Source organism: Argiope bruennichi, chromosome 1, assembly GCF_947563725.1.
Source record: "Argiope bruennichi chromosome 1, qqArgBrue1.1, whole genome shotgun sequence".
Taxonomy (NCBI): Eukaryota; Metazoa; Arthropoda; class Arachnida; order Araneae; family Araneidae; genus Argiope; species Argiope bruennichi.
Window position 1 is genome coordinate 68,100,972 of NC_079151.1, and position 288,358 is coordinate 68,389,329.

Consider the following 288,358-nt stretch of genomic DNA (forward strand, 5'->3'; position numbering starts at 1 on the left):
ATTAATTTTTAATTATCAATGAATATAATAATATAGTTAAAATTGATTGTACGGAGATAGCGCAAAGTAAAATTAATGTCAGAATAATTAACTTTATATTTCATAATACTTGTAACTATGAATTGCGAAATATTTTAAAGATTAAAAAGAAGAAATTTATAAAAATTAAAACGTTTAACCGGCGTTAAAAAACAACAAAAAAAATATAACATTTTTAATCAAATATCTTGAGTATTATAAAAAAATTAATCCACAATGATAAGAAAGATAGTTGAATATTCATAAAAAAAATTCTTAAATAGGATTAAAATTCTAATTAACTTAGAATATTTATAATTGATTTTTAAGCCTTTACAGTTTTTTTAACGTCAATGCTTTTAATAAAAAATTTAATCAAAGAAATTAAAAATATATATCTAGAATAAGAAAATTGAAATACGAATATTACTAATGAAAATATTAATAATAATATTTATTATTTAAGTAGAAACTTAAAGATGGGATATTAATATTCTTAAAAATCTAGCATAGCAAAAAAATATTATGGAAGATGAAATTTTATAGGACCGTTTAAAATAATTATGTACGTGTATGGACATAAACATGAAAAAAGCTAGCGATTTCTTTTAGTACAGTGGTTTAAATACGACGCCGTCGTGGCCGAACTCGATATCGGGATAAGGCTTTGGTGCTCATCATCGTGATGAATTTCATATGCATTATATAATTATTATAAAAACGACCTTATCAATTTATTAAAAAGTAAAGGCAATTTCTTAATAAAACTTTATAAGTTCATAACAACAATCTTAGAAGCATAAGACGCAGACAATAATAGAAGAATATAAGGTCACAATTAATATTATAAGAGACAAAAAATTCTAAACATTAAATATATAAAAAAAATTTTTAAAAATTATAAATATAGTTACAATTACAGTTTATATAGACTATTTCTATCTGCGCTTCAAACTTCCACGGTTTTTATATTGTCTTTCAGACTTTTTATAAGAAAATTATATTTTCATTTTAATATTCTGATAAAAGGTTTTTTTTTATATAAAATGTTTTTTATTCATAATTCCCTTAAACAGATTTGTTAGTTTTTTTTTATTCCATGCATCGGTACTGTGACAAAAAATTCTACAAAAAAATTTTAAATTCCTGACTAATTTATATAAACTGTATCAAATGACAAGTTTCGCCTTTTAAGTTAAAAAGAAGTTTAAAAAAAATCTTTTTTTTTTTCGGTTTACTTTACTATATATTACGCACATAACTCATTGAATATAAAAATACTTTTATGAATGTCATGCATTTATTTTTATATCACCGTCGGCAATTGATCTTTACGTAAGTTACAAAAGTTTTTTTAAGCTTTTAATAAAAAGCATTATTTATAAAACTTATAAGTTTTAATTTTTTTTGTACACTTATCTAACGTAAACAAATATTATATTAAAAAATACGAACCTCTAAACTCACTTGCGTCACTCACTCACAAACGTCTCACTATCCAAAAATAAAAATGTACACCGGGATTTCTTTATGCGCAATAACCTTGTCGAGTCATCGATATACAATATGATTTTATTTTAACCTATTTAATTGGCAAAAATTTTGGCACTATTTTGATAGTAAAATTTTTCGTTTTATTAAACATGAAATGAATGCTTCGAGGAAATATCACTTTTGAAATAATTGGCATGTTTCAGCAGTTTTTAGTGCTGAATAATTTGACAGGGCGTCATTTTATGTTTTGCTGGAAAGAAAACACATCGTTGGTGCATGACTCGCCTATCATTTATATCTATTACTACCTAATTAATTTAAGTCAACTATTTAGTTACCTGATCTCTTATCTTTAATAATAAAATGGCAGCAAAGAAAGGGTCATTGAAGTGGATAGATGTTCTAAATCGCAGGTGTAAATCACATACAATCTAGTTAATTATAGCATGTAAGTCTTGGTAATAGTATAATATTTAGAATAATTTGTTTTAGAAGTCAACACAAGGTGTCTGGAAGTTATTTCCATTGGCGCTCTTTTTATTTAATTTTTTATTACTTTCAAAAGGTTTGTATTCATTCTCAAATTTTATCTAAATGGATGACGATTACCACTAAAACAAATGATAATTTTGGTTAACTTATGAATTTCTGTCCTGCATTCAAAATTTAAGAAAGCATTAAATCCTATCAAATGATATTACTCACTATGCCCTGCTATATCCATTTTATTATGTTATCTTGAATTGTATGTCTTATTTATTTAGTTATAAAATTATCCTGATTCTATCTGGCAAAACTCAGTTATAACTACTATTTAAATTTAAGCTTTAAAAATTCCAGTCCGCATTCTGTTCTTCTAACTTTATATTTAACAAGAAAGAAATATTCATTTAGAGATCGAAAAATATATAGTATTGAAATCATATTATTGGTTTTAAAATATTTCAATGCAAATTTTGTTATATTTTATTTAAAAATTAATTCTTTATTATCGTAGTATTTAACGATAAAAGTAATGTTTTTTTTTAGTAGTCGCAGTTTAGAAACTTCAGAAGGAAATAAAGATGTAAAATGTTGTTTCTTTGCATATTTCTAGGCACTAATTTTTCCCTAATATGTAATTTGATTTTTAAAATATATTAGCACTATAATAGTTTGAAGTTTTACTTTTTACTGTAGTGCAGTGATTTCTATTTAATTATTGAGCAAAACTATTTAATAATTTTTAGTTAACAAGGAAATATTTTCGATGGTATAAACAAAATACTATACTATATTATATTATATTTTTAAGATATTTATATTTTCTGATGAAAGAATTTTGTATTAACTGACTTTTCAATAATTCCATTTTTCAAATTTTTAAATTCAAATTTTGGAAGATTATAAACTTTTTATTAAAAAGGCGTAATTTATACAGTAAACAGAAGAGTTGAAGGGGGGTGATTGCAATAATACAAAATGCAATAGTACTTTAACTCGTGATATGGAGATTCTTCTGCAAACTTTCATTCCTTGTCAGGAGATTATAAAAGGTTAAACACTCACACAAGAGTCAATTCTTTTTCTAAAGTTGCGTTCAAACATAATCTCTAGTTGTATATTGCGAGTGCAATACTATTTTTGAATCAACGCTTTTCTGTCTATTTATATTGTGAATTTTTTCAAGTGTTATACGCCTTGGCTGTGTTTTTTCTACCTATTTTTTGTGATTTTGGGGATATAAAATGTCGTTTTCCATTATCTAGTTTGCTATATTAAATTTATCGTATGCCACCGGATGATTTCTATGAAAGCACTTATTACAACCCAAAGTTGCATTAAACTTTTTTGTGAAAATCGAGGAAATCAAACTCAACATAAGATATCTCACTGAGATCAAACGCATCTAGACCAGTTATCTAATTATTTAGTACTTAGCAAATAATGTATAAAATTTTATTTCTAGATTCTAAAGCTTTAAGTTTTAAAATCTTTTAGGTATGTTAGATTTTGAATCGGAAACATAAGGCCTTACGTTGAAGTTATGTAAATATGATTTTGTCCCCATTAAAGATCGGAATTTGTTACTTATATCATATACAATTGTAGTACTTTTCTCAATAATTTTTCTTAACCTTATTGTGAAATAAATTATTCGAATGTAATTTATTTTTTAATGCTTCTCATAAAAATAATGTATGATACTCTTAAAAGTTTTGTAAATATTATTTTTTTAAATATATATTTATATGCTGTTTTATAATGAAAATATCATATTCCTGATACAATTTTGATTGGAAAAAAATTCCCTTATATATCTACAATTCAATTTTCAACGATTTTTTTTATTGGAAACATTCCAATTTCATCCACAGCTTTTCTTATGCATTATAATCAACAATATGATTGTAAATTATTATTTATATATATATATATTTTGTATACAGGAAGTACAGTAAAGAATAGAATATTCTTACTTTTAAAATAAATACAAACAGAAATCAAAAATAACTTTTGAAAGTTTAAATTTAAAAGATTAATAAATGTTCATCGTGAGCCCCTCCAGAACTGTTCTGCTACCATCTGATATTGACGAACTTACGTATATCTGCAATCTTTCAAAGCATGACACCAGACATACTGAAAAATGTGTTAGATGAATTATCCTACAACTTCGATGTCGTTCCTAATTCTGGTAAGGCACAATATTGAATACTTGAAACTGTGTTAAAATTAAATTTCCAACTGTTATTTTTTATTTTCGATGGGAAACAAAGCTACACTTTATTTTGTTTTCTTTTAAGAATTCTGAAAATTAGAGATATTATGTATATACACGCGGTGTGTCAATAAAGCATTATACAGGTTCATATTATCAAAATGCAGATTTTTTTCTTAAATTCTTTTGAGAATAAGGAACAAATTAAATTTTTAGAATAGATTCTAATAAAGATATTCTAAATCCAAGGAATTATGGGAACTCTAAATATGTATATTCTTAAGCGTCTATCATCAGTATCGCTTAAAAGACATAGTGTCTGCTTAAGTTCGTTCTTTTCATGAAACGAGAACTCAAAATTACTAGATCTATCTTTAGTGCTTGTATAGCATTAAAACAGAATATTAATTAAGTTCAAAATAATAGTTCTAAACTCAAAATGGAAAATAAAAATTTAGAGACAATCCAATTCTCAAATCCAAAGCATACTATGATAATGTTTTTGGCTTGATTCAAAAAATGCTCGCACACAAAAATATATTAAATGAATGTATTGTTATAAAATATACTGAAAAATTGTCTAAAATAATTTATTCTGAGAAAATTTTAAAGAAAAATTTTCTTGGAAATAGAAATGGTTTAACTAAAAGAATTTTTTTAAAAAAAATTATTGCTTTTGTGCAATTACACATACCGTAGCTAATTAAGGGAAAACGCTAGTATCTCAATTAATTTTTTTCAGTTATTTAAAATTTAATTAAAATTTTGAACATAATTTTCGTAGTGAGAACTAATATTCAAAAACGTGACTAGGTGTCAAGCCTAATAATTTTAAATCAAATGGCTTATCTAGCAGAGTATTTTGGATAATTTTGGTAATAAGCGTGGCATTGCAGATAATATCGAGCTGTATTGAGAGGACCACAATGATTGATAATGAATTTACAGTTATTGAAAATTCAATTATCAAAAGACAAATTTAGGGTTGTTTAGGAAATAAAATGGTTTTTTTTTTTTTTTCAATTTCAGAAAAGCTGATTAAACCGCATCTAATATGGCAAGAAGACCGCGGTATGCTATTATGAATGGCATTCGTTATCCAGAAATGTTTTCTCCAAAATGTTTTAGAGAAGCTCTGGAGTACAAACCTGAACCTGGGGATGTGTTCATCTGTACGTATCCAAAATGTGGCACCACTTGGATTCAGCATGTTGCCTTGTACATTTTTCGTAAGGGAAGAAAGATTGAAAACCCACGTCACTGCTTGAAATTATCACCTTTCATCGATCAGCTTGGGAAAGAAGGTATAGATGGAATGCCAAGACCGGGAGCATTCAAAACCCATTTACCTTTTCCGTACATCTCATATTCTTCAAAAGCTAAATATATTTTTGTTTCTCGGGATCCCAAAGATTGTTGCGTCTCCCGCTATTATCATACAAAATTTTTTCCGGGTTTCGATTTCGAGAACGGCGAATTTAATGATTTCTTTGAACTTTTCATGTCAGGTGAATTGGGTTACAATGATTACTTTGATCATCTTTTGAGTTGGTACCCTTATCGTAATGATTCAAATGTATTTTATACCAGGTATGAGGACATGAAAAAAGACATAAAAAGTGTTATCATGAAACTTTCGAAGTTCCTTGGGAAAGAGTACTTAAACGCTATCGAGATGGATAACAATGTGCTCAATAATATCATACTTTACAGTGGATTTGACCACATGAAGATGAAGATGTCTGAGACATACAAAAAGAGAGATGAAGGAAAATACTCTGAGCTTGAGTATGAAGGATTTAAACACATTGTTGATTTTACTGCTTCCTTGGAGCCTACAAAAATATCTTCAGAAAGAAATTTTTTTCGGAAAGGCTTGATAGGAGATTGGAGGAGCCATTTCTCTTCTGAACAAAAAGAAAGGATGGACAGAAAGTTCTTGGAGAAGTTTAAAGGCACTGAAATAATACAATGGTATCCTCTAGAATAATTTTTTATCCTGCACAAATTCAAAGAATTTGAATTAAGTAATGAATTTACAGTTAAGATAAAGAATGATATTCTTAAAAAAACCTGCATCGCTTAAGTTTTCCAATGCAAAAAAAAAAAAAAAAAAAAAAACGTGTACCCAACGTAATCTGGAAAAAAAATGCTTTATTGTTGTCCTAAAATATATGAAGGAAACCTCCTTGTATATCTGAGTAATAAAGAAAAAAGAACACCATGGTTGTCAAATATTTGCAGTATTTCAACTTGTTAATGTTTTTTGCAAAATTATTAGAATAATCCAAGAACAAGAGTTCAAAATAAAATATAATTATTGGAAGTTGGAAATCCCATCACTCAGTGGAACAGAACGACTACTAAGCAAAAAATTCTTTGGAGGGTTAAAGAGTGTTGAAATTATAAAAAGTAATAAATGAATAGTATTATATTCACATTGATTTTTTTAATAAATTATAGTGGTTTTCCTTTGTCTTAATGTATTAATTTCTTACAAGATTTTATCATAATAATTTTTTTTAATTGTCGAATCTCTTTTTGAAGCTAAATCCTAGCCTGCAACTACCCAAAAAAATTATTAGAGAAATTTTATTAAATGTACTCAGTAAAGTGAAATATATAAATAATAAAAGAAATTTTTATATCAGGTAATTAAGATAGTTATCATTTACCTGTAAAAATAAGTAACTCAGATTAAAAAATTTTAAGAAACAAGAAAATTTAAACAATTAAATTTTATTAAAATACTGGAAAACAACTGGAGTTAAATGTACTTAAAATATTTTCAAAAAAATTCTTAAAATTTAAAAAAGTACACGGCAATTAAATTGAAACCATTTTGAAGATAACATTTGGAGTTTTAAAATAAAATAAAAATTGTCTTGAAATTCATAAGTTATCGATGGAAAATACCGAAATTTTGTTTTATTTTTAACTAATTAAAATTATATAAAATATAAAAATCGCTATGCACATTTTCACTGTCTAAAATATGTTCACTAATTTCGTAGCTCTAGTATATTCTTACATAATAGCTAAAGATCTCGTGGCCTAATATGTTCTACACCAACGCACGCACATAATTGCTTATACAATCAGCAGATTTCGGTAAATGATTAATGTGAGTGACACTGTAGCAAATAGACGACATTTTTCAGCACAACATCACTACTAAACATACAAGTATCCACACTGAAATGTAATAGTTTTTTCATTCATATGTATTTATTTGAGAATTTATTAAAATAACATGGAACATAAAAAAAATTAAAAATAAGCTACTCGTTATATTCTAAAATTTATTGCTCTGTGGAGAGAAAACGATTTTGTTAGCATCATTTCCCATTTTGAGATTGTCTTAAAATGCCACTTAAAAGAAAAAAAATCTTTCAAATATCATTTGATGATTCAAACAACATGATTGTATGTGAAGATGCGATTTAAATGCTATTTTTACAAAATGTTTGTTCGTATTTTATTGTTGTTATCTTCATCACAAGCCTTAATGGCAAATCGAGGGCTTGGACATTTTAAGATTTTTCCGAATCTAAACATAAAATGTATAGCTTAAACATATCAGTAGCATTTCTTACCACTATATTATATATCACGTAATATCAACAAATTATTGAAGAATAGGTATTTCCAAAAAATTTTAACTAGTAAAAACAAATATTTTCAAACATTATTCAAATTTACCTAAGACATTTATTATTGATTGAAAGTGAAACAATTTTTTAAGTCACAGAATCGGATTTTATTGATCAAATAAATTAATACTATTTATTAGACATTTACAACTTTCTTTTATTAAATAGCAGGCACTTTTGCTTAAGCCATCACTGCCATTTTAACATCATAACAAACTCCAAAATTCGTTCTAGTTTTGCTATGAAAAGCTACTCCGGTTTCTGTATGTACATTGAAACAAGCCTCATAGCACCTTTTATATACCATTTAACATTCACGCTAAGTTTTGTCGGTCCAAAATGGGCTATTTCAATTAGTAAAATATCTTCTAGAAAGTGTGAGGTGTGGCCCACCTGAACATTCATCTTGCAGTAGAACGACATATAAGAAAGAGCATATGGGGCATTTTTGAAAGCCATACATCTTAAAATTAACGACGAAATATTGTAAATCATTTTGCGCTAATAGGTTGACACATCTTTCCTCCCGCTCAGCAATAAGCGGTTCAAGTTTCAATCCGTCATACTGCTAAATTTATCTGCAATCTTCAAAATGATTCGTTCAAGTATGTGGCATGGAAAAAAAAATATTAGGTGTTCAGATGGAGTTGCATTTTAGCGTGAATTCCATATTTAGCTTAGGAAATTGACGACAAAAATTTATTCACTGTTCCAGCAGTGTACGTATATGCGTCTCAAGGATTAAAAACGGTATGAGTAGTTGAAAAAGTTTTGAAATATTTGAGAAGAAATTAATCACAACTCGAGATATGGTCTAGAAAATTCATTGAAAACTGAAATGAGTTTTGAGAAATTGTTAAAATTATTCGAGGTCGAGGTCAGTGACTATCAAAACAGTGAATAAATTTACAACAATTTACAGGGAAAATATTCCACAGATTTTACATAGAGAAATCTACATATCCATGAAAAACAAAACTTGCCTTTTCACCCGAACAATACTTTAACCCATAATGTAGTGTCTATCAAAAGAATTTAAGCAAGCGTAGGAGCTCCAAACTATTATATTTTGTATCGTATGGCTACTTTTTTTTAAGCACTAAAAGGAATCAAGTGAAACACTAACAGGAATTAGATTTTAAGATTGTCGATATAGTGAAATAAAAAGTAACAGTAATGTTGAAAGAATTTTAAGAAGTGACCTATAGCCTACTTTGGACAATGATAATTCATATACAGCTGAACAAGGGTCGGAAAATGGGGTACAGTGTAAAGGAATGTTCTCAAGTATAGTCAGATTATTTTCAAGGCCCATGTATTTTTATTTATTTATTTACCACATATCTATTTTATATTTTACTCTCCTACTTTTCAAAACTATTTTGCTATCGAATTTTTCAACAAATAAGTTGTTTATGTTCGCAAATTTTGATGCTTTCTCGATCTCACAATGATGTACATCATAATTTTGCGAGTTTGATGATATTTTATTTAATAAATGCCTTCCCAGTTGTGAACTGTGATGTAAGTACACCGAGAGATAATAAAAATGCGTAAAATTAAGTTTTCTGTTGTTTTATTAAGGCTGATGTTAGAGGTACGACAAATGTTAGTGCACTCGTATTTTTGAGAAATACTTTATAACAAATCAACAAAGTACGGCTCAACTTATTAATTACCTTTGTTGGCAAAGGATACTGTACGATGTCTTCACAGTGTTATACTGAATGCAATACAGTAACGCGAAGATGTAATAATAGTTTAGAGCATTTTATGCTCTTAGAGATAGAATGGCTTGGAAAACAAATAGGTAAATAGCTGAAATTTGAAAAAAAAAATCGATAAGATTTGTAATTTTACCATGTAAATTTTATTAAGATCACATCATTTATTTGTCATTTCTATATCTCTAGCCTTAAATTTCTACTAAAACTTGAAGAAACGCCAAACATTCTTAACCATTCTACTACCATTTGGTAAACATGGACATCTTAAATAATCCATTGGGTAGGCATTGTAATATCTTTGTGATGTTGTCCGACATTCAAAGTATCAAAATAATAATGTCAAAATATCTTTTTCCAATAAGACCTCTACAAACTAGCACTTAATCTTATTAATTCTGTCTTTTAAATAAATGATTAACCATCACTAATTTGCAACGAAATCTGAAATTAGGTTGTGGTACAGTCGTCAGCAAATATAATGGGGCACCGCTGTAACTTTTCTATATTATCGCATCTTCTTAAAACTAGTGTTGATGGAACTAACTCAAGAGAACATATTTCTTGAGACAGGCACATTACTTAATAGGGAAAAATAACATGATCAAGTAATTAGTTGATCGAAATTTTCTTATTAAATCTACCAGTTATTTCCGCTTAAACGACATAAAATATAGTTCGTCATAAAAATAGCCACCCAAAATTTTTTTGTAAACTTCTGCTGAAAATTTCAAGAGCAATAAAGTTTTGAAAAATGACGCGTCCAATGTCAAATAAATCATAACATTTGGCGTTATCTCGAAGCTATAATGAACTTCTCAAAATTTTTTTTATTCATTTCAAGACCATAATTTCCCTAGACAAATGGATAAAATAAACGTTTTAATTTAAAATATATATATATATATACTTTTTCCTATTTTTTAAGCATGGTTGTGATAAAAGAAATTAGCAATACAATACTGATTCTGGCGTGAAATATTTATAGCCCTTATATATTGTCACCAACAGCTATTTGTGCATGCACAACTTGTTTCTACTTGAAAGTCGTAGAACATTCGAAGCAATTACAGTTTTTTTCTTTCATTCGGATAAAAGATTTGCCAAATTAAAAATCATTGAAAATATTCCGTAGACAATGTCACGACGTAGTGTTTCTTCCAAGGCTGCTTATGAGTCATTTATAGAATCTCTACTAATAAGAAAGATAAAACTGCACGCGCGAGCACATGTGTGTGTGTGTGTGTTAGCCTTCTGTAGGCAAGATAATTTTGATTTAAAACTACCGAACTTAGCACATTTAAATTTTGGAGAATGAGTACGTGCAACTTTGAGTGAATTGATTAAAATTTCAATTAGAATTTTAATTAATCACTAAATAAATGAAATTTTGAACTTTTCCAAGATAATTTCTGAAAATATTACTGCACAAAATTAAATTTTGTACCATTTCAAAATTTAAAAAATTATATGTTAATGATACCAATTTAATAGTCGGTGAATTCTACTTAAATTTTGGCAATTCTTTAAAAATACTTTTTCTGAAATTTCCATCAATAGATTATAATGTTGTCCTGAAATTCATTATTTATTCAACCATTTTCATTGCTATAATTAAATGTTTAAACTCGTGATTTTCTTCCATATTTGAAAGTAAAAGAAGAACTTTGTTTAATATCTGTGTATTTTACATCACAAATAAAGAAGTGAAGTTGTAATGTCGTAACATTTAGAAGATAGATGGACCAGATAGTTACATTTTTAATAATGCTATGGGATTACCTCCATTAGAAAAGTTCATGTACACTATATACTGAATGAGCCAAAAGTCCGTAAAAAACTTTAAAAATTCATTAAACCTGAAAAAATAACTAAAATAAAAAACGGTTTGCAGGTTTAGCATTGACAGGTCGCAGGATTTTTTTTTAATATAAGAAAAAAATTCAGAAAACAGCCAACAAATGACGCTGGTATGAGCGACTTAATTGGAAATATGCAAATGAGACAGGCGATTATAAAACACTCTTCAAAGAAGAGAGAAAACTCATCTTACACAATGCCCTTCTAGACTAAGTCCCAACTTACCCGCCCATCAGCCAAACGCAAGCGCCTGATTCGCCCCCCCCCCCAAGAATAATAGAATATCCACCACCAGATCCCGAAAACTTGAAAAATCCAGAGAGCCTCAAGCTCACCTACTCCACAAACAAGCAGCCTTCCTATTGGTCAAAAGAACTCTCCCCTTCCCCTACTCCCTGTCTCCGGCATCAGCTCAGTTTGGAAACAAACGACTTCATTTCGTCTCTAGGTTTCATTGCAATTCTTAGACGCCAGGCTTCATTACGCAAGGAAAGAGATAGGCTTGGAATCGAGGCGGGTGCTCCGTTAATCGCCAAATTATCCAGAACGAGTTCTCTGTTGCATGCCATGTAAGTGAACAGGGATGCTGAGTGGGAAAAATAAAGCTTTGTTGGTGAAGCTGTTTTAAATGAACCAGGAATCAGCACTGTGTTAATTCGGAATTCAGAGAAATGTGAAGAATGGAAAAGAGCCTTTGACAGTGGCAGGCCTCTTAAAGCTTGTTCAGCGATTTGAGAAAATTGGACATCTGGAGGATCGTGCAAGGTCCGAACGACCAATTCTACAGCAGACACTTTCGGAGCACGTTGTAGTCGAAATGGAAACATTAGCGTCAGAATTTTCTATTCTAGTCAAGGAATTCCTGACACAGATGTTCAAGGAAGAGAAAATCATCAGCAGACGTTGCAAGTTTCTATGGCCTCCTCTGTATCCAGATCAGACACCAGCAGACCTTTGGTTACTAGGAAATTTAAAATCCCGGATGTATCGATTCCGTCGATCCAAAATGTCGGAATTAAAAGACACAATTTGCCGAAAGCATTCATGTTATACAACCAGACATGCTGCATTGCTGGATTTGTTACACGCCTGCAATGTGTTATCACCTGTGGTGGGGATGTGGTACACATACTGATATAATAAATGCTTTGATAACATTATTTTTATTATTTGCATGTCTTTTCTTTCACTTATGCACGAAACGCCACCTATCGGATGTTTTTTTAATTATTCTTATTATTTCCTCCTTATCTTTAAAAAAACAAAATCTGTGACTTATCGATGCTAAACCCGCCAACCGTTTTTCATTTTGCTTAATTTTCTGGGTTTTGTAAATTTTAAAAATATTTACGGACTTTTTCCCACCCTGTATAAACATAAATAAGACAATTAAAATAATATGACTTCAATGTCAAACAATTTGCCGGGATCATGGGCATGGAATTATATTTAAACGATTTTTTTGAAATCAAATTTAATCAATATTTTCGACGAACAAACTACACGCCTCAAATAGTAATCAGAAGAGTTTAAATCTGAGAAAAATGAAGATGATGGAGCAATTTTCCGTCTTTGTGAGTAAAGAAATCAGTCAAAGGGTGCTATCAAACGTTTAAAATTATTCTTGAAGTGAGAGATCTGTTTCAGACATTCTGTAATTTCGAAGTTACATCGCTTGAAAAAAAAAATGTTGCATACGATATTGAGGATAATATCTTGTATTGGAATCAATGCATGAATCTTTAAATGCAATAAGTGAACTTATCTAATCCTTATTTTCAACTACTTGACCGGACTTCTAAGAAATTTTGGACAAAGTAAAGAAATCGTGCATCTATTTAATACATACAGACAAAATAAGAACGCGCAGACAAAATCGATGAATAGAGGGCATCTTACAGCTAACTAAAATTGATGAAATTTAGTTAATTATTTACATTGTAGATTACGATCAGTTGCTTAATTACATGTTGCGAATCCTCAGACCTCAAACATAGCGACTAAAAATAAACAGGCTATCGGAGAAATGATCAATTCTTTCTCAATTCGCCATGAGTGAAAATCAAAGTCCTTGTTTAGGTTTCCAACACAGTCCTGCAGTGGCGAGCAATCGAGGGTGAAAAGGGTTATAAATAACACGGATGCCAGGCATCGAAACACCATGTGGGCAAAGCATTAGAACTTTTATAGTATTCTTTTAAAAAGAAATATGAGATGTTGTAAAGATAATTCCATGCCTCGGGCATCACGTATCCTCTGCACCACTGTCGACTGGCCTATAAATATTTTAAAATAGTACCCATGCTGTATCAAGTATTATTATACAGTTATCATTATTACATTTCTAATCGTTTATAAATGGTCTGAAATATTATTTGTTAAAATTGTAGCTGGTGCGTCGGAACGCCGCTGAAATTTAATAAAAGTAATGATGGCAGTAAATAATTATTATAAACTCACTTTTAAAATAAGCCTATCAAGTAAAGTTACTTCTTTAAATCTCTTTGCTATAACTTAATAATCAGCACATTTTGTCTCTCTTAAAACAGCAGAACTGCGCTTTGAATTTTCGCCGGATTACTGGATAGTATTCCCTACGCTATTGAGAGTTGCTTTAGGACAGTTTATTAAATTTTAAGAAAATAAGCTATTTCTTATTTTTTCTTTCTTCAGTTTTTAAGTCAAACAAGGGTGACCAGTCTTTTTTTTTTTTTTTTTGTCCTTTTTGAACAGCAATTTATTTAAAAGAAAACTAGACAAAAACAGCTGCAATAAGTTTTCTCTTTTTATTCTAAAAAACTGATAAATATAATAGGCATGAAATTTTTCAAGAAGATACTTTATTTGTATTTTTGCCTCGAATGGGAATATAAATATGAAATGCATGTTTTTAGGAATGGTTTTTCCTTTCTCGTGACATTCGTTTTGATAACAACGTTATATATCAAAAAATCTTTTTATATTCATAAAATCATTTTTTTCCAGTAAAATGAATATTAGATCATTATTCTGTCTGCAGTTTCGTATTCTGAAGTTATATTACCAGTGATGACTAGAATGTTTCTAAATATACTAAAAAATACAAAACCTTGAAAAAATACAAATCTCAAAATATGATGAAAGGAAAGTTTTGAATTTGGGTTAAACACGTTCTTTTCATTTTTTTTAAAGAGCACTAACAGTCTTTGGCAACCGGTTGTTCTTCCACCATTTATTTATTTAAAATAATTGGCAGAATCAAAAGAAATCTTTCTAGCAGGCGCAAACTCTGAAAACGATTTTGCCAAACTTTATTTCTTATGAATGTTAACGAAAACTAAATCCGTCAGTATTGGATCGCCTGCTATCCACCACTGTCCATTTTCAATAAAAATATCAAAAGCACGCATTCTAATGTACATTACATGTGGGAAAAAACTTTGAAAGAGTTCCCCAATTACAATCACTAGATAAAATAAGTAATGAACCGATTTCGCCAATTTTTATTTCACCTGAAAATGCATGACTCCATAGATATAAGTATCAATTGCAACCTCAACTTTTATTTTTTTAAGAAATATCACGAAAAAAAAAAAAACAGTGGCTGCAAATTTAACAACTATACCGAATTTAAGTCGAAAATCAATTCAATCGATTTAAAAGTATAGCTAAGCAACCAAAAAGTTTTATCATTAATATACAATTATAATTTAAAACAATACTTCCTTTTGTTTTGATAGTATGCATTTGATCGACCTGACTATATTTATATCATTAATATTGTTGTCGAAGGCATCTTATATTAATAAGATGAATTTAGTCATAGCGATCAATTTTGATCAACTATTCGCTTATATTATCACAATAAAAGTATAAGAATATTATAATTAAAATGATCAAATTAAACGTAAATAAAACAATTATTCTAAATTTCGTTTCTATAATAATGTTGAAATATTCTGATTAATTAATTACGCTCTTCAGAGTGGCGAAATTATCAAGTTGGCAAGGAAAATTGGTAAAATCAGTCCACTTATTGAAGTTGAAAGTTCTGCCAATATCTAGAGAAATAGAGAGAAAATGCTGTACGACCACTGGGTAACGTATTTAGAGGTCGTGATTATTCAGATGAAATGAAAATTGGCGAAATCAGATCAGTGATTAAGGCTGATAGAGCGTTTCATTAGTTTTCTTTATTAATTTAAATATATAGATAGAATATACCGTGTGGATCTCCATTTATCATAATTTTTAAGACAAATACAACATGGAATTGAACTCATTTATCAATATAATCATATTTTTAATCTAGATGCATCCAAAAATGATGGCAGAGGACGTTCTAAAAATAGTCCTCTTTTTATTTATTAAATTTATGTTTATCGTTTGATGTTTGATTGAGTTCTTTTTCAGAAATAAAGCATAATCATCTTCTTTAATTTTATATTCATGTCCTTGATAAGAAACGCTATACGCACATCTTCTTCATCAACCTCTTTTTTATGCGCTTTCATCTCAAAATAATTCCGCCGGTTGATGCCTGAATCAGATAGATTTAAATTTTGAACTTCGGCTCATATTTTCAAATAATAATTTATTAATAACTAGCATCAAAATAGTTTAAAATGTTTGCAAAACCACTATTTCACTTTAGGACTATTTGGAGTAAATAAACATGTTTATTGATTATGCATAAAGTAGAAACATTCTATCTGCTTCAGATACTCCGTCTGTTTCTATTCAACTCACGCATTCTAAACAATTTAATTTAAAAATTGCCATTGGTCTGAATAGAATTAAGATGAGAAACTTAAAAGCAAAAATCTGATGAAGTAATATTACAGGCTAAGTTATCAAGTGGCTGCGTAAAATTGCTCTCTTATAGAAAAGTACTTAAAAAATAAAATTCGAATTAAATGGAGAAAAGCTTAAATCAATGGAACGGTATATTTACCCAGAAAAAAAAAACAATCAAATGACTAATGTCAACTAAAACAAGAAATCTAAATTTTGTTGATAGATTGCTTTATTGCCAGCAAAAAATTAAGCATAATATATTTAATATTAAGTACAGTAATCAACAAAAAATTTGAACTTGAGATTTTTATTAATCTCCACATTTTAGACATCCTTCAGTTCGAAAAACCCATTTTCAGAAAATGTCCGTCCATTTATCTGTCTGTCAGTCTGCCTGTCTATAACAAAGATAACTCAAGCATGCTTTGAGCTAGACGGTGAAAAACAGGTATACGGTCTTTACATCAAGTTTTCAGAATTCCATTAAATTCTGCGTAAAATCTGTTCAGAGGAAGCCCATCTGTCCGACTTTTCGAAACTCCATAACTACAAAATGAAAAGAGCTCGATAGATAAGACTCAGTACACCGATTTAGCATCTATAGTGTAGACAGCTGTTGAAATTTGAGACAGATTCAACAATAAGTTAATCATCTGTCGGTCTGTCCTTTCAGAAATATGTAAACGCCATAATTCAAAAACGCACTGACTTAAATATATCAAATTTGGTACGAGCTTTGTGACTACAAGTATAGTTTTGTGTCAAATCTTTGTTTCAATTGGTTGAGAAAAACGTGTTTAAAACAGAAATTTGATTTTCGGATATTATTTAATGAATGCTAGGTATTAATCTCAAAAACGTCATAGCTGTCACAGTAGATTCGTTAAAATGACTCAATTCTCTCCAAATGTTAATATTTCGTAACTTTTGTGCGCTAATGACCTGCAAGGCACTATCTGGTATGACAAGTGTATTAAAAAGAATGCGAGTAAGCTTTGAGACGACCACTCCCGTTGGTTTAACGATAGAATCTTCCTAAAATGTAAGCTTCACTTTAAAGAAAGAAGTCTGAAACTTTTTCTGAATTATGAAAATTAATTTTCGGAGAATTTACCTTTTTCATGTGTCCAGGATAGCTGTTATTATTGTTGCTATTTTGGATACTATATAAATGACAATAAAAATACGGTATTCAAAAAAAAAATTGTCAAAAAATAGGTCAAAAGTGTATTTAGAAACATTTACAGAGTATAGATAAAGATTACATCAGTTAAAAATATTATAAAATTAAAATGTTTTATTTTATTCAAATTAAAAATACAATTTATTACCAAAAGGTGAGATTCATCACGTAAAATACCCGCAAAATTAAATATTTGAAAATAGTTTTTTTTAAAGAAGAAAGATTAAATTGGTTTAGGATGTTAATCACTTTTTGAAATTAAAAATATAACGTAATATAAAATGAAACAAGAAACGAAGTAAGCTTTTCATAAAGATTGATATTTGCCTTTGCTTCTTACTTTGAGCTCACACACGAAGAATTCTAGAATGCTATTTCCATTTTGATTTGCTCATATATTTACTTTCATATAAAGATATCAGTTGTTGGATGTGGTAAAACATGATTGTACTTATAGTTGATTATATCAACTATAGGTACAATATATTATATTCTTGTATATATATTACAAGAATATATACAAATGAAATATATTCTTGTATTAATACAAGAATATTAATGAAGCAAATCTAGATTATCTTTTTCCACTAACGAAGTGACATCGGTAATTTTAATTTCAGAAACTTTTGTGAATAATATTTGAAGAATGCAATTTTTTAATTATCTTAAAATTTAAAAAATTATTTACTCAATGATGCCAAATTAATTATTATACATATTTTTAATTGAATTTTATATTTTTTATGTGATGACTATAATTATAATTATCATGATGTGCATATTAAATACTATAGCAAGTCTTGATCAGAAATACAATTTCCGAATAGCTAAACAGTTTTCACCGTTACATGCTTTCTTTATATGTACACGAGCTAAGGTTTATCAGAGATTTTCAATATTATGCTATCTTTTTTTATTTGTATTAATACTGCTGTGAATAAATTTGTACAATTCGATGGCGTTTCCTTTGGCTGCTTCGTTGATTCAGCTCATATTTTGATCCGTAAGTTGATAATCTAGATAACAGAACTAGAAAAGCAAATAATACATGTAAGGAATAATCCATGAATATGATAATTACGTCGTTAAGATGGATTTAAACACGTGAGCAAAAGAATATTGATAAATGCATGCAACTAAGCATGCTTTTATAGCTAAAGCTAACACACAGAAGAGCAAGAAATCTATTCATTAAGCACATTTTTAGCGGAGAAACAAAGATAACGAATTTGCTACTTGTCGGTTGTAATGACGACCAAAAAGCGTCACCAAAAAATTTCGCGAATTTGGTTATTTTAATCGTTTAACTCTTTAGCATGTGATTCGCACGTTCAAAATTTTTCATCTAATATATAAAATTCTCATGTCACGGTGTTTGTGTTCGTACTCATCCGAAACGGGTCGACCTATTTTCATGAAATTTTTTATGTGTATTTGGTAGGTATGAGAATAGGTCGTAAAGTATATTTCACAACGCTAGGTAATTAGGGTGTTCCTATCCACGTTCACCGTACGATGAGGAGATCAACGCTTGCTTGAAATCATCGCCACTGTGACGTAATGTGGAAAAAGTCCAGCTAAAAATAAACACGCGCGTCTAAATACTACAAGATCCATCTGCTGACACATTCTCGGACCAATTGTTATTATCGGTGATGGAAAAGTTGCTGTCTATGAAAATACTGGATGCATAAAATTGCCCACTAATTTCTGCACTATCGTTGATTCGCAAAATGCTCTCATTGACCGCATATTTCCCGATGTAAGCACATAATACATAAATCATGCGTGACTATCAGAAAGAGCCATTTTGGCAGCAAAAAATGTGGACGTCGACGATTTAAACTTCAAAATACAGACTTGGTATCATACAAATTGATCGATACAGTTTGCGATGCTAACGAAGCTGTAAATTATCCAACAGAGTTTTTGAACTCACTGGATTTGCCAGGCATGTCACCACACCTTCTACGATTGAAAATTGGATCACCGGTTATTTTACTTCGGAATTTGAACCCACCACGGCTGTGGAATGACACGCGATTGGTCATTAAAAAATTGATGAAAAACGTTATCGAAGCCACCATTTTGAATGGCAAATTCCGAGCCGAAAATGTTTTGCTGCCACGAATTCCAATGATTCTCACAGACGTGCCAATCAAATTCAAACGCGTCCAATTTCCTATTAGATTCGCATTCGCAGTGACAATCAATAAGTCGCAAGGCCAAACGATGTCTGTTTGCGGCTTAGATTTGGGCACACCATGTTTTTCACACCTCGCATGTTCTCGCGTGGGCAAACTATCGAGCTTATTTGTGTTGGCTAAAGATGGACTGAGAAAAAATATCGTACACTCAATTGCTCTTCGAAATGAATATTGATTTTCCTTATTTCATTTTTATACTTTAGGACAAAAAATATATTACTTTTTTCACTTTACGTTTAACTTTTAAGAGATCAAACAATGTATATGTTCGTTACGTTAATGAAATACATTGTATTGAGAAAATGAATGGTTGGTGTTTTTTTAGTTTTTATCGGCGATCATCGTCTGCAGTGCTCCATTCCTCTTTCTGTCATAGATCCCATCCCTACACACTTACAATACATTCGTTAACAACCAAAATATTCAATAGAAATAATTTATAAGGCAGAACAACGTTTGCCGGGTCAGCTAGTAATAAATAATATTGCACTTAAGTATATTTTTATAATTAGGCGAAAAAAAAAATTTTTTTTTGAGCGCTATTTGTTGCCCTTAAAACCGAATTGTACAACAAATTTCTCTGTTATCACTAAGAATGGAGTCTACATAGCATAGAGTCTAGTAAAATAACAATCTCCGTTTGCAAATGAATTGCTCAAGATAACAAAGTTAGTCACCGAGAAGATAATTCGCCTCTTGAGTAAGTTTCTTTATAAAATTTGACATGCTAAATTTGATGGTCTAAAGAAACAACTTTTAATCAGTGGGAGTGTTCCACTCTAAACTTTCTCGCATACTCTCTAATAAAGGTGTTATCCCAGAGAATGCCTTCCATGGCATTGGCGTATAATAGATAAGAAATATCCACCATTGGCGGGGATTTAGCATTATTACTGAATCTTTCGTGTCATTCTTGGCGTATAATCCCTGGCATGCGGTTAATTGTATCCAAAAATCCAAGTTGTATTTTAGACGCGATTTTTCGCCATCGGTTGAAATCAATATTTGACACAAAACTACATTTGTAGTTATAAAATGCCATTCCAAATTCTACATATTTACGTTATGCTGTTTTTTGAGTTATCCTGTTTATGTGTTTCTGAAAGGTCCACTCTTTGTCAGATTTGGCTCAAAATTAGATAGGTGTCTCTATCATAGATTATAAATCTGTGCATAGAATCTTATTTATATAACCATCTTCGTTTACTAGTTATGGTGTTAACTTATATTCGAACAGCCGTACAGACAAACTTCCTCTAAAAGGATTTAGCTCAAAATTTGATAGAAATACTTAAATTTAAAAATCTACAAAAAATAAGCTTTAGGATTTTGCGAATATATAAAGACATAATAAAAAAAGTATGAACATATTTTAACACAATCTAAATATTCTGAAACAAAGCATATTAAGGTATTTTGTTTGTAAATCAATCAACCATTTGCAAAAAACATCATATCATGCTCATCTATCTGTAATGAGAAAAATTCTCACTCCCCCAATTTTTTCTGAAATTTAAATGATATTAATTTTAATAAGTTCAGGTACACGACAGCTATATATAAAATGAAATAAAAAAAATTGAATTATCTAGAGAATACCGTAAAAAATACTAATGAAGGGGGCAAGAACTTTTGGTTTGGTTACTTTTTATATTTGAAAACCCACTTCTAATCTTATGAACTTAATAACAATATTTAAGACATTCATTACAATAACTGTGAATGAATTTTCTTCTTCAATAAATGGTTTCGAAATTACAAGATGTACGAAAAAAAAATAGTAATAGCTAGCTATCTCATGGTATTGAACAAGTGGATACCGAATTTTATTAATATATATCCCAGTTATTTTTCGAAGTATCAAGTGTTTCATCTTATTAATTGGAAACCTGAGTATAATTAAAGTATACAACAATTTACCTTTGTATTATTTTATTGCAGCTCAGTCAATACAATATACAGTCTGCAATTCTTTTGAAGTTTGCAACAAACTTTAAAAAGAAATCACTTCAATTATTGGTCCAGCTTAAAGTACAAAACGAATCAATCAATCAACATAGGATAGAGGTATACATATTTATAAGTACTACACAATTCAATATCTTTTTAATTCACTCAATCAATTTTCAGTACAAAGTATTAAAATTTTATATTGCACAGGTAGGTCATTTCATGCATTTACATCTATAAGCAATTCATAACTCTATATAATCGCTATATTAATGTAAAAGTATCATTGCTATGCATGAAAAACATTAATATTGCTTGTTCACAACACTGATAATTCTAAGCTTTGATAGTTGTATTTGAAATTTTTCATGCTATACTGTAAAACAAACATACTTTACAATAGTTATTTTCTCATAAATTAAATCATAGATGCAAATATGGTAATTCATATAAATAGGCACACCAAAAATAATCAAATTATATTGAGCCTTAAAAACTTTTTTCTACATCTTCCAAATAATATTAAATAAATAAGAATGCAACACTTGTTTTGTTTAATTCTAAAGCAATCATATCAAAAGTTCAATTTACAATTAAATCATAAAATAAATGCATCCTCTATGAAAGGTTGATAAAATTTGATATCTTTAAAATTATTTTAAATATAATATCCATCCTATACATATGGTGACATGCTAGAATGTAAATTTTAAATGTTACAATAAAGGGGAATAAATAAATATTTCCCTTTTGTAAACTACATACAATATGTATATATAAATGTATTTTAAACATTTGTGAATTCTGTGAAACTGAAAATATGTTGGATTGTCCAGTGCAGAGCAAATCTCTCAATTTCAGGGAAGAGCCACAATATGTTCAAGAGTTTACAGTAATACACAGTATATTAGTATAGATAAAAAAAAAAAAGAAAAAAAAATGTTCCAGAATAATTAGAATTTTACTACTATCATTCAAAAGAACCATGATAATTAACTAAAGTAAAAGAAACAAATGAAATATAAAATACTAACGAATTTATTGCTTATAAAGGAATTAATGCATATGAATTTCTCGTCAATATCAGAATTTCTCAATAAACATCATTTTGTAATATTTTAAAAGGAAATAATTGAGATATAAGTAAAAAGTTTAATAATTAAAAGTTAATTAATATTTTTATATTAAAAATCTGAAAAAAGTATTACAATTTCCCTGATTTTTAATACGTTTCCAAAATCAACAAGAATAAATAATATAGATAAAATGAGTAATATCAAATAACATACAAATATTAAAAGCATTTTATTTTAACAAAGAATTAAAAGCAAATATTAAACAAAATGAAAAAAAAATATCATGATTAAAAATGATTAGGAAATATCTGATTGAATAGGATCAAATTTTTGAATTATTATTAACAAATAAAAATACATTAAAAACATTCCTTCATAATATCAGCCTTTGTTTAAGAGCTATAAGAGCTTTATATTTTTTATGACATTTTTGTATGGTGGAAGTACAGGAAACCCTATTATATTTATTTTAATCAATAACACAGCTTTTAATTTTTAGAATTAAAAACTGCCTATAAAGAAAAATAACTGATATATAATTTTATAAAGGAATATTTTTAAAATGAAAAGAAAAGTTATTTTCCTCACTCTATAATATTAAAATCTTTAAGTACTCATTCTATATATATATACTGTGCATTCTCCCTGAATGGTAGCTATAGTTAAGCAAAAACTAAGCAACTAATAAGATATCAAATTTCTCATAAAGCTAATTCATTTTACTAATACAGAAACTAATTTAGCTAAGCAGTTGAGCATTAGCAAATCTTTCCATCAAGACACTGTACATCACAATTATATAATATTTCAGAAATTTTTTTAGTTATAATGATTTCAGTTCATTGCACGAAGTAAATTTTATAATAATTAGATAATAAGTATAAATGTTATGGTGTCTTCCCAATAATTTTTAATATTACTTATAAAAATATTTTTAGTCAGCAGTAATACCTTTTGTAAGTAAAATCTAATTTTCATTTTTAAATATATAAACTTTAGATTGAAGTATATATACATACAAAATCTTTTAAAAGGGCAATGATTTATTGGAAGCCATGCATTTATATGAAGTAATGTCAGAAAAGCGAAAAAAAAAAAAAAACATTTTCTAAATTTAAATACTTTTAATAATTCATTATTTTAATAAAATAATTATATAATGTTTGCATATTTTTGGTCAAAAGTTTATCTTGATTAATTTACTAAATTTCACATTATTTAAAAAAAATAATATAAGAATAATGTCTTATACAAGCTTTTATTCTTTTAAAATTTAGCTACAAAGTTTTCATATAAAGCCTTTTCAAGAATATTCAAGAGACTGATTTTAGTATAATCATTTCAGAGTAAGTCTTTTAAGGATATTTTTGCCCAACCAAAGAGCCTTTATCACACATTAATCCTATAGGAAATTCAAAACCAGAAGAATAATTTTTATCTATGACAAATCAGACAACAATAAATATTGCAAAAAATCTAATTTCAATACTGCTAAATTTAAATACCTCATATGTATTATTATTTTTAAAATTTTAGTTTTTCATAAATCTCAATAGAAGTTATTAACAGCTTATTTGTTTCGTAACATATCACAATGATTTAATCTTATTAATTTACATAATTTGTTTAATCTATATAATATGTTTATTAAACTGTTTAATTTACATAAACATTAAATATTTATTGAAATAGTACATATACGTATCTTTGGATAATGAATGTTACAGTAATAGGAAATGCAAATTAAAAAAATAATTTGTTAATCTTACTTTAGAATATGATAAGTAATTACAATAAAGTTTAATGAAACACAAACACTTATATTAACAGATTTAACAATCTGACTTTTAAAGTTCGTCATCAGCTTTTGAAGATTTATAATAGCTCACTTTTAAGTTTTATTCAATAACATTTTTTATATAAATTTGATTAGATTATAATCTCATTACAATCCTAACAAATACTTAAGAATTTCATTTAACTTTATATTCATCAAATTACTTAATATCTTATAAGAAATGAAATTCAAATACTTATATATATATATACACTTTTCAATTATTAAAACTGACAAATTCAAATACTGTATAGTTATAAAGATAAATTATTTACTAAAAGTAAAATCCTGTAGCTTTTCTTTGCACAGTATTACCTTCCAAATCTTCCAGATTGATTTAAATAATGTTAATTGAAGCACTTTTTTATTATAATACATATTCTTAAAATAAAATTTATTTATTATAACTAATAGCAATTAAATCGTGACTGAAACAATATTTTATGTTAAAGCTTCTTTTACATACAGACTGATGGAATTGTAATAAAAATAAGTTAATATTTTGAACAGGACGCATATAAAACTATATTAAAATTGCTTTCCCGATTATAAACATTGTACTTTCAAGCACTACGTGAATTTAATAAGAATAGACACATTTCACTTTGCTTTACATGGATAAGCATAAAACCTTTCATGTTAAAAAAAAAATAAAGATAAAAATACCTTCACTGACATTTAAAATTAATTATAAAGAAACTGATTAAAAAATAACAAAAACAATATATATCAGCAGATTATTGGCTTAAATATTTTCTATTATTTGAATTTTAAATAATCCTCATAATTAGAAGAAAAAAAAAATGTTTACAAACAATATATTTATCTCCAAAAAAACAACTTCCCTTAACCTTGTCCTTATCCTTAACAACTCAAAGAAATAACATTTAATCACTTCCGACTCTGCACAGTTTATATTTGAACTTTATGAAATCATACCCAAATAGTAGAAAATTGAATACAATGGGTACAATTATTTTTACTTAACAAGAGATAAAATTGCATAATCCTATAAGCACAACAGCACATACTCATAAACACACATTATAACAAAGAGCATGCAATGTATAAATGAATCAATTATACATCATGCAAATGTCCCATAAAATTACATGCTGCAACATTGAACATCTGAATTACAATCCAGTTCATGAAAATGATAATTCTCCTAATACATTATATTTAATACTATGTCTAATATGAAATAAAACAAGAAATACAATAAAATATTTATAATTAATAGCATCTTCTCTTCATATTATGACAATTTAATAACAGCTATAACAAAAATTTAATTTTAGAGCTGTGTTTTATAAATATATAATAAGTAACTAAAATATATAAAAAAACATAATGTGAAACACTAGCAAATGTATCCCTCATTGATCGATACATAGTGCTGATTAAATAAAAAGTGATTGAAGTCTAATAGCTCCATAAATTTTCTCAATTCAGTTGCCAGAAGTTAAAAACATCTTGATAACAGAAAGAAGAACTAGTTTAAAACTTAAATTTTATAATAAATATATTTACACAATAATAGAAATTATGTTAACAAAATATAAATGTTACAGTTTCATATATGAAAAGAAGTGCAAAAGCAGAGAAAAAAAAATTAGTAATGAAGTTGTATTCTTCAATAATTAGAAGAAAATGCAAATATGTTTAAGGAAAAATTTAATGTTCTTGCATATAATCTTACAAGAATTTAAACTAAAGATAAAATGTTCCCCAATATACTAAACATCTAAATGTTAAACTACAATAATAAATAAAACACCTATAAAATATAATAAGAAAAATCGAGAAACATTTAAATAAAAAAACCATTTATATTTAAAAAAAATTAAGTATTATAATATCACAAAAATATGCCAACTGCAAAATCTCAGATCACTCAATAAATTTATATTTGGCACCTTGAGTATTCTGACAGAAGGTAAATAAAAATCAAAATTACTTTTTTAGAAGGAATGAGTATTAAATAAATTTACGAGATTACAAAAATCAAGATTAAATGCACATTTATTGTACAAACATATTTGCTTTATTTCTGTTTTATAAAAGTAAAGAACCTATAAGCTATGAAATTACAAAAACATTGATAATTTTCATAAATATATATAAGACTATATCAAACAAACATAAAATAAAAATAATTATAAATAATTAACGACAATTAAAGAGGTGACATTTATATATTATTAGCCTACATTGCTTATTAAAAAAGCCTTCAATCAGTAATAGCATAATTTAAGTACATTTTGTGCAAAGAATTCTGCCTGAAGTAGACCTGCAAAACTGCATCTAGAAAGTGCAATTAGCTATTCAAATAGCGGCATGCAGGATTTTATTTAATCACAGAACTTCCTAAATCTCATCACGACTTTAACAAATGATAGCTTTTTTCGTATGAAAAAAAGGACATTTCACATTCAAGTTGGCATTATTTAAAGCATTATTCACAGACAAAATAGATGTATAAGAAATGCATGGTTTGAAATCACCACAAGGAAAATTAATTTAAGCTCTACAACACAGAAGTTCATACTTAAATAAAGGCATTTCATACAAATAAAATATTGTTAGTTCTTGAGACCTGATGTAAAGAACTGGAAAAGTCTTTTTCAGTGGTTTGTCTAACTATTTTAGAACATGATAGCCTCAAAATAAAAGAAAACTTAGTTAATTCTTTTGTGATTTTTTTGCCTTTTTTAATATTTAATAATGGTGCATCAAGAAACTCTAACAGCTTGTTTTCTAGAATAAATAAATACTTAATCTGCAATTAACTGATAATAGAATCTAATAATCTTCAGCGATTTTCTAACTACATTTTCAGCGTAATAAAAGAAAATAATTTTCAGAATATATAATCACATAAGTCTTTTAGATTTCAATGTTGTTGTTGTTTCAATAAAAGATTTAGATTTCTTAAATTTCAATAAAAATATAAATAGCAACATTTTACTTGGAAGAAATCACCTTAAGCTAAAATACTAACCACAACTGTTCATTGCTGAATTTAGTACAAAATAAATAATAGCCTCTTTATTCTTCAAGTTCACCTATCAGAAGTGAATGATGCAGTACATAGATCAAATTGATAATGAGGTAATCCCTGAGATACCACATGATCTAAGTCAAAATTTTGTATCTGCATAGTTCTGAAAACTGATATTATAAACAGAAATTCCAAAAGCAAAATTGATGGAATGAATTAATTATTTGAATTGATAAAACTGAGTTTCTAAACATAAAGTACAAAAGAAAAAAAATCAATGCAGTTGAAAAGTTTGAAAGTAATAATAATTTTTTTTTAAGTCTGTAACACTTCTTTTTACACATTTTAAACATTCTTAAATAAAATTTTCACAAAAACTAGAAAAAACATCACTGATGGAAAAAAAAATCCTTCCTTCAATCTTAGAAATCTTAAATAATTTTTTTTTATAGAAAAATCTTATACTGAACATGATATTCCTTAAGAAATTAACAAACTGTTTTCTTTTTCAAAGATAATTAGAATGTTTTTTATATTCCAAAAGATCGTTTAATTGCTAATAATATTTTCCTGCAATGTTTCTAGAAAAGATTATAAATTAATATTAATGTTACAACTATAAGCCCGTAAACCATACATTTCTTTACATTATTTCATGAAAAAAATTGCCATCACAACTATGGTTACAACAAATTCATTTTTTTCATCATCTAGATTGTCCAAGATGAATATCAATTATTCACTATTCAGCAGGTTTTCCATGTGAGAAAATTCGAGGAAACTCTGTGTCACAAGAAACCCTGCAAATCATATAAGAAATCAATTAATACTGTATCCTATTTGGGTCCAAATTTGGAGCCACATCAGAAATCAGTTTCACTTTGATAAGGAGATTGTTTTGGTGCACACTATGTACATCATTACAAATATATGATCTTGCTCCAAGGAATTCATTCGTGAGATGTATTTCAAATTGTAGAGAAAATTCCTAATTTCATGGCTGTGCAAACAAATTACCATCATCAACATGTATCATTTTTGTTACAATCATCAAGCACAGCAATTCAATGATAAGAGCTAAGTGAGGTAAAGCCAAAGATCCAACTGCTCCACACTCAGAATTATTTTCCTAGAAGGGGAAAAAAAAAAAAAAAAAAAAAAAAAAGGAAATTAGAATGAATGAAGAGGAGAATTCAGGATAATTTTAGATTGATGAAACATGGAGAATAACAACAATGAAATATAGATAATAATAAAAAAACATAACAGATTAATTTAACTAAAAGTAAGCAATTGCTAATTTTACATTCCATGAAATAGTCAAGGTTTCTTGAATTTTGATTATATTCATGACAGGACACAAGAAATATTTGTGGAAGGAAGAGCAGAGTGTTAAATCTAATATTTTTTTTAACTAAACTAAACTAATTATTTCTTTTAACAAAACAATTTCTTTATTAAAATTCCTTTCTAATGTGGAAGAATTTACCGATGCATCCAGAAAATATCGTAATAATGTTCCAAAAGCAAGAATAAAATGAGGGTATTATATTCTAGTTAAAGGTAAAGAGAAATTCATTAGTACAAAAATATTACAAACTAGGCAAACTTTATGTAAAAGGGAAAATAGGAAAGGAAAGGGAAAAAAAGTATTTATTTTCTTTTCCATTGAGTCAAAAGTAATAATAAAAATACATATTTAATAATTTTCACAATCACAACCTTTTTACTTTCTTGTATAATTAGTATAGAGAAAAAATTGTAATTACCAAAAAATTCGAACTCAAGATTTTGACAAATCTCCACATATTAGACCTCCCTCAGTTTTAAAAACCCATTTTTAGAAAATGTTTGTCTGTTTGTCTATGACAAACATAACTTACAAATGATTTCAGATAGATGGTTGGAATTTTGTATACAGTTTATACATCAAATTTGCAATTTCTATCAAAATTTGTGTACAATCTGTACAGAGGAAGACTGACTATACGAATATAAGTAAATAAGACAATTAGAAAATGAAGAGAGTAAGATAGATAAAATTCGGTACACAGATTTAACATCAATAGTGTACATCACTGGCCAAATTTTGAGCCAAATCCAACTACCGTTTGACTGTACTTTCAGAAATGTGTAAACATGGTAATTAACATATCAAATTTGGTATGGGATTTTGTAATTACACGGGCAGATATGTGTCAAATTTTTGTTTCAATAAGTTGAGGAAAATGTGAATAAAATACATTTTAATTTTTGGATGCTATTAAGGTATGCCTGGGATTAATTGCCAAATAAGACAAAGAATAATACAATAGATTCAGTAAATCATTAAATTCATCTCAAAAGTTAATGTTACATAATTACTGTATGTCAATACCATGTAAGGCGTTTTCTGGTATGACAAGTTTATTAGAAAGTAATTAAAAAAGTTTTGGGAGGTCATTCCCATTGGTTAATAGTGCCAGTTTTTATTATTTTTTATACAAAGCAAAAAATACATAAAATTTCCTCTATGATAAATAAAATGACTAATCTATGCAAAATATGAGATACATCTCATTATTCTATTTTTAATAATATTAAAAATAGAATAATACACAAATTAATATTTAAAACAGATTCTTTATCTATAGAAGTTCATAGAATATTACTTTGTGATCGAAAATGGTCGCATCAGATATGTTACAATACCTTCACAGAATTTGTGAAAATTATCAAATATAAATAAATACATCAATATTATAAAAAAGCAATTAGAATGGTACTATGAGATCAATAAACAAATAATTTTATTCATTAAAGAAATATTTCTTTCAGCAAAATAGTTTTAAATCTGCGAGACAAAAAAGAAAAAAAAAAAAAAAAAGAAAATGTGTACAATATTGAAAGGGAAATCTACAATTGAATTTAGATACAAATAACAGAAGCAATAATTCAATAGCATTATTATACAAATAATACTAACCTGGCAGTTCACAAAAACCTTTCTAATATCTGATTAATCAAAAAACTCTTTTTTTTTTGTAAAACAGCAAAAAACTTTGGAATAAGTAGAAGGGGAGGGGGAAGGTGGAACCCACAGGTAGATTATATTATCTGGGGATGTTTCTATCATGCAACCATACTTCTTTCTACTTTGAGTATTTAATTTAAGAATTTATAAAAATACAGTTTTATCAATACTAATATTAAATAAAAACATATATTATATATATATATATATATTATTACAACTAACAATTTGAAGCTTACAGTGATCAGGTCAATAAAATAATAAAGTTCTAAGAAGCAACTAATAGCAATGATGACTTGAAATTGTACTTATTACAATTTTCAAATTCATGCATGAAAAAGTTCCAACCCCAATACTTACATCTTCACTATAAGCATAGCACCTATCTGGTCTCCTTCTGTATCTTAATGGACGATTACAAACACTACCTTCTGTTTCTTTCACTGAAAATACAAGTTTAAAAAATTCAGCCTTTCACACCAAAATTTAAAAGTAAATAAATTTTATAAAATTATAAAATAAAAAAAAAATATTTTGAAAATAATATCTGCTTATATTTAATAAAAGTCTGAATGTCAAAACATTCTTCAATATAAAAAATGAATTAATTATTATTAATTATACATTGCTCAAGACTATTAATGTTTAAAATATATAGCAAAAATAAAAATAATTATATTTATTTTAGCTCCAGCTTTCAAATTTATTTTAGAAATCCAAATAAAGAGCAATCAATTCTCTGTTGAATCATTTTCTTACTTTTTTTAAAAAAAATCACTATAATACAAGGATAATGTTTAAACCTACATTCTTCTTTTTCTTGCAATAAAGGAGGAACAGGATCACACGTAGAGGACCTGTATACACAAGGTTTCTCAGTCACCAAAAGCAAGGCATTCATCTGTCCCACTTTTGCAAGTGAATAATGCCTAAAGAAAAAAAGTAAGAATTTTTTTTCATTTTTAATGTTATTACATATTTATATGAATAATATAATTTTAAGATTAAAATAAGATCATAACAATGAGAATTTATCATTTAAAATGACAAAAACCAAATGGATTGATATATGATCATTCTAAATGAAGAATATTCTCTTTTAATATAATATGAAGAGACAGAAAAAATTAAATTGAAGCTACTGTAATTTCATTGCTTCTTTTTTTTAATATGATGTAGAAGTTAGTTGAATAGTTATGCCATTTTTATAAATAGCTATGAGCAATTGACAGAAACCAGTATTAGTTTGAGCTATTTCTATGCAAAATAGAATAAAGTATAAATATAGAACCATGAAAAAAACTCTAATTAATCACTGTAATTGCCCTTAAATATCCAAATATGCACAATAATTAAAAATGGTGCAAAACATAAACAAGAGCTGCTAAATTTTATTTTGAATGAAGAACAAAAAAAAAAATGATCATTGAAATTAACAGAGGGAATGAAAAAACAAATAAACATAATATCAAAAAGCATAAAAAATTTTTTAGCTGATTCACTAATTTCAGACCATTTAAAACAATTATTTTTTGAACTAAATAGTCAAATTAGATTAAATTCTTAGTTCAAGTTCTAAAAAGTTTAAATATATAATCAGAATGGATACATTTTTTTTATAGCTGCAACACAGAATAAAATAATAATGAACTAATCATGAATAAAAAGTGGCAAAATGATATTGTCCAACAAATTTAGTTGAAATAAATTAACAATGAATCACAGTGATGTATAGGGTTAAAAAGCTACAATCAGTGAGAGATAAAAGGCCAAAGACTTCAAATATATTTATTTATTCTTTTTATAAAAATACTTTAACAGATCAAGTTATTCCAGAAAGAAGTAAAATTCATTTCCTATAAAATAAATGTAAGTCTTGTTCCGATAAAGTGATCTTTAATCAGTTCCCAAACACTAAACACATTCTGCTCAAGAAAGAAGAGGTTTTCTTTTTAATTATTTGTATTAATTATTCGTTTTCACTGATTGGAGGAAAAAAAATATCCATGCATAAAAGCATTATTTCAATGTTTAGAGTGAATAAGATATTTTATTATCATCTATATAACTAGCACATTTCCAGAGAATAATAGCATGTTAAAAATGGGGTATCAATCATACTTCATTTCTATCTGTTACTTCCTAGCACTTTTGTTAAACATTTATTATGGGTCATTTAATACAACTCTTTTACACTGTCCAATCTTTTTTTTTTTCTTTTTCTTTTCAATGTTAATCAGCCGTCCTCATCATAAAAATACATGATGGAAAAAATTAACTATAACCTTTTTCCATATGCATTTAAAAAAATTATGCTAAGCAATAAATTAATTTACTTTTGAAAATTATTTCTTATTGAAAGTTAGAATGCTGAAAACAATAGCAATTTATTATCCATAGCAATTTTTTTAACAAAAATTTCATTTGCATTTTCTATCACAGAATGACTGAAGATCTTTTGATACTATATTATATTTATAGCAGTTCAAAGTTTCATAATTATCAACATAGATTAAATAAATTAATTATAAATTCAGATGATAAGGAGAAAGTTATAAAAAATTAAAATTAATAAAAATATAGCTACAATATTTAAATATAACTACAATTCAATAATATTTTAAAATTTTAAATTATTATTGAATTGTAAATCCAGATGTGTATACATGGGTTTTGATTCTAGTGGCTAAAGGAAAATCTAGTACTATAAGCTGAATTTGCTCCTGGCTAAAATAATTACTCAAATGAGTTTGAAATCAACCATTCAATACAAACAAATATATCACAATGAAAAATCAAAATAAGCAACAAAATAGTAGAAAAGAAAAAAAATTAATGCTATGGCAAACCACTCAAATAATAATCAATGTAAACAGACTCATAATGTGAATCTAATTATTTGCAACATGTTTTCCAGCTTTCAGTTTCAATTTATTTTTATAAATCACCATACTTAACAGCTAAAATTTTAACTATACAGTTTAATTTTATAATTTTGTTTATTCTCTACATTCAGAAAAGCAGGAAGAAGCGTAGTTATAAACATGTAAGTGTATTATAATTGTAACTTCTAGAGATTAATAACTAAGAAAGGTGTTTACCTTGTGCAATTACTACAAAATATTTCACCATTGTAGCTCCTACCCCATCTACCCCAATAGTATTGAGCTTCATGCGTGTTACAAGTAGTCTCGTTAGAAAGCTCATAAAACTCTGGCAATGCTTCAGATTTGGGGAGTTTTAGGAAAGAAAACAAACTGAAAGAAAATTAATGCATAAATCAAATTGTAAAATATCAATACTAAAATCGTTTATTAGCATATTACATAATATAATAGCCATTATATTATTTTAGGCTAGAAAGAGTAGAGTTCAAAAATCTTAGACCACTTACCTCAAAAACCAAAACTTTAAATATGACCTGTAAATATAAGAAAAGATTAAAAAAAAACACATCTACAATAATAAGTGCACGTAAAACTCTAATCAAATCATTATTTAATTCCAAATTCATGAGAGACTTTCCTATGTCTTATTTAAATAGATCAAGAATATATATATATAAAAAATCAGATTGCTACTAAAATAAAAGTTGTCAGTGAAATAATCACCATTTCATAATATTGATAATTTAAATTCATTAAGATATAAAGGTCATAAGCTCTTCAAAAGTAAGCAGATTTATGAGATTTAATTTGAAAATCAGATGCAAATACTAAAACATTTTTAATACACCATTATTATTCAGAACAGTCAACTAATGTATAAAAATATAATTAGTCGAAAATTTATGTAAAGTTTTTCTCAAGTTTCTCTAAAGAAAAGTGAATATTTATACTACCAATCAATGAATATATAATAAAAGGGAGCATAAGATGCTATTGCCCAATACTGCAGCTGTCAAACACATTATTTTTGATATACCTTATTATTAACATAAATTATTCAATAGATTGTCCCTTCAGAAAAGGACAATGAATATATCTTGTCAAATAAAGAGAATAATTAAATTACAATATTTTTCATAAATTTCTCACACTTTTCTTTAAAGGGAAAAAAAAAAAAAAATGCAATTTTTACAAACATGGAATTTAATTCAAAACTTAGTGAAAGTGATAAGCAATTATTATCTGTATATTAGATCAAAAGTAGATAAAATTTTTAGAAATTTCAATTTTAAATACATTTTTTATAGAACTTAATATCGTTTAAAATATAAGATTTCATCTGCATTTTAGAAACTTCTACTTATTTTATTAATGATGCACTAAACTCAATGGCAAGAAACATGCAAAGGACAAACAGATTCCTTAGAGTGAATACTGCCACTCAATAATTTGGGCAACAAATGTATGCATTTTAAAATTAAAAAAAAATTTCTGTGCTCTAATTTATAGGCCAAAAGATTTCATTTATGATAGCATGCCAAATTTGCCTTTTAAAAAAATGGCTAGCTAAACAGATATGAATGGATCAGAAATAAATCCATGAGCTACTACATATATATTTACTACATATTAATCTTTAAACAAAAGAAGAAAAAAAAAGCAATGATAAATATGATACATTTTCCCAAAAATAATTAATAAAAAACAATTATATTTAGCATCATTTTTTTATCTTTGGTCCAATAAAAAAAATATCTTACCAAGCTGCATAATCAAACAGCCATCCAATCTTCAAGGCAGATATAGTGGAATGGAATGGCTAGTAAAAAGAGAGAGAGAGGAAAAAAATAAATAAAGAAATATAAAAAAATTGTAAATAGGATGCATCTAACATTATAATAAGAAACTGGTTTCCATTTTAAATAAATAATCAAATGTCAAATACAATAATAATAAAAATAACAATGAGGTTCACTGACTATAGCAGAGGTCCTGAATGCAGAGCTAACTTTCTTCTCCTTCTTCTTACAACGATCTTCAAAATTGAAATCTTCATTTCTGTGGATAAAATAAATGCAACTGAGCTGGATATAAGAATAAGTTTAAAAATTAATATATAACCAAAAAGCTTAATTTTTTTTGTTTATTATAGAAAAAAAAATTATTATGGTATACTGGGTTTCCACTATAATCAGGGCAAAACAACTAAATTCTAAAATGTTAGAAATTAGCAAATATTTCCAAACAGCGAAATGATTTAAAGGATGTAAGGAATCATATTTTATATTATTTGAATCAATAGATGTATTGTTAAAACATTACAAAATTTAATTTTTTGTGCTTTTCTCAATCATTTAGTTATATTTAGCAAAATATTTTTAACACACTATTATCTTAAACAAAGAAAAAAAGAGTGCACACTTTTTAAATCTGACCACATTATAAACTTCATTATTTTAAACCAATATGATTTCAAATCATTTTAATGGCTTCTTTGAGAAATATTTCCCAATGAACCAGTGGTTCTTACTTGAGATGATCATTAAGCATGATAAATAATGCAATTCAAAGTGTTAAAATTTGGTCAGTTTTAGTCGTAGAAGAATAGAACTTTTCTCTTTTTCCAAGAGTTGATGTATCAATAATAATTTTCTAAATATAACTAATAGAATGTAGGAATTCTACGATAATTTAGATTTAATAATTTTTTCAGTAGCACATTTATTGGCCCAAAAAATGTAAAATATAACTCATTTCCTTATTTAAAACATTTTACCAGTAAATAGTATATATTTATCTCTAATGTTATAAAAGGTATTTATCAAACCATAATTACAGGAGGCATTCTATATAATAGATAACTATGAAGGTATTGAGAAAAGATATACCTGACGTATATCTGTTTATCATATAACTCAGCCATAATTTCCGAATCAACATAACCAAGAAACTTTCCAAGCTAAAAATATAGAAAAAATATATTATTTAAAATTAAAAAAAAAAATGTTTTAAGTGCAAAAAAATACAAAAGATTTCAATACCAAAATAGCACTACCATTTTTATTTAGTAATAAGAAATAAATACTGACCACAGCAGAGAGATCTGGCTGGTTAGTTGAAATAATAAATCCTCCATCGTCTATCAGATAACAGACAATATAATCCTACAAAAATACATATTGTAAGCCAAGAGCTATACTTTCAATTCACAAAATTTTATTCAATCTTTTGAAAGCAATTAACAAATATATTTTACTTCAAAAGATTGCATTTATTTATTCACTTATATCCAACACTATATCATGCAGTAACTCCCTGCTGGGCATAGAATTGCAATTTGCAATTTTGCACATACATATTATCTTAATTGCTTCCATTTCATTTGCCTAATTATAGAATTTTATTCACACGAAACATGCTGCATAGCATTAATCATGTTACCATAATGTTTTCACATATATAATGTGTGAAAAAAATTAATGACAAAAGATTTTTGAAGTCGCAGAGTTAATCAAGAATGACAAATAAACAATAGGATGATCTTGTAACACCAGCCAATAATGAAGAAGATAAAGCTCCTTTAAATTTACAAGTTACATGAAATGTAAAAAGAGGCACAAGAACAAGAGGACATTTTCTGCGTTGCATTGAAAAGCTCTGAATTCTATACAATGAAGATTTTAAAAAATTGAATCTGTCATGGTAACAAGTTTCTCAAAGTTTAAAAATATATAATTGTATCATATATCTAATTAAACTTACTTCAATAAATAGTTATTTCATTTTCTCCCTTTTCATGTATAGCAACATTTAAGTTGTTTGTATTGTACTTTTAAAATTTAAACTCTACTTAAGATATTTTTTCCACAATACGTCAACTTTGCACATTGTGATTTTACTGTGAATCAATGAGAATTGAAGATAAAATCCCTGTTTACTGGAAGAGATTATTATATGAAAAAAAAAAAAAAACTAACTGCAATTAATTTTTTTTCTCATAAATGTAACATAAAACTTCAGCAAAGAAATAACTGAATTAAGATTTAAATAACTAAAGGTATTCTACAATCTATAAAGTAACCTACTGATTCAGAACAGCTGAGTGGTACTTTTCCAGGAGCAGAGGGAGTTGAAAGGAGATAGGGTTGAAGCCACAAAGGATCCACCATGACACCAACAACTAATAGCAAAACAAGTCAAGTAAATTATGGTTCTTTATGATGAGAAAATATTTTAATAAATAATTACAAAACAAACTTATGAGCAGTACAAAATATTACAAACTATAATTTTATCCTGATTATACTGAAAGAATTTTAAGAAATGAATTAATTTGATTTTTCTTTTCAATTTTAAATGTAAAGTAGAATATCAGTTAAAAATGGATTTTTTGCATCACCAAAACTTTATATGTGAATATAAGCATTTATAAAACCTACAAACTTTTCTAAAAAGAAAGGGTGATAATATAAACTCATATATGTGCACAAAAAAGTGGGGAGTGAGTGGGATGGCAAACTATATTACAGAAGGGCACATATTGTTTATAATGAGATTAGGAATTAAAAAATATTATTCTATATATAAAACATGAATCAAATAAAGAAAGAGTAAATAACGCAGAAATATATGCTTAGATGCAATGAAGTTTATAATAAAGATAATAAATTAAAAATGTTCATGTCTGATAAGAAACAGAATTAGTTTAAATTACCACAAATCAATACTTAAGATTTCCTAGGGAAAGAGAGACAGAGGGAAGGAATAAACCAAAAGCTACTCTTATACTAAATCTGTGCTTTTGAAACTTAAAAAAAAAAAAAAAAAAAAAAACATTATATGCAAGTTAATATAATAACAACTGTTATAATAGAATATTTTAAAGCACATGATAAATATTGAATTACCTTGTAATGATTGTTACATAAAAGTGATTGCAGGATACATATTAAAATGCTAAAAATGTTTTATGAGAGAATGTCATTTTCAATACAATTAGGAGAATGGACCAAAACAAAATTTAATTGTTGAAACATATATACTGTTATTTCATTCATTAACAAGAAATAGAGAATTTTTTTAAAATTAACATTCTAATTTTTTTTATTATATATGTTACATACATGCTTATTGATCAATAATGAGAATGGTACTTGGCTGTTAAATAAGAAGTGTTCATTTTCAAAGATAATTTTAAAAAAAGCAAATTTAATACATTACCAGCAGGTTTGTAGGTAATGCCACTGCGGGCAAAAGATATAGTTTTAACAATAGTAATAACAGGGTCACTTTCACTTTGGTTTGTAACAGGATTATCTAGAGGAAAAATATTCATTATTTATTCACTTCTAAAAATAACATTAAAATTGAATTCTAATAAGGAAAAAAAAAAAAAATGGTAAAAAAGTTTTTAAAATTAAAAATATTTTTAAATGATGGATATTTTTAAACCTTTTATGAAATAAAAAAAAATATATATTTAAAAATACAACAGTTTTACACTGAACATTATTTTGAAAAATAATTCAAATTTTCAAACACAGATTGCAGCTAAATATGCCTACCAATATGTGCATAATTTAACATTATTTTAAAAGCTTTAAAATTGATGTTTAATATTGAACATCAAATTTTGAAACAGGTAAAACGCTGGTAAAAATAAAAGGTAGTATTTAAAGCAAGGACATGAAATTAAATTATATTAGCTCTTCCACAAATTTCTCTATTTTATTTTAAGAGTAAATAATTCATTCATAAAAAATCTGCCACATTTAGACATGTACATTTAGGAAAAATGCTGCCATTTGAACTTCCAAGTTTCAAATATTATACAGGAATATGCACTTGAAATATCGTATTTAAAAAGCAGACAATGGTATATATTAATCCAACTAAATAATTAAATACCTATTAGAATACAAATTTTCTTATTCATTACACAAGCATTAATTTACATACTTATTTTCATTTTTTTTAAAACATTTTCTCTTTAGTAAAAGAAAAAAAATTACATATTATCAAATAATAAGAATCACCTATGTGACCTTGTATGACATTTTCTGAAAATATGCTATGATGAATAAAAACCTACAATTAAGATATGATTAGGTAAACATTTTAATAACAATCAAGTAAGAATTTTAAAACAAAATAATGACTATTTGATTTCAAAACCACATCTTAAAAATAGATAATTAAAACACAAGATAAAAAAATACTATATATATATATACAAGTATTTTATATATACATATACAATAAGATAAAAATATTATATATATATATACAATATTATACAAGATAAAAAAGTATTATATAAAAGTATCTTACAGTCATTTTTTGGAGGTATAAATGCATAATCATCCCCATAAAATGCTCTTTGAAATAGGATTGATCTGGACGGATTAGTATGTCCATCAAGTTGATGAGCTTCACTATAAATAATTGGAAATGAAATTATTTATCATATATTTAATAATTTAGAAATAGTGTGAAAGAAATTAAAAATACAGTAGACTCCCGATTATCCGAGGGCGGGTTATCCGCGCCTGCCGCACTAAGTTTTTTTTTTTTTTTTTTTGCTTCCATGCAAAGAGAAAATGCTTCCAAATCAAGAAGCAAACACAAATGACTGATTTCTTAAAAAAGGTGTAGTTTTACATTTATGCTTTTGTAATTACATAATGCATTACAGTATTAAAACAGAACATATGTATTAATTTTCCTGTGTATCCTTGTCGCCTCTCGTAAGTACAAAGCACTTTTCTGTTTTCATTAGCAAAATGCATTTTAGGTTAGTTTTGAGTGATATACTAAAATATTAAGCGTTAGTTAAACATTTCCTGCTGTTTATTTTACGCTTTATTGTACATAAAACGATTTTTCAAAGTTGGAATGACTGTTTTCTCTTTTGCTACACCTGTTTTTAGCTTTTTTCGGATTATCCGCGATTTTTGTTATCCGCGGCGGCCGCGCCACCCAATTCCGCGGATAATCGGGAGTGTACTGTATCACAATTTTAAATATTGTTACATTTCTTACCGAGGAGGGTATATTCTAGTTAAGCCACCTTCAGACTGAACAAAAGTAGCAATAACTCCTTCTCTAAAAGTAAAATATGATATAATTTCAAAAACTTGAAATTAATAAAGCACTGACAAATCAAGAAATTTCAATATTTCAGTTTAAACTATACCTTCTACCATCTTGTTCTTCAGACTGCCAGTAATGCATGATATCATTTGTTTTACGGATGTCCCATACAAGCCTTCTAAGTAATTGGATTTTACCTAAGAAAATTTTCAATATATGTTTAAAAAATGTTACATATCAGCAAATGTGGACAATTAAAATTTGATGTTTGCTTACATGAATCAGGATTGCTCCGTACTGTATGTGACAGATTTTTTATAATATCGGGCGTTCCAAGTTTCAGTACTTTGCCATGACAATATTTCCTGTAATAACAGTAATTTATTTAAAAAATAATTTAATAAGTGACAATGTTGAAGGTTTGAATATTTATAAATTAGATCTATAGGAATTTAAAACAATCACTAAACCAGTTCACTCCTGAAATCAAATGAATTATCATTTAAAGAATAAAGTATATAAGAAATCAAATTTAGTATAAAATTTTTCTTACACAATGTGCATAGACTAATTTTATTTTAAAAATATAATGACTGACTTTATAAGTACTTTTTCAGCACCTTTAGAGTTGAAAAAAATAAGAACCAACCTTAACATAGCATTTTTTTTTATAGAATTATGAATTTAATGAAATAAATTAAGATGGGTTTTAACTAAGTAAATGTCCAATTTTATTCAAATATAAACATGAACGGAATTACTGCATATTTTTCACCAACATTGAAACTAAGTTATTTAAAATGCCTTTTTATGCAAGTTTCGTTTGAAAAATCTTACTAATTTTATTACACTAAAGTTAGCAGTATAAGAAATAAATGGCTATACTGTTACTTCATTAACATTCCAACTGCTCAAAAAAGTTACAAACATAAGTAAACAAATCTAGAATATAAAAATTATGCTAATTTTATTAAATATATAAATAAAAGGTTATTTCTTTTTATAGATTTTTTCAAACACTTTAATTTCATTCAATTTTTTTACACAGAATTTTTTTCAACTCATTAGATTTTGTTAACAGTAAAAAGTTTTTGGCAAATCGAATAAGTGTATTAGATTTATATTCAATTTCAGCAATTTCCTCTTGCAAGAAACATTTCTTTTTCTGTTAAGAGATCAAGAAATTAGGTTTTATTTATGTCTTTGAGAACTGTTTCTTTCCCTATTTCTTTCCCTAAAAATAAGCAATATTTTGAATGGGTTGATATTACTAACATTCTCAATTCTTTAGTATTCTTTACTGAGTGGATTGTGACAGCCTGCTTTAAGTGATCATAGACTATATGTTGCGAAACATGATATTTTTCATTCAATTTTTTTTTCCAATATTTTAATTAAAGTTTAATCCTCTATTAATATAAGCTTGCTCCTGAGAAAGAATGAAAATAATTTTGAAAGATCACCATAGTTTTTTTTTTAATTTATGATTTTTAAATAAAGGATAAAAAACTCACCAAATATCATTTTCTTGATATGAAAATTATCAAAATCAAGTAAAGATGAATAAACTAGAAAATGTATAAACTCTACTAAAATGGCATATTCATAGTATTTAAAAAAAAGGGGGGGGGGGAAATGAAAGTACAACGTAGATCAAGGTTTTTTTTTTTTTTTTTTTTTTTTACTTACACTTACTAGTAATTTGCCAAAACATTTCTTATAATTTGGATTGTCAGTTGATAAAATTTACTGACAATCTATTCATTAGGCATTCCAACATTTTTAAGAATAAGCTACTGAAATCAAGTCTGAAAAGCATATAATTTTTATCAGACTTTATTTTTGAGGACTACAAACCAATAATTCTTAACTACTTATGCCTACATTATCAATTGCAGAGCAAGATACATTGCAAGAAAAATCATACTGACATTAGCAATTTACTGAAGAAATAATTTCAACACAGAAACTTTTCTTCAAAACTATAAACATTAAAAAAAAAAAAAAAATCATTGTATTACTAATTTATGCTATTAAAATGCATGAAAAAACCCCAAAAATATCAAATGCATGAAAAAACCCCAAAAATATCAAATGCATGAAAAAACCCAAAAAATACCAAATGCATTAAGCCATTTGAAAAAATGGTATGACTTAATATGCTCTGCAACACATGTGAAATCAGCTGTCTCTCCAGTACTTAAATAGCATATTCCTTAATAATAATCCCCTCTAGGGTTACAATTTTTGACCTTGGGCAAAGCTATGAATATAACAAGTACACATATTTTTAATTTCATAGCCCCAATATACTAAGAAAGAAACTGTTGTTGTTGTTCCTAATTCCAGGTGTTATAGCTGCGCTATACCACCTCCATGAAACCAAATATCTCTAAAATGTCCAAAAACAATTTGCCAAGATTTTAAGGGATTAGCGTATCCCTTAGAATCTCAAAAATCATAAAATTTAAACATTTAAGAATGTGATTGGGGGAGGCTTGATCTGCCTTGCACCACATTCAGCAAAGATCCTCTGAAGGGAAAAATTAGTATACTCGAGTAACATGGAGAAATTGATTTTGCTTTTTCTTTTCACGAAAATATAAGCACTTAAATAAAAAGCTCTTTTAAGGCTTTTATATAAAGACCATAAAAAAAAGAAGAAGGACCTTTAACGATGCCACTGATGTGACACACACACACACAAATCATCCATACATGTATTTGATGTATAAACCTCATATCTGTTAGGATTTACATATTTATCTTAACAATTTGCTAACATAGAAATTGAATTTTGGCAAATAATATATTTTCAGGTAAAGAACAGCTAGTTTTATTTATAAAATCAAATAATTCATCTTGTATAAGTGAAATATGGATTTAATGTTAGCGTCTCAAAAATAATGAATAACGACAATGTTAAGCTAAGTAAAAAATAAAGGTAAATAATAAATAAAGTAAGTAAACATTTCTATTGCACATACTGGCTCTTGAGAAGAGTATGCTTTAATGATCAAATTATTTTGAAAAAGAGTTTATATTTCTTTAGTTACATAACAGGAATTGCTTTCTTAAATTTTACAGTAGGACAGAACATAATAAAAATTTGTAACTAAAACTTACCAAGGTGCAATATGCATTCCTTTCATTTCACTTTTTGATAAATCAAATCCTAAAATGAGATGGGAAAAAACTAAATACATCATATTTTTAACAAGTAAAAAAAAGTAATCATACATATCTACTGTCTAAACTGTACCAAATAACAGCTCTTTCCAAAATCTGATCATGAATATATATATTTCAATTTAATGTATTATCATAAGTGAATGGAACAAAATAAATGAAGTCTATTAATGCAAATTTGGTAAATGACATATGGAAATTAAGAATAAAAAATTATTACAGTTATATGCTTATTAAATTTACAATATATCAAGCACATATGTGAATAATATACCTGATATGATAATATATCAAATAAATGATTTTAATATCCTACTAATAACAATAACAAATTAGAATATGTTATGATAGTTAGAATAGAATAGTTATGATATAACTTCATAAATCATTTTTATGAAGTTAACATTTCAATAAAAAATAATTAATAATAAATCAACAAACAAAAATGAAGGCATGATACACTTATAAAATATAACATATGTGAATAAAAAGCACTATTAATTTAAGTTAAGAAGGCTGGACTGTATAATTACTTCAATATGTTGGCAATGAAATAATTTTTAACAAAAAAAAAGGGGGGGGGGGCTAATGAAAATCACGTGCTTGATTTGAATACAGCAAAAACTTAGATTTCCATTATTTTCAGAACAATATTCCCATTTGTTAATATAATCTATTTCCAAGAATGAAACTGATTAAAGTATAATTACATTTTTCATGAATACAAATGATACTTTAATGTTTCATGTTTAAAGTTTATACATAATTCATTGTTCACACACTCATTTAAAAAATGTAAGACATTTCAATTATTAAAAATTACTACTTCAATTAAGAAATTCTTGAAATTACAAAAAAAGAAAAAAAAAATCATTTTTTATTTAAGTTTTGTTAATCTATGTAGATTTTGCCAGCAATGGATTTTGAAAATTGACAAATATGTTAGACATGATTGGAGCATATAGAAGGGAGGGGGAGGGGTCTTTTCATGGTTTACAGTCAAACTTTGACAGTATATATTTCATTACTGATTTTTGTTAGACAGAAATTTATTTTCTTCATGGATTCCTTTTTAATACAGAATTTTCAACAATTCAAATAACTTCATTTCATTTGCTCTATTCAATATTACAATTATTTACAAATTAGTTTTTTTTTTTTTTTTTTTTTTTTTTTTACACTGCTCCTTTATCTTAAAGATTATTTACTTATATAGTTGATATTTGATCACTGGATATTAGAAAACAAAGAATAATAAAATATAGTAATGTTCTGTTATCACTTATAGAGATGATTAGGGGAATTAAACAAATACAAAATGCAAAAGAGCATAATAAATTGTATTATATCTACTTAGACATAAACAAAAAATTAAATTATTGACAGCAAATGAATTACTCTTAAATCAGAATAAATTTGAATATCCAGGAAACGCTTTTGAAAATCACATATTATTTAAATTATTAATATCAGCATAATACTTCATATGAAAACCAACAAAGCAACTACAACTGCTGTTATACAACAAATGCTATAATATTTCAAAAATTCCTCTGCATGTGAAAATGAATGATTATTAATTTATACTGAAAAAAGCTTCGCAAGAAGGTAATTTAACTTGTAAGTTGCAAAATGTAGAAATGACTTTAGCAAATGTCCAATCTAATTTAAATCTAAAACTAATGTAAAAGACAAATGTAAAACACAAAGAACTCATATTACCATCCTCATTACATGATATGATATAATGATTATGGTTCAAAATAAATTTGTGACTATCAAAAATAAAAAGTATTCTTACCTAGAACAAAATCCATCTCTTCAACATGCAAATAATGAGTCCTGTCAGTAGGCATAACAATCGCTATCCTATTAGTAAAATAGAATTTTCGATCATAATATGAATATCTTACTATGCATACTAAAATAATATTATTATAATATACATACAGCTTATCAATTTATAAACTATACTCTAGATGAAATTTTCTATGCTTTTATATAAAAAACATCAAGATTAACAATATAAAAAAATCAATATAAAACATTATTTAAAATTTTTATCTAAAAAAATGATGTAGTCACATCAAAGAAATTGGCCACTGCACAACAGTTCAGCATAATTGATTTCTAGTTTTTTTTCCCCACCAACTCAACAAGATGATAAAATGTCAATTTAAATAGGATTCTGTTACATTTGTCACTGGACATTTTGCCCAATTGAAAAACACAAATTTACTTCATTTAATGTTTATTTTGTATTTATTTAAGCAACAATATTTTGTAATAGTCTAGTTTCATTATACCCCAACAGATGGTGACAAATGAAAAATTGAATTGGTGGTGAACTGCATTTGCAATATTTATTTTATTTATAGCATATTGATTTAACTACTAACAATTATCTCTTCACTTTTCAGAAAATATTGCATAATATTTGAGAAAGGAGATTATGAATATTTAAATGAAAATTTTTTTAAATGAAAAATTATTATTTCTCAGCATTTTAGAGTCATATTGAATATTAAAGAACTATTTTAATGAAAAGCAACTTAAATAATATTGCTTACATTTTAAAGCATATTTTAATTACTAAACCAATAGATATGATTACTGATCTAAGACAAATATTCTAAAAATTCCAAGAACTATACACCTTATACAGGCATTAAAAAAATTAGAACTATTATCAGAGCAAGTCATATAAATGCAGCATAAGCAATAGCAGTTTTTGAAAAGGAATGCATAATATGTTAAAGAAACAATGTACTTATTTTAGAACATTTAACTGAAGGACTGTTTATTTAATGTTTATTTTTAAAGGATAAGGCTCTGAGGTAAAAAATCAGATAGGGATAAATTATATTACTCATAATAATTTATCCTTTTTTATTATATATTAACATTTTCAAACAAATATTAACTCTTTTTAAAAAACATAATTTGTTTTCTTCTTTTGCTATTAATTTTTTATATTAAATGTTATAATGATATAATAAAAAACAAATATTATTTAAATATTATCTAGATATTACTATGCAGCTTTCTTCTGTTTTCTGTTTCCTTATAAAATAGATCAACTGCATGTAAAATTATCAAAAATCTACATTAACTGAACTTGCCATATTATTATTTTTTTTCTTTTTGTTACATTACAAGGCTAATTTATTAAAAAAATATAATTATTTTGCAATGCATGCTTAATCTGATAATAAAAAGATATCAAAATTTCTTTTCGATTGCAAGTTGTGTAAACAAACCATTTTTTTTTTTCTATATACAAAGCTATATTAATTGTTTATTTATTTAAAATTATCTCAAAGTTACTTTTTCAAGTTCTGAAAATTTTACTAAATAAACAAAACAAAAATACTATTATAAAAAATTTCATAAATTTTGAAAATCATTACAATTTAATCATTAAACATTTCATTCTTTTGATTCTACAAAAATTTATGACCTCTCTTTTTTTCATAGCAAGGAGATGAATATGCTAATGAGTAAAAATAAAATTAGAACAGATAAATTAATAAAAAAATGAAGAGTAATAAATTTAAATAAATACATTTCATAAATTTTTAGCTTAGAAAGAGTTAAGGAGTTATTTGTTTTCCCAAAACTCTAATAATAAATAAACTACAAGTATATGCCAACACATGTAAAACGTGCTAACAAACAAAAAAAATTAATACTATCTGCTATAGCAAAAATGTTCAGTGATCATATTATGATTAGAAACTGCAAAACACAATTTATTCATTTGATTTGTGCAAAAATATTTTCACATTCAAAATTCAGAACAAAAAACTAACATTAATTTATTATCTTTTGAAGTTAAAATAAATTATTACATAATAATTTTTTTTAACAATTAGCATATGTTTTATACTAATGTATAAATATAATGTTTTACACTATATACATATTCTTTTCTTCAATTAAAGATTACCTTACTAGTTTATGAAATTGCATATTTCTCAATGTAACTACTATGACTAATGTATAACTTTTTATAACTTATATGTAACTATTTTGATTTCACTAAAAAAGATCATTTATGAATTTTTGCAGTTATGAAGAAAAAATTTAAATACAAAGGCATTTTTACATGTAAACAGTCTCTAGGAATATAATATATAAATATTTGGGAGTATAATTATTTTTAAATTGAAAACAAATTATTACCATAATAATGTATAATTTATCATTAAAATGTGTACTCACGAAAAAGATGTCAATTTAAGAGGAGTATAATAATATTCCATGTGATGCCGAACTATATGCTTCTATAAAAGAAATATACACATATATGCATTAATAAATTTCAAACAAACATTTCTTTTACAAATTACAAAAGCAATGAGTGAAATACTCACCCCATCTGGCATCTTTATTAAGCTTGTTAGGGATCTTTTTGATGTTGTAGAATTTATCATAGCTCGCCGTAACTATATAAAAAAATTATAACATTTTCAGATAGTTTATTATGTATTAAATAGATGAAATTTAAATAACTATATGGAAACCTGATCATAAAGCATTTAAAATTTTAAGATTTATTTATACAAAAAAAAAAAAAAATATTACACACTGAGTACAATGTTTCTATAAGAGATTAATTTCTAATATATGACATGATAGTAAAAAAATTCTATCAAAAAAAATTCTGAAAAAATTAAAATATCTTTTAAAAAATAAATCATAACAAAAGCAACTTTAATACTTTGTTAAAAGGCCCAAAAAATCTTATAAATGATGTAAAAATCAAGAAACGATATTTTGTTTGAAACCATTTTAATTAACTTCTACTAACTTCTTCTAAAGAATTAATTAAAAGAATTCAAATGGTCTCTACTTTTTGAGAAATGTTTAGAAGCAGCTATGATTAAAATTATTGTGTATACTACTATAAAAACCAGCAATTTTAGGAGATATAATATGTAGTTATCCTAATTAAGAGTATACTGTCTTATCAATTTAGGAGCAATTTTTATTGATAAGAAAAATATAGAGAAAAAAGATAAAAATAACTAAATACTATAAAATTACTATATAATGGTAAAATAACATTTAAAATTAATGCATATCCGTAAATTCTATTTATTATATAAAATACCTAATAAATTCATGAATATAAATAGAAACATACATCTATTTTTGCCGGGTTTTCTATTTCAATATCCAAAAAGTCCAGATGTGGTGGATCATCTATAAATTCAAACTAAAAAAGAAAAGAATTAAAACACCAGTGGAATACAAAACAATAAAATAAAAATAAAAATTGCTTTGTGAATTTACTATATATTATATACCAAATTTATTATATATCATATAAAGCAGATAAATGCAGAAATAAAGATTAAAATTATTTATCTTGAATTTTTGTAGGAGATTATCGAAATTAACTAAAAAATCATTAATACTTAAGAAGTGTTATTACATTTAAAAAAAGAAGAACATCTTACATCTGTTTTAAGATCAGGATGAAATACAACATATCCATTAGGATTAATGCCAAAAGAATAGCCGGCTGGTCCCATCTATAACAAAAGCTATTTTTAGTTGTGTACAAAAAATATGTATATTATTATTTAAGTGTTTCGCGTTTCACAACATATGACAAATGAATAAAAAAATTTGGAAATAAAACCATATTTATTTCAATAAAAAATTTACAAAATAAATTACTTTTATGTGATTAAAAAAATTGAATAAATATAAAAATAAGAAAAAATTGCAATTAATTAAGCACTCAAATATAAAAAAAGTTATAGTGTTTTTAACTAATTTTGCTATTACATGAATTTATCTTGAAAGTCAAATAGTAATTTTAAATGTGCATATAGATAATTAATAGAGAATAATGCACTTAATGCATTAAAACAGAAAAATATAAGTTATATGGAGCTTTATTAATGATTTATGACCTATAGCAACCACATTAGACTAAGGTACACATTAGAGGTGATAACAGGATTTTGGAGCTATTTTTTAATTCTTAATCAATTACAAAGGACACAAATTTTGATGTTTTTTTAATCCAAGTTTTGACAATAACTTCAAAAATATATTTCTAATATATACTAAATTACTTTTATAAATAACTTTAAAGCCACACAGCAATATTTACAATGATACTGATTTTCAAAACTAGAACCATTTCTGAAATTTTAATTAATTTTGAAAAATTAACTTTCAAAATCCATTTTAAATAATATTTTTGGGAATTAAAACTATTTCCATTGTTTTTTCAGATTTTTCTTTCACTTTTACAAGTAAGATGTATATAATAACTAATATAGTTTGAACTTTTTTTGTTACTATTTTATGCAAATTTGAAAGAAAGTTGCATTTCTAAAATTTTAATCAGGTAAGATTCATGAGACCTATTACTTAGGTAATCTTTAATCTTTCTTCTTCTTAACACAATGTTAAATGACAAATTTCTTAATACAAATCATGTTATCAAAAATAATATTAAAAACACATGTGATTTAATAGTTTATCATTGAAACATACAATTGCTATTGTGATGAATAACATTAGTCCTTGTTAAGTGGGTTACGAGTTAAAAAGTAAGCATGCAAATAAAGAATTGATCTATTTGGCTAACAATTACAAATATTGAATGACATCTTTATTCTTAAAGACATTTGACCTTGAATTGGAATGAATAAATGTCATACCATTTATGAGAATTCCCTTAAAACTCAACAATAATGAAATCATTATTATCCATGTAGATCATTGTTTAACAAGATAAAACTATTCATACAAAAACTTTTAAAGAAATATCCAATAACAATACCTTACTAGGATAAATTCTTACATATGTATAAAGTATAAAATATGAGCTTTTTGATATATGGCTTGAAATTTTATATTTTGCTTAGTATCTGCTTTGTGGAGAAGTGTTAAGATGATGAAAGTCAAACATCCAAGTTGCTTCAAAACAAAATGTTATTATAAACTAAACTCTAAAACGTTATGATAATATTTTATCCTTTTATATGTACAAATCATCACTAAGAATTGCAATTTTAATTATTAATAAAATACAAAAATGAATTTGATGTTAAAAATTTACCTTGAATATTATAAGATTACAGTAAAATATTATAATATTTTTATCAATAAATAAAGTTGTAAATTAAAAATAATATGAAATTACAGATAATTCAAATCTAAATAAAAATTACCTCATATGAAGGTTCATAATCCAACATTTTTTGAAGTGAGACATCTATCTTCATAACACCAACCATAGTCTGATTCTAAAAATTAAACAAATTTGTATTTAAAACATGATTCTAGAATTTCAAAAATTAAGAAAAATAATCAATAAATGTATAATAAATTACAAAGAAACAGAATTAGTTGTAATAACCATTTAATGAAATTTAAAGAATAATTTGACGTAAAGAAAGGTAAAGAAAAATGTGATCGGTTTCCAATCTATTAACTATTAATAAAGTGACAACATATATTAATTTGTGTATTTATTTTCTCCCTGAATACACCACTACTTCACTTAGAAATATTAAATTAAATACAAACAAATTTTTAAGTAGTGATAATATGCACCTAAAATTATTTTTTTTTTAATTTTAAATTTATTCGAAATTTTGTTCATTTCTCTCTCTCTCTCTCTCTCTCTCTCTTTTTTTTTGTTAAAAATTTTTAAAGAATAAATGTCTAAAGCTTTTTCATATAATATTAAAATTTAAAAAAATATTTTCAATTATACTAGCATGACTGTCATAGCATTTCCCCCTACTTTTAACAATTTCCTTACAAATAAATCTTAATTATAATCTGTTATATAGTCACATACTATATTAATAGTAATATTTAAATATTTTCATTACTTAAAACTTTTAAATACTGAATGCCAGATAAAGAGGCATTGATAATTTATGCGTTGAACACTTACTATATTATATATATTATGTGTGTGCGTGTGTGTGTGTGTTTATGATATCTCAATCTAATTTAAATCCCAAATTATTTTCCTATAATTGATTTAAAATTAGCACACATTACTTCATTCTAAAATTTTTTCTCATTCCTTCATCCAATCTTTCTTTTATATTTAATTATTTCGAGCACAGATTTTAAAATGTTTATGCTTGTTATAGTTTTCAAAGTGCAAGGGAAGAGATAAAAATCCCCAATGCCCACAGCACACCATCCAAAGATACCCAAAATCCCCCTTCTTGAATTGATGCCTATTCAAAAAATCCCTATAGGATCTCTCAGATTAAGCACTGAGAGGCAACTTTTCACACTTTTTTTAAATTTGTCAAGGCATGAACAGGTGCATTTCTCACAGTAGTCCTCATGTATAAAATATGCCCTCTTGTAGAAAATTAAATTAAAATTATTTCTAAACTTGTCTTCTTGTCATCCTGGCATCTGCAAAAATATGATACATACATATATGAAAAGATTTACCTCAGCAGTATTCCCGATACTGTTTATTGTTTCATTACAATAAAACTTTATTGTTTACCTGTTTCTCTTTTAAATTATAAAAATTATTTCTACATCTTTAAATTTGAGCTGAAGCTCTAAGAATTGCAATTTATTAAAAATTATTTGAAAGGGAATGTTTAAAAATCGACATATTCTGAAAAATGACAAAAGATACTTATCAAGGTTTTACTTTCACTCTAATAGAATGGATTCACATACAAATTTATTCATCCCACATTTTATGTACAAAGAAAATATAATTTTTGTAATACCTTGAAGCCTTTCTATATAGAGAGAATTTTACATAGAGAAAATATAGAGAATTCTATATATATTCTATGTATTTCTTTATATAGAATTGAATGATAATGAAAAATGTGAATTAAAATTTCATTTTAAAAAATTTGCAATTAACTAATTTTTTGATTTTATCTTTAAAAGTTGCAAACACCTAATTCATTAGAGTTGTATTGCCGTTTACAATTTTTGAAACATACACAATAATAATCGGTTAATATTTATGCTTATTTTTATTTATTTAATTATAAAGTAAGATATAAGATTTAAGAGTGATAAAAATGATAATTCTTGTGATTCATCTTTCTAACATGCATAGATTTAACAAAGAAGAAAAATTCAGTATTTGTTTTTCGGATGAATTTCTTAAGTTAATAGTAAATACGATTAAAAACATGATAAAAATATAAATAAAAATATTTCTTCAATTAATTTAACTCTATAAAATAAGTATCATTTTATAATGCAAAATAGTAAAGCTGATTCATTGAAGTCAATCTAATTTCCTACACAAAGAAAGTTCCTATAAAAAAGATAGTAGAAACGCAACAATCTAATATCAATTTGTTTTTATTGAATACATTTTTTTTAATCATATTTAAATAGCCGAATATATAAATCACATTAAAATTGGAATGAACTTTTAATCCAGATGGCCGTCTATTTAATAGACATTAATAAAAATGAAAGAAACATTTACTTTGAATCATATAAGTTTTGATTTATATGTTCACTATTCATTTTACATAATTTTTCAATCAGATTAATTATAATCATACAAAATTTTATTATTCATTCAACATATCTCTATGAAATTGAGTTATAATTTTAAAATCTCAATAACACAGTGATATCTCCAATTACTGGGAGGGACTTTAGAGACTTTATCATCAAGAAAATAAAATTCACAAAATATTTAGAATTATCAAAAATACTCTGTTAAAAATATTCAAGTGTTGCTCAGGATAAAATTAAGCTATGAATTGTAAAAATTACACGTTTAATTCCATATGCACAAGACAAATTTATATACATATGAGGTAGATGCATAAAATCAAGGTAAAGAAGGTCTCCTTAAAGACATCATACATCAAGTACACAAAATAAATTAATCACACAATGCTAATGTGCTAATCATATGATACTTGCTAATGTGCAAGGTCTTATTAAACAAATGTGACTGTTGATATGAAGTTAAAAACAAGCATATTTACCGCAACTTCAGTTTTGTTGTATACAGGTAATGTGACTGTTGCCATCATTCCAAGACCCTATAATCAAAGTACACGAATTTTAATAACAAGTAAGAATATATTAATATTATAATTAGCAATTTATACTTTTACAAATATACAAAAACTTTCAACAAACTATACCTCATTTCTTAAAAATTACTAGGAAGTAAAATAATTTAATTCATTAATTTCAAAAAATACATTATAGTACTAATACAATTTAAATTTATTACTTAAAGAATAATGAAATGTATATAAGATACTAACCATAGGATCAAGGTAAAAATTGGACCACTCAAAATTCCTTGCATTACTTAGGACAAGAGGTCTACCAAGAACTTTAACATAATCCTAAAAAAATATAAAAATATAGTAATAATTTTTTTCTATGAAAAAAATGTTTTAGAATTGTAATTTGGTTAAAATTTAATCACACTACAAATTGTGGTTTAAGATATATTGTTAATTATTGAAATAACAGCCTAATGCATATTGCAAAAGTATTCCTATCAAAATGTATGCAATAAGCAATAATTTTAAGCAAAAAATTTTAGAAAAATTAACAAAATACACTTTACATTATTTAAAAAAAAATTATAGATTTTTTTTAAATACAAACGTTTGAAATCAATTTTAAGTTGTCATTTAACAAATATAAATTTTTTTATAATGAAATGGAGATATCAAAGCTAATGAATTAAAATAAGCCCAAGAAAGTTACATTTCTTCTGACAAGTACTTAAATGAAAAGTCTTTTACTGAATGACTTTTTTATTAATTATACTATGAAGAAAATATGATGTTAAATACGTTAAAAACCCAATTTTATTTAAATGGTTATACTATATTTATTTTTCAAAAGAATTAACATAAGTCTCTATTTTTTCATGAATGTCCACAGGAATTCAGTTATTCTACAAGTTTGTCGATATTCTTAAATTCTTACACACACATATTTAAAGATACTCAAAATTCTCAATTTAAATAACAGCATTTTAGGATATAATAAGCCATAAAAACAAATTTGGTTATCAAATTATTAAGAATAACGTTTGAATAAATATATTCTGTATTTAAATAATGAATTTTCTATAAACCATTTTTTTTTTAAATATTGATGCATTTTTACATTCAATGCTATATACACATAGAGGAAAATAAACAGTATTTTTAAAAAAGAAATCATTTCTATTAACTGGTGACAAAAAGACAAAAATAATTAAAAAGGAACTAGCATTACATGTGCTTACAACAAACATTTCTGGTGCAAATAAAAAATTACAGAGGAGAGCATTAGAGATTTCACGTTTGCATTCATAATAATTCATTTCTTAGTGAGAAACTTAAAATTATCCTTTATAAATATCCCAAAATTTAAGAGCTATCTCTAAGATATACTTTCTATTAATATTCAGCTTTCGGTTAGTTGATTTCAATAGAGGATACATTATATTTCTAAAACAAATAAAATTTATCAAGGGTATTTTTGCAACTAAAATAATTTTCTCTTAGAAAAGTTTTAATCAAAAACTAAATGAAATACTTTGCATAAGCTATGAAGAATTTTTTCGGTTATGCAGATTAAAAAGTTAAAATTTGCATATAATTCCATCTCAATTATTGTGCACATTATATATATATATATATATATATATATATATATATATATATATATATATATATATATATATATATAATATAGATATGAAAAGAATGTGCATTTTTAAAGTTTAATAATGTTATTAAGGGAATTTGGGGACATTAATAAATTAAGGTAAAGATTTTTTCAAACAAGAAAGAAATTGATTCCTGAAATGCATTCAGAATCTTTTTTTTTTTTTTTAAATCTAAAAAAATGTTTTTAAAATAAAAAAAGCAGCAATGATAGCATACAGCTCTAATTACAATATTTGGACTTATATGCCAGCTTTATCATTTAATAAATTACATTAATACAAAACATTGAATAACAAAAGAAATGAAAACATTTCTTGTCAATCTTGATATAAAAGAATAATCATAATAATTTGTAAGCAAACAGAAAAGCACATCAACACACACATTTAATAGCATTTAAAGGGAGACAATAGATTCTATTCATAAAATATACAAATAGTAACATCAAGAAAAAGCAAATGAAATGCTGTTCATGTACTCAACATCGAAAATAAAAGATAACATTCAGAAAGTATGTGAATCAAAATCTTATGACTTACTAATATATATATAAAGCATATCATTTACTTACTCTACTACATCTAATCTAGCAAACATGCAAGATTATATTTTCATGCAGAACATTTAAGAAGTCACACAGACACCTAAAGAAATATTTGTTTTGCAACAATTAGATATAAATTACTAATAATATATCACAGCATGCAAAAGATCAGAAAGCCAAAATAACGTTACTTGAATTTTTGTTCTCACAGCACCCATGGCTTGAATAGAAGTAAAGTAACCTGAAAAATTTCAGTCATCATGATATTAAAAAAAAATATTTTAAAAAATCAAATTCCATATTGACAAATTATGGTTCTTCAAGCAACTACAGACAAATTTAACTTTTATATGAGCATGCATTTAAGGGAATCAATAATTAGACTGAATAACTTTTAGCTTTTAACAGTTTTACATATAGAATTAAAAGTTATTAATAAATTAGAAATAGACAGGAGTCGAAAAAGCAAAATGCTAGAATGGTGAAAAGAAATATATAATAAAAAATTAATTAATGATTTCATACAGTGTGAAGCATCTAGTATGGAAGCATATAACACTTTTTGACTCCAATAAAATTAATATTTTTTTTAGTTATATATTTTATTTACATTTACTTCTAACATTTACATTCCTTTCTTCACATTAAAACTTAATAATAATAATAATGTTTGCATGTTTTGGATGGTGGCTCAATGTAGCCACATATTTTTAACTTAAATTACACAGAATGATACATTAAATCGATGCGGCTGAACTGGCAAAACAGAAAGCCTTTTATCGTCTAAAAAACTCAGCTAGAAATTAACTCTGAAATTTTGCTACAATTGATTCTCCTTACTGCAATAATAAAACAATTCTTTTAAAATTGATCAATAAAGCTAATTACTTTATGCAATAAGTAAACTGAAAAGTGCTTTTTAAGGGAAAAAAAAAAAGATTTCACAGCAAAACAAATGAATTCAAAAATATTTATATCCATTTCCGTTCTTCTTTTTATTGTGGAATAATAAAAGAAACTCTCACCTCGATTTGAACAAGCAATCTCTTTCAAAGTTGCATATGGGACTGGATGAGGCCCAATTGCATAAGCAAACACTCTGACCTAAAACAAAATAATTGATTACATAATAAAATGTTAATCTTAAAACAGCTGAAATAAAACATAATAATTTATAATAATATATATATTGAAAACTGAATATATTCAGTTTTCAAGAGCAACATAAGAGAAAATTAATTTGTTATACAAATATTATTCAAATAGCAGGCACTATTAAAACAGAAATTTATTAAAATCTTTATTTTTGCAAAAAAAAAAAAAAAAAAAAAAAAAAGGTTTTAAATAAAATGTTGGCTTAAATCTGAGAAGGATGTAAGGATATATGCTTCATTCTACAAATTTAAGTATTATTTTCTAGAAATGTATCAATCAAATTTTTTAAAAAAAATGATGCCAAGTTTAAATATATTATATTATATATATATATATATATATATATATATATATATATATATATATATATATTGGTCAATTTTTATTCTCTATAATAATTATTTTTCAAACTCTTAGAGGGGACAAACAAAGATCTGCCTAGTTAAGATATTTTGCAGAGATTTAGTGGAAATTATTCTAATTATACAGCAAGGCACCATGACACAAAACTTTTTATCATAATAAAAAAAATATATATATAAAAAATTGAAGCAGTTTTATTTTTAGGTATTAGTTTCCAAAACATCAAGAAAAGTGAAGATTCAAGTTAGCAAACATCATAAATGTTTTTACATTCTTAATAAAATAGATAATCAAATTCATGGCCAATAATAAGTAATTGGGCAGTCAGGTCATTGTAACAGATGTTTTGAATATTATTTCAAATAAAACTTAACTTAGAAAAACTTAAGAACATTTTTTTTAAAAATAAATAATAATAAAAACAGAATGCAACATTTATTAATGAAAAGCTCTATTAAGCTGAAAATCATTTTCACTATGATAAATTAAAGAATTAATGACCTTTTAGCCCATGAGAGTTTGGATATGCTAGCATGTGATCGATAGGGTTATAAACATTTTACATTCCTCTTATCAAAGACAAATCCTTAGACAAATGAATTATGACTTTTCAAAGATGGGAGTTTCCTATTTAGAATATTTATGATTAACCACTAAAGCTTATAAAGAATTCGTTTGTTGAGTACTATATTTTATTAGTTCTCACTCAATCTTCATAAAGAAAGAAATGAGGCCATTCTTTTTATTAGTTGATTCCGAACTTGCGAGTTTTTGTCCACAAAATTTTTAACTAATTATTCAAATAATAATAATTAGTTGAAAATTTTTAAAAATTCAGATTGAAAAAAGTCTCTCATTTGATTTTTAGTTTCATGATTAAATTTCATCTATTACCTTAAATTTTCGATTTTGCAATCAAATACATAAATATTGGAACATATAAAAATATTTTCATGTATGGGAATACATATTAGAGCAAGGAATTCAGTTATAGAAAGGAATATGTCTCTTATAAGTTATAGAATAATCAGTATACTTTTAGGATCAATACTGTATACTGTTGTCATTCAAATTACAGTGAAGAACAAAAATTGCGAGTTGATTAATTGTAAGAAAAATGAAGCATTAAATGTACAGTAGTAAGACTTTTAATGTACAGTAGTTAGCCCATAAGCACTTCTTTCATGACTCAAAACAAATGAGTCGATAAAAAAGTTAATACAGAAAAATACTAACACTTTTATCAGAGTTGTATTTTTCTAAAACCTCCCAAGCTTCTTCAGTTCCACCATCACTAAACAACATAATTACTTGATTGCATTCTGATCCAGCATAAGGCTCTGATCTGTTCTCTCTAAACTAAAAAAGAAAAACAAAAATTTAGTGCATTATTTTTAATGAAACTGTACTTGTATTTATCATGTAAATTGGCCATTACAAGTACAGAATTTCCTTTACAACCATCTTCCCTCAAAAAAGTTATATGCACTCTTTATCTAAAATTAGATGTTTTAAAAATTTTTTTTAACAATATGTTAGGGGAGAACTTAAACAGTACTAAATGCAGTGACTTAAGATGCTTTGTAAATAATAAAGTAAATAATATTTAACCATGAAAATTAAAGGGGAAAAAATTAAAAGGTTAAATAAGTGAAAGTACGTTGAAAAAACTATAACAGAATTGTAATAATTATAATGCTATATTAATTACTAATAATTTTTTAAAGTATGCTTTAATAACTATTATTATTTTGAAAAATGAAAAATATACTTGAGCAAAAGCTTTGAAAGCAAATTCCAATCCCACAGATAATTTGGCCATATTACCATCTTCAATATAATCGATGGCTTTTGAAAGAATCTAAAGGGAAGAATAAAACAATACTATAAAAATGGAGAATAAATTGATATTATTACTACTGTAATGTGTTTTTTAAAATTATAAACAAAGGAATCACACCCTTACAAACATGGTAGGTGTGTGATATGCAGTCAAAATATCTAACAAATACTATGAATTTTACCTGTTTATTTCTACGATTAGCTTGCACAAGAGTATCAAAGCAAGAAATCCATTTAGCCGTGCTGTTAAACTACAAAAAAAAAAAAAAAAAAAAAAAAAAAAAAATGTTATTATAAATATCTGAATTAATGTAATGAGAATGTTCATAAATATAATATAACAGGTACACACAATAAATTATTTTCAATTCATTAAAAATGTAAATTAAATACATACTGAGATTATATTGACAAAATCATTTTCACCAAGAGTAGTCAATAATGTTTTAACTGCAATTTTCATAATTTCCATAGTCTGACCATGCATACTTCCACTCCTAAAAAAATTTAATAAATGAAAATTTAAAACATTGGTATCTTGTGCAAATTTCTTTAAAATAAACATTTTTGTGCAGCATATTATAATCATAACACAAATTTATTAATTTAAAAATAATAAAAATAAAATATTCAGATATAGTTCTTAGTTCAAAGAAGCACAGAATGGTTCATGGTTCAAAATGTAATTGATTCATAGTTCAAAAATATATAATTCATTCGCATGATAAGTAAAAATAATCTTAAAATGAAAATAAATAATTTTTTGAAAGAAATCTGGGTAATATCGAAGTATCTTTGATGAAGGTTTAAAATTAAACTTGAAACACTGGTTAATAAAATAAAGAAAAAATATGATGAGACATCAATATCTGATCAGGTTCCTTAGTAAAAGTTGTAAAATAATAAAGAGAAAGAGAAGCACGAGTTACTAAGCATATCAAAAACTCACATCGAAAAAATCTCTCAAAGAATTATCAGGTAATCAAGGCATTTATTAAGCAGTATTCTTTGCAGACATTTTTAAAAAATAAAAATATTTTCAAAGCATTTTTCAACTTAATAATGGCAAAAAATATTGTAAAATAATTTATAAATACAATTATAACACTAGAGCACCTAAATTGTAAAATACATTTTGGAATACATGGTTATTCAGATACATAACGGCACAAAAGAGTTAAATAACTTAACTCACAAACAAATAACTTGCAATATTTCTAATTTATATTTAACTTGTACTTGTATGCAATATATATCTCTGTTAACAATAAAGATGAATGTGCATTTGTGTGTGTGTTGCTGCACTGCAAGTTGGATCATTTGACATGCAACTACCAAATTTAGCATACATATACATTGGAGAATGAAAATGAGCACCTCAGAGCATAATTTTTAAAAGATTTTTTTAATGAATTGAAAATGTAGTGGAATTTCGGTATTTTTCTGCAATAACTTCCAAAATACAATCGCATAAAAATAAATTGTACAATGTTCCTAAATTTTTAAAAAATTGTCTTTTGAAGGATGCCAGTTTAATAGTCATGCAATTTTATATATATAAAAAAAACATTTTGGCCAAATTTCCAACAATAAATTAAAATTTTGCCCTGAAATTCAAATCGTTTTTAATGTTTCATCAAATATTTATTTAATTGATTTTCTTTCATTGAGAACTCAAGAAGAAGGATTCTGTTTTATATCTATGCAGTTTACAAAATAAATAAAAAAGCAGTTATACTAATGTGAAACTTTGAAAATAGATGAATAAGAAAGTTACGTTTTAAATAGCGTTATGATGTTATGGGACTGTATTAGAGAAATTCACATACACAATAAGCAGAACTTAAGTAAGACAATTAAAAAAGCATGGCTTTAAAGTCATATAATTTGGTGAACCCATAGAAATGAAGGTATGTCTATATGATTTATCTGAAATAAAATACAACTAATATTCCTGGTGATCTAGCTGATCACCTCGGGTGAATGGTAACCCATAAATTATATTCCAAGAAAAATAGACTTAGTGATTAAAGTAATAATCCTAAAAATTCAGATTGCTAATAGAGATTATAGACAAACAGAATATATAAAAGCAAAATTCTAAAGGAATAGTAATAATAATGTGACTTACGAATCCATAAGTATCAGCATATCTTTTGCTGACGTTGACGCATGGACATACCTATATGAAAAATAACAATTGTTAAGTTTTAAATTACTGATTTCAAAATTTATCTAGATATGAAACTGTAGTTTTTAGAAACAATTTAAAACTAATCAGCAAAACATGAATAATTTTTTTATTTATTAAAATATACATTTTAAGACCAGTAAGTTAAAGAAAGCAAATTTTAGTAAAGAAATCATTTACATGCCTGCAAACAAAATTAAAATATAAATATATATATATATATATATATATTTATTATATATTTATTATATATATATATATATATATATATATATATATATATATATTTATTTATTCCTATTACTTGGACTCAGGGAATTTGGAACAAATAAGAATTACAAAAATAAAAAGGTTTAGGAAAAAATAGGGCTGCAGTGTTATGCACTGTTAAAAGTTCAATGAATAGATTCTTTGCCATTGTTCTTTATGGCATGCTTTAAAATGCCAAAGGACTTGTGATATTGACAAAAATAAGTTAATAATTTCTGTTTATAATTACACTATTAAAAGCATCTGCAGCTCAATTTTTTAAAAACTGTTTTTAAAAGTTCCTTGTAGCTAAAACATGACTAACCAACACTATATTGATTTATCATATTAATATAAAAGATTGAGAAAAATATGTATAAAATAATACAGAGCTTATATAGCTTTAAATGGTAATTTTATGAAAATTGAACAAGTCTTTATTTTAGCCATGTGATTTTTATATAATATAATAGTTTAATGGTTGATACTTAGATTTACCGAAATCAGATTACAAAAAGAATGGGAATATCAGATGCTCACATAATTCAAAAAATGTTATTTCAAATCAAATGATTAGGACATAATTATAAGAAAACAGATAAATTGAAATTATACATATAAACTGACATTTAATATTCATTACTTCCACATCTAATATTGCAGTGACTGGAACTCATATTAAAAAAGATAAATTTTATCATAGGTAATACAGAATTATCTCTGATAATTATTATAATAACAAATATTTTCAGTAGTAGAATTTAATAATTTTTTATCAATAAGAATGGGCAATAGACACCAGCAGGCTAAAAACATATCAAACATTTGATATTGGTGAAAAATTTGTATTAATAAATGTAGTATGTTTATATTAATATTGAAAAATTAGTACAATATCGCTCAAAATAAGTAAACAGACATATTTCCGTGAATTAAAGGGACATAATAAAAAAGAAACACATTCTTACCAATTCTTCAAACGCACATCATACAAATCAGGAAAATTAGGCTTCCGAGGAATTATTATCCATTGACTTGCTGAAATTTAAGGGGGAAAAAATCTAATATTTATTGATGCATTTACACTTTAGAAACAAAAAAATTAACAGTGCTGCAAATGGATCTACAATCCATCAAAACAATTATCCAGAATTTTTCAATACAACAAAATATTTATTCAATCACAAAATTATTTTTTTTATCTTCTTGACTGATTATTCCAATTTCTACCCTTTTTTTTTTTTGCACTTTCTTGGACAACTTTTTTGCACTTTTGTTTAACAGCTTCAATTGCTTGGAAACTCAATTCACAAAGTGGTAATTTGAATTTAAACTCTGACATCCACATCTTATAACCAGTTATATGTATTTCACAAACATGATTCAAACATATTTTCAGTAACTAGTCTACAATGCTTTACTTTTTGATGAAAATTGAGTTTTTTCGGAGGGAGAAAGTAAAATTAAACAAGCCATATGTTCAAAATAAGCAACTAAAGTAAGTGAAATTATTTTTGTATATGTGCACAGGCAGAGACATCTCTTTCTACCTTGTATAAGAATTTTTCATCAAAATATTTTTCAATTTGCAAAGGATTTTTTTCAATAAAAGAAGGTTTTCCAAGTGGAAGCATGTTAGGAACTATTTCTTGGAGCTCTTTCAATGCATTTACCACTCAAATACTTGTGCAGGCAGAATTGATCTTAGTATATATACTTTTCTTAACATTCAATGTAAAAAATTCTGCTCGCAACAGAAAATTTGAAACAAGAATCTATATTTAATATTTCTGTATTAACAGGGTAGATAAAATGTTATAAAGTCTGAGCCAAATTATAAACATACTATAGTTATATAAACATATAAATAAAAAATTCTTCATGATTTGTTATAATTTTTTCCAACTAAATGATACTTCATTAGCAATAAATAAGACATAAATGTTAACCAAAGATCTTAATCAAATGAAAGTGCAAGATATTTGTCAGCTTTAATTGTTATAATTTCATTGCATACAAATTTATATCCTAATTAGACAATATCTTAAATGGGGCACCTAAATGAATGTAAACAAATAAATTTATTTACTTGATTCCATACAAAAAATAAAACGGATACCTTAAGCATGTCCTTGATATCTTGTCTTTTAAATTAATAGATACTTTCATTCAATTGTGAATTCAAATATCAAAAATTCTGTAATTCATTCCTTGAGTTAAACACAGCATGCAAAGTTGTTAAGATACTTAAAAAATAAGTTGTAGTTACCAGGATAACTCCTCATAAAGCCAGACTGACTTCCAAAATATTGCCACATTAAGTCAGAGTCATTTTGTATATTTTTTATGAAGTATTCATCAAGTTGACTAGTCCACTTTAATCCATTAAGAATTTCTGGAGCTATAAAAAGATATTGAGGATTCTGTTTATTTATTTGAATCAAACAGTAACAGAAATGTTCCAATCATAGATTAATGATAAGTTACAAAAGAAAAATTCTTTGTACATACATGTAAAGATTCAATTTTTTCTTATTATGTATTAAATTTCAAATGAATCCTAACAGCCTTGACATGCATGCATCTGGTTGAAATATATAATTTTCAATTCAAATAATAATTTAATGCATACATGATATGGGATAATGCATTACATAAAAAGTCTATATAGATAAATGTCAAAATTATATTGTTTTCAATTTACAGTATAGTATGATGTGCTTCCATCTTTTGATGGAAAGAATAAATTTACTTTCAGAAAAAGGTTCCCATTTTGCTTTCTAAAAGAATTTTTTTCTTAAAAATTTAAGTGTTTGGTTTTTGTAAGTACTATTAGAATCTGGATTTTATTTTCAATAGAGCAAACACATTAATAATGTTAAGGATACCTTCAATACATTGAAACCATAAAAAAACAATAATACACATCTCAAACCATTCTGTTATTTAGAGCATAAATTAAACATTCTTACAATTTTTCTCTTATCAAGAGATATGATGAGTAATCTGCATTTCAAAAGGATTATTTCACTTTTTAATTAATATTGAAATTCTTAAAATAAATCAAACTTAAAAAACAGTAAATGCTAATGAGAAAAAAAGTCTTGCTTTTAAAAACATTCATTTTTGTACCTATCTCTTTCTTTAATCTGATAGCAAATAATGGATTCAAGCAAAGTATCTGTTTTGTTTTGTTACATTACTAAGCAGAAGATGTTAAGAATTTATTTAACAAAAAGAATTATTTAGAATTAATTTTAGTAATTGCATTTTTTGTCATATAGAACAGAATTTCTTAAATGATATACCATTATAATAATTTAATTTTTTTTTTAAAAAATCTGACAAGCTAGATGGATAAGAGGAGATTAATCTATCAAAAGGTCCAAGATTTGACAGTCAAGATGTTAAAAATGATTTAGATGAGAGATTTTGCAAGAGCAGTGTACAGAATCATTGAGACATATTATACAAATGAATGAAGTTAAGCTTTAACTCTATATTCTAATAGGTAAATTCTAGATTTTCAGTATTGTATTTATTCATTACTATAGTATATTTATACAATCGTATAGCTTTGCTCAACATCATTAAAGTAATATTGTATTATATAAATTTTTTACATTTCACACTGTTTTAATATTAGAAAAATATATAATTTCACTTTTAAAAAAACTTATGATATTGTACAATATTATGTACTATTTGGATGTGTAGTTTCTTCAATTCTCTGTGAAGTTGCCATTCTTACTTTAGAATAATCCATAAATAATTCATGTCAATTTTGAATTTTTTTTTCATCTTGTTAATTTAACAAGTACCCAATATTATTTTTTCTTTCAGCTTTGAGTGGTAAAAAAAAAAAAAAAAAAAAAAAACCTTTAAAAATAGACAAATTATATTTCTGAGCAATCTTGAAAATATATGATGTATTTAATTAAGGTATTTTTCAATAAACTTGGCAACTGCTCAATTATGTGAAAATTTAAAAAGAGTAGATACACTATCTTTGTAATATTCTTTTTTCTTTTTCTTTTTCAAATTTTATAACATAAAATCTCTGTACATTATTACTTCTACAATCATTTTAACAATGACCACAGAAATAGAAAATTATATTCTGCATTTAATACTATTCTAAACAATATCTATTGGCAAGCTAATTAAATAGTACCGAAATACTTTTCAAGATAATTACATACATATTTAGAATTTAAATTGGGAAATATGCTGTCTATATAAATCTTCAAAAAACAAAATTGCGCAATTTTTGTAATATAAATGCACAGTTATTAGGATATCATAAACAGAATAACAATAAGATACATTTTAAGAGCTATGAAAATTTCATCAAATAATTATATAAAGTACATATAAAGAATATAATAATGTTAATAAATGTAAAATGATTAATAAAAATAAAATGCATACATTCATCCCATATTTCCACAGGTATATGTACACCAGAGTAAGAAAAATTTACGCCCTTTTTGTATTTTTCACTATACACAAGTCTGCGATCATTTTCTTCCAGGTCTTTTAATTTAACAAAATTAACATCAGCTTTCTAAAAATAAAATTAGAAAAATGAATACATTTTTAGGAATATATATAAATTTTAACATTATATTATTTTATTACAAAGATAAATCATATTTTTAAATATTTTATCCTTTGCAGTTATCATTTCCAAATCAATAAATATTTAAAAAGAAAAATATTATTTATTACATAAGACTTTTTTTTAAATTCTAGAGAAATTATTAAGTTACTCAAAAATATATTACTATAAAATAATATTATATCACAAGGTTCATTTTGACATCAAATATTAAACAAATTATCATCAAAAGATAAAGCTGTGATTTTTTTTATGCCTACATTATCCAAACATTAGACACATTAATATGAAGTTACTATGAAAATCAGTAAATTTCAAGAAAGCATTATAAGAAATCCATCTCAAATTGTTGTAGCTATATTTGTGCTATTGGATAAATATTTGAAGATCAGACGTCATGTATTAAACAATCAAGGATCATGTCGATACTAAATTAGTGTAATATATTGCGTTACATGCAGCAAGTTCATGGATGCAACAGGAGGTGGCATTTTGCAACCCCTAGTAGTGTACATTATGAGCATTCTATATTTTAATAAAGTGGTCAAATTAATTTCACATTTTTAGCCTAAGCAGTATGATAATGTCTTTTTTAGGTTTCATTATGTATTTTTATTTTTGTGAAATTGTATTCTTTTATTTATTTATATTATGACTCGCAACAAAGCAATTTTCACATTTGTATATAATTATATCCAAGCAATCCTTTGTTATTTACAATTATTATACTAAATTAATTATTTATTTGACAACAGGGTTTCAAAAATTTTTTTATTTGGCTTTGAATCAGAAATTCTCCACTAACAGATCATATTAGGTGCCCAATAATCACTTATTGAGTAACAAATAAACTTGAAACCTGTACTAAATATTGATTATCTATTTTCCTACTTGAGGTAGTCAGTTTTCAGAAATGCAGCATGAATAAGCCAGGGGTAGTGAACAGAGTGAGCACAAAGGTCTCGTACTTCTAAGAGCCTTCATAAAGCAGACTGATTTTGCTAAAGAAAAATAATTTTCACATTCATATTTTGCTTAAATTCAAATGTGCACACATTTGAATATTACCCTGTGATTTTTGAATATTTCATGTCTAATAATCTAAAGCAAGGTTCGATGCTTTGAATCTTGGTACTCTTACACATAGATAATGCTAATTACATAGTTCTAATTGTAATAGAAAGAAGATATTACAAGAAGAGATTTAAAATTAAGAATTCATATGGTTTTCAGTTTTGAAATACAATAAGAATAATAATCCCAAATCGATAGAAGAAGAAATTTCAAATGTTCGTAATATCTTCAAATATTGCAAAAATTTAAATGCAACATTCTAATAATGATCATCTTGATTTATTTAATGAAAGTTTATGATTATTTATGATCCTAAGATGACAATCCTGCAATGTTTGGTACCTACATATTAACTGAAAGCGGAAGCATGTTTCACATACAAACACAGTCAAATTTTAAATACAAAAGAATATATCAGAATTTTATCTTTGACAATTATCCATATCATGCAGTTGGTTGTCATAAAACATGAAATATCTGGTAATTAATGGATGGCATTTGGATAATATGGAATATTCATTTAAAATAAAATTATTTAGATTAAATTTTTGATATTATTAAATTATGTGGATTTGTTACTGCTCTGAAAATTATAATGACCTAAGAAATTACAATCACATCTGCCAAAAGATTTTTTTTCCAAAATTGAGCATAATAATAATAAAAAAATTATTTGAAATCAATATTAATCAAGAGAAGTTAAATTTTCTAGGCATTTTATCTCTATGATTTGAACAAAACAAAAAAATATGACAATATTATCAAATTTTCTGTGAAACATGAATGTGAATGAAGCAGAAATGAAATCAGAAATAATTCAAACAATTAACATACCAAAATATATAAGTTTATAAATAAGTTTATATATAAGTTTATAAAATAATCATTTTTTATAAATAATTATTTTTTTATAATGAAATGTTTACTTCAAATTATTATTTTTGTTGTTATACGAAATCTGTTTCAAGGTCCTGCAAATCAACTTTACATCAAGGCTTTGTTAAGAATAAATCTTAATATATATATGCACAATGTTCAATTTAGATGGATAGATTCATGCAATGTAAGATGGATCAAATTTTATACAGGAATTTTACTTTTGGATTTCTTATAATGCTGAAGAGAAATAATGATACTGAATGGAAATAAAGCTAAATATTCCTTATTGAATATCATTTTATTCTACACTCCTATTAGCACATTTTAATAAATTACTACATACTAAAATTAATACTATATTTTTTTGCCTTTTTAGATTAATGAGTATTTTACTATTATTTCGGAGATTTTTCTCATTTTTTTTTCTTTCTAAATTCAAATAGTACAAAGAATAATCTTAACAGAGAAAAAAGAAGGGAAAAAAAAAACAAATTTATGAAAATAAGAATTACACTATGTACTATTTTTTAATACTTAATAAGAACTTCATACTATTAGTCATATTATTATTTTTATTATTTTTGCACTATATTACACACTATATTTTTTTAATATCTCTAGTACTGAAAAATACCCAATCACAATGTTATAATATCTTTATGAATTATTGCCCAGCATTCAGATGTTGAACAACATCTTGGATATTATATGCATTATCTTGCACTAATAGGGATATAATAAGAAAATATTTTTAAGCAAATTACTAAGAACAGTGGGGAAGGAAATAAGAAGAATATAGATAGATATATCACATATTGGAAATACTAATAAGAAAAAATATATTGTTATTTGAAAATATAATATATTGTTGTGTATATAAAATAAATGTTGAAATATTTTATGAATGCTATAAGAAGATTTGGGAGAGTAACACTAGTCCAACACAATTTTAATCCTTGCTTTTCCCTCAGCACTTAATCATCTTAATCACATTTCACCACTTAATCATATCTTTCTTATTATAAAAATTAAATGTTTAATTTAGAGTGAAAATAAAAACAAATAACCATAAAATTGTTCATTAAAATACATTATTAGCATAAAATACCCAATAATATTATAATCATAATTCATAATATTGTACAGCACTTAGAATATTAAAGAACAATAGAGGGTATCATAAAATATCTTGCGTTAATAGGATATGATGACTCTAGTTATAAGATAAATGAAAAATACAGTATTATTTGATCACAGATATACCATTAATAACCAGTAAGCATTATGTTCATTTAAAATTTATTAATGAAAACTGTTATACAAAATTCTCATCACAAATCTATTGCAAAACAGTCTATTAAAATTACATTAATGAATTTTTGAAAAATTCAGCATTAGTTTTCTTCTCTAATATTTTGTTAAACAGCTAAGTAACAATAAAAGAATCAGCATCTATTACACATAATTATGTCTATTATAATGCACAAAATATATTTTATAAATATTCAAATGCTTATTTAACGAGAATTTAAAACTAGTAATAAGCTATCATTTCACAATGTATATAATTAAAATAAATTAACATATTAAATCATTTCAGTAATAAAATAAAGTGATTTTATTCTTATGACAAATTTAAAGTGTTATGTGAACAATAAACTTGAGTTGAAAATATTATTAAAAACATTAAAAACAACATTAACAAACAAACAAACTTTTAAAAAAATTATGAGATTGACATTTTTATACTCTTTACAAAATTTCTTTTCTCTTATTGCATGAATAATCAACACTTGTGACTTAAAAAATCATATGCAAATCACACATCACAGGCATTAATTTTTTTTTCCCTGAAACTTTGCAAACTTTTTCTTTGTAAAACATTTTCACAATTCCAAAAGAAAATAAATAAGAAATTGGTGCATTTATAAACTAATATAATATTCAATTATTGAAATTCAATTAAATATTTTAAACCTAGATATTTAAATACTTAAAAAAAATTAAATAATTTTCATGTTTTTTTTTTTTTTTTTATGTAATCCTATTTGAGGTCTTAACTTTTAGATATAAAAAATCTTGTACAGAAAAAAAAAATGAATAAAATAACTTACTTTTATAGAAGGTTCATATTTGTATGTTATTACTTTCTCTTCTGCAAAAGTAACCAGTTTCTAAAACGAGAAATGTAAGAAAAATGTATATGATATTGATATTTATATAAACAAATAATTCTCATGTAAATGCAACCAATATATTTTATTTTATTTAAATGTGACAATTACCTCTAATGCATCCAGCTTCTTTTTTAAATCTTTGGTTATATCTTGTGACATTTTTTCCACCAAAGCATGGCCATCAACTTTATGCAATTTGGCCTTTCTCAAATCATCATAAGTCTGGTTGGAAGAAACAAAATCAAATAAAAATTATATATACATGCAAATATTTAAAGAAACATTTTTTCCCGTTACAGGATTATCGGAAGTCAAAATTCATACCTTTTCTAAATTTTTTATTCCTGTGAATTTGTCCAAGTCTACAAGCAAACGATCCTGAAATAATTCTGCCCATTTTGAAATTCTAAAAATATTAAAAAAATTACTTCAAATAAATATTTTTAAATAATTTCTACGATATATATAACATAAAAGTTATTTTTACTGAATTTGAAATCCTTTCGTATGAACCATTCGAATTGTTTTTTATAAATATTTTATTTTTGAATACGATTGAAATTTTTCTCAAAAAATTAATATAAAATTAAAATATAATTTGTCAAAGAAAAATTTCAAATTATTATGATACACTTAGAAGTGAAAAATTCTAAAAATATATCGATGGAAATATTAAGGAATGTTTAAAAACTATTCGAATAGTAAAAGTATTAAATGGGAAATAAATTTCCCTCATTGCGCAGATATTGCGAAATGTGAGGGACAGAGGGCTAAAATAGTCATCTCAGAGAACAATTTTACAAAATCTAAGTAACTGCACCAAAAATGCATCTAAATAGATTCAAACGGTTATTACTTACACTTCTCTAGTTGGAAAAGCACCATAAGCATTGATTTGTACAAAAATTGCTAACAGAAAACATAAAATTGCGGTGGCGACTAGCCGCAAATGCACACCACTGGTCGCCATTACGGCAACTTGCGGGTGGGAGGGGTTTGGAGCGGCCGGAATCCTCGTTACCATACAATGTCACGTGATTTACGCAGCATCCCTGTGTGGGAGGTTAAAAATGAAACTGAAACTTCGCGCGGCAGACGAAGCGAAAAAGGTACGTACGCCAGTAAGCAGCAGGTAGTTGAGAAGGTAAAAAAGTACAGTGAATTCGTGAAAGAATGTTGTAAGAAAAACAATTTTACATCTTCATTCTTCCGAAGACATGAATTTATCTCTGCATTGTCGCATTTTCTGCTCACAAGTTGTCACGACTTAACAACATTCCAATACAAAAAGTGACCACTGATTAAAAAAATAAAGTATCCCAATAAAAACTTCAACAGAGCAAATAAATTTATAGATATTATAGATTATATTCTTAAATAAATAAACGGATGCAATAAGATATAAAATAAAAATAAAACAAGAAAGCGTTTGCATTATTAAAGTATTTACACATTTCAAAGAAATAAAATTATCATATACTGACAATGCAAAACTTATCGGCTCATTGGTAGGCAACTGTATAAAATGCAACATATTTGTGGTTAAAAATTTGATAAATGTAAAAATTTTACGTTGTTTTAATTATACGTCTTCACAAAGCTATATATGTAATCAATGCTACAGAAATTTTTCTTTCTTTTTTTTTAATTTCAGATTTTTTTCATTTAATTTCAGATTTATATTTTTTAATTGCACCAATAGCTATGTAATGAAAAGGTTAAAAAAAAAGCGGCATCGTAGGAATAACTCGCATCAAATAAAAGTTGGTAATTTTGATTTTTAATTTTATACTCGTGTAAGCACTTAGTAATTTCAAGCAACTATCAAATGCATGATCATTTAGACAATTGGAATTATTTTTACATATTCTTACGATTCAAATCGAATATTTTCGGTTCTTTCAAACCAATTTTTCTCTAATTTTTTTTTTCGTCCACTGTGCAACATTTCTTTTCTTCTCAAACTTTATTTCAGTATATCATCAATAGAGATATTAGTAAAAATCCATACTGTTTATTATTTTGTTGAATGCTATACAAAAGAAATGCATTACTACAAAATTCTATTAAAATTCATAAAAAACATCGAAAAAATTGCAAGGAAATAAAATTGATACAGCTGAAGAGCTATGATTTTGAATAAAATTGATTAAAAAATTATTTTAAGCAAATGCAAAAATAATTTCGTTTTATAATGTTACACGAAATTATTGGAAAAAACAATAATTTTTAAATAGATTAATTTTTAGTTGGTTACAAATCTAATTAAAACTTTGAAAGATTCTGTATCAATAATCAATAATAGTAACTTCGTACAAAATTCCTTTGTTCTAGATTTTATAGTTTTTCCTGTAGAGCATTTTGAACGATATTTGCATCGCGCACGTCGATTAATATATTATGGAGTTTACAAAAGTATCTTGTAAGAATCATCATATTAAAATGATATGTTCTAGGATGGTAAGCTGTTTGTGATTAAACAGAACAATAAAGCTTAGAAGAATATAAATAATATAACATTTAATGAAGAAAAAATGATACCTATTTTACTACACATCGTTTGGAATGAAAAAGCGAAGGAAGAATAATAATAAAAAAAAAAAAACCGATAAAAAAACACGATAAAAAAATTAATATATGATTATTCCAACAGCAAAAAGAAAATTAATTGTTGCGATACAAAAATATGATACAAGAAATTTCAAATGCTAATTATAATCACAAATTCCCAATTACAACAGCATTTCTTTTATCTGGGATAATTTAGATGTTTTTTATTATTTTCACAAGACGAACTGGATATTTATGTTGAAATAAAAAGAATTATTTTTTATATTTAAAAAAGAAACAATGTTTTCCTTGGAATGAATGGCAACATAAAGAAAAATTAATATAACTGTTAAAAGCTAAGAAATATTTACATTTTTGTGAATGGCAATGTACGTATTATAAAAAATAATAAATATGACTTTTTTTGCAAAAACAAATTTGAAAATTAAAAAAAAAGCTGTTTTATATATTTAAAAGAAAATAAATAACAATTTATATGATGGACGATCCAAAAATTAGTAATCTAAAAGCACCAAATGATAAATATCATTCTTCAAAACACTTCATTGTGTTTTCCGATTCTTTCATTCACAGAAATACAAACTGAATTTCAAATATTCTTTTATATAATTCAAAGAGATCTAAAACTCTAAGATTCATAAAGATCTCAAGGCTTAATTTTTTTTTCTTTTTGACATTTTTTTCTATGTGCATTCTCGTACATTTAAAAAAAGTAGTATGATTAAAAATAAATTAATAAAAAAAATGTGGTGGTTATAAAGAAAGTACTGTAATTGTCAAGAAATTCGAACTCGAGATATGGACGAAAAGTTTCAGATATCCCTGAGTTCCAAAAACACATTTTTGGAATTATATCTTTATTGTCTATCAATGAATAAGATAAATCAAAAACCACTTCGAACTAAACGAATCAATTCAGTTTATGATAAATTTACGAAATTGGTAAATTTCTATCAAGTTTCATTCGAAATTCCTATACAGGAAATTTGCCTATTTGTATATCACAGTAAAAATTAATTGGATAACTATAAAACGCAAGGAACTAGATGGAAAAAAAAATTGGTTAGCATTTTTAGCATCAAATGTGCCCATCCGTAGTAAATTTTAAACCAAATTATCATCATGTCTTGTGGTTGGCTGTCTGTCAGTCAGACCATTTACATACATTTAAACGCGATACCTCAGAAACGCTGCTAATTAGATAAATGAAATTTGGCAATTGATCTTATTATTAAAGTTTGAGTTTTATGTGAAATTTTCCTTATAGTAGGTTGAAAGTGAGGCATCTAAAATGCATACTCAATTTCTTCCTTACACTATGAAGCATACACGGAATTCTGAAAAACGGAAAAAACTTCACGCTTTTGGTTCTTACATTCTTGCTCCTGTTTTCAATTATAATACGAGAGGAACGACAACATCTTTATTAGGAATATGCGAGAAAGATTCGCTTCCCTATCATTTCCATTGCTTATAAGTCTTAATATCATACACATGGTTCAGTGCATTCAAAATTACTTCACAATCATTTACATTTACATTGAGATAGTTATTTCCCTAATTTTAAATATTTCTACTTATGAACACTTTGTAATCAGCAATAAAATAAGGGAGAAATGACCATTTGCAACATTTTTATTTCTGTTGTGCTGTAGGAACTCTTTTTTAGCATAGTAGGTTGATAGGTTCGCATATTATCTGCAAATGGCGATAGTCGTGTTCGAATTGTCCAAAACGCTAAATGGTGACGAATGCTCTATCTATAGTTATTAAATTTAGATAATAATTGCTTCTTGAGTAGTAAAAGTTCCCTGAGGAAAAGCTTTTACAAAATAGTAATTAGATTTTTAATTAAAAATTATCCAAATTAAAAAAAAATTCTCAATAACTTTGCAATATATTAGTGCACCAAATCTCTTTTCCCACCAATTTAAAACTAAAACATGAACTTTTGAGGGACACAAACTTTCTCTAATTTTAATAACTTTTTCAAAGCATTTGAAATATATTTGGCAATGTATTTCACTAATTTCAGTTATTGTATTTATACTGACGTGTGTTGAGGCAATGTTAAATGTATTTTATGTGCGCATGTTATAGCTGTTATATAATTAAGAATAATTTTAAGATAAAAACAATTAAGCACAAAGCATTATCATGTACTGTGTTTCGAACAAGAGTTTAGATTTTTTTTTTTTTTTTTTTGTCTCCCGTATGATATTCTCTTTTAATTGCAATAATGATTTGTCTTCTGTTTTTCATCTATAACTTCGGAGAATATTACGAAAGTAAAAATACCTTTTAACTACTTTAAAATCCAAAATAAATAAATTAACGAAAATAGAATAAGCATTTCAGTGACATCATTTTTTATTCTTCGATTTAATTTTTTTTTCTCTAATTTTAATGAGTTAAAAATATTTTAAATATGTTTTACGACAATATTTTTTATTGACTGAATTACTGAATTTATATAAATGCGCATTGCGACGATATTAATAAATATATTTTTTATGAAAATGTTATCTCTACTATATAGTTAAGAACACACTTAAAAAATAAAATGAAGATAACACATCAAGCGTGAAATATTATAGTCCGGATATGAAAAATTCGAATCTCCTGTATTTTTTAGGTAGTTTCATGATCTTAGTAAGTTATTCCAACGAAAGAAATATTCAACATTAGTTTTTTTAGTGGAATATTGTTTTTGCAGGAAGTTTGTGCTGTAAGGTATCGTTTCTTACTGTAATAGAAATGTCATCGAAATATTTTAAACGTGGAAAGATTAGAAAATGGATTCCTCCTGAAATGTAGAGAATGTCTAATTTTAAATTTAATAAGTAACAAAATTGAATTTTTGTTCACATAATGCCCACAGCATTCTGCATAGATTCTTGGAGATACGATGATTAGAATTCATAATAATAATAATAAAAAAAAACACACACACACATCATAAATTGAAGTATTGTACTTAATAGCATTATGAAATTCATTCACATATATTTTTGAATAATTAATTTCTTTGATAATTAATATTGATATATGCTTTGTAAAATTTCTTTCCCCTTTTAAATTGGCGTAGCCTTACTTTTATCTATAGTATCACTAAAAAAATGAATTGTAACGACGTTACAATGCATTTAAATTCTCTTCTCAAATTATATGTTTTCTTTGCAACAGAACAAATCCTGCTGAAAAACAACTTTTACAAGTTACTTCTACTAATTGCCAGTAATCTTGTGTAAACGGTGTCCAGTTCGAAGTAAGGGGGATATATTTTGAACTTAGTGAGACCAGAACTATTTCTCTCTCTCTCTCTTTCTTTCTATACGTTTTTAACGAATGATGTGAAGTGAAGTAAATATAAAGAGACAACAATAATAATCTTTAGCAACTTGATTTTTATGAGTGTATTTCATATATGTGTCGAATTAGGATATAGTTGAACTTGGCTAATTCGAATATTATAAATTCAAATACTTTAATAATTCGAGTTTTTCTATAAATTTCGTTTTTTAAAATTTTTTTTACAATTTTACAATTACAGTTAAATTTATTTTGCAGTATAACATATAACCTACAATTCGAATTTATTTTGCAAATATGAATTGACATATAATTTAATTATAAAATTAAAATTTATTTTAAAAAAATATTTCTAATTTATTTTTTTTTACGTCAAGGAAGATTTATATCTAAAATAAATCTCTGAATTACTTACTCAAAAGTACATGATGTTAATTTTCCTTTTCAATATCCTTCTCATGTTTAACGTTGCGGTAGGGTGAGTTTATATTTTGCAAGATTAAAAGACATTCACCAAAAGTAATTGCTGATATCTTCATATTCAATTTCGCAATATCTTAGCAAGCATTGATGATTTGGATTAGATAACGTAGTTTTCAGCTAGTTTCAATCTCCCTTAAAATCCTATCTATCATGTATTACTGTTCGTTTCAGGATACTGCGAGTAGCACTTTTCGATGATTGTACTTCGTTAAGGGATGGTACGCAGAAAGATGAGCAGTTATTACGCCTCCTAATTCCGCAAATAATCTGAATTTACTCTGTTGTTAAATATAAACATCCACTCTTTTCATCTTTCCTTTCACCACTTTTTTGAAAAAATAAACGAGTCCTCAAGAATGCGGAAAAGTGCACAGGGTTTCCGAATCAAAAATGAACACTAATTCATAGAATACCCCATATCAATTTACCAAAATGTAAAATTTTGAGTTTCAAGAGAGAACACATTGCATACTAATATTAATTCACTATGCTTCCATTAAAGTTATCTTTAGAAACGGAATATGAAAATAAAAATCAAGTTTTTGCTAAATTAATTTTATTTTTGAAAAAAAAATTGACTGAAAGTAATGTATTCTAGATATGCTGAATGTTGAAATTTTTTTATACAATTTATGAAAATATTTCGCTTAATTAGAAATTAAATATGAATAACTTGCTTCTGCTCGATAGTATGTAGACTAAGTATGATACGGGCCATTACGAGATTTTGTTTGTCATTTAGGGAATGGCTTATATTAACTGGAAAATAATCGGCCTAGTTTGTTGCTAAATAGAGGTCTAGAGAATACCCGAATTCATCCTCTTATTAGTGAAAAGTTCTGTTTTAACTTTACAATTCGGAAATAATTCTCATTTACTCGGAAATCTATTCAAGGCTGTTCTCTTTGAAACTGAGTTAATTTCAAATGAACTGACGTGGGAAGCTGAAAATTGGAAACTTCAACTCGAACAGCCAAGCAATGCTTGCCACCATTTGATTCATTCATGTTATGCATTTAATATAAGCTTGTAATTATTTTTCTTATGTTCTTATATTTTAAATAAAAGTATGATTGTTTGAAAATTTTCAATAAGAAATTCTTGTAAGTACTTTATTTAAATATTGAATCATGAACTTACATACAACGATTGATAAAATGAAGTCAAGATATTTCATGAGAATTCCTATTTCTTGATTTCCTTGGTTAATTATTCAAAGCGTATCGTCAAATTTTGTAGTTTTATATTTCTGAATTCTTATTTTGATTAATTCCAACAATACTGAAATGTCCCAAGCACATTCGACGAAAAACTATGACGAGCGCACGAGACATTTGAACATCACTGGAAATTTCTTCCACTCTCTGTTAAATGTGAAGAGTGGAAGACATTAATTATCCGTGGTGCGTGCATTGTTTTTTAGAGGAGCTCACCCAAACCGGTTTAGGGGACAAAGGAGATTTCTGGAAACTCTTAAAAGATATCCGAACATACATTTACGTCGTAACCATCAGTTAGTATCTTTCCGACAGGGAATCCTAGAGATTCCAAGTTCGGGGATATTCTGTGGCGAAAGAAAGAAAGCTAGTATCTTTAGTTTCTGTAGTCATCAATCAGAATCTTTTTTTATATATCAACGCCTTAAAAACACAATTTGTCACTACGGATTTTATGGAGGCAGGAATTTCTTTTAAACTTTGACGAAGATATTCGAGTGTTATAATATTCTGAGGTATCTAATCTGAAATAATCTTAAGGGTGAGGAGGACAAATTAATAAATTAACATATTAAGATAAAACAGATGATTCTAGTATTTTTTGAATACACAATTTTATATAAGTCCATTCTGTATATATATATTTTTTGCAAATGTAGAACAGGAATTATAAAAGAACGAAATGACATTTTGTGAGTTATCTGTTACAAATATTGCCCACTCTATTCTAGCGATTTTCCAAAACCGTTTGAGACAAAATATACTTCAAAATGGAAACCTATTTTATATGATATGAATTATTTCTAATGCTGTTTAAAATCAACAAATTATTGCTCAAAATATTAAGAAGCCTACATTTTTATGCAATCATCCTGTAAAATTTGTAGCATTTAAAAAATATTCATATTACACTAAAATTTAAGTGGGAAAGTCCTTTCCTTGCAAAAAAAAAATGATTTAGTTATGAAACTCTGAATTTATTATTTTAGGCCAATGAATTTCCACCTCAAGGAGTTGCCATGTTGTGATTAGGGATTCTTCCTGCAGTTGGTTATTCAAAAATGTATAAAATAATATTATCCTAAACTTCATATCTAAAGTGCTTAGGTTGCAGAAGTAAAGATAATTTTTTCGTGTAAAATGTGAGAATGCCACTAATATTTTAGTATTCTAAGAGACTGCATAAAGTAAAAAATAATTAGATTTAATTTTTTCAGAAATGACTGAAATTGACTCAACTTCCAGTAGTGGACAAAATTGTGTAAACCTTTTGCGAAAAGTGTATTTGGGAAATTTGATGGCTCATAATAACAGTTTTATACCATTTTAAAAGTAATTAACCAAGAATATGGGCATCAAATAATGCTCAATTTTCGGTATTTTTTTAAAGTTATGCAGGTATAACCAGAAGAAAGCAGGACATTTTGCTTAAGTTGATAAGATGTAGATTTTCTTCATTTAAATGTAGATAATGAAAATGAGTTTAGACAGTCAAAAAAGTGGCATCTTTTTATCACAAGATTCTACAACTGATGCCATGGTTTGGAACTGAAAGGAGGTTATATTTTACAGAGTTTTTTTTTAATGATTGCTATCAAGGTAGTCAAGGTTTTTTTTATATTCCTGCATTTCTTTATTTGTTTAAAGTAAAAAAAATAAAGGAAATAACTCAAAGAATTGATTAGTCACCAAAAAATGATGCAAAACGTTGAAATGAAACAAATTGGTGGAAATCTAACCAAAAGCAGTATTCCAAAATTTTTACAGAAATATAAGAAAATTTAGTCGCTAGAAAACGAAACTATTAAATGCAGGAAAGGATGCGTAATACCAAGTGAGGATAGAATAATTAAAATGAAAACTATATTATGTGATAGAAAAAAAATCTTCTGAATGAATACAAAGCGAAATGACTTAATGCAATGTGAAATTCAGTATGAGGATTCGAGTATTCGAAGCCGAATTCGGGAATCTGGTTTACAAGAAAGCGTTCTATAAACACACATACGCAAAAAAAGAGAACATTTTAAATGAGAAACAAAGGTTAAAAAGATTAAATTGGGCAAAATCCAATGTTAATTGGACAACAGAACAAAGAGGAAGTGCGACTTGATTAAAAACTCATTATTTGGTAGCGATGACATAAAATATGTAAGGAGAAGAAAAAGATATTTTCATCCTGATTACATTACACCTACTGTTAAACACCCAGTTAGCGTTATTCCTGGGTTGCATGACAGCAAAAGGCGTGGGTAGAATATGCGTGATTAACAGGAATATAAAAGTCTAAAATTACATAAATGAAATACTCGTTCCTAGACTGCTGCCTTCTGCACGTGATGTTTTCTCAGATAATGAAGAATTTCTATTTCAATAAGATTAATCTCTTGCCAAAGTATATAAAAACTGATTTCAAGACAATCTTAAACCTAATTAGTTATAATAATAATTCATTCATGATATCAAATTATATTAGCTGAAAAACAAATATACAAAAAAACACCATTGAATCCCATGTCGCAGCGTTGCAAAACCGTAATTAATGGTAAAGGTTATTCAACTAAATATTAATTGCTATAAATACGAATTTGTGAATATATCACTATTTATATGTTTTATTTATAACATCTGTCACAATATAAATATCTATTTTAAAAATTGTTTATATAAATTCCTGATTAAATTATTTTGAAAATGATAAATAACTTTGTGGTATTTTTCATAATGTAATTGTTGCTTTGAGTCATAAAATATTAAAAGTCAACTTTTTCGAAATGGTTTCCCCAATTTAATTAATACTGTACCATAAAATATAATACATTTTGAACATTTTTTTAAAATCTAAAGTATAAGCCAATCTCTAATGATGTGGAAATTGAGCGTTGGATTTAAGCTAGAGAAGATATCTTGTATATTGCAATGATTTCAAAGCTGTTTTCCTAAAATATGAGTATTTACATTTTTTGCCTGAATTTTCGCCGAGAATCAATGATTTACATTTTCCCTTTACCATTCTTCATATCCTGAAAAATTGAGGATTCCATTCAACATAAATGAAAATCATTCAAGGAATCATGCATTTAAATATAAAACAAGTGGGAAAATGCAATAATGGAACATTCTTCAAACTTATTTTGCAAAAATACGGAAAGAAATGTTTCATTATACTTATTTTTTTACTTACTAAATGAATTTTATATAAACAAATGTCTAGAAATTTTTAAATTGGTTGTGTTCTGAACAATTTATTTTTCATGAAAGTAAACAGGAATTTATTTTAGTCGTATTTCGAAAGATTTATAATTAGTTTTCGGTTTCTTTCACTCTTCTTCCTTAAATTTAGAAATTAATTTTTAATTAATTTCTAAATTTAATAAAAAATTTTAAAATTAATAATTAGAAATTAAATTTTTTAAAATTAATACTTAGAATTTTTTTTTAAAATTAACAATTAGAAATTAAATTTTTTTTTCATTAGTTTGCCGATATAACATTGAGCATTTTTTGTTTAAAATGTATGAAAATGTGCCCAAACACACTTTTATGTGTAAATTTAAAAAAAATGTTTTAGCTATTCTTGGAAATTATACCCACTGTGGCTATTTAGAAGAGATAGTACTGTTATATAAAATATTATTTCTCAAAATCCTTTCATAAATAAAAATGCTTGAAATTTAATTATATAAAAATGGAATTAATTTTACAATAACAGTTCAGGAATTATATTATAGAGTAAGCGCAAAAGAAAATTTGAAGAATGAGATACCCGAAATCGCAACTAATTCTTCTTCTAATTAAAATCTATTTCATAAAGCCTAAACTCAGTAGTAGTAGTAAATCTCATAAATGGAGATAATTTATAATTTTTATAGAGTTTGATTTATGAAATTATTAATTATATAAAACTAATCAATTCCGAGCAGAATAATAATGTTCAACTTAAATTTCTTGAAAGATAAGAACACTTAAAAAATAAGAACGAGATATTTTAGAATTTTGTAAAATTCTTTCTTAAAGATTATCTACAAACCAAGACATTATTATATTCAAAATTTGGCAACTCTAGATTAAACAATTTAACCTGTAGACCATTTAAAATTATTTTTAATTTCTCGATTACTGAATATACAAAGAGAAAATCTATAATTGTTATAAAAATTCACACACGAGATTTTGATTAAACTTTACATTTCAGACTTTCTTAAACTGAAAAATTTAGACAAAAACAATTTATAATTACATCTGACTGGCTCTGAACATGATAGCAGAAAATATTTCTGCTATATATATATATATATATATATATATATATATATATATATATATATATATATATATATATATATATATATATATATATATATATATATATATATATATATATATATATATATATATATATATAAACAGATTAAATTTAGTATACTGTCTCCATTCCAAATTTGTAAATTTCCTTCAAATTTGGAAGAAAATCCATTCAGAGAAAATATGTCTGTTCGTTTGTTCAAATATAAATTAACACGATAACTACAATCGTAGAATCGAATGTCGTAGAATTGAAGAAAAGAAAAGAATATTCTGTCTTCCTCCCTATACTACGAAGCACAAAATATTCATAAGAGGAACTCTAAAATAAAAACTCGAGCACTCGTGACGTTAAAATCTTGCCTAAGATCCAAATTTTATATGGAAGAGAAGGGAATAATACATTTATTGGAGAAAATGCAAGAAAATTTTGAGCTACCATTGCTGCTGGTTTTATCAAGGATGCCGCATGAAACAGCTGCATATAGATCATATGACAAATTCATCATGCTGATTACAACTTGTCTGACAACTTATAAACAGTATCTCATGTACATAGTTTATCGTTTCATACTTTGGTAATACAGCAAATTATTCTTCCGTACCATTCAACAGTAATTCAACGAGGATGTGAAAACGAAAGAAATTCTAATAGTGCCTAACATATCGAATTCACAGAAGTTTAATATATTTGCATTAGACTTGCACATTTCCTCTTATTTATTTATTTGCAAATAAATAAGAGGAAATAACAGTTAAGAAATACGAAAAGTTGTTTTGTGTCTAAATCTTATTTGGACGTTTATTTTAAATTCATCAAGGAAACTAAATCAACAGTTATTCATACTAATAAAACATAGTAATAGAAACACTCTCTTGACAGCACTTAAAGAAATCTTAGAAAATGAAATGAAATAGAGTGAAAAATGAGCTGTAATAAATGATAAATGTTTAGAAAATTAATTTCTACGTAAAATTATAAGATGAGATTACCATTTATGAAATGAGAAAATCAGGAAATTTTTAATTCAAATCAGTCTTCGGAATCATTTAAATGGAAGAAACAATACTCGCTTTGAAATCTTCATTATTTCTTAAGTTTCTTAAGATTTCTGAAAAAAAAGTTTAATTAAGGATTTCATTTATTAAATACATGTTGAAAGTGAATGTAACTGCTTAACAAAAGAAAATTTAATTTATAATTTATTAATATTTTGAAAAGTTAGGAATTGTATTGAAAATACGCTAATTAAGAAGCCGTGGGTCCCAATTTCAATTTAAGTATCCTACTAGATAATTTAAATCTTTTTAAGAAGTTCGCTTCGATTTTAGAATAAAATATAATTAAAATAGAATCCTTTAATATCCGTAATTATTTCATAGAAAACTGAAAGAAATGAGGAAGCGCGAAAAGGGTAGAACTATTTTGTAGATTCTTAATTGAAAACCATTTGTTTTTGTATGAAACATAAAACCAGCAAACAAAGCAATTAAAATTGCTTTGATAGGGGATGTATAAAAATTGGCATGAACAGGTTATTTCAAAGAAATTATTCGAATGATTCTTAAAGAGGAAAGGTTTAAAGGAAAAAAAAAGGTTGCTTTAAGTATCCTTAACTTTTTTTGTTGTTGTTTGGAACTATTTGTACATTATAAAATGATATCCATGTTTATCTTTTTACGGTTTTTATAATAAATATAATTGAAATTTAATCAAAAAAGTTCTTTTTAATAAATTCATTAATTTTTCTGCTAAAAAATTTTCGAATCAAGATCAAAAATATAATAATTTATTTCTTTTTTCTCTCTTCTTTTTTTTTCACATTTAATAGTGTGTAATGCAGGTACAAAGAAACTGGCATTTCAATGCATTAAAAAGCATAAAGTGATTGTAGTAACTTAAAGTGCTTGCTTTCATAGAATTACATGTAACTAATTTGATCATAGATTTAGATATAAACCGTTGACTATTTTCATAAATATTACCAACAAATTTTTGACTTTAAAAAATTAATTGCCAAAATGCACTTATTTTAAGAATAATTCGTTTTAAATCTTTGCATCGTACTTTAAAGGTGAATGTGACCGTTTTTGTCTCGATTTCACAGTTTATGCTAAAATAAATTCCATGAGGCTAACCATGTGAAGAATTTCTTGAGGAGATGTCTGGTCTTTCATTTCCAGTTTTTATTTTCTTACACAGGAAGTAAACAAAGAATAAGTGCTATAATCTTCGAAAAATTCGATTTTCAATTTTACTGTATTGTCAGATTTTGAACATGCTTGAATATATCTTACATCAAAATTTTAAGCCTAAGGCTAATATTTTACTAAATTGTCACATTTTGAACATGCTTGAATGTATCTTACATCAAAGTTTTAAGTCTAAGGCTATTTGCATTGACTGCTTGCACTGCATTATTTGTGATAAATATTTTTAAAAATTAGATAACGTAGACTTCAAAAGAGCAATAGCAAATATGTCAAATGAAGAGATGAAAAAGGAGTATATTGAAAGGAAGTGAAAAGAATGGATATATATCTATAAGAGGATGCAGAAACGGAATTTCGATGATTGCATATATGGCGGTTTCGATTCTTAACAAAATTTGTTCACTGATTTTTAATTTTTGATTTTTTGCTCACTGAATTTTTAAAAGAAATTTAAAAAAAATATTTACTTAAAAATTTTTTTAATAATGTTATGGCCTCTAAAATTGAATGGAACGTTCCAATCTCTGCTCATCACAAAAGTAAATATTATGTATATTGTTATTATCTATTAAACATAATAAGGAGGTATATAACGTTTGTTGATTTTAAAGGCTTCCAGAATGAATAAATCAAAGCAATTAATTCGATCAAAATCTATCGTAAATTGATGATTAGTTAACAAAGAAGTCGTTTAAGAAGTGCAGAAGTTGCTCAGATTTTTATTTAATGTGTAAAGATAACAACTAACAATAATCATTATAGAAAAAAATTATTGTTATAAAATTTATAACTTTTTTTACATTGTATAAATGAGATATAGTTCCATGCGTTTTCTTCCAGCTCAGTATTTATGTTATCTTGAAGTATGTGAATGTTTGAGTCGAAAGAATGTTAGTTTAATATTCTATTTCAATAAGGATCAATGGTGTATGTGGATTTGAATTATCCCTATTAGCAGAACATCCCCAGTAACACTGCTACGATATCTACATATTGTTGACCCGCATTCAGAATATCAACAAACATCGTGGAAATATCGTACAATATTTTGAGCTAATAGATATATTATCGAAATCAAACATTCTCAAGTTGTTGTACCTTGAAAGTATTTCAAATTGGTTATAGCTCAATCGTCATTTTCATTCTTGATTTGGAAATAAGCCCATTAAATCAAATCTATATATTTTTTATTTACTTTTAGGAGTTAACTTGATAATTGCAACAAAAATCATATTTATCAAAATTTCTAAAACTACAGAACTTTACTCAAGAATAAGAAAAGAGAACCAAGTAAAGAAAAACGATTTATAAATAAACATTATATGAAATAATGATTTAATTTTTTGTCCTTTTTTGTCTTTTCAATTTCACAAGAAATTTTGTATGGATATAATAATGTGGTAGACCATCCTTGTAGATCTTTAAAGATTACCGGATTGGATAATAGTATTAGCTTTTCTTTCAACTCTTATTACGTATGTTTGTCTATAAATTTACTTTTGAACAGTGTGTTACACTTGTTTTCTTTGAATAGTTATTTATTTGTTTTGTTCAAGACTTTTTCTACAAAGATTCTTAAATTTATAAAAGCCAAAAAAAAAGTTTTGAACGTAATGCAGATAATTCATTATAAAATTAGAAATGAAACAACGACTAAAGAAAAAAATGATAAACAATAAAAAAGCATATTTTGAAGCTTGACGCAGAAAAATCAAACAATGTATTCGTAAACAAATAACTATTTTTGGATTAAATTTTTTATTTATTGAACCACAATAGATATTTTTTTTTAAATACAAGAGAATGGAAAACAAATTTTTAAAGAATTTAATGCTATCTTTGTTTAATCAGGAATATTAGAATTCCATTCTTAAAGTGTTTTGAATTTTAAAAAAAATACATTTTGTTATTCAGCATGTCTATGAAATGGATGATAAATAATTTTACAGAAATACTTTATATGAAAGTATTAAATGAACTTTTAAAGAGAACTTTAAGAAAGTTTAAATGAACTTTTTCCAATTTTAATAAATATAATCGGTGTTTATAATTTAATACAGTAATGATAGAAGGAAAAAAACATTTTAAAGCGATGAACTCATCACAACGTAAATATCTCTAAGAAATTTTTACTTACTTTAAAAATCTCTAAGATAATAATAAAACCCGTTTTAATAGAACTATATTAAAAAATTTCTAAAGTAAATATATGCTATAATAGGTTTAAAGATAATGACATTGATTTCATTTCAACTCTCATGTTTTAAGACGAAGACGAACTAATGTGAAATAACATCTGTTTTCAAATAAAGGCGATGTAAAAATTTCTTTCATTAACCTACTTTTTCCCAGCGAATTCTCTTTTTTTAGATTCCAATAATAGTGACAACCGTTCGTCTCACGCATGTTCGCCAGAAAAGTAATTAAGTTAAAGTAGTGGCAATACAACTAACTGAGACCAGCTATCAAATATTTTAGTTCAAAGATATCGGACCGGACAACCGTGAAGCTCTAAATTTCCAAATCTCTAAGGCTTCATGACGTAGCCTCTGTTACGTTCCGACTTGGTCAAACCAATCACTTAACGATTCTCATTTTGTTAGCCCAATCAGGCTAAATCGCGTGCAAATTCTTTGTCCGTTTTGAATATATTGCCATGGCTACGGCGAAAATGAATCCTACCACAGCATGAACATCCGATGACAACAACCTCAAGAATGAAAAACTGTTTCACGTGAGCCTTCGCTTAGTCGATAATTCCATCTGGACATCTTCGCTCTCTTTCAATGGTCTCAGAGCATTCCATTGGATAAAATCTCTTTAGAACGTTTGGTTTCAGTTGTTTCAAAGACAGAATGAATTTTCCCAAATAATATTTTATTTCATACAATAATTTTTTCTTCCATAATTATAATAATAATCATCAATTTCTTTTAAACTGATCTTAAAATCACTAATTTTTATAGAATAATTTTCTAATTCACGTCAAAAAAATATATCGTTTAGCAGTTAGATTGATATTTCAAAAATTAAATGAATATAATCGATTTGGAAGTTGTCTGTGATGAATTTTCTTTTTTGTTTTTGTTTGACATTTATTGATGGGAAAAATCGTTTGGTCTTCTTTTAGAACTGTCATGAACGAATAGATTGTTCTGACTGGATTTCTTATATAAGAATTGGCAACGGATTTTTAGGGAATAAGCAATTTCTGAAGATCAAAATATTGTGGAATACATATATATCCACATATCTTTTAAATCTCATATTGCTTTTTTAAAAAAATAGAATTTTCCTGTTTGGCGAAAATTATTTGTCAGCAGGAAGAACATAACAGCCGATATTATTGAGAATAACGGACCGAGAATTTTCGTCAAGACGGCGTCCATCGCAACGCTGGAGGCTCCAACCGATCTACAAAAGAAACCAGGATCGGGGAAAGCTTTTGACATGCAGAATAGAGATCCAAACACTCTCAACGAATATCTTCAGGTGAGATCTTCTTTTTGCAGTTCCAGATTTCTTTTATTTATTAATTGAATACAAGATTTTATGTTTCATATAACAGATTTTACAAAAATCTAAGTATTACATTTTATTAAAAAATAGTTGAATTAGTACTTCTTTTTTAGTTGATGTGTGAAATTTAGAAAAATCATTCATCAGTTGGATTTTAGATATAAATAAGTACATCTTTTTTAGCTAATATTTTAATTTCGAAAGAAAAAAAAAGTGTTTGCCTGTTAGATGTCATAAATATATATATACTTTCTTTCAAGCTTTCTCTAATTAAATATTATATTACAATAAACTTTTAGAATGAAATTTTGAATGTTTATATAATATGTATTAATATAATTTAAATCAATGATTTTATTATAAAAGTTTTCGGTGATTTATTACAAAAGTATGATAAATTAATGTACATACATTATTTTATTAATAATTACTACTGTATATTCTATATATATAATAGTAATTGCGGGTTATAAAAGAATCCCAGAAATGCATCTGTGCATTTCGTATTATCAATTATTACATTTTAAAATAAATTAAGTTTACAAAATCTTTAAAACAATATTTTGCCAAAATTTTTATTTTATAATTACGATTATTATTAATTGTAGTAACCTCCAAAAATATAGTAAGTTTAATTTGACAATGAAAAAAAAAAGCGCGTGCATGATATGTAGTCTTTAATTTTTATTTTGTAATAATTTACTTTATAATTTACAAAACGCTTTCTGAAATCTGCATTTATGAACCATAAATACAAATCAAAGGCGATATCATTTTAGATGATATTACGCCTGAATTTTATTTAGACATTTAAAGGTGTTTTATGAATAGAAATGTGATAATTTAGTCTCAGATACTGAGACTTAAGTATAGAATACTTATTTTAGGCAACACTGAAAATATCTTTTCAGTGTATAAGGGAATATAACTCTTTGATTTTAGTATTGAAATGAAAGTCTAAAGGGATTTAAAGATATCTATAGTGTAATTTGAAAGATAATGTTGATTTCGGGATGTCTTTTTAGGTTACTGCAATTTAAATTTCATCCGTCCCTCTGTTCAAAATAGACAATATCTCTTTTTCATTTAAAGATTTATTTTTATATTTTTGTCATATTGTGAATCAATATCGACAGATATAATAAATTAACTGTTACATTATAAATAATTGCTTTAAATTTTCACCTTTTCATTTCTCTTGGTTTTATTTCAAAAAACGATTTATTTATACTGAATATTTACAACAATTACTTTTACTATTCTTTTTATATTATACTAATTAATATCTCTCTCAATATAATGTGCCTCATGAAAATTAGTTAATGCTATGGATTTCAGAATGCCAGAGATGATTTCTTATGATTTTTTTTATTTCCGAATAATAAATTTACATAAATGTTCTGTTTGCACAAAAAAATAAATAAATAAAAAAACCTGAGATAATAGAATTTCTTCAAACTGCATTTTAAATGCGCTGGCACTAAAAGAATTATTAAAATTAATTGCACATGGAATCTATACATATTTCTGACAAAAATGAAAAGGAAAAAAACCATTAAGGCTGTTCTGCCATTCTTTTGTTTACAAATATATGCATATAAAAAATGAAATATTCAAATTAGATAGATATATGTAAATGCGTTCATCGGTTTACTTTAGTCCATAAAATGCAAAAGTGAGAAGCATCTTTCTTTCATTGACCTACAAACAGACACGTATCTGAAAAAATAGTTCATTGCTGCATACAAATGAACATTGAGATAAAAAAATAAAGAAATAAGCCAACCCACGTGTTATTCTTTCACTATTTTATTCATAAATATTTCAGACGCGTTTCCTTATCTCACATTCGCGTCACGTAATAGTCAAAAACTGCAAACAGGTGAATTTTTCTTCTTCTTCCCGTCTTTCACTGTTATTCGGAAGTATTTCCATTTACTTTTGAAATTCCGATAAAGAAATACAAGCGGAAAAAAAAAGTGGGGTTCTTTCGACTGGATTCACGGATTTTTTTCATACTCAAGCTGTCAATCTGAAAAAAAAAAACACCAATCAAAATTTTGCCAAGACATAAAATTACGATTTATATTTGCGAATAAATAGGATTTAAATATATTTTAGAAAATAAAGTATTACTGTTCGGAAATATTTATTTTTGTAAAACTGTTTGTGATCTATGTATGACTATTCTCCCTATCTTATACCTTAATTTCTGAATTTAAAAATTAACCCACTAATTCTAAATTTCAATTAATGTTCCATTTGAAATATAAAACTCTAATCAGAATTGATTATTTTAACACTAAAAATCGTTTTTAAGAATTAAATATATGAGATTTTTTGTATTATATTCGTATATCTCTCAATATATTTATTGACAGAAATTTATTACAAGCAGGCAGCAGGAAAATTCAATTTACTTTTCAAATGATAAATAATGAGATTTCTATTTTTATGGAATACGCTTTTCATTAAATGAAAGAAAGAGGGAATAAATATTTTTCGAATAATGTACTTGGGTTGAATTAGTATTTTTACTCAGAATGACATGTCGATTAAAAATAGTTTATCCATATATTTAACTCAACACTCACATACAAAGATTTTAGATTTACTAGAGGAATATTTTATTATTAACCACATGAATAAACAAACGTGCCACACATTCGAGATGCTTTTGTTACAAAATCGCAAATAACGTATTACACACGTCAGCAGGCAATTATCACAGAAGTAAAAATGATATTCGCGACCCATTGATTGAGATTGTTTGACGAAACACAGTTTACAGGAGTAAAATCTTTGTTTGGAAATTAATTCATTTAGAAGATATAAGTCTTTTCCAATTCCCATAAGGTATTGGATACTTTGTATGACCTCACTGCAAGTTACAGTGGATTGTTTTGGTACGCGTAACTGTGAATTTTTTGCTAACAGAAGTTCTTCTGATATACTTTCAGTTTTGTTCATCTGATATATTTTACCTATTCAGTTTGAATTATTTATCAAACTGAAATTTGAGTATAGCTTAAGCATATTCTTGTTTTTTGTTTTGTTTTAAAATTTTGTTTAAAAATGATACAATTAGAATTTTTTTTTATTCATTTTAATTTTTTTTGAAAAAGAAACGATTTCTATTATAATTTTAATTTATCAATAATAGATCCATTAACATTATTTGGACTATAAACCCAGGCTAATCTCTATCCTTTTGTAGAATATTTTTATATTGTTTTTAGCATAATCCCATATTTACCCTTTTCCATTTCAGAAATACCAATTTTCGATTGTAACACATATGGAATTCAAACATGCCTAATTTTAGGTATTTCAGCTGGGTTTTTTAAAATTATTTTTTATGGTGGGCATAGAAGTTTTTATGGATGCTAGAGTAAAGTTAATGAAATTATTAGAATTAAGATTTAGTGTAAAGTTAATATAAAGTAACATCATATTAACAAATAGAAAATATTTAGCAAAGAAATCGATAACAAATTCGACATACTCAAAAAAATACATAAAAAAGAATAAAACATTTTCAGTAATCTCTTTTCAAATCACGATTGGCTGTGTTAAATGCACAGACATTTTAATACGGTATTTTGCAATCATGATTAAAATAATTTTCTTTTTGAAAAAGTCCTCCTGCTTAAAATAGATATTAAGATAATTAATGCTTTATTAGAGATGGCAATCGAAATAGTAAGAGAAAGAAGAACAACTTTTTAGCTTATTTATTTTGAAATGACTTAACAGATTTATAGATTTCCAAAATTTGAAGATATCTTGTTCTTTGTTTCTGATCTCTCCTTCGATTATAAAAATTAAAAACATCAAATTTAAATGAATCAGGAATAAGTATATTCATTTTCAGCGTTTAAATTAAAGAACAACTACACGTAAACGTATGCATAAATACAAGCACACTTTTAAAAGTAGCATTCAAATTTAATTTAATTTTAATTATTTTATGCAATTTTCACAGATAATTTTTGGAAGATTAAACTTGGAACTCCTTTGAATACGGAGGGATTTAGAGCCCAAAGAAAGTTCGCGTGTTTTAATTTAATTTTCACTCTCTACAATTTTCATTTTTACTTGCTATTTCCCAGAAAATTAAACCTGAAACTCCTTTGGTAAAAGATTTAGAGCCTAAAACCGTGTCTTCCAAAGGACAGTGTGGCTTTATTGTATTGAAGTTAGTAAAACAGATAAAAATGTAATCCATATTGATTTTATGATGGTAGAGCAAAGTGATTTTTTTTGAAGATCACAATAGTAAAATAATGAGTCTTAATAGCTTCAATTATCTAAGTCTTTTTCCATGAAAAAAATAAACGAAAAAGTTCGAAACATTCGAAGATGGTTATTCACGATTGAAGATTCTCTCTTGCGTATTCGCGTTTTCAATAATAGGCGTTTCCCATCGTTCCTCTGTGCAATAAATTTGGAAACAGGATGAGTTAAAGAGAAATGCTTTTTATTCTTTATATTATTCATGGCTTTTCAGCGAAATTCTTTATTTTTAGTTCTTCATAGTAAAATTATTTTGATCATATGAAAGACAAAATATGAATGAAAAAAAAAGTAAATATTGCAGACGGTTAATTACGCAGAATTACCCTCAGTTAAGTGTCAGTAAAATTGTAACTATGGTTACGAAAGTCAATGGCGTCAGTGAACTTTCCAATGAAGAGAGAGTCAATGCCATTTCGTGGAAGATAATAGATTACTAAATTTATTAGTGGCAACAGTAACAAGTTAACGGTGCTGTAATTGACAGCACTTGCTCAAAATTGATAAACCGCGTGGTATAAGCTCAATTATCAATTCGTTTTTCAACGAAATCCTCATTTTCATAAATAGCCATTCATAAAAGTAAAAATATATTACGGACCGAGCTTTCTGAAATTTGCTTTTGTATAGATTTTTCGCTGAAGAAGGTTTATTGTTCGAAGTTAACGAACAAAGAGATGTAATTAACTTTCTCTCTTCTCTTTTTTTGGACTTTAGCAATAATAATAAATCAATCAGATACTGTTGCAAAATAAGCGTATTGAAAAACCTTCTTCCTTGAATATTTATAATGTATTAATATTTATGTTGTAATTGTAAATGTTTAGAAATTCATAGCTTTACAGCTAATAAATTAAAATGAACTCTTAAACAGTTTCATGAACTTTTCAATCTTCTAGTAAAAATATTTGATTTTTTTTCGATATCATGGAATCTCGATGTTTTCTCTTTAATTTAATTCCATGTCAAAATTTGTTTCAGTAACTGTTATTCCACTTCGCATACATTGTTCCATTTTTGGCTATATAAACCATGTCAATCAAAACAAATTAGACACAAATAATTTCTTCTACAAAGTTAAGATTTCTTAAACAAAAATATTCTTAAATGTTACGAATTTTTAATCACAAATATGATTTTTATTTTTATAATATTTATTTATTCATTTATTACCTATTTCGACCTGGGCGGGTTTAAATTCATTTTTTATTTATCATTCATTCTTTTTTTCGAATTAATTTATTTATCATCATGATAATATCTTTTATTACAAATTTATTTTAAGACTTTGTTGTGCACAATCTTTTAACATATGTCTTCCTTTGCCTTACATTCATTTGATCATACAGAAAATATTCGCCAGTAAAACCAAGCGTATTTATGAATTTAAATAATTGCTCTACATCTTGTTGTTGAGAGTTAATTTAGAGGTATTTTTGTCTATATTTGAGAACCAGTATTTGCTAAACAACATATCATTATTCAATTGCTCAGTGATTTCACTGTTTGAATAGGTTGAATTATATCCAATTCACATTTTCCCTAATTGTTTCCTTCATCTTAGGCTGTTCTTTAAGTTTTATGTTTAAGATGTACAAGATTAAATTTTCTTCTCTTCTTTTAGGACATTTTGAAAGTAATTACGTTTTAAAGAAAATTATTCAAAATCTAAAGAATATTTATTGCATCTTTCATATAAAGTATTCCCTTAACGAGAGTGGTTTTGCAGTTTGCGATTTAGTGCAAACGTCTTTATTTCGATTTAATTTATCCAACGTTTTGTTATGATTCTTTTCCTTATTTAAATAAATATCTATAGAACTGAATGCTTTTGAAAGTAGAAAATAATATAGTAGACTTAGAAATGTATTCAGAAAGGCATTTGCAAAATTCATACCGTTGATACTTAACCGTTTTATGTCACAGGCAAAGAGATAAATAACAGCATGTTTTATCTGTATCGTAATATTTATTTCCCTATTAAATTTCTACAGTTTTTCTATAAAAATTGTACAAATATTAAATCATTTTTTTTAAATCTAATATTTAAAATGATTATTAATGCTTGTAAGTGAGCAAAATAAACCAAATGAAAATTGAACGAACTATGTAGGAAAAAATTAATGATTGATTAAAGTCAGCATTTTTATTTATAACTGTAGCAATTAAAAACAAAATTAACAACAATTTAATAGTTGGGAACAAAAAGCAATAAGTACATAATAATACAAAAGATGAAAGTTAAGTAATGGAGGAAACTGAGAGATAAAATAACGAAAAATAATTAATTTTGATATTGTTACGGAACTTCAATTCCACTAAGTCCATAAAATCACCGGGTTCGCTAGTAGTGGGTGTATGGTGTGAAAACAATCAGTAGGCTTCAGCAATGAACTACGACTTTATTAACACGAAGCCATGGATACACAATCAACAAATTCCCAACTGGGAATTTCCCACAAGCAATACACAGCAGCACTTCTCGCAAACAGTAGTACGCAAACAGCACAGCAATGCTAAGCTGCTCGAAGCACTCAAGGAGAGAGGTCGATCAACTATTAAAAGAATTGAACTCAAAATACTGCCCCAGCTGGATCACACAGCCTTTTATAGTTTCAGAAACACAGCAGAGAAGGTTCTCGAACAGTCAAGCATATCTCGGTTCCTATTGGCTCTATCGCCAAAATTTTGCAAGATTCCAGAATTATCTATTTTGTGCCAAATCGCCAAAATTGTTGCTAAGTCATCAAATGGTCGCCAAGTTTGACGCCAAGCCCTGGGTTCACTGATTTGGTATCCGATTAGCATACAACAGAGCTGATCGTAAAACGGTTTTTGACAGTGATTCAACTAACCGTGCTGGGAAGCAACCTTACAGATTTGTAACAATATCATAAAATTTTTGGTATCATATCAGTATCAGTTTTATGAACGGATATCATAAAACAAATAGTTAAAAAATACTGATAGATATGTGAACTCTATTTTGTCTATTCATAATCCTAACACTCTAGTTTTTTTTCTTACTTCTTACTGCTGAATGTTTACATTGCGGTCAAATATATGGATATAATAATTAAATATATACATTATTATAATGGATATATGGATTTTCACAGAAAATTGGCTATCGGAAATCTTAGAAACATTTATTCGGCTTTGTTTGATGTAAAGTTATTCATGATTCAGTACGTTCTTGTATTTTCAGCGAAACGATTCTCTTCTCTATAAAATATTGCTTCATTCCTTTTCATTCTACTCAAATCGGAAAAAGTGTTCTTTCCGGAGCATTCTCGCAACTCCGGAACAGGTTTGTTTTCAAATACGATATATTTCTTCGAATTCCTGACATTTTTACTTTCTCGTACATCGTCAGAAATTCTCGTAATCGTCAAAAGATTCGAATTCGAGATTTTGGCAAATCTCCATATTCCTGAGTTCGAAAAAATAAAAATAAATTTAGCATTAGATCTGCCTAAATGCCAGTCAGTCTATCTGTGAATGATTCAAAATCACTTTGAGCTAAACGGATGAAATTTGGCAAATGAATTTATGAATTTCTTAAATTCATAAATAAATTTGTAATTTGTAATTCAGAAATAAATTTGTGAATTTCTATCAAAGTTTAGACAAAATCCGTTCACAAGACATCTGCCTATCTGGTTCTTAGAATACAAGCGAACTTGATAATTAAAAGAAACACAAAGAGCTAAATAGATAAAATTTGGTTTACCGATTTAACATCTGAGCTATAGATTCTTATCAAATTTTGAATCAAATCTGTCAAAGATTACTGTCTATCATTCGGTACTTTCGTATGCACGTATGAAATTCGGTAAGTTATTTTGTGACAATTGTAGTTCTATGTGATATATTGATTTCATTCCAATTCGCAAAAAGGCGTTCAAAATACATATTCGCCCAATGATACAATAAAAATTTTGGAATTACGCATATGATGTCTATTTCGTAACTACTGTTCGTTAATACTATGCAAGGCATTTGCGACTATACACAAGGTTCATAATTTTAAGCAGAGAGAGGATAAGACGCTGATTGGAGAACATGAGAGAAAGTTTCGGGAAGACCATTCCCGCTAACTTAAGAACGCGATTTCCTGCTTTATTTGGAAATGTTCTCACATCCTAAAGAGAATAGAAATATATATAAAAATGTGTTCGAAGCTGCTTAATATTTTAATGCTATCTTTTTAATGGAATGTGCATTCGAATTCAAAATCTAATTTCAAACAACAATGTCTATATTATTTTATAACCATACACAGACTTTTTTCAAATTGGAAGTTCAGTAAATATTTTTAATAAGAAGATTTAATAAAATATTATAAAAGCTTAATCTAGCATTAAAGCACAATGGTCAAGAGATCTCTTTCGTTTTTAGAGAAGTGAAATGTATTAATTACACATATTTGTTATGTTTATTATATAGGGAACTAGCAAATTTGACTCTTTTGATTTATACCAATTATGAGACAGTTAGAAGTTTATTATTGCCATTTCTATTTGGCGTTCAGTCGTAAAATAACCATTGTAATGATATGCAAAAATTCTGAATTGGTGTGTGCGTTTCAGTTTGGGGTTTCCGAAGTTAATTGTTCACTTTCTTTTGTCTGTCGATTAACTTTATTCTTGAAGTACATTGTATAATTCAATCCATATTTTGATACACAAAATATCTAATTAATGCCGAATTATATAGGAAAGATCAAAATAGGAAAGCTTCGCGATGATATCAAAATTTAATAAAACTAGAGTTGATAAAGGTATTTTTGTTTCCATCACTCATTTCCATAATCGATGCTGTACAGTGGGAATTTGTTGCTAATATGGCAATCCAAACGATCAAGCTGGATGGACAGGCTGTTAACAATCATTTGCTTTAAATGTTGATGTAATCGCTAGAGTTTTTGGCAGTTGAGTTTTATATGAGAAGAATATTTAAATACTATTTTTATATAAATATTTAAAGTTCAAGTTCCTAGGACGATTTTATGGATAGTCCTATGACTTAATATACTTTCCGTTGATTTTTGGTTCAAGATGTAGATGAATCTAGAGCAACAACATTTTATTTTAATACATAAATACTTACTTAAATAAATTTAATTGAAAGCAGAAAAAAATTAATTTGTGATTAAATAACTAATATTTTAGAAAAATCTGAATTTTCTTTAAAGTTCATTGTTTTGTTCAAAAAAAATTAAGCAATTAATTGTACGAAAGCGATTATTTTTTTGATGTAATAAAGCTGACAGACAAAACGTGTTTCCTCTTTGTGCATATTTGAAATTTTTTTTTTAATATTTTGCAACAACATTTTTTTTTATTATTGTGACAAATTTAAAATCAGTTTTAACTAATAAATAAAGAAATAAAGAAAAATCGTAAATTTTCGATTTTGTAATTTGTGTGTGCGTGTGCGCGAGTGTGTTTACTTACGTGTATCTGCATGTCTTCTCTTCTTCTTGCGTGTTCCTGTATGTGCCACTTTTAAAATATTCTTTGAAATAATTAATTGGTTATGTTTGAAATCACAGGATATTAATTATCACTTTCGATAACTGCATTTTAAAATTTATTTTACATTCTTTCATTTGGAATATTTTCTGTGAAATCTGTTGATATGTTAATATATCAACAGAATTCAACTAAGTAACTTTGAATGTTTTTGTTTCATTTACAGTTTGGTCTGCATTAAAAATAAATTTTATTTGGGTGGCTTAACAATTGGATTAAAATCCAGTTTTTAAATTTGTGGAGTTAAACCCCTATTTAAATAAGGCATTCGTCAAAAGGATTAATTTCAAAGAAATACGTTACTGTTTGCATCTTTTATCTAGATCTATTTCCTTTTAGATTTAAATAGAGAAAAAAATGTGATTTTTTTTCTGATACTACTTTAAGTTACTGACACTGCTTCGTTTTAAAGGATAAATTTATTGTGAATAAAAATTATTTTATATTTCCTTTGTTGAATGATTGTTTGTAATTGTTTTGGTGAGCATTTTATTTTTCTTGATTATTTGTAGGAGACTAAACAGAGGCCATTTACTACTTTTGGTATTATACTTATTTTTTTAGTCACTTTTCCACATTGATTCACTTTAATCAATGTGGAAAATTTAAGTACTATTCTTGTAAAAAAATAATATTTTTTCTTCCGCTTCCATCATTTTTATCTCGTTGTGACTGCATAATTTTTAAGCATGTGTAAAATACTAGATGATAGCACAGGCGAAATCTAAAAAAAAAATATTGTTGAAATTTTGCGATAAATGTGTATTTCATTCTAAAGAAGAGATGTAGATAAATGAAGAATTTTTTCCTGGAATTTGATGAAGTGATTAAGATTAGCACGAATATTCCTAAATAAACTGACAATACAGCTAATTATGTCGCTTATCTACTTTTCTGACGTCTTGTTTATGGTATTTTTCTTTTAAAAATGAACGTGAATTTGAATGAGTGTATGAAAATGAACGCCTCATTAAGCTGGAAAAAAACTCTTTTACATCCTAAGTGAAACTTTTTAAGGATGAGGTCATGTACTACTTTTGTAGAAATAATACATCTTAATACATAGAACCATTTTACTTTAAAGGGCGTACAAATAATAAACTAATGATAAAATGTAAGTCTTTTTTTTAATATTAAGATAATAGAAATGTTTAGTTAAATAAATTTGAAAATTGAATACTATTACGAATTTCTAATGTTGTTTCCAAGTGGTGTAAGTACTCTGGTAAGGACGATAGTTTTACAATTAATTCTAATGGATGGTTCAATGGATGCCAGATCAGTGATCCCGGCTTTAATTTTAAAAAAAAGCTTGGTGACCATTTGTCTACATCAGATTTGTCGGGAAAATAGTATATTCGAGAATCTACAAGAATTTCGACGACAAGTCCATTAAGACGTGAGTCATAATGGGCTTTCTAGAACCGTTTTTGCCTGTCAAGGAAACTATAAAAACCTGGGAGACAGAGCTGAACCAATTAGTACCCAATAGAGCATTGCGTCATTAATGTGTCGGCAGTCAAGTTCAGCTGAAACCAGTAGTCAGAGGAAATTAGCAACCTTTCCAGAGGTATGAATAGTCGTAAGAAATCTCTGAGCGTTTTGTGCAATTACGGTTGTTTATTGCCGATTTGTTGCTTCTGTGCTCTAATTACTGCTCATACTGTTTTTGCGCACGCTTAGGTTGCGTTTTGTTATCTGCGTGCTTGTGTTCTCAAGTTGAATAAAGCATCGTTATTCGTTATCGAGACTGTTGGACTTTTCACTTTACACTCACTGTACCGACCTCTTGATTTTTGGAGTTTGAATTTTCCGTAACTATACTTTTTAAATGCAATTTAAGATTTCTAAATAAACGTAAAAGTGACAACTATTTCTGAGCATTTTACTAAGGTTTGTACAGGCGGATAATAACTAACATGTATTCTTTAGTTATTATCCGCCGGTATATATCTTATCTTTATTTAAAATAAAGATAAGAAATATACCAATAAGGAATCATCTTCTTTTCCTCAACAAAACAACATGAAATGAATTATTACATGGGAGACTTTTCCAGACCATTAGAAAATTTTGCTTTTTACATGTCTTAGATGTTTTGTTTACTGTCAGTTGCTTATCGCGTAATAAATAGTACAGAATACATGGCAAATAAAGCCATGCAAAATTCTATCAGAATGCCTTTAGCTAAATTTAAAAAAAAATAGCACTTATTTTTATGAAAGTAATGAAAATATCAATTTAAATTTATATGTGAAAAGTATTATTTAAACATTTATAAATGTTCTTTGTTCTGCATAAGCATTAATCAGAGAAAAGAACAACATATTTAAGCAATAATAAGACATTAAATATAAAAAAGAATTGAGAAAAAAACAATAAATGGTTTGATTAAATGTAATAGAATATTAATGCTTTGAAAATAAATTTAGAAATATGTAAAGTAAAAATCTATTTTTAGAAAAATCAAAGCATCAGCGCAAGTTCAAGGTATAAAAACATTGTTCAGACATGAAAATAAATAACAACTGTAAATAAAATGTTCCAAAAGCATTTAAAAATGAATTTTTTAAACAAATATTTCTAAATTACGTGAAATATCGTTTTATTACGTAATGCAAATATTTAGAAATAATATTAGATACTTTACATCATTCTTATAAATGAGTTATGAAATATATTTTAAAATAAAAATTGTCTATTTCTTAAGTTTTAAACAGATATTTAAATAATGCGAATAAGCAGACTAAATAACATTAGATAGATGTGCAAGATATTCCTTGATTAATATGGAAAAATGAATTCTTTCAAAACCATTGTTAACAACATTTTAAATGGACTTTATCAAGGCAATTTCAGCACATTCCAGAAACAATAGAACGATGCTGAAAATTTAGTGAATTCGCAAATGAAATAGATAATTTACCAAATAAACATTTATTATTGCAACATTAACTGCAGTTTATTTCTGTGTAAAATCGAAACGATAAAGTCTTCTTCCAAACAGCAATTTTATTCTAGGAGCAATTTTGATAATGAAGCACGCTGAGGGTTAAACCACCACTAAGCAGTGCAGAAATGCGATAATTGAAAGATGTGGAGGAAGGTACAATGCATAAAGCTTAAGCCTACATAATTAGAATCTCTAGTGTTCAAAGCAACATGGTTTGTAGCTTTATGAGCTGTTGAAAGCGAAGCCCAAGTTTTAACGAAGCTCTGGTGTGAGAACCTATTTGAGGCAATTAAGCTGTGCCACTGAGCAGAGTGTAATCGGGGGAAAGTTTTCACATAACAAAAAGATGCAAAGCATAAATCTGTAATTACTTTATATTTTCACTCAGTAAATTGTTTTTCTGAATAAATGCCCTCTCATCATTCTGTTTGTTGCATTTTTTGAAAAAAAAGTATAAACATGCAGTGTTTTTTTTTCTAGTTATATCTGCAATATAAAGTATATTATCTGCTTTATAAAGTATTATTCCGTGTAAGATGGCTAATTGTTTTGGGTGGTCCATAGGCATATTTCATTTAACGGAAAGAAATAGCGCCTATCTAAGTTTTAATGCTTTTATTTGAATTCTTATTTAAAATAATTTTCTAAATAGTTCAAAGTAAAGGTCACGGTTTTTTTTGCAACTGATCTGAAATTTTTATATAACAATGATATGATTTGTTTCATTATGTAAAATTTGTATTTGTAAAAAATCAATTAATGTGAAATCATTAAAAGGCCTAAAATATATAATAACTTCAATTAAATTAAAATTTTATAATTTGATTAGTAAATTAAAATAAAATACGTGGAATGCTAAATTGGCGAAGAAACACAATAAAATATAGATATACGTTTATTTGAAGTTTTTCCAACACTTGAAAACGTATTTGATAAATTTATAAATGAAAGAAAAATTCATGTTTCAAAAATGTTTTTCAATAAATTTTAATAAAAAATAATAACAAGCATGTTTATTCGCATTTACTTAATAATGATTTAAGTCAAAAGAAAATTCTTCTTATTTTTAACAATACTATTTGCTAAAGTAATCCTTTTCCTAATTAGGATAATAATATAGTAGGATTAAATATGCAGCCAATGTTCATAAATTCATTACAAGCGAAGCTTCATTTAGTTAAAATGAAACCAAATATCAAGTTTACTGCAAATAGTAAGTTCATTAATATGCTAAAGGAACATATATTTTGCGTCTTCCTTTGCAGAATATTTTTTTCTTTAAATTTTGTACTTCTTTCAAGCGTAATATTATAAATATTTTTACTGATTCCTTCACAAACTTAGTTCTTTTTTTATCATCTAAGGAGATCATTTAATTTCAGTTTTTTTATTTGATTTGTTTGAAAGGGAAAGAAGAGGAAGAAATTTTATGTATTTATTTTCTAATCACTTATCTAACAACTTGCATATTTATACTTTATCTATTTTACAACATAAATTTCTTATTACATCTATGTGAAGCAGGAATTTATCTGAATCTGAGTAAAACTTATCAAAGATTTTTTTAGCATTCGATAGTAATATAAAATTAATAAAACTTGTTAGTTTATTAATAAATGTTAAAAAAATGTTTTGATTCCATAATTGGTCGTGACGCAAACAGCATTAGAAAAATTTCTTTTTATTCCTTTTTTCAATATTTTGGTTAATGAAGGAAGATAAAAGCCGTCAACACTGTAATATTAGAAATTTTTTTATGATAATTATAAAAAAATTAGCACATTTGGGACAATATGCACCATAGCAAAGTAATTTGCTTTAAAATCTTTTAAGTGACTAGTTTCAAGACTTTTTCAGCAATCCAATCAATATGGAAGGAAGTTTGAAAAAAAAAAACATTTTTATTTCTATCACAAAGAATTACAAAGTAAATGTTTCAAAGAGCATGTTTTTTACTGACTTAATTGAAGCCTTTTTTATACTTTAAAATCAATGTAAAAATTCTATTCTTTGAAGAAAAAAGGGAAAAAACCCAGAAAACTTAAATAAGGAAATCTGAGAAAATGTATATTAAAAAATAATTTAATTGACATTTTTTCTTTAACACAGTGATTTTTCTTTTAGTACTAAGCAAGTGCCTATATGAGAATTTTTATGAAGCAAATTAATGTTATTAAAAGTCATACTTCTTCTTCAAAAATTGTCCAAAATACGAATGGTGGTTAATTAGGCACTTCTTTGCAAATCGTCTTTTTTACTTGCTGGACCAAAAAAAGAATTCTTCAGTCATGAATGTTTGGAATAATAAAGGGACAAAGATTTATCATTAATTTAAGAATGAATTAATTGAAATAACTATGAATAAATATAAGAACGGATTGATTTTGGAACTAATCTAGATAAGATAGTTCTTACGTGATTTAATTGAATTATTGCATTACGTAAGTAATCAATGTACTGAGTTAACTAACGTAAACTCAGTACATTGATTTATCTTGTGACCTTTTGTACCAATTATTTTAACTATTAAGCTTTAAATAAGGGGGAGACGTCAATTCAATCATATCATTATAACAATATTTAGGGATGCGATAGCCTGGCTGATAGGGCGTTGAATTCGCGTCCCTTGTGTTGCGAGTTCCAACCCCACCGGTCAAAGACCCCTAGTGCGGGTGGTGGCTGGTTCGCGTATAAATTTGTCGTTCAAATGTAAGTTAACTGAAAAACCACAAAACGAAGAGATCTCGATAGATAAAATTCGGTACACAGATTTAATATCGATTGTCTAGACACCTATCGATTTTTTAGTTAAATCCAACGAGGAGTTGATGGATGCCAGTCTGTACTTTTATAAACATGCATTCGCGAAAGTTAAAAACCAGAATTATTTTCATACGTCAAATTTTCTATGTTTTTTCGTGACTACAAGTGTATAAAATTTTTATATTTTTGTTTGCTTGTGAGAAAAATGTATTTAAAACACAAATTCGATTTTCGGATTCTCTTAGCCACACGCCAGGGATTAATAGTCTAATGATTCGCCAAGGATGACAAGATAGATTCAGTAAAACTGCTAAATTCACATCAAAGGTTAATATTTCGTAGTTACTGTACGCCAGTGCCATGCAAGGCGTTCACCGGATAACACCTTTATTAGCGTGTATGCGAGAACGTTTTGGGGAGAACATCCTCACTAGTTAATTTCTCGTGATCATTTGTACTCGGATAGACAAGCAGACAGATTTCCTGTGAATGAATTTCATTCAAAATTTGATAGAAATTTACAACTTTGGTGTAGAGATTATAAATCAAATTTCTCACGAGAAGCCATAAAGACCATATATCTTAATATAAGGACGTTATACTAAGAACCATCTGGCTTAGAGCATCTTTCATTTACAAATAGAAATCTATAAATTTTGACTTAGAGACTTTATACCACATTTCATCCCTCTAGTTCAAATCGTTTTTCACTTATCATATTCACAGATATACGGAGTGACAGACTGACATAATTCCAAGAATGTATTTTTCGGATTCAGAGAAGTCTGAAACGTGGAGATGAGTCGAAATCTAGAGTTTCAATATTTTCTCGTTGTATATTTTGTTTATGACAAGTAAAAAAAAAAGCATGAATTTATTCTGTTTTTCTTTTTTCATAATTAAAACAAAAAATCTCAATGCTTACTGTAATTTTTTTTTGTTAAGTAGGAAGCTACGGTTTTTAAATTCAGATGGCTGTAAACCTCAAAATTTGTAAGAGTTTCAGATTAGATCTTTTAATTTTGCATGTAGTTTACAGAACTGTCCTCAAGTTTTTAAATATAATTTTTGTTTTGATTTAATAATAATTCTATTAAAAGTTAAAGCATAAATAATATTTTCTTAAGCAGTTTAACTCATTCTTAAATGTGGTTATACAAGATAATCTTTTATAATCTAAAAATCTTTAGCAGAAGTTTTTTAGCAATTTGAACATGAATAGATTGTTATTCTGTTTGTTTATTAACATTTATTTTAAAAATAAGGAAGAAAAAAACTACCTCTGTCTTGAATATTTAGCGTTTATGTGGCGGCCATTGCTAAATAGTCCTGTTTCATCAGATTATATTTAACTATTTATTTCCTGGAGAAATTACAGAAAAGTTGAAGTATCTATGGGTATAACAAATAACAATATGAAAAATTGATTAAAAATTATTATTGATTAATGTTTTATGTAATATTTCAAACTTCTGTGATATTGCAAATAAAATTTCTGTTTATAAACTAACTTTAGAACGACTACAAAGACGAAATATTTCTGAAATCGCAACAACATCCACATAATCAGAGATAAATTTCTTTACCCCTGAACATGTACAAATCTTAAGATCGGCTCGTATTATATCTCTTAATTCTAAATTATTTGATATTTATTTCTTTATCCTCCTATTTCCTCAGCCAAAACAGAAACCAACATCCTTTTTTTTCATCCATCACTACACTTAAATTCTCATTAAAACTAGCTGATTGGGGCGAAATCGAACTGCTGAGCGGGGCCCATAAAACCGTCTATACCCAAACCCCTTAAGCTCGGACTCAATAAAACTCTATCAACAAGGAGCAAAGAGAGAAGTTAAAATTCTTGTCCTGAGAAAGAAGGGAACCTTAGCTTTTAATGGCGGCTGTAAATTCCTTCCGATATCGTTAAACAGCGGCGGTAGGATTGTCAGGTGAACTTTATCGACGTTTGGGCGAACGCTTCCCAAGGTACGGGGATTCCGGTCAGTCACGCAGCGAACTTGGTAAACGGAAACCTGATGAATTATCTTACTATAATGATGGAGTGGGGGGAAAGGCTTTAATGATAGTATTGGGTGAAGTATGGAAGATCAGCCTGCTTTATTGGGTAAAAAGATCATTATGGTCAGGTTGAATCTTTATTCGAGGTCATCTAAAGTATCCATTATTTCGAAATGTCCTTTAAAATGAGTTTCTGTAACTGAAAATGAGTCTAGTGTATAATGAATAAGATTTTGCAAATATAAAATAATCGAAATTCTATGATAATCTCTCTGGACTTCAAAATATCACTTTTATATGAAAATAAAAAGGAATGAAAAATCTCTAGAAACTGATTACTTAAAAATGCTTCATATTATCAATTGAGAAGATTTAGAAAATCACTTCTTCTATGTTTTAATTGACATTGGAAAAGAAAGACTATCATATTAGAAGCAGTTTTCGTCGTTTATGGCCACTAAGTTACATTACTAGAATAAACAGATAAAAGATAAGTTAAAATACGTCAATATTATATATTTTTTTATATAAATTCAATTAATTTTCCAGATTTAAGCATTTAAAAATTCATTTTTCAATTCCATCAATATTTTTAATTCCTTTCTATTCCCAAAATCTACTTTCTCTTCCATAAATTGGATTTTAACCGATAAAACATAATTGTTATTTGTGCCCTATGTATTTTGAAAAAAAAAGTGCAGTTTTTTGCTCAATACTTTTTTAATTTTTATGTTTGAAGATAATTATGAGAAATACCATATCTAAACAACGGAATCGAATAATTTGCTGTTCAAATATTTTGAAATAATTATTCATCAATTTTTCTTAGGAGATGGTATTAAAGAATTAATAATATAATACGTTGATTAAGCTTACATTTTTAACTAAGTCATGGGCTATTAGAAAAGCAATTAACAAAACATTTATGTCTTAAAATATTGCATTTTGATAATTCAAATTTATATCCAACTTCAATTTGAGTTATGTCAAATGCACGATGGATAGTTAGCTGACTCACATCTGGGAAATTCATTATCATGATATGCGAAAATAATAATTTATCACAAACATCATGTGTATTAATATTTATGATTATATTTATTTATATTAATATTTATGATTATATATTAATATTAACATATTAAAAAGCAAGTGTAAAAACATTTCTAGAATATGTGTAATTGAAGAAAAGTGGTTCAAAAATTAATTGGTTTCTATTAAACTTATTTTAAATTAAAAGTTTTCGTACATTTAAGGATTAAAAATAACATTTTAAAGATTAGTTGTCGATTTTATGTTCATTTAATTTTTTTTTTTTACTTTTTTCTTCTCTGCTGATATTATTTTTGATAGAATTACTTTTTAGAGAAATCGAATTGCTTTGTAATAGTTACTCCCGTCTAAAGATTTTGATTACAAGGAATTAGTAATCCTTAAACATAATATATTCATATGCAGAAAGAAAATACAATCATGAACTGAAATTTGAATAATTTAATAAGCAAAAGCGTCTTAAGCAAAATGCTATTTTTTGATTATGTAGAATGATTTGCCTATTTTTGTTGGTGCAAATTTATGACCTATGATCTGATATTGAACAGCTGAATCTGAAAATAGTTTTTTTATTTTCTTTACTTCATTTACTTTTATTTACTTTTTACTCACTTTTTTTAAAAAAATGAATTAGATTTAATACATATTTAAGCTAAAATATTTTAAGCATTCTTCCTAAAAAGTTGAAATGAAGGTTTTGAAATAATGAGCTGAAAAAGCAAATCACGTGAGCTATACTTAATAAGAATAATTCAAACATTACCACAAAAATTATACAACACAAAATATCTGCGGGAATAAAACATTTTTTTCAGCCATGCATTATTGTTTTGTTATGAATAAATTAATGAGTTTAAAATAGTTTCAACAATATCCAAGTTTATGTAATACAATTCACTTCCTACACCAAAAAATTTTTTAAAAAAACACCTTCCCGCAAATATTTGAATTAAACTGTTTTATGTATTCATTTTGAAGCTATCAAGATTGTAGTTTATATTCAGTGCGATAATTTATTTTTTAATATTAAAGAAGAAAGTCATCTATAATTCATAAAGTTAGGACTTTTTAAAATGATCCATTTTTTGACAATTAATTCATTTTTATATTTAGTTGAGAAGGAACGAGTCGAAAAGAGTTGCATTTAGTTCTTCTTCTCCGAAAGCTTAAAATTTTTTTTAAATAGATATTAGTAAATTCACCACTATTTTAAGATTTAAAAATTCTGTATGCAGATGCAAACAAATTTTTATGAGGATGCAATTTTTTATTCTTGTAGATGCAAATTAAAGGGAATACGAGATTTCATGAGATGCGATTAATTAAATTATTTCTTTTAATGGAAGAAAAAAAATATGACAGCTAAATAAATCAATAGATTTTTGTTTCTGTTACAATATTTTTTTTCTTTTGAACTATTCTGAAATGGATATTAATTTAGTGGTTTGTTACATGGTTTTATTATTACTGTCATAAGATATGATGCAAATATTTAGATTTAATGCATTTCGTTAAAATAAAGACATTAAAGTCGTATGTGAACGTGGGATGAATGTGATGGAATTATCTAAATAAAGGGCATAGTTTCACAATGATTTAAATTAAAATATATAATTTATGAATAGAAAAGGATAATAATGTTTGGGACTTTAATGAATTATTCATTGCTGAGTGTCTCGAGATTAAAAAGAGAGTGAAGTAATTACAATGCCAGTTTCTACTGTCAAAACCTGGATAAGCTGATGTATATATCATAAAAATCAAAGCGAGGCAGAGTAGGATGGGCGTATTCTAAATTAAACAGAAGTGAAGAAAGATTTCATGAAATATGAATTAGTTTATAATTAGTAATACAAAATTAAATCTGTTGATTATCAGTTTTTGAAATTAATCTTTAACTACTTATGATTTTACTCCAAAAAAAATGTAAAGATATGATAATCAAATTCGTTCGGAAAATGAGTAACAAAATTTTCTATTCCCTTCATTTCATGTTCTTTATACTATGTAATGATCTTTAACGGCTTCAGAAAGTCTAAGCAGGCCAAACTTTCAAATCAAAAACCATTTTGATAGCCATATTAATCAGAAATATGCATTTTTAATTACATTGAATAAAATTATTTTAAGATTACGGGAGTGAATAAAGAAAAAATGAAAAATGTCCAGCAAAATATATAAATTAATGTTGTTAAAAAAATGTGAATTTAAATATTTTTTCGTTTTGTTAGTAATTGACATGTATTCTGTATTTCTATTTTTCATAGATTCTTAGTAGAATGATAAACCAAAAAAAGAATAATTGAAAAATATAAAGGTTATGTACATGTAGAGTTTGAAGATTCTATTCTCTTTTGGTGGGTATTGAGATTTGCTTTCTGTATCTGATATCTTCATTTTTGTGATTTCTAGTTTTGCTTTATTAGAAATGTAGCAAATTATTATCGATTAGAAATACTTGACTCCACACTCATATTCGTCACCGTCATCTTGAGATGTAATCGATATTCTTCTTGATTAATAGTGCATCATTTATATTTGCCCAAAACTTGCTGCTAAAACATATAGGATTTAAAGGAAAAGGAAAATTGAGTCAGCATTACGTTTCAGAAAAAAATCCTAGTTTTTCTCCTCGTAATGTGTTTTTAGATTCATTTTTTTATAAATAAATTTTTAGAAGTTCAAATAAAAAAATAAATTTATAAATTTTAAAACAAATCTAAGATTCAAAGTAATCACTGCAACTGAAATATTAAAATAATTATATCGCGGAGACATGGAGAAAGTTAATAGTTACTCTTTCATTAAAATGCGAAATCAGTAGCTGTTCAATATAATCACGTTATATTTGAAGGAATGGAAGCATAATAAATCTGAATTCATTGAATTAGTATTGATTAATAAACATTAAATGCAGATGAATCATTTTTATAACTTCTCTATTAACAACTAGTCACCTCAGACAATTAGCTAGTACACCAGGAATATTGGCTATAATTGATTTCAGATAAACTATTTTTTATAATTTCATGTTTATGATTCCACCAAATTGTCTGATATTAAATCCATGTTATTTAATTGTCTAAGTTTTTTTATGGTATACATGAACCTTTCTAGTGGAGATAGTCCTATAACTTCATAGCGCTATTAAAAATGGAAATATACGATTAATTTATCTTCTGATTCTAACGATTTTTTTATTTGTCTTGTAAACAACACAAATATTGAATCGATTCTTCTTCTTTAGCTTTCAACAATGAAAGAAAATCTCGGCATTAAGTAGTTGATTAAATAAGGAAAATGGTTTGAATTTCGTGGCATAAATGTAATCTATTGTTAGAAATCAGACAAAAAAAAAAAAAAAACCCTGGCAAAATTCAGCGAAAATTTGCACGACTTTTAAATTGGTATAATTAAAAAGACGATTTTCTAAATTTTGAAACAGTGGAAATTTTATTTGTGTAATAATATTTTGGAAAATTCTTACGAAAAAAAGCTCCAATTCACCTTAATTTTTAATCAATAAAAATTTTAATTAAAATTTCAAAAAATCGCTCCGAAGTGCATATTACCATGTTCTAAAATATACAGATGGTAAATTTGGGTGTTATAGGCCAAGCGGTCTGTCCAGCAGAGCACCAATACATGTATAAATACATAATCATCTTTATTAATAGTATAGATTAATCATTTTCCTTTTCCTATTTAATTGATTTCACTTAGACGGACAACAATATAATATATTCTCCTTTTTCCAAACAAATTCTGAAATCTAATATAGAAAATATTTAACGCTTTTATACTTTTAAATAATTTACAATCATTAGTTTCTTCGATGTTTGAATATAGAAATGTATTTATATTTATAGGATGAAAAGTGCTTGATATTACGATCCATGAAGAAAAATTTAATATCATACTTATGTTAAACTTATCTTTGTATTCGTACATTTCGAAATTTGTATACTAAAATATTACAGATATAATTATTGTACTACAAGCAGTCTGCTATGTAACAGATATTATTCCAATTTTATCTCAAAAGTACACAAATTTGTGCATAATTTTCAAAAAATGAATACGAAATCCATAAAATAGTAAATGGTTCCTGATGGCAAGTTCGAATTCAAATCAAATTTCAAGCTAAATTGGATATATTAAAATATGCTTTTAAATTAATGATGTATATGTCCGTTTTCACCATATATATAATTGAGAACAATAATTAAATATATGATATTTTATTAAATTGGTTTAATATAGGTATTACCATTTTATTAAATTTAATATTAATAATTAACCATACAATTTCTATATAATACTGGATATTGATTGCAGATAATTTATTTTAATTGTTTAAAATATTATTTTTAAATTTTTGCCGATAAAAATAAAAACAATTTTTCCAAGTCTTCCTAAAAACATATAAAACTGATATGAATTTCAATAGACTGAAAAAATTGTTTTTATTTTTATCGGCAAAAATTTAAAAAATGTTATTTTAAAATTTTCTGAGTAAAACTAACTTAAAAGATGAGTTTTCCCATACTCATACTTCTTATAAACTCATTAAAATTTATATGTCTCAAGTAGCCAGCTGGATTGCTATAAAGAGCACTTTACTTACTTTTTTTTTCTCTTTTCTTTAAATATATTCATAAACAAAACTTTTTCCCTTTGAAATTCCGAAAGAAATTCCTTTTGCGATTCATCAGACGTTGAGAATCCTTCTTTCGAGAGTGAGTTCCAAGAGCGAATCGATCAGCCTTATAAAATATTTTCTCCCTAAACTGGCCTTTTGGGTCTCGCAAAAAGCGATCTTCGCGCCTATGCATTGTTCGCTCCCTTCAAAGTAGCCCAGTGGAGGGTATTTTGTCGAATTTTGGAACAGTTATGGGTTGGAAGTTTTCGTACATTTATATGAAATCACCGAACTAAAAATGGAAGTTCGAAGAAATATTCCACCTGTGGGGAATTCGAGACGGGATGAAAAAAAACAAAACAAAAAAAACAGAGGAATATTTTTTTACTATCACTTGCTCGTAACATTTTATTCCATACGTTTGCTTAGAGGAATGCTGCATTGCAAATTGAATTCATTGTGATTATTTCTTTTATTTTCAGGCTTTTAATGATTTTCAATCTCTAAACTAGTAATTTTTCAGCTGCTTTGTAAGCTCGTTTTTATTTCCATTTCTTCATCAACAGAGTTTGTTTATTGAACAGACCACAAACAGTTTCTCTCAAGCAATACCTTTAATAGAAGTCATTTTAGTAAAGTAATGCAGTTAAATTAAGCAATTCAGTTCTGCTAAGACTTCTGGGTCTTTTTAATATGAAATTATATCAACCTTGATGTAAACCCAATAGAAAACTCAGATGTAAACCAACAAATTAAAATTTAAATCTTCGGTTTATGTTTTAAAGCGACTAATTTATTTCAATCGCCCATTTTCTTAAAAACTGAAACGTTTTTTTAAAAAATTGTTATACATTTTAAGTGTTATATTCATAAAATAGTTATGCGAAAAAACGTTAGTTCTCTCTCTTAACTCACAAATGTTTCCAATTAAAATATAAGTGAAATAAAAAGACAGCGTTTTTAAAAAACTGAATATAACTGTTTGATTGGCATATCTCTACTAATAATAAAGGTGAATGCGTGCATGCGTGTGCGTGTTTGTACATATGTTGTTTTTCTACAAGTCAGACGTTTAACTTACACCCATAATATTTAGCTCATACATAACCTTGAAAATAAAAATGTGTAGTTCGGAGAGATGGTTTAAAAATTTTAAATAATCAAAATTTAGACAGATTTTGGTACTATATTCCGAAAATATTATTGCAGAAAGCTGTTTTTTATTTCATTTCAAAACATAAAAAAATATATTTTTAATGATACCAATTTAATAGTTATTCAAATTTTGCCTGATTTTTATCCACTTTTCAAAATTATGTTTTGCTTAATTTCCAATATTAGATTATACTGTTACCTTAAAGTTAAAAAGCGTTTCCATTATTTCATAAAATATTTAATAGCATGATTTTCTTTCCATTAATGAAAATCAAAGAAGAAGGAACCTGTTTAATATCTATGTAATTTCTTAGTTAAATAAAAAACGAAGTTACAATTTTATTAGAAGATAGATTAGAAGATAAATTAATCGCGCATTTATATTTTTAATAGTGATGATGTCACAGAAATGGTCTCTATTATAATGGTCTCTATTATATACAATGAACGGAGTATTTGTAAGAAAATTAAAGTAACACGACTTTAATGCCTGGAAATTTCACTGTATCATGGATATGAAATCATATCTAAAAGTTCAAACTAAAATAAAATATAAACAGTGTCCCCCGCGAATCAGCTGGTAGCTAGTGATGACTAATAAAAATGGTTCTGAAACACCACTTCTTTTCATTTTGTTATTTCTGAATCATTCTTATCAATAACTTTTTCGCGAGAAGAAAATAATTTTTAATTTGAAAATTCATATTTTAAATAATGGTTACTCAGTTCTTTAGTTTTCGCATTCGTTTCTTCTTTGAATTCTACAATTAAAAATAATTATGGATACTCAAACGTGTTCATAGTAACTGAAAAAGTAGAATGCATTCTTTAAAAAGATATTCTTTCCATGGGCCGATTTTGACAAAATTTTTATTCTAATCTATTTTTGGTTTGAAAATTTTATCCATATTTAAATAGAAAGCCTGTACATTAAAGTTCATTCTTCAGGTTTGCTGTGCTTTTGAATTATCATGTCTAAATACATGTACGCGGATATTCATACAGATACATAATTTATCCATTGACGGATTTGGTCTAATTTTGATTTTACTCTTCAAATTTAGTTTACGATCACATACTAGTTTTCATCCATCTAGCTTCTTGCCCTTTTTTTGTTATTTCGTTCACATTCACAAGGTCACATATTCTACTAATTGACAGTAAGATTTAAAATTAAAGTAAATTTAAAACTGTGATGTTAAGATCAAATATTAAATTTCTAGTTTTTATATTTATGAATTATAATTTTCACTTACACGCAGTTGGAAAAACAGATACATCAACATTATTAGAAAAATGATCGTATTCGGATTTAAGGAATTTTAAAATACAAACATTATTTTAAAAGATTAAGTCGCATATTTGACTATTACAACACTTTTTCTTTCTGGATGTCTTATTTAAGTAAAATAAATGCGATTTATTCAGCTTAAGATCTTACGCTTCAAGGAAAAAGAATTATATTTTATTGGGTTAAACAGAAAGAAAAATCCACACCCTTATATTCCATATATTTTAAAATACCTATATATGTTCATATAACCGTTCATTGCTTTTTCATCAACTTCCTAAAACATTTAATGTGACATTCTAATCTTTATATGCACAGAAATTTTGTAGGACGATAAAAACGTGATATTTAAATAATTATTTTAAAATTATTCTCACTAATAACTTTCTCTTCATCTGGGATAACAGTACTAGGTTTCATAGGAATCATACTACTAATAAATTATTTAAAAATCGAATATTGATTCAATATATATATATATATATATATATATATATATATATATATATATATATAAGCAAATTTATTAAGTAGAAAATATTTTTGCCAATAAATTAGTTATTTCAAATAATCTAAATGGTAAGGAACTATTGAATATACAACTCATAAAATTATGAGAAACAATTATCCATTGAAATCACAAATTGTGATGAGAATTCATTTTATTCTTTCTTTTCTTTTAAAAAAATATACTGTTGGGACAAACATTTTGCTTTTATAACGCGGATAACAAGAAATGCAGTGTGCCATTATTTAATACACATCGTGAATCAAGATATACGAGATATGACTCTCTCTATAAAAAAGGAATAAGAAGATTAGAAAATATAGATATGTTACTGTTAGTCCAAAATGAAAATCATTCACATTCAGGTAGGAAATTCATCAAAATGTCAACAATTCGATAAAAAAGCAAACTTTTGCAACGTTCAATAAAAATATTTTCTCTTGCAAAGACCAATGCTTCAAAAATGAGTAAACACTAAAATCAATACTTTAAAAGTCAAATTTTGCATAGAACAAACTTTAAGTTCATTTACAATTTTTTAACCGTAAAAGCTGAAACCGAATAATCAATAGCTATGAGAAAAAAAAGAAGTCCTGGCGTACTCATCAAGAAGAAAAAGTTCCAGGATCGCCCAAACGTAACTTTTTCCCAGAAGTGACACAGGCTTTACTTTCCTTCTGCCCAGTTTCCTTAACTTATAGATCTCCGCTGTTTCTTCTGGCATCTCTTGGGGTATCATGTTGATGAAAGCCCAAGTTTTCGGGATTGGCATCGATTCAGTGCTGTGAGAAGCGAACGTTCTACCATCTTCCCGAATTGCCGCGAAAGAGCTCTGAACGAACAAGAATGCGATCGATCAACAATAGAAGGTGGATTTTCTTTTTCTTTTTTTTCTGTTTTTGTTGTTGATAAAAAGGAATGCAAACTGTTGATAGACGAACAGTGCTTACGCTTTCTTTTCGAAGGTCGAGCAGAGAGACCGGGTAGAATTTTGAATTCGGCAGCAGAGAACGTTTGTCGTTTGGTGAGTTGAAATCGTACGTGATTTCGAATTCCGTGGAATTCTTAGAAAGTAAAAGGATTTCATTTCCCGTGCAGAATAGTTGGAAAGAATTTATCGGTTGAAAGAGGGACCCGAAATGTTTTCAGGCACTATCAGGTGGATTTTAGTTATCCTAAGAATTAAATTTCCGGTTTTACTTTCAATACAGGAAACGTGTGTTGTTATCTAAATAATATAATTTAATGCTGTACACTTAGCTGTTGATTATTTTGAATTTTTTTTCTTTATTTGTTAAAACAGAAAATTCAATAAAAACAATATAAAGTTTAGAAAAGCAATTATATTGAAAATGAATTAAAAGGGAACAAAATTATTAATTATCTTAAACATTAATCGTAGTTAAGGCGACCAAATGTTTTGAATTACAATCCAAGATCTTCATTTATTTGCATAGAAATATCATCGAATGTCTGTAATATAGCCAAGGATATTTGAATGTTGCAAATAGGATTCCCAGGATATTTATTTATCAAATTACGCCTCATAGTAAAATATTATGTATTGCAATCATTTAACTCGTCCTACGAAAGTCTTTTTATCCGTTTGAAATAACGAAGTTTGATTTTATAAAAAAAAAATTTAAATTCTAAATCTGATTTCATTATTTTTCAAAAATCGCCAAGTTAAACAACTTAAAGGTTTGTATGTATTATGGCACTCGTTCTGCCCCTTTCTATTTATGAAGTTCTCCACCAAAATTGCAATTCACTCTTAATGGTATTTACATGGTTATATACAACATCTCACAATATTACTAAGTACACCTGGCCATTTTACGTGTGTTAATAATTTAAAAACTGAATTATAAATCATTAAAATATTCTCAGAAGAGAAATTAGTTTTTGTGAAACTAAAGTACATTGAAATGAAAAAAGTAGAAATAACATTAAACTTCAATTAAATTTTGGATGATAAAAATTTAGGCCAAAACAATAATTATTTAAAACTATCAGTTCTATTTACATGATGTACATATACTAATAAGATAATATATTTCTAAATGGATTTTATTATTTAGGGATGCCAGAAAAGAAATAAAAATAAAATGCTGACAGATTAATTGATTTTTTTAAAAAGCACTCGATATTAATCATGGCAGACGCCAAAATAATTTGGATTAAAAATATCGACGATTTTTTTAAACTTATATCTTCTTATGCTGTGACAACTAATATTAACTTTTTTCTAATATATAAAATATGCAGAAATTTCTTTTCTTTTCGGAATATAAAATTATTTTATTAATAATAATTTCTTTTCTTTTCGGAATATAAAATTATTTTATTAATCATAATTTCTTTTTATTCTTCAATAGTCGTACACGTAAGTCTACAGAATAATCATTAGGTTAATAGAACTTCCCTAGCAAAGAAGGTATTTTTTTCTTGGGTAATAATAACTAGAATAGTTTAGTTATCAATATTTAAGCCTGTTAAAATTATAATTTAATAAAAAGAAATCAATGAACATAAACCCAATTTCCAACCATATAACTATGAAGCACTGGAATACCAGAGCAACAATTTATTATATAAAATATTATATTGTGCATCCACTATAAAATATTATCCTTGCAACCTCTGTCTGTCTTACTGCTATTTTCATCAGCTAATAATTCGTTTATCTTATAATTAGTGCATCAATTTATCTACTAGTCATTAATGGATGAATAGTGATGCTAAAATCATCCATTGCCTTTAATTAAAAAACTTCTAAGTGGCTAATTATTTTGATCTAATTGTTTTAATGTTTGAAAATTTACTTTGTCGGTGAATAAATGGAAATTTTTGTATTCTGTAAAATGTATTGAATAAAGTATTCAACACATTTTATCCATTTAATCGACGAAAATATGCATATAAATACGAATTATTTTCTTTTCAACAATTTGAAAATCTGTAAAAATTGATTGGATGACTAAAAGGTTTAAAATTGCAAGAGAAGTGAATAAATTAAGAAATTATTGTAAGCGAATTGGATGTAAAAATTCAATAATTTGATAGAGAAATACCATTTTAAAAGAAAAAAGATAACAAAAGGTTAAATTCGATTTTAAAATTTTCAGTAACTGGTCAAAATTGAGATGAATTGGAAAAAAGTTTTGCTAAAGAATTAAAAAATATATATTAATTTTATCGCTATTTCTTTCCCCTAATTATTATAGAATAATCAGAAACAGAAGATTAAAGTACTAGTATTCATATATCAATTTTCCTTTTTCTTTTTTAAAAAGAGTTTTAAAGAACAGAAAACCTGTTTCATTACAAAAGTGCAAGAAAAAAAAATCAAATTCCAACATTTTGGAAGAGTGGTTTCATAATTTTAATTCCTGTTTGAAACGAACAGAGAACAATCATGCCAGATTTTAAACATTTCAATGGAAAAGAGAAGGACAAAAGCATGAATTAAGTAGCTGATATTAAATAGCTCTTAAAAGTTACATGAAAGCTCTCGTGATTGACCTCATTTAAATTCCCTTTCATAAATCAACAAGTTTCAGAGAAAATGTATTTATCAACATAAAAGCTATTTTCCGATGCTTTAAGGCAAAATATATTTGAAAAAAAAGTTTCAGCAAACGATTTCTCCCTGATTGAACTTCATTCCGAGCAGAAAAGCTTGAGGCTATTTTCTACTATATCGATTTGTTATTCTTTATCGAAAAAAAGGAAAATATCGTTTGATGAAAGGAGTTGAAAAGAGTTTGATGATAATAAATGGTGAGCTGGAAGTGCGAGTTAAAAACATTAATAAATCCATAAAAACAACATTTTTTTTAACAAATTAATCGATTATTTTCGTGTATAGCTACCACCTATCCATTAGCTGAGAGCAACAATTATGATTTTAAAAGAAGCGTAATTTATATCTTTCTATTTATTTTTTTGATAGAAATGTTTTGAATAAATCAAAAACAAAGTAGTTTTAAGAAATCAACAATATAGGTTTGAAAGTTGAGCTGACACGATACGATCTTAAAGAAAATGGAGAATATGTATATATTTTTAATCATAATTTTTCTTGGATGATATCGAAAATATTTACCATAATTGAGAAGCTGTAGACAAAATAGATGAGAGATTGTTAATTTATTCGTTATCTTTATAAGCTAAAGAATAAAGTAAAACCACTTTGTTCTTTAATTCTTTATGTTATATGTCATTCTAGGGAAAACAAAACAAACAAAAAAAAAACCTTAATATATGAATAAAACTTTAAAATATAGCTTTGAAAACAATTAGTTTTAGAATGGATTTATCCACTTATTAATTATTTTTCAGATGTTATACGGCTTAGCTATAACCATAAAGTACGAAAGTGATCTAAATTAAGGGACAATACGAGATTTCGGGGATCTAAGTAAATTTCTTAAAAGAAAATTTAGTGATTATTTTTTGTATACCAATTTTGAATATTTTTTAATGCAATAATTAAATTTGCAATTCATTTTTTGTCCCACTAGTATACTTTAAAAAAAAATAATCCTTCTAAAATGTTCATTTGCCTACTGTTATTCCCTCTAGCGGTTAATTCCACGCACTGAGTGGGGAATACCGTGTATGAGGCTTCGAGCTAAGATTTAGTTAATTAGGAGTTAAACTACTATTTTTTATGAACTCTATAAACATAAGTGTAAATATTAATCCAATTTGATCTAAATTTCGAATGTTTTACTAAAAAAAAAATTACCAAATTATTAAAATAACGAACATTTTTAAGCAAATTTAAGACAACAAAATTGTTCACACAATTTTCCTACCTAAAAAAATCTTTATGAGTTCCATTAGAGCAAACTGAGTTATTCTGAGTCAATTCATTATCATCTTTTTAATTTTCATAGCTGAGGTTCCCGCAGCACTAATCTTCGAGACGTTATTTACACTTTCTGAAGGTTTCTATGGCGCAAAACTGTTTCATCACTTTTTAATCCAATACCTTCGCAGGTTTTTGCACTGTTGTAATTCGATTTTGACATTCTAGATTCATTTTTTCAATTCATTTGTAATTTTCAAAAACTGATGCAATTCTTTAAAACGTTTTTGACATTCTCTTAGTTAAAATCATGGATACAATTCGTACCTGTAGCTTTGAGTTCTTTTTAAAGGTATGGGCAGAGTAAGAAATAATATCAATCAATCAAAATCAGCTATTTTTATCGATTTTTTGAAGTCAGCTTGAGTTGGTTGGGTTCAGCAAAATTGAAATTTAGCTTTTGAATACCTCCAAACTAACTTCGTTAGCTTTATCTAATAGTTTGGAATTTGAGAAAATTGGCTCAATCTAAAATGTTTTACAGAAGATTGTAGACATTTGTTTCATAAGGTGGATTCAAGAAATCCAAAATACCTCCTTATTTCCTCGTATTTTTCGGACTCCCTGTTAAACAGTTTTGGTAACTCCTTTTAGCTGAGTCTGGCTCCAAGATTCCTTATTAGTACTTTGTGTATTTCCAAGCATCTCTATATGAAAAAAGCACCCATTAAGTAAAGGAATTTTGGTGAGGAATAATATGAAGCACTTATTTTGTCATGTCACCACACACCAATTGCCATATTGCATGGAAATACCCTAAGCAGAGTTTATTCACTTAACAGAAATTGATTCAATTATAAAAAAATCACAAAAATTCTTCAAAAACGTTCGATTGTAATAAAAAAATACTGGGTCTCACAATATTTGAAGAAGGAAGTTCTTTTCATTGTTTAAAAAAGATTCTTATGTTAAAACTGGAGGTCAGAAATGAAAAAGAAAATGTCGATTCCTTTCAATATCTGAAAATGCTGTTATAGAAATGAGAAATTGGGAGGCGAAAAGGTTTATTCTAACTTTTCTATGCTTTACAGCATGTAAACAAGTTACTCAAAACTATTTCCTACGCTTTTTACTACCGAAAACAGCTGTGCGCAGAATTTCTTACTCCACGATATTGTAGCGTTCTCTCTGATATGGAAATTGAAATCAGATTTTCCCCATAAACATTGGCAATAATTTGGTGCAAAAAATATAAATAATTAAATAACGTTATGAATATTTACTTGGCACTTTTTTCAATTTGTTAACATTTCCCTTTAACCTTTACAATTGTCCAACAATTTTCTTCCATGTTGTTTCAAGATTTCGAAAATAATAATATGTCGACAAAGAAAGTTTTTTTCTAAAATACCTTAGATCAGTTAGATAAAGTTCATTACAAAGCCAATTAAAATGGGACATAATGGTTTTATTTATCTATGTCAGAAATTCCATATAAAATAATTAACTTTATACTGACATATAGGCCTAATTTTTATTTAATATTTTAGATGAATTATTTTTCTCTGATGCAATATTATTGAAAAAAACCCAGAAAATTAAGTTAACTGCGAGCGTCTTATCTAGACATTTTTTAGCGCTTTTCTATTAATGGTAAGACAAAATATTCTAATGCCCAGTTCCAATTAAATGTATTATTATCAAACCAATAATAAAAATTGTCAAAAAAATTGATAAATGAAGTAAAAAAAATGTGAACCGTTTATTAAATCGCTTTTAATAAGCTATTAATATTTAAGTGTTGAGCACATTGTAAATTCATCTCTTTCCCAACATTCCAAATTAAATTGAAATATCTTTACTAAATTATGTATGACTAAGCCATGTATATACATTTATCAATCTTTGAAAACGGGAATTAATTTTTCTTCTTAAGTCTAATATGATATGAAGGTAAAAATTATCGTTATGAGGATTTCGTTCTTTTCGATATTTGGCATTATTCACAATAATAAGATATCTCTTTTGAGAGCAAGTGCTTTTATGAGATAGCATTAAATTTTTTCTTTGAATAAAAGCAGCAAAGGATAGATTTTTAATTAAATCCTTTCATTCAGATATCGTAAATGATGCTATAGCTTTTCACATAGCATAACATTTGTCTTAAGCATCTACTCTGTTGACATTCATTTTGTTTATTTACATGCTGTTTTGAATGTTTAATTATATATCTGAAAAACACAGAAAGATGCCATTTAAATATCAGCATTATACATTTAAATATCATCAGCGCAGTTCGGTCTATAAAAAAGAAGACAGATTTACAAATAGCTCTAATGGATGTTAAATGGATCCCGGAGCAATGACTTCGAGTTTCACAACAATTTGACGGCTTGTTGGCGAATTTAACGACATAAGATTCGAGAAATCATAAGAATTTTGTTGAAGATTCAATTAAGACTCGAATAATGCAATTTTTCTTAAACTTATTTTCACTGTCACGGAAATTATAAAAAACTGAGCAACAGAATCAGTCAGTAGTTTTAAGTACAGCCGTCAAAACTAGTAGTCAGTTGAGAATGGAAGATGATTCGGGAGACGTGAATAGTGAAATGAAGTCTCTCTCCTACGAGATCTCTCTGGTAGCTTTGTGCTGTAACAATTGTTTATTACCGATTTGTTGCTTGTGTCAGGCTGTTTACTCTTGTTTTTATGTATGTTTCGGCTTTTTTCTTAATCATATTCTCGTGTAAAATAAAGTATCGTTACTTGTCTGCCTTCGAAACTATGTCCATCACAACCCATTGCAATGGACCCTGATTTTCGGAAACTTTTCGTAGCAATATTGTAAGACAAAAATCTTTCTTAATATATCATAATTTAAAATTGTTTTCCTTACTTTCACTAATGCATGACGATTTAAAAATATATGGATAAAGTTTGAAATTAGTCAGACATGCCTATATAAATCAGTTCTAGTCAGGAACGCTACATCAAAAAAGCTTCGATTAAATGGGATAGCCGATATTTATATTACAACTGTTTTACTCTAATGACAAATCTTGTTAATTCTTTATATACTGCTAATACTGAACACATTTATTTCTGAATTTAAGAGTCTTTCTTTATTACAAATTTGTATTGCTTATTTTATTACAGCAAAATAGGCGGTCCTCTATTAAAAAGGTAAAAGAATTAGAAACTAAAAAACCACTGTCAGAATTTTTGCTCAAAAATGGAATTACAGAGAAAATGGAAACAAGTATTAATTCCAATTTAATATTTTACTAAATTTGTTTACTGTGTTTAATTTAACTAAATTTGCTTACTTGCACATACTGCGTTTAATTCTTCAATGAAATTGATAGAATTCTACATGATCTAAGAAACGTTTCGCTGATTCAGAAAAATACAAACTTTTCATTTAGCCTAAAAGAAGTTCATTAATTCAAAATTAAAAGGAAAACTACATGCGTTTAGCCATTAGAATAAATAGACTTATTTTTTTTTGTCGAGTTTCTCTCAGAGCTCAAATCAATTAAGGTGTTTTTTCTTTAAAATTTTATAAACCGTTTAGTTGAAAAAGTAAAAATTTCAAGCAATTAACTTAATGCCCAAAAAACATTTCCTTCATAAGTGAAAAACTTTATTTGCATATTTGTGCATCAGCACAAACATTTAAAAAATTAAGTTTAATACAAAAAAAACAACCCCTGCAGAACAAATTTAAAGCTTTTTAAACCATATTTGTGTAATACTCAAAAAGTAACTGTTTAAATTAAAATCATTTCAACCAGGAAAAAAATCTTTAAAGCGCAGAATGTTGAGTTGGAAACTTAGTTCATAAATGTTTTAATCATATGAAATAAAAAAAAGGGAAAATTTAAACTAAAAGCATTTTTGACATTGCGTCATTTAGGATTTTCGCCCCTAAGCAATTTAATCATAAACATGATTAATTGCGTAAATAAATGATATCACTATAAATAGCTAAAACAACTTTTTATAACAAAAATTGTATATATATATATATATATATATATATATATATATATATGTGTGTGTGTGTGTGTGTGTGTGTGTGTGTGTGTGTGTGTGTGTAACAATGTATTAAGAATTGTTTAATCAACAACAATGCTTATGAGTAATTATGTACCAGACAAAAAAATTAAATATTTTATAATACATTTAAAAATACTATAAAAATAGTTTTTGTCATTATTCTATTTTGATGAATATTTCTTTTTTTTAAAATAATTTTTACAGAAATAAAAACTACTTTTCACATTTTAGATAATTAAAGGATAAATAATATGTAAGAAAAAAGTTATTGATATAGATAATGAAGTGTACTCATTTTTTACATGCATTGACTTATATTGTTCTAATGAATAATTCAACTAATTAATGCGACCGAACATATTAAAGGAACGATGGACAAGAACTTTAACAAAAGAATTTTTACTAAAGCAAATTAGTTTTATCATTAGGTTTGGTTTTATACTCCAGTAATTTATTAAAAATCATAAGATTTTAAATAATACTAGTATGTTGCATAATAGCGTTGGGAATGTATTGAATTTATGCCAAATAACATACCGACTTAAAATTTCCATTCTCATTTACCCCTAAATTTTCTTCTTATTGATAAAAATAGGATAATTACTTTAATAATAAATGTGAATGCTATATTTTAAAATTTACTAAATATATAAAAAAAGGTTTCATTATGCTGAGCTGCATAAAGAAAAATGACTAAACTAATATATTTTATACACACATATATTTTGCTTACGAACTTCATCATAATATTGCACTAAACCATTGGATAAATTTAAAATTAACCATACTAAGGATTCTGGCTATGAAATTCATTGAGGTTAAATAAATTGTCCACAGTATCTATATGGAAAAATCACTTCAAAGAATCGTTTTTTAATTAAGGTTTTATGTTTTCAGTTTAAAAAAAATATAAAACTCATGCTTTCATACAAATGATAACCAGAGGGCGCGTCCCCCCACCAAAAAAAAAATTTCTTGCTCCTACTATAAAAAAAAAATCTTATTCTCCTTTCTTCATATAATCTGGGGGCAAATATTAAATGGCGTTGGTGAACGACAGTTTTGAAATGTAGATCTATGGCGTGAATCTAGCAATTTTACTGAATCTTCCGCTAGAATATGAATTTTGGACATCTTTTTGCGATTAGCACCAAAATGTGAGACGAAACTACTGGCACAGTTTCGGTCGTTTCTCGCATAAGAAGTAGAGTTAGGCAATGAATTGCGATGTAGTTGGAGACGATGAAAACAGAACGCACTAATGAGACCTTGGCAAACTGAAAATCTGCATAAATCTGAACGCTGCATCCTTTTGAAAGTTGGCCATCGGTGGCACCATTTAGAATGGTGTAAGGAACACAAAAATTGGATATCTCATCAATGGAGTCGCGTCCTCTTCACGGATGAGAGTCGTTTTAGTGCCAAAAGTGATTCTGAAAGCCAGTTGATTTAGAAAAAAGACGGGACACGGTTTTATCTCAGTAACATCATGGAAAGAGAGCGCTAGGGTGGTCCTGTAATTGTCATCGGGGAAGCATTATGCTGAATGGGCGGACTGAGCTCAACGTGGTCGATAGAGGTTCTGTAGCTGAATATTGCTATTTTAAGGAGGTGATCCTTCCCCATGTGCGACTGTTTCGAGGTGCTATAGGATCAGACATCGTTTTTAAGAATAACAATGCATGGCCACACCTTATTGCTGATGTTTAGAAGCTACTGGAAAGTGAATATATCACTCGAATGGATTGGCCAGCATAGTCTCCTGATTTAAATCCCATATAACATGTGTGGTATGCTTTGGGGAGATGCTTTGCGGCACGATTAAATCCTTCGGGATACACCTAACAACTGAAACAGATGCTGATTGAGGAATGGGCACTCTTACGTCAAGAAGTCAAGAACTGCTGTACAATCTTGACTGAGCATAGAGCGATGCTGCGAAGCAACCATTGCAGTAAGGGGAGGGCATATTCCATACTAAGGAGCATCTGCTTGTTATTCTTCCTCTTGGACAGACAATCATGTTAGCGGTACTATGAGTTCAATAAAGTCTTTTTTTGTTTTATTCCATACTATATGCATTGTATTCATTTTTGCGCATCTATGCTTTCGCCATCGTCGATGTACAAAAATTGCCTCTCATTTCCAATCAATTTTATGCCTCTGAGATGATTTCTCGTGGAGTTATGGCAAAAAGTGTTGTTTAAGTTTTGCACACCAGTGTGTGTGTGTGTGTGTGTGCATATATATATATATATATATATATATATATATATATATAAACATCATCAATTATATTCCCCAAAAAATTCCTTGACAAATAAGAATTCTTTATAAGTGTATTTTTGTGCCTTATAAATGTACCTGTTTTAGACATTATATAAACAACACGAATTGAAAATAAATCTCAGAAACACCGTTAAAACCATTATAGATCTAATTTATCTTAATTGTTTTCAATGATTTTATTGAAAGATAATTATATTATTAATATTTTTTAACACGCCACTAGAGTATCTGTTGTTAACAGAAAAAAATTAAATTGTCCTTGTTAAATGCAATTACTAAAGAATGTTTATGACGAAAAAAAATGCACATTTGAGAATTACTATTTATTTGATTTAAAAACTTGATATGAATCATTATTATCTATAAAATAAACATTATTTCCATTTTAATTTTTATTTCTCCGTCTCTAAATGATAAGTTAAAGATATTCCTAAACATAGCACCTAGATGTGTCTTTTTAGATCAAACAATGACAGTAAACTTGGCGAAAAATATTGCTTTGCCCTTTCATTCCTTTGGTTCGCAATCCGAAAAATACCGCTGCCAGCAGCAGCCTAACAAATAACTGCAAATGCAAACAGCGTCCGGATTCCTTAAAGATGATTTGGGGGAATAAAATTGATGGTTGCTTCTAGAATTCCCGGTACGTCAAGACAAGAAAGAAAAAAAAAAGGGGGGGGGGCAGTAGAGTTGACAGGCTAGAGTGAGAGACGAGGCAAACAGTAGAGAAATTGTCATACCTCACTGGGAAAGAGGTAGTTCGACTGCTAATGCCGAAGATGAAAGTCTTCAACCATATTGCGCCATTTATCAAAAGGAACGATTCTGGTCTTTCAGACGCTCATCATCAGAGGAGTTGGTTTACAATTTATTTGTTACCATAAAGTTCTGGTTTAAGGTTTAGTTAGCAGGCTGGGAGATATTTTGAAAACTGCAATAGACGTCAAAGTGGAATTTGAAGCGAGGAAATGAAATATTTTACTAGAATCATAATTAATGGCGGTTATTGTAAATTATAATCTATAGATTCACATCGATAAGCTTGTATTTTGTAAGTCTTATATTTCAGAGAATCAATAGCAAAAGCACAATTTAATTATTTATCGCTCGATATTTTTTTATTTAAACCCTTTGAAAATATGTTCTTTTCTTGAAAAGATTTTACATCAAATAATTCAATAAAAGGTTTCGACAAATCTTGAAATTCATATGTAAATCTTTGAAATGATTCTATAGAGTTATTCAGGTCTTATTTTAAAATATTTACTTAATGATGTTAAATAGTGAAAGCTTGCATTATCCATCATTTATTTTGATAACTGCTTTGTGGAAGATAAAATTAGTGCAAATGCAAATTTTTCCTTTAAGGAAAAATTATGTTATTTTCACAACCCACATAAAAATAATCCTTCTGTTTTATTTTCATTTTCAATCAAATGTTGTTAGTATTTACACATATTGATAAAATGACTTCATTCTAGTATGATGTGAAATTTTACAAAGAAAGAAGCTGGATAAGCTACCATTATCATTGTACAAATGCATTGAAAAATTAACAAGAGTATCTTTAGTAATTGTCCCTTTAATTCATAATGAGGCACTAATAAACACTGTATTTTATGAATTATGCAAATTTTTATGAGTTATTTTTATGAACTTTTCTAATAATTAATAAATGACAAAATGAACATCAATAAAAATACGGAAATTTAATATATTTTGGATTTGAATTCATTTCTTTGCATCAAAATGCATAATTTGCAGTCTTTTACAGATATAAAACAATTAAATTTAAAAAATAATGCATTTCTTTAGTAAAATATAGACGATATAATGTGAAGAATATTTTTTGATTTAATTTGTGAAGAGAATAAGTACTGCCTCATTGATTGCACTTTAGCAAATTCTGCTTTTTTCGTGTGCGGAGCACAAAAAAACATGTATAGTTAGAATTAAAACAATTTGGTAATGAGATTTAATTAATTATCATGTTTTAGATTTTCATAAAGCATATTTTTTGGACGCATCTTTCTGCCAGTGAATACCACAATTCAAGCAAGGAAAAATCTGGAGAGAATTTGATGCACGACTTTTTTTCTTTTAGAATTACAAATATACATCAAGTTTTAAACAGAATATTTGGACGAGAATTCTGTCCATCTGTCTGCTCGCTTGTATGAGAGTTCGAGAACTCAAAAACGCAATGATCTGAATGAATTAAATACGACTTTCGTGTTTTTAAAGAAAAGTCGTAGATTCTTATCAGATTGTTAATCAAATCCATCAGTTATTGATTGCAATTTTGTCTTTTTCTATGAGTTGGAAATATCAATTAAGCATATGCTGATTAAATGTGCAATTAAAGAGAGGAGAAAATCATGTTTAGGTTTAGCATTAATTCTCTCAAGATACCCTAGCCAGATATCCTGAATAGTGGCGATGGAACTAAGGAAAAGACTAATGCACTGTATTAAGTAGAAACGATACAGAGGGTAAGTTTCGTTTTTACTAAACAGCTTCGTTGTTGAAAGAGGAAGCAGCCGAATGTCGCCTACTCTGCTGAAATCAATGAAGCCACTTCCGGCAGATAATATTCGATTACGCAGACAGCTCGTCCATCTGCAATCCGAGAAGATTGCATAAAAGAAAAATAATAATGATAAAAAAAAGTAGAACTTTACTTGGAAACGCATAAAATAAATATAGTATCTAAAGAGAGAGAGAGAGGGAGAGAAACAGCTGAAGTGGCTTTCCCAAAATGTTCTCTCTAATAAATTATTAATTGTATGTGTATTATTAACTGTATGATATAGGCGAAAAAAGTTACAAAAGAAACTATCAGTCTGCGATCATCGATGATTAATGGTTGGAATACAGATATTTCACAAACACCAGAACACCGAATCTGTATATTGACCTTCTCTTTTCAGACTGATAAAAATAAAAATTTGATACCGTACTACAGTTGCGCTTTCAAAATCACGTACCAAATTCAATGCATTGAAATCATTATGCTTTAGAACTATCGCGTTTGCATGCACGTGAAAGTATATAGACGAGAGGCGGTCTACCTCCTTGACAGATTTGTTTAAAAATCTGGCACATCTACAGTTTACATATTAAATCTGTGTACCAAATTTTATATATATACCGATGTCTATATATTTTCATATTATAGACATCGAATTTACTTATATTTGGATAACCGCTCAAAATTAATATAATTCTCAATTCGTTCAAAATTTAATAAAAATCTACAAACTGCTGTAAAGATCATATACTAAATTTCATCTGTCTAGCCTAAAGCGTTTTTTGAGCATGTTCAAAGCATGTTCACAGACAGACACAGTTCTAAAAACGATTTTTTTTGGACACAGTTAAATCTCGACACGCGAAGATTCGTCAAAATTTCGAGTTCGCATTTTTTAACGTTTGCACTACTTTCTCTTTGTTTATTTCATGCAAGAGAAAGTAACAATTAAATAAGCTTTGAATAATATATATGTAAAATCAAGTTACCACTAGGCCAACAATGGTCGAAAAAAATTTGCCCAGCACATAGTTTATAATCCATATAAGAAGAGTAGAGGTTCTAAAACTACGATATAACCATTAATAGTGCTTAAAATTATTTTTATTGTGCAATTTTTGCAAAAAATAATAATAGTAATAATGTACAATAGATTTTATTTTGTTTTATGGTACATAGTTTAGTATATTTTTATACAAACTTTAGATTTTATGATAATACAATTTTTTATTTATATGGTTAAAAATTAAAAAGAAATAATATTGAGATTCTTGAAGTAGGTAATTATAGAAATATTGAAGTTATTTTATCTACATCTAACAAGTCAAGCCGGGTTTTCAGCAATAAAGAAAAATGCCAAATTATTATTAATATTATTATTATTGGATCAGTTCTTAAAATATTTCAATTACAATTTCATGAATATAAAAGAATAAATACAATCTTATAACAACAATATGTTTTTGGAATTATGCATTGTTGAAAGATAATTATCGTACACCAGTTTGAAATGTATTGTTTGAAATTGTAATGCATTTTTCGGCTCCATTGTTATTCATTACTTCATTTAAAACATTTTTTCAGCTGGAAGTATACAGTTTTGAGGTCACAGACAACTGGCATGTTAGGCAAAGACATTTTTTTTTTAAATTTAAATTCAGTTATTCAATTGATACAAACATTTTATTTATTTTTACAATAAGAAAAAGATTAAGCACAGCTAGAAGGCATTTTATAAACCGAACTCATGAATTCATAAGTTTCTTTTAAAGAAAACATTTATTTTGAGTAAATCTCACAATCTAAGTTAAAATAAATAACAACTTAAATTTTCAAATTCATTTTTTAAATTCATTACTTCTCATTTTGTTAAAGTTTATATTGTAGAATTTTGCTTGAATTTCTATCAGTTATTCTTTCTTTCTAATATTAAGTATTCATAAATTTATAACAATATGGCTGAAATAAAAATATTATTCAAAAATATTTCTAAATAAGCTCTTTAAAAAATCCAGATAGTATGTTTCTTTTTCTTAATTTCTAATTAAGTCGAAAAAATGTATGACTTTTCAAAGAAACACCGGTTTAGTGAGAAAAAATAATCTGATACAACTCTTCAGCGCGCTTATTGAAGAATTATATTTTTAGATGCAAGCCGATTTTCCCTGTGTTCCTTCCTTTTCTTTGAACTTCATAATAAGCTAGTGAGAATTCAAAATCAAATTAAATCGGAACCCTAACGAAGTCAAAGAAGAAAAAAACAGCGAGAGTAATTTTTTGTACAAGAAAGCACGTGCTCAATTATTTGATTAAAACGAAACAGAATGTTTCCTCACGTTCCACAGTAAAGGACCCTCCACTTCAAAACTCCGTCCTTCGAAATGTATTGAAGTGTCTGGAACGTGTGTTTGCGCAGGGGAATTAAACTTGGCCGCACAATTATTTTCAAACCTTTCTGTTTCCTTCTATTCGATAAATTTCTCTGTTGTGTCTGTTAGATTAGCTCAGTTTGGGGTTTGAATGGAATGGAACATAAACTGAGTGATGATAAACTATCGGATTTCAAAGCAAATGAAAAGGTGGAATTTATTTCTATCAAAAGGATTATATGATGAGTTTTCGTCATTTTGGTTGGCTTTTCCAGACTCTTTTGCACAGATGTTTAATGAGGGATCTTATTTGAATCTGAATGAAAGACGTGTGAAAACATTTTCTTAATATATTTTGACCTTAATTGAGTCGTTGATATTGTTGTGGCAAAATATGTAAAAGTGTAACATTCTTTTATTTTATTCAAAAATATCTTTTTATATTTATATTTTTTTATAATTTACCTTGATTTAATGATCAACATTAGTCACAGTATTTTGTAAATGATGCGATAAATGAAGATAGTTTTTATTTTCGATAGTTCCTTTATAGAAAAATTATAAAGGAAATTTGCATTTGCTACTAGATTATATATCTAGTCATGCGATAGGCAAACATCATGCTAAAATTCAAAAATAATTTCCTATGAAGTTATACAAAATCTTTAATTGAAACAATACTCGTATTACATGGAGAATATTTTTTTTGTCATAATTTTTATTTATTCACTTTCAAGTTCATTTTGTTATTTGAATATCTAAAATTACATCAAATGTCTTGAAAAAATATATATGTTGATTTTAAATATTTTATTAATCATTCTGTAAGTGAATAAATGGATTTTCGGCAAAATGAATATGTTTTTTGAATCAGGACAAAGATTATAAAAGATGTACAAAAACAGTAGCCCAATAGTTATTTTCTAAATAGAGAGACAAAATGACATATTTTTACTGAAAGAAAGATCTAAATGATTTAAATAATTACATTTCCTATTATTTTAGACAATAAATGCACTTCAAGCAAACTTTAAATTTTTATACAATTTTCCAAGACTATTAACAACATTTAAAAAATTATTTTCTAATTTTAAAATTTTAAACAAAAATGTTTCACTCTTCTGTGTCCAAAATATAATCGAAAATAAAGCCTTGGAATTAGTTATTGTAGAACAATTCACGGCCAACCAAAGAATGCATTATGCGTTGATAAGCGGTTCTTCCTCGAGAAATTCATCGAAATATTTTAAAACAGTCTAAAATAATGAGATTCAAAGCATCATAACTCTACCAGTTTAGTAGGGTGATAATTATGTGGCAAGTATAATTTATAAACTAAATATGACAGAATTTTTGAAGTATTGTATACATTTGATTTCATGACTTTTATAGCAATACACTTATTGACTGGAGTACCATAAATTATAACTCTTTGAGTAATTTAGAGAATTTTCCACTTGATTAACGATTTTTTCCTTTTTTTATATATTTTTACTCATTTGTTTCATTTGTATTAGCTAATTTTCAATCTTTACTATTGATATACTCTTCATTTTTTAAATTTTTTCCTTATATTTTTACTTTTATTTTCTTTTTCGTTTTTATGCTATTATATATATAAATATATAAAAATTCATACACAATAAAATATTAAGAATTCTAAAGTAAGAGCACAAGAAAAATGTTGATAGTGCACAGTTTTCTCCATGAATATATAGAATGCCAGTCTGGTGCTAAAATAATCTATTTAAAGAAATTAAGTTTAAATAAAATAAAAAATTAAGTTATCAATTGAGACAATAGCAAATGGTAATTTAAATTTTATATAGCAATATGCAGTAAATTTTCTTATGACAATCTGCAGAAAATATTTTTAAGGTATACATTGTTGATTATTTCGTGATAATTTTTCCATTATCTAAATTTTCTGCAATATATTTATTGCAAACATACTAACCAAAGGTACATTTTTAAAAACACATCTGTCGTTGGAAAAGTTTAATCACTAATATCTCTGAAAATTAAAAATGATAGAAAAAAATGCCTTTAAAGATATTGATATTTTCTTAAAAAAAAAAAAAAAAAAAAATTAAGAACTGACAGCTAGTGAGATAATTATAATTTTATTAATAATATTCAAACACCTTGTCAGATTTCGTATATCTTATTTTCGATCTGAAACGGACATCTAAACACTATCCATTTTTTCGTTTCGTGTTCACAAATGTTTTTATCCCAATGTTTTGATTTAATGCATAGTAACTAATGTTATGCACATGGAGACAAGACACTATTTATGACAGTCAACAATAATTTCGTTTTTCAGCTCTGAAACAGAAAAGGAAAGATCGCACAATTTTTTTTTTTATCACGCATAGTGTATCACACAAATAAGCCATCATAAAAATCCATAATACTCTTCTGTTTGGAGCTAACAATGACTTGCTTAGTAAAACTCATCATGGATAGCTATTATCTTTTCTCATGGTATTATCTGAAATTATAAAACCAATAATGCGGGTATCGTTGGGGAAATTAGTATTTAGATGAAGGAATAATAACGTAAATTGCATGTACCATACATATTTTGCTCTAATTTCCCACATTTAACACTAAAAATTATTCGTACACTTTTCCTAAAGTACGGAAATATGTCACAGTTTTATATAAAGCTTATAAATATCACCTGATATTATCTTTAAATTGCGCAGATTGTTCAGATCAATTAGTTTGATGATAACCAGAAGTAAAGTCGTCGATTATATCTATTAATAAATGCATCAATTATCCAGATAAAAGAAATTACAATGTCATCTAAATAATCGATTTATTTTTATTTCTAATTTTCTTTGACATCTTGATATTTATGGAGTGTTTCTTGTCTACTGACAAAAATACTGATACTACTGACAAACTGGCAAAAATGAATCATATTTACCTGCCGAATATTTGATTGGAATTTATTTTAGATCTCATATCTAGGTTAAACTCAATTTATCTCAACTTTAAAATAAATTCATTTTGAAGCCACTTCTAAAAATGAACTCACTTATACTTCAACTAACTACTTCTACTTTAACTAATGATCTGCACGAGATTTTAATTTCTAACACACTGCTCAAAATTTAACGACTATTTCACAGCTTGGAGTTAAAACTGCCTCATACATTATCCTCACAAACCCGTTAAAACTGCTAAATTTGCTAATTTTTTATTTATTTATTTTTTTTGCTTCGAAAACTTAAAAATTGTGACAACGCATAACACTCTTTTTTATTCTTTGACACTTCTATTCACTGCGACATTCGGCGTCCGATTTCCTAAAAAAATTTATTGGATTTGGAGATTTTAATTTAATCTTTCATGTATATTTACTAATATGTTAAGACGAAAATAAAGAGATTTTTAAATAACAATGATTGCCATCTCTTTTAAAATATCTACTCCAAAACAGACTTTTATATGCTGAATGCAAAGAATTTTTAAAATATGTATTTGTAGTCTTTCTCGGTCTGTAGAATTATCAATTTGCTTTATTATAAAATAAATATTTTTTTAAAGAAAGGTCTAAGATTAAAAAAATGATCTAAACACAATTTTAAGCAGATGAAGGGCGTTTAGAAACGGTTAAATAATGTAATATTCTTATGATCAATTGCGTTTATTACTTTTATGACAAAGAAAAAAATTAAATTAAAGTCCATTTTAACAAATGTGGCATAGAAATGTTATTGGTATATCCACATCATAAAATAACGCTTTATATATTACATTTAATCTTTTTTATTCATTTAATTAACAGTTGAATCAGTGAAGTATATATTGCACTTATTTATAAGAAGTGATATGTCTTAATTTCTATATAAATATAGAAAATAGCGTTATATATTTATAAAAGTTTCTTCGTTTTTCAGAAAGTATAATAAATTTGATGGGTAAAATTTTTTAATCTTAGTGGTTTCGGAATCGCAGGTTAAACCCAAAATTAATCGTGTTTGTGGTAAGAAGAAGGTATCGTATTTCTGATATGTTAAGCATCCATATCTTTGTGTAATATGGATGTGTAGAGGAAGCGGTTATCAATGTTATTTATCAATGGGAAATGATATCATTCTGATTAATTTTTCATTAATTAAAATTTCGGAAAAAAATCACTCCAAGATGCAGATTTCCACTCCTCACAGCCAAGTTTCGTTGGTTTGCATCAAATGGTTTGACATACATTCATATTTATTATTAGTAGAGATAAAGATGAGAAAACTCTGGAAATAAATAAATAAAATCAACGCAAAATATTGGTACTAACTTTTTATCTTTTTTAAGTCTAAAAATTAATTTAATAAATAGAAATTAATGCTTTTGGATACAAGAAAAATAATGAAAAACATATTATTCAATGAAAATTTGTGCCTAATAAAAATTAATTCCGCATTGTTTTTTAGCAGATTCTGATAGTTCAATGCAAAATAATAAATATTTATGTTTTAAAAATAATTGATTGCAGAATTTTTACTTAAAAATGTATTTGAAAATATTATACAGTTTTTTATTAATTTTTCAAGTGACAGGCTATCGATTCAATCTGTGTCAATATGTTAGGCTTAAAAATACGCTTTTTCATATCTATATAAATAAAATATATTTACATTACTATTTTATTTATGTAGAAAAAATAAACATACATATATTAAGAATTAATAAAGAAAGTAAAATTATCATTATTCCAAAAAATATTTATTTTTGTTTTAAATTGAATATCAATGATAAATTGCAAAACAGTTTGCACTGCTTTAGTTATATATAAATTAATTTAACATTTAATTGTTTCTTTAGTTTAAATTATAACTTAAATAAAAACTTTCACAGCTAAAACTATCAGTAATTAACTAAAATATAACAAGAGCGTATAAAATATTTACGAGAAAAACATTTTCTCACATATCATAGCATAATGATTTACAAAAATGCACTTTAAAAATACTGAAGTGTGTTTATTGTAGTTAAATGATTTTTTCCTACATATTTAACAGACATTAATTTTCTTCTAATGCAAATGATAGCCTACAGCCTTATATATGGATCTTATAGAATTGTGTGCAAATCATTTTTTCCCGCAATTTCATCATTTCCTGAGCTTGTTTTTTCTCATAAATATTAATAAATTTTCATGTATTTCGAAATGCACCAAACATTTTTCTAAGCCTCACGCCCGAATGCAATACTTAACGAGGAGGAAAAACAACAACATTTCCTTTGCTTTTAAATCTCTCTTTCACGGTCTAAATGGAAAATACCGGAGGGTTTCATCTTTTCCATCTAAATTTTAATTAACATAAGCCAGGAATGCAAATAAGATTTCATTTGGTATTACAGAATCATAAAAAAAATTCTGAAGCATGGTATAAATACATTTAATTATTCAGATTTTGATGTTTTAGAGAATTTAATAGTAATTAAAATATGTATATACATATATATATAAGGAGCAGTGGAAGTACTATTAAATGTTACTTTGTTTATGAGTCATTTTAGAATCATTTGGAATCATTTTGGATTTTTTTTTTGAAAAAAAAATCAAAAATATTTTTTGAAGATTAATTAATATCTTTAAAGTAGATATGTACTGGGTAAATAATTCATTTTATTATAATTTGATACTGGTTGTTTGTTTACTTGATTTGACATTTCATAAATTTTCTTCATGGCATTTTTTTTTTGACATAAACATGATTATTTTTAAATAAGTTCATTTGAATATATTTGTTGATGCCGCATCTACGATTTTGATTTTAAATAAGTCTCTATAATTTCACTTAAAGTAGGGAAAGGTAGCATGCAATACTCCCATTCTGTCCCTGTACTTAATTTTAAATTATTTACAAATAGACATATACTCTCAATTACAAAAACTCTAAAAACGCTTCAAATAACATGAATCATGCTAAAACACATAGCTAAAAATAGAAGATTCTAAATTTTCCCTGCACTTTCAGATCTAATGAACCATGTTTCTTGCCTGTTGATATTTTCTGAATAGCTCATGCTGAACTCTCTTTATAGGAATGAATAATATGGTCTCCAACGTCAGCTATCGGTAAAAATTTTACTAAAATGTTAAGATTTCTGTATTAGATTCTTAAGGGTTTTTGCTTTTCTTTAATAAATATATCACAGGTTTCAGGTTATTTTCTACCACCACTTCCAAGTTATTTAATTTGAAAAATAGGAATCCTATTATCTGGCTAATTGAATGATTATAAAAATCTTTAGACTTTGCATTCACTTTTAATCACATTTAAAATTTTCACTTCGCACGTTTTTCAGCAATTCATTTATCGACTCAAGTAACCTAATAATGTATAATTGTTCACGTCACTCAGAATATGTTTCCAACAGTAAGTACATACTTATTTCTAGAAATTATTCGTCAATCGGCAAATAAAATTGACGCCAGGTACATAAAAATTAATATGCTGTTTTTGGAAAACAATGTAATATTATTCATATTAAATATTTGATGAATGCTAAATATGATGTCGAAAGGTCTCACTTTTTTAGATGAGCAGGCTTCGCTGTTTGTTCCAACAGTCCTGTATTTCTGTAAAATAAGATTTAAACTTAACTACTCTAAAATAAATTCGTTATACAAATCGAATCGCATCAACTTGAAATTAAAATTCCCCGAAGTTTTCATGATTTATCTAAAGAATAAAAAAAATGTCTTAGTAAGCTATATATTTTGCATTACAAACGACATTTTAGAATTGCAAAATAGATCTGTGAAATTTGCAAATTTGATAGTCATTGCTGTTACAAAATGGATCCAACCGAAAGCTTCATTAAGTAATGCAGTGAAAAATGCGATGATTTTTCTTGTCTAAATGAGCTTTCGTTCGACAATTTGGTGCATTCACTTGAGTATCGACTGTCGACAACGTACTCGAATGCCCGATAAACGGAGGAGACAAAATCGAAGACAATAAGTCATTAGGTGCTAATCTGATGCTTTAATCGTATCTTCATCGACAGCTTGTGATCTTAAAATAGATCTCTGACGATAGAAGACTCAACGTATTTATTCCGATTGTGATGTTAGATTTTAGAGATAAATAAAGTATTATTCGAATTCTTATGTTGTATAAGCTTTTTTAGTTATTTTTTTAAAATAAGAAGTGAGTAAGATATATTCGAATGATGCATTTAAAAGAGACTTGCGTTTTCTTATAGAATAAACCTTTTGATTATGCCTTGATACAATAAAACTATGGAAAAAAAATTATTTACACAATAATTAAGGTTTTCATTTTCCGGATGTGCAATTCTAGACAAATGCAAAGATGATGAGGTGAGGGTAAAAAGAATAAAACTGAAATTGTACAGAGTTGTTGCAACTGTTCACCTATCAACATGCTAAGAAAATATAAATTATAATTTTTTTAACTTTGAGTAACGATACGTTTTATTTGACATCAGCAAATAATATATATCATTATATATATATTATATATATCATTATAAAACAACAATTTTGTTGATAGGTAAATTACAGCAGACATACAGAATTGGTATATGGGAAAAAACACGCTTATCTGAATTAATGTATCATTTCTCTCATATTTATATGGTTGAGAAATATGATTTAAATCATATATTAATGCAAATAAGACTTTAATAATATCAAAAATCGTTTAAAATCATTTAATAATTGTCTTATAAGTACAATGTTTGAGGAATTTATCATATATTTTTTTTTGTTAACAAATGTCGGTTTTATGTAAGCTTTAATATTATTTGAATAAATTACATTCTAATTAGTGTTTCGAAGAAAAATATATTTAATTTCTCAACTTCAAAATTCATTAGCAGTTCGATTTATCGAATTGTATTTCAAAAAATAATAATTAAAAAAAATTGGCACCTTTCCTAGAAATTTTGCTAATGCAGATAATGATAATATCCATAGTTCATTTCAAAACACACAGTGTAAACAAGATTTTAAAGCAGAATATTATCTATTAACAATTAAAAGTTCTTAAATACACAGTTATGATATAATTTGCATAAAATATTGTAAAACGCATGACACAGTTAATCTGAAATAGCATTCATGTAAAAGAAGAAAAATATTAAAAGATTACTTTAAGAATTATTATACAATGTTTTCATTCTGCCTTTTTGATGCTAATAAGGCATTGAGAAAGCTTGTCAAAAGTTAAAATCAATTTTCTTAGAAACAGAAATTAATGTTTAAAGCAATTTTGAAATTTTTTTGAAATGGGAGGATTAATTCCGAGCTATATACATTGGAAACTATCAACCAAATTCCCTATCGTCCTCATCATCAGACTGGAGCTCAAAATTACGAGGTTTCGTTCCCAAATAGCTTTTGTATTGCTTTTAAACAGGACGTTAATATACCAAACAAAATGAACCACTCACATTTCTGTAGTCCAGAGGATTAAAAGAGAATATATCTTTGAATGATTATTTGAATATCAGTATTTTGTCAAAAACAAGAGAAAAATTGATTCAAGCAAAGAACATCTTGGAGGCATCGTTAACTCTAAAGCGTCGGATCGATGACAATCAATATTTTATGGGAGGTCTAATGCGTGCAACCTTTCGCACGTGTTTCGTGAGCGTATTCATCGAAAAAAGACGATCTAGGGAAGATAGTCATGGTAACATTTAAATTATGCGAAATAGCTATTTCCCTAATAACAAACATTTAGAAATCAAAAACATAAGAATCATTTACCTTAAAGTTTTTCTTCACAATCTTCATTCAGTAAAAAGAAGTGGATCCTTTAAATCACCAAAACATCAAATAAAAAATATAAAAATGAATTTAAGTTTTGGTTAAATATTTGCACTGAATTTTTATATGTCATTATTTATTTATTGAATTTTGTGATATTTAACAGTCAGTATCTATTGTGAGTAACGCTTAAAATTTAATATAAACCTGATTTCTATATTGTTGCAATTGCTTGAATCATCGATAATTTGGGTAGAAAGTGATGTTTCGAAGCAATGAATATATTACTTGAATTACCTAAATTCCATTTATACGAATTATTTTTAAAAAAAGAAAATACACAGACGAAATATACTTAATACAAACTACAAATACTTTTGCAATTACTTATTGAAAAACGATTTTCATATATCCAATCATTAATCTTTTAATACATTGCATAAGAATACAAAACGTAAAGGACATGGTTTTTGTTATCATAAATTAATTACGTTTCATGAAACTCATTTTTTTTTCTAAGCGAAAACCTTTTGTTTTATCAATCATCCAAATATCCGGTTATTCAATTATTTGTATCAAGTTTGGTCTCAAGTAATCTGGAGGATTTGAGCTCTACTTTATTTGTAGATGCTTGCTATAAAAACCTATTTTATATAATTTCTAGTTTTAAGATGAATATCTTTCCAGTTTCTACTAATCTCTATCTAGAAAGTAACTTTTACAGCTCATCGGCTCTTCGATACTTCAGAGATTGAAAACTGAAATATAAATTCGAAAATCACATAATTCGGAATTTAATGCAATATCCAAACTAAATTTAGCATAATAAAGTTCTACAAATGTAAAAATGAAAATCTGACAGATTCTCTAAAGGGTTGATGATGGAAGACGCCAAATTCTTTCTTACTGTATATATCTTTCAATGATGCATTTAAAACTCGAAATTCGACAACAATGAAAAAATTGCAATATATATATATATATATATATATATATATATATATATATATATATATATATATATATATATGTAAAATCACACGTGATTCCTTTATATGTGACCTCAAGATAGAGGTGACCTCAAGATTATATGTGACCTCAAGATATATATATATATATATATATATATATATATATATATATATATATATATATATATATATATGTATGAGGAATTTAATTATCCAAATCGTAGAAAACGCGCGATCTATATTTCTGTCTCTACTGAATAAGAACATTGTGCTTGAATAAGAACAGTATGCAGTTCATGCTTCTACACAGACCAATTTTTATTCCATTTGCATTTATGAATGTCAGTTTTTTTATTCGTTTTGTAATAACTTCGATTTATTTTAATGGAATATCTTAAAAACTGATTAATTCATTAATGGGAACAATGAATTTGATTTCAGATTGACTTTGTTTCTGAGAGGCACACTAATTTTGTATCCAGTGCCTTGGAATATGAATCAAATAAAGCACACCTGCAAACATATTTTCAGCTGATCGTTTCCCAACTTTTTCCTAAATCATGAATCAGAATTTCAGAATTTTTGTGGTGTGAATACGGAATACAGAAGGCACTCCTCTATCTTGAGGTCACATATAAAGGAATCACGTGTGATTTTACATATACATATATATATATATATATATATATATATATATATATATATATATATATATATATATATATATATATATATATATATATGTATGAGGAATTTAATTATCCAAATCGTAGAAAATTATCTCCAGTATTTTCAGGTCCATATGAAATAGTAACTAAAATTTCAGATGTAAATTATGAAATAACTAAACCAAACGCATTAACAAACAAAGCTACTGATATTGTCCATGTATCAAAATTAAGAACATATTATCCACCAGAAAAATTAAAATTAAGTCATGAATAATAATTTAAAATTAAAAAAAAAATCCTTTTATTTCTCATGTTTTTTCCACATAACCCCACTTAGGTTGGCCCGTTGTCTCCACTCGTAAGAGTTAGTTTTTCTTTTCTTCATGATGATGATGTGATAGGCGCCATCACAACATAAATTCAAATACTTCAGTCTTATTGAGATGTGAGTATAGGGTCAACCTCACAATTAATTTCTATCTCTTTCTATTTTTATCCTGGATATGTTGTTCTCCACTTTGGAAATAAATATTCCTGGATGAGAGTAGAGAGAGAATAAGAATTATGTCCCCTTTTCTTGATGTCCTACTTTTGGGTCATTAAGTTTCACCCACTACTAGAAATTGGTGGACAAAGTTTTACTATTCACCACTAATTGGCTAACTAGTGGGTTAAAGTTTTTCTTTCACAAATACACATTTTTATGTCATTCGTTTTAAATATTTATATTATAAGAGTATTTTGAATCTCATATTATTTTCAAATTCAAGTGTTATATACAAAAATTAGAACTGTGTTGATATATTACTATTATATAAATTCAATTTGTTATTCCATTATTTTACATTCAATTTGATAATTTTGGTGAGCCTTCTACTATTTAAAGGACACTGTGTACAAACATTCTTTAGAGACATTCATCATCAAATAGAGACAATCTTACAGATTGAGAGACAATACACTGAGTTTCTGCAGAAAATCCTTTGTATATTGCATATTTTAATATTATTTTTTGGTGTTGAATATTTATCCAATATATTCACAGATTCATATTATCTTTTTTGTGCTTTATATAATCTTGTTAAAAATCATTCTTATATTATTGTAAAGGTAAGGGAAACTCGGGTATCACTTTTAATATGCTTTTAAATTTTAGTTTCTTGACCAATTTTTGATTTTGACTTTTAAATTTTAGTTTCTTACTTGACCACCACTGTAAGGTAAGGCTGTATGTCGAGGGCCCCGACGTACTTCCGCGTCTTGCAGTGGGGGGAAAATTGTAATGATATTTTAACTCTAATTTCAATTTAATTAATTTTCATAATAACTTCATCTTAATTTAGCCCATAGTAACTTCATTCTAAAATATTCTCTTATTTCGTGATCCAATTCCACTGTCTCTACTTAATTAATTCAAGAGAAGCTTTGTTAAATTGTTGAATCAGCTAAAATCTAACTTTCCCACACTACGCGTGAAGAGATAACATACCGCTGATCAAGCAAATTCTTTTTTAAAATCTCCCTTTGTTTCCCCTACCTTCTCGGCGCCTGTAATGAAAATCCCTATCGAAATCTCATAATACATTAGCACTGTGAAGAAATGTTTTCCCTATCAAATTCATAGGTTATATAAGACCAGGGATAAAATGTCCGAGAGCTCTTCCCTCATTCCTTTCTGTGTCGTTCTGTGTGCTCGTCGCTTGTACAAATGCTTGCTTCTTCAAAAAGAAATAAAACGACGTCACGAAATTAAAAGTATCTTCATTGCCTTCAAACTGAATTATGCTTCACCACAAATAATATTACATATATATATATATATATATATATATATATATATATATATATATATATATATATATATATATATATATATATATATATATATATATATATATAATGTTATTTTAAAATTTAATTTAATCCTAATTAATTTCCTAATTTTTTTTATCTTAATTCAGTCCATGTCAAAGTCATTCTAAAATATTCTCTTGTTTCCTGATCCCATTCCACTTTTTTTTCTAATTAATTAAACTGCGTCATCGATTCCACGTGCCAAGTGAAGGGATCTCTCTGTTTCTCTTTTCAAGGTCGCCACATGTGCGAAATTCCAATCATAATCAACACGTGTCAGAAATCTCATGTTATATAAGGCCAGGTATAAAATGTTCAGTGGCCTTCAATTTTCTCTTTTCGCTCTGTGTCGTTCTATGTTGTGTGTGTGTGTGTTCGTCGCTCTTATTTGTACATAATGCGTGCTTCTCCTGGATAAAATAAAACGAAGTCAAGAAATCGAAAGTCTCTTCAATGACTTTGAAATTGCCTACTGATTAAAAATTATAATACACACACACACACACACACACACACACACACACACACACACACACACACACACACACACACACACACACACACACACACACACACACACACACAGTATTTTAACTGTGTTTCTTTTGTGTAAAACTTATCCAGTTTTATACTTATCTAAAACCTGATGGGAAAAAATATTACTGTTTTTGAAACATAGGACGACTGATAACCAAGAATACGTTTAAAAACACCTTTCAGATGAAATGATACCAACAGCATGCTGTTTAAAGTGATCAAACTGAATGAAAAAGAAGAGTGAATTAATATGTTATCTGTGTTTAAAAATGCTATCTCCCAGCAAATATTGCATATTGAATGAAAATGTATGGATGTATAGCGCCTAATCCAAATTATTTTTGATCCTACAATATAAGCGACATCTAAGCATATAAAAGAGAAAAAATATCCCGATTAAAAAAAATTAATCACATCATAATTATCTTTATAAATTACATTTCGTGTTTCCGATTCCAATTTCAGTGTTATTATATGCTTCAAGGAAAATGAAAGAATGTGATATACTGTGAGTTTCAATGTTTGTGGAGCATCGAAAAAAAAAAGTGATCTGGTAAAAAATGGCATCCACGCTTTTTTTAAAATATTTTTCTTATATTTCATTTCCTTTCTCTGCAAACGAAATCTTTATCCAACAAAGAATAATCCATTATAGCTTTTATTGAAAATAAGAATCTTAACGATGAAAAAAGACGAAAACACCCTGAAATATTGAGTTAAGGTAAAACAATAACTGTCCGAAGAAATACAGAATACAGCCCCACTATGTGAGGTGAGAGATCTGTTATATATCGATTAAAACTTACTGCTGGTAACAAAGGATATTTATTGCGATCTTTCTCTTTTTAAGATGTGTACAAAAACATTTCTTTCAGCTTGAGTCCCATAATAAATAAAAGCTTACGAAAGCGTATATCTTTTTTTTACATCCAGAGAAGAAATCTTCTGCTATTGATCTGATCTAGTCTAGTTGTTTTTACGAGGTGTTACTTATATCAAGATGTTAACTCAGGCTTACGATTGAACAAATCTTCTCGCAACTTTTACTTTCTTTTTTTCATAATTCGATAGAATAACAGAAAACGCAGGGATATATTGTAGATATATTTTAAATTTGAATTGTTTGATAGATAGATTTATTATTAATGGGAAATAAATCTCGTTATTTTAATTTGAATAATTAATGTACATAAGATATATTAAATAACAAATTAAAATAGTTATAATTCGGAATAACTGAGGTTTGATTTCGTTTACTAGTTAATTGATTCCAATTTGAATATTGAATTGATTTCAGACGAATTAATGAACCTGAAGCCAGAAATTTATTTAATTTTAATTTTATTTAGTCTAATTAGATCAGAGTCGGTTTTCAAATAACAAGAAAATTGTTTTGAATTTGAAATTTTAATTTAGAATTTTATTTAATTATATTATAGCCCGTTATAAGACATGTTGTGGACGAATAATAGATATATCCTATAATATAGGAAAAAAAGGACGACGATGTTTCAGACAGAACTGTTCAACCATTTTCCATTAATGAAAAGAAATTTGAATTTAAAATGCACTAGACCCTTACATATGGCAAATATTTCATGGAATCGAATCTCGAACCTGCCACCAGTCGGTCCCATGATCGAGACAAAAAGGAGTTCATTCTCGTTCAAGTGTTATTTTAAGATTCATTTCGAAATTTTAAATCTCTTAGTTTTAATTATTATCGTTTATTTGTTTTTTACGTGTTTTGTGTATTTTCTTTCATCTTGGGCTTTGTCCCAGTTATTTATCTTTAAAAAAATATTAAATTTAACCTTCAACCATCCAAATTGGAAGGGAGCCTTTTGACTCTAAAATCAGGGATGCAATTAATGTAATATAATATAAGCTATATTTAGATTAAAAAGGAAACCACTGATCTAGAACTCCCCTCTTATGAAAAGTATCGCCATCAAATTCCACTTCATACCAAAGAGAAAATCAAACCTCGGATCAGCGATTTTCTGTTCCAAAGCAGCGACTGTACCTTTAGGGCACCAGTTCCTAATATTATTTTAAAATTGTTAGCCTATTACTATTAAACAAATATTAATATAATAATAAATTAAAAACCAAAGAGAGAAAGAAATACATTTACTCTGCTGTTTAAAAATTGAACACAATTTCGAAATTTAAATAAAATAAAAAATTAATAGCAACTTACCATCTAGGACTGTCTCCGACGTATTTATTTTAAAAACATCTGTGAATATCTAGTTCAATATTTGGCTCTTCTTTTCATAAATATCTGTTTACATAAAAATAATAAGCAGTGTGAGACATAAGACTGTTCCAGTTGAATAAGAGAAAACAAAACCTTGTTGTAAAAGAAGGTCTTAAACCTTCAATTATACTGAATATTTTAAGTAAGTAAGAAATCTGCAAAGGAGTATTAGGACATTATTTTTCTTATTTTAAACCAATAATTTACTAGATACTATTAAGATAATTATTTTTTTCATAATTTTAAAAATATTTGTTTTTTGGATGATGATAAATTTCAGTAGTTCAAGCATTATAATTTAAAATATACACTCTTTGTAATACATTCGATAGAGCGTGAGACAGCTCCTTTTTTAAACAGGAATAGAGATGTTTCATATGAATACTGAAAGAGAAATATTTCCCCCCATCCTTTAATGTGGAAAAAAAAAACCGAGACGACTTTTTACTATTACAAATTTTGAAGTATACCACTATCTTACCTTTTCTTCTTGTCATAAAAGCTAATAGCGATTTATTTATTTGTTTTGAAAAACGCTTGTACAGTGAGAAGTAGTACGTACTCCTGAAATACAATGTTTCTTTTTTTGGGGGGGAGAGGGAGGGAGGGGGAACATTAACTTTGTTTATTAGTGTGATTTCAGACGTGCGTCACTCTCAATTTCTTGGTATGCCAAGTCAGTATGCCAAGTCAATAATCACTATTCTGTTCATCCCTAAAAATTGATTAATCATTTGTCAAATATTACATTCAAAAGTCTTCGAATAATTAAACATATGACTTATATTTAGTGATTGATGATTTATAGCTCCAAAAGAGTTAATATAATTCCAAGCAAATGTTAAATAAGAATTTGGTTATCTTTTAAACATGATAAATCTAGGTCTTCCAGATTAATATTATAGATTATAAGAATCTGATAATTTTGTTTCAAATTTTAAAAATTATGACAAAATATAAATCATTTGAATAATTATAAATTAAGTATTGAAGGATTAATAAAAATTATTTGAATTTATTTAAAACTATATTATGTAAACTGTAGAAATGTTTGCTTTTGCTGTGTTTACAATATTAACAACCAGGCTATGATATAGTGAAAAGAAAATTGAAAACAAATGCTGATTGACATGTATGAAGCAAAACTCAGAAATGTTAGTTATTGGAAAAAAAAATCCAGAGAGAAATGACGCTGAAATTTAATAAAAATCGCTAGATAATAATTCACTGCGAAGAATTGAGAAGTTTCTTCTCAAATTAAAGTTATATTTAAAGAATTTGACAATGTCCAGCTTGTATACAATATATAGAAGAAAGAGAGGAAAAAGAATGTCGATGGAAAAGTTTTCAAAATTTCTTAGAACATTTGCATTATTTCTTGTTCAAAAGAACAAGTATAAATTCCTCAACGATGTCATTGATCTCCAGAATTATTTACATTTTATGACCATTATTCAGGATGCGCTGTTTGAGGAAATCTGATAGAAAAGCGAAGAAAAAGTACATAACCCAAATAATAATATACAAGGAAAAAACTGCAAACTCTGATGATACTCAGGAACAACATCCATCAACATTTTATTAGGGTATAAATAATACAGTACGCCTCTTACATCAAAATAGATAATAAATGTTATCAGAAACATAAAATTGTTGTTGTTTACGCATTCTTCATTCAGAATCCTTTTTGTAGTGAGAGCAAACAACATCTCATAATTTCATATTTTATTTAAAACGAATTTCAAATCATAAATATTAAATAGTTATATGTTTTAAGCAGACGTTTTCTGTCTGGTGTTACGCTTCTTCGCTTTACAAATCAATGCGCGTATTCTTAGTTTATGAATATTATGAATTTTCGGACCCTGGACAGATACGTAAAGTTGCATTTATTTATTCATTTATGTATGGAAGAGGAGATAAAGGGCAGTGTTCTGATATTTTTAAGCCATAGGAAATTTAAAAATGTTTTAAAAATGTCCATCTTTGGAAAATAATGAATAAAAAAAAACGCTAATTTAAATAAAACACTTTCAGAAATATTTTACCAATAAAAATCCATCCATTTTTCTTATATAGTAGGTCATATATCCTATTTTATTTAAGCTAAGAAGATTTGGCGGGTGTAAAGTAAGAACTATTCTATATCAGACAAGTCTATTTTGATAGGTTAAAGGCAGAAGCAAGCGGATTTAGCTGCATTTCGCTCTTTCATAACACCAAATTTGTTAACAATTCGTCACAATTAAAATTAGGGAAAAAAATTGTCAAATTTCATGACAATTAAATTAATATAATTAAAAATGTTATTGTTAAATTTTTAAAAAGTGTAAAATTAATTTTGTGAAATAATTTTTTCGGTAGTTAAAGCGAAGGGATTCTAAAACTTTGCTTGATTGCTAATTTTTGGAAATTTTAACTAATTATTGAACGCTCACAGAGATTAATCTTTTATTTAGAAAACCGCATTTTATTATAAACCGGACTAAGTTGTTATCTATACTTATAATAAAGCTCAATGTGTGTGTGTGTGTGTGTGTGTGTTGGCGCTCTACAGGTCAGACCGTTTGACATACAGCTACCAAATTTGGTACGTGTATACCTTGGAAGTTGGGAATGTGCACCTGGGGTTTCTTTTTTCGAATTTTTAATTAGAATTTTAATTATTAATTAAAAACTAACTTTCAAGCCAAAAAAATCTTCCATTTTCCCCACCGCCAACTTTTCCGCCAAAAAAATCTTCCATTATCCCCAGCGCCAAACGAGAAAGGCTTCAGTTTTTTTTTCTCCCAACAGTAATGAGGCTAGGGTTAAAATTTTTCGGCGGATTATTTCAATCGGTTCTGTTTATTTTCTTAATGTTTGATGCATTTAAAATTAAACATTGTTAATGAATCAATCTTTCAGATTCATTCTGAAGTACTTTTGAATTAAAATAAAACAGAATAAAGGAAATTAAAAATTTCTAATCCGCATAGCGTTACCCCAACTGGCGTAGAAAAAATCAAGTATTTGCGTTACGTAACCGGCGAAGAAAATTCACGCATGCGCATTCTGTTCTGATTGTTGCCATGACAACGTTATCAATGGACGATTTAAATTATTTTTGGGTTAGTTGCATGCTTTTGTAAGTAAATTGTATTTATGTTAGTTATATATTTTTTGTATATGCTTATAGTTTTAAGTGTATCGTTTTTTAAGTAGTTTTTTTAAAACCTGTTTTCGACCGTTTATTTTAAACGATTCGTTTTATTTTCTTAGTGTTTGATGCATTTAAATTTAAACATTGTTAATGAATCGATCTGCTCATAATGAATCTAAGAAAATTTTGTTGACCAACTCTTGAGATATTACATAAATTAAAAAAGATATTCTTTAGTGCCCATAAAGTTTAAACGCTGAGTGACTCTATTTTCAGTAATCAGATTATAAAAAAATGCTTTGTTTCAGTAAAAAATATTATTATATTAATTGAAGATAAATTCTTTCCACTTTAATTTAAAGCATATATTCTACGGGTGCTAACAGAAAATGAGAGAGATACATATTACGTTATGACTGAAGGCCTTTATAATATTATGAATGAATTATATGATAATCAAAATTTGAAGTTTTAAAATATTTTGATGAAGAAGCTATTAAAGTAGAAATTGCATAAAATATTTAATTATTAAAATTTTAACGAACATTAAGATTGGCGAACCGGCTGGTCGCCAAAGGCGGCTAGTTTTATATAAAAGACAAAAAACAAAACAAAAAAACAGTCATATGTTTAACAAATTTTCTTCGTTTTGTGACAAGGGAATGAGATAATATTATTCAACTAAGGGCTTAACTACTATAAAATTATATTTTTTAACTAAGCGCTTCAAATTCTGTCTGTTCCGGACCGATTTCTGAATGCTTGAAGCGCAGAAATTATATCAAAATACAAACTAAGTATTTCTAGTTTGAACTGGTGCAGATAATATTTGGTACTGAGGATTTTAAAAGGATCCTCAAATGGTGAAATGACCATGCAGGCAGTTTAGCATATAGGTATGGATTTATTAAAATTCCTAGGAACAAGTCGGAAATATGGCACAACGCTGAATGTGCTTCAGAAATTTAAAATATGGCTACAGGCGTCCGCTGTTCGCCTGGATTTGTGATGAATGTAGCCAGATTTCTGATCTAATGGCGAATTTGAATCTGAATAATTGGAATCATATCACACAGTTTGACGAGAATGATGTTTTAAATTAATTTATACCTTATGAATGACCGATTTCTGAAATAGTTAGATAATAGTTACGACCATTTCCCACTATACTCTCCCTCTTGGAGAGGTACTTATAGTTACGACAACGTCAACAACTTTCCAGGGATGAATAAAATATCGAGTTTAGGAATTTTAAAGTAAAAGTTAAAGAGCTCTTCAGATAATTGGTATTCATTTCTGTTTATTTCAAGAATCAATGCTATTTCCAGAAGAAAATACCCATTATGACAAACAAAAATCAGTGAAAACTCTAGAATTTACTTCTAGGCTAATTTTATCAATTATTTTAGACTCGTGAAATTTATATTTTGAGTAATAATAAAATTTTCGAATGGTGCAATTATTTGAACTCGACCTGATTTAGAAAAAATAAATATAGTAACAAATTTATTAGAAGTATACTTAATAGGTGTAGGGATGAGGTATTGTTTACAATATAAGAAAATAATAAAATAAGGAAAAATATTAAAATAACACAGTTTTTGGAAACTTTTATGGATGCTAACCAACAAAGCGAAATCAGTACCATTTTTTTACTCTTTGCTGACTTATTGCTAGAAAATAAGGTATATCCAGTATATATGAGAATTTCCATCTTAGTTTTTTAAAAATATCTTGCCAGAATAAATATGATATACAGAACTTTTATATTTCCACTTTTATAATCATTCCGAACTTATTTCTTAATATGCATGTCCTTTTATTTATTAAGAAAATATTTCATTTTATTCATTTATACTTCACAAGTTATTACCATTGTTTATTGTAACTTATTATTATCAGACTTATGAAGTAATATTTTAGGCTCAGTTTCAAAATATTTCAAAAACACTGAATAATCTTTTTAAATAATAAAAAAGACCTTTCCGATGTGTGTAATATTTCAGAATATCGAGCTATTTTTAAAAAACTTTGTTGCTGCATAGCATTTCTAAGTAAAAGCTTTGACTTGAAAATTTTAATTAAATAAATAGGAAACATCAAAATTATATTGGGAGCAAAGATATACAACACGTATATTAAACCTGATATTTCTTAATGAGGGTTTGCATATGTTCGTAGTTATTTCATTAATTCCCAAGAAAATAATTATTATTTAATTATTAAAAATAAATTGTTATTCTGTTTCAAAATAAATTAAATTTTTAACTGAATCTTAGTTTTCTTCAGCGGATATTATGGAATTTTATTGTGAAGCAGTTTATTTATCATATCTGCTAATAATAAAGGAAAATATGCGTTTCTGCTTTTGTATGTGTTGGCATTCTGCAGAGTGTTATAGAGCTATCAAATATATCACAAATGTACTTTGGAGAGTGAAAATTTCCGTTTAAGAGCTTTTTTTATAGAGAATTAATTAAAGTTTTAATAAATTAAAAATGAGGCGTGATTTTGGCGTCACCTCGTAATAACTAAAAAATACTATTGTACAAAATTGATTCTTACATTAAAAATTTAAAAAAAACTTTAATGACATCAATTATATTTTTCTATTTTTTCTTGGAATTCGTTAATTTTTAAAAGCAACAATTTATATATGCATGATTTTCAATTATAGACTTCATTATTGCTTTGAAATTCTTAGCATTTCTATTTTTAATTAAATATCTAATCGTCTGATTTTTTCATCTTTGAAAAATAAAGAAAAAGGCTTTTTGGTTTGTATACATGTAGCTTATATGAGAAATAAGAATGAAAAATTCTAATAATGAAAAAGTTAGAAGTCATATTAAGAAAATAATACATTTATAATAACACTATGATTTCATGAGATATGACTCCATTACAATGATTTATTATTCAATGAACAAACCGATGTTAAAACTATTAAATACACGGCTTCTATTAAATACAAGGTTTTCTGAGAGTATCATAAACATGAGATAAGAAAATCATGAGCATGAGATATAATTGAAAGTAAAAAAAAACCAAAATTCCTAGAAAAAAAAAAGCTAGACATCAAGATGGCACTCATAGAACATAAAATTAAATATCACTGAGCACAAAATAGTACCTCTAATAAAGCGGATTTAAAAATCTTGAATGCAAAAATCCTGAAAGAAATATTAGCGAAATGCGTCTGTCATGATAAATGTGCCACCGCCATATACCGGTTTACAATAGCGAATAATACATGAGTCAGTAAGGAAAAAAAAAATTGTTCTTGAGTTTAAAGTCCATTTTTCAACCTACAAGGCAAGATGAATAAAATTTTATTCCTATTGTCCCAAAAGACATCAAAACATCCTGATTCTTTTGTTGAAGAGTAGACGTCTGAAAAGGCTTATTATTCTTTCATTATTTTTTTTACTTCCGTTAGCATTATTTTGTTTCCTTGTATAATTCTGTTTACCAAAGCATTGTTTTTAAGTTCTCATAAGCTAAGCAGTAGTTATGGTTTCCATAGGAACGACTTTTTTTCTCCTGTCGTAACAGCTAAAATAACGTGTTTAAGTAAAAGATAATGTCGATTCCTCTTTTTGTATGCTCATATTTTTTTGTAGAACTTCCGATCGTTATTTCTCACAGGAAATCAATGGTGATGTATGTTGACATCTGCCTTTTGATTAATTGCTTTAAGTTGACAACTTATATTATTTTTCTATGGTTACTAAAGAACCTTTCCTTTAAATGAAATTTCAATGATTTTAATTCTTAACAAATACGATCACTTTTAACTAAGAAGATTAACAAATGAGATTTATTTTTCACCAAGATATAAAAAGGAATACTATTTGTAAATTGCATCATATAACATGCATGTCACAATTTACAAAATGACAATAATAACAATAAAAATAAAAAAAAGTATAAAACAACAAGCCTGTAGCTGCAAATTCTGCTACGACAGTATATTCTGGAAAAAATCAAGACATTTTAATTATTTTAAATAAAATTTTTAACGTATAAAATACTTTTGAGCATATTATTATCCCAAACTTCTTTTATGTCACTTAAAAATGTAAGCCTTTAAGGGCGCCGATTTTGTTTCTGTAATTCTAATAACTTAAAAGATTTTAAAACTATATTTTACGTCATTATTATTCTTGGTACTTACTAGATTTACATTTAAGCACGTTGAAGTGATAATAAATACCGCATGTTTCGTGCAGTATAGACAGACGGATATTGTGCTTGAGCCTGTTAACCTATGTATCCAATCTAATCCATAAAACCGCATTAAATACATTCTTAGGAGCATTATCGCTGCTGCATGATTAAGAGAAAAATTTTTTAATACTACACGAATTAATCATACAGTGCATCATGTAGCCACTTGTCTTCACTTTTTTATTTCCGTTTATAAGTTTCACATACTGTTCCAAATCATTTTTTAAATACTTTTTGATAAACATTTTTAGAAAAGACCGATACTAGACTAGACAATAGCGGTACTGGAACTAAATTTAAACTGGAAACTTAGAGAGAATAGCAATATCTGTTCTATGAATAGTTCTAACTTTGTAACTACTATTAAAATATTTTTATCTTCGTATTATAATAAATATATTGGTAAAAAAGGACCTTTGTTTTTAATGTAGATTGTAGATTATAATACGATTTGAGTCCCTGGGATATTGTTTAATTCAAAATGTAAATATTTGGAGCTTTTTCTTAAATTTCACAAAAAAAAAACAATTAAAAATTATTTTTAAATAATTTTTCTAAATCTTTTGTAACTATTCCAAAACACATATGTTTTTTTGAAAAATAAATAAATAAAAGTCATGCATTCTAGTGCAAGACAAAAACATTATAATACTATAAAGTTTCAAAAAGCAGTTCGAAACTATTTTTAGCATAAATGATTATCAAGGTATATTCTGAGTATCTTATTGTTTTTAAATTGGCTTCCAATCGCATTAATTTCCTTTCAAAACTATACCTATCTTAATAAAGTTAACCCACTTAATCTGTTCATTTTTTATTTAATAATATGGATTAACGTTTAGATACTTTATTTTAAATTGAAAAGACCGGATTGTTCAGACATAAGCAGAGTTTCTTTCAATTTTAGTTTAATCGCATACAATTATTTTTGTAGTAGTGACTGTTCGATTAATCTCAATAGAAAGTTAAGAAAATCCTCATAAAGCCACTATAATCGAAAAAAGGTATAAAACGGGACAAAAGTATTAAAAAAATCACAATTTTTTTATATTTCTGAAACAAAAATTAAAAATTGTTACAATTTTCTCCTTTAAAAAATAAGTACAATATGAAAAGCAAATAAATTTGCAATGGAAAACTAATTATTGCAAGGAATACCGGATAATTGCAGAGAAGTATCTAACTCAGTCCTTTGGATTTAAAATATTTTTGCTAAACAATTAAAATGGAATGAATGACGAATATGAATAGTCTGTATGAATAGTCAAAAAGATAGTTATCTGTATGAATTATATTACAAGTCAAAAGAATACAAGTTTTTGTGTGTAATTTCTTTCTGCTTTGAAAGATTTATTTTATTATTTATTAATAAAAAATGTATTTTTAAATTTAAAAAAATTAAAAAATCAGGGAAAATTTTAAGATAAAAAGAAATGAAATTCTTTCTTAATTCTTAAAAACAAAAATCTTTTATTTTTCAGCTTTTATTTACTTACTCATTATTATTAAACTATAAAATATTATTTCTTATTAACTGATAATCCACCGTTGCTAAGGAAGAAAATAATTTAATGCTTTTTAATAAAATTTTTAACTATTTAATTAATAGACAGGACCAAAACCTTTTTCAGAGTTTGTTAGTAAAAATTGAAGTACTTATAGTATAATAAATACTTGACGGCCACGAGAAATAATTATATATTATTTCTCGTGAAGTTTATTTTCTCTTATAAGAGAAAATAAACTTCATATTAATACTTGAAGAAATAACGCATAAATATGATATTTTCTTCACAATAGAAAAAATTAGGGTGACTTAACCGTAGATAATTTTCTTATGAATACTTGTTAATTAGGGAGGATTTCCATTCTAATTTTAAAGAGAGGCAGTAATGGCATTCATTATATTCTGAGAGTTCCCTAAATAAATTATTCGTTTTTCATTCTTCTATCGGTTTGAATTTTACTCTTAGAGACTCGATAAAGTTAAAATTTTCTAAATTTTTAGTGTACTTCTAGCTATAATTTGATCTCGGCATGTTTTTTTTCTCAGTGGTTTCGTTTTTATGTTATTCGAAATAGTCTACGACATAGTTGAGTCTATAAAAAAGCAAGAGAATAAGAATTGTTGTAGGTACTATTTGTTAATAAATCATGTCACTGACTCTCTGACCCGAAGGCGCATGGATAAATTCTGAATGAACTGAATGACCGGACCGCCGCAATAGCAACACTGACGGGAACATTGGTGGAGTCCTAAGGGCCCATCATCGGTCTCGGCACAACCCTTCCCTGAGGAAGTTCGCCACGTCATCGATGGCAGGAGCCAGACCCGCACCTTTTCGTGTACGCTCCAGGATGGTGAGACCCAGCCACCATGCCGGAAGCATGTCATCCTCATTTCGAGGTGCCCCCTCCGGGGACCCATTTTTTAATAATTTCAGTGTTCTTCATCTAAGTGTGGTTAGGATTAATTTAAGGATTAAGTGTGGTTAGGATTTTTCTAAAGCCACGGAATTAATCTTTTATACACAAACACAAACAATTCAACTGCATGGTTGCAGTAAAAACACTTCTTCATGATTGTTAATTTATTTCATAAAGTTTTTGGTAGTTTGTTGGTCATGATCGTTTGGCTAATGTTTTTTATACGAGGCAATAGGTCAAAAATTAGCTTTTGCACCATAAAATTTGTTTCAAATATGATGATTTTAAATGATAAAAATAAATAATTTGATATCTATTTTAAAGATAATTAGTTTATTTAATTTTATCATTGTAAACAAATAAACGATAGTTACTGAGTTATTATATTAATAAAAATCTCTTACATGAATTTTCTGTCGTTTTTTAAAATTTTATTTTGCACTGAGCGGATTCAATACAGTTTTTCTTTTTGTTGCCCAGTATGTCCATTAAACTTTTTCAATAACTTGATAATATACCTATTTCTTTTAACACATTTTATGATTGTAAAGGGACAGAATATTTTTAAAGATTTTTGATTAGCTTCTGAAATTTTGTACAACTGCTTATTTGCTATGACAGAATAAAAATTTTTAGACTTTCAGAATTTAATTATTACTTAGCCGATAAATTTAATAGAGCTTTTATTATGGTGCCATTTAATATTGAATTTGAGAGTTTTTTTTTGTAAATTTCGAAAACAAAAAGAAAATATTTTATATTTATAATAGCAAATAAGGAATTTAGACTAAAACGTAGTAAATAAATAAAATTAAAAAAAAACTTTTTATTACACTATTTAAAAAGTGTTCAGATAATTACTATTATTATTTCATTTTAGCGCAAATTTCTTTTTTTTTTCTGATATCCAAAATGGATATTCACCGATCTAGTAATGTTACGTTAGTGTATTGCCTGTACTTTATTATGAAATAAAAAATAAAATTAATTCACCCTTCTTTTCATTGTCACCTGCTCGATGTACTTTATGACTCAAAATGCGGTAGGCTAATCCACAAAAGAAGAATCAGGAAAGTTATTTTGAATACATAACTACATAATTTCCAAGATATTTACAATGGCATAATATTGATTTCACAGCAATCGTGAGCGTGCTAAATCGTTCTTAATAAGAGCAGAAATCTGGGGCATCACACGAGCCCACTGTTGTCGACATTCATTAAAAAATCAAGTTGCCAGAATTCTCAACGCCTAAGTTTCCGTTAAAAAGTAAATTATTTATACCAATGTTTAATTACAGTTTTTTTATCATCTCTCAAGCATATCCTATTCTAAGGTCAAATATCCATAGACTTGATCTGATGACCCATTTATTATACAAAAAAGAAAAATTGAAATTAAATCCATTTTACTGCTCAGTAAATTTTAAACTTATTTAAGTTAAATTTATCGAAAAACTTGCAAGTACTTTCTTGATTTAATAAAAAAAGTTTTTCTAATGATACTTCCAAAAAGAAAGTCTCACCAGCTTTCTAGCCCAATATTTCGAAGAAGTTTTAAATTTAATTAAGACACGTGTAGAGCAATCGACCCAATACGGATGAAAGTTTTCCAAAGAGGAAAAGGTACGGATTCAACTAGTCTGAATATCTTCCTAAATCAAATTTTATTTTGAACTAAAGATTGCTGAATACGCTTGTTCCGATTATGTCAATATTAATTTTCACCATTTTCAGACACAAAATTAAATATTTACATTCAACCTTTTCAGTTCAATACATTCGTCGCATGGCTGTCTTTAACAATTTACATTAAAATTATGAGAAAAGGGATTTCACAGTGTTAGATTTGTTCTCCTTTTTTTAATTCACAGATTTTTCGTATTTTTAACACCAATTTTACTTAAAATTTAATTTGTACGAAAGTCTTAATGCATAATAGCGATTACGGAGCCTTCCTTTCTTCCATAAAATTTAGCTTAAAATTACACTTATTACATAAAATATTTTTAATACATTCGGGAGAAAGCTATTTGGGAAGTATTTTAAATAATTTTAATTAATCGAGTATGAAAAGGAGGTAATCGTTAAAATTTTGATTTCATGATTATATGTCTTTAAAAATTTTTAATTGAGAGAATTTCGAATAATTATCGTGTCTGAGCTTGCTTGTCTTATTTGTGTGCGTTTGTACGTACGTGTGCACAAACGTGTGTGTGTGTGGTCTATATTTAAATAAAGCAATGAACTAGTGTAAATGAACTTTAATAGACACATAACTCATACCATTTTAGAAGCTCTACATCATTCAACGGAAACTGAATTCTTCATCAAACCGAAATGATTAAACTTCAACTAATAAAAAAAAGTTTAATGCTAAAACCAAACACGTTGTTTTTCTAATTTCGAGTCAGAAAATAAAACGGTTAGTATTAAAGTCTTAAGTGCGCTACGAAATCTTTTCTAATTTATGGAATATCTCAAAGGATTATTTATTAACAATTTTTCGTATTGTTATAAAATTCAATATTAAGTCATACTTCTAAAAGGATTTAAATAATGAAAATAAAAATATTTTTCTTTGAATCAATAAATGCATTTTTGAAAAAATTCTGAAGTCTAAATTTTATACTATTTTAAGCTATCCTATTCTACTGCTCTTCAGCGGCAACATCAAATTTCCCACATGGCCCAGGCAAGGTCAAGGTATCGCACAGTATTTATTAATGCTTTAAAAGTAGCACATTATTTTTAAATAGGGCAAGAAACAAGATTAAAAAAACTCTTTTACAGTCTAAGAATCGCTTTTAAATTGTTTCATTTATTAATTTAATTAATGGTATTCTCTAAGTACTTCAATTTTTACTTACAAATTTTGCAATGAAAGTTTAGGAATAGATGCACAATTAATGAATATATTCTAATTGGAAATATTTACTTGTGTTTAGAGCGCGTATTCATTATAAACATTAGCAAATATTACAAAATATAATATTTAAGATTAATTCATTCATCAGATAAAATTCATTTTCAACTTGTTATAAATTTCTGCCGTGGTTCTTGATAATAAAGTCCCTAACTCAGAAAACGGATTAATAACATTATCGATTCCTTTACAATGATAATAATGCAAATAAAAAGCAATATACTTTGTGCAGGGTTCTTAATCAACTCAAACGTATTATTTTCATTCATTCCAGTTATAATTTTCTCAGTAAATGAAGCCCCTTCATTAAGAATAAATGAAGAGTTGGAATAATAAGGTAATTTCCTTGAAAGCTTCAACACCTTTCGATTATTCTAACCATAAATCATTCACACACTCCTCAGCTGTAATTAACCATCATTATTTTCACCGAGGTATTCCCAACAAAGGGAGGGCTGGCTCATCTTCGGGGCTTTAGGGCTCTCTCCACATGGGCAGCTGTTTTGTCTGGGTTTTCACAAACATATTACTAAAATGATAGAGTTGCTGTTTTATATTGAAGTAAATTATTCAAACCGTCATAAATTGTTGTTTGACTTTGTGAATGGATGCTTACAAATCTGTTTGAGAGCTGAAAGAAAATAATTACCGTTGTGACTAACTAAATGGTTTCATGTCAAGGTAGCTCATATACGAAAACTAGCTTTTGAGGTTTTGTAGATTAGAGAAATGAATAGAACAAACGCGAACATAAAGTTGTAATGGCTTATGTTTCCTATAACCGAATGTACGCATTTAATAAATATACAATAATTTATCTCCTATGAATAAGACATTATTCAATGCTACGTTTTTCAATTGAATATCATTCATAAAAGCAGCAAAATGTAAGTTAAATTGAATATTATTAGGAGTATGTTGATTATTGCGACAATTAATTTAAAATAATCATTAAATATAACCAGCGGGATTGGTTTCCCCGAAACTTTCTCGCATACTCTCTAATAAACTTGTCGTGCCAGAAACTCCCTTACACTGGCGTACAATAGTTACCGAATATTAAATTTTGGCTTCGATTTAGGATTTTTAACCTATCGTGTCATCCTTAACGATTAATTCCTGGCATGCGGATGGTAGTATCCAAAAATCAAATTTCTGTTTTAGACACATTGTTTTCAACTGATTAAAACGAAAATTTGACACAAATTGCAGTTAAGTCACAAAATGCTGTACCGTATTTGATATATTTAAGTCACTGCATTTTTGAATTATTAAGTTTACATGTTTCTGAATGTACAGACCGACAGACATTCAACCCATAATTGGATTTGGCTTAAATTTTGACAGGTGTCTACATTATAGATGTTAAATCTGTGTACCGAATTTTATTTGTCTAGCTCTCTTTGGTTTTAATTATCGTGTAAACTTGTGTATTAACTGTCTAGCTCACTTCGTTTTTAATTATCGTGTTAACTTGTGTATTAACTGTCTAGCTCTCTTCGTTTTTAATTATCGTGTTAACTTGTGTATTAACTGTCTAGCTCTCTTCGTTTTTAATTATCGTGTTAACTTGTGTATTAACTGTCTAGCTCTCTTCGTTTCCAATTATCGTGTTTACTTATACGTTAAATGTCCATATGTTTCTCTGTTTAAGCAATTTATTTCTGCAGCCATATTTTCATTTATATATAACTGGAACAATCGGACAAACGGATTTCTTCTTAACAAATATTACTCAAAATTGATAGAAATCTGCAAATTTGGTATAAAGAGCCTATACCAAATTTCAGTTGTCTAGCTCAAAGCGTTTACGAATTATCCTTGTCATAGACAGATAGACGAACATTTTGTAAAAATGTGTTTTTTGAACTCAGGGAGATCTAAAAATGTGCATGTTCGTTAAAATCTGAAGTTTCAAATTTTTTGACGATTACTATATTATGTCTATACTATATATGCGATAAAGGGGGAAAAAAGGAGAAAAATTTCTTTGACATCTTTATGATAAAATATCCCAACCTGTCTCAAAAATTAAATTCAACGTAAAAATTGAATTTGTATTTTTCTAATTTCACAATAATTATACATTTAATGACTTATTAGTGTTGATTAATAAATATATTGAACAAATATGATGGCAACGTCATTAAAATGGTGAAGATGTTGATTGGTTGTCTTTTTCTACATATTCTCGAGCACTTGAGCCTGATATTTTATACTAAATATTTTTAAACTCTTATTCGTAAAACTATACTTTAATTTTTTTAAATATTTCCATTAACTTATGAATTTGTTTCTGCATGAAAGAACAACTTCAATTTTGAAAGCAAATTTAGTTTGCTAAATGGCACTCAAGGTGTCTTTATTTAGAGTTTTTGTTTGGTTTGCAGGACAATTTTCATTTTGTATAGAATTTTCGATATATTAGAAGTAAGGTGTGTTTTTTAAAAAAAATTAAAACATAAGCTATATTACTGTCTTAAAATTGGCACATTAATTATTAGAAGAGATTTCTTTATTATTTAATACAAATATCTTTGCACTTTCATTTTATATCTTATAGTGCTTTTTGTTACTTTTATATCATAGTTACAAAAGAAAAATTAAAAAAAAAAAAAAAAAAACAATCCGTCTTTTTTAAGATATATTCACACTGTTTTAAGCAAAACTGCTTTAAAGTATTATTTTTCTGCTGTTTTTATTTGATGTTTACAAAATAAATAAATGAAAATAAAAAATAAAGTTTTCTTTTTAAAAATATATTCACGCTGTTTTAGGTAAAATCTTCAGTCAAATATTAAAAATGTTCAACGTACATTTGTTTAAAAGATAAAGGTTACATCCTACTTTCAGTAATTCAATTATCGAATGGCACCCAATCTTTGAACGTAAAATTTCAAAGCAAAATTATCATATTCCAATGAAGCTACTACATCATTCTTTCGCAACTGAAATCAAATCATTTACCGCCGTGCCTAAAATATCCTCTTTTCCCTAAAAGGCAACAACTGAGATCAATAACAATATATTTCTCCACACTCCGATGCATCAGCAACTTTGAATCTTTTCCAAGAATTTATTCCATAAGGGCCGAAGAGAGAAAGATAGAACGCCCTGCGATCCTTTTGGCTGCTCATATCTCCATTTCTTATCAAGCTGAAAGCCTCTGCGTTTGAATTGGAAGGACCGACGCGAAGCATTTAACTATTAATGAGGTGGATGAAATCACCTTATCCTGTTGCGACAGTCCCCGCTAAATCCAGATGTCGTAGGTGGTTTTAAATGATGCAAGGTAGGGATTTTAAGGGGATTGGGTCGTTTGGATTCGATGGTAGCGAGGTGATAATTTTGACATGAAGCGGGATTAGAATACGAAATATGGCCGTTAAACATAATGTGATCTTTGCGTTTTGTAATGCGTCATTTTGCGGGTGAGAAATCTTAATTTCATGGCCTGATTCGAGAATCGCTTATTAAGTAAGTGTGGAGTTGCAGTTCGCATAGACAAATATTTTCGCGATTTCACATGCATTATATCTGACCACTGTATATGTAATGAAGTTTGTGGGGTACATTTCAATTTAAACCTAATGTAAGAGATATAATATTATTATTATCTGACTAGCCGCTTTTGGGGACAAGCTAATTCGCTAGAATTAATTCTCGCTAAAATTTTCAATTAAATATTTTATGTAACTTGGGCTTTTAATAGTTTTTCTTCAGAAAAATATTTTTTAAACTTCAAATTTCGATAATCATATAACTCACTCAATTATAGAGACTATAATTCGTTCTGTTCGTTGTACTATGTATCTCTCTAATTTTCCGTCAGCTCTCGAATGTTTGAACTTTAAATTAAAGTGGAAGTGATTAAAATTCAACTAATACAAAAACCATTTTTGATAACTTTAAAAAAAATATATCAGCACAGGAAATAGAATCCTTCAGTATTAAATTCTTCTGGACACTACAAAATATTTTTTATAATTTAATGAATATATCAAAGAATTATTCAATAAAAATCTTTCTTATTCATCATAAAATTCGTTTTTTTAGTGTTGTTTCCAAAAGAATTTAAATTACCTAAATAAAAATATTTTATTTTGTTTCGGCCAATAATTGACAAAAAATCTTATGTTTCATCGGTTCATATATCGGGTCCCTACTGGACTTATTAGTTTTCTACTCTTGCTCTTCAGCAAAAACATATTGAAACTTTAGGACAGGAAAATAAAACTATTTAAGGAGTTATTAGAAACTGCCCAGATTACCAGAATAGAGAGGAATAAATACTAATGATGAGTCGTATAATAGTTTTATCGGGTACGTAAGTAAGAAAAAATGTGGAACAAAATCTGCAATGCGCGCTAGAAAAAAAATTAAAACGTTTCTACCTTTCGAAAACTTTTCAACACAGATTTTTCTCTCAAATCTATCTATTGTTTCAAAAATTGCATAACGACAAAGATGCGATTTTTAAAAATTTATTCATTAGAAGACCTTTAATGTTATTGTGGCACTGTTGCCTGAAAAGCTATAAAATGATAATATTTCTCAAATAAAATCCATGATTTATAAATAATAATAATTCGTAGAAAAAAAAAGAACAGTACAAAACCAAATCCCTTCTTTTTATTTTTATCAATCAATTCGATGAATGCAGAACCAAATATTGAGTGTAATAGCAATATTATACCAGCCTCTCTTCATTGGTTAGTAACCTGCTTCTAAATTTGAACAAATACAGAAGAACAATACCTGTTTAAATTTAAAACTTTCTTATCTGTAACTGAGAATTTCAAACAAATATTGTTCTTCTCAATGATTTAATTTATTTTAATAACTACCTCAGTGACACACGTATATTATATAATATCCAGAGATATTAAAAAATATCCGCAATATTGTTTAATATCGTTAAATATTTAATTATATAACATTTTACAAAATTGCAAACATTTTGAGCTGCCAGGGTAATGCGAAAGACATGTTCATCTCTGAACTTGAAAGACACATGTTCATCTATGAACAGTTAAATATTTAATAATTTATATGAACTAGATTTTATAGATATTATTACGAAAAATTGTATCTTATTCATGATATTATTTGGAATCAGCAACAGAGGAATCAATGACTTATTTCAGTTACATAATTTAATTCAATTATACAATTTATCATTGATTAGCAAAAGCATTTTATCTTGATTTAAGCATTTCGAGTTTGAAAAAAATGAAGCATAGGACAGTTTGAAGAGCGAAGACTATTTTAAATCAAATTACCTATTTCAAATCTAATAAAATTACAAACTTGATGATTGAATAGGCACTCAACGAAATTAAAATATTTATCTGAATTTAATAAAATTAATGAATAAGAACAATAAAGGTTTGTTATGGTGTCATGCTTCATAAATTGTTCAGAAATATTATCTCAATCTAATACCATAGCTTGGCAAAATAAACATTAAAGATATGACATTTGTTCGAGTAGAAGCAATGATCTACCATCTCAAGCGTTCCTGTGTATAGGTTTTATTCTCATTACTCGTCGGCTGCCAGGATGATAAATGTGATACAATATCACTGAGACAACTTGCAGTGATCGAAGTTTTCTAAATAGGGCCTGAATAGAGGAATTTAGGATTCCCGTGTCCAAAGAAGACACGACATATCAGGTGAAGATTAAAATGATGGTGACAATCCTTTGTGACTTCAGGAAAGGGATTTTTATAGACTTTCGCAATTTGGGTCGACCCTTAACAATGAGAAGTGAGGTCAGATGAGAGTACTAGATAATTCAGATTTATAAAACCAAAATTTATGGTTGAAAATTTTTGAAGGGAACTGTATCTTTTTTTATTGATTATGAATGTTAATAATGATCAAAAACTGAAGTATTTTTTATTTTTTTAGTTAATGTGAAAAATATTTTTTGATTGAAAAAAATAAAGCTTCGTTTCACCCAACGTTTGGAGCAAGCTCATGTTAAGCTTCTAATAGAAATGAACTCTGATTATTCACTTTCTTCTTCTGCACATGTGCTATGATCTCATCACATATACTTCCAACATTGAATCCAACTTAAGGAGCCTGTGAGCATAAATAAACGCAAAATACTCAGCGTCAACCTCAATTAAGTTTCACCATAGTTGAGGAGCATTAGCATTTTCTCTGATTCCATATCTCACCACCCTCGATCATTCTCCCTTTTATACTTCCAAACCATCTGCAAAGAAAAATGGTCATCTTAGGAAGAATGGGAAGGATAGCTCAGTGCCCTCCAAAGAAAAACCCTCCTTTTGCCCCGTCGATGCTTTAATGAGCGAATGAATAATGGTGATTGCTGATTGGCTCATTTAACAGAACCATACATAAAATTCTCAAATTAATCACCGACGCCTGTTTTTTTTAACGAATGTACATGAAGTTATTAATGAGTAAATAACTTATTTCTACACTAAACTGCAATGATGCAAATAAACTAACTGAAATAAATCAAACTACTTCCTTGCAAAATCTTTTGAAGAAACCAAAAGGCTCCATCAAAATTTCTTGTTATATATAGAAAGGTTTGTTTTCCATCTTTGCCAAACTGTCAACTCTTTGTGCTATCAAGTTAAGTCGGCAGTTCAATTATTACATCTTACTGTCTTACTGTTCGTCCTTGGAGAAACGGCAGATCACCTAATGAATAAAAACGTCAGATTTATACACTAAAGACTTCAAGTTGCATCATGATAATATAAAATAATATGCTGCACACATGAAAATTCAGAAAATGGTTCGTCCATCAAATAGTCTTGAATTTTCTGTCTTTTTGGATATCTGAAGATATATCTGAATGAGGAATATTTTACTACGACAACGAGTCCAGTGTGTATGTGTGTGAAAAAGTTGTGTAATGACCAGTAACAGGAGTTTAATAAATGTAGATTCGTATCATAGAACGTAGATGAAAACCGTGTAGATGACTGAATTGAAGCGAAGCAAATGGGTCATATATGGAGAGACATTACCAAAAGACCAATCCTCCAATCTTTAAAATTTCATTTCATTTATCGAATACTAGCCGCCTTTGCTGACCAGCCGGTTCGCCAATCTTAATGTTCGTTAAAATTTTAATAATTAAATATTTTATGCAATTCCTACTTTAATAGCTTCTTCATCAAAATATTTTAAAACTTCAAATTTTTATAGTCATATAATTCACTCATAATATTATAAAGGCCTTCAGTTATTACGTAATATGTATCTCTAATTTTCTGTTAGCTCCCGTAGAATTTATACTTTAAATTAAAGTGGAAATGATTAATCTGCAATTAATATAATAATATTTTTTACTGAAACAAAGTATTTTTTTGTAATATGATCAATGAAAACAGTCACTGAGCGTTTAAACTTTATGGGCAATAAAGAATATCTTTCTTAATTTATGTAATATTTCAAGAATTTGACAACAAAATTTTCTCAGATTCATCATGACCAGATCGATTAATTTACAATTTTTAATTTTAAATGCATCAAATACTAAGAAATAAAACGAATCGTTTAAAATAATCGGTTGAAAACAGGTTAAAAAAAAACTACTTAAAAAAAAACGATGTACTTAAAACTATAAGCATATACAAAAAATATATAACTAACATAAATACAATTTAATTACAAAAGCATGCAATTAACCTAAAAATAATTTAAATCAAGTCCGCAATCAGTCACAACAATCAGAACACAATGCGCATGCATGAATTTTCAACGCCAATTACTTTAACGCATATGCGTGAATTTTTCTACGCCAGTTGGAGTAACGCTATGCAGATTAGAAATTTTTAATTTCCTTTATTCTGTTTTATTTTAATTCAAAAGTACTTCAGAATGAATCTGAAAGATCGATTGATGAACAATGTTTAATTTTAAATGCATCAAACATTAAGAAAATAAACAGAATCGTTTGAAATAATCGGCCGAAAAATTTTAAGCCTAGCCTCATTACTGTTGGGAAAAAAAATGAAGCCTTACTCATTTGGCGGGTGGGGAAAATGAAAAGATTTTTTTGGCGGGAAAGTTAGTTTTTAATTAATAATTAAAATTCTAATTAAAAATTCAAAAAAAGGAACCCCAGGTGCAGATTACCGACCACCAAGGTATACATGTGCCAAATTTTGTAGCTTTAGGTCAAATGGTCTGCCCTGTAGAGCGCCAACACACACACACACATTGAGCTTTATAGAAGTATAGATAGATTATACGGTTATAGTGAATATGGTTACAATGTTACATTTTAATCGACTTATATATAAAGTAATGAAATTAATTTGTGTTGCAAGTAACGCCAATAACACATCTCTGAAAAAAGAACTCAAAAGCATTATTAAAAATAGTTAAATAATAAATAAAAGGAACTATTTTTTAAAAAATACTTTTATCATTGCTGTGAAAAAAAAATTGTATAAAAAATTTCGAGATTTCAAAAAAAAAAAAAAAGTGTGGAATTACTATTACATTTGTAATGGATTTTAATTTTTATGTAATCAATATTTGGCACTTCTTATTTTTTATTATATGACTTTATAGCTTTTTTAAATAATTTTTTTGAGCGTCACGCTTTTGTGGCATTTATTTCGGTCTCAAAAGCTTTGAGAAATAAAATATTTTTCAATTCAAATACTGTGATAAAAGTACTTCTGTTTATCTAACTTATTATTTTCTTACCTAATTTCTCAATACTTTTTCTTTCCTTGCATATGTGTAAATGAATATAGGACAAATTCTAAAACATTTTATTGCTTATTATACGAAAAGAATACAAGGGCGACTTTTTAAAGCACTATTAGCTTACGAAAGACTTAAAAATTCTGAGGAAATTTAGTATTGCATATAAATCTAGTCTACTTGAAATAAACGATAAAACCTTAATGTGGCATTCCATATATAAGAAGGAAATGTTTTACCTTTAAGTTTTATTATTCTATTTTTACTCCATGTTGGTTAGAAAGGAAACCCTAACTTTTTACAAACAGCACCTTGTATAGATTCCACTACTTGAAAATATTTTTGCTACTATGCCAAGTCTCTGCTCAAAATTCTTTTGAAAATTTGATTAAAATTTGAATACGTGCTTTTCTAAGTATAACTTCACGCTAAAAAAATAATAATGACGGAACTTATTCATTTTCATCTTATTTCTCCAAAGAAATTTTCAGACTGCCATTTACTTTTTAAGGTTTCATAAAAAGTAGTCGTATTTTCGTTTGCTGGAAACAATAAAGGAGCGTAAACGAGCGAAATATTGGTGTCTTCTGCGGGTAACGTATTCACAGTGCCTTTTACGACGCCTGCAATCTCACCAGTGTGTTTACTACGGCTTCATTCTCAGAGAAGTTTAAAGGAGGGAAATATCTTTACTATATAAGAGCGGCACGATAAATTTCATGTTTTTAAAGATAAATTCAGAGTAAAGATTGTTAGCACTTTTTTTTCATTTTAGGAGAAAAAAATTATAGAAAATCAATAACTTCTTTTTTGTATTTCGGTTTCCATTTTTTTTTTCTCCTGAAATAAATTAAAGAAGTTTTTGATCAAGTGTTTTGAACAGTAATCACTTTTATTTACACTATTAATTTTCTATTATATTTATTTTTAAAAAATTGATCTCTAACAAAAGAATCTAATGAATTCACTAAATTCATTAAAGATTTATCATATTTATCTTTTGATAAGAGTGAAATTTCAAAATATTTTTAATCAAAGAACTGTTCTTAAGCACCAGTTTAACTTTTTAAAAGGATAAAGTAGGCATTGAGAATAATAAATTCAAGATTATTAGACAAAACGTAGTCATCAATCATCATCTGAGTGAAATGAATTTTGATTTTCATCATAAAATTAATACCATATGAAATGCACGAGTCTCCATATTCGATACAAAAAAGTATATTTTAAACGCCATTTTTTTTTTTCTAAAAATAATTAAATTTCTTTTGACAAATGTTTGACTTTGAAAGATCCTAAAAATTTTGAGATATTTCCTCGAAATGAAAATATATTCGTATGAGTTTTAGACAGAAACACGAAATTAAGTTTTTCTTTTAAAATGCCTCATTTTTATAAAGATTCATGTAAGTTTTATAAAGATTCATGTTAAGTTTTTTAAATCCCCGCTAATTGGGTTTCGTATCACTGGAACTAATAAAAATACTTGCATTTTAGCAAAGAAAAAATATGTTTGAAAATCATATTAATTTTAAACAATTTACAGTTTTCTATCTGAATATAGTAAACGAAACAATTCATTAAATCTTTTATGTTTTATTCTAACTAAAATGATTAATTTTATTACTTAATAATACAAAATTTACGGTTGTTCAATGAGCAAAACACACCTCTTTCACACTTCTGCTTATAAATGTCATGAAATCGTTATAATAATATGACTGAACTAATTTTAAAGTACTGCGAACGAATGCACATATTATCATAATTTGAAGGGAAAATTTGCACAACATTAGGCATATAAAATATATAAAAAAGGAAAATAATTGTTTTTGAAAGTTATGATTTGAAACAAATCTGGCTCACTAAAATCTAATCTTTTATAATTTAAACCACTCATTACTATTCATTTTTTAACTTTCGCTTTCAACGTTTTTAGATATTCTGGGCAACTCATAAGAATGTGAATTTTAAATAGCATTTACTTTCATTTTAAACTCTGTCCCAAACTAACGCGCCATTTATTGCAGATGATAATAGTAAATTATAGATAAATGAAATTTTATAAAAAGATTGATGAAAAGTAAAAACATTTACCTATAAAAAATTTTTTAATCATCGTTGTTTCCATGGCATTAATGCATATCTGTCTTGAAGTCGTCTATAAAATCCCTTTTCCACACATATAATCAGTTCTTGGAAATTTCGAAACAGCTTTCCAGGCTTATACGCATTCAATTGGACAAATTGATAGGAATCCTGTGATTTTGGATCGGAAATATATGGGAATTATTACTGCAAGTACCATTTCAGCCGATTTATCTTTTGAACTGCTACATGTATATCTTTCTTTTTTTGCTCTAACTTATTGTAATTTGATATCCGTTGAATATAATTGGAATCTTTGTTTGAAATATAAGTTGCAGCTTGCTCAAAGACGAGCAATATGGTTTTAGTAATTATCTTTCCACTCTAGAGAAAGTCAATGAAAATCGGATCTTATGCTCCCAAGAGAATGTAGCCGTTAATTTGCTACTTGGTGTGGCAGAAATCGAGACGCTGAGATGTTGAATGCCACCCACCGAATTAGGGATTCGATCACTGCAAGTTGGTCTAGGATATCACGTTGATCATCCATGTTGGATTACAGGGAACAACACAAAATAAAAGTAGGCATAATAAAGGACCAATATTTCAAACTACAAAATTAAATTCATTTTGCGTTCCCATTACCGATCTACTGCAGATTGTATGTTAGTTTTTGTTCGACTTTTATAGAGTAAAATTTGAGAAAAAAAAATGCTTTATAATTGCAAATAAAAATTTTGCTTCTTTATTCATAAGGTAAAGTCCGGTAAATATTGTTTGTTTTACTCTTTCTAGGGCCGTGGGGAGTATGCTTCCCACCAAAGTTATCAATCTTTGTATGAATTTATGTAGGTTGGCATAAGTTCTGACAAATTTTTTTAGAAAGACAGAAACTTAGATGCTTTAGTTCTTTATTTTACACAAAATGATGTGTCTTGATTTGATACTTAATTATTAATTAACCAAATTAATTAATTAATCAAATTAAATTTATCTAATAAGCTAAATGAATCCCTTTTCTTATGCTAATTTCAAGACTCAAAATATTTTAACAAAATATGACTAGAAAAAAAGGGTCCTTTAAAGGGTTAAATGAAGGTATCAATTCTTAAAATTTATAAAAAAAGGTGATCCTATTATTACCGTTAAATGCTTCTAGATTCCTTTTGAATTTGCAGATAGTTTTATGTATAGTAAATTAATGATTCTTTAACACGATAATTTAAATATCTGCGTCGCCATCATGTACAATAGCTATACAGCAATAATCATTTAATATATTTCCTTATAAATATAGTATAAGATTAAAAATGAAAGAACTAATGTAACAGAAAAAAAATTATGATTTTTGTCCCTAATCATCTGAAATATAATACGGAGGAAATGCGATACATATATAAAATCAGGGGCGACACACAAAAAAAAAAATCCGAGAGTCATATCTGTTTGGCTAGAATAGGATTGCGGATCTAAGACGTCTTTCACAAAGGAAAATAATCTCATTTGTTCGCAAAGAACTGTGCAAAGAAAAAGAAAATCAGAAAAATAATAATGTGTACTTCTAAGGATCAGATCAACTAAGATTAGGATGTGCCATATGGCATTTGATTTTCTTAGATAAAACAGAATAAATCATTTCTGAACTTTGAATTGACTTAGCAATTAAATGGCTAAGGATGAATCCTTGATATAGATTTTAGTAATTTTTTTCTCAAGATATAAAAAAAGTGGTTTTTAAATATTAAAACGAGCATTATAAAATTGGATATTTACTCCATAGAGTTGAAGTGAAGATTATTTTTTTTGGAGGGGAGGGAAAGCAAACATTTGAAAAAAGGAAAAAAGTTCAGCAGAGAGTTCAGTCTTTTTTTTTTTCCCCCTTCCTCATTCATTTGACTCCAAAACGATTTTCGATTCAATAAACAATTACAATTACCCAAGAATATTTAGATTTTTGATCTTTTGTCCCTAATTGAATAAATGTACCACATTCATTTCTATTCCGAATACTGAAAAATTGAAATGTATTTATTTATTTCGTTTCATTCTTTAATTTTATGCATTCCATCTTTAAATATTTTTAAAAGAATATTTTAAATTGACATTTAAGAAAACTTAATTTTTTTTTGCTCTTTTCTGAGTTTCAATAGAAAATATTCTAATGATGAATTGAAGCAATGTCCCAGGTTTGAGTCTGTTTTTCAAATGATATTCACTGATTGATCCCAATTCATATTTTAAGTTTTCAAATTTAAAATCTTTTTAAGAGAATGTTTTGATGTGTCGTTTAAAAAGAACTACTTTTCTTTCTACATTATATTATCCATAGAATATATTCAATCGATTTCCGAATCACCAAATGCCATAAAAACATTCCATAAAATATAAAATTCTGGAAAGAAATTAGTGCTATCATTTCTATAGATGATAAATGACAAAGATAGACAGGCTTCCGACTTAATGCCTTCTCTAAATGTCTAGAGTGTTCGAATTAATGTTATAAAAAATTCTGGCCACTTTATTTCAAAATGTATTCCGAATATAATTGCAACTTCTCCTTTGACTATCATTTCCTCAAAGATTTTCGCGAAATAAAAACAAACGAGTTGTTTATAAATAATCTAATTCTTAACATTATATTTGAAGCGATGCAAGAAATATTTCTGTTAACGAAAAATAGTTACTTTCAGTAGTCTATAACAGTTTTACAAACTGTTATTTCTTTAAGAAGTTCTCTCTTACTGTATCAAATGAAATATAGCATTTTACGTATTCAAAGTATAAACATTATATTTTTAAATATATATATATATATATGTTCCACCCAACGAGTTTCATGGAACTGCAACCAGTTTCGCTATTCTTGTTTTGGCCACTTGTCGGATCCGATGATTTAGGTGCACGTTTATACTCTTTGGCTATAAAAGAGATAAATGTGTTTGAGCAACGGAGATATCAACAGATACCAGTTTAAGAAGTAAATCTTTATTGTCTTCCGGTTCTTAATGGTCCATTTCAAGTAAGAAATATACAACAGAAAAAAAAAACTCTAAAGGGAGCATTTACTGAAAGAAATTGGAGGATAGAAACAGAAACGATTTAATCCAGGAAATCTAAGCAGACATACTTTCGAATCTTCTAGAAATACTGGAAATTTTCAATTAAGCTTATTAAGATGATTAATAATTGGATCGATTAATCCTATTATAAAGCAATCAATCGAAAAGTTAATTGAAAAAGAACGTATTCTTCATATCAAGAATAATTGTATGGCACAGATTATATAATGAATAATCTTATAAATAAACTTTCAAATGCAAGGCAGAAATCATTCTGAGTGTCGTTATACTTCAAGGGAAATCTTTTAATGCCTAGTATCTTTTTTAATTTCAAATTAACAATGAGAAAAGGATATTATCGTCAAAAAAATTGACCTTGATATCTCGATGAATCTTAATATTGTCTCGTAGATACTTTAGTATCGAACTCAATGACACACACAAGAAGTAGAGCTAAACTAATTTATTAACTGAACTCAGACCTGACATATCTTCTGCTTTTATACTAGCAGGGAAAGTTCCAGAATTCTTTTCTGGAGACAGTAAGGAAAGTCCAGAACACTTGTCTGGTAAACTAAAGAAATGTCCAGAATCTTCTGGAACATGAAATAAAGGGAAATATAAAATCAAGGAATTAAATATTTACATAAACTGACTGTGAATCGCATTGTCTCTAGCGGGATTCGAACTTACAACCGCTTGATTATGAGATCAGTGCAATGACCATTCGGCCATGGAGAGTCGACTGCCTCTTTTCAATGAGGCAATATGTCAGACCTCCCTAAACCTCTCTCCTGAAAAAAAAAAAAAAAAAAAAAAATTTTGGAATTATGCCTATTTGAACACGATTAGCCAAAATACGCTGAGCTAGAGGGGTGAAAGTTGCCGTGTTGTTATCCTAATATCAAATTTGAAGATTTATATCAAATTTTAGACAAACAGTATCTTAGAAAATATGGGTAGGAAATCTGTCCAATAATCTGGAAAATGGCTATTTGTCGGTTTGTATATTGGCGTGTTTGTGATATGTAAGTATATGTGCCCGGTAAACATAAAAAAAAAAAACCCGACTCAGATAAGTGAAATTTGGCTTTCAATTTTGTTGTTGAAATTACAGATCTGTCAATCGGTCAAAAGTACACTCTACGGGTTTTTTACATAAAACAAAACCAGTTTTTGTTATACACGACACTCAAATTTCGGGATGCGGCAAAGGATATTTCTGCATATGGCTTTCAACAATGTGCTTTTTCATAAGGTTGAGGAGTTACATACATAAAAAAATTGAAAAAAGTCAATATTGTCTAAATTTTTCTTTTAAGTGGAGGGGAGCATCTTGTACTGGTTATTTTCTCAGAGTTTAAGTATGCAAAATACTAAAACTAAAAAAAAAATTCTAATTATGTTTCCATTATCAATTTATTCGTTTATTTTCTTATATTTGTTTCTCAGCAACGTTTTTTCTGCTGGTGGGATGGAATTCTAACAATGAAAGATGATTTATGACGAAAAATGCAAATTCCTTTCCAAAAAAAAAGAAGAATTTAAAATGCAAAACTGAAACCCTATCAAAAGAGGTATTTGGGTGCATGTACACAAACTACATCTCATAAGATCATAAAAAATGATTAGTATGCATTCGTTCTTTTATAAATGAAATGTAATTTAAAAAAAGAACTTATCCGTCTTTTAAGTTCTTTCCATTCCTTCGGGGAAAACGATTTAATATATAAAGCTTTTATTTATTGTTATCAAAATAAACAAATATTTATCCTTTGTGTTCGTGAAATGAAGAACTGTTTTTTCAATTTAATTATTTTTTTTTCGTTCTGAAAAGTGAGTTTTCTTAACATGTCTGTTTTTATATACTCCAGAAATTGAAGGCATCAAATGCATTCAATACATTCAAATATAAATAAATAAGTAAATATCATTTTGAAATTTTTCTCGAAGTCACATTTCGAATTTAACAGACATTAATATTTTATTTCTTCACTGGTTTCAATCTATGATGGATAAAAATCGTTATTTAATAATTCCCGTGTTAATAATTTTTTTTACAATATATTTCATTTGAATATACAAATATAAATTAAAAATTACAAAAAGATGCACAAGTTGTATGAGAAAAGTATAATTCTTGTAAATTTATAAAAATATATATTGATATGGAAATATTCTCCAATTATTCTATTTTCTATAAATATATATTTTAAAAGATATTTAAATTAATTTTTTTAAAAATTGAAACATATGCCAAATATTTGCTGGTTTTCAGTAATCTGTCTTAATTTTGCTCATGATGCCTATTATTTCCATAGGAATAGAATTAATTTCATATTCTACTGATGAAATAATACATTTAAATTATATTCTCTTTGCTTATTTTTAAACATTCAAAAATATATCTTTCGAGTTTCCATTAACTCTAAAGCTATGTTTACAATAGTAGGAAAAAATATGATATTTACCTCTCTATGTAGGGAATTAAGCATTTTATTATTGGATGTGTTATTTTTATTTAAATAAGTTTATGGCAAAATTTGGATGAATTAATGGTTTTAATTAAAAAACATGCGGCTCCAGTATTTCCGCCAACACCCAGATTAGTTAGAAGAATTCATAGATTTAATTAGATTGATTAAATATTTTATCCATAAACTAAGCAAATATTGTGGCAAATAGTATCGTACCAGCAATGATTAAATAAGCTTTGTTTCCCATGCTCCTGCAACTCAGATTATTTTTTTAATCTTATTTTATTTCTATCGCCAATAGCTTGTGAAATATTTGCAAAAAAGATGGAAAAGTATACAAAGTGATTATATTTTAGTAGTTTTTGAAAGAGAAAAAAAGCATAGTAAAAAAAATTGAGAAAATGTTAATAAGAGGGAACTACCAAATTTCTACCAGAATCTAGATAAGTTGGAAGAATATACCGATAAATTGGATCGATTAAATAATTTAACCGTAAAAAAGACAGTTCATGTTGTAATGATATAAATGTGGTGCATGAAATAACTTTTAAAATAAAGAGCTCCATGTTACAGTTAGGTAGCAAGTATTGAGATTTAGATCTCATCAAGATTAATAGACATTATGAGGTTTTAAATAAAAAATATTGTTATCTACTCATATAAGGAATTTCATTAGATACGATTCATTTTCATGGTTTTTTAAAAAATAGTTTAAGGACGAGATTAATATTTTCTTTCATTTTTCTTTTTATTTAAACGCTGCTTATATTGAACCGCAAATAATTGTCTAAATTAAAATACTTAAATGAATGGTACCCTTATCTTAGATAACCAAGGGAGGAGTAGTTATCATTAGTTATCCTCATTAATAGAAATGAAACAAGGAAAAACGATTATTGACATTATTAAATTATTGTTCAATTAAAACAAATATTAAACTTGTGTAGTTTCGTATTGTTTGTGAGAAAAAAGAACTAATATCATACGTAGAATAACATATTTGAATTCGCATATTGTGCATTAATATGAATTGGAGTATCAAAAAAATTTACTTTAATTGTTCATGACAAATTAGTGGTCCAATTTAAAAGATCTTGGGCACCACTTTTTTAATTAAACTATTGACATAATATTATATTAAATTTCTAGCTACTTTAAAGTATATTTCATTAAAAGATTAATGATAATGTTTTGAAAAAAAGAATACAATTCAAAAACTATTCCTACTTTTTTTTTCATTAAAATTACTTCTCTATCAGATAACATAAAAAATAGAAGGTGATCTAAAATTATCGACCCTCCATTTAATGTTTTATAGCTGATGTTGCCCAACGATTTAGATTAATTAGAAATTCAAATAATAATTGTAACATCTTGCAACATCAAAAATAAATCTAGTATCTTCATTTAAAAAGTATTCTGCTATGATATTATGTTGTAAATATGATTCTGATTTTGAGAATGCACGTACAAGTTTGAATACCAAAAAATAGTTGGCTGAAATCTATAACCCATTGTTATTTTTTCATTTATTAGAAAATATTTAATTTTTGATGAAAATTAATTAATTAAAACATGATTTTTTTACAAATTTTCCAAGCATCTGTTTACTTGATCGCAAAATATCTGCAAAAGCTACAACGTTTGACTAATATTTTTTCGCCTCTAATAGCAAGTTATTTAAAGTTTTCATTAAAATGGAGTGGAATTATTTAAAAGAAACGTTAAAATTTAAAAAAATCATTAACTAAAAATGTAGTTCTGTTTTGAGATACCCTCATTGTGAGTAAGAAACATCTAAGAAGTAAATACTGTCTAACTTTTACAGCTCTAGGTTCCAACAGATTGCCCTGTAGAGCGTTTCGTTTTATGCGTTAAACATTATGCAATCTGAACATTTTTTGAATCACGCAATTTATAGAAAGTATGAGAGTCGAAATTCATTATTAGGTACAAAAAAGGAGTAACAAAATATAAATTCAAATACAAGAACTAAAAATATATTTCAAAAGAATGAACGAGTATTAAATAATAAATAAATAACTTATTGAAACAACCAAAGAACTGATTTTACAGTTACAAGCAACAATTGTGTACTGGATTTTTAATTTGAACTGGCTGTGTACGTTTATGTGCCGCTGATACAATACCATGAACTAACTCCATTTATAATGAATTACGGTTCTTAATATCTTTCTGAACACTGTTCTATGTTGATATATATACCTACTGCCCAACAACATATTTTAATATTTCGAGTAATTTTTTCTCCCTTTCCTTTTTATTTAGATCTTGAAATTTCTGTTCTATTTTAAATGAAAGATATGCTGTTTATAAAAGATTGCCGGATCTTCAGAGATAAATGGCGTTGGTTAAATCTAATGTTTAAAATATTAAATGCTCGAAAAAAAGAAAAAAATGTGTTCTCAAAAAGAATTAACTTTTAAGCTATCCACTCCAAATATATTTTCTTTAATTATGAAAATATGATGGAAAGATAAAGTTAAATTATATGTTCAGAGAAATTGCAAATTTAATGTAAAATCAAAATTTCGAAATATTTAATAAATATGAATGTAATGAAAGTTTAAATAATTTCTAGGTTCACGGCATAAAAAGTAAGATATTCTACATGGAATTCATAACTAGGAAATTTATTCTACATGGTATAAAATAAACTACATTGCTACATCCTTATTAATATAAATTTTTTCTCTAGAATATTTAGCTGTTGATTAAATGCACCTATTTGAAACTGAATTTGAAAGCCACTGAGAAAGAAAAGGCAGAGAGAGGAAAAAAAGAGGCAAAACAGAACGGTTAAGCTTCTGTTTGCTGTCTTTGCCTTGCCAAACAAGATTTTTCCGTAACAGAACATCAAAAATTCTGCATCTGACAGAAATATTCAAATTTATCAATTGCCTACAACTTGAGTTCTCGATCGCTTAAAACGAACGTTGAACTCAGTTTGTTTCCCGCCAGGAATGACAGTGTTCTTTTCCTGAGCCAGAAATAAGGCGATTAGGAATCGGGCGCACATGTCATCGTTCCTTATCATTCCATAATAATCCTTGAGAAGCCTTAACGGGCGGAATAAGGAAATAAATGACAGCGCTTGAAGGGACGTCGCTTAGGATGGAAAACGAAGAGAATGATAAAATTCTGAATTGGGATTTGCCGCAGGATGTTTGGAAACTTTATTCTTTGGACAGGAGGAGAGGATTTCAGGTTGTTAGGAGGAAGAGTTTGTCAGGATTCGCGCTTTTTGCGAACGTGTTGGCTATAGGGAAATAAATTCCATTATAGTAGTACTCATTTCCATCATCCTTTATATTATAATAATACTCATTACCTCACTTATCGAGACGTCAGATCAGAATTTTTTGCCTTTTATTAATTAGATTCTTTACAAGAATAATACCTTTTTAAATGGTTCTCAAGACATGCATTCGAGAAAAAATTTCTGCCAATCCTCATCGATTGTAACCGCTGGAAATAGTTTCCTATAATTCCCAGAAATCAAAAAGTACAAAATGATATCTACACAAAGAAAAAATACAATTAAAAATATAGCTAAAAATAATAATTCGAAACTGAAAGTAAATCGGGAATAAAAAAAAAAGTGATTAGAACACATGAAAAAAGTAGAGAAAAGAATACAGAAAAGATTTGCGAAACGAAAGCGATACAAAGAATAAGTCTGTTTGGTCAACAAAATAAATGTTTTCTGTTTGTTATATCTTCATATTAAGAAAGCGAATTAAAAGAAATAAGAACTTAAAAATGGTACTTTCAAAGATTTACATAATACGTGCCATTAAACAGGACGAAATGAATTCAATATATTACTTTTGATGTCGAATTCATGCATAATTCATCTTCAATAATATTTGCGATAAAATTTTAATTTTAAAAGAGATTTTTGTCTCCGATTTCTTTCAAAAGAGACTCAACAGTATTAAAATTATAAAGATTTATAATTAAATAAAAATTAAAAAGAAATAAAAAGAAATGTTTTATAATTAAAAAGAAATGTTTCTTTGATTAACAAATTCTTTTAATGTTAAATTACGAATTATAAGCTAATTATTCAATCTTTATTACTTATTAGCCATCTTTGGCGACCAGCCGATTCGCTAATCTTAATGCTCGTTAAAATTTCAATAATTAAATATTTTATGTAATTCCTGTTTTAATAGCTTCTTCATTAAAATATTTTAAAAATTCAAAATTCAAATCACTCATAATATTATAAAGGCCTTCAGTCATAACGTAATCTGTATCTTTCTAATTTTCTGTTAGCTCCCATAGAATTTATGCTTTAAATTAAAGTAGAAATGATTAATCTGCAATTAATATAATAATATTTTTTACTGAAACAAAACATTTTTTTTTGTAATATGATTACTGAAAACAGAGTCACTGAGCATTTAAACCTTATGGGCACTAAAGAATATCTTTCTTAATTTATGTAATATCTCAAGAATTTGTCAACAAAATTTTTTCAGATTCATTATGAGCAGGTCTATTAATTAACAATATTTAATTTTAAATATATCAAACACTAAGAAAATAAACGGAATCGTTTAAAATAATCGGTCGAAAACAGGTAAAAATTTACTACTAAAATTAATTAAAAAACGATGAACTTAACCTAACATAAATACAATTTAATTAAAAAAAGCATACATCTAAACTAAAAATAATTCCGCTTCCGTTGAAAAAAGATGTAAACAATCGGAACACAATGCGCATGCGTGAATTTTCAACGTCAGTTACGGTAACGCAAATGCGTGAATTTTTCTACGCCAGTTGGGGTAACGTTATGCAGATTATAAATTTTTAATTTCCTTTATTCTGTTTTATTTTAATTCAAATGTATTTCAGAATGAATCTGAAAGATCGATTAATTAATAATGTTTAATTTTAAATGCATCAAACATTAAGAAAATAAACAGATCGTTGGAAATAATCGGCCGAAAAATGTTAACCCTAGCCTCATTAGTGTTGGAAAAAAACTGAAGCCTTACTCATTTGGCGGTGGGGAAAATGAAAAGCCTTTTTGGGCGGGAAAGTTAGTTTTTAATTAATAATTAAAGTTCTAGTTAAAAATTTTAAAAAAAGGGACCTCAGGTGCACATTTCCGACCTCCAAGGTATGCATGTACCAAATTTGGTAGCTTTAGGTCAAATGGTCTGGCCTGCAGAGTGCCAAAACACACACACACACACATTGAGCTTTATATAAGTATAGATAAAAAATAATTTCAATAGATTTTAGCGATAAAAAAAAAACAAGATGAAAATCTAATATTAAGCCCCATAAAGTTTTTAATGTAATTTTATTCTTTGCCTATGTATATTTATTGTGATCCATTACTTTGTCATTACAAAGCACATTTCAGTCGAATTAGTTTTGAGTAATAAACGCTTTTAAACATATTAGTTTTAATATTTTTATTCATTAAAATTATATCAATTAAAATTTTTATCAATTAAAATTATAGCATTTATCAAAACAAGGCCTAAAACAAATTTCTCTAGATAAATCCTAGTCATTTAATGATTAATTTCTTTAATTCAAGTTAGCACAGAATTTTAATAAAAATGCTATGAATATATGATATATTTTGTTTTAATTTTATGTTGAAATTACATATTTTAAGTAAGACGAATGTAAAATATTTAATCTATAACTATAAAGACCAAATAAATCTGAAAGATCATTTTCTAATAAATAAATTTGCAGCAGTGCAACTTGACCCTGTAATACAGAATATTTAATAAATTCTATTTAATTTTCATGAAGATTCATTACTTAATGAATAGTAAATATTTTTTATTTTGATTTTACTTACAAATCTCTCTCTTTCTTTCTGACCTTTACTCTATGATTTTGAATAACCCGCAAGAAATACCTGTAATAAGGTCTTTGTTTGAATGTAATGGGGTATTATCTATATTTATTATTAGATTAATTATTATTATTATGAGCTAAATTCAGATTGATTAGAAAAATTTATCATAAGTTCAATCCTAAAAGCAATCATTATTACATTCTTAATTTAATGAATATTCTCTTGATTCCAGCTAACGTTTTTTAAGCATTGTGTAATATCTGGTTATATTTTTAGTTGTGTTTCTACCTTATGCAAAGCATTTGTTCTTAAGCATCAGATTTCTCAAATTTTATTTTCCTTTGAAATTTTCATTTTTATTAATATGTTTTATACAGAAACATGATATTGTTTCCAATACATCACAATTTTAAGCCATTCACTCAGTCATCATATATACTTATCATTTTTTACCTTCGGGAAATTATGGGCAGATAATATATTCCTGCTGTTACTAATGGAATAATGCGGAAAATAAACCTCCAGAGCAAATTTTACATTATAATCACATTTCTTAAATAAATATGAATTAAAAATTCATCCGATGATACATTAAGGAATTTCCGAAAACAAGGACCATAATTTCTTAAGAAAACCTCGTTTATAAAGAAAAATTGATGAAACACAATGATGTTAGTATTTTAGTTTAGAATCAAAAATTACTTCAAAATCATTGAATAATACTTTAAAGAAATGGATACCAATTTTGGTGTGATTTCAAGAAAGAAGAGTATTTAATTTTTTTTTAGAAAAATCATCGCATTAAAGCACATTTATTTTCAACGAAACTAGACAAATTATTTTGGACACACAATAAAAAAAAAGTTTTATTGAAAATGAAAACCAAAAAAACTTTCTTTTTTAAAGAATTACGTCTTAAAATATTCGGATAGTTTGGAAAATAAATATTATAATAGTTTAGTCATTGAGTACGTAGTAGAATGACTTTGAGTTTATAAAAGTGAGAGTATAGAATTCACAGGACTTTTTGTAAATTTTGTTTGCACTTTCTCCATTCTTTAGACATCAATTCTTTCAGCCGAGTTAGTTTTGCATAATTTTTATCATGATCATTATAATTATCTCACCAGCGAACTTTCAAATCTTCATTTTCAAATATAGGTGAGAAGCATACTAAACATACTAAAAATCTACGATTTCCCTCGCTGTGATTAAATAGGTATTAATTTTGTAAACGCGGCTGATACATTTAGAAATTCCAGAAAAAATATGTAAAATACATAGGCAAGCGCTAACAGTCAATTTATAATTTAAAAAAAAACGATAGCTAATTAACCCTTATGTTCATTTTGTATAGTATACCATACATACAACTTTATAAAAATATACTACCACTATAAAATAATTTTTAACTTAGTTTTATTAAACACATGACATTTCTAGACGTTTATTTACACTTCAAAAATAAAAATAGTAGTTTATCTGTCCTAATTTTAAATCAGTTTAACTTTTCTTCAAAAAAGCAATCTTGCCACGATAAGGGTTAGGTTACAAACCGTGAAATATTTTCCAGCCTAACAAATATTGATGATTATTTTACGTTAGCCTTCAAATATTCTATTAAATAATCAATTATGCTATCAATAACCTTAAATTGCCTAAAGCTGGTATCGAAATATGTGATCAACCGTTATATTTATTTTACTACTCAATTTACTCTTAGAAATTCTTCATTTTCTCATACATCATTAGACAGCTATAATAAAAAAGTATTTTTTTCTCATCTATTCTTAGGTGTTGATTTTAATAAGACATAGTTTATTTTATCTTGATTTTTCAGAGGAAAATACGAATTTTTTGCACTTTACAAGTCTACAACTATTATTCTTTAGAGGGAAGGTGCTCGTAGAATCGAGTCAATTTCAGCATTCATTTAATAGTATTAAGGAAAATATAAAGTATTGAAGAAATATATTTTTAATAACTTCTGTAGAAATTTTTACAGTATACGTTTTCTCCACAATTTAAAATGAATCACTAAAAAAGTGTGGATTATTTTACTAGATGTCCTCTTTTTGCATTTTATTCTATTCAATTTTTCCCCCAATTTAAAGCTGTCCAAGTTTTTATAAATCATCATATGAGGCACTTTTAACAATTTATAAACTTTTCGAAACGATTTATCATTTCTATGACAAAAATTTGTTTCTTAAGCACAGCTTTTTTCAGTATTAGAAACTCCAATTTGTAGTCGGAAAAGAAAGACTTAATCACAAAAAAGTCCCAAATAGGCAAATATAAGAATAAGAATATTTTAAAAAATTATAATAAAAAGAGGGAAGTAATATTTTGATCAAAGAATTTATCCAAAAGTCACCAAATGTTTTTATAGCGTATTTTTTCTCTGCTTATTTTACTTGAGGGTTTATTGAAGAAGGATTACACGAGAAAAATACAGGATTTTTTCCTTCAAATTCAATGCTAATGACAAGACTTTCCCAAAACTATAAAAATGAATGCATGTTTTATTTGAAACTTTATTAAAGTAGGATTATACCAGAAAAATTCAATATTTTTTTTCAATTTTTTTTATTTATACTAACATAAAATAAATAGAACAACATTTATTTTCTATCTAGAAGGCTTTTTTTCAATCAATTTATTAAGATTCAAAATCCTTTTGATGATAAGGTATTAAAATAGTATGTGAAATAAAAATATTGTGAGAAAAAATAATTATTCAACCGTTTCTTGGGTGGGTATTTCATAGAAAATTATAGTGAATACAAAAAATACATATAAAAATACTGATAAAAGTAATTTTCCCTATTATCCCGACTCTTTCTAATGAATGACCGTTGACAGCAATCTCTTTTAATTGGAATATGTCCGATCTATGCAAAATTTCATTCGTATTACAAATGAATTTCATTCTGTTTTATTTCTGCAAATACATATATAATTATAAAAATTTTAAAAATAGTGATGCAAATTTAAATGACATCTTAAGCACAGGACGAATATTACATCATGAGCCTTTTAAAATTCAAGCATACATTATTTTACACTGTAGTTCAACTAAACTCTTTTTTCCCCCTTCAGCAAGAGCATTATCCCACAAACTGAGCATTCGATGTATGTATCATGAACACATATCGACACTGTTGAAAATCTATCGTTTACGTTCATAGTTTTATCAAATAAAAAGTTGTCGAATAATTATATAGCTCTGTCAAATAAGGAGTCCCTTTATTGTTTCACAAAAACAATACAAAAAATTCTTTATTTGTAATATTCAATCAAAATGCTTCGAAGAATAATAAAGGATTTTTAAATAAAAAAGCTACTTTCATATATAAATTCTGTTAATTGAAAGAAAAATCTAAAACTGTTTACCCTTTTTTTTCAAACTGAACAAGGTTTTAAATGATATCTTCTAGTTTTGTTCATAATGAATATTGAAATACTACTTCACTGCAACTGATATTAAAAAAGAGAAGAAAAAAAAGAATGAGATATGAAGCTGCCGACTTTAATCTCCAGGAATCAATCGTTATGTAACGAATACAGTTCGTCCAATTCACGCGAAAGCAATTTGCATCCAAGTTTCATCACTTTCTCCTTTTTTAAAGATAAAGGAGATCATTTTTCATTGTAATCTTCGATAAAAAAAATAATATTTGTATTTTTTTTACAAGTTCAAGATAAAAAAAAAAGAAACGGAATATGAAGAAACTGAAGGGAAAAAGAGAAAAGAAATGGAATATGAAGAAACTGAAAAGAGAGAAAGGAGGGGAAAAAATAAAGAAAGAAAGAAATGGAATATATTTCATCGTTTCGATTCGATCTCTTCCCCCTCTGTTCTCATAGCTCTTAAACAATATTCAAACTGCATTTGTAACTGTTAAGACGTTCTTTGTTTAACCGATATAAAAACATTTGCAAATGTAATCGTTGAAATACAGGATCAAATGTATTTATAGAAATAAAAGGACTTTGAGAGAAATATCTTTACATGATTAAATATCTCCATCGGAGAAAAAAAAATGTTTGTTTCTTCAAAATATGTTTACATTTTAGAGATAACAAAATAGAAGAAACAGAAAACATAATTTATATTTTTGGCTGCATTTTATGAAAAACATTGTTGCTATGATCATGTTTAATTTTCTGATTGAAAAATTCTAGTAGTTTATCTACTGTTGAAATGGGGTTATTATTTAAATTTAAAATATATCGAAAGACTTCTGATTTCAACTTTGGGAGTTCCAATTCTCAAGTGCTTCTGATTGCTTGCTATCTATAGCATTCAACTAATAATAATAATAAATCAAACAATAGAATAATAATAATAAGTAATAAAAAAACATAAAATACGTTATATAAATGGTCTTTATAAGATTATGCGATGTTTCCATTTTATATATGTTGAAAGAATATTGTTAGTATGATATCGATTTTTCTAGTAAAAGATATTTTCTTAAGTGGCATGATTATTAGACAAATTTTAAAATATCCCCTGATATAAAATATATACCTGTTCTATATCTGTGGATGGATCAAGTTAATCAAACAAAATTTAATTAAAGTGAGGTTTAAATAAGTAAAAAAAAATATTATCAAATGCTATTATAATAAAAATAATAACGGATTTTTGTATTATTATTTTTCAAATATATATATGGATGGAAAGATTTCCACTGGACAAGCTGAGAAAAAATATCATGTTGTCGTTTAATCCAAGTAGGTTTTATTAATTTCAATATGTATAGGTTTCGAGCATTCAGAACTTATGTAATATACAGTTGCTAGTGCACTGTCCCCATGAAATTGCTTCAAAATGGTTATACAATCCTTAAAGAAAAGTGCACAAGTGTTAAACATCTGCATGATTCAGAGAGAAACGTGCGACCAGTCCTTTGGAAAGGTAACAAGACTAGCTTGTTCTACAGATCTTGCACTGTTTGATATTTTTCTACAAATGAAAAATTTAAGAAAGAGCAACTATTCTCAAGTTTCGAACATGTGTTAAATTTCGAATATTTATTATTATGTAGTTAATTTTAACTAACATGTAGTTAAATTTTAAATATTTTTTCAAAGAATTTGCATCCTCTATCTCCTGCATCCATCATCTGATGTTACATCAAGAAATATATAACATCAGTGACTTAAATATATCAAATTTGAAATAGAATTTTGTGACAACAAGTGTAGTTTTGGGTCAAATTTTTATTTCAGTCGGATACGAAAAACGAGACTGAAACACGAATTCAATTTTCGGATACTATTAAATGCATTTCAGGAATTAATAGCCGGAACACTCGCCAAGTTTAACACGATAGCTTCAGTAAAAATGGTAAATTCACGCCAAAGATGAGAACTTCTTAACGACTGAACTCCAATGCCATGAAAGACATCGTCTGGGATAACATCTTTATTACACTGTATGCGAGAAAGTTTTTAAGAGACAACTGGAGCTGGTTTTCTTTATTGGAAAAATATTGTCTTTTGACATGCTTTTTTCCTTCTTTATTTTTTGTGTCGATATCTTTATTTTTTTTAAAGTTTATGTTAGTTTGGTTGTAATATTAAATGTACTTCAAATTCGCATAATTTTAACTCTTGGTAATATTTTGTTTATAAAATTTGCTAATGATTTGTTATATTTTTTAGTTGCTTCCCATTATTATTTAACATTAATAATGGGTAGATATTATCATATTAATTTTAGAGGTAGTTTAAAATAAGAAAAAATAATAAGGAAGTTTGATATTAGACTTGTTACAAATTTATTATTAAGCAAAATTACTTACATGAAATTAAAATTTTAATAACTTAACCAAATAACTGAGCTTTAAAAATATTGAAGTAGTGCATTGTTTTCCAGAATATACAAGCGCACAAAATTTTAAAACCTAAGACATCAGGAAATCAATTGAACTATCGATCGCAGTATTTTACAAACATAAAACAATTCAGGTTTGAAAATTAAAGTGTAAAACGCATTTAATAAATGCAGTTTAAAAGATAAACATTTTATTATCGCACTAAACAAAGTAGATTTTTTGTATTATTATTTTTAATATCTATATTATAATAATTTATAATTAAAATTATGGATTCTTGAGAATTTTTTCTGAAATCCAATATTTGATTAAAAGCAGGATAATAAAAATCGAATTAAATTATTTACTAATGATTACGGTATGAAAATACTGAAATTTTGTTTTGTCATCGAGAATACAACAGTACACAAAGTTTTTAAAAACACATCAAAAAGCGAGTAAAAATGCGATAGAAAACTTCAATCTTTATGATCGTGAAAATATCAATTTCAGTAAGTGCGTAAAAAAGAAATTTACTTCAATATGTTCATCTCCATATTAATATCAGTTATATTATTTGCAAATATACTATTAGAAAATTCTTTGAGCAAGTAAATCATAATGTTTAGGTAATGGAAATAGCATTCATTCCAAGAAATTTTATTTTCATGATCTGAATCTATAAATTATGAAAAGACAAAGCGAACTGTTTTTGAAATGGGATTTTTAAATTTATTCATAAATAAGCATGCTTCTAAATTCTTTGAAAACTTTTAGACAGAATATAGACAAAGAGAATTCTAAAACGTATCCTCTTTGATATTTCCTATAAAGACGGATTCTCGATATGTCGGTTTGTCAAAGAGATGTAAACGGTAAGCATTTTAAACTGCTTCGATGTTGGGTAGACTTTTGACTAATGCATACATGCATCAATTTGAAGAGTATTATTTACAAAAAAAAAATGTTTCGGTTGTAGATCGTTCTAATTATTCTTAAAAAAAGAATGAAATAAACTACTGAAATTGATTTTATTCTCATACTTTATAAAATTAAATTTAAAAAATTCTTATATTTAAAGCTATATTTGTTTCGAAACGTTTTGGCTACGAAATTTAATTATTTTATATTATGCAGGGGCTCACTTTAGTCTTAGCACTATGTCTATTTACTGAGCCTAGATATAGGCATATACTGCCTAGCAAGAAAAATATGACTGGAAAAATGCTTTAAATTATAAAAATAATTATGTTTTATGTCATTTCAGTCAATAAATGTATTGCTGAAAAAGTACAAAGCTTACATTTTTATAGAGTTCTTAGGTCCTATCAACCGTAAACCTTTTTTTAATATTCTAAAGTATTAAATAAAAAAACTTCAACTTTTCTTCAAACCTTCTTTCTTTTATTTTGCAACTGCACACGATGGGCATTGGGCATTACGCACAGAATTCAGATTACTTAAAAAAATGGTCAGATGTTAGTGAAATAGCAGAATTATTTACAAAATACAATGTATTTTTGTACACACAGGGTTTGTACAAAAACATATGATCAGCATTTGGGGGAATTTCGAGCAGATCATTCACAGAGTTCTGAAAAAAGGGCAATCTGTCTTTTCTACATTTTACCGTGAACATTTATACAAGAAACATACTGCTTAAAAAATGCATATCATCAATCAGTTCTCTTTGCTACTATCCTTAATTGGTTGTTATCACTTTATATTAGACTGAGAAATATTCGGGATATATGAAATAAGCCCCACTTTTAGCCTTGCTTTATTGTGCGCACAAAATAATTCAACAATTTTTATCCAAAACTCAAAAAAATAGTGAGTAGTGGAAAATTTATATTAAACGACACTTATTGATTATTTATGACACTACAAAGTTTTTTTTTAAACACTGGATTTAATAAGAATGAATTGATGCATTATTAAAATGATGTACTAAAGAGGAAACGCCAATTTTTTTAGTAAAAAATATATTATCCAAATATATATATAACACCAAATATTTTTGCATATTTGACAGTTAAATTGATTTAAACTCACTTACTGTGATCGCCTTTTTTTAAACAAGAATATATACTATAGATAAAAAAAAAATCAAATGAAATCAATTGATGTGATATAGAAGTCGCATTACAAATATAATCACGCATATCGTTTGCATTTCACAGAATACTGAGCTACGATAATCACTTCCTGAAAGATAAAAAATACTAAATATTGAATTCAACTAATTATATTGACTTCAGATTTAATGCCAATATCGCACGAATTTAAATAGATTACATTATGAGAGGTAAAAAATAGAGCTTTAATTATCTATAATTTTAATTCATTATGAATTAAATGCTATTTTAATATCAAATTTTCACTTCAATTTTTTTTAATATGCAAGAATTATGGATAAATTCAAGAATAGGATTAATAGGGTTTCTTTTTGGCGACTTTCAATAAGAACGTTTAATCCCCTGTACTATAAAGGGTATGCATTATATCCGTAGGCGTAGATAAACTATGTATTATCTCAGAAATAATATGTTTATTTCGTCTCCGACAGGTTTAGCAAAAATAAATAGCGCCAGAGGCATGCTATGATTTTTCGTCCCCTCAACTTATTTAACTTGAAAAATAGTGATATAATGACAAGATCTAAAGTAATAAGATTAGAGTGTCGGGCATGTATATTTCCTGTTTGTCTCCATTTATTAAGCCTGTTTCGCCCACCAAATAAGCTATTTATTTACTGTCGCGCTTTTTTCCCGATATAATCCAAAGAGAAGCGTGCATTTTCTGCTCGGCAATATTTTGGTTTCCCAGATATATCAAAAATAAATCCTTTGGAACTCTATTTATTTCATTAAAAAATTCATACCTTTTTCACACTTTGTCTGGAAATAAATTGCTATAATTACTTATATTAAATTTTAAAAAGTGCTTTCGTGCATCCAGAGGATTTATTTATGTTCGCAGACAATGCCAGTGTGATAGATATTTAATTGAAATGTTCTAATAATGCTTAACAAGTTCGAATGCCCAAAAAAGTTATAAAAGAACAATAAAATTAATCAAATTCTTGCTGCACTGCAGCGATATTACTACAGAAAGAAAAAAAATCATATGGAGATTAAGTTTTCATGAATATTATTCGTGCATGTCGCAATATATAAAGTTTGTAATTTTGAAAAGGATAAAAGGATTTGGATCAAAGTCTGGCTTCTAATATATTGTTTAGTTGCAGACTCTTTGAAAAATAAAGCATGATAATTTATTTGTGAAATAATATCCCACTTTATATATATATATATATATATGAACACTAAAAGCAAAAAAATGGAACATACTGCGTGCCAATGTCTTTTTTCGATTCTAATTATTAAACTATTACTTTTAAAGAAAAATTATTAATAAGTAAGTAACTTCTTAAAATTATGTTGCAGAATTTCTAACTATACTTTACAAAATTGTTACGATCGATGATTAAATTGCAAATGTCACCCTTGCTAATATAAAGCATTTAATTGAATCGCAAAATGTGATGCAAATAAGATTAATATTATCTTTGAAATATCCTTAAACTTTTGAAATAAATTCAAAGTTGAAATAAGAGAGAGTTTAATTAGAAACACTTAGATTTATATTACATTTTCTTACTCACTCAAAGGGATGGACATAAATAGCACCGATAGATAGAATAGTAACATACCAATAAGGAAAAAAGTTCTTTTAGTATATTTTATGTAAAACTACTTTTTTATGTTTATAGTTTTTACAATTAACGTTTGTAATTTCATTTCTTATTGTCTTCATATCATCCTATTAAAAACAACAAGAAAATTTCTCAGTTCACTAGTGGTGACTTGGTAGGTTAAGACATGATACGGGCTAAGTGTGTAACGCAGAAAAAAGAAGACAATTAGCCTATAAGTTCTTTTTTTTTTTTTTTTACTTTGCTGTAAGCTAAGAACATGGAAAAACTGATAGACCTATGTGCACTTTCCCAACATATCGCCCACTCACTGAAGTTTATTATTGGAGATTTCATACATTTTTCTCCAAGCAAAATGCGGAAATGGCTTAATTTCTGGAATATTTTTCTAGGATGCCAACCTATTCTGCATGTAGGCACTTAAATCGGATGATTGCTTTTAAGTGGTAAGGTCGCATTCATCAACAGAAGATAAAATCTTCCTTTTATCATAGGTCTAGAAGCATTTACAAATGGGACAAAAGTTGTCCCAAACTACACACTCACACACACGTACACACTTTCTCTCTATCCTACACATTCTTTCACTCTCTCTCTCACTCACACACTCTCTCCCTCTCCCATACACATTCACACTCACACACTTTTTCTCTCTCTTACACAGATACACACTTTATCTCTTCCTCTTTCTCTTTCTCACACACAGACTCATATATTTTATCTCTTCCTCTTTCTCTCTCTCACACAGAGTCTCACACATTTCTCTCTCTCCCTTCCCCTCTTTCTTTCTCTCACACACAGACTCACACACTTTCTCTCTCTCTCTATCTTCCTCTCTCTTACACACACATTCTCTCTCAAACAACTCTTCCTCTCTCTCTCACACACACACACACACACTTTCTCCCTCTCTCATATACACACGCCCTTTCCTCTTTCTCACACACACACACTTTCACACTCTCTCTCTCACAAAAAATCCTCATAGATTTCTAATTATATAATATTTATCTCTGATATACATATAATTGATGTCATATTAAAGGTTAAAAAATTCATAAGAAACATGAAATTAATATCTCCTTATATGATATAGTAGCACTTTTAAAGCTAAACTTGTAATTTATTATGTTAAATAATTAGAATAAAATCTTATCTGACTCAAATTTGCAATGTAATTCCAAAAATCAGGTATGATGATACAGTGAATGCATATCAATTATCCGAGTACTTCGACATAAATTAAAAATGCTTCAAAATAGAGAGAAAACAAAAAGAGTTCATTGAAACCATAAATGAATTCATAGAATACAATATCGTCATTTGAATACACAGATTACTGGTATCGAAATTTACAAAAGAAAGAAATTGCCTCTTTTCTCCTTTGTTAATTGCTTATAAAGCATAATATAACCACAAGACGGAAAAATAGATTTCAAAGGGAGTAATTATTAGTTCGATAACTGAGTAAATAAACGTTAAATTGTCAGCTTTTCACTTCTATTAACGAAGCGTACTTTACGCTTAGCTCAGCATATTCTCATTTAATGAATGTTTTGTAACAAAAAGAGGGCTTAATTTCGCAGAAACACCTCTTAAGAATCAATAAACAACTTGTTCCAGGTAGTTGGGCGTAAAGGCAATTAAGCGATCCATGTTTCTAATAACTATTTGCTTGTTCTCCGATATGGGAAACATAAACGCCAGCAAACAAAGAACGATTACTTTTAATTTCTACATCGATTCATCACTGTAAGCAAGGCATTCATTCGATACCTGCTTTGCTACCTCGTAGTGAAACAGGAAAATCAAATTGACAGTTAAATTCCTTGCTTCCCCTAACCGTAACCCCGTGATCGATTCTTCTTACTCAAATCCATTGTATTATGAGTGGAAAGAATAATGTAATCCCCCCCCTTCCCGTCTTTGTACTTCCCTCGAAGTAATCAGAAGAGATGAGTTGGGTAAGGACATCTATTCTGGGCAGTTAAATTAACCGTTAACTAGCCCCAGGCACAAAAGGCGACGATCCAATATCAGACGCGTCATCACTGATCTCTCATTGCCATGGTTACCGACTATTTATCCTGATAACTATCGGTAAAAATGTTTGGCATCACCGATTGAAGGCTGGATGCATGTAATGATATCTGTTATGAAGGTTGTCTTTCACAATTCAGATGCAATTTGCGAATTCATGAGAGCTTTACTTGGAGCCTGGAACACTGGAAGTCCAATTATTATTAGAAGAAAGTAAATCATTCCGTTTTGATTTGATGATCCAGTGAAATGATTGGGTTTTAAGAGAAAGAGATCGGAGGATGTTTGAAAAAAAAAACAGTTTATCTCTGACGTGGAAGCAGGATAAGTTGTTTCCATAAATTCTTATTTGTGAACGAAGTAAAGGGATTTAAATTTTTGTTTGAGAAAGATACGAATACAGTTAAAATGCTTTGAGATAAATCTTTTGCATTTTTGAAAAGGTAAGAGAAAGGTTAGATTTCTTTTGAAAAATAAAGATTAGATAATTCAAATATAAAATAATATTAAAAATTCAATAATTTTAATCGGTTATTGCAACTTTTTTGCAAATGCAAGATTGTTTTTGAAGGAAAGTGCTAAAAAGAATTTATTTTTGATGGCCTAAATTTATCCATAAAATAGTAAAACAGTTATTCTATAATCATTACTTGAAGTAAATACAGAAATTTTATTAAAAAATCATCGTTGCTAGTACTTATCGTGTAAATAATAAATGAATTCATGCATTGTGTACGTTAGGCTTCTGATACAAATATTTTTAATATGAATTGATTTGGAAGTAATTAAGTTTAATTATTATGATAAGTTCATGTGATATAAATAAGAATGTGAATGAAAGTTAGAAGAAGTTTAATATGTAATTGAAGGATGAAAAAAAGTATTTCCCATAATACTATTCAGAACAAGGTGATAAAACATATTGCTATGAGAATTATAAGTTTCTACTTTAATCATTAATACTGATTGTATTTTAATAGATATTTTTATAGTTATTGACGCCTTCAATTAATAATTAATAGAAATCTACTGCTGATCTCATCACTTTTTGCTCTTATGTTTCATTATGTGTATTAAAGTACAGAACTTTAATACAAATAGTTATAAAATTCTGTATTAATTGTATTAGATTCTGTACGTGCACATGATATGATGTAAGTTTTATTGTAGGTACAGAATTTTATTACAAAGATTATCAATTATTAGATTCGAAAATGAAATACTGCTAAAATCTATCGTAAATTGAAACAAAACTCAAGAATCGCAATCAGGACTATTTAAATTTGCATTGGTGGGCGCCTAATAGTTTGGTTCATTCTCTCAATTTGAGCTATTGCCATAGACTTATTAAAGCATATTTGTGCTACTTAAATCTTTTCTTTTTAAAATTAATTTTAATTAAATTATTAGTTAATTAATAAATTAAGTTACTTATTACATTTTTAGATAAAAGATGAAAAGGTAGAAAAATTCCTAAGAGGGTAAATTTAGTCAACATTTTAATTAATTGAATTTTAATCGTACATTTTTCAAATTTAGCATTTGCAATGACTTTTTCTAGGTACTTCATGTTCTGCAATGTACTTTAACACAATTGTTTCTGAAAAATCTTTAGAAAAATCCTTTAGTATGAGATTAATGATTAATAACTGAAGTTTACTGATGTCATGCATGAAGTAATTGCTTCCTTAAGCTAATTTTATCTTTTACCGTTCTTAGTATCTGAGAGATGCCACGATACCGCTATAGTTTAAATTCCTTTTTCTTAAGGCATTTTGCTTGGTCTTCCAAAGGTTTTTGGTTTTATTTAATCAGCTATTTTTTTTCTTTTAAAACATGTTTCACTGGGAATTCAAAACATATTTTATTCAGTTTCATATAGCTTTTTTTTTCGAATGTTCATTATGAATTTTCTCTTATTTTTTTTATTTCTTCCATTTTAAAGGTCTTTTAAATATGCATATTTATTCAGAAATGAGGCTAAAATTTAATAGCCATAGCTAAAAAAATCACATTTGCAAAAACTATACCTTTTGTTAATATTTTCTTCAAGCATAAATTCTAAAATTATTGGAATTATTAATTACTAAAATTATTGTTTTTCTATATATATTACATCAAGACTAGACTTTCTAGACATCATCATTACTAGTGGATAGAAATGAACCACTTGGCAGATTTTTCTAAATAAAATATTTAAGATAATTCTGATCGGTTTACAATAGGAACAAAAACTCGCAGCACTATTTTACTAATGTGTTATTTCTAATTTCATTAAACTAGGATACAAAATAGGACAAAATCTAGGATGGTGAGAATGGCTCTGAAAATGGCATGAAATTATATTGTAGTCTGATCAGTTTTGTGAGTGTATTACATTTCATGAATGCAAAAAATATTTCAAAAACATATTATAAATTTATTTCTTCACTTCAAGCTTTAACAATATAATAATGGAATCAATTCTTGTGAAATATAGTCACGTGACAAGCATAAATATTCAATTGATCTAACATTTAACTGCGCATTGTCTTATGTTAAGCTGTGACATCACATATTTTCTTCCTCAGTGCAAAAGTTTAAAATTAAGCTGGTTTGATTAATAAAGCGTGTATCATATGAGCATGAACTGATTTCGCCAATTCTATTACTTTATATATATATATTAGATATTTTTAAACATCCATTACCACTTTGTTTAGCTGGTTTTCGAAACAGAATGAATCTTCGTACATTAATTCTTCAAGACGATATATTCTAGATTTACTTAGCTTAAATTTTATAGTTTAAAAATCACAAAGCAAGTTTTTGTTATAACAAGGAAACTGTTTTGTTTTTAGTCAGATATTGTCACATAGTGTTAAAAGCACAGTTTCAAAGTTTTGTTTTTAGATTTTATTGAAAATCTACCGAAGTTTCAAATGGATGAGACAGGGGTTTTTTTCCCACATATACCATACTTTTCCTGTGAAAAAAATCTGTTCTCCTGAGATTTTTGCTAATCTTATCTGTGCTCTCAGAAACTACTTCTTTTAATTAATTGCCTAAAAAATAATTTTCTACTGACTAAAGTATCCCCCAAATAGATAATTTTCTGATTTAGATCAGAGAATAAACATTTTTTTTGCCCTCTAATTTTCCCTCCTTCTAACAAAGAGATAAGGAACACTTGTCTTTTATTGCTACGAGCTCCCATTAGCTGAACTTATTAATGATGCATTAGAATAACCGAGTGCTCTCAACTGTCGTCTTTTGTGAAGAGCAAATCTTGGCAGGGGAAACTTTCCCTTTATTCGTGGTTTGAGGTCACGCAAAGGCCCCGGATGACGTATGGGAACAGCAAGAAAATAACTTGTAGAACTCTCGCCCCCTTCTAGCGCTTCAGTGTGGATTCTTCGCATTCGAACAAATTGTCCGATATTTTTTTGTGGTTCAAATACATTTGCTTTGTGCAGACGTCTCTCTGGAAATGGGAATTGCTCGCAGATGAAATTATAGAATATGTTTTTGTCTGTTCTAGGAATTCTGGGTAAAAGTAAATTAAGAGAACCAGAGGAAGACTATTGAATTAAGAAGAGCATTTTATGGAAATTAACTTTCTTTGTTTGTGCGGAGGAGTAGGTTTTTATAAACTTATGTGGGCCGCCAAAAAATTTCATTAAATTTAAAATTTGCTAATGGGAATGTCAGTATAATTAAAGATGTGAAAATCAATGAGAGTTCTATACCTTTTTAAAAAACATCCATTTGTTTCAAAGAAAAGAAAAAAAATCCATAAGCTTATTACTTATCATAATTAACTTCTATATGCAAATTTTACACAGAAAAGGGACAGAAATTATATTAAATCAAAAGTAGATAAATACATTCTTCTTTAGGGAAATATATCCTTATTTAATTTATTAAATTTAATTATATATATATATATAATGATATTTTAACTCTAATTTCAATTTAATTAATTTTCATAGTAACTTCATCTTAATTTAGCCCATAGTAACTTCATTCTAAAATATTCTCTTATTTCGTGATCCAATTCCACTGTCTCTACTTAATTAATTCAGGAGAAGCTTTGTTAAATTGTTGAATCAGCTAAAATCTAACTTTCCCACACTACGCGTGAAGAGATAACATACCGCTCATCAAGCAAATTCTTTTTTAAAATCTCCCTGTGTTTCCCATACCTTGTCCACCCGTATAACGAAAATCCCTATCGAAATCTCATAATACATTAGCACTGTAAAGAAGTATTTTCCCTATCAAAATCATAGGTTATATAAGACCAGGGATAAAATGTCCAAGAGCTCTTCCCTCATTCCTTTCTGTGTCGTTCTGTGTGCTCGTCGCTTGTACATATGCTTGCTTCTTCAAAATGAAATTAAACGACGTCACGAAATTAAAAGTATCTTCATTGCCTTCAAACTGCATCATGCTTCACCACAAATAATATTACATATTAAAAAGTCGACAGGATATTTTCCCCCCACTGCAAGACGCGGAAGTACGTCGGGGCCCTCGACATACAGCCTTACCTTACAGTGGTGGTCAAGTAAGAAACTAAAATTTAAAAGCATATTAAAAGTGATACCCGAGTTTCCCTTACCTTTACATATATATATAAATATATATTGTTTCTTGTTGAAGAATTACGACAGCTATTTCAGAACAGACCTCGTAATTTCAATTCCTGATCGAATGACAAGGGCGACATCTGATTTCTTTAACCGTGGAACATCTTTCCTTTTCCAGTTTTTAATAGTAATACAATATTCTCTTTAACTGTAGGTTCATGATACAGAAGCATCTTAAATTATTTGATCGCTATGAATAAGTTGTTTGAAACATAAGAAAACATAGTTCAACAGAACCATTTTTATTTAACTCGTTTTTCAACTGTTACTTAATTAAATCACTTATCTTTTGGAGATAGGGGATGGCGGAAATATCGAATGTAATGCAAATCTTTATTTTTTTTTTTTTTTTTCATACTTCCATGTAACACCAGATGCATTTTTTATAACTATCATTTATTTTAAAGTAATAAGTCGCAAATTATATATTACCATACAAGAGTCATCTAGATTAAAAACTTGGAAAGGTTTAATATTACCAGCTTAATTTATCTTGCTTTATATTACAGACTAAAATAATATTCATAATATAAACGTAAATATAATAGAAGAATCTTTCACTATAATAGATATATTTGCTAACAGAAATATCATTTTAGCAATTTCAGAATAAATTCGTGGAATAAAGATATGTATCACATAGCAATTTCTGGAAGAGCGATGTGAAGACTCAATCGATTTAATCAGCGAATTCATCTAAAGAAATAATTCCCACATCCAAGCTCCTTTTTAATAAGTTATTTATCTATTTCGAGATATTACATTCCTAAGCTGTTTAAAAGATCTCGGCTTGTTCCCTCATATTCCATTCATGCCTGTACCTCAAATATAGAAAACTGAAGATAAATAATTCCTTAATCTCTGAATCCCACATTTTTGTGGCATCGAAGGAACTCTCGATGAAAGAGTCTTCTCAAATTCACATAAACTGAATATTAATAACTGACTATTTTGTCCCTTCTGTGCATCCCAAACTTAATGTCCAATAGATAAAGTGTATAAAATTTCCCAACCACATATTTCATTATATTGTCGAAGATAGAAACAACCTACCAAAATAAGAATGCTTACTTATGATTTCCATTGCTATCGCATAAAATATTCCATAAGAATTCTATTAAATTTTCATTTTCAGATTAAATATATTTGTTTCTTGAAAAACAAGAAGATCCCATAAAAAAACTGCGCCTACCAGCAATTTTCCTAGCATTGTAAGGTCGTTTAGTATATTTATTTTATCCTCCTCCCAATGCTAAGATATAAAATGAAGAAAAACTGCACTTGTCAACAAATTGTGACAATCTTGGAGAATCTTAAGGTGACAATTTACAACCCCCGTTTCATTTTCGCGAGCGTATTGGAAACACTTTCCTGAGTTAGTTTTCTCTACATTTTTTATGACGTCAGCGATAAGGCGTTTACTTTAATTCAATTTCAAAATACTTGCGGAGTTTCGAGTCAGCTCTGGAATGCTGAAAGAACGTCCCGTCTTATTCTTGTCACAGAAACGTGACTATAGGTTATCGAATAAAATACTAGTGAACAAAAAAAAAAAAAAAAAAAATTAAAAAATCCATACAGTGTCTTACTTTTTTCTTAACTTTCTTTTTTTATTATTTACGCTAGCATGCGTTTGGCAATCACGGTGATTATTTTTTGTAAGAGAAAAGATCTATTTTTTTTATACTAAACTCTTCTTTTAGTGAGAAGATATTCCCTAAGAGAATATAAAATTTATTTTATTAAAAGCTCTTAAGAATCTGAAAGTAAACTTCGATTTTTTACGAAACACTTTGTAGTAAATTTTCAAAGGATTTTTTTTTTTTTTTTTTTTTGCATCACATGTACTTATAAAAAAAACGTAGGTGGAAGAAAAAAAAAGTAACTTTTATATAATCTTGTAAGCTTTGGAGAGATTTTGAGTACTGAATATTTTTTTTTCAAACATAAAATAAAAAAGTACACAAGAAAAGGGAATTTATTTCTGTGAATTAATAATAGCATTTCATGTTACTTTGGTTTCAAGAAACATGTACCTTTTGTCAATATATAATGTTATAACATTTCGTAAATACTTGAACATTTTATACACTTCAATTAATTATATGAACATTATTTGTTTATAAATCTTTGGTGAAATGAAGGGAATACCATTTGGAAACCAATTCATCAGATTTCTATCTTATAACGTGAGGCTATTTATTTTGAAGTTCATTCTATTTTGGTTGTAGTGAAGTTCTGGTGATAAGATCTTGGCTTCAGGACTTGAATGTTGAGATTCGAAACCCTATCTTGTTCAAACACCATGTAAGAACGTTTATTGCATGTTAGATCCATTGGAGCCGTATGTTCGCCCTGATGATGTAGTAGCGCAGAGTTTTAGAGAAGGATTAGACTTAGAGACTTACGTATTGTTTTCATCATTGATCATGGTTTAAAACATGAGTAGAGTTGCTGCAAAATGAGATAGATAGCATTAAATTAAATTCTCTAGAGTTTTTTAGGTACTAAAATGAAGTTGCGACTCCAACTTCGTGGCCTGGTGGTAGGGTCTCAACACTGCATATCGAATGACTGTAGGTTCAAAACGATATTTCACCAAAAGATCAACACCCAATGTGGACCTGATGCCATTTTGAATATGGATTTGGGAGTTATTTTTGTGAGAAGAATGGTTGTTCATGTGACTTCCTCGTATCTGCTCATAGTTCAACTAGATGAAGTCCCTCAAAAAGGTGCTTTCATGTAAATGAATGCTCAAACTTTAGTTCCACGAGCTAGAAATATTTCCCCTCCCAAAGAGAAGTGAAAGCTGATACGATTTTTCACATTAGAATAACAACATAAATGGGAGTAAGCGACAATCGTTGTATAATGATTTATTTTACTACGCCTCAAATAGGATTTAGCCTTAATCGACTTCCAACAAAGAGATGACTCGTGATCGGATTTTGAAAAATCGGCTCGGCAGTGAACGTGTTAAATTTATGTAAAGACAATTAAGGTAATAATAATTTCTAGATATGTTTACAGTAGTATATATCGTTTTTAAAGGAAATAATCAGAAGACTAAACAGTAAATTAAAAAAAAATTACCTGTAGATTATCTTATTCAGAAAAAGCTATTCTGTTTTAATAATTTAAATAATGAATCAAAGCTTGCCTTCCTTTCTCTCTTTATTCCTAACATTAAAAAATGCTTATTATGTACCAGCCTCTGTTATCGCGGCTTTGCAATTGTTTATTTGTTCTATTTATATGTAAGAAAAAGCAAAACGAATATTTTTAAGCTGCATACGTTTCAGATTCTTGTACGCAATCCCTAATAACATTTTAAGAACCTCAGCGTTAATTAATAATTATTTACTGTTCGAAAATGTTTGACAAAATTCTATTCTTAGTTTCACCCTCTTGGTTCATATATGAAAAGATAGGGAAGAATTACAATATTTGAAAGTAACAACATGTATTTGGCCTTGAGAGAAATATGAAATATATATATGGCAACTTTCAGAGATTAAATTTTTGCATGAGAGATTAACAATTTTAAGAGGTGACAAGCTAAAATTGTGTTTGGTTTCAGATACTTAAAACTTCCACGATTTGATATTTGATTTTAATACTATGTCTTAATATAAACTTGTGACTAGAAAATAATCCCAATATATGCATTATTCAGATTTCTCAGGTAAATAATTTCCATGGAGATAAACTCAATGTGAACTCCAAAGAAAATGAGGGCAGTTAACCATATTTTAAAAATATTTTCAGATGCGTTTAATTTTTTGTGAAAGCACTTTTAATTTCGCGCAATTCTTGCGATTCTTATTTGCACTCATACTATTTTAAGAGCAGTGATATTAAATCCAATATTTGAATTTTGAGGATATGACAATTATTTTTAACTAGAAAAAAAAGCCTTAATTCTAAATAATACGAAGTTTTAAAAAGACCAAACTCCGTATTTTTGATAAAATTTGTCATCTCTTGATTCAATTTGAAATATATGGTTTTGAAAACCGGTGGGATAAAAATATATTTATTCAACCAAAAGTGACAAACTTATCAAGAAAAATAAATTCTTATTCAGATAAGATATAAATAAGTAAAGTATATAGTATATATAAGATATAACAAGTGAAAAGATATACAATATTCCAACAGAAAGCTTTAAAAATTTAATGGATAAAATTAAGCTAAATAATAAAAAAATATTGCAATCGTTTTAAAAGACAGTATTTAAAGTTAAATTTTTACGCTTGCGAATAAAAAGGTGGCTGTATTACGAAGCAAAAGCCAAAGTGAAAAAGCGAAAAGAATCAAATTAAGACAGGCAAAAAAGCGCAATGGATAAATGTAATCAAATAGTAAATACTTTGAATATATCAACTTAAATAAGGAATAGTTACAATTTGGATTGAAATGAATAATGAAAATATAGTAAAAATTGAAAAAATTGTAGTTTGGAAATAAAATTCGCGTCGCTAAGGAATTCACTTTTTTTTGCCTTTTAAAATGGCGTAATAATAATTTTTGTACAATAATGTATTCAAAGCTAAGGCGGAAAAAATGTAAAATATATTTATCCCATTTCATCCACTTTAAAGGCGTTCAACAACTTTTAAAAACCCCATGAACCAAATTTCGTTAAGATATGTGGAATAGCATAACTTAAAAAAATGAAAAAATATTTAATCATACAAAGATTACTAAATGATAAAATGTTCAAATTATATTTTTAAGAATTCATAAGCTTTCCAAAAGTTGCTTAGCATGTTTCTAGACTTTAATTGAAAGTTATACAAAATTCTATTTCAAAACATATCTCAATAGATATGAAGCAAGCAATTGTTGTTTCTATGTCCAGTGATAAGAAATATGCTTTGTGGTTTCCAGAATATTTATTGTAAACATTTCGTTTTTTATTTCAAAAGTATCCTTGGTCATTCCTTTTCATCTATAAAGGTTTTTTTTCATTCTCTTCCTGAAATGATTTATTTCTTTGGAGCGAAATCAAAACTGAGCATAGATCACATTCAGATATAACATCTATTTTTTGGCAGCGTTTCTTCTAGACAAATTGAATGATCCACTTCCGCAAAATGCTGCAGGTCAGTTTTATACATATTCTTGATTTAAAACCATTAGATATTTGTAACCATTTTTAGATATGGAAATGTTTTTCAGATTTGAAATTTTAATTGCAGAGATTTTTCCTAGTGTTTGAAGCTCGAAGCGTTTTTGAATCATATTTATCACACACAGAATAGACATATTTTATACAAACGTCGGATGAACAGACAGACATGATGCCAAAACTTGGTTTTCGAACTAGAAGTCGAATGCGTGGAAATGAAATAAAATTTCAAGTTCGAATTTGTTGACGATTTTAATACTTTCTCTGTAATCGTATATTAGAAAGTAAAAAAAAAACATCTTTTCATCTTTTTATGTAGCCGTTTCGCGAAAATCTGCCCCTGTATTTGAATATTATATTTATTGATATGATGTCATTGTAGTTTGCCTTTGGCTTGTCAAATAGTTTACAACACATAAAAAGAAATTGAATCTGTATTGATCCAGAGCAATAAAAAAAATTCTGTGCAAAATTATTTAATCAGCCTTTATTTTACACTAACAAAAAGGGTGTTTCGAAAAAAGAAATTCAAAAACAATAATTAAAATATATCAAAAAATAACCGTAACAAGATTTGTGCGAAAATCTTATTCATTTTGCTCAAAATATTTTAACTTTTTAAAATTCATAATTGTTTGGAGAAAGTATTTCAGTAAAATACATTTCTCCTAAAAAGTTTTTCCAAAAAATAATCAGTAAGCAAACATACCATCAGATTAAATAAGAGCAAGAGAATAACAAAAAATATAAACAATATATTTCAAATCAAATGTTTAAAAAACACATATAATCACTTAATGAATGAATTCATTTAATTTTTAATTAATTTTTAAATGAACATATTTTCATATTAAAGTTGCTTGCATCAAGCGTTGCTAGCCCTAGGACTTTTTAAAATCCTAAAAGCTGCAAAAAAATTTGAAATTTAATCGCAATTTAATTAATTTAGAAGTCTTATGAAACTGTAAAAATACGATTGATTTTAAAAGAAGGCTTTTTTGAGAATCCAGTAATAGCATTTTTATAAAATTCTATTTTTCCATCTATTATTTCAATTTTTTTTTAAAAATTTCCTATGGTAGTACAATGATGAATCACATCATTGAATTTCGAAGAGATTTTTATTGTTAAATTCTTCGCGTGACAATACATCTCAGGGACTTTAATTTATTTTAGTCCCTGAGATGTTTATTTAAAAAAAATACAAAAGAAACGACGAAGGCATCCCTTAAAGAAATAAATATGTCAAGGCAATTATAAAAAAACGCATATAAATTAATTAAGAGGGAAAAATATTTATCTAAAATTAATTTTATAAAGCGTATAATAATTAAATAGCATTGTTAAGAAATTTTGTTAATGGCTTTAAAATATCTACTTGAATTATTTGATTAAATACAATTTTGCATTAAAAAATTTTACTACCTTTAATTTACGGAATAAGTTTTATTTCAAATTAATATAGCACCTTTTTCATTCGTTAGAAAAAAAGGAATTAGGCTTATATCAGAATCTATTATGATTAGAGGATCAAATAAATACTAGTTTTTAAAATTAATGAGTCACAAATATTACTTACATGTATAAGAGTGCATCATAATTGTTGCCATGCAGTTAGAACAAATGTTAACAAACATTCAATTAAAATTTTAAAGAAAACACGGGAATATATTTCAGTTGCAAAGCAACAAATATAAATTACTTTCAAATTGCTTGCATACTGTTAATTACAGCGGTAATGTTTTTTTTTAAAGTTTAAGAATTCTAAAATGTTACGTATCGTACAGAAGCAAGGCAGTTATTGAATTATCCTATATATTTCCAGAACATGAAAAGATAATAATTGATAATAAAATAAAACTATTTTAAGTCAAACAATTGCTTATATACCACATTAAAATAATTTTAAAAAATGTCACGAATTTTCCTTTAAAATTCATTATTATTTCTGATTTATGCCATGCTTTTAAAAGCATGTAATAGCCTAAAGAATACGTTTAAGTTTCATTATTTGCAGGTAATCCATCCTTATTTCAGCTTAACAAAATATTACAACAGCAATTAAGAATATCTTTTATACATTTTCCATTCGAATCCTAATATGCCAGAAATTTTGGAAAAGTTCAATTTTAATCCCTACTTATTTAAGAAAACTTCACATAATGTTTCATAGTATTTATAGTAAAAATAAAAAACTCTATAAATTAAAGACTAAGAAGTGTGAAATAATTTCTATTCTTTAATACCCTAATAAAAGTATCTATAAAAACTTCTCGTATTAAATTTACTGAATAGTTTAATAATAATTTTAAGTATGAATAAAAGATATAGGAAAAACACTTTGATCCCATTTTTAAAAAAAGAAGTTTGCAAGTAAGGACCTTTCTTAAATTCTGATTTTCTTTCCGGCATTTGAACGAGCCTTACGACATTGCAATCTTTATGGATGGGATTCTTAGATAGTAGTCACTTTTACCTTCAAATTCTCCTGAGAAGAAGACTTTCTACTATTTTTCTTTTTATCAGTGGACATTTCTTTGTGTGGACATTCCTGTCTCGCGCCCGTTCCACACTCTTAAATCCTGCTTCATTCACGAAGAAATTTTTATTTCCTGCCTCCCTATTTCCACTCCGGTGTCTTTCCCAGTCTCCTCTGGACCAAGTGATTCCCCACACCGAATTTCATCAAGCTCGAGTCGAGACTTTCTTCAAGTCCGTAACTCTGAATATTCTTTGCTTTTGTTCAGTTTCCACATTTAGGAAATAGAACAGGGTTTCTACTCGTGGTATCTACGTGGCCAGAAAAAACAGGTACTCTTTCTTTTGCCATTTTATTTTTTATCTTGGTACTGTGGTTTATACTTTTCGATAAGTGTGACAACAGACAAAAAGAATATAATTAAAATTCTTTATTTTTGATACCTTTTTCGCCTTTACCAATAAGGTCTGAAAGACTTCGATTCAAAAACTCTTTCATTGATTTAATGTTAAAATTCCTATTTTTGAACATAATTTTTTAATTAATTTGATTTACTTCATATTTGTAATGTGGAACTTTGTAATTTCTTTTAAGTCATTTTTCTGTAAGGTCTAAATTTTTTAAACTTGCACACTTGTATGTGACTAATGACCATTATTAAAATGTTTTCAGTATTTCATTATTAGTCAGTTCATTAATTTAATAAATCATACATTAAGGATATAATTAGAGAAATTTTATATTAGAGAATTATTTTAGTACACTAGCAAAATGAATTTTAAAAACTTTATTTACTCAATTTATTCATAAAATTAAAATTCAATTTTTTCAATATATATATATATATATATATATATATATATATATGCAACATTATTTTATGTGAAGCAGAATGCAGTTTGAAGACAGTGAAGAGACTTGCTACATTTTTAAATTCTTTTTAATCCATCCAGAAAGCATAATTATTTACAAGCAGAGACGCGGACAAGACGTCCGCCACATCGCAATACAAAAGCCGAAGTGGGGAAAAAGGGGCGAAATAAATTATCCCTCGCCTTATATAACCTGATTTTGATAGGGAAAATATTTCTTCATAGTGCTAATACATTAATAAGATTCTTATAGGGATTTCTGATGCATGTCAATCACATGTAAGGGAAACACAGGGATCTTTAAAAAAGGAATGTGCTTACTGGATATTTTTTACCCCTTCACGCAAGCGTGTGAAAGTTTTGGCGTTTAGACAATTCAGCAGTTTTATAAAGCTTATCTTGAATTAATTAAGTAGAGAAAGTGGAATTGGATCACGAAATAAGAGAATATTTTAGAATGAAGTTATTATGGGCTAAATTAAGATAAAATCTTGGAAATTAATTAAATTGAAATATATATATATATATATATATATATGCTGAATATATCCTAAATATAGAAAATTGAAAGATAAGACAATACCAATACTAAAGTGAGCTGAAATAAAATTGTAGGATTTGAAACATAGTTATCGATATAAGTGTCAAAATAATTTTAAAACGTTTTGCCATGTTAAACTGTTACTTGAGTAATGCTTTATGATGCGGTAAATGTAAAATAAACCTTGTATACTTTTAGTGGTCGAAAAAATAATATAATGAGATTGTTAGTGAAGTGAATGAGATTATTACTTAGGCGAATGAACTTTTTTTTCTTTGCGATTTCCCAACATTTTTTGCTTTTGGCACTTGTAATGACAGCATATTATTCTAAATCCCCAAATATAGAAAGTAAATTTTAAAAATTTAAAAACTCTGAATTTAATTAATGACCATTAAATTTTTTACTAAATTATTGTATTTTTAAACACGTCTGTTTATTAATTATTAATTTGATTTTTTATTTCTTATTCACAATCAATATGTTATTAATATTTAAAATAAAGTAAGATTTTGTGCATTGGATTGCAATGAAAATTAATGAAATAATTGAGTTAAGCTTGGAAAAAATCTCATTTATATTAATAAGATATTGTATTTCATTTTTCAGGTGATATATTCTTAACTATTATTTTCTTTCCTCTCTATATCTGATATAATACAATAAATAGAATCAACAAATATCTTTATCATTATTTCAATTATTTAAGTTTTCCGGTAAAAGAATTAGAAATGTCAGACGAATAATAAAATAATTCGAAATAATGTAATTCAAAGGGCAGAAAAGCTTTTAGGTTCTGAACTCTAAATCAAATTATTTTTCGATCGATAAATTGATTTGATTTAGATGAAGCCCGAGGTCTTTTGTGCATTATACGTCTCAAATTAAAATCCAATTAAATACTTGTTTTGGTTTCTTCTCTCACTAATTGGAATAATACCAATTGTCGTCATTGGAAAAGAAATTAAATATTAACTCAAATCCTAATGGAATGCTTTTTGCTTGCGTATTCTCCAAGCTTTTCATTACTTACATATATTTCTATCTTTTATTCTAAATTATTTGCTTTTTCTCGTTATTTTCTGAGAACAGTGCATTTATTTTTATAAGCTAATTAAAAAAAACTGTATTATTATAAAATTATCTAACAATAAAACAAGAGGTACTATACTCATCTGACTTTTCTAGTACAACACGATAACACAGCACATCGAAAATAAAACTATGGGGATTTTTTTATTCACGAAATAGAGAAAGAAACAGAGCACAGATTTTTTGTGTCGTGTTTTGCACCGACTGATTCCAAAATTTGATACAATTTTTTGTCAAAATACATACGAATTTTCATTTACCTATTTAAAATTTTTAAATTATCACTATCGCACATGCACACACACGCACGCACGCACACACACGCACAAACACACACACACGTGTGTGTGTGTACAAACAATAACCCTTGGAAGGATATGGTATAAAATTTAACACCAATTTACACTTATAACTAATCCCTCAACAAGGTATTTCTATTTTTGTGAGGCAAACATATGCATTTTCCGCAGACAGAGATTTGGACAGAAATGTGTCTGGAATTAGCAGATTTGTTACGAAGTTCACATATCAAATTTCTTGCTTATAACTCTTTGCATTTTCAAGCTTTTGTATTCACAAATCATCAAATATAATTTCAAAAACGTTCTTTTATCGGTGTTGGGAGATTTGAGAATCATTAAAATCTTAGGCACAAAATTTTTGAAAATTACAATTATTTCATTTGGCATGATTTATATACGAGAAAGTAAAAATATATTTGAAAATTTAGAGTGAAACGAGGAAAATGAACTCGATTGAATTCTAAATAATGCATATTAATGATATCTGAGGAAAAATATAGAATATTAACATTATTAATTTAACAAGTCACGATAAATACCTAATTCTAACACGTATCCCAAACAAATTCAAGGGAGAGGGAACTTGGAGAGGGAGTGGGCAGCAATTTGGATGCCGTTCCATGATCCGATCATGATTCAAAATTTCGTTCTTTTGGAATCTATGCATAGCTCCAATATGAAATGATAATTTAACGGAAAACAGACGATAGAGTGCGGAAAGCAATATATCCAACTGTTAATTTTTTTTTCTACTTTAACTATAGGCACAACTGTTATAGGAAAACAGAGAGACAGCAGCAGAAATCAGACACAAAATTCAAAAAAATGTACTATTTCGGAAAGAATCGTGTAATACATATGAGTTCATAAAACTTTATTAACAATATATTTAGCCGATTTCATTTCAATATTTTTTCTATTAAAATTAAAGTGATGTTCTACAAATTAAAATATTATTCAATTATCTTTATCAGACTTTGAATTTTGAATCGGTAGATCTTCCTTATAAAATTTTAAATTAAATAAATAGCTACATACAAAATAAGTTATAAAAGAAACTGGTGAGTGAGGTGTTTTCGTTTTTTTCAGTAAATAAAAAGTAAAAATCTCTAAAAATGCAACTAAAAGAAAGAGTATGAAAGTAAACAGAACTGCAAATACGTTGTATATTAATTTATTTTATATTAACTCTCCTATTAAAGTAACACGAGAGATTTTATAATGGACTTCATTTCATTGAACCGTGCTCAGAAATTGAGAATAGAACTTGAGCTAGCAGTCTCTTCTCAAAAACTTTAATTCAAACATAGCGATGACTTTAGACATTTGAAAATATATCTACCAAGCAACATGCTTACATATAAAATCAGATTTTCAGCGGAATCGGATTCTGATAGTTTAAAAAAAACTAGTTTAAGTTTTAAATAAAATAGATAGCGCTCTAGACTTGATTCACTTATCTTATTTAATTAATCAAATTTACTCTGAATTATATAGAAATGATAACGTCACACCCACACACAAACAAATGTATTCAATCTCGTCTTACTACGCGCGGGTATAATTCGAGTAACTAAAGCGATAGAAATTAATGCTGGAAATTACGAAAAAAATGCGAACATTTTGATTAATTTTTAATTAAAAATATGATTCATATTTTTTAGTGAGCACTTTCATTAAAAAATATATAATGAGTATCTCTATGTGTAAACAGTCCACTCTTGTAGAGAACTATGGAAGATTGTTTTTTATCATATATGTTATCCTAATCGAGTCACAACTTATAGATAATTTGCCAGCCTATAAAAAATCTGAATTTCGCACTTGCTCAGTTATATTATATTCACTTCAACTACATTACAATTAATTTCAATAAGCATTCGTATGATTTTTTTTAATTAAATTTCTGAACTTGTCACGCGAGACTTATTTCCGAGAAAGTTTATAAGTAGATATTTTCATATAATTTCATAACAAGCATAAAGCACATAAATTATTAAAAAGATTATAAGATTTTTTCAAAGCCCACACTATAGTATTATATGTATGATTTTAAATTCTAGAATTTCGTTAGTAAATAATTAATCTTTGGCATTTAATCGTAATAAAGTCATTTTCTTGATACAAAAGTTACAAAATAATTCACAAAGGTGCAATATTATCACAAGGAATAATCCGAACTGCATTTCAAAAATTAAATCATTCTAATAAAGTTGTTTACGTTTTATATATTTGAAAAATCTTGTTTACGACTTTAAATATGGCAGTATATATATATATATATATATATATATATATATATATATATATATATAATAAAATGAATAAATATTATAATAATAAATCGAATAAAATGAAAGAGAAAGAGCGAAGAAAGGAGGGATAAAGGTATTTTTTGAAAATAATCATGGTCAATTCATTTGAGTGATAACAGAATACAGTTCCATAAAAATTTTCATGCAGAAAGTCTCAAGACAAACTGCCTGTGTGTTTCAAAATTGTATTGCTCTCTTCAAAATTGAGACTTCCCATTGGGGAAACTAGCATATTAACGTTTAAAAAAGTATAAAATTTCGAACACTTCTCAAGGTGAACTATTTTCGAGGCTCTTGAGGATACGTTTAGAAAGAATAAAAGGATTATTTTATTATTATTTCTAAACATATTCTCAATTTCAATTATTATTCTCAATGTAATATTTAGTTAATTTAAAATTAAGAACAAAAACTAACTATATTTATTATTCTGTCTAAAATAGCTCGTAATTTAAATTGTTGGTTACTAAAAAATTTATTTATAAAGTGCAAAATGTAGCATTTATATATAAAAAAAGGAATACAGAATCCTTTACTTCTGAGTAGAGGAAATTTCTTTGTTTCCCTTAACTTTTTTTCTGCCATAAATCTGCGTTTTGATGTAACCGAGTCAAGCAAAATGTGTTACAACAGAATAAAAATTATATTTCCCACTTTATACTGATATTCAATACAATGAATGAGACTTTTTAGCAGCTATTAAATCAAAAAATTTCCTTTTCTATATCATTTTTGTATAATTTTAGACTTTTTAAAATGGTAACTAATAGCTGAGTAAATTAATTAAGCGTTTCGAAAAGTTCAGTCTGTCTCATCGAAGTAATAAATTCTTATTCTGCTATCTTCTATTATTATTTCATTAGATGCGGAGCACTTTATTCTTAGAGGAAAAAAAATCTCTTTTTACACTCTTGGTTTTTAAAAAAAAGAGTGTTAAAATTTATATACTGTTACTTCTGTTACTTACTTAATTTTTAAAATTAATCTCTCTCTCTCTCTCTCTCCCTGTGTGTGTGCGTGCGTGCGTGCGTGCGTGTGTGTGTGTGTGTGTGTGTGTGTGTGTGTGTGTGTATTCTATAAAAGGCTCTTACATTTCCAAGCTATTTTTCCATTAAATAATTTACAAGCACTTTCTACGTGAAATATCTATCGCAAAAGTATTAGCTTGACATAGATTATTAACTTTATTTAAACTGGCTACATTTCACGTTTAAATTTGCGCGCATATAAACAACATCAAATTATAAATAGCGTAAATAATAATAAAATACATGCTGGATTATCAAAGTGAGAGGTTGGAATATTTATTCAATTGATAAAATAAATATGTCAGCAAAGTATTGAATATTTGACTTATGTTTATTTAACACAATGAATGATTTTTCATATCCCATTTGTTCAGCTCATCTGAAAAATTAAGAAATGTAAATTTTTATTTAAGTAACCTAATTCCATAGTCATGCGTAATAAAATATCTCCATGACTAACATTTTCAGGGAAAAAAATTATTATTCTGTGACTACCAATCGGATTATGAAGCTTGAATATCACTATTTTAAAAAATGTAAGCCATTTCAATGGTCACCTCAAATAGGAACTGCAAATCTCTACTTCTACTGAGTGGCAGAAAATAATGAAATTTACATAACAGTTTTACATTTATATTTACATTTACGTAACCGAAACATAGTTAGAGACGCGAAATAATGCTTTTATATAAAATGTCAATGGATCAAATGAGTAAATTTGCCAATCTTTTTTAGCCATATATATGGCTAAAACAAGCAGTGGATTGTAGTAAAATATATATTTCATAAGTTTTTCAGCAGAACGTATATTGACATAGCATTACATGATATAATACAATTTTACGCAGCATTTTCGCAACTGAAAGTATATACTTATCCCTAGCAATTTAGAAATTATGTATTGAGTCCCTCGTAGTGTGTATGACTTGTATAGTCTAATAAATACTTGTTTGAATATATTACATAACTGATTCTACATTATTAAACAGCAGTATGCATTATTTTTTAAAGCTTATAAATTTTTGATAAACTCCTTAGAGGAATCTTAGAAGTAAACAGTCATACACATTACAAACGAAGGTAAATAAGTATTTAAAAAACAAATACATTCTTAGATGATTAATTAGCACTTTAGCATGCTTTTAAATACTTAAAATAAAGAGAGTTATGTAAATCGATACTAATATTAAATAAACAGTATAAATTAACGGTTTCTTTATGTACTCAAAATATTAAACAAAACATCTAAAACTTACCCATATGCCAGTGTGGACTCCTTATTTTATTCCAGTTCTACTCTCTTGATTAAAAAAGAAATTTGTGAAACTGCTTTCAAGCTCTTAAATCAGAATTTAAAATTTATAATCATATCCTCTTCATTTTAACTTTTTTTAAAGTTTATGGTACCTACATATATATCTAACTTTCACGAAAGAATGGCGAGAACTTTTTATCGCCTTAAGACCAAGAGAAAGTTTTCCTTTTCTATCATTTTATGGCCAACAGCGTGATCTCTTATTGATAGAAACGAAGCCATCTTTAGAAAACTATTCTTTTAAAAGATGTTTCTTGGAAATGCACTTTGGATTTCTCTAAGTGCCATAAAGGACGTATTTTTTGGCTCGACTTAAGATGCAACTTGGATTCTCTCGCACTTAGATAATGGCTTTTCATCTCGAAATAGAGAATAGACGAGGGATATCCTGGTAAAGAAATCATAGTTTTCTGATTGAATTGTAAATATATGCATCCAGATGGAAGTTCCTCTCATACTGCTTCGTGCATACAGCTTAAAATATTCTGGAACGCAGTGTATAGTAATTCTGAAATAAATTCAAATTTCACGCCAAAAAATATAATTCATTGCTTCTAGAAATTAAATTTTCTCATGGTATTTCTAAAATTATTAACGCCAAGATAAGGTCATGTTTAAACACTTTGAAAAATTAATATAAATTCATTCATTGTCCTTCTGAAACAGAGATAAATTGATTCACTTTCATTGAATATTTCCTATATTTCTTACTGTTGACAAACTAAAGAATTTCTCAAAAAATTTAATTCTATCTTTTTAAAATTAAAAATTCAAATTTATTATTTGTAGCATCAATAAATACAAAATATGGCTATAAGAATAATAATAAAATTAGTAGAAACAAAAATAGGAAAATTCCCCATTAAACTCCTATGGAAAAGAATATTCTAACAAGAACAGTTCTTATTGGATGCGAGTCATTTTGTTAGGGAATAGGTTTCGTATAAAGGGGAAAAGATAGGGAATTCAGATAAACACGTACATGCACAAAAACAGCAAGAGTATTTTCTTCTAGAATTTTTAATATACTTTCACATAATCACTTGTTTTTAATTGTGTCATACAATAATCGTCTTTGATTCCCTCTCCCCATAAATATAGGTAACAATGACATGAGTTAGATTAAACAACTTTTTAAAAAATTCAAACATTTTGGATTGAATTGCCAAATTTAAAATAATAATAGGCTACCTTAAAACAATCGTTAATAGTGAAATACTACTTTTCTGCTTCACAGAACATAATAGCAGATATTTTCTTCTAAAAAGCAGATATTTTCTTCCATATTTAATTAATGGCTTGTATATCGAAGAATAAACGTATATATATCTTAAGCTCTAAAAACATTTTTAATCACCACCAATAACATATAGAGATTATTATTTAAAACATTTCATTGCCTTTTATTTATTTATTACTAGCCGCCTTTGGCGACCAGCCGGTACGCCAATCTTAATGCTCGTTAAAATTTTAATAATTAACTATTTTATGCAATTCCTAATTTAATAGATTCTTCATTAAAATATTTTAAAACTTCAAATTTCAATTCACTCAGAATATTATAAAGGCCTTCAGTCATAACGTAATCTGTATCTCTCCAATTTTCTGTTAGCTCCCGTAGAATTTATGCTTTAAATTTTAAATTAAAGTGGAAATGATTAATCTGCAATTAATATAATAATATTTTTTACTGAAACAAAGCATTTTTTTTTTGTAATATGCTTACTGAAAACAGAGTCACTGAGCATTTAAACCTTATGGACACTAAAGAATATCTTTCTTAATTTATGTAATATCTCAAGAATTTGTCAACAAAACTTTTTCAGATTCATCTTGCGCAGGTATATTAATTAACAATGTTTAATTTTAAATGCCTCAAACACTAAGAAAATAAACAGAATCGTTTAAAATAATCGGTCGAAAACATGTAAAAAAAATTACTTAAAAAACGATGAACTTAAACTAACATAAATACAATTTAATTATAAAAGCATACAACTAATCTAAAAATAATTTAAATCGAGTTCGCTTCCGTTGAAATGTAAACAATCATAATACAATGCGCATGCGTGAATTTTCAACGCCAATTACGGTAACGCACATACGTGAATTTTTCTACGCCAGTTGGGGTAACGCTATGTAGATTAGAAATTTTTAATTTCCTTTAATCTGTTTTATTTTAATTCAAAAGTACTTCAGAATGAATCTGAAAGATCGATTCATGAAGAATGTTTAATTTTAAATTCATCAAACATTAAGAAAATAAACAGAATCGTTTGAAATAATCGGCCGAAAAATTTTAGCCCTAGCCTCATTGCTGTTGGAAAAAAAAACCCTGAAACCTTACTCATTTGGCGGTGGGGAAAATGAAAGGATTTTTTTGGCGGGAAAGTTAATTTTTAATTAAAAATTCAAAAAAAGGGCTATCCTATCTTTTAAGTTAGATCAAACTGCACACGGTGTGCAAATTTGATTAAAATCGGTTAAGTAGTTTAGGAGTCCATCGCGGACAAACAACGTGACACGTAATTTATATATATTAAGATTTATAAAGAAGCAATGGCTATTGCAATATTCAGAATAATTCGGCTAAACTAAATATGCAAGAATATGAATTTTATTAAATGGATATAGTAATTATAATAAGAAAGAACATATTTTAAGTATAAATTTACATCTCGTGGAAAATCAAAAGAATCATTACTTCTTTTAAAGATAAAGCATTTGTAAATCGATATTTTATATGCAATTCGAACCTTTAAGGATATTATATATATTATTACTTATACGCTTTCTATAGGACAAAAGTACAACTTTTTAAACATTAAAATAGTAAATCCTAATAAGAATATATATATCTATTCGTGTACGTAGTTTGCGTATTTCTTACAGCTGTCGGAAGTTTGGAAAATGGAAAGCTCAGTATTTTTGTAATAAATTATAATTCAAGAATTTTCTTTTAATTTAGAAAATATATGCGGTACCTTACTTTCTCTAAGAATGAACGATTAAAACTTCAAATATATTTTAAATCATCACTCCCAATAATCCTGTTATGTCCTTGTTGATTTTGTATTTGAATTTGGAGTTTAATCGTTAATGACTTCTAAAAATATTCCACTCTTATCTTTCAATATGTATTAAAAATATTTCTAATTAAGAAAAGAAATTCTAGTAATATTTTATTTTAGAAATTATTCAAATGATCAGAAACACTATTTCTACTGTTCTTATTTCCGAAGTATTTCTTTAGTATAACTATTTCATATAATTGTTTTCATTTATCGGGAGGTTCAGATTTTTATCTTGTAATATTCTTCGTATTCGAAAAAAATTAAAGGTAAAAATAATAATAATAAAAAAAATTAAAAAAACGTAGGAAAACGGCCTTTTTTTAAAATTAAAATTGAGCTTAAAAATCATGCTTCGAATTAAATAGCTTAAACATGACCTAGTTGCTTAATTTTTTGGGCAATAACTAGAATTTCTAATATGATAAATCCTGGAGCTTATGAAAATAAGCTAAATACGTGTGTATGAATACATTAAATGGAAGACTAATGTAACTTGTTACATCTAATCATATAAAATAAATAATGACTAAATAAATAATCATTAAAAAGTGTTTTTAAAATTAAATTTTGTTATGAAGTTTGAAACTGAAAGCGGAAATGAATAATACTAAAAACCTAAAATGCTGAATATTATATTAGTGCAGGTTAGAAAACAATGTTTCCAATTGTTTTTTAAAGTTTACATATTACTCTGAAATATTTCCAATTTTTTTAAAGATTGTTTGTTGTTATTAGTAAATGCATTTTTTAATAGATAATCAAAATATTTCAAACATAATTTTATTGGATAAAATATCTTAAGTCGCTCAATGAAAATTTTAATTTATTGTGTACTACAAACTTGAAATAAATTTAAAAATATTTCTAAACGTATTAACAGACAAGAAAATTAACGTTCATTGCATAGATATGTAAGAAAATTTTCGTTCAGTAAACTGTAATTACCTAAATAATACACTAGGAGAATTGTCAGCTTGATAAAGATTTTGATAGCAGAGATTCGTTTTATAAAAATGTATTTTAATTTTGAAAAACTATGTTTAATGCACAAAATATACAACATCTATCTATCTATCTATATATATATACACACAAACACACACACACACACACACACACACACACACACACACACACACACACACACACACACACACACACACACACACACACACACACACACACACACACACACACACACACACACACACACACACACACACACATATATATAAAGCTTACGTGGACTCAAAATCAGGCCGAATTTGTTACTCGCTGTTTGACAAAACTTCGACCTCGCTCGGGAACATCAACACGTGATTTGATAAGATTTCAAACGAACGTTATTCTTGCATCGGTTTGAAAAATTTTTAAACAAAAAATTAACGGACAAAATATTTTATGAAGAATTTAAGTCTTGCCTTATCGATTTTAAAACGAAATTGTCGAAAAAGAGAAGAAAGGTAAAATGAAAATACTCAAGAATCATTCATAAGAAGATCCAGTCGTAATGAAAGAGATAGGGCTAAATTTTTATGTGTAATGAGTGAAGTTTTTGAACTACAGGAACATAGTTGTGGGACTATGTCAGGAGTCTATTCTTTTTGCCGCGCACGTTACTGAGAAAAAGAAGTAAATTCAAGAGTCAAATACACGAAATGTTATCATGCTAAAAATATTGTTTTCGAACAACTGTTGAATCCACCGGAAATATTGAAGCATTTGCTGATCAGTGATTAAATCGAAGGAAGAAACTATCAGAAGCATATAAGAGAATATAATTCTGCTTTAGCTTTTGCTTCCATGGGAGCTCAAATTAAACCTCCTCCTGAAACAGGGCCATATTGTTATAGGATTCATGGTCAGATATACCACATGGTTTCTCCTTTATACAGTGGTCTTAACAAACAAGCTTATGGTCAGTTACATGTGTTTAATACCAGTGAAGGCACTGAAAAGCGCATGGAGAGAAATGAAGGATGTTTGGTCTCTGCGATGGAAATATGTTGAGAGTAATCAATCCACTCATCGACTGTTGCATGAAGATGCATCGTATAATTGAAGAAAATTCTGCTACAGATATCAGGAGATGGTTTTCATGGTGACTGGAAATTTAGGTATATGTAGATATAACCAACCGATTAAAATTACAGAAATTGCATCGATATTTGTTGGAGATAATGGCTAACCACCTGCTAATCGAGACATCTTTATTTATCCTGTAGGTGATAGTTGCAAAAATATTTCTCCATTAAACCAATGTTGTGATCCCATAGTCTATCCCTTGCTGTTTCCAAGAGGAGAATTAGGTTGGAACATAAATATGGAACATTCTGCCGAAGGAAGATCCGCCAAATACACTCGATTCACTCACCTACAATTTTATTCTTACCGACTTGCTATGAGAAGAAATTTTAGCATTCTCCATTACAGTGGAAAACTATTCCAGCAGTACATCGTTGATCCTATGTAAAAACCAAAGGATCACGTCTGAATTATTTAAGTAATAATAAAAAAAAACTTAGAATTGAGCATTACAAGGGCCTATTAGATGCATTAAATTCTCGAGCATTGAATCAGGGTGTACGTACAGAATAAATGTTTATACTTCCCTCTACATTTCAAGGAAGCTCTCGCCATTTGCATCAAAATTACCAAGATGCTATGGCAATGGTTAGAAATTTCGTCGACCTAATTTATTTGTAACATTTACCTGTAACCCAACATGGGTGGATATTTCAAATGTGCTGGAAGGACCACAAAGCTCAGAAGATAGACCAGATATAGTTGTGCGTATTTTTAAAATGAAATTGACTGCGTTTTTAGACGATATTATTAAAAGAAATCTGTTTGGTCGCGTGTTATCAAATATTTATGTTACTGATTTTCAAAAAGAGGTTTACCTCACACCCACATTCTTTTAACATTAGATGCATATTCCAAAATTCGTAATAAAGATGACACGGATAAATATGTTAGTGCAGACTACCAGATCCAAGAGCAGACTCATTACTTTTTCAGATCATAACTAGATGTATGATTAACGGTCCATGTAGTGCTTTGAATCCAAACTCACCATGTATGAGAGAAGGTGCGTGCACCAAACAATATCCAAAGAGTTTAGGGAAAAATCAGAAGAGAATATTAATGGGTATCCCATGTATCAACGAAAATGTACAGAATCTGTCAAAACAGGTAGGCATGATTGGGAAAACCGATGGGTTGTACCTTATAAGCCTTGGCTTTCCAAAAAATTGAAGGCTCATATTAATGTGAATGTGTTTCAATTAAAAATGTCAAGTATCTGTATAAATATGTGTATAAAGGACATGAAGCAGCAGAGATTTGAGAAAGAAAATACCCTTGATCATGATGAGATTTTCATTTCTAGATGGGAGATATGTTAGTGCACCAGAAGCTATGTGGCGTTTGAATGAATTTAATTTATCAGAAAAATCTTATACTGTTGTACGATTAACTGTTCATTAGCCAGATCAACAGACTGTTGTTTATGAAGATGGACAAGAAGAACAAGCTGTCGCAAGAGCTGCTACAAAACAAACAACTCTTATTGCATGGTTAGAATTAAATAAAAATGATCGAGAATCTCACATTTATTTATATACAGATATTCCTCATTATTATAATTTCAACAAAAGTACAATGAAGTGGCAAAAACGACAACTAGGAGGTGAACAGGTTACTGGAAGAATGCCTGTGGTTAATATTCAAGATTCAGAAAGATATCATTTGCGTTTGTTACTTTTAAGAAAATTGGGAGCTGTTAAGTTATGAGGATTTAAAAACTGTTGCTGGAATCATGTGCAATACTTTTCAGCAAATATGTTACAGCAAGGATTACTCGAGGAGGATCAACATTGGTATGATATCATGAATGAAGCAATACAGACTCAAGTACCATTTCAATTATATTTATTGATTGCTAAGATTTGTGGTTTTGGGGAAGTAAATGATGTTCCAGAGCGTTGGTTTCGTTATAAAGATAGTCTTAGTAAGGATTTTATTATAAAATCCTTACTTTCTTTCGTTGTTTTATCATATTTTGGAATAAATTGAATCTGAGTATATCTGTTGCTAGACTAATGTGGTTTAGTAGATGAAGAGCAGGGGTCGGAGCCTCCTAATTCAACAGAAAATTATATAAACTAAAATAAATATTATTACAAAACATAATTAAAAATTTACAAAGTAGCCTATCATTTAGATCGCATTAATGGCGCTGAGATCCTTTAATAATTCTCACTTCATTCAAGCCCGGATTGCAAATCATGCAAATCCCAGCCTAAAGTATTTCTAGATTACTTACAGACTACTGTATTGGTTTCTCTCATGTAGTTGTGTAATTTTATATGTAATAGATGTTCTTAATGTTTAAATGATTTAAATAAAGTTTATTAATTAAAAGCAGTAATTTTTTAACTAATTAAGAAAAAATGTGGAATGGTTAAATGAAAAATTAATGGCAAAATTCTGTAATGATTATAAAATTAAATCATTAAACACCAGAAAATGAAAAATAATAGCGTAAGTGATTTTTTTAAAGAACTATACTTTGACAAGTTTACAAAAAGTAGAATTAAAACAAAATATATGATATATTTCTAATCAAATGAAGATCCAAAACAATCCCTTACCTCCAGGAGACAAGATATTTTCAGTCGTTTCTTCATTTTTCATGACAGATTAAAATCCTGTACTCTTTAAGACCGCAAACTGCTTTTAAGAAGTTCAGATAGCAGTAGACCGGAAAATCGGTAACGCACTTTTCTTCCTACAAAGGGTATGAATGTCTCAAAAGCAACTTCTCCGAGATAAATTTTGTGGGAGATGGAAGAAAGTGGGACGTTTGGTTTCCCCAAAAGTGTAAAAAAAAGTTCTAAGGTCTTGGAATAAATAAAAACAAAACAATTTTATTAGTGTATTGAAAAGTATATATTTTTATTTTGGCAATTTTATATTTTTTAATCTTTGATTTAGAGTGCATTTTTATAAATAATATGCTATCATGAAATCAATCTTTTCTCAAATTCATTACACGGTGATTCAGTCTAATGAAATCAAAACTTAATTAAATGAATCGATTAACTAAATTTTAAAAATATTGCAGAAGTGTTTCGCAATCGGTGACGAACAAATGTATAGAATTTGAAAATTCCAGCATATCTGAAAGAGAGTGAAAAATTATTTATAAAATTCCATCCGTGCAAACATGAATGTCAAACAGAAGTGCAATAAAAGAAATAGTTTTTTTTTATATAGCTTAGTATGAGCAAATGTTTTTTAAACGAAATTATTTGCTTAATTTTAAGCTCAAAATGTGGCTCTCAGAAACAAACGAAGAAAAGAAATGCCAGGAAATAGAAATATATTTCTGAAGAGTAGAAATAAACAGATACAAATAGTGCTTATTTCAAAGGTAAAAATTCTGTTTGCTTCTTCTAGGAATAAATAATAAATATATTTGAAGTGTGGTTTTGTGAAAGTGGCATACAAAACATATCTCATGACAGGAAAGTATTAAATTTGGGATGTTTTTTGCCATACATACAAAGCTTTACTTTTTATTATCGTGAAATAAAATATTTTGTAAATCAACAAGTTGTTACTAATACAAAAAATATATATTTATTATACAGAAAATATATATATTTTGAAACATATGCATGAAAATTTATACAAAGAAAAAAAATGTTATTTCAACTATCAAAGATTTTTGTCCATTGTAGAAAATATAACATTCTCAAAAACAGAAATACTGCCATAACTATTATGATTTCTAAATTTGAATCTATTCATCTGTTTAGGGACCAATATGGGTATAAATCTGCAATCAAAGAATTATAGATAATGAGGACTTTGCGAAGTATAAAAATCATAATTCTGCCTGAATTTCTAAATAAGTATTCGTTTATTACTGATTGCTAAAAGCAGTATTCTTAACATAAAATTTACACATATATTATTTAATTTTATTGGACTTATTTGCGATTGAATAAAGTTCGCGAAATAATTAAGAATTACATTAACCTCTATTTCTTCGATATCCTAATATGCGATATGGTTGAAATCAGTTTTAGTATAATGATTTTCATTATATCTATTATCTTAAAAGAGAACTTTTGTTTCACATTAATTAGGCATATTTGGAACGGTTCTTTTAATTCAGTAATGCCAAGCAAAAAGTAAATGAAGAAAAGAATTTTCTTTCGACAAATCATCTGACTTAAGAACGAATTTTAGAAAAGTAAATTTAATATATTATTTCTACAAAAGTTGATAATTTTATGGAACTCGCTTCCAGCAATGCATAATAATTAATTTTTATATAGAAATGTAAAATTTGTATTAATTTTTTTATAATATAATATTACAGAAAAATTCTATGGAAATATAATTAGTATCACGAATGAAAAGCTTATTTTTAGAATTTTAAATTTGCATAAAAATGGTTTCTATGAAAAAATATATTTTGAAGTTATTGATGGAAAAAAAAATGCTTCTACTATTCAAGGAGTATCTATATTCTAATTTTGAGAATTTTAATTAGAACAGTCTGCCTTATAGAATATTTCGAACGATTTTTCCATCATACATAGCACATGGTACAATTTACAGATAGTTAGCAAGGCAATAAATATTATTATATTAAAAAAAACTTTAAAAATATACATTATGAGTGGAATATAAACCGAGAGTATTTCCATCAAAATAAAACGGATAAAAAATATAGTCAAACACAAAATAAACTATATTTTAAAAAATTGGAAAAAAAATTGGAACTAGATGCCTATACTTTTACAAATTCTTCTTATTTTAAAATTTTTAATTGTAAAATGTAAAATATACACTCAAATGATAAAATAAAACCTTCATTTAAAGAAACATAATCAAATATTTCCTTTTTTATAAAAGAAACCCTTCGTTAATATGAGAAAATCTTAATTCAAGAAAAATATTTATTTCTGTACAGAAATGTTTTGAATATTTTATTAGCTTACCATGATATGCAGAGAAACATAAAGACCCCATTCCAGTCATACGAGGCAACGTTAATGAATTTCACTCATGAATTATGCAAGAAGTTAAGCACAATCTCAGTAATTAAAAATGTGGAGTGAGCTGCAGGGAACAAGCCTACAAGACCTCAAAGGGAATTTATAGCTCTATCCGATTTGAAAGACGGGAACATAATAAAGAAGTGAGATATTTTGCCATTTACAGAAATTTTAACATTACATGGGGGATAAGAGAAATAAACTTGGAGAGATGCTCACTTAATTGAAGCTTAATTATCGAAGTTAGTAATAGTTTAAACAACCAAGTTTAAAAAAAGTAATCCTAATTTGGTAGATCAAAAGTTTATTTTAAAAAATAAATTTTTCTTATGTTAAAATAAATTAATTGTTTAGAAAACTAGTCCAGGAGGTGAGATTATTGCTATCATTTTAAAAAATAAGTAAGGAAATTTATAAAATTCAAGAGTATACTAGTATAAAAAAGACATGCAATTAAAACTTAATTTTTGATTTGAAGCAATTTCTCATAAAAATTTTACAGATTCTTTAATTAACTAAATAGGATGACTTTACAAAATGCTGCATTAACTTTGAAAAAAAAAACTTTGGTTATCAATTAGACACCCATTTATACTCGTACGTGTAATAAAACATTTCATTATTATGTTGAATCATAAAAAAAAATCTAAAATATTTAACCCTGATGTGCAAGATTTTTTTTGAAAAATTAATTTTAATTTTTAAAAATTTTATTAGTAAATTTTAAATCAATAGTAAATTTTAATTAAAAAAATAAATCATGAAAATACTATTTTGAAAATTCACATTTTGTTTTAAATTAGATTTACGGTTTAGAAAAGCTCAATGTTAATTGGCAGCATTAATAATTAGAAGAGTAAAAGCACTTTGAACAATAATTTTTTGAATAATAATAAATATAGCTTTAAATATCTTATTTTTCACGTAGTAACTTTTAAATTATAATTCCAGAATAAAATATAATATTTTCAATAGTATAAATGAAGTAAAAAGACTTGCAGTCCCATGTGAAGAAGAACAATTCATTTTTGTTTTCGATTAGCATTTGTACTTCCATGTACAAGTTGTAAATTAATTTAATAATATTATGCATGCTATTGGAAACACACAGTATTAGAGCTTTAATATTATTCTTCTTATATTTTACAAAATAAAACTGGGTACATTATTTAAAAGCAATATTCGATATTTCAGACTTAAGATATAGCAAAAATATTAAAAATGAAGATTTCTTCATGTGTAACAATGAAAAACATGTGTATTCTTATGAAAAAAAAATATAATTGAATTCTGTCTTCACACTTTTTCTTAATTAATATGAATATTGTACTTTATCATGGCTGCGAAATTGAATTGCAATTGTAATGTTTTAACAAATAATGGTTTGCTATTGAGAATATTTTAAAAAAAAGAGTATCAGTATAATTATAATTACTATTTATAAAGTGAGCTACATTAATGCATACTTTATATATTGTGAATTATTATCATTTTAAAATGTTTATGAAATCATACTGTAAGCAATTAAAAAAATCAATGAAGAGAGGGGAGAAATATCGATTAATATATATTTGAAAGTTGAAAAGAACCATCCAATTCAATCATTATCTCTTACGATTGTTTAACCACGTTTTTATCATTGTAACGAAAATTTTCTCTCCTTTAGATGTGTAATTTTGGATAAAGGTTTATTTTAAATTCGGCGCAGTGGGTTTTTTTTTCTGTTTTTATAGCATACTACTTAGATTTTGATTTTGATTTGACGCTTTCATTTGTTCTAATGACCAAATTCAGAAACGGAGAGACCAGCTCAAATATATTCAAAGTAGGCCGATATTTGTTCAGAATTACTAACTTCAACTACAATTAAATACTATACTATTTCACAATAAAAATTAATCATATTAGAAGGTTAAAGGACCAGGAATGTACGATTGAAGATTATCCTCTTTTTTCCCCATCGATTTTCAGCATAATCTCTAAAAAAACTCCATACTTTTATAATTATTGCAGGACCATAAATAAATTTAAATTATTTTCTTGAAGATATTTTTATTATTAAAAATCAATAAAAAGATAATTCGCCACAGAAACTTCATATCAAAATGTATTTCCTTTATTTCTAAAAATAATGCACAGTACTTAATTTTAAGAAAGTCTAATAAAACATATTCAACAGAATAATGAACAAGAATGCAATTCAGGAATCGAATAAAGTTTAAAAGAAATACGACAAAACTTCAAACAACAAGACAAAAACCCGAACTGGAAGCATTAATTCGGCAATGGAAGTATTTCGTTAACAAGTAATGGCAATAAGTTTCGTTAATGGCAGTATTTAATTTGGCAATGGCAGTATTTAATTTGGCAATGGCAGTATTTCGTTAATGGCAGTATTTCATTTGGCAATGGCAATATTTCGTTAATGGCAGTATTTCATTTGGCAATGGCAGTATTTCGTTAATGGCAGTATTTCATTTGGCAATGGCAGTATTTCGTTAATGGCAGTATTTCATTTGGCAATGGCAGTATTTCATTAATGGCAGTATTTCATTAATGGCAGTATTTCATTTGGCAATGGCAGTATTTCGTTAATGGCAGTATTTCATTTGGCAATGGCAGTATTTCGTTAATGGCAGTATTTCATTTGGCAATGACAGTATTTCGTTAATGACAGTTTATTAATTAATAATATTGCAATTTCCACAATATTATTAACTAATAATATTGTGACAGTTGCAACCTATTTACAGGCCTCATACATAATGTGTAATGCCTGTCGGGCTCAAATATTGTTTTATTATAATTGAAATATTCTTCATTTTCCAGGTGGAGTTCGATGATGTCATAGCGGAGCCCGAAGGTACCTACTCCGTCGATTGCGTTTGGAAAAGCTCCAACCGCCTGTTCACCTGCTCCAAGAATTGCTGCTATAAGACCCTCACTCTGATTTGCGGCCTACCCATCGCCTTCATTTCAGGCTGCACATTCGCATGTTTGTCGTTCCAGCACATCTGGTGTGTTTCCCCCGCTCTGCGTCAGTGCCGCATCAATTGCTACATGGTGCGACAGTACCTCACCTCGATCCTCGACTCGTGCCTCGGACCCTGTTGCAGCGAAATGGGACTCTGTCTGAGCAGAATCCGTATTGGCAAATACCAACTCACTTCTAATGAAGTGGTGTAAGGTTGGATGTCTGGTCTCCTGCTTTGCAATAGTTCCATATATTCGCATTTTGTCATTTTAATATCAATTTTTTAAATGTGTTATGGTGTGTATAGTTTTACATGCTGTGCTTACGTGTGTATAACTTTAGTGCTTACATGTGTAAAAAAATTTTTCGGCTATAGTTATCATATATTTAACCATCGAATATCAAGTTGATTTTTTATTGTACAAAAAGGAAACAAAAATTTACAGCATATTGTGATCATCATCTAAAGTGAAACCGAATTGAATGATTTTTCTGATTATTTTGAGAAAAAGTCAAAGAAATTTTATTTTATTTATTATTATTTCTTTTATGCTATTGCATCTCTGAGGCTAAGAAATCTTCTGTCTTCATAATCATGATCATCATCTAAAAGATATACAATTTCTTTATCATACGATGTTATTATCATCAGAAACTTCAAGATTTTAAAGTGTGAAAAATTATCGTTATCATGATTGTTCGCATACAAATCGTTGACCAAAGCACTTACATTTTAATTTATATTATAGAAAAATCTTTTTAAAAAATAATAATCAATGTTTTATTAAATAATACTACTTATTATTACGCATTGGAGTTACTTTGTATGAAGATTAAAATGAAACATCAATATTAACGAAAGTCAAAAGCATATTCATTAAAAAACATTTTTAAAGGATTAAATATATGCTGACACATTGTGCATAATTTTCTTATAACAGAGTGTTTGCTATACACAGACAAATAGCCTTCATGTAGTAATACAATATCGGAAATTCAGTTAAAAATCGGTACACATGTAAACAAAATTTTTTTTATAAATAACAATACTTACTAAGCCAAATACAGAGAGCACAGGGTCGGTTCAGGTACTTACGATCATGAGTTTAAACAAACGGCTGACTCATCTAACTGAATCTTGTTAACTGCAAATGATTCTCAACGTTTTTAGACAAACGTACAAGAGAAATGATGAGCATTGCAATATATTTTTATTATCCTGAGAGATACTGTCATATTATTTTTAAGTTATCTAAGAAAATAAGTGATTGCAAGATAATTCGGAAAATTCTGCTTGCTAATGTAATTATCCGTCATCTTGATCAGCCATTGCATAAATATCTTGTTTGTCGAGTATCATTTTTACAGAGGATAAAGGCATACTCATATAAGAACCGCATTTCTCAGTGCAGATACAACTGGAATTTCTGCTGATCCTAAAGATATCGTAAAATTTATTCAGAGACATTCGATAATACCATCTGAGACATGAAGTCGGGACATAAAAACTGGTCTTCGACAATGCCTTCCCAAAAGTTTATTGCTATGGTTAGTGCATCATAGAGATTTTCCAACGATATTTATATCGCATGAGATAATGTTTAGCATAGTTGCAAAACTCAAATTCATCCTTGAAGAATTCATCATTTAATAAAATTGTTTCGCACTGTATTGAAAAACCAATTTTATATATTTTAAGTATATATCAAAGGAGCAAATAATAAATATATTTATTTGTTCGCTAAGATTTGTGAATATTGCTTATCAAGAATCTAATATTATTTTATAAATTAATTGATATAGTTAATTTATAAACGCCTTACTAAATAAAGATTTTTAATGGATTGCGAAAACAATTAGCATTTTATTTTGAATTATTGAAGTCTTCATTGCATTCCATCACACATAAATTATGTAATCATATTTGTGTAATGTATTTCTAAGATTTCTTTATCGTACTAATTATTAATTATTCAAATTGGATTGTAAATATTTAGTGCAATTGTGACTTTTTTTTAGAGTTATAGACATAAATAATTATCATAAAAATCTTTATTGTTATATTCTAATAATTATATTGCCCCATTTGCGTAAAATGTATCTATTTCGCTATCTTATATATATATATTAACTTAAAGTACTTAACAAGGTAACTAATCAAAAAATCATACCGAAATATTGAGTTAAGCTTTGAACCTGAAAATATAAAATTTAATTGCCACACGTAACTTATAATTTCGCTTTTAACGAATTTATTTTTCCTCGATTTGTCCTTAGCTTTCGAAAACAAAGAAAATACTTTTTCTCGTTTAATGATTTAATGCATCATACAATAACAAAATGCACTTGCTTTTATGTCTCAAAAAAGCACTCCACTCGCTGCAGAGAGTATTCTAACCTCATCATCGAATGAAAACTGGTAATTTTTTTTTGTAAAAATAAAACAAGAGTATTAATCAAATTCTATGTTACATATCTGCATATAATATTAATTCTATGTAATAAATATATTAAATTATAATGGGCTGATTATAACATATCGAATTATATTTTTAAAAAGTATCCTATTATATTTAAAAAAAGTAGCCAATTATATGTAAAAGAATATCCAAACAATTTGTAAAGAATTAAAATATTTCACCAAAAATACATAAAACAATTTTTTACAAAATCCTAAATAGATTTTTTTTCATCATTTCGCTTTTACTTTCTGTTTCAAGAATTTATTTCGTATCCAAATGTTGATAATTACAAAAACTAATTTTTATACATTACCCTCTTTCCATCAATATATCAAAACATTCTTACGTTCTTCAAAAAATATTCTTACATTTTAAACAAAGAGATTTCTCCTCTTCTCCAATCAAAACTGATGGAGTTACATGTTCCAAATTTCCCGATTTTTGACTAATAAAGCCTCAACTTTAAGGAAGCAAGGGATTCGTGAAGTTCCTCGAGGTGGTTTAAAATCATAAAACAACTTAAGAAATCAGTCAGTTTTCGTCAAAGAAGAGTAAAGTATTTAGCATTTAAATTGTTAATTCGCAAATGTTTTACTAAATACAACATACAGTATATCAATGCAAATATATTATTTGGATTTAAATAACATAAAAATATAATTTTGTACATAATATAAAGCCTTTTTTTCAGCTTGAAACTTTATTCCTATTTAGAAATTAGTCTATTGGGATATGATCAGAGTAGACAGCCTGCATATTTGATGAGCATACCTCCTTCGTTAAATATTGCGGATAAATGTAGTTTCTTTAAACAATCTCAAATATAAAATTAAATGCAAAAGAATGAAATTCGCTCAAAATTAGATTTAAATTACTTATGTTAAATTTTCGTTATTGTATTTATTTGTATGATTTTAAAAATAAAGAATATTTTGTACATACTTCAGTATATGCAAATCTACATGCTATCATTTTTGATTATGCTATGTATATCAAGTCCTTCTATAAATATATTATACAAATAACATCTCTTTCAACTTCCTATCACAAAACATTAATAATTTATCTAATGCATGGGACAATTTCTTCTGAATGTTTTTGAAAAAGAAAAAAAATATTCTTCATATAATAATATAAGACTGTTGAAAGATTTGTTGTTTAAGATGAATGGATTGATCCATTTTGATCCAAAATAGTAATCAAACTAAATAGGAAATTTCCTTAGGATTCACCTGGTTTAGAATATTAAAAATTATAGGCACAAATTTTTGGTAGCCAATTGTTACAAGATAAGTAACTCCTAATTTTTCATCAACATAAGCGAATCTAATTTTTCAAATGAGTTCTTTTTTAAGACAAGACTATTTGCAACGTTATCTGTATATTAACTAGGAAATATTTTCATAGACATTTCTGTAAAACTATTATAATTTCAATATCAAAAAGCTTTTTACTATGAGGCCGACAAAATATATAATTTTTGAATAATAAAAAAACTCATCCTAGGATATTTTCGAATATTTTCTTTCAGTTGTAAACGTTATTTTTATAAGGGTAAAAAAGTACAAAAACAAAACATTTTTATAAATTCTATAATAAAATAATTTGACTGTCTCAAATACAAATTTTGAATTTCTTAATGTATAATGATTTTCTGATAAAGAAGTAAATTCTTTTAAGAATATGTTATATTTTAAAATCCAATACTTTATTTTTCATTTATTTATTTAATACATTCTTCTCTTGAGTTAGTTTATTAGACAGCACATGTTAAAATCTAAATAAATTTCATTTCATTTCCACCTAAGAAAAATTTCATTTCTTTTATGCGTAATTTATAAAATAACAAAATGCATATCACCTTTCATCTTTTTTTATGTAGAAAATCGCTATAACATTCATTGTGCAAGGCTTTTAATATAGGTAGATGTCATTATTCCATTGTCATTTATGTAACATATTTCTCTACTATTGTATTAAGAATTAGAAGAGCGTTTGTAATTTCTTTATCCAATAAACATTTAAAAATTCATTTCCATGTTTTTATTTTTATCAGAAATTCATTTGCTTTATGAATATGAACAAAATAGACACCAATCGAAAAACATATACACACATCGTCACAAAGGGAATTACGTAATGAACAGAGCCTTAACGGTTACCGATTAGCGGAATGCCCGCCGTTTGCTTCCTTTGATACAATTAGAGTGCCGCCAACTAATAGCTTTTGATGAGTATTTGTGCATGTTAAATACACCCAGCAGCTAGAAAGAGGCACGCAATTAATTACGGAGGCGAATCGGTCGTTTCACATTGATCCCTCTGAAAGGTGACGTAACCGTCTTGATTATGTTCATCACATGAAGATTCTCTGTCTTTCTGTCTTCCACTTTCAGGAAATGCAACTTCTGTCTTACACAATCTGGCGGCCTTCAACAACACCGTCCCTAGTTGGAGAAGCCAGGGATAAACAGACGACATTAACAGTTGATTATTTTTAATAGACTCAATTTTTGAGGTAAATTGCGATTTTTTCTGTGTTTATTATTACAATGGTCTATTTTGAATTGTATGTAGGTGGAATTTCTTTATCTTAACATAATCAAAATTTTAAAAAAGAATACGAAGGATGTCATCTTGTCAAGATACTGGAGTAAGATGCCAAACATGATCAAATTGAATAAATTTTTATCTTTAGGCGATGTAAAATATATTAAACACTTTTTCTTGAAGAGCATGTAATAAAAGCGTTATAGCGTTTAAAATGCTAACTCTTAATAAATTAAAATAATTTAAAATCAACGGTTTTTTTCATTATAAAAAAATTAAATACAAATTTCCTTGTCCCTGAACATAACTCGTACCACAACATTTAATTCTTGCAACATTGTATCCTAATTTTCTACTGCATGGCCAAAACAGATCATACAATATACAGGAATAGCCCTGCATTTCTTTGAAATTGTGTCAGTTGATGTCATAAGTGTTGGACATCATATATTTTTCACACGAAACAAATTTTAATTTCTTAATGATAACTTCTTTTTTCCAGCCTAACCTCTTGCATTTGTTGCTTTAAGTGTTAGTACTATGATTTTGAATTAATATATCTTCCAAAGGAAAATATTTATGTTTAAATCTATGCGTCTTATAGTGTGGTATAAAAGAGTTTGTGGATCAAGAAAACCCCGAAAAATAACTTCAGCGGACATCTGATAATTTTCAACTCCCTAAAAAACTAAGGAGAGGAGAAATTGCGAGGTCTTCAACTTAACCTTTTTCACCCTGATTCGAAACGTTAAAAATTTTTAATTTCTTTAGTAAGATCAAAAAGAATAAAATACAAATAAATAGTTATTGCGAAAAGTGTATTGCCAGGGATGCGGTATATAGCAACGGATAACCAGACATCTTCCCTGCTAGTCAACGGAATCTTACTGTTCCGAAGATCTTGAAAATTGCAAAACAGCCCATAAAATACGCAATAGCACTATGTAGCAAATAACGCAATGTGGCAGTGACATCTCTGTGCAAAATTTAACGTATTCTTAACTATATCAAGAGGCATCAGATTTCTGAGATCATCTGATATTTTTGGATTATACATAATATTCGTATTGAATTATAATGCTTTTAAAAGATTTAATTTTATACATGACACGTTGGTGAAGATGATTAAGTGGTTAACACGCACACACACACACACACACACACATCCATTCAACATGAATTAAAAAAAGAAAGTTAGAGACAGAGTCAGAGTTAGAGTTAGAGTCAGAAAAGTTAAAGACAGCGAAATTTCTGAAAATGTCTTCTTTTCCTTTGGAAAATATTGTTTTATTAAACAATCCGTAGTCACGTTCCTGCAACAAGAATGAGAAGGGAAGAACCTTTGATTTTTTAAATGCTGACGATTCACAACCGACAATTGTTGAGGAACCTATCTGAGGTAAATACACCATAAAAAAATGCAAACCCAAACTAATTCAAGCAAGTACCTCCAATACGATCGTCAAAAAGAAAGTTTAAACTATAATTTTTTTATTCACATTTTCTCCGATTATCAGAATTTTTTTTTCATTTGGACAATTTTCTTCATATCATATTTTATTCTATATAAGAAAATAAAATAAATGCAAAAGCATGTTTGTATATTTTATAATAAAAAAGAATCAAGATCGTCGAGAATTTATAGGTCAGCAAATGCATGTATTACATATAAATTTTTCTTTTGCTTGCTGTACCACTGGTATTCTTTATGGGTGGTTCTCTACAATCAATTTTCCTTGAAAACAATGTAAAGGATTATCATTTTAACATATCAAGGCTTATATGAAATAGCGTAAATTTTCCGCTATTGATTTTAAAGCATACAAAGAATTAAAAATTAAGACAAAAATAATGCAGGAAGGTATTTTCAGTATGTTCTGGAAAATGTAGCAGATTTTAAATTGTTTCCTTTAGATTCTCGAAAACTGACACAGTCTGTTGAAAACAGCAGTTTTCATTTCTTTGATATGTTATCATGGACAGGAATGTAAAATAAATACACGTCCTCTTCAGGAAGCTGAAAAGTTACTGAAAACAAAGGGCTTAATAAGATTGAACTGTTTTTATCCAAAAAATAAATAATAAACAAATAAACAAAAGATGTTTAGTATTAAAGAAGAACTTTAATAGAATTGTGATGAAACATTATACGTGAGAGTAACGGGAGCCATAAACAAATAATTTTAGTTTTATTTTATTCTCATTTTAAGCCTCTACTTTCGAAAATATATTCTGGACTATAAGGGTATGAGTTTTGTTCATCGAATTTAGAACTCGTGGTATATAGAATTTTTAAAAAATCATAGGAGTGTATTCAGTATGTGTGAATTTGAAAGGCTTGAGAATTTATTCATCGAAAAGAGATGATTTCCAAAGCTTGAAGGTGTTCCCATTATTTTCTACATTACAGGATATGGTGGATTTTAGATAAAATGTAACATTCTTCATTTCGTAAAATAGAGTTTGAAATAAGAAATATTTTAGAAGATGTATAAATCGTCTGTAGGAAAGGCATATAAATTGGAATATTTCCCCGGATGCTGGTAAATCTATCATATTAGTGTCGATGTATAGTCCTGGAATTTCATATGACAATATCAAGTATTAAATTGAACAGAACAGAAGTTTCTTTTTATAACAAAGATTTATAATTAGTAGAATCGAATTACTGCTTCTTAAAAATACAGTTAAGCTAAAAAATAATTTTATAAAATTTTATTTATAGTTTTATATAAAATGATCACAGTTTATAAAAATACAGATCATCCGGGAGTTTACAGTTAAAAAGAATCTTTTCAATCGTTACAAATATTTGAGACTAGTCCGATTTTGGTGACCAACTGTTATACTAGAATAATTAGTTAAATTTTCAATTGAATCTTTTGTATGTAACTTCCTAACTTTTTTATGTAACTGACTTTTTTACTTAAGTAGTTTCCTTACTGAAGTATATTAAGACTAAATTTTAATAATCATGCATTTCGTACAATTTAACGCTCATTAGATTGTTATATTCATTGTGTTATATAGTTTTGATTTTCTGTAATTTAACCTAAAATTGATCATGGTTTTGAAAGGGAAGTATTTAAATTTTAATTAAACTAATAACACGCTTACTGAATAGAAGCAAATAAAAATATAAGTACATACAGATGCATTATTCAACATTAAAGTTTTGGGTATACTATATGAAATATTTTGTAATTTGCATACTATATCAGAAGATTATTTAAAAAAATATATCTGAATCAATTAAAATAAATCAAATTACATCAACAAGAAAGCAAAACATTGAGATGAAAGAGTGAAAAGATTTTCTTTAAAATTAGATTTAAAAATGATATTTTTTACATTACTTTTTACTTCTGAAGTTAAACATTAAATGTAATTATTCAAATATTTATTAAAAGCATGCTTTAGACAGAGCTTTATTCAATATTGAAAAATAAAGCGAATTTTTAGAACTTGATCTACAGCAATTAAAGAAAAAAATTGCATACAATATTAGTAGAATAATATAGATGATTTGAGTTCCCTTCATCACAATAAAAATTTTGTTATAAAATATATTTAAAAATGTGATTTAAAGTTAAATTAAAGCTATAAAAAAACATTTTACAACAACATTTTTGTGCTATAATATTTTTTGAAATTTATCATAGAAAGAACACCAAAATTTGCTTAATTTTTAATTAATTAAATTTCTAATTAAACATTAACTATTCCAAGATGTGCATTCTCACACTCCAAATTATATATATGTTTCATATTTAGTAACTTTATGACAAACGATCTGACCTGTACTAAACTATATTAAAATGTGCTAAACTATATTGAATTGAGAAATATTTATTGATAAAAGTTTCTTATAGTTATTCCCATTTTTATGAACAAATAAAATTGCTTTAATACTTTATACAACTCCTCAAATTTATTATCAGGTTTAAACTATCCCACACTACTCGATTAGGGTCAACATTATGATGATGTTCAATGATGTTTTCTTGAGTGTACTTGATCCACTTGAATATCCGATGCGAGTCAGATGAATATTAATCACAGCAAAGTAAAATACATCTGTGTTCATATGAATCTAGCCAGAATTCTTGTGAAAACAGCTCCAATTTTTTTAAGGCCGGAAATCATATTTTTTGAGCCTGAGTAACCGGTACTGAATTGTCATGAGTAAAACACATCTGCCAGTCCTAGGTACACAGAAAACAGTGTCCACGTTTTTTGCATGGTTTGTTCTTAGAACTGTTGTCGTTGTGGATGCCAGCACCAATAGTTACATATTTTCGATATTTAGTTAGATTCTTTTGGCAGTTACTACTTAATATTTATTGTCTTCTGGCTTTGAAGAGAAAGGAAAATGTGCAGTGAAGTATCTTCTTACGTTACCATCCGCTTCGGACTTCTGATATAGTCTAGAAATAACACAACATGAAGTTCCCGATTTTCGTAATGCTTCTATCGGCGTCCAGTCACATTATAACAAACAGACTATTCTACAACATAAGAGATATCTATATGTGTTTCCTTTGAATTAATTCGTCTATAATAATTTCAGATCTACATGTTGAGTTTGAACTAATCTGCATAATTGCAAACAAATTCCCTCTACACATTCCATTATCTAACCTATTTTTTACGAAGTATTATATGTGCAATTGAGAGCCTTATTTCAGCCTCAAAACCAAACATGTTACTTTAAAATATGAATGTAGATATATTTTAGCAGAAGTTTTCGTCATAATGCATTCGCTTCTGTCTGTGATGCCCAAGTACTTTTTAATCATAGATATGAGTATATTATCAGTTATATAGACATTTCTTCTTATATGTTCTGGAGATTGAAAATAACTCAGTAAGGAGAAGAATTCCATCAATTATTATACCAAGTGATAAATTTCCCTGAAATCAGTTATTAAAAAATATATTCAGCTATTCCTTGATGAATAGTTTTTCTTCCCATTTTAATGCATCTGTTATATTTAAGAAGGAAATGATTAAATGTAAAGTAAAAAAATGAGAAGAAACATTATTTTTTTAAACATTTCAATAATATAAATAAATACGCATTAATATTATCTTATTGAAGGTTTAGAAAACGTCGCTTTACCTTGGTTTGGGACTTTTAGGCTCAAAAAGCAATATGCAGATTGCTCTTCTTCAGACAAATTACTCAGAATGTCAGTCAACTGTATGAAACATTACTTGGAAAGTATCTACTCTAATCACGTTCGAATAATCAATATCTGATTCAATCAAAATGAGCATATAGTTACAGTCTTGAAAAACGCTTTAAATGATGTTCAGGATTTTGCTTCAATCTAAATAAAGGCACTTCTGAAAAAATCACGAAACCTAGATTTTTATATAATCCTTATCATCAATAATTTATATATATTTAGTAAAATATTTTTGACAGGCGAACGTTTTCAACAAAAAGCATCATTCAGCTGTGAAAAAAAAATTTATGAAATGTGAAAATTGAATATCACAATTTCGGACGGTTTTAGACCATTTCAATGGCTTCTCTAAAAAATCATTTAATTAACGAAAACCGTATTTTCTAGACGAACTTTGAATGGTTTAAATCCTCATATCCTTTTAATTCTGTTAGCGGAAATGTGACACTTTTTACATTTAAAATTTTAATGTGTCAAAAATATTTTATAAAATAAGACTCGTAGAACCGGGGATTATATATAAATTTAGACAAAAATACATTTATTAATTTTTGGAAAATATAATTTATGTCATGTGATAATTTTTCTTCAGTTATAAGTATATGCTTATCTCTAATAGTTTAAAATTTAGGTATTGGGCCATGATTAATGTGAGCATTATACATACCAATATGTTTTGGAAATCATGAAAGAATATGAACGGTTTACTATAATGATGCAAAATAACAAGTAACACAAAATATGCAATTTAAATTCATATAACTATCTTTTAATATCATCTGAAAAATCAAAAATACAAAGCCTTACCATTTAATATAATAATTCAAATGCTTAATTTAATTAATGCAATGCAATTAATTGCAAGTAATTTATAATTGAAATGATTTCCATTTTAATAGCTATTGAAGTTTTGAGTATTTATGGCATTTATTACAATGTCTAGTATTTTAAAAATTGAACCTAATGAAAATAAATTAAATTAACTCATTTCGTTGAATATTTTATTAAGCTACATTTATTCGATATAAAATAAGTAATGAAAATTCGAGTAATATTTAAAGAGGTAATGTAGAATTAAATTTCCTTGTGTTTCTTCCTGTTTAAAGTTTAAATGAAGTAATTCAAATTTAATAATATTAACTGATTAATTAAATTATACATTGAAACAAGTATTTCAACTGTAAAATCAGACGCAAATTGCTCTGATTAGGATTTTAGAGATATTTTTTTTTCTTTCTTCCTTGTACATAATGGCTATTCAATTCCAAAGGACTGCAAAACATTCCGTAATTAATTTCGGCATCTAAGTTAATTGAATGCAATTCCTTAATAAGAAATGATTTCAAATTCTTTTCAACCCACGCTTTTAACTTTGTATATTGAAAAAAATTAAAGACGGCATTAAAGTAGTTATATTAATAAAAATATTAAGGAAAAACATTTATGATCATTATAAATATTATTTTTCAAAAACTGACATAAATAATAATATATTTCCTGTGCTTCACTATGTCGTAATTTAATGCTTAGAACTTCAATAAAATGTGAAATAAAGTTACAAATATCACATTCTCACAAAATCACTGATGTTCAAAAAACTTATAGAAAAGAAAGAAAAAAAAAACTTTTTTTTACAAATGATCTAGTTGGTTTAAGATGGTACTTCTTTTTTTCATAAAGATTTTGAAGTGCAAAGCCTTTTGTCAAATATATATATGTATACTAAAGTATACATTTATTTATTTTTGAATCTTATGTTAATTAATCTGAAAAGAGCTTACAAAATAGCAGGGAAAAAATTTATCTCGTTATAAAAAGTAGGATGAATTAGAAATTTTAATTACATGTCATTTGTTCAAAATACTTTGAAGAAAATTTTAATTATATTAAAGGGATTTGCACTGTTGTCTTAGTTTTGTTAGGAAAAATAATTATTTTCATTACTTGATAGATTTTTTTAAAATCTTTTCTATAACTGTATTTTTCTTTTTCAAACACATCCTTTTTGCTTACCCGTTTATTAAAATTTTTATTCAATAATATCAGCAAAACATGTTATTATTGGCAATTCATAATTTTTTTTTTGCTTAAATGGTTTTTTTTATTACTTCTGCGTGGAATTCATTGAAATATGCAATATCATTCACTGTAGCTTTAACTGACCATTTTGATACTTAAATGATCTATTAGAGATATCTACATGTTAAAGAGATTTAGTGTGAAGTTATATTACCTTAACCATAAAAATTCAAATTAGCGTGAAGTAGAAACAGACATTAGAATTAATTATTAAACTTCAAAAATAAGTTTTCTTTTATATAAAGTTAAAAAAAGAGATAAAAGTAATGATTATATCATTTTCAAAAGTAGTATACAGAAATTTTTCAATTTATTTATGATGGTACTGTTTCTTGAAATTTCAGTTATCTCAGAATTCTGCATAATTAGATATCATCACAAAAAGCAGCTGCTGTTTGAAGTTTACAAATATTCAAACATAAAAATCCCCAATCGATTACTGTGAATACATTTTATTATATCTCAAAAGAATTTTAATAAACAACTTATTGTTGTTATTTAAAAATCACGTTTAGAATGACACCTTTTCTGTCCTGAATAGAACATTGTCTATAGCAAAATTATATATTAGAAACGTAAGTATACATTGATGAAGTACTTTTAGTCCAACAGAATCACTACTAAACTCATAAATATTTTTGCTATCATGCTAAAAAGTTCTATAGACCTTTATTTTCTTAAAATTCGTAAATAATCTACAAATCCATAATAAAGTCTTGAGAATAATACAACAATAATTGTACTATTATCATTATTTTACTCTAATTAGGTATTTTCTTTCTTGAAACAAATTATTTTGTCGCATCATATCGTAAACTAATTATTTAAACCAAGCAACTTCAAATCAATGGATTGGAAGAAAAAAACGCGAAAAAACTTAAATTGTTTATTAAATAGTGCGAATCACAATTAGTTCTAAAGATTTTCCGCAATTAATAATCATTTTAATGCATGCTTTATATTTAGCTTAACGATACTGTTTTTAAAATTACCGACAGTTCATTAATTTTTAGCTACTCAGTTGTGACTCTGTACCTACGTTATTTCCAAATTAAGAAGAGAAGTATCAAAAATAAATTACGTAAGACTGTATTGCATGATTTTAGGTAATGATGAAATAGGTATAATCATTCTTATTTATGATATTTTTGAGCATAAGATTGTGGAATAAGCATTATAAACAGACAATTACGTATTTATTGTTTGGGATATTCAATGGAAACGAATTTGTGTTCTTGATTCTTAGAGAAAGCCAATAATCTGTTTTCTTTTGAAAATTACAAATACAGCATAAGTGTTATCTTTAATATGTTATATGTTATATAGTTTGGAACTATTGGAACTATATAACATGTTAATTTTTAAACTAATAATAAAGAAATTTATTCGACGTTTATTCATTCTGTAGATATCAAATTGCATCAGTAGCATGCTCTACTCAGCAGTCATAAAAAGTCATAAAAGTTTTGTCATCACAAAGAAATCTTTTCCATCGAAGCCTTTTATAACGATTAAGCATATTTATACCTATAAACATATATCTTACCAGAAACTTCAAGTTGATATATAAATATAAAACTTGATCATTTGCTAAATTAACTTAAATTTCTTCTTTTAATTCTAAGAAAGCCCTACATTCATCAAGAGTTTCATCACTTAAGATGGAATATAAAGTATTTAAATGCTGATTTCCAGAAGACTACAAAAAACCTCTTTTTAACAAGTTAGGATGGCAACAGACCGGAAATTCCGAAAGTTCCAGAAGCAAACTATCCCTCCGGCTGAGCGTATAAACGTCTCAGGAAACCTTCCCCAAAATAAATTTTGTAGCAGAGAGGGAGGAAGTGAAACGAGGAAATCCTGGCCTCTCGAAAGGCCAGGGGAATAAGTTTTGGTATTTTTATACAAAAAAGAAATAGTCGTTTTGTTTTGCAGAGGTGAGGCTAAGAGTTCTTAAGGTTTTAAACGACACTATTTGTTTGATGTGAAGCTCACAATTTCAGAAAGCATATTGGGTTTCGGAATAGAAGTGAATGCGTATACTTAGATGTCGCATTATAACGTGAGCATGGAAGACAAGAAGGGAGAAATATATTTCCTTCTTAGAAAAAAATGCAGAATAGTGCAGTGTTTAGAGTTTGAGAATTCATAATAAATATATTTGAGATGCGTATGGTGGAAGAGGTACTCAAAATATTTCTCTTTTTCAGATAAAAATGTCAGGAATAAATCTGTTATGGAATGAATATTTTATATATCTGGTAATGGCACCTGAAAAGATTCTCTATGTAAGATAAAAATATGATATAAATAAATAGCGCATGGTTGAAAGTAGCAGCGAATATCAGCATTTTCTAAACTAGGGCAATGTATATTTATAAGGACATCTTTTAGTAGCTAGTCAGTTTAATTACATATTTCAACAATTTTTTAACAATACGCTAAAGTTTTGTTTTATTTTAATAAATATGTGAAAATATATGCGCTTTTTATTAATTTAATGTAAATAATAAAATTTTAGAAAAATTAACTACGACTTTTAGTTAATGATTTCTGCACTTAAACATCGTTCTTATAAAAAATTATAAAGAAATAATAAATTTTAAATCAATACAACCTTATTTTTTTAATTTTACAGAGCCCATTTTAAGGAATTTGATATAATCAGTCGATGAATAATTAACATTCCAATATAATATGAAAAAGTAATATTGTATGTACATTTCTGTCACAATATTTAATAATTAAAAAATTGCATTTCATACAAATTTGCTTATTTGGAAAAACAACTAATAAATTTTGTTAATAAATCTGTCTGTAGCTCCTCTTCAGTCCAGAAGTCTTAGATAACTGCTTAGTCAGAAATCCACCGTTCATTTATTTGATTTTAAATTTTTAAAAGAAAAACAGAGATTTAATCTCTATAAATCTTGACATAATAAATAAAAAAATTGAAAAAGACACGGCATTAATAAATTCTCCTACAATGATTTAAAACATTCGAACTTAATGTTAATATACAGTGGGCAAGGAGATTCCTTGAATTAAAAAAAATTTTCGATTCTGAACAATGCTGACAGAAAAGTGGTGCTGCAATTATAGTGACTTTTTAAATTTAAAAGTATAAATAATTTAGTGAATTTAGATATAATGATAATTAAAAATAAATTCAATAAATACAAAAATAATTAATGTAAGAGAAATGTTTTTCATATATTCATGTGCTGTTTTTATGTACTGACATTTTGGTTCTTTCAGGAATCATGTTAGTCTGGTGGTACATTAGCTATTGTGACACCCGGAATTTAATTAGATCAAAAATACATTCATATCAATTGTAACTTTCAATATCGATGTTTGTTATTATACAGGGTGTTGCCGAATTCGACCGACAAATTCAAAGGGGTGATACTGGGCATCAAGAGGATAAAGAATCACCATACAACATAGGGTCCCAAATGACGTTTAGTAAGTAAAAATCGCAAAAATGTATGGAGCCCGAGAATTGTTGGCAAATGTAAAAAATTAATAAATAAACAATAAATGATGCTTCAACTGTGAAATTTTTTTTTAAGTGAAAGCACATTCTTAAGATTTTTTTGCACGTAGATAACATGCCGCTTTGATGATCTAGGAGGTCGTAAATTACTGAAAACGAAAAAGTAGTTTAGAAACCTTATTTGCAAAATTATTAAAACTTGAAGAAAAATAAAAGCTTGAGGAATTTTATATTCTATAAATTGATATAAGCGTGTAGTGGGAAAACTGGGGAGTTTTAAAGATATTCAAGAAAAACTAAAGTGGGCACCAGAAAACATCGCTGCAACATCGGTACCGTTGTTTGTAGAGAGTGTTGTCAAATTCGCAACATAAATTCAAAGCGGAGATAACAGGCATTAAAGAGATGAAAAAGTAAGAGAAAACATAGCGTCACTGTTAACGTTTTTCAGTGAAAATCGCAAATCAGGTGGAATTCGCACGCTAGATCCTTGATGCAACACATGAATAAGCACACTTTTCAGCTAGAGTTACATTCTCAGTCGGTGTTCTCTTCAGATTTACTGCAGGGAACACGGCAATTGTACGCCAGAACATTTGGTTAATGCATGATGGATCACCAGGAAACTTTAATTGCATTCGTGAAATCTGACATGCTGTTTACGAATGAAGTTTAACGACCATCAATTCTGCAATGCTCATTAATGAATATTTTCTCGTTGCTTTCATTTTTTTCGAACGCATGAAAAATTTACATACGAGAAGGCTTCTACTCGATTTCCTTGTTTCTAGTCCTCGCATTCATAGGGCCATTCTCATCGCCAGGCTCATTCTCTCTTCGACGTCTGTTTTTGAGATTTTCACTGAATAAACGTTACCTGCGACCCTACGTTGTCTGGTAATTTTTCTTCTACTAATGATTATTATCTTTGCACTGAATTTATTTTTCGAATTTGACAAAACTCTTTGCGAACATCGGTACCGATGTTGCAGTGATGTTTTCATTTATTTTTCTTGAAGTTTTAATATTTTTGTAAACATGGATCTTTAACTACTTTTTCATTTACTGTAATTTACGACCTCCTAGATCATCAAATCCGTATATTAACTACATGAAGAAAAAAAAAATTAAGAATGTGCTTTCACTTTAAAAAATTTATAAGTAAAACATCATTTATTATTTTTTTATTAATTTTTTTTGTTTCCAACAGTTCTCGGATTTCCTATATTTTTGCGATTTTTACCCAACTAAACGTCGTTTGGGACCCTATGTTATATGGTAATTCTTTATACTCTTGACACCTACTCCCACCCCTCTGAATTTGTCGGTCGAATTCGGCAACACCTTGTATAAGTAGTTCAAATTTTACTCGCAACTACTGAAGTATAAAAAAGTTTTTAATGAAAGCATTAATTAATTAAATATTTAATATGTTATTAATTAGAAATTGTATTTCATTGAAAGAAAATATAACATTTTTTGTATAAAATAAAAATATTAGATATTTTATATCGGATTCGCAATATTTGATTACATTTCGTATTCAATTTTCAAACTTATAAAAATGTCCTTTTAGAGGATTTTAAAAATGGTTTATTGCAGTCTGTAATTTTTCGAGAAACTACGAACTATTATCTGAAATGAAATTTCAAGAACTGATATGTTTTAATTTAAAAATGAAATTGCTGATGAAAAAAAAAGGATAATATTTTGCATAATATCCACGTAAATATTAAAAACATTTTTTAAAAAATCTTTTTATTGGTATTGCGTTGGCATTTCGTCGACTGCTAATATTATTTACATAATTTCATTCCAAGTATACCAGATAGATTTCCCATATATCAAGATCCGATTTTCATTTAAAATCTGCCTTTTTCCATTACTATTAGACAGATTTTAATTTAGGGCAAACGCTGATTACAATATAGAAATGCTTTAAATGTTTTATTAGCTTAGCCCGTTGTTTACAGAAACTCAAACGTAATTCTCACACATAAGAGGCAACATTAATAAATTCTGCTTATGAATTATGTAAGATGTTAAGCACAATCTCAGTAATTAAAAATCAGGGGTGGGTTGTTGAGAACAAATCTGTAAGACCTCGAGGGGAATTAAAAGTTCCAAGAGATTTGAGTGATGAGGAAATAGAACATGAAGAAGTATGTTTAAAAATTCTTATATATATAAGGGCGTAACCGAGAGAAATTTTAAGAGAAGAAATTAATCATAAGTTTAACTAGTTCGTAGTTCAGTGGAAATAATTCAAATATTTTTGTAAAATATTAAAATACAATGCAAATGCTCTCAATACATGATACGCGCGTCCCTGGAAGTATATTTCAAATTACTCAGGAGAATGAGAAAATATAAAAGTGAGGAATTAAAGTAGAAAAAAATATCTATAAAATATTAAAATATAATAGAAAGGTTCTCAATACATGATATGCTTATCTCTAGAAGTATACTTCAAATTACTTAGGGTTAATCGAAAATATTACTGATTATGGAAGAAAATATAAAAGTGAGGAATTAAAATGGAAACAAAATTACATAATTTCATTGCCCCAGAAAAGAAAGTTATACACGTTCCAAAGTACTGCGTAGTAATGAAACTAGCGGAACCAAGTGTTTGGTGCTAATGCAAAAATAATAATAACAATCATTTTCCGAACAAAGAACATGTTGAAACAACATCTTTATCCTATAGCAGTATTATGTACATGTTAAAAATAAATATCGTTGAAACTCCAGATATGGGATAATTTTTTTTATTCGAGCTTAACTTAATAAAACTCATTTGCATGTAACAAACTGAAGAATTAAATCGAAATTGTTATTCACAAGAATATTTAAATATCACGATGAGTTACTGTTAGCTTTCATCAAAAAAAAATCCGAAGTTATATGAATAACTTTTTTAATTTGTTAAGAAGTAAAACTAATATTATAATAAAATGAGTATAAAATGGAAATAAATCTGATAAATATTATTATATAAGTTTGTGTCGTTTGACCTTCAAACTTATTTAAGCCAACCTCATCTCTATTAATAATAAAAGACAATGTGTTGGCACTCTGCAGGTCAAGCTGTTCGACCTAGAGTATCAAATTTGTCAAAAAAGACTTTGAAAAGTGAGATTTTGCATTTCCGAATGTTTTATTAATTATTTTAATTATTTTGAATTACGAAGATATGTTTGAGTTAGGTAAGAAAAACATCGATTATTAATATAATAACAGTCATAATATAAAAAGCATGTTGAAATGTAAATCTTAAATTATACGTCATTGAATAATAAAAATTTAATTTTGACAATTATGTTACGCTTTCACTCGAACATGAAATTTAAAATTTTAAAGACAGAGTGATATTATATCATATCAATTAATATGCCGATAAAACTCGAGTTAATTTATGAAGAGGGTTGAGATCAAAGTCTTGAATTATATATTTCATTGATTAATCACATGTTTTGAATCTGATACAAACACAACGCCACTTTATTTGTTTCCCCACTGAATCGAACTAAAACGCTTATGAAAAACCTGAAGTCCAAAATCTTTATAGAAGATAATGCCACTCATTTCTCATATAGATTTTATTAATGTAAACTCCATACCATTTGACAGCAGTAGCAGTTATAATATTAAAGCAATGGAAGTGTTGCAAGCGATCCTATTTTGCACAGGCATGTCCTTTGGAATAATTCAAATTTTGCATTTTTTTTAAATTCTGACTAAATTTCAATATTAATCAACTAGCAGTTTCGTTCCTTGCTCGCTTTGTCTCGCTAACCTCTATGTTGTCCGATACTATGTGCGATGTTCGACAGTTTCAGTTAGCAAGTTTTTAAACTCTACTATACACTCGTTCAATGCTGGAAGCTTAATCTTTCCACGATGAAAATATACATTTTCCGATTGGCTACTTCCGATTCAAAACTCAAAGCCCTACAATGAAAACATTGTTTACTTTTATCTCCAATATCTAAATATTGAGCCAATTTCTTACATTTTACCGCCAAATTAGCAACTTCGCGATCAACTTTTCTTTTTAAACTGCCAGATTCCTGCTCGGTCCTTCTTCACATTTTTTTCCATCTGCATTACTATTTAAAAAAATAATGTAGAGTTAACTAGTGTATTGCTTAGATTTTCAGGCGATTACTAACTAAGATACGAAAAGCTTCCGTTCCTCCAAAAAGGTAAAGAAACTGGAAAGTTATTCATTCATGTTACCAGAAATAGTGTGTAAAATTAGAATTAAGAAATAATATTATTTTCAACACACCTGGTGGTAATTAAAGCTTTACTGTTTCTTTTTTGTTACCATTTCTTCTGTCAAGTGCGATATAAATACTTACTATGACGTAATAATAATTTTCATACAAATTTTTCAAACAATACTGGTAAAACAAACCTCAAATGTCATGGGTCAAGTGATTCGCTACCTGCTAATCACAAAGTGAACAAAACGCCATATTTATATAAAATATATATATATAACAGAAGATAATAAAATAACAGTAAATTTTTGAAAGGGAAGATGAATTCTCATAATAAAAGTTAATTAATTTTAATAATAATAAAAATTTTTAATCAATGTTTCCGATATTTTTTATTGTATGTTAACTGCAGTTTATACAACCATATTTATCTCGCTTCTCTGTCTTTTGAATATTTCTGAAATAAGAATATATTTTCCAATATAATGATTTATATTATCTTTAAAAGTAATATATATAGTGGGCATTAAATAGCATTTTAAAATTCTAATACTCTTCTTGAATCTAACATTTTTAATAATATTAATTAGAAATTTTGACATTAGAAGAAAGATAAATTTTGATTGAATTTTAAACTGCCATAAATAAAAATTTTCGCTAATGGATATGAAATATTTATTTATTGAAATATAAGAGGATTATGACTTTTCATGCAACGTTCGAACAATCAAATACACTGCACCGTTTTACTTTTTAAGCTCATACTCTTTAGATGCTTTCTATACATAATTTCGTTAAAATTTTATGTTCGTTTCTTAAGAAGTTTATATATCAGTTTTAATCTCTTGAGACTTTTATGAAAAGAAAGATTGAAAATTCAACTTAACAAAATCAACTAAATGGATTTCTTCCTAAGTTATTAAGAATAAAAACTCTTTTATACCTTCGAAGGCTTTATTTACAATACTAATTTTTAAAGACAGAAATAATAATAAAAACTAAGCATCTTTATACATCCAAAACAATAAGAATTCAAACTTTTTTCAAATAAAAGCTGATATCTGAGTATTTAGTATTTCGGCAAAGGCTTAGATCAAAATTTCTCATATATTCAATTTATTTCTCTAAAGCGATTGAAGGAGATTAAATGCCTCATAGTTCAACATTTTTATAGTTATTATTAGTTTATTTAACTGTACTTTTCTTTTGGAGAGCATTGAGAAAGAGCGAATGAAATACCGTTAAATATGTTTTAATTGTTTTGCATTTTTAAACTCTATAAGTATGATTTTATTTCCTTTATATACGACGTATACAAAATTAATATCCTTTATCAAATCTTGATTTTTTTTGTCTAATATCGAAAGTTTTGTCTAATATCAAACTGATTTATTAGCTTTGTATTTAGTTTATAATGTAGGTACCAAAAGTCCACTAATATCTTTGATAGCAGATATTAGAATTTTGAATAAAATAACCTGCATGTTATTCCACATTATATTCCTAATAATAAAATTATTTATAACCACTCGTCTTTGGCTGCCAATTGCTTCACTGGGATTAGTGACTACTAAAAAATTCAATTAAATATTTTATATAAAAATGTTTTACTGGTCCCTTCAACAAAATAATTTGTAATCTTCGAATTTCAATAATTATATAACTGATACTACTTTAGAAGTCTTACACTGAGCAATTCATTGAACTCTGCATTTCTCTAATCTTCTTTATAACCAATTAAATCACAGAAAAGAACAGCAATGTTAAAAAATAGTGTCATTTTAAGAATTCTTCACCACTGTTTGATTCTGAAGATAAATTTAAATGGAAGTACAGCTAAAAAGGTTTCAAAAAATATATGAACAGTAGGAAAGATACCGAAATCTACGCAACAATGAAAAAATAAGTTGAATCTTCAAATATTGATTATCAACAACGAAAAAGGCTTGGATAAAATATTAGCAGTAATAGTGAAAACAATTTATGTTTGTCTTCAATAATGAAATGAATGATTTCAAAATGCAGTTAAATATATTTTTATAGACTGATTAAAATAGCAAATAATTAAACGGCAAAAAATAGACATCGTTGAAAAGATATTTTAAGATTATGTAAAAATCTGATTTATGCTAAAATATTAGGAGAAATTATCACGGAATAAAAGCAAAAATCTCTTTAAATGTTTATATAATTACAATTTTTTAAAACACCCCGAAAGTCACATTTCCATCCACCAAAATACATAAACGCTAAATGTAGCAGCTATAGGCATGGAAAGCATCAAAACCTACACCTTTATGTAAAGCATCAACACCTACACATTCGTTTTCATGAGTAGGTAGTACATATTTTTCTTATACGATGAAGACTGAAAAATATTTTTTCTGTTGCTTTAATTTATTTCAACAACTCTTTTTTGAACGTAGAAAGATCCCATAGTTTGAAAAACCCAAGTTCGAAGGAAACAAACAGAATAAGTAATCAGCAACCCCTTGATGGTGTAAGTAATCTGAATGCCCCCCGTTTGCCTTCTTTGATACAATTAGCGAGTCGGGAACTAATGGCTTTTGATCAGTGTCTGTGCATATTAAATACGCCCGATAGCGAGGAAGAGGTGCGCAATTAATTACCTGAGACGTATTACGAAGATCTCAAGTCATTTCTCATTGAGCTCTTTGAATGACGATATCTCCTCCAGCCTCTCTGTGAATCCTAATGGGTCGATGGATTGAAGTTAGATAGTTGTCCCGGACTACTTCGCACATCCAAGTGGCTATAATAAGCTTGCGGTATCATAGCATCTGTGAAGATGATTATTTCTTATCTATCATGACAAATAGTGGCGTGCTAAAAATTATAGCTGATAAATGAAAACAATTTGCTGACAATGTCTTTGGAGATTTTTCAGACTTTTCAATGGAAGATTGAAGTCTATTTTTAATAAAATGTAGAAAGCTGCCCATAGAGGTTTTAACATTGTTAAGTGTGATTATTCAAATCAAAAGATAAAATTGTTTTGGGTTAAAACAAAACTAATTTAATACATTTTAGTTGTAGTTTATGATAAACACTACATTTTAGTTGTAGTTGATGGTATACTGGGAATGCCCATGGTGGTTTTAATATTGTTACGAATGATTATTCAAATCAAAACATAGGTTATTTGCTGTCGATGATAATCTAGGATATACTAGTAGAATGCAATATTGAAAAAAAAACTGATAAACAGAATGAATTGTTTAAAAAAATTGCCGCAATAGGTTTTTTTCTTGTTAATTTGGGATTCCTGTTTCTTTTAAATATAGACATTTTCTTTGAAACTTTTTGAGTTCGTTCTTATAACCTTGCAAAATATTGAATTCATCTAAACAAATATTTTTAACAATCAAAATTTCCATTTATGTTAGCGCTTAATTTTTTTTTTAAATTTCATGCTGTCAACAATTTTTTTTCTTCATCATAAAAACGGCCAAAAACATGTTTGCAAAATCTAAATGCCTAGCAGCAAAAGAAGAGCCGGCTTTTAAATTTAAAAAAAAGATCAATAATTTTTCTTCTTAGTACGAAAAAAATGCACAGTGTCGAAAGAGTTTTATTTGTCTATACGCCCTTTGCTCTTTTTTTAAAAGCTAGATTAAACTATAATAAAAAAAACATAAAATTATAAAAAAGACTCTTTTGTGCATCTTCAATTTTGAACAGTTATCATCTGCGATAATCGGCTGTATCACCGTCATCAGATAAAAGATCCTAATGCAGCATGCGTTTAATTTTACAGCTGGTAAATGACTCTATTTTATTTGCGACAATACTATAGTTTATTTTTCTAGTGCAAATTTAATACATTTGTCACGTCAAGAAGTAGAACAGTTTTGCCTTTAATAAGAAGCATGAACGTTTAATAAATTGAACATTTATTAATATAATTAAAGAATATGATTAGTTTTAAAGCACATTAAACATATTTATATGTTAGGTTTACTAAATTTTTTCCCTCTTTTTATTTTAGTTTGACTACAAGGCTTAACAAATAATGGCACATTGTTCGTAATCTTATTTTCCTGATGAAATGAGGCAGATCTTACTTGTTCTAATAAACCTGAAGGATCTTTTTTGTGTACTAATATTGCTCAAATAAATATAAACTGCAACTTTTCTTGGTACTAAATGGGCAATAGAGACAGTTTTACGATACTAATGAGTGTTTATCGTTCGAAATTTTTCTTTTTTGATAAAGTTAACATTTAAATTTCGTGATTAAAACAATTTTCGTTCCTATTTTATCTAGTCTAATAAGACAATATGTACAGAATTTATGAACAGTTTCTAATACCAAGCACTAGCCAAATTTTGAAGTCAAAATGTAGTTATTTTTAAATTTTTGTTTCATTTTGAGGTAAAAGGAAACGAAAAAGAAATTTCTGGCCTAGAAAAATTAAGAAAATCTTTATTTTTTGATATTTTACTATATTTTAGAAAACTTATAATGTTTTTATACAAATTGTTTATGTACAAAAGCTTTATTTGCTTTTTTTTACCGATTTTTCATCATTTTCCCAAAAAAAATTAGGAGAAAAATTTTACTCTACTTTGATCTTAACCCTGGGATTTTTTTAACTTAATCATAAACCAATTTATTGAAAGTCATGTTTTATTGATTATCATTCGCTATTATTTTGGACATTAATAAGTCTTACTTAAGTATTTTCGATATTTTTTAAAAAATAACTGAATACTACAAAAATTCCTATAATTTGCTATTGAATAATACCAATTTCCACATAATTTTACCGCAAATACTAACATCACTTCTTTTTTGGATGAAATTTTGTGTCTAGTTCATTTTCGCAGACATATACCTCAAATGTACAAGGAAACATTTAAGGAGAGAACAAAAAATCCAAAATACGTGAAAATATATTTGCAGTCTCATTCAAGCTACTTTTAGTACATTTGCTAGGTCCTACATATTTCAATCTGCTTGAAATTCTCTTATATTTCTTTCAATATGTGAAATGTTTATTCACCGAATTCTATATTATGCAGCATATATATTTTTCATTTAAACATAAATATATTTCCAATATAGGATTGAAAATGGTTCTCCCTCAAATGAATTTTGCTACATTCTCTACTACGAGTATCTCTTGCAGCAATAAAAAAGTAGTGGTATTAGTTCCATTATAAGTAAATAAATGTATAAAATCTCGAGGGGATAATTTACGCTACATTCGAAATTTTTTTCTAAATATACGTTCATTTAATGATTAAAGCAGTGAAAAAATAATGTTTGTTTAAATAAAAAATGAATATTAAATCAATACAAGTGTTTAATTTTCCTAATAATTACTTCGCAGCTGTACAACTTTTATTTCTTTTCTTAATAACACTTTCCAATCAGAATGAAAAGCATAATTCTATAAAGGCGCATATTCCACTATTTTTACTGGTAATATGTTTCTTAATATTCAGTTGACTTGTAATCTGGCAGATTTTTAATCTTATTGAAAATATTAAAATTAATTTATAACATTATTTTCAAAAATAGTTCGCAAGTGGAATTGGAGTTTTCTCCGCCTTGCATAAGTCTTAAAATCTATAACCGGCAAAGGTCCTATCCTTCCTGCAGAAGATTTGTCTTGTCATTGGAATAGAGTTGACACGATTCTACAACATTCCCATGCTCACCAGAGAAGCAATAACCACGCCATTGAAATGCGGCTTCTTATTAACATAATCATAGTATTACTAATATCAAATTGCATTCTTGTTAATGAGAAATAATGTTACAAAATGTTTTAACTAATAAATAAACGCAATTCGAGAACAGCTAGAATTCCCTGAATAAATATACGTTTTATGACATATTTTTAAAAATATTAACTTTATAATTTTTGCAAAATTCAATATTTTTTACATGGAAAGAAGAAAGCAATAACAGAGCTTGAATATTCAGATACAGAAGGTTAAAGTTAATAAGTTACTGTTTCCTGATATACTATTTTGTTAAATATTTTTTTAAAGTTTCAATTAATCTATTCACTGAAATATAAAGGAATACAAATCTATTAAATACAATTCCATATAGTGGTTTTAAAAATAGCTCATTTTGATTAGATTATAAAGGTTTCCAACTTTTTAACTGTTTATCTCTACGAAAAAATGTATTCACGATTTTTCTTACAAATTCTTCTATAAACTATTTTCCTATCTTACTTGCTTTAAGTATATTTTATAGCTAAAATGATTAGAATAAAGCTATTTTAAATATTCGTAATAGGTTCCATATGGTACTGACTAATTATTAATATTCTTTAAACTATCTTTTTTTTATTTTCATTTCCTTTGTTTTCTTACTTTAATGATTAAGACTTGGCAAACTTTTTGATTAATCATTTTGCTGTCATCAACAGAAATATATGACAGAAACCAGAAAACTTTTAATAATTATTCAAAATCTGCTAGGATTTGCTAGCAAGTATTTAAAATTGATGAGAGATAATATTTTAAATAGAAAATAAATATAGCACAGAAAAAAATGTTTTTACTAATTGTTTTGCTTATTACCATAAAAAAAAGTTTTAAAAGGCATACAAATAAAACTTTTAAAATTGATTCATCTTTTTTTTAAAAAAAAACATTTGTTTTTTAATTATGAGGTAGAATTAACAAGCATACTAAAATTGTATTGAATAACGTTCATTGCATGAATATAAGTTCTGAAGCTCAAATAATGAAATTATTGTTGTGAAATAAAATTAAAATGTTTTTAAAGTTCAATTAATATAGCTATATAGGTACATCAATAAAATTAGCCTAACTGCAAAAAACATTATGAACATTAGCAAGTTAAACAAAACAATCTCTGCAATAAATTTATCATTTGATAAGACGAAATTTCCAGATTCAAATCCAAATTGGAATATTAAAGCAACCATTAATTGAAGGTTCTAAAGTATTGAAGCAATTTAAAATATTGAAGGATTTTGTTCAGTAAATAACGAAATAAAAATAATAATTAGTAAATAATAAAAATCATCAGAATTTAAATAAATATGCTAATTAAATAAATAGCTACTACTCTGCTGTTTCATGGCAAAGTAGCATGATGTGGCTCCGTTTCTTGCAGAGCAAATGATCGAAGTTCATATATTCCTTAAAAATTATTCATTATATATATAATAAATATTACAAATTATATATATATATATATATATATATATATATAATATGTGATAAATGCCATGTTATAATCGTGTGAGGGATGATTTTCATTACAAAATTCTCCAATTACAGCGCTTGATATATTCCTTTAAATTTTCAAAATCTAATTGCTGATTGAAGTCAAATATAGCACATTGACTCTTAACAACAATTTTTGAATTATTCATATAAACAGACTCCTTAACCTTTTTTACATGGCAAAATAAACCATCCTTCCAAAAACAAAACCAGTATTTCATAAACGCATTAACAATTTCAGTTTTAGAATTTTTTACAACCTCACGAAATATTCATTTCCTTTGTTATTTACTAATTTGAATTGTTTAAGACTATGAAAAATAAATGCAAAATCATTCAGTATACACTAGCAGGAGAATTTCTCTATCTTGTTTCAGTACTATGAAAATATGAAATTTTAAGAAGTTTTATATTTTTAATAGTTTTAACCTAAGGAAAACTCCCTCTGTTTGTACAAACAAGAAAAAAAAATTCAAGCATTTAATCATATCTCCGTTATGATGGAATATATTTCTTAGTGGCTTCCCTCGCATATATCAAATTTAAAAAGAGAAAGGACACACGTATTGATATTATTATTAAATAATGTATTGGATGAAAATAAAAGAGAAATGCTTGGACATCGCAGAGAGCATAGCAATGTTTCTGGCGCATACGTTAGCGCTACTTATTTTTATTTTGCGCCTTTAAAATAAACTTTATTTTACTTTGCGAATTAAATTGGAAGATTCAACTAACAAAGAAACTAGTAGTATCGATATGTGATCATAAAAAATAAGTACTTATCTAATTTCTAAAGCTAAAAACTATCCACATTTTAATTTCTGGCAAAGTTTGCTTCCAAGTAGTATCGAATTTTACGTGATGGTCTGAAAACTATTTAAAATCAAAAATTAATTGTGGTTCAGCCAAAAAGTAAATGTACGTACAAAAAACTTTAAAATTTCTTATTCATTTGTTTATTAATAAAAGTGTTGCAATTAGTGAAATGTCACCTTGAAAAAAAATTGTTTCAGGATAAATTCATAAAACATTCTAACAATATCGAAATATATTTTAATTTTTTGATAAAACTGTAAAAAAAAGCTTATAGAACATTAATAGATTATTATTAAAAAAGGGCATTTTTTGAAATTTTTTATTTAAACATCGTAATAAAATGTCATAGATAGGACTTCCAATGGAAATATAAAATCACTTTGACTTAATTTTTTTTGTTGATTTGAATATGTCGATATAATTTATTTATACGAAAATAGAATTAAAAAAAATTGTTTATTAAAATGCAAACAAGGGATTTTGTAATCATAATTTCCTATTCAAATCTGAGTTCCAATGACAGTAGGTTCATCAACTGTAAGCTACGACATGAACTGAGCTTCGTGAGCGAAATATCAAATATAATATTTCTTTTAGTTTTTATAATGTTTTAATCAATGTATTTATGTCGAAGACCCATGAAATATTGATGTCCGTGGCTTTAGGGATATTTTGATTCTTAAAATTTAAAACGAAGAACCAGAGACGGCTGATTCTACTCCTTGAATGCTCTATTCTCAGCTGGACGAATTTTTGCAGACAAAGTAGTTAGATGGAGGTGATACAAAATCCAAAACCCATCCAAACCAAAAATCAAATGGGAAAATATGGTTAGATGACACAGCTCATTGAAAGAAAACAGCGGATCACGAAAAGGCAAAAGCAAAAATCTGCAACTGACTCATTTTCTCTAAGGTTCTCTAGAATGCTTAACAATAGAACCCAACCAGTAGAAAAATCCACTCAAGTGCCAAAGTTAATACAGTCTCACCGACGCTTCATACTTGCATGTACGTAAAGGAATACATTAAGATAAAATATAAGCCACGAGGAAGGAATTACAATATGAAAATGCTTGGAGCATCTAAATACTCAGATAAATAAGTAAATGATTAAGTAATTAAATAAGAAAGTAAAATAAATATAAAAAGAAAAGATTGTAAAAAAATGATGCTAGATAGAGATAAGTTTCTCCTTTACAGTGACAGAATCTTTTTTTCGAACGGGCGATGGAGTCTTCTTGATTCCGCATTTAAAATTCAAGCTTGAGCAGTCGCATAATAAATGTAAAAATATGACTCGCATTCAATTAAGATCTTTTTAAACTTTTTCTTCTTTTTTTTTCAAAAAGAAAAACCGCATGCAGTTGTCAGAATAGATGAAGTCATTTAAGATAATACAAAGTATAGAAGAAATACTGATTTTTTATTTAGAAAAAAAAGGGTTCTAGATTAGGCATATACGACAGCCAAAAAAATGAGATTATTCGAAACTGGAAGCGACCTTCTGTCTTTTTCAGGTTAAAAAAAAACGACAAAAATTTAGTTTTTACTAAATATTAAATACTTTCAATTGAAGCTGTATTTTTTGTATAATTTCTCTTGTTTTTATAAATTTCTTGAATGTTTGTCGTAAATCTTTTAATATAAACTAAATATTTTCCTAAGGACGTGATAATTGAATAAACGTGCTGTATAAAGATGAGGAGCGTACTAATGATATTTTATTCCATAACCCGTAGTCACGTTTCAATGATTGAACTTAATGTGTCTTTTCAACATTCAACAGGTAGCAAAAACCTCCTCAAGAGTTTCAAAATAGAATTAAAGTAAAGATCTTGTTACTGGCATCCAAAAAAAAAGCAATCGCAACTAACTCAACAAAAATCTTTCTATATTCTATTGAAATGAAGCGAAGCTATAAATAGTGTCTTTCAGATCCTTCATGATTGTCACAATTGTTGACAAAAACATTCTTTCTCCGTTTTACCTATTATCATTGGAAGGATAGAAAAGTAAGTGTACTCCAACTGTACAAATTGTGAAGTAAATGAATGCATACTGTTCTATGGAATTTCGTCATTTACATCAAACAACAATATTTAGTTTTAAAGCGAAAGTTTAATAAAACCGTTATGCGACAATGATGGAAATTATAAAAGAGTGTTTTGTTTTGGCAAATACTCTCACTCTTTTTAAAATAGATCATGAAATATGAGGATATGAAATGTGATGCGTGTTAGAAGTGATATTTAAAATGCATTTTGTTGTTTGTATCATTAACGGAATGTTTATTTCAGTTAATTTATATTGAGTCTACATGCAATCAATATGAGAAATTATTTTCAGAATATATCATTATAAAAATACAATATTTAATGTTTCAGAAAAATATTTGCTTTTTATTTCTGATATGAAAAGAATAAGGCGTAAGTTAAACGAAATATAGGGCAATCTTCCTTTTTCTTTTATAAATAAGCAAGTTACAAAGAAAAGTTATTTTAAGCGGAAAATATTTTCCCGATTTTAGTAGAATTTTATTTTAAATTTCAAGTTAAAAGAGCGTAAGCAAAGATGCATTCCAAAAATTGTGAAAATTATACTTCTGCATCCTAGAAATAGTTATTATAAATTCTAAAAAACTTAACTGATGTTTATATTTTATTTTACTTTTAATTTATTATGAAGTAGAAAAAGTACGATACAATCATTTCATCTTTAAAGAAAGTTGAACGAAGTTTTGCAACTAATTTTAACTTAATGCAGACTAAAAATTTCATTTTAAAAATGATGCAGGTAATTTTTAAATATGTTTATAAAACGTGAAAAATCAACATAGAAGATTAGGAAATAAACAGCTAATCAACATTTGTGTATCTAATAATCTAATTTATATATCTCCATTCATTTTTAAATTTTTTTCTTCTCTTAAATTTTTTCAAATTTCACATTCCAAAACGTTTTTGGGGGACTTTAAATATTTGACCAAGAAGATTACTTCTCAAAATTATTGAAAAAGAAGTTATTTGGCAAAAATTTTAATTAAAAATTTGGAAAATTTTAATTAAATATTTCAATCTATATTTTGGAAACAGAACCATTCATCTAAAGTAGAATTTATGTTGGTAATCCGATAACCACTTGCATTAAAAGTTTTTGATCATATTTTTAAACAATTTATCTTTCTAATAAACGCGTTTCTGTGGTAAAATTTATCCTAGCGGTGTGTTTTTTTTTTAAATCTGATTTTGCGTGCATTATAATTTATCACTTTCTATTATCTTCATCTGATTGTATAATTTCCTTTCTACAATATCATATAAAGTACTAAGCAGATGCTTTTATTATTATATCTATTTTCGGAATTTGCATATTTACCCTTCAGCAAATGCATCTGCTTTTGGGACATTTGGAGCACAATACCATTTTGAAGTCGAATTGTAAAACAATTGATAATTTTACCGATATTTGTTACGAAAACATAGGTCTTAATCTTTGAATACTTTTCAAAGAAGAAAAGAAATACTTTAAAGCGTAAATGCGATTTTCCATAAAAAGATTGCTAATTTATTTAGATTCTCTACATTTTTATGTATTTATTCCTTTTTTAAGAATTCCATGTATATAAATTTTTAATAAGGGAAATAAATAAATTTATTCAGCATAAAAATATTAATATTTTAATTATATCCATCCGAATTATATTATGAAAAATTCTAGTCAATCAGGATGTATTACAATCAGGACTTGCATTAGTTAAGAGAAATACATGAAAAATTAATACCATTTTTGACTACAAACCACTTATTTAAGAGCTTGATAAAAATAGAGATAGACAGGAAATTCCAAAATTTTTAGAAACTAAAAAATTCTTCCGAATGAGAGCATAAAAAGCTCAGGAAACCTTCTCCGAAATGAATGTAGCAAATGAGAAATGGAGGAAATGAAACTAGCAGATCCTTGCCTTCAAAGGCCAGAGAAATAAGTTTTTCTGTATTTACACGAATAGAATTTTTTAGAAATGAGTTTAAGCAAGTCTGAGGCTTTAAGTAGTTAGTAAGAACTTAGTTTCTGGATCTCAGAGTATTCCTGATTAGATCTTACAAAAGAAGAGAATTTCAATACAGTATAGTTCAAAAGTTAAAATTATAAACTGGTTTTTCACAAATATTGAAGATCTATCTATCACTAATACCTTAAAATTGATGTCTTGTATATTTCGGAAAGCATCAATCAATGCCCTTCCAATAAGTTTCATTAATAAAAATGATCTTTAAAATTGGATTTGTGATCTGAAGCACTGACTAACAATTGCATTTTTAGCGTAAAGGCCTAATGTTTAGATTTGTAACATTAAGAAAAATGACCACATTTTTTTTTATTTTACGGATGATTCTGAAAATAGTAGGAATCATGTTATGGCCTTTTTAGTCTTATTCCGATATATTTTAGAATGTATTCTTTTTTATGTTATTTTAATGTAAGATTTTTTAATAATATGGACCAAACTTAATTTAAATAATCCAATTATTATTTGATATATTACAGGTTTAAAGTTTGCAATTTAACTTTCTAGTACAAATATATTCGAAGTTTCGATATACAATAGTTTTTTCGAACGAATTGAAACAACGTTCCTTACTCTTTTTTTTTTTTTTTTTTTTGACAGTAGAATTTTTATCTATATTTCGGGGAATAAATAAATATATTTGTAGGGCACTTTAGGATAAGTCATATGTCATATCATATGTCAAATTTGCATGTAGAGATATTTTACTGTTATTTAAATATATATATGTGAGTGTGTTCTTTTCAGAATTTGTTCATTATTTATGAAATACTATTGGGATCTTAAAAATGTTCCCATGGTAAATTACACAATAATAAATATAATAAAAATATAGCAATTTTTACGAGTTTTCGTTGTTTGTTTGTTTGTTTCTTATGGCACTTGCCACTGACAAGCCCGCTGTTACGAAGACAGCGATTTAAGCCTGAGGGGAACGTCTCTTATTTTTTATAGCAGCGCCAACTAGGGCCAAGAGTACGACTTTGCCACTTACGCATCATTCATTCGCTTGCACAACCCCTTTTTACAGGAGGGCACATTCACACATCTCACAGATAGAACAACAGAAGAACAACCATGCCCAAACCGGGACTCGAACCCGGGACGCCCAGATCACGGGGAAGACGCGCTACCCCTATGCCAGGACGCCGGCACGAGTTTTCGTTCATACTAATAGCGCGATTTAATTGTAATTTCAATTATTAATCTTTATTGAATTTAGTGAATCATTCATACTTTTATAATTTTTTTCCCAAAATTGCTTGGTTAATGCAGTAATCCAAAGTATAACATAAAATTTTATATAAAATATGAAATAAAGATTAGAAAAGTTTCAGTTTATTGTGGAATTTATATAAATTTTGCTGTAAATATATAAAAATTTGTTTGGAAGCTAAGGAAAATTATAGTTCTAAATAAGAAAATTGTGTAATAACAATCTTTTTCTAAAGGATAAATTTAGGCGTTATAAATGTTGTTGTATCACTTGAATTGAATGTAAAGTAAAACTTTTGCTAATCATTGTATCTATATAAGCGTGATTCGTATGTGTAATAATTATAATTTAAGTATGTATTAGTACTCTTGACCTTAAAGTTTATGGAAAGATTTTCAAGCAATTTTTTATTGGTATAAAATTGGTAGAATTTTTTTATTTGTCAAAAAAAAAATTATAAGGGTTTATTTTGTTAAAATAAAACAGAATACAATGCTATAGAGTAGAAATCTGGTTCCTTAAAAAAATTTTAAAGTTAACCGATTATATATCACAATATTTTAAAATATATGCATGATATTTTTACAAGTTAATTTTATAACATACTAGCCGCCTTTGGCGACCAGCCAGTTCGCCAATCTTAACAATCGCCAATCTTCTTTTAAATTTTAATAATTAAATATTTTACGTAATTCCTACTTTAATAGATTCTTCATCAAAATATTTTAAAATTTCAAATTTTGGTAGTCATATAATTCACTCATAATATTATAAAGGCCTTCAGTCATAACGTAATATGTATCTCTCTAATTTTCTGTTAGCTCCCGTAGAATTTAGGCTTTAAATTAAAGTGTAAATGATTAATCTGCAATTAATACAATAATATTTTTTACTGAAACAAAGCATTTTTTTATAATATGATTACTGATAACAGAGTCATTGAGCGTTTAAACTTTATGGGCACTAAAGAATATCTTTTTTAATTTATGTAATATTCCAAGAATTTGTCAACAAAACGTTGAGTGAGTGAAACGTTATACAGTGAGTCCACCGATGCCGTTTAAAAAGAATAAAGGAATCTTTTAGTAAAACTATATACTATTAAAAAAGTAGTTACTCATTAGATTTTTTTTTAACTAAATCTAAATATTGTCATTAACATTGGAAAAAAAGTTATATATTTGCATCATCAGAAAAAATATTTATTTAATTTAATATGACAAAAAATCGAATAAATTTCAATAATAGGATGAATATAGTTATTTTATCGTCTCTATTCAAAATCTTAACTACATGTTATAATCACTTGAACACGCCATTGATAAAAAGTACAAAACTTTAACATGAGCCTTATAAAATTTGAAGTAGAGAAATCAAAAGTAATCTAATGTGTAAGTAGAAAAATATAGTATCTAAAATAATTGCAATTATGAGGAATATTTTTCTAGTTGTGAATATACTGAAATATATCTATAAAAAAAACTGAAAATATTGCTATAACATGTCAAATGTCGAGCTTATTTTCAGTTTTAAAGAACGAACTCTTTCTGCTAGAGAAACAGCAACCAACGGAAATTTCAATTTTTTTCAAAATGTGGAAGGAAAACAGTCAGACATAAAGAATTGGAGAAAGACTTTGACCAGAGTTTGATGAAATTTGTAGAAAGGAATTCACTGCGTCCAGAAAGAGTGGAAAGAGAATGTCAGGAAATACACCGAAAATGAAGCAGAATTTTCGAAATTGAAGGGCAAAAAGAAAAAGAAAAGAATGTCCACAAGTATTGAAAATAAAATATAGAAGAAATAGAATTCACCACAAAAATTTCAAAGATGGAAGTGGCTACTATCGTAGACTCGCATTTATCATCACTGTAATGAATAAAAAAACGGATTTCGAGAGCCTATAAGACAATAAAGATACAAGAAAGTTGGTATTCTTCCTATTCATAAAAATACATTATTTTTACGATATTTTATTTTAGTTCTGCTAAAATAATGGTAAGTACTGAAAAAAAATCAGTCTTTGAGAATAATAAGGTTTTTTGTACACGAAAAAATAAAAGAACAAAACCAGTTTTAATTATAGATTTAAAAAAAAAATGTTTCATTAAAATTAAAACTTTTGATCTTCAAAAGACGCTAAGCATTTTTTTTAATGTAGGCGCATTTTCTTTGTCTTTGATTAATCGATGAAAGCGAAATTATAATTTTCATATAATATACTCTTTGATTAACTTATAAAAACAAAGTACTAGTTTACTTTATAATTAGCAGTATGTTTACGTAAATATATCGCTAGTAGGTAAAAAAAAATTACAAAATTGGACTAAATTTCTATTTTGAAATCAGATTTACAGTTTATTTAAAATAATCAAAAATTCATTAATTAAACCATTATTCTGGTATTTTATTTATACATAAGTAAAATTTAAAGAAGAATTATAAAATTTCATTTGTTTACCAAAGAGTGGCATCAAACAATGTTATCTGATTTTAAAACATGAAAAGAATTTCTCTCGTATTAGAAGGAGCACTTGGCTTTATGGAATTTATTTATTCTTATGCCCTTAATGATTTACTTAAATTTGATGAAAAATGATTTATGTATAATTACTCTCTTGATATCTAAAATAAATTCTAAATCACACTTTTAATATTTAAAAATCGAGATAAAAAGGCAGATATCGAGTTATAAAAGTTTAGAATGGAAATTTCTGGAGTTTATTTGTCATTGTTTATAATGCAACCAAATGAATGCTAACTGCATGAACTCTTATGAAATGCTAAATAATGTCTTCATCTTTGTCTTTATTTTTACTTATAATAAAGATGTTTGTGTGTGTATTGACGCTCTACAAGCTAGACTATTTGATCTATAGTTATCAAACATGACACATGTATACTTTGGAGGGTGGAAATGCTCAACTTGGAATATTTTTTTAAAAATTATAATTGTTTAGAATTCTAATTAATTAAAATCAAGCGCTAAATTAATTAAGTTGAATAATTAAATATTTTTTTAATAAAATCTGAAAATGTTACAGTACAAAAACTATTTTAGCGTCATCTTAAAATTAAAAATTTATCTTTTCAATGAACCAATTTTTTTAACATATAAATTGTTTCTATTTTTAGTGATTTTTTTTAAAAAGCATATTTTTCAACAGCAGACTTTAAACTCTATAGCTTGGAAATTAGCTACCGGTCCACGAATAGAGTACTCAGAATATGAATATTGTCGTTTATTGTTTTATTTGATAGAAGTCACTAATGAAAGCATAAAAAAAAATTCAGAAATTCCATATGTCAACAATCTGAAAGCTATTATTCAGATATGATGGTAAAAGGCTAAATTTTTATCTCCGAAAATCTTGATATTTGTCTCCGAGAAATGTGATTGAATATTTTGATGTTTATTAACAGACTTTGATTCGAAGATCGCAAAGCTGAAAAGGCCATTTCGTACAAAAGTGATTAAATAATAATTGTTAAGTATATTTTAAAGAAACATGCATTCTCAAAAGTAAATGCAACCAGGCTCAAACTTCATAGATATGAATACTTAAGTCGCCATGTTAAAGAGTCCAAAATATAACTGTTTTTAAGTGATTTTATTTTCAACAGTAAGTGTATTCTAATCTATAAATTAGTAAGCAATAATTTTGAAATGATCAACTATTTGTTTCTTCCGGAAAGAGTTGTGAAACTTTTATTAAAAACATGATTTGATTTTTTTTGTGATTTTCAAGATCTAAGTCAGTCAGAAAATATATTAAAATTTACAATATAAATTACATTAGACAGCGGACATTCTTTCGACAGCTGAGAAATTTTTTTTTAAAAGAATCATAATTCTAATGAGGAAAACGATGACAGTATACATTATCCATTAAACTTTAAATTAAGAGTTTCATATCTTATCAGCTATAAAAATTTCATTATTTCAATTTATAAATTTGCAAGTTCTTGAGGTACCACAGCAAATTTCAAAATTCTAAGTCTAATCCAAATTCGATAAGAGATATGGAAAATTTTGCAACAACATATAGCAAAAAATTACGAAATGTGTTAGAGCAGATACTTTATTTTTTCACTATACCATAAAATGAAGACAGATTTTTAAACAAAAAAAAAAACAAAAAAAAACGGTGTCTCCATTTCGATTAATACAAAATTATTCGTAGCAGATATTTTACGAAAGAATCACATAAATTGTTATAAGACATGTCAGACGATATTTGGGTTCAAACCCTGTAATTGTAACACAGACTTTTATTTCTTGTGACAAACAAGCATTTAATGCATTATAAAATATAACATATTACACAGACTACGAACACAAGTGAAAAAAAAAAGAATCTGAATCTAAGTCTAAGTATGCGTGCACGAGTGCTTCCGCTCTTATACAGAGTGAAAAAAACATTTGCATAAAACCGTCAAATAACATCTTGCATAAATAATTGAAAGCATCATTTCGCTTCATGTGATAAATCGTTGCGAAAGAGGTTCGAATCATCAACAGTTTGTGTACACGCATTCGGATGGAAAGAAAAACCCAATATGAAACGAGCATCCTATTTTCGCTACAAGACAAAATCGAAATAATATTTAAAATCGATTTGAGTATTTAAGCCTTACTCTAGTTCAATATTTTGGAATCACAGGAATGATTTGAATTTCTTTGCAACAGTGATATACATCGATGAAAATTATGCAAAAAATATTTTAAATAATTAATGAAATAAAAGCCAAAAATCGCACGGATTCTAAATTAATGCAATTGGAAAAAAAGATGTTTTGTATTTTTTTAGATGGGAGGGGGGGGGGGAGAATGTTTTTGTCTTATAATATTTCCTGAAGTTATTCGAAAAAAATCTCAAAAATTCGTTTATTTTTTAAATAATAACATTAAAATCATAATTAAAAACACTCAAAAATTCGTAAAATTTTGTTTACTTAATTAATTTAAAATTTTGTTTACTTTTTAAATAATCCTTCTAATTAAAATTATTTAAAAAAACCCGTCTAAGTACGCTTATACCCACCTTCCAGTGTGTATCTATATCAAAATGGGCAGCTCTAGGTCTAACAGTCTACCCTGTAGAAAGCCAACAACAGAGCAGATATATACAAAGACATTCTCATTTATTATTAACGGTTATAGTTTCTAAATTGTTTCAATTAATGTGCTGATGGTTATAATTTCTTTTGAAGTTTTGCTTCTAAAAAGTTATCATTCACAAATCAATTTAAAAACAATATATATATGGATAATAATTTTGCAAAATATGCAATTAAAGAAAGATATTATAAAGGAATATTTTAATCAAATTCTAATTGACTTATCAATATTTTCCTCATAATTAAAAAAAAACTTTTCAACAAGATAAACTTGGAATTATATAAAGCTAGCAAAAGATTATTATTTCCAAATTAGCAAAAAACATGTTGTTTTTCAAGTTCTCAGAAGACTTTTGTTTCAAAATCCTTTTTTTCATGCTAAATTTTCTTTAATATTCTGTTTTTTTTGTGTGTGTGTTTTTTTTTGTTGTTTTTTTCCTTTAAAGTTAAAAAAAAACCCAAGCAAAATATTAAATAATGCTAAAAACTAAAATAAAATTCTATGAATTTATATTTCTTGAGTATTATTATTTTTTCAAGATGTATAATAATATTTGGAAGTTATTTTTTCCTTCATTCTTTTTTCTGTTTTTATACCTCTTTGCTTTATTTTTTCTTATTTCTTATCTTGATGAATTCACGATTCGTTTTGTATAGCTTTATAATTTACTGATATATTAAACTCGTAGTATGAAAATAAAATTGTTTTAATTAAAAAGGGATTTCATATAGTTTCCTTTTTAGTTCCAAGAAAGTTTACTTATAAAAACTTATCAATTAAAGATAATTTTGCAACATTTTTTTATGAAAAATAACCCATTTAATATTGCAAACCCTATTCTTAAAACTATTTATACATAAAAATATTTCTAGAATTTGTTTTTTTAAATGAAAAAAATTAATTTCTAATTTATTATTCAAAATCTTTTATATTTATTAATTATTAATTAACAAATTCAATGCGGGTTCAATACCTTTAATGCTGGTTCAAAGCAAGATAAAGATCAATAAATATAACATAAACTGCGTTCCACTATAAGAAAGAAATACAGATGCGTGAATGAAAGGCTACAAAAGGATTAAAATTTCGGAATTCTAACCTATAATATAAACCTCTCCCAAATAGTAATTTATAAAATAAATATATATCATAAATTTTTTTTCACGAAATAAATATAAAATATGTTATCCAAAATTTTGTGTAGCAAATCAAGTGTTATTTGTCATTACGCACGAACGATCTCGAAGGTTGTTTAGGTTTATTTTGATTTCAACAACAAATCAGTTTGGTAACATCTCAGGTCCTATTAACTATTTTCTAGACCATTGAGATTAAATAATTCATTAACCACCTCAAATCCGGAAACTGCAATTCTGATCTCTCAGATCACGGAGTCCAAAATCGTTATGTTTCCCTATTTATTTTTTTATTTGCATATTTTAAGTTTTTAATTATTATAATTGAGTTATATATAAACTATATTTCATGTGGTAAAAGAATGCCCTTTAGAAATTATGAATGATCACTTAAATTAGACAAGATTAATAACAAAAATGGAGTATTCAGTTTACATGTTTGTAGAACACTTTCTAAACATCATGTGAAAAAAGTAAGGAAATTTTAGGTATTTAATTATTCCAATTAAAAGTTTATAGCTTTGCAGATATAAGAAGAAAGAACACGTGATTTAAGAATTCTCTACGCCTACGAAGAGGCATATAATGTTTAATGCGTTAAAGAAATAAATTGTAAGTATTTTTATTACTTTTTTTCGCTTAGTTTTTGATTTTTTAGTTTCATAAATAATTTTTTCCTTTCACATTATTTCCACAGAGCATGTTGGCAGCAATGAAAGATATTTCAAATTAAATCTTTGTTTTTTTTTAACTTATAAAACTGGCTGACAAAGCAATTTTGTCTTTTACGAATGATAATAGATATAAAAGGAATTAATTTGAAATGTCTTAAGATTGTGGAAAAACCAAGAAATATGTCCTAAATTAATGCATAATAAAAATATTTCAGGGAAAGGGACAGTTTTATTTGTTTGTGGGTGGGAATGCAGCCAAAAGTGGTCGTTTGATAAAAACATCAGGCACACTAAGTCTTGATTTCATTCCAAGAAAATAAATCATCTTAAAATAGGATAGTGGAGTAACCCTCAGCAAGCGAAAGAAAATGATTTCAGATAATTCTACTATGAATGCATTAAAACGTTTGTCTCACAATAAAATCTTGGAATTTCAGGAGCTATTTATTTCTGGGAAAGAAAGATGAGTTGTTTGGACATTAGAGGGTACTTATCTTCAGATTTAAAATTAATCTCATTAAATATTCATAACACTTTGAACTGATTGAACTTAATATTCAAAAATTGAACTGATATAATTATTCTTTTTCTAGGAATTAAACGTATAATTGGATTTTTTTTTGGTAATTCAAATTAATGCGTTAATTTTATGACATGATTAACTTTCTATGAATGGAATTTATTTATAGAAGCTCTCAAATACATAAACTTATTTTATTCTTTCTTTGTTTATCTTTAATAACATTTTTATTGTTATTAAGAAATTGAAAAAATTACTGGATTTTAATTACAGTAATAATCTAGTACTTTTCAAATTTAGAAATTGTTTTTCCATTTACCAAAAAATTGAATAACTTAAGGTCAATAAGAAATGATTGTCGTGCTTTAGGAAAAAGAGTTTTGCATTTATGATGTTCATCCATATTATGCACAATACTATGAAGACAAAAATTGACCTTTTTTTTTGCTAATTTTGAGATATTTTTAATTTTAATATTAGAATTTTAAATGAGTTTATATTGCCTTTTAAGAAAAGAAATAACGTTTTTTTTTTCTTTTTCTAAATAGGGAAAATTAAAAAATAAGGAATGTTTGTGACGAAACATGTATGTATATGAGAAATATTTTGAAACATCAATAAAACTTCTTTTAAAGAATAAAAATCTAGTCAAATAAAGCCAGAAATATTTGGAAGTCCAAGCTCATTATCTCAAAAGAGAGGAATGTTTTACCATAACGGTCAAAAATAATAGCAATAATAAAATGTTCAGAACTGTAAGAGACAAAATTGAAATTAACAAAGCAGTGACATCATACATGACGTCAACAATAATTTGAAATTTAATCTTCAATTTTGCAATACACAAGTTTTTAAAAATAATTTTTCATCACGTGTCATATCGAACTGCATAATATAATATGAGGAATATAAGAAAAATAATTATGTAAGTTAATTTTGAAAATTTAATTAAAATTAATTTGTTAAATATTGAATTAACTGTAATATTATCAAAGGCATTATAGCCCAATTTAAATTTAAACGCCTTATTCATAAACATTGTAAATAGTGAATATTTATTACTTGTTATTGAAATACATTTATTTTTATTCTGTATGACCAAAACAAAATGCAGAACTGTAATGAAACATAGAATACAAAGAAGAAGACATTTCAACCGTTCACCAGCAAAATCAATTAACTCCAGAATATATTTATTGTATTTTAGAATCGAAATCATATATTCCTAAGATTTTTTATACATCCATTGAATGTTTCTTCAAAAATACAGGTTTATCAACAGTCGAAATAATATTGTTTATTTCAGAATACGACTTCTTAATAATGAAATTAATATAACAATTTCATAAGTATTCTGCGAGTATCGAATACCCCATAAAACATCAAATCTCCAACATCTGTGAGTGTGGAAAAAGGACGATTCTATGGATCATGAGAATTCTTAAATGAATTGAAGTGCAGTACTTCCTCAAATTGCTGTAGGATACAATGCAGGACAGTGTCAACGTGCACACTGTTGAATGGACCATCATTGATACGAGCTTTCGGAGTCGAAATCCAACTCATGTACATTTTTGATTTTACACAAAGCTTTACGCTATGCTTCCGATCAGTAACATCGCACTTGAACTATTGATGACTCAAAACATATTGTTTTGTCTGACAAATCTTGTATCCAATTGTAACGAACAGATGAACGTGTACGGGTATAGACACAATCTCATGAATCCATCGACTTTATATGCCATCAAGGGAACATACATTATTGAACATATATGTGATGTCTTACAATGTGCAGTTCAAGAGAGATCACCAACTCCTTTCACTCTTTCAGATTTGTGAACAACCCAGGGGAATTGATGAAGTGAATTCCCTCCAGTATACATTCGTTTGTTGAGTACATGTAAAGTTGTTCCACAAAACTTCTGTTTTCTTGTGGGGATTCTTCATGATACTACATAGAAAGGTGCAAAAGTTTTTCTAATTCTTCAGTGTATGTTGTGGTATAATCAATATACACTAATTAATAATAATTATCATTCTAAAATTTTTAATTCATTATCATTTATAAAAATATACGATAATGGATTTTTTATTATTAAAAAACATTTGAGAATTGAATTTGATGTTATTAACTTTATCACATACTTAATCAAATAAATTCCTCAGTCATGTCAAAATTTTGATAATAATAACAAGAATTCAAAAGTAACATATATATTTTATAGTCCGTTAATTAAAAGCTACATCTGCAGTAATATATTCTACAATGTTTATTTAAATTTATATTTTACATGGATTTTTTTTAATCTATGTTACCTTGTCACTTTTCTCTATTTTCTCCTTTATGGTAAATTAATCGACATGGCAACTAAGCAGCATTTTTTTTCATTCTACTGCTGATATTTTATTTCATTATTTATTGTTATTTTTCGGTGATGCTTTATCATTTCAGCTTTCCAGAGTTTATTCGAAATAGTGCTGGTTCAGCTTTCCAGATTTTATTCGAAAGTCCTTCATAATCAAATTAAAGCGAACACCTTATCGCTGACGCTATAAAAAAATGCAGCCAAATATAACTCAGAAAAGCTTTTCCAATACATTCTCGAAAATGAGGCGAAATTGTAAATTATTTCCTCTGGATTCTCGAAAATTGTCACAGACTGCTCAAAAGGGTTGTTTTTCTTCATTTTATATGTTATCACTGACAAAAAAGATAAAAATAATGTTCTAGCTCACTTCATGCTTATGGGTGTTTACTGGCGATAGATATTTTAATAGGATTCTGTTGTTTTTAGTCAAACAAAACAGTTTTGCTTCAAAGTAAAAACTTAGTAGCTTTGAAATGCAACACTTTATTTGATAAAAATGGACATAAGTGCTCTTTTTTATTTTCACAAATAGTCTTTCTTTTCAAATATAGAATACAAATAAGACATAAATTTTGTAATATTTTTTGTGGAATTTAGAATTTTTTAATACAATGTAGCATCAAAATTTCTTTGAAGCTTTATATGAATTCCGTCATACTTAAAATTATATTGGTTATCAGCAGTAAATTACTAATGCGCTGCATCGACATTGAAGCAAATTCTATATTAATCACTCAAAGAATAAAGATCATGAGTCATCACGGTAAATTGAAAATGCCATTAGAAATTTTCTAGAAATAAGGATTTTTTTTATTAATTTAATCATTTTCATCATCATTCTACATATACACAATAATTTCTTATTATTCATATTTGCATATTCCCAAGTATTAGTACTGGCGAGTATAATTATAGTAGCGCCAATTATATAGCGCCAAGTATAATTACTGGCGAGAAACAGACTTATTATTAATCAACCAATAAAGGGACTTATTAATTGACATGCTATACTGAAATTGTCTTAACAGTGCTTTCTGGAAATAGCAAAGACTTTTAATCGGTCATTTTACTTATTATTTTAAATATATAGAATTATTTAATGCTATCCATTCTTATTTACTTCTTCGCGTCGGATATTCAAGGATAAGTTTGAGGCACATTTTTTATTCAACAATTACAAATTAAAAATGAGTTAATTTTATACATAAGGATATTTCTAAAATCTAAGACTTCGAAAAGAGATCAATATACAATTTATTTTTTAATAAATTAAACATAAGAAAAACATTGTTAAAAGTAATGTGAATTGTATAACATTTTATAGCAAGCACAAGAATAAGTTTACAAGATTTATAAAATATGGACGAAAAAGGAATAAAACAAAAAGCCCAAGAATACGTCAAAATTTAATATATAGCATTCCTGAAAATATTATGTTCAAACTTTTTACATTCAACAAATTTGTCATCTTTAGCTACCTCATCATGTAAGAGAAACGATGAAAGATTTAAATCCTGCTTTCTATAAGATTACAAACAACTTTTTTAAAGGTTAAGATAGCGGTAAATCGGAAATTCGGAATCTTGAAGAAATAAAATATCCTTCCAGTTCAGGGTATAAACGTCTCAGGAAACATTCTTCAAAATAAATTTTACTAGAAAGGGGTGGGGGGCTGCGTGGAACGCAGCAATCCTGAACTCTTCAAAGGCTAAAGAAACAAGTTCCAGGCTTTTTTTTTTTTTTTTTTTTTTTTGTATAGAAATAGATGTTTGTTTTTCAGAGGTGAGCCTGAACATTCTTAAGGTTTTGAACGACACTATTTGTTTGAGGTGAGGCTTACAATTTTGGGGTCATATTGGCCAGTGGAATAAATAAGAATATGTATATTTTGACATCACATTTACCCAACGAAAATGGATCGCCAGAATATGAAAGTGTCTTTTCTCCAACAGCAATGAAAGCGTGAGGGAAGCAGTGTCTTTCAAATGTTATAAATTTTATATATGGTTAGGAAAAACGGTTATAAAAATATTTGTATAGTAAGTAAAAGTATTTTTACAGAATTTTTATGCAAGGAATTTTCCACGGCTGATAATTACGTCAAATTCAGCATAAATATTTGTATATCTGGAAAATTTTAAAAAATATATTGTTTTGCGAAGAAAAGTACAAGAGATCAATTTTTCCATCATGTGCTTTAAAAATTATTGAGGGAATATGCTTCAATTTCAATTAACTTTTAATTAAAAAATTAAAATAAATTTAGTAAAACCTTCTCTTATTCAGCACCTAATATTCAAGAAATAATTACGTACCAAATTTGGTAGCCAAATATCCGATGGATTATATTTAGAGAGTTTTGTAAGATTTTTTTCATTATTCACAACACAATGCAATTTGTAGATATCGTATGAGCCTATGTTTATCAATTTTTTAATATGAAATATTTTTTAAATATTTTCAATCAAAGCTTTTTATATACTTGCTTTAATCCATTATTATGTTCAAAGTATATCAGATATTTCAAAGACACGTATTTTATATAAAATTTAAAAAGCCATAAACTTAATTTTATAACGACTTTTTTATTATGCTAGTGGATGGTTTTAAATTAAACACTCTTTCAATAAAATGTTCTGGTTGGCTTTCTCTACAGTTATTAACTGCTTTTCTTCGTACAGTTTGCACATTTCTTTTATTTCCCTTTCTAAATCTTATCTGTTTCAAACTTAATCTCCAGACTTATTTGTGAAAAGAAGGATGGAAACAATAATCCTTTCTCAAATAAACTAAAACAGTTACAGTTCAAGGACATCCGAGACAAATGGCTTATTTTATAACTTGTTGATTTGCAATTGTTATTCTTTAATTTAGGAAAAGATAAGAGAAACAAATGTTTTTAGACAGGATTATTTAAGTTTGTTTCAAATAAATTCTAGTAACTAAAACAATTACCAATCAATGCTAAATTAAATTTTCTAATTTAACGAACTTTTCTGAAATAAAGTAATTCGTTTATCTTTATTAAGACTATGTAATTAATAAAAGGTTCATATTCAATAGACGTTGTTTATTTAGTTCAAAAAATACTTTCCAGTTTTTTAAACAGTAGTCAAAATTTGACACTAAATTAATTTAGATGTTTTAGAATACGAGTTTTGTTTAAATCATACATTTGCTTTTAGAATAGGGAGGGGGGATGGACAATAAATAAATTTGAATTTGAAACTAATATCTGAAAAAAATTATATACCACTGTTTAAATTAATTGTTCTCGTCCAGAAAACATTTATGGAATGAAGTGATCGATTTTTTTTCACAATAATGTATTATAATTAAAATGCATTTATTTAATAAGCATTATTTATTAGTTCCAAAAAATTGTACCAATAACTTTTTGAAACAGCAACTATACGTTATAGCTAGAACTATATATTTCTGGAGTTAAAAGTTTTATTCTAATCATGCAAAACTTATAAAAAATGAAGCGAAAAAACTTAAACCCTCAATACATTCATTGTTAGGAAAAAATTAAACAAAAATTAAAGCAAAATAATTTTGCTGCTAGGAACATGGAATCATTTTTTTTTTGTCACATCTGCAATATTTTCATTACTCAAAATTGTTTACTTCTGTAATAAATAATCAGATAAATAATAAAAATAACCAAATGTGATATAACAAATGTTAAAGAAAAGTGACTATTATACCTTTATTGCTGAAAATTTTATTAAAACTTGTGGTCCACCGCACAAAGAAGTGTAACTGTGTTTCGATCACTTGCTGACAATATTGGAATGCCACAGATGGCATTCGATTTCATTGTGAAAATAATAAAAGAATAGGCATTTAGAGCCTTTTTTTTTTGAAGTGACTTTCATTAGACGGAAAGCGGAATCTAATAGCTTTACTGGCATAGAAAATCGGCAGAAAAAGCAAAAATATGAAAAAGAAAATTTAAAAAAAAGAGAATAAAACAGATTAGACACTAGTAATTTCACAATAATGGTATAGTCATTTACATTATCAATGCTTTAAAAATATTTTAACTCACCTTAAATTTATTTTTCATAAATCAATATCTTGCCGCAGTATCAAGAAATCTATAAAATCAAACAAAAAGGAATAAAGAATCTCAATGAATTCAATTAGAATTAAGCAGATTTTATACTAAAATGAAGAAGCCAAACATAGACAAATTAATTCTAAAAATTAGAGAACAGACGATTTTTATAAAAATAATCAACGAATTTATAAATAGCTAAGAAAATCTTTTCGAAATTCTTTTTAAAAATAATACTAAAATATTCTTATTTATATTCAGATTAAACTTGCTTAAAATAAATTCGAATTCATATTAATTTATATTAATTTAATTTTAATAAGCAATCTTGTTTGTAAAATCATTACAGATTTTAAAAAATTAACTTAATAATTAACCATTAATAGAATAATTATTAAATGATTATACGTTACATTTCTTAAATCATCTTTTTCAGATAATGCTTATTGCTTTTCAAATTCATGTTGAAGTTGTATAATTCAACAATAAAATAATTTGCCGAAGAATTGCCACTCATTTTATATTTCGCACTTCCTGTTGTCCCTTCTAATTATGTCACTTGTTATTCAGCTAGCGATACTGGCAACGGAAGAGGAATTAGTGTAGAATTTCATCCATGTTTACGTTTTTGATATAGTTCCTGTACATAATGTAAAATAAATAGTTTATAGAAAAAAGATCGTCTTCAGTCACAACAAGTGGAAATGGAAACTGGCATCGGTACTCAAATGAATATATAAGACAATAAATGGATATTAATAAGTTAAATCACTTTTAAAAATATATACTTTTATCATAATTATGAAAGTATGCATGTTGCATAATTTTATACAAAGAAAAATGTTTATGCAGCCAGTTAATTTTTATGAATTTTCAGTTAACTCGGGTCCATCAAAATATCTATCTTTCTTATCTCGAAAACCTTTTTTTCATTTTCTTACATTTAACAACATAATTTTAAACGCTTTTGAAGAACAACAAGAGGTATTGATTGTATTAAAACATTTATTTCAGAAACTTGTGTCTTTGACTGCAAAAGATTAATCATATTATTTTCTTGAATTTTACTTTTAGCCTGAATAAAAAATAGAATGGTTAGCTCTTTAAAAAGAGAGAAGTAGTTAAAAGGACCTGTTCGTCATTAATTAGTACTTCATGGAAATAATGAGACATTTTCAAAGCAGCTCTTCCATACAATTTTAAATATTTAATAACTTATAACAGACAAAAATATGGTTTCAGAATAACACTTAATACCTAACGCATTTCTGAACAGTAAGCTGAAAAACACTTTCTACAAGAATATAAAATTAAAATTTTGTAGTTAATAAAGTGCTTGATTCATTTCTTAGAAAAGATAGTAAAGCCCTAACGGTGAAAGTAAAACACTTGGATCTTCAAATTATCTTATCCAAATTTTGATATTGACCAACTTTTTTCTGTTGAAGATTAAATTTTAAAGCGTATGCACTAGTCCTCCTGCATATAAAATCAGATATAATTTTATTTATTTATTTTTGGCGTAGTGGAAATCCAAAATCTTGTTGACCGAAAATTGAAGCTTAACCCTTTTGCATGTCTCTGTTACTTCATCTAGCAGAACATAAAATCATAAAAATGTACACAGACTTTACAGAAGATTCGCTTAGACTTCTTGATTTGATTTTCATCTGTTTATCAGTTTCATTCGCCTTTAAATTTGCTTTAATTAAAAGAAAATTACTTTAGAAAGCAACAATCTCCTATTTAAGTAATTTAATTTTAAAAATCAGAATTAAAAAAAGAAAATATAAAGATCTCGAAAATCCATTCTTTTCTATTATATTAAATTTGGATAACATTTATAAGAGTAGATAAATGGTGCATTTTCAAATTTAAATACTTAATTAAGATTTTTTCAAAAAGCATTAATAACTTGCCTAGGATTACAGAAAAAGATTTAAAATATGCACCCTTTATATTATATATATATATATATATATATATATATATATATATATATGAAGAAAATTTTGAATTTAAATTAAATTTAGTTTTACACGCAGGGCTTGATATATACATGAGAATTACTGGTGAAAAGCATCCTTTCACATCGGGATACAAGAGAAATGTGAGTTTTTCCCTCGGCCTTTTTATTGAGATATTTTTGTAGGGATATCTTTGATGTGTGTATATTCAGGAAAGGGAATCTTAGATCTCTTTGGAAGGAATGTTGTGGGCGTTAGGGAATTTTATTCATTCGCTTGCACCGTATGAGCTGTAATAATTATCAAATTTTTAGAGCACAACTTAGAAATAATTAAGAGATTTGGATAAAAAATAAATGAAAATTTTAGAATAAAGTAATATGTGTTAATTTAAGATTAAAAAAAATAGGAAATTAATTAGGGTTTAAATTATATATATAACATGAAATCTATAAAATGAAACACAAAAATGGTAACTCGGCAAACAGAAAGAAAAACCCATATAAAAGGGTATATATATATATATATATATATATATATATATATATATACACTTAACGACAAACGAATTAATGTTAAAAAGTGTGTTATTATGTCATAAGGAATTAAAATATCCGAAATTATACTGAAAAATATTTTTAAAAAATATCTACAGGAAATTTGACATACATGAGAAAAATAAGAAAAATAAAGTAAAATAAAGCAAACAGTTTCCATTGCTGAAGTGCATGAGAAAAAGAAGAAAACTATGTAATTGAAGAAAGAAAAAATGTAACCAGGGCTACAGAATGAATCAAAAATAGTTTTAATTTATTTGCTATTATCAATCATTTTTGTAAGCCATTGACAACAAAAAAAAGAACGAAAAATTACAGAAAAATTTGAGACAATATAGATTAAATTTTACAAAAATGGTTTTCTACATATTTTAACAGAACACTGCATGACCAGAATGCGAATCTATTGAAAGTGAGACTAAAAATCTTCTTTTTGTCATAAATATTCAATATATTGGTATTATAATCCTAGAATTCTAATTTAAAAATTCAACTTAAAAGTTATTTGCATTTATATTTTAAGTTAAAGCTATAGGATAAATATCTTGTCAAGTGATATTAAACGTTCAGAGATTAAATATTAAGACCATCAATATCCCTGAAAGTTTAGAGTAAGTAAATAATGTTTTTTTAAACAATACAGAAAAAGGTACCAACATATATATTAGAAATCTATTAAAATATATCTTTAACTTCCAAACTTTTAGAAGTAAACAACTCACATATTGAAGTAAACATTAGCAAATTACAGGCTCGAACTTAGCATCTGAATTTCTAAAGAATATGGAATAGAAAGTCTAGGCATTTATTTAATTTTTTTTTGTGTGTGTTCTCGTTGCTCAGTCTCAAATGCTTCCTTTCACTTTCTCACTTATTTCAAATCCTTTCTCGTCAGATTGAGTTACGTGCATTATTTTAGTAGAAAAGTTGATGGAGCATAAAGAATGTTTGTCGTACAAATATCCGAGTAAAATACTGTATTCAAATCAGCAAATTATGCAAATCCTTACAATTTCCAGGCAATAACACGTTCTAGGATGAGAGATAAATTCATAAATGAGTTTTTGAATGCCATCTGCAAAGTTTACGGGGAAAAAAATTGTGTTTTGCGTTAAAAGAAATTGTTGAGCCGAGAAGATTTCGTTATCTTTTTCTAGTTGGTCCAAATTTCTAATCTTCGCCAAATGTGTGTTCCTATTAGGATGTCTATAGTTTATGGTTGGGATTCAGCACAACAATTTGGTTGCAATTCACACACCAAAAAAGTTATTTAGCTTCTGTTGAAATTCTAATATACATAAGAATGAATGTTATGTTATTTTCTGGTTTCCATTAAATAATATATGTTAAAAAGACAAAAAATTATTTATGCATTCTTTGCCAAAGAATCAATTTAAATATGCAGAATCATATAACTACGTGAATTATAAAAATTTATAATTTTAAAATAAAATTTCAAAAGCTGAGATATGAAATGGGTAGTATAAAATGTGAAATCAGTAAGTCAAAAAAAAAAGAGATAAATTATAGTTATAAAGTAGAATAAATATAGATAATATAATAAACATAGATAAATTTAAAAGAATATATATTAAATTATAATAATCAAATGCAAAATCAGTTATACGCTAAAATTATTTCTTTGATTCTGCCTGAATAAAGAAAAAAAAATTCCAAGATGATTTGAAAAAAATCAACATTTCGGTGGTAATAAACAACAATCGACTCTTTTATAAGTCCTCTTCCTATTCGCTCCTTTCTCACGTGGGCATTGTATATAACATATAATCGACAGATATTATAAGAAATAAAATATCTGGGTTTTCATTTTAGGAAAAACAATAGTTCTTTTGGTTATGTCTAAATTAAAAAGTTTATGAATTAACCATGAATGATTTGACGAAAATTTAGATACGAATAACTGTAAATTTATGATATCAGAAGTTAGATTGGAAAAAGCTTTGGTGACAAATGCTTGAAATCAATGTTATATTTTCTTGATTAGTAACAAGCCACTATCGATTTCGAGGCCAATTTTCAAAAATATACATTCAACTCATTTTCATTTTCTGATTTTGTGCCTTCGTTAGTCTTAGGGTATTTATTTTCTGCATAACCTTCATTCTTGAAATGTTTGTTAGAGATTAGAATTATAAATAAACTGGAATATATAAACAAAAAAATAATTACTTATATTATAGAAACTTTTTTCAGCTTACATGCCTGCAAAGCAAATTTCAACATCATATTTTTCAAATATTTCACGAATGTATAATTGAATTGAAACTATTTCAAAATAAATACCAGAAATGGAAAACAAAACTTGCGACATTCAGTTATTTATGTAATTAATTACTGCAAAATAGTTACAGCAAAATGCCGCTTGCATTTAGTAGAGAAATTTAAGACTTTTACCGAATTTTACCCTGTTTTCTGTGAGAGTTGAAAAATTAAAATTTTCTAATCTAATTATAATTTAAAAGGTATTGTCAATTGGTGCTGATAATTAGAAATAAGAAAATATAAACTCTAATATCGTTGCACAACTTTTTGGTGTCAAAAGACACCTCATGAAGAAAAAAAATGCTATTTATGTATTTTGAATCCAAAAGGAATGAGTGGAAGCTGATAATTAATTTAATTAATTAATTAATTAATAACTAAATTAATTTTAAAATTATTATATGGAAAGTCAAAAGATTAATTGCGGTTAAACAATTAAATTTGTGAAAGAATCTTAAATTGTTAATTAATGATAATGTTAATAGTGTTGATAATTAGAAATAAGAAGATTTAAAATCTAACACTGAGGCTAATTCTTTAAGAATAAAAAGATACCTAATGAGAAAAATATTCATTTATGTATTTTGAATCCAAAAAGCAATAGTGGAAGCCGATACAACTAAATTATTTAAAAAAATATTATATAAAATATTTAAAAAAATTGTGGCGAAACAATTAAACTTAGAAGAGAAAATTAAATTTAAAAGACTCATTTTGAACCCGTTTTTAGATAATTCCTTATAAACATAGACAGGTAACATTTACAAGAGATCGAAACCTGTCCTTTCCGGCCACAAAACTACCCAGAATAGAAACTCCATTTAGTCTAAATGTTGGAAGGAAGCAAAAGAACAGTTAGGAGTAAGAAGGAGGAGAACGCCTTTGACTCGAGCTTGATGAAATTCGGCGAACTTCGTCCAGAGGAGACTGGAAAAGACATCAAAGCAGAAGCAGGGAGGCCGGAAATAAAAATTTCACCGCGAATGAAGCAGGATTTAAGAGGGTGGAAGGACGGAAGAAAGAAAAGAGTCCCTAAGTAGCAAGAAGAGAAAGAAAGACAACTGTGAGGTTCTCCCAAGAGAATTTTAAAATGAAAGTGTCTACTATCATACAATCACGGCCATCAAGACCCCAATGTCTTCAGAATAGCTTTCGAGTGCCAGAAAGAAAATAAAGATAAAGGAAGCCCTCCGCTGCCCCCCCCCCGTTCTAAAAGTGGTGCCTTAATATTTTTTGCTAAATCCTTTATTTCCACTTAAAATCATGAAAATTATTTAAAAATACAAATTTAAACATTCTTCATCTAGGAAAAGAATTTTTTTATTATTGAATAATATTCTTAAAGAAATGTTTATGTTTTTGACTTTAACATATCGATGAATACAAAATTATAATTTGTGAGTACACTTTATTTTATTACATTTTGAGATGAAGTAACTTGGTTCGTTTAATTTTTGCAGCAGGATTATGATGCTAACGTTATGCATATCTCCTGCAATGAAATGCATATCCGTTTTGCATTGGTTGGATTTTCTATCTTGGCTATGTCCTGCAACGTGTATAATTATATCTTATATCTTTAAACGAGCAATTCTTGTGTGTGTGCGTGTGTGTGTGTTTATTTCGTGTATCTAGGAATCAGCGTTTAATGATTTGGATCAATTTTTATATTTAGATAAGGTTTTGCCTTTTTAGTTAACTTATATACGCGTCTTCCCAGAAAAAACCGCGATTTTACACAAAAAAGAACCTTTTTATAATTAACTATTAGAGTCTTTTTCTATCTGCTCTCATGCTGACAATGTCATGTAATGATAGATAAACTGTAAAATGAATACTGTAATATAGCAGATTGTTTCGAGTAACATGTTAAACTAAGTGCATTCATTATTTTTTTTATTTAAATAATCAGTTCACAAGTAATCTTTTCCAAGTAATGTAAGTAAGATTCACAAGTAATCCAAGTAATGTAAGTAAGATTCACAAGTAATCCAACTAATGTAAGTAAGATTCACAAGTAATCCAAGTAATGTAAGTAAGATTCACAAGTAATCCAAGTAATGTAAGTAAGATTCACAAGTAATCCAAGTAATGTAAGTAAGATTCACAAGTAATCCAAGTAATGTAAGTAAGATTCACAAGTAATCCAAGTAATGTAAGTAAGATTCACAAGTAATCCAAGTAATGTAAGTAAGATTGAAAAATATTCATATATATCCAATATGTGATTTGTATCTAAATATTTTCTCAAAAAAAATACTATTTTACAAAAAAAAAAAAAATATTAAGTGGAGCTTGGACTTTTAGATATTCAGTATTAATGAAACAATTCGAAGGCAATATTCAGTTTTATGGTAACCCATTTAATTTGTTTCATGAAATAAGAAATGAGCATTTTTTTCTAAGCCGCTATTGTGACAGAGGGCAAAAGTAATAAGAAGGGATAAATAATTTTTTTTGCTCCAAAATATTTTGTTGCACTCCTCACGTATAATTATAGATTTTGAAGATCATTCTGATTAAAAATGTTGGTGATTCAAGCTAATTATTCCTTTTTAATCAAATATGATACCTAAAAAATAAATATAAACATTTCCAAATTTTAAAAATTTTTAAGCTTTCATATATAGTTTAGATAAAACGGCATTCTAATAAAACAAATTTAATTTCAAACAATTCATTTGTGAATGAATTTAAATTTTTTGCATGATAAAATCATGTTAGTCAGTAAAAAATTAAGAATAATAATTTCTTTGCATATTCCCTAAAATACCATTATAGTTCTCGAAATATGTTTCTAGAATTTTAATATTTTCGGAGATTGCGTATTTGTCGCGTATTAAAAACATATTCAACTTACATAATCACTACCAGGAATTGAGAGATTTCTTAAGATTGAATCATTACTTTAAAGAGCAGGCAATGCAAGTGGACATTTGGCTATTATATTAGTCACGATCTCGCATTTTAAAGCTTTATAATCAACTTTCTATAGTTAATTATTTTTTTCATCGATCCTTTTTATGTTGTAATTTATTCTTAATGAGTTATCATAAAAGCTTGTAACTTTAAAGATTTTAGAATTTAAAAACATCACTTTTAAATTTCTAAATCATAATTCTTTTTTGGAATGTGGCAATATATTTAGAACACTCTGCTGCAACTGAATGTCGATAAGCAAAGAAAAGAAGAAAAACTTAATTATCCCTCTACAATGACCTTTGGATGACTTATTCTTTCGAAGAAATTGTATTTTCAGTCCTTAGAATTCTTTAAAGATTGATAAAATAAAAAAGCCTACCATTGAAGAGCAAACAAACTATTTAAAATTGAAGTAGTTATTATTTTAGAAGCAATCAAGATTTTTTAACAATGTTTTTTTTTAAATATTTGTGTCATTTATTCATTGTTTTCCTCGGAAAACATTTTTTTTTTCGTATACAATCTTTAATTCCTTTTAAGTATTTGTTTTCTTTACAGTCACAATCACTTATTTCCTTCTTTAAAAAAATAGGGATGGTTTAATAAAAATTCCCACATCATAAATCTTCTCAAGAAATGTTTACGATCAAATTTTAATCCAATTAAAATAAACGTTATTTTTTATCCAATAAAAAAATTTCAAAAGGAATTAAAACCGTTAGAGACTGAATACCAAGAATTCAGCAAAAATTTATTATACTTGAATTCCCATAAGAGATTTGTTTTTTTTCTCCAGGAGTTAACAAAGTTAATTAAATTGTAATTAAATTTTATTTTCTTTCTCCTTAATTATTAAAACTCCATAGCCGAATATAAAATAATGCAAACAAACAAAAACAATTAAAAATATATGAATTTAAATGTCAATTCTTTTGATAAATATTCAATATGGCATCTTAGTGTTTATTTAACCAATATTTATGCTAATTTGTTTTGCTTTGAAAAGAAAATAAATAATGAAGTCTAAACTCAGAATAAATGATATTTGTGTAGTTTAGTGGCACGACAACCACGCTGGCTAAATTTCACTAAACATGTTGTTAAAAATTAAAAAAGAGGAATTTTTAACTGGCCATTAATTATGATAATGAATCATTTTAAGACGGTTATCGCACCAGTTTTCTTTTTATGCATGATTAATTTACTAAAACGTTGAGATGTATTATCAAAATTCTTGACCTTTTTAAAAACTAATGGTGAATATTTATCTTTTAGATTCTATCACTATTTGCCCCAAATTTACCCTACCGCTAGTTTAGAGCAAAATAATATCAAGAAAGTATAATTTTATTTCACTTCAAAATAAACACATAATCAAATTTAAGGATGTAAAAAGATTAAAAAATTAAATTTCTCAGAAACGTAGTTATTATATAAAAGCTTTTAATGACATCATGTTTCGTTTGATATACAAAATTTAGTCATTATGTTATATTTATAATTAATTTTCTTGTAACTAATTATATTTATGTAAGGTGTACTGCCAACGGATCGATAATAAACTCTTAGGATTGTTAGAAGACATCAAATTGCGATGGAACATAGTGCCCCCAAAAATGCGAAAAGGTGAAAATCGCGAAATCTCATATAGGCTTTGAATCTAGAGGACATTGTTAATATATATAATGTACACATGTGCATGATAAATAATCCCTATATGAAAATCTCAACAAAGGATTAGTGCCAACGTTTGGGTAGGAATTTTCAGTGATTATCTCTTGGGGCCGTACTTGCTGCTTTTGCTTGTCTGATTGGAGTAACTTATCTTGTTTTTCTGCAACATGTCTTCCCTTAAATGCTGCAAAACATGTCGGATGTAATGCTGCAAATCATATGGTTCGTGCACGATGGCACTTACACATCACCCTCCAGGCGAGTAATAACCTTGATGTTGTCTACTGAAGATAATGGACTGGACACGCGGAATTGATTGTTTGTCCTGCAGGTTCGCCGGATCTTATTCCGTATGAATTTTCCCTATATAGTCACCTTAAATCACTCACTTAAATAACGACGAATGATCTCGCAGTGGAGATTGTCGTTGCTACGGGGATATCAAAAGCACACCTAAATAATTCGAATGACGTCAGATATCGTTTTTTGCCGCTGTTGACAGGAATGACGTTACCGGTTCTCACTTGCAACCACTCTTGTAATATTTAATCAAATAAATCTTTTTGTAGGTATAATTGTAAGTTAGTCGTTAGAGCGAGACATCGTAACCTGAATTGTTTTTCGAGACTAACACCCTGTCATTGTGGATTGCGAGATCACGTTTCATTGCAGTTTTTGTTCCTCTTTATGTCTGTTAACAACTCTCCCAGTTTGTTGGTCTTATATACTATTATTATTTAGAATGTTTTTATTAATTCACTTTCTTCTCGGTCTTTTTGTCTGTTCTGTGCAATTTTGCAATCGATTTTAAACTAATTTTACGATTAGCTAATGAACTGAATGTTTAAACATACTCCAAAAATGGATGACATTGCAATATTAGCTCCTTTTCTTGTCTACCCGCTTATTCGTCTGTTTAGTAAAAACTTTTCGATCAATAAGAATCTTTAGTTAACGAAAGACGCTTCTCATCAGAAAGTTATTTTCAAATAGATTGTAAGAAAGAATTATTCAAAAATGATTCGCCCAACAGGGTTCTTATAATTAAAACTTTTACATTTAAAAGGAGGTGCAAAGTGCTCTGTGGGTCAGAATGGTATGAATTTGAGTCACAAATTTTTAAGATCACGCACATATTTATGGAAGATAATTTTTATTTTTTATTTTTCTGTTGGAGAGAATGCATTAATGTCTTTCCAAGATAATCAATTTAAAATCAGAAAGAAAAAATACCATTATACCGAATACCACACCGAAGAATATGGTTCAATATAATTCTATCTTGAATACATAAAAATACTCATCTTATAAAGAAGACCACCAAAGATATTTTTTTATCTCTAATTGAAAGAATATTCATTTCGCCTTGAAGAAAAATATTGAAAAACGATATCAAAAGCTGAAATTTGCAATTAATTGCATCAAATTTCGATATTTAAGAAGAAAAAAGTGAAGTAATCAGAAACATAATTACTGCATCATTTTTTAAAGATTGAATTAATTACCATTCCCGAATCTTTAATTATTGATTTAGATTCAATGCTTCGTTAAATTCAAAATACTTGCATGAAGAGAAAAATTTCGCAGATATAGGAATTCAAAACCTTTTATCTACGCAATAGTACAAAAAAATCAATGACGAATTTCTTCATAAATGTGCTTAATTTTCGTCGAAGGGCAATTATTAATGTATGCACATTTGTAATCAAAATTAAGTTTTTACCTTTCATCTGTTCTCACATCAAGTTCATCTATTTCTGAGTAATGAAGATTTTAAGGATGACAATTTCAACTTAATAGTTTGAAACAGATTTTGCTAAAAAGCAAATAGGATTTTTTTCTCTTTGTCTTTCTTATACTTCTAAACCAGCGGATGTGGTATTCCGAAATTTTTCCTATACTTTCTAATAAATGTGCTAGTGTATTATTAAGAATAATAGTTACAAAAGATCCTGTTAGTATGCAACGCTTGGCAATGTTATTTAGTGATAAATCGACGGGATATGTTTAATACACAAGCACCAGAACAATGAATGTGTATATTTCGGCCGACGCTTTTCCGTAACAAAAAATTACAATTGTAGTCACAAAATCAAATACAATACTTCATATATTTAAATCGGCGGGTCTTTGAGTTAACGCGTTCACATATTTATGAAACTATAAATTTGCAGACGGTCAACTCTTTTACCCATGCGGTACAAAATTCGATAAAAATCCACTTTTCAGATGCTGAAATTATGAACCAAGTTTCATTTACTTAATTTGTTAACATAACTTATATTGTTACATTTTTGAAATATCGCTTTTGTATGTAGAAAAAAAAATACAGAACAACCTCTTAATGGAATTTACTTTTTTATTTGATGCATATCTATAGTTTATATATTAAATTTCCGTACCAAATTAATTTCTTTCGGTCTGTAGTCATCTTATTCATTTATATTTGGGCAGATTTTCACAGAACGAATTTCGTTAAAACTTTAATAGAAATGTTCAAATGAGTTAATAACACATAAGTTTATTTGTGAAGTATTAAGCCTTTTAGAATCACCATCTTTGTGTATAAATACACATACAGATGGATAGAGTCAACCTGTTGGTCTCTTTGGTTTAAGCTTTGCTAATATTTGAATTATATTAGTGGTAATACTTTAATTTCATTCACGTAGCACTTTGCCTTTTTCCCCCTTTCCTTTTTTGAATTACCGAAAAAATTACCAAACAGAGATACCGTGTTTTCAAACAGAGAAACAAATAGACTGATAGAACAGGCAGAGTTCAAAAAATGCTTTCTTTTGTTCAAAAGTCTAATGTAAGTTCATCAAAATCTCAAAGTGAACATATTTGACGAATAGTATACATTTTCATCTTATATTTCAAAATAAGAAAGTATAAAATAATACCAAATCATGCAGAAAACGGTTGCAGTCTTAATAGTTATCTCGTCTGCGCGACTTGTGAGTCGGAAAATGTGGATATATGCGAGTTGCGAATTCCACCATTATCTAATTCGCATCCGAGCCAGGAATACTTAAGATCCAGAGACGTTTTCTCTCTAATATGGTGGAAATGGTTTGAGAGTGAACCACTGACTGGCATTTCATCAATATCACTTGTAACATTTCAAAATCTAGTTCATATTAATCGGTCAAAATGCTAATGTTTTCGGAAATGCAAATTTGGGAAAATAATTTTAAATACCTAACAAATACTAAACGGCATACAATACTTTACTAAAAGGTATTTATTCAATTGCTCTTATGCTACATTAAAGTTTTAGTTCAGAAATGCATAACTATACTGCTTAAAGGAAAAATTTAATTATTTTGGTCGCAATTTTGGGTGCTCCTTGAATATGTATGTATGGGGGGGGGGGGGGGCGTGCGAATGGAGCTCTACAGGCTCTAACTAGAGCTACTAAACTTGGTACTTAGATACTTCGGAGAGCTGGAATGTACACCTCGAAACGATGTTTTAAAATTTTTAATTAAAATTTTAATTCATTGAAAATTAAGCAAAACTTTGGAATTTTTTATTATGACTTCAGAATATACAACATAAAAATGATTTTTATCAATTATCATATCAATTTTAAAACTATTATTTCATTGATATCATTTTTTTCTAGTATATTTTTAATTTTTAAATAGTTTTTTAAAAAATATTCTAAAAGCACTTTTTATCACTATATTTCATCTGTTAAGGGAGAATTCAAATTACTTTCATTTTTGCAACTAATATTTTTTTTTCATTGTTGATGACCAAGATTTGAATTACTTTTTTTTTTTTTTTAAGTAAAGAAAGTGTCAATATGAGGCATATTTATCGCAAAAGTTTTTTGAAAATTATGACAATTATAGTTAAAGTTTAACTTCAGAAATAATATATATTCTTATACACTTTTATAGCATCTTCTTTAAGCTTGGCATTTTGTTTTCTTATTGTAGTATGTTGATATTTTTTTATTAAGTCACAGAACTTTTATTCCATAACTCCTCTCATTTATTTAATAAGCCATTAAATATATTCTGCAGAATATGATTCTTTTTACACTTTTCATATTTTTCTAAACGGACAGCTTTGGTAAAATGGGCATGTTAAGAGATTAAGCAAAGCTTAATCACTTTTTTTCAATTAAGATTCAAATTTTATCAGAGATGACAGAAGATTAAGTCGCATAGCATGAAGAACAGAAAGGTGTAATAATAATAGTTACATGATTGATTCTAAAATAATTCGAGTTACATGACTATCAAAATCAGAAATTCAAAAATACTTAGTTGAAGAAGCCATTAAAAATGAGTTACATAAAAAAGCTTCAATTGTAATTTTACGAACAAATAGACTCATTAAAATAGCTGGTTGTCGAAGGCATTTGGTTATTCTATATATATATATATATATATATATATATATATATATATATATATATATATATATATATATATATATATATATCCTTTTTTTATTTGTTTATGAGGAAAGTGTGAAAACGCAAAATATTTAACCAATATTCTTGGATAAAAATTTACTCATATACTGTTGCCAAAAAAATTTATTAATACAACTAATTTTGAACTTTCGGGGAATTTTTCAGAATTTTTATAATACCTTTACTCTTAACTTTGCTATATAAATAAAAAAAACCATTCTAAAATAGTTACTCTTTAATTTTTTCCGCCTAAACAATGTCCATTCGACTAACCATAATTCGAGGGAATTAATAAAGCCTACTATTGAAAATAAAATTTATCTGGTGCTTCTCACTTATATTCAGTTTTATTTCTTTCGGTGCTCTGTAGTCACGTTTCTGTGCCAGAAAAGAGGACATTTTTCTTGATTCCAAGGCCTATTCGAAACTCAAAAGTTCCGAAATTGAATTAAGGTAAACATCGCTAACAGAATGAAAACGTATCCAGAACTAATACCAGAAATTTTTCCAATCTATTAGCGAAACTTAACGAGAACTATATATTGTTTCTTGTAAATTCTTTAAGTTCGTTTCCATTTGTTCATAAGACGAGTTTTTCTTGGGTTTTTTTATATTATCATTCAGTGGAAAGAAACGTAGATAAACTTGTTCTCCCAAGACAATTATAAAAAAAAATCGTTTTTAATGGAACCTTGATATAAGTCAAACAAAGATGCGCAACATCGATGTGAAAAATAAGAATAATTGTTAAGGAATATTTTATGTTTTAACGATGGGAAGAGGATTAATAGATAAAATTTGCTTCAATTCGCTTGAGAGCCTTCTAGTTCGTTAGTTGCTGAAGATTAGCAACTGAAATCTAATTTATGAGATTTTAGATTATAAAGTATATGGTAGCAATGCAATCTAAGTCAGAGTGTTCGCAATCAGCATAAAATGGAGAATTTGTTCAGCTTAGACAGATTTATTGGACAGAGAGAGAGATTTCAACGTTTGAATGCATTATCACTCATATTTATTTTACATGACACGTCTCAAATTTTTATATTGAATTTGACATCGATTTTCCATCCATTTTCATTTCAAATCCGAAATCTAGCTTTTATATAAATTAGATTTCGGATTTTATGCATGGTATGCGTTATTGTTGGTAATATACTGTTACAAAAATTTTTCTTCTACAAATACCGCTAATAAATCGCAATACATTTAATCACTAGTTCAGCAGCTTTCTTGCTGCCTAATCCTCCAGTTTCTCTACTTGTCGCCGACTGTGACTCTTACACACGACTTCTCTGACGATCCACACAACTTCACTGCAGCTTCAGAGTGCCCGTCTTTTATAGTTCAGGGAGGCGGGGCTAGAATCTTCAGACCAATCAGGGCGTATCTGAGTGTATCTTGGTTCCTACTGGATGGATCGTGAAACTTCTCGAACATTCCAGTATGATCCATTTAGTCGCCAAACTCGCCAAATGGTAGCCAAGCTCAGCACGCACAGGACAGATCTTACAAAGGTTTTAACGGTTTTTCCAGGATGACACTATTTGTGCCAGGTAGCAAAATTACAGATTTGTAACAATACTGTTTCAAAATCACCAAAAAATTATCATTCAATCGGGTGACTGAATTAATTTTTGCTTCCTTATGAAAGACACTTCATAATAGAAAATCTGATTTTTTAAATATTACGAGATTTTAATATTATTGGTAAATGCGAATTGTAGAACATTTTCAGAAAATAAAAATAATAAAAACGATTTAGAAATTACTTTTATTTATGCATTAAAAAGCAGAAAATGTTTTTATCTACAATCTGGATATCAGAACGAAAAAGCGCGAGACATTGAAAATAAAGATAATGAAATTAAACCAAAACAAATATCATATGAAAAATGTTTCGTACAAATGTTCGTTAAAAATTAGAATGCAGCAAGAACATAATAAAAAATCCAACTTATTTCACAGTATTATTCTAAGAACATTTTTTTTTTTTGGTTTGACTAAATTGCTACTAAAAATCGATTTCTAATTTAGAGCACATAGATAAAAGCATTTTTCTTTCTTTCTTTACAAACACTCTTTAAGAGTTAGCCGTTTAATTTGCAACAAAATTGAGGCAGAGTACAGGATAAATTTAAATTTACCGATTGCTTTTGCGTTCGATAAAAATTGTTGCAGAAAAGAAGTGCTTTTAAATTGGATTATTTACTGAAGTAAATCCGAGATTGATGTGTGCGTGAGAGTGTTCTTGCCCAAAGGACTAATCAATTCGTGATTTATTTTGTCATAAATTACTGCCCATTCCCATAACATTGTAAACCCAAGTTTAACATTGTAAACAAGTTGAATTGCCCTTGTGGGATATTCTAAGATATTCATCATTTTGATTTATTTTCATTGTTCAACTTGGACATTCGCTAAATATATTAGATTAAAATCTTATGCAAAAAATTATCTGCTTTTGAAAATATTTTTGATATAATTGAATTACCCTAAAAAGTGTCGGCAATTCCTTAATTACAGATTAAAAA

General features: G+C 27.1%; 4 protein-coding genes across 7 annotated transcripts in view; 2 read left to right on the forward strand and 2 right to left on the reverse strand.

Annotated features, from left to right (window-relative positions):
* The window catches only part of LOC129966570 (sulfotransferase ssu-1-like), a 13,749-nt gene extending 12,188 nt beyond the window's left edge, over positions 1-1,561 (reverse strand). The window contains exon 1 of one of the 2 annotated variants that reach the window (XM_056081040.1): positions 1,474-1,561. The gene's annotated coding sequence lies outside the window, so the exon portion shown is untranslated. The remainder of the gene's footprint in view (positions 1-1,473) is intronic. The other variant, XM_056081050.1, reaches the window with a different exon arrangement.
* The window catches only part of LOC129966592 (sulfotransferase ssu-1-like), an 11,829-nt gene extending 5,161 nt beyond the window's left edge, over positions 1-6,668 (forward strand). The window contains exons 1-2 of one of the 3 annotated variants that reach the window (XM_056081090.1): positions 1,839-1,960; positions 5,243-6,668. In XM_056081090.1, coding sequence (XP_055937065.1) covers positions 5,268-6,203 — 936 coding nt within the window. In that variant the 5' untranslated portion in view covers positions 1,839-1,960; positions 5,243-5,267 and the 3' untranslated portion in view covers positions 6,204-6,668. Of the gene's footprint in view, positions 1-1,838; positions 2,078-5,242 lie in introns of those variants that run through there. The other 2 variants (XM_056081081.1, XM_056081099.1) reach the window with 2 other exon arrangements.
* Positions 6,669-27,973: 21,305 nt separating this feature from the next.
* LOC129965303 (voltage-dependent calcium channel subunit alpha-2/delta-1-like) lies at positions 27,974-71,443 on the reverse strand. Its single transcript, XM_056079170.1, has 38 exons — positions 71,305-71,443; positions 70,769-70,850; positions 70,553-70,666; positions 70,382-70,441; positions 66,125-66,260; positions 63,963-64,094; positions 62,662-62,731; positions 61,385-61,435; positions 59,651-59,750; positions 59,436-59,504; positions 59,183-59,272; positions 58,648-58,770; positions 56,919-56,997; positions 56,085-56,134; positions 53,940-54,023; positions 53,652-53,708; positions 50,865-50,939; positions 49,131-49,205; positions 48,815-48,886; positions 48,042-48,113; positions 47,890-47,951; positions 45,467-45,534; positions 43,603-43,651; positions 40,753-40,841; positions 40,580-40,673; positions 40,426-40,488; positions 39,715-39,818; positions 38,605-38,700; positions 37,470-37,564; positions 36,474-36,548; positions 36,273-36,343; positions 35,364-35,442; positions 35,145-35,203; positions 33,891-33,917; positions 33,598-33,753; positions 31,304-31,425; positions 30,857-30,939; positions 27,974-28,612 (listed from the first exon to the last, which is right to left on the reverse strand). The coding sequence occupies exons 1-38, from the start codon at positions 71,412-71,414 to the stop codon at positions 28,478-28,480; spliced, it is 3,228 nt and encodes a 1,075-aa protein (XP_055935145.1). The 5' UTR covers positions 71,415-71,443; the 3' UTR covers positions 27,974-28,477.
* Positions 71,444-87,805: 16,362 nt separating this feature from the next.
* On the forward strand, positions 87,806-225,108 carry LOC129971275 (caveolin-2-like). Its single transcript, XM_056084896.1, has 2 exons — positions 87,806-88,038; positions 224,599-225,108. Exons 1-2 carry the CDS (start codon positions 87,997-87,999, stop codon positions 224,953-224,955), a joined length of 399 nt encoding a protein of 132 aa, XP_055940871.1. The 5' UTR covers positions 87,806-87,996; the 3' UTR covers positions 224,956-225,108.
* Positions 225,109-288,358: the final 63,250 nt, after the last annotated feature.

Coding starts and splice junctions, on each gene's coding strand:
- LOC129971275 (XM_056084896.1), top strand. CDS start 87,997: ATGCAGAATAGAGATCCAAACACTCTCAACGAATATCTTCAG. Junction 88,039..224,598: donor CTCTCAACGAATATCTTCAG/GTGAGATCTTCT, acceptor TTCATTTTCCAG/GTGGAGTTCGATGATGTCAT.
- LOC129965303 (XM_056079170.1), bottom strand. CDS start 71,414: ATGGCGACCAGTGGTGTGCATTTGCGGCTAGTCGCCACCGCAATTTTA. Junction 48,887..49,130: donor ATCCTGATCTTAAAACAGAT/GTAAGATGTTCT, acceptor TTTCTTTTTTAG/TTTGAATTTATAGATGATCC. Junction 38,701..39,714: donor TATACCTCCAAAAAATGACT/GTAAGATACTTT, acceptor TTTTTCCTCTAG/ATAATCCTGTTACAAACCAA.